This window comes from Tyto alba, unplaced genomic scaffold, assembly GCF_018691265.1.
Source record: "Tyto alba isolate M040663 unplaced genomic scaffold, T.alba_DEE_v4.0 Super-Scaffold_2, whole genome shotgun sequence".
Classification (NCBI taxonomy): domain Eukaryota; kingdom Metazoa; phylum Chordata; class Aves; order Strigiformes; family Tytonidae; genus Tyto; species Tyto alba.
In genome coordinates, this window is record NW_024881282.1 from 40,819,345 (window position 1) to 41,107,702 (window position 288,358).

At 40.0% G+C, this 288,358-nt stretch overlaps 2 protein-coding genes across 4 annotated transcripts; one reads left to right on the top strand and one right to left on the bottom strand.

The window, feature by feature from the left end:
• The first annotated feature begins 37,174 nt into the window (after positions 1 to 37,174).
• EEA1 (early endosome antigen 1) lies at positions 37,175 to 113,302 on the top strand. 3 transcript variants are annotated; one of them, XM_042792243.1, is made up of 30 exons: positions 37,175 to 37,322; positions 45,806 to 45,898; positions 48,887 to 49,009; positions 59,797 to 59,924; positions 63,714 to 63,768; positions 63,905 to 63,970; positions 64,810 to 64,849; positions 65,710 to 65,817; positions 65,895 to 66,016; positions 67,559 to 67,714; positions 72,671 to 72,787; positions 78,469 to 78,807; positions 83,092 to 83,241; positions 84,264 to 84,383; positions 84,625 to 84,828; positions 85,418 to 85,618; positions 87,065 to 87,178; positions 88,367 to 88,522; positions 90,516 to 90,655; positions 91,235 to 91,565; positions 93,056 to 93,157; positions 94,520 to 94,714; positions 95,556 to 95,738; positions 100,788 to 100,973; positions 101,408 to 101,539; positions 103,371 to 103,556; positions 103,852 to 104,090; positions 105,546 to 105,666; positions 106,012 to 106,110; positions 107,148 to 113,302. In XM_042792243.1, the coding sequence occupies exons 1-30, from the start codon at positions 37,299 to 37,301 to the stop codon at positions 107,268 to 107,270; spliced, it is 4,353 nt and encodes a 1,450-aa protein (XP_042648177.1). In that variant the 5' UTR covers positions 37,175 to 37,298; the 3' UTR covers positions 107,271 to 113,302. The 3 variants fall into 3 exon arrangements, with proteins under 3 accessions (XP_042648177.1, XP_042648178.1, XP_042648179.1); XM_042792245.1 differs by lacking the exon at positions 37,175 to 37,322 and adding an exon at positions 37,832 to 37,888; XM_042792244.1 differs by lacking the exon at positions 48,887 to 49,009.
• A 3,084-nt stretch (positions 113,303 to 116,386) lies between these two features.
• PLEKHG7 (pleckstrin homology and RhoGEF domain containing G7) lies at positions 116,387 to 150,962 on the bottom strand. The gene is made up of 16 exons (XM_033010172.1): positions 150,258 to 150,962; positions 149,072 to 149,094; positions 143,540 to 143,667; positions 142,151 to 142,191; positions 140,157 to 140,252; positions 138,883 to 139,032; positions 136,837 to 136,932; positions 134,464 to 134,559; positions 133,078 to 133,191; positions 131,242 to 131,416; positions 129,165 to 129,280; positions 128,280 to 128,373; positions 124,880 to 124,959; positions 123,362 to 123,521; positions 119,446 to 119,543; positions 116,387 to 116,774 (listed from the first exon to the last, which is right to left on the bottom strand). The coding sequence occupies exons 1-16, from the start codon at positions 150,960 to 150,962 to the stop codon at positions 116,667 to 116,669; spliced, it is 2,280 nt and encodes a 759-aa protein (XP_032866063.1). The 3' UTR covers positions 116,387 to 116,666.
• Positions 150,963 to 288,358: the final 137,396 nt, after the last annotated feature.

The window sequence follows — 288,358 nt, forward strand, 5'->3', positions numbered from 1 at the left end:
GGGAAAACAAGAATATATCAAGAATAGTAGTCTCTGTATTTCAAAGGCAACAAAGTATGCCAGGAAAAACATTGTAGTCATGTTTCCAGCTTAAAACAATGTTTGAGAAGCATTTTAAAAAGCTTTCTACTTCAGTTTCAATTTGGCACCAGTGTGGGTTTTCAGGCTTACAGGACCTTTTTTTTTTTTTTTTTTTTTTTAAATAATCTAGACACAATATAGAAAATGTAGAATTAAGAAAAAGCATTACTAATATTGAAACCCATTTGTTATCTCATCCGAAAATACATAAAAAGAATATGATGTCCTGGAACAAATAGGAAGAAGAATGTCCTAGAAAATATCTCAAAACCCCAGAACAGCTACTCTGGATGTGTTTATATGCAATAACAGATAACATATTTATCGAAGTGGTATTGGTTGAAATTCTTTGAACTTATACTGTCTCTTTAACAACATTACATACCAGCTTCTGCAGCTACATACTATATAAAATCTGTTCTGAATATTGTTCCTTGGAGCAATTATTAGCAGAATTGGAATAGCAGAGAGGTGCAAAAATTAAAATAAATGTTTTTTCAGACCACTTTGTTGTGGTTAATCAGTGAAAACTGTGGATAAGGAAATGGACATGAAGAGTTAAAGGGACAGGAGTAATGCTGTCTGGCTTTAGGTGACATCTGGCAAAAGGTGACATCCAGAAAAGTAGCTGGTTTGGACAGGAATGAGCTACAAACCAGCCAAACTGAGTAGTGCCCTGAAGGGACTATAAAGGCTTGTGTTTCTGCTCAGTGCTGTGTTGCCATCTGTCCCTGCTCTAAAGAGCACAGCAACCCTTAGTGCCTCTACGTGGTTGGCAGCTTAGACCATTACCTGAGCATCTGTTTTGTTTTGCTGGATTTCAGTATTCCTACCAATGAGGTGGAGTACAGAACTCTAGGAAGTGAATGTGTATAAATTAAAAGAGTAACCTAACCCAGCTGTAAAGCAGGGGGGGAAGGAGGGATGCTGTACTGTTCTCACTCCTGTGCAATGTGCCATCCGCCCTGGCCCCCTTGACCTCTCCAGGTTTCTTCACTTCCCCCTTTGGCCACATTTATCTCGTGGCAGCACATTTTGTTTCTTTTGCTGTCTGTGTGTGTTAGTTCAAGCTACAAAACTGGACATTATTCTATTCACTTCTTTCCGTATATTTCCAAAGATCAGAGGAATGTATTTCTGGGTTTTAGATAGTGATATTTGCAATGAGCTGGGGGACATGGGTTAGAGCTGTGAGTTCAGCTCCAGTGGAGCAAGAACCCTAGGACACTCCAGACCAGCCAGCTTCAATAGAATAAAACTAGCTTATTCTATCTTCATCAGGGCCTTTTGATGCGCTAGGTAAAACAACCAGACCAAAGCTTTGGAAGGGGGCAGAAAATGGAATTTCTGTAAGAAGTTCTATAATAAAACTAAAAATTTCTGAAAAATAATGAGTTAAACACATTTCTGGAAATTACTTAGCTCTTAAAAAAAAAACAAAAAAAAAAAAAACAAAACCAAACCCCATCACATTTTGTCTTCCTTTCTCTGCAAAGTGTCTGAAGTTTCTTGAGCTGCCTGATGGGAGGCAGTGAAAGCCTAAGATCCCGTAGCCTGCTATGTCAGGGAAAATATAACTACCCTTTAAAGATGTATTTAATCCTTCCTCTCATATTACTAGGCTGTTTTCTCCACCGATCTTCAGAAAACAAAAAAACCCAAACAGCCCCAAAGAAAAATAGCTGAGTTAATTTCAAGACCTTTAATTTGAGAAATAATATGTGAATAATATAAAGACTGTCAGATTAATGCAGTATCAGATAGGGGAGGGAAGGCACGTTTCCCCAGCATCATGTACTTAAGACAGTCGTTCATGACATGACGTCTTAGCTGGCCCAGCTGTTGAATCCCGTGGCCTCAGCCATCACATCAGTGAGGCCCCTGGACAAGGCAACTGAAAACACGTGTGTTAAGAGAGTCCTGATCAGCCAGCAAAGGAACCTCTCCCTCTCTGCTGCATATCCAGAGAATTGCTTGCTTGGGAGGTGCCTGAAATTGGGTGATGCCAATTATCCTTTCTATATACATTTTTAAACAACTAATAAGTTCCCTCAAGTCTTCTGTGAAATATCATGGGGACACCTACTTTCTGTTGGTTTCATTTCTCAGGAGTATATTTTTATTTCTTCAATTCTCCTAAATTGTCCTTACCTAGTTTTCACCTCCCATTCCTTGCACCATTATGTTACGATCATCAGAACATTTCATGATTTGTTCTTATTATAGGTCAATCAAAACTGATGTACAGTGAGAAATAGTGCTCACTAAATTTAAACATCAAGGCGAACTGTTATTTACATGCAAGATGGTGTTATTGTTATGATCAATTAGTTATTGCACTTCTAGTGTACTGGGAGCTTTGAAGCATATATTGCTAGGTGTGCTCTCTGCCCTTTGAATACTGATATTTTGGAATTCTCCTGAGATTGAAAGGCTGGTTGATCTACTATTGAGGCTTGATGGATGATATTTATCTTTTTAAAAATGAAAAAACAAAATGCAATCACCATTTTTTCTGAGCATCTGGAAAAATGTGAATAGCAGATATAAGCAGTTACAATTCCCTTCCACTGTTAATCACACTGGATAGGAATATTTACAGGTTTTATGATCTGATTGCCTTCTTCATGCAGTGTAATTCACCAGCACAGCTGGGGATAAATACTGCAGGGAAGGTGCCGTGAAAGGTAAAGTATACATTCTTCTTCAAGGTGGTGCATTTTTCTGTTTAATAAACCTGGTTCACAGCTTCCAACAGCTATAGCCAGCCCAGCCATTAATAATGTAATTTATGTCAGCCCACAGGGGCCTGGTAGCAGAGCAATTAGGACACCTGGCTGCAGAGCCAGAGTCATGAGCATGGGCTGTGCTCCATATGTGTGCTGACAGTGGTTCCCAAGGGCTCCTGCTTTAAATGAAGGCTTAGTCACTCAGGCTGGCAAGTGGAAGGTGGGCAGGGGTGATGCCAACAGGCTCATGCCTGTCCTTGCTGTTTTCTGCAGAAGTGGGCATGCTTTTGATGGTATTTACTCAGGTCTCATCCCAAGAATCAGGGGGATGATAGATGTGTTGTAGATGCGTATCACTGCACTCCTATGGATGGAGCCAGCGGTGACTGGGAATATATTCTCAGTCCCTCACAGCAAGGTGCATGGTATGCTTCAGATTTAGAAAGCCTCTGTGCATCAAATGGTGGCAGCCTTAGCTTTCACAGCAGTAAGATGTAAGAGCAAAATGTGTTGTTGCTCTGCCATTCTGGAAGGGGGACAAGGGCACCATATCACACAATTGCTACACATTTATTATAACACAGTGGTTATAAGCAGAACACTAGTCCAAAGCTAACAACAATTCTTAACGTACCCCAGGATATTCTATTGGACTCCACTGCATGCAAGGGCATCCAGGCAACAAATAATGTCTTTACTATGTTCCACTACACAGACCCAAATCTTTGTCTTACTGAAGACAACCACCTGGTATCCCCTTATCCAAATGCACAGGCTGTCCTTGAAGCATGTTAGGAAAGCAAAATAGATTAGGAAAATTATATTATTTGCAAGCAAATTGAATAACAGTATCAAATCTGGTGGGGTAGCACTGTGCAGTCAATTGAAACTAAGACTTAATAACTCTTACGTTAAGGGAGAGAGAAAGTATATTCTTAGCTGGCAGTAAACTTCCCTGCCTATATTTTTGGGCTGCTACAGTTTCAGTCTCTTTTTAAAAAAAGCAATATCAAGCTCCAGCTCTATTATACTGTTTGTGACCTCTTTGTCAGTCTCTTGGAACTCTGGTGTCTGTGCTGGATCAGGCCCCGATCACCATTCCTTGTGATAAACAGCTGCTGCCTCTCTCTGTACCTGTGCACTGCTACCTAAGGTGCCCATTAGTTAAGGGTAGATACATGATATAGCTTCCAGTCCGGTGAATTGTTGATGCTGAAGAGAGGAGATCCTGCTGCTCTCCCCTGCTCTATTCCTCCCTCTTCAGGCTGCATAGTTCTGGCTTTCTTCTCCAGTCTCTGGGACTCATCTAACTGTACAGTGACCTGACTCAACTCGGCAGCACTAAAATAACCCCAAAACAAAACCCAAAGTATAGCTTTTTGCTGCTTAGTAAGTTGAATTGGCTTTATTGTACAGACAGAGCATCAGAGTTTACACAAGAGAATAGCTGGGGCTGTGTGGCTGGGAATATAGACAAGGAGGAGAGAAGGAAAGTGGAGGAGCAGGACCATTGCATCCTAAAGCAAGCAGCTGTTAAATCTCCTCTGCTACACATCTGGCTATACTTATAGGATCTCAGCACCTCTCTCTCTATTTCTTGCCAGGCTTCCTTATGCCATGCCCGTGGAGTAATGGAGGTTGGCTATTGCCATTTCACAGGAGAAGTCACAAGGTCAATCAGCAGTTCTCCTGGTGCTATGCAGATCAGCTGAGGCACAGCAAGGATTTGGAGGCCAGTGCCACAAACCAGAGGTGAGTGTCTGAGCCTCTGGCCATTTCTTCTTACCAGAAGGTGCAACTAATCTTTCTTCCTCCCTCTTTATTCCTGCTCTTATATGGTAACTGTACTTCTGCTTATACATACAGGCGTATTTTAATACTGCACTGCAAAGGCAGATGTTTGGTATCCTTCTTCTGTCCTTTTATCCATGAACTACTGCAAGTAATCTGCTAGGTAGGGAATAAAATGGAAGTTGCTTTTCATTTATTGCTGCCCTGCTGTAGTCTAACTAGTTAGCTGCCAGAATCTCCTAATTTCTAAGCTAAATGTGCTAGCCCTTGCATTTCAAAGTGCAAAACCATGTTCAGCATATTAATAATTGGAGTTTTTATTAAATTTTTCTTTGTAGTTGGGATTGGTAACATGAAAATATGCCTTTTGAAAGCCTCAAGCTAATGTGCACCAATGATTAGCTTGTTTCTATGTAATAATCATGTGACAATTAAAAGTCACTGTGCAGATTGTACATGACACTCAGGGACATGTTTAAAAGCAGTGTAATCAGCTTTCAGTCTGGTCTTTCACTTTGCATACATTTGGAATAAGTCAGACAGAAATATTCTACTGGCAGGTCTTTCTGAGATCTCTTTATTCACTTGTAAAATCTTTTAGTAGTGTGGTATAAAGGCAGAAAACAGTTCATACAGCATCTCAAAAATCAAGTAACACACTGGATCTGAAAGATTCTGAATTATGACATATTAATTACATTTCATATTAGTTCCAAATAATTTTTTTTATTGACTACATTTCACTCAGTGAACATAACCTCTTCCGCTTGTGGAGTTTGTACAGACAGACTGTGCTTTCCTTGTTCATATTCTGTGAATATGTTTGCAGTATGGAATACTTGGTATCCACAATACAAGCTGTGCTATTTAGCTGTGATTAGTTACTTAAGTCATTTGTTATTTCCATTACCTAACGGGGGGAAAAGCATTTATAATTAGCAGGGTGAGTTTGGCTTTCTGAATAAGGCAGTAATTTGTGGGATGGGATTTAGCAGGGAAGTAGAATTAGGACATTTTCCCTTTTCTTAATTATACAAATCTTGTCCATATAATCAATCCTAGAAAATTAAGTTACTCTTAATACTTTAGGAATGGAACATACTAATATTGAATACTGTATTCTATTTAAAAAGGAACACAACTGTGCTCTTCATATTAACTGTGTGAAATAGCATCAGTACAATTTGGTTTATGTCAGTCCGTATACAACATGTGTATTGTGTCTATTACGTACTTAGATATCTTTGATCTGTGGGCTGTGGCTCTCCTAGTCACTCTTCAGTTTGAACCTGTAATCAGTGATACAGCTGTTGGCAGAGGCTAAAGGTTTGGTACAGGGTTCTAGTTATAGCCACTCCTTGCTGTTAAGGCAGCTTTTCTGTACTACTTTTGAGGTACATGTGCTGAAACGAATAACAAATTTTGACAGTTCAGAGCCGGCAGCTTATTCCTACTTCCACATTTGGTAGGACTGGAAGCCTCTGTAGGGATACATTTAATGTTAAAGTCAGGGTAACAATGAGAGTCAGGACTAGTTAGTCCTCAGCTTCTGCTAAATCTATATGGGAATATTGTACTCTGGCTAAGGGTGTTATCCTTAAATCTGGGCAGATCACGTAGTTTTAAAAATAAGCTCAAGCCTCAGTATCAGGTTGATTTTAGTAAGCATAGCCTCTGGCAACTCAATTTTTAGTTCAATCTGTACTTGGCTTTCAAATTGCATTTTGAACTCTGTCCCCTAGAAATGAGAGACTGAGATTGGACTCGAAAGTGACAGGGCAGTGTGTCTAGCCTCTCACTGGTTGGTGATGAGCATGAAAGTTTGAGTAGTGCTTGCAGGGCAGTCTTGACCTCTGACGGGCTTATACGGAAACGGTAAGTTAGATGTCAGGATGAATTATCTTCAGAGGGTGCTTGTTGCTCTTCATGGACTACACAGAGAGACTAGTGTGATCTGGCTTCCAACTCAGATGTCTGCATTAAATACCTAGATGGGATGAAGCAGGTCTTTCTTGCATGTTGGTAGCAGCACTAATGAGGATCAATTGCTTGATTTTCCAGAACATCAGTAGCAATCTGATACTACTCTGGAATTTACTCAGATTACTTTGATCAATGGTTCCTCTTCTTGTCAATTATTTTGAATAACATTTTGAATCCTTTTGACAAATACGGAAATGCCTTGGCTGGAGCCAAGGCAGGTGAGTTCATTCCAGCTTTGTTCAGGCTTGATCTAATTCTGAAGAAAGTTCCTTTCCACAAATGTTGGGTGTAGGCACACAAGGTTCTGTAGCTCAGCCAGTCTGGCTATTTCAGTTGGGAAATTTTATTTCTTTTATACTTCTGCTCAATCTAACCTTATGCTTGCTTCTCCTTTCTAACAGATGTAGAGACTAACTTGGTTCTGACACAATTGGTAGAGTTTTCCCAATAAGTTCAGCTGGGTGTTCAAATAGTCAATAAGCAATATCTATCATGCCTTTCATCTGCAAACTCTCAGAAGCCAGCCACCTTCTCCTTGTACAGAAGAGGAAACTGTAGTTGTGAAGGGGCTGGAACAGGAATCGAATCTTGCTTCTCTGAGAGTTGAGCTTGGCACAGAATTCATTAATTCTGCACCTCTGGCTCAGCCAGGCATCTTCCCCGCTTTTTCCTCCTCCTTTCCCTTCCTCCTCTTGGCTGCTTGTCTTTGTCTGTCTCTCCCTCCACCATGCTAGCACAGTTGTGAGTAGGACTGCAGAGTAAGTTGGACTGGGCAACTCTTCCAGCTAAAAAAATGATTATTATATTAGAGGTATAGATTCTATTTCAGCTGAATCACTTCCTTAGGAGACTACATAAATGTTTGTGCTGGGAGAGCACTTAGAGGACCAAGATTGCAGGTGAAGTAGGAGTGGCATCAGCTGGCAAAAACATCACGGCTGCCAAAGCCTCGGTCCCAGGAAAGTGCTCTGAGAGCAAGGGCAAACCTGATCAAGTGACCTGTTACAGTCTTGGTGCTGGACCTGCTTTGAGGAGGGGATTGGACTATGTGAGCTCCAGAGGTCCATTCCAACCTCAATTATTCTGTGGTTCTATGGTTCAAACTTAAATCCCGTTTCAGGCATCCTTTGAATCTGGCTGGTGCACACAGTTCTGCAAGAGCATGAATACAAAGTTAAGATCAATACTGTCCAACAGAGATAAAGACCCTCTGACCATCTGGTATGCGCAGCATAGTAAAAGCCAGATCACATCAACCCAATTTTTATTTAGTAAGAAGAACACTATTGCAACTTTTCTTTATTATTTTCTGCTTTGTCCAAAATAAGAATTGCAAACTTGGCACTGCGTAAAGATTGTTGTATTTTGATTTGTTACAGCTTAATTTTAAATATGAAAGCTGAAAGGATGATGTCTAGGCAGAAACACTAGACAACCCTGTACCTGCAACACTGTCAAATTCTCTGTGACACCCATGCTACTGAGCCTGTTCTTCCATATCCAGTGACAAAGCAGGCAGTGCCTTCTGAGGTGCGGGACTATCCCTGAAAGCCATCTATCATCTCTCAGGATCACAGCCACTGTGTGTTGGTAGTAGATTGCATAGCTGTGTTGAATATATACCTCTGTTTCCTTCTTCCCTGCCGTGATGCTGGTGTTGAGAGAGATGTTGCTTTCCAGGTGCCCAGCCTCATGCCCAAAGTGCAGGGGGAGCGAAAGACAAGGTAGCCCCCACTCTAGCTGCAGTGATGCAGTTATCGAAGAAACTGCTGAAGTCCACAGTTCCCACCTGACTGAGGTGTCCCCCCTCCTATTCCAGATCTGCCAGCCCCTGCTACTTTCCAATGAGATATTACTCAAAAAGACCATAGCACACTGCACAAAGAGATCCAAGGCCAAAGAGGAGCACCGTGTCCAGCACTGAGTGATGTAGCTCACTTTTTTCATCAGCCTGCACAATTCCTATTAAAAAAAAAAAATATTTTTTTTTTTTGTATACATGAAGGTATAGGTGGGGGACCTAATTCTAAAGCTGTGTTATGTTTAAGTGAGAATCAACTCCATCTATACAAATGAAAATTAAAAATAAATCAGTTCCAAGATGATATAAATGTATCCAAGTGGGCATTTGTAAGAAATTGTGCAAGCAAATACAGCTCTGCTCGTTTGACATCTAGAATGGGATTAATTGGTGAGGAATATATACATTGCAATACATGAGTCATCTCATTTTAAGGTAGATATATAAAGTAATTCAGGTAAGTTGTACTCTAGGAGTGCTTCTTCACTACTGTAAAAAGGTTGTCTAGACAAATAGCTCAGTTTTGCATGTTTACATTAAAGGCCTCAAAAGTTTTAGTGAGATGAATCTCATCCCTGGTTTACTACAGGCCTCACCTGTGTCTACGTTTAACATGGGGATCCGAGAGCCTCATCCTGTTACTAACACAAACACATTTACCTATATCTGGATCTGATCTGTCCTGAAGAGAGGCTTGGGGTGAGAATGGACAGAAGCATACCGACATGCAGAGCCATGGCCAGAGCCAGGCCAAAGGGAACATCAGCCATGCAGGGGCTTCATGAAGAATGTCACAACTTGGGGAGTGTACAGCCAGGGCGGCGTGGAAGGGCATGCCAGTAGCTGTTGCTGCCCAGACACAGGGCTTGCACGTCCCTGGTGGCCACTAGCAGGAGTGTGAAAGGCAGGAAAAAGCACCACAGTAGGATAGTCTGGGAGAGAGATGCTCCCAGATCTTCATGTGACAGCTCTGCCTGCATTTCTTGCATGCCAGCAAGCATCGTGTATGACACAGGGAGAGGCATGTAAGTTGCATTTCTTATGAGCTGACAGCAAACTATTATCTGCAGCATGTGAGGGATATTTTAGAGAAACTGTACTTCAGAGAAACATGGTGGAGGGTCAGGACTTCTTGGGCAGCTCAGGGACATAGTCTCAAGGGGAATTCCCTGGTGGCAGATCTGATCCCAGCTGAGATCTCAAGCCACATGGCCCTTTTCTTCATGCCAACACAGCTGTTAATATCACCATGCGAGAGACTGGACTGGGAAACTGATGCCATTAAAATATAATGTGTTCTTTATTATTTTGCTCTATGGTTTGCAGCCTTATGTGGCTCTGCTGCTGGATGTCCTTGGTGAGGTTCACACAGCAACACTTGCTCAGAGCTGATTTTTAAAGGCTCATCATAGTCCATTGCATAGGCTTAGATTTCTGTTTATGTCCTGTCAAGCAGCTCTTGCTAGTGACATGGGTCTTTACACATGTCCCTGGCTACCCTTTGGCTGCTTCTCAAAGAAGATCCTACATAACAACCAGCCCCTGTCTCCTTTGAGTGTGGTGACCCAGGCTGTAGTCACAGCACCTTTATTTGCTGTCAGCGACCTCACTGGTGAGACAAATCAATCCTGGAGGAGGACTTGCTCTTTTAAAGGAAGTCAGTGAGCCTTTGCACATTATAGGTTGGCATGACACGTATTGGTTATTTGAACTAGAGAGGGCAAAATCCCCTGGGCCTGTTGCCCAGGCTTTATGAGTTTATTTGGAGATGGCTGACAGCTTGCTGTCCCCAGCTCTGTGCCTCACCCTGGATGTGCAAGGTGCCTCTGAGTCAGCTGCTGCATCACTTCAGTTTATATCATGGTTACGGTCTGGGGTATAATAGGACTGATTCATGTTGATTCATCGTTAGCTGGAATGTCCATACGATCTGCGCTAGGCAGGAGGCTGGGGCATTATTTTTCTCCTTTCGTCCTATCTGTCTAAGGCATACTTACTCTTTGCCACAGCCCTTAGCTAAGCTTGAATATAGGGAGATTCTCTGTTCTGCCCAGCATTGCTAGAAATTCTTCCTTCTCCCCCCAGCACCCTTCTTTCAAGGGGCTTCGGTTGTCACTTCAGTTGCAGAAACATAGTGACCAGATGGGTCCTCGCTGTGCTGCCAACCTGTGCATGTCTGCAGGGTGCTGCCCCCTTCAGTTCTTGATGGCCCATTCAGGCAAATACTTGAGAATTTTCCTTCCTTTTCCACTAGCTCAACACTGTCCTAACCTCTTCTTGTCCCTTCTAACCACTCATGAAGAACTGGAGAATGCTCTGACATAACAACGTTAAAAATATTGCAAAATGTCCCTGCATTTTCTACACAGCAGCTGCAGAAAAAGCTCACAGAATGCCATGTTACTGTGTACTGCAGGGAAAAATACTGCCTGTGGTATGCTGGCTGCTTCCTTGCTACCCTTCTGACCTGCTGGCATTCTCCTCAGAGCGCAGATACCTTAAGTGGTGCTTGGCCTCAACCCACCACCTTCCTCCCTCACCCTACGCTCAGACTTTCATTTCCATCCCCACTTCACCTGCCCAGCTCTGCCTCTGCAGCTGTGTGCCAGGCAGCGGATCGAACCCTATCACTGACATGATCAAAGCTGAAAGGAACTTTATTTCTGAGGGTTATATTTACTCCTCTTGGCTGCAGCAATGTAGTCAGCCGCACAGCCCCATCACGCAGGAATCTCTCTTGAAGAAAACAAAGTTTTGTGGATCTACTCCTGCATGACAGAGGTCTGTGAAAGGGTCTTCAGTGTAGTAAGAGCAGGGGATCCAGAGGATCTGCTCAGTGAGGCCTTAAGGAGGTGGTGGAGCAGGGTGAGAAGCACAGGAAGAAAGGTGGAAATTAAGGTATGAAAACTCAGTGGGTCCAGACAAGACTGGGAATGCTGCCAGAATGGAGATGGGGTTCAGGGAGGCGTTACTGGGGAGACAGAGTGAGTTGAGCGTCAAATGGAGGAGAGGGGTGTTGAAGGGAGGTGTCATATCTTCTACTAGACAGATCAGATATAGCTAGAAAAAGCTCAGACACACTTTTAAGCACATTGATATTTCAGTGACATGGAGACAGGCTCGTGTGCCTTTAAATCTGTCTGGTTTTTCCCCATAAATACACAACTTAATGTAATAGAAACTAGGACCTGTCTTTAGAAATATTGCCTTGGTTATGTCCTGATACCATCACAGCTACGACAGTCACATTATTACAGCCAGAAGTAGATACAGAATGAAATTGGAGGAACTGGAGTTGAATTGGAGGAAAAAATTCAAAGGCAGCTCTTCTTGCTGGCTTTCCCAAGGATTTGTTAAAAGGAAGCCTCTGACTTCCTTAAGCAGTCTTTGCCCAGCAGTATATTTTACATTCTCTAGGGTCCCTAGAGTTCAAACCCATTTAATGTCTAAAAATGCTTGACTGTTTCATACATAGCCAAGTCCTGATTGGCTTTCTCCAAAATTAGCAGAGCTACCCACACAGTAGAGATGACCAGGATCAGTCCCTTCCTGTTATCTTTGTGCACAATTTCCCCCAATCTTTACTAGATAAACTGCCTCGAGCTAAATATGTCCATCAACGTACATGACAGAGCCCTACCCCCAGCTTGCCACGGCACAGACACTGTGTGAAGGAAGTCTCCTACCATATGATAACGTACTGCCTTTGTGTTTCCAGTTTAGTGAAGGGTAAGTGATGGTATACGATTTCAGGGAAGACTGCTGATTTACAATCTCTTCAGGAAATTGTAATGTTCCCTTAGACTCTATCCTTAGTCTGAATACATTAAGCCCACTGGAAAAAAGATAGCCACAATTTAAGTTAATTGTACAGTTGCTGGAAACAATAAAAGAAGAAAAGAGTTCTCTTTGTAGTCAGTCCTCCCACTCAGGGGATCAGCTAGTTTCATATCCTTGCTGTCTCATACCACAAACCATTGGGGAGAAAACAGTAATTCTTGACTCTCTTTTTTTGAAGTGGAGGAGGCAAGGGAAGGACGTTTTTGTATTCTGGACAGCCTTATTCAGCAGCAGGCTTGCATTTAACCACAATTTTCAAGTGTCTCACAAATGCTTATCACACCTATCCTAAGAAACGTCAGCAGTGGAACTGTCACTGTATTGCGAAGAAAGAAAATGAGACAAAAAGAAGTGATATTGAGGGAATTAGTGTTAGGACTTTCTGGCTCTAGCTTTCAGCTTGCTTTATTAGAAACTGTTCAATGGGGAGGTGAGATGTTTTCAAAACACTTTTAGACAAAATGCAGTCAAATAGTAATGCTTCCAGACTTTTTCCTCCCATTTACAATACAGGGCTGTGGAATAGGTAACCAGGCAGTATTTTGGCTCATCAGTCCTCAAATCCAGAGAAAGTGAGAGAAGGAGAAATAGGCTGTTTGCGGCTGAAGTGCTAGCAGTTGACTCCAAAGGATCCCTGAGCATGTTTTTGATAGGAGAAAGCTCTTCTTCAGGTGTAATGACACTGTCTTGGAGATTATAGTCTTGGCCTCAAATGCAGGCAATAACTGGATACTGCTGTGCAAAGAACTTTTCCCTGGGCATTCAAGAGGAACCTTCAATAGCTCTGTGCCTGTTTACTTCCCAAAACAGGGGTTTCTGTGTGCTTTCTGGGGACAAATGCTGGTGAAAGCAAATGCCAAACCATGGCACCCCATTAAGACCATCAGAGCTGCTTAAAAGAGCAGACTGTTCCCCCTTCCTTCTCTCAGTCAGTTATCCCTGTGCTTACAGAAACCTCGCTACAGTTGCAGCACAAGCATTTGTATGACCTTGTGGGGAGCTATATTGGAAAAATTGCATATTTTTTTCCCCAGGGGCTGTTTTTCAGCTGGATCAGTTCCCTGATCTGGTTTGCCATGTAGCCACACAAATATTTATGATGGCACAGTACAACAGATGATCTAGGAGAAGATGTGGGAGTGGGAGAAAGTGGGCACTGCTCTATTGGCAATCATGTTCACTTAAAAGAATACCAAACTGTAGCTTAAAGAGGAAAAAAATAACAGTGGGATGACACATCTGAGAAGTGAGTTGAGGCATGTGTATTATTCCCCAGAAATGAAAACACGGCTTCAGATGTCAAATGGTGTTATTACAGGGGTGAAGATCTGCTAACACAGCCATTTCCAAATGATGCAATTTGCAAGCAGGGAGATTTTCAGTATTTCAGCCACTCTGAAACTTCACTTTGAGGGAGATGGGAAGTGGAAGATGTAGATGGTGGGTCCAAACAGCTGCAAAAGCAATGGATCTGTATGTAGATGACTCTCCATCTTCATGTGATCTGCAAGATCTGAAGTGAAATCCTGTGTGAGATTGTTTTGATAAATACTCTGGTCTCTGTGTGTGGGTGTGTATGTATGTGTACAGGCTGGGATTCTGTGAGGGGTTCTTATGTGGTTTTCTTCTCTTGAAGGTGCCTGTTGTGGGTTTCTTTTGAAAAGGGTTGTCACCAGAAGGAGAATATAACGCACAGATTTATTTACCACTATTTTCTTACTAAGCAGCCTTCTGGGCTGTGCACACTACAATGCACAACAGCCTGGCCGAGTCCTCACAGAAAGATGTCATGGGGCTCCCTATTCCCCGTTGTTAGAGTTCACCCTGACCTCTGTCACTGGGCACTTGGTCTTGCCCAGCCTTGTGACAAGTGCCCTGTCTGTACCTGCCCATACCCCCAAAACTGACTTCTCTGAGCCTTTGATGGGCTCTGGAATCTGCTTTAGTATGTCTGGGTTTTATGCCAAAATATCCTAGTTCCAATGCATCCAGGTGGAGAGGAGGGAAACTGAATAGCTGTTGGTTTTTTGCTTTGTGAGGCTCTACTGAATTTTATAAAAACCTTCAGAGATGATTCCCAGTCCAGAAGGGAGCTCACAACATGCTTCACCATTATTAACTAATGCAGTTGCCAAGTCTATTCAGAACCTTACAGCTACATGTGTTCTGGAACACTTTTCTGGACAGAGGTCCAAAAATGCTGGGCTATGTCTGCTGCAGTCTCAAGCACCAGTTAGTATCTGCTCTTTTTCTCCAGGACCCAAGGTATAACTTCTACACATCCGAGCTAATTTTGAACTTGTTAACTCAGCTGCCTACAGCAGTCTAGCTAGGGGAACAAGGAGATGACCAAAACTTCCCTGTCAGAAAAACAAGGTAAATTAAGCAGTGCTGAGCTCCATGGTGCTGCAGGTTTATGGCTGTCAGTGCCTTAAAAGACCCCAACACTAGGGTCTTTTCACATGATATGCTGTTTTTGGGGCTGTCATACCATTACATTGTGATGGACTGTGCTTCGTGCATACTACTAAGTATCCCCTGTTTACACATGCATTCTAAAAGATTTTCTACCCCACTATTGCACATGAGGTAAGACAAGGGCTTTTCTGCTCTGTAGTCAGTGTTGTGGGAGGATGGACTGTGTGCAAGTACTTTGATTCTAGACTAAATGCCAAGTCTGATTTAGCATGGCAGTTCTTGTATTAGTGTTCCCAGGGACACATGAACCAGTTCCTTTCAGAAATGTTTTTTTAATGAATGAAGTTCTGAATATCCAAGTAACTATTCATTATTCACTGTTATTTTATTTCAGTAGATGCTGTTTCAGTCAGTATCTCCCTAGCTTTTAAGTGAATGATGTTATTATATCTCCACTTCTTCAGAGGCTCTCAGGAGCTGTGTGAGATCAAAGATGTCAACTGCCCTGTGATCTCCATTAAAAGGGAAAGACAACAGAGAGAGGGCTGGCTCAGGCAGTGAAAAGATCTTTTCAAAATCTTTGTCTCTTCAGACCATAATAATGGAGCAATAATTCTCACTCGGTTAAAGGATGCAGGGTGTGAGAAGCAGAACAGTGCTGGAATCAGACAATTTGGTAGTTTCCTTCTTTTGCATGTGGGGAAGGTCTTTTCCAGAGCACTACAAATTCTTTGTTGCCCCTGCATTTAACAACATTGTAGGAAACCTGATGGGAAGGAATGACCTTGGGAATGGGTTTACTTGCTGAAAATTCAAGGGCAGGATTGCTGGGCTTATAAAGCTATGAACGAAAAGGAAGCAAAAGTATCTTCATCAATTCCAGAAGCAGAAAGACTAAGAAATTTTTTCTTAGTAATTCTACGTCTCTGTGTGACAGTGTCAGGGTCCTGAGGTCACCCCCAGCTCTGACTGACCCTGCCCAGCCCCTTGGGGGGTCCCCCCATCCTGCCTACAGCCCAGGACCCCATTTCAGCCCCCTGGGGCTGTTGGTCCCTGCCCCAGTGATGCTGCAGCAGGGATGGTCTCCAGTCTCCCCAGCCCTGCTGGGCCATGGGCCCCCCCAAGCCGGGCTCCCCCCGTTGGTCCATATCCCCATCCCCAGGGAGGTGCCCAATGCCCAGGGCTGGGGCTGCCTTCGGTGCCCCCCGTGCCCTTCTGGCAGCCCTGTTTGGGGCTCTGCCCTGCCACCTCCCATGAGGATCCCCCAGCACCCCGGGCCCAGGGAGCCCCCGGCCCTCGTGAGGTGCTGACGATTGGGTTGCTTTTGCTGGAATTCAGCCAGTGCCTTTCTGAGGGCTTTTTTCCTGGTGCTTTCTCAGATACATGAATGCATCTGAGCTGACTAAAAATATTCTTATCTATTATTCAATAATCTCTTCATCTTTCACCTTGCTGCTGGGTTGCTTTGTAAAACTTTAACAATAAGCTCATTTGATTGAAGTGGAGATAAGGAGTCAGCTCAAATGTGTAGATTTTTGCTGGAGAAGAGTTTGTGAAACCCGTGTGTATTTGGTCTGTCTGCTTGTTTCAGGACCTACACACACTACCATAAGAAGAGGGTGCTTGTTTGTTTCCACAGACATTTTGAGTACGTAACATAAGACAAACATGTTCTTTAACCTTTATTTAAAAATATCTATTGCAAAAGCACTGAGCTCAACATTAATACCCAGGAATAGCAAATGAGCTGTTCACTAATGTGAAGCAATGCTCTAAAAGGAGTATTTTCATTACTATATTTTTTTCATTTGAATGACTCTTTTTCATCAGTGTCAAAATATTTAGAGAATGTATTTGACAATATTCCCTTAAAGAGTTTATGAGAGCTACATGTTTGAGGCTGGAAGAGGAGAAGGAAGGGGGGAGTTAGTTACCTCATGTGAGAAGAAAGAGCAGACCACAACAACCTCCTGCCCCTCTTATCCCATCTTGGATATTACAACACAGTTCTGGTTTTGGAAATACGGGGTTTCTTTTTTTGCTCCTGAAAAAAACAGGGAATGCATTTTTCAACGCAGCTGTGATAAGGAACTGTCATTATCCAGACTGCACAACCTGTGAGCAGGCAGTGTGAGAACATCCGTCTCATGAAGATACTTGTTCAGGAGTGATGAGGGGAACCTAACTCTAATCCAGGGCATGGTAGTATGTATGCTCTGAAACATTAGTCCTGTCCAGCTTAGGAAATTTCACTATGAAGTATCTGAGTGGTTGCCCTAGTACAGATAGGTGGATACCTGTCACCTTCTGCTGCTTTTGCCATGGTGGTGGTAGGTGTGACGGCAGTGGCTTCTCCATGCTTGCCAAAGAATCTCTTTCAGTCGAGATATCTCTCCAGGTTTCCTGTGTAAACAGGACTGAAAAGTAAACCATCCATTTTTTCAGTACTTCCCTGAATCACAATCCTGAAGGAAGGGAGGGTCAAAAGCATTTAAAAAAAGGTCTTGCTAATTAAAAATTAATTAAAAATATCTTATTAAGCATCTTTGGCCTTACCTATACTGAAAAAATATACTGATTTAGCATGTAACTTGCACAAGACACAGTTGTGTTTAATGATGTAGTAGCTTGTCACAAATTTCTGCCCTTGCTCATTCCAAGGACAAAATGAAGTTTAACACTGGGATAGTTAGAAATCATTTTACCTCATACATTTTAACACTGCCTTTCCCTGTATAGTGTCAAGCTTAGTTATTCTAATTTTATCTTCAGTAATGGGTTCCTAATTTTATTGTTGTGGCTGTTGTTCCCTAAAGGCATTTGGAAATAAGATTCAGCATTTAAGAAAAACCTTAGCAGTAACAGAAGTCTAATAACGAAATCAATGAAAAGAGTATTTCTGGCTATAAATCCCGAATACTTTAATATGGTTACATGAAGAGTCACTACCATTTGTTCAGTACTGAGTTTTCCAGTCCTGTTGCATTTAACTGCTTATTTGTCCCAGGGATATTCTGCACAGATCTGGGAATCTTCATGCAGAAGGGCCAGTGGTTTCCACCAAAGCATTTGTCAGATGTTGTAGAGTCGACTGGAAACCTTTTGAAACACAAGAGGACTGTGTAACCAGTGCAGTGTTATGGCATATGACTAAGAAGCTGTTTTAATTTTGAAGCAACAGCAGATATTTCCTCTGAGTTAGAAATAGGTGCAGTTTTTCTTTCATTTATATGGAAAAGTTGGCTACTCCAGATTTGGAAGGAGATGTGTATGGCTAGGTAGGACTCTGGGAGTTTCAGCAGCTGCTCTTCTTCACCCGTGTATCCTGCTGGGTGTGAGTTCTCAGGAGATGGGCTTTTCTCCTCGAGAAGCTCTTCCCTGGGTTTCCTCACTGACTGTAGCTTGTCTGCTCTGCCCCATGCCTCCCCAGCATTTTCATCTGAACCATTCAGGGCATCTGTAGGTAAAATGAAAGCCCTGGAGCAAGTACTCTGGGGTGGCTGGGTGCTCACTTCCCCTGGTGCCCATAGCATCAGCAAAGGTGTCAGTGGGGCCCACACTTGCAGACTTATTGATTTACATGTCTGTAGATTACTCAAACAGGATAATGTGTTTTAAAAAGGATTATCTTGCTGGGTCTTGTTTGCCAAATATCAGCCTGGAGCAAGTTTTTACAGCTGAGATACGATGGCCTGATAGCACTGTTTATGATAGAAATTCTGCCAGATATTTAATGCCAACAACACACTGGCCACTTAGTCACTGGAAGACTTTGTTGTCAAAACTACTCTTTCTTTTGCAAGTGCCAATATGTTTGGGGAGCACTGCTTGCTGCTTCTAAGAGTAAAGGCCCCACGCTGGTTAGTGGTTAGCCAAGTCCACAGGCGCTGCTGCGCGCAAGCGTCCCCACACAGCTCTGCCAGTAACAAGGATGGCTGGCGCTGACGCAGCACTTTTTATCTTCACCCTGGTTCACAGGGGGGGTGGGACCCGCTCCTCACAAGCTGCGGGTGCTGCCGGCGGGCCGTGGAGCTGTGATGGCAGCTCTCCTGCGGCTCGGGGCAGGAAGGGTCGCGGTGGTACGTGGGACACACGCTGCCCGTCCCGTCCCTCCCACATCTCGCTTGGAGGGAAAGCGGCATGTGCTCTTAGCCAGGACACGCAGCACCTCCCAGCTCAGGCACTCATCAAGACTCCTCTATCAGGCTAAATAGACAAGGATCTCTTTATTATTACGATCTTTTTGGTGGGAAACATGCCCGTGAAGCACCGGGGCGCTAGGGCTTCCTAAACTCTCTTGACTACCCTGTGTGTCACTGCGGGGGATTTTGTCCCTCTTGAGGCAAATGCTTCTTAATCCTGATCTCATTTTCCAGACTTGGAGCATTCCTGGGTAAAGAATACCAAATATGCAAAATTATATAGTGCTTCTGCAGTGGTGTTAGAGTACCATTCAATGCCCTCGTGCAAAAAGTTATGACATGGCAAGCTCACAACAGGGGACTTTGCCCTCATGGAACTGCAGGATAACCTTTCTGTGGATACGCCCTTGGGAGATCCTCAGAAACGACGGTCTCACGTGTTGGTATGGACAAAAGCTACCTAGAATTTGGATAAAAAGGAAAATCTATTTGCTGAGCCATTCTTGGTAACACTGACAGCTCATACAGTAATGTATTTGTTGTCATTGGCCTGGTTTCAGCAGCAGGGTATGTTTAGCTCATATTCAATCATCTAAAAAACCATGAAAAATGACGTTGTGATCCAAGACCACTGAGCTTCAGCTTACATGGTACATTGCCTGCTTTCAGTTAGGCTCAATTTGCAGAAAATTATTGCCATTTGTGTTTCATTAGTGCACCATAAAAAGGGCTGCATTTTTGTTTTCCAGAAAGTTGCTGAATCACATCACTGTGCAGAATATATTCCTCAAATGGCCTCTCTGTAATGATGCAAGAAAAAAAAGAAAGGCAAACTTGTATCAAATGATGAACCATGTTATATGGGTTAGCTGAGGAAAAGTAATATCTTTTTTTTTTAATGCCTCATGCTGCAGTGCCTGGGAATTGGAGGGAATAGAGTGTTCCTTTTCTTTTTTACTGCTGCATGACTTGTACTTAACTATTTATGTTGCAATCCTAAGACCTGCTCTTGCTCCCCAGAAGAGAAATACTGAAGTATTATTAGACCATAGTGCATGGGGGGGGAAGAGCTCTTAGTATAATTTAAATGTATAAATATTGTATGTTTTGTGCCAGTTCTTAGATTTTTACAGAAATATAAGTTAGCTGGTGCACACTCTGGTGGCCAGCTTTTTTACAAAGAGAACCCACAAGTACAACATCATAAATAATGCATATGTATTTGCCATTTATTGTGCACCATTTTTTTCATTTGTAATTGTTATTTTTAAGTTTAGAACATGTATACTACTCAGTCAAGCACCTTACGGAAGTCATTGCTCCCAAACAGGTATTTTTTAGTTGCAAGTATTTTGATCTCAAAGGTTGAATCTGAGTTTGTTTGATAAGATCCAGCTTCTGTTAAACTTTTCTGGTCACAGCTCCCTATCTGTTTCAAAAAGAAAAGGAATAATAATAATAATAATAATAATAATAATAATAATAATAATAAAACCTTATCCTCTCTTTTGTTGGACTATTATAAACATGGTAAGGCAAAGGCTCTTGGTACAGATTTGTGTCGTGCTCAGCAAATGTGATTTTGACTAGGCTGGGCCTTCTAGGCTTTAGAGTTACACAAATAACTACCAGCTTTCTGGACCTACAATACAGGTATACATGGGCTAAAGTCTTTTAGAAATTTCTGTGTATGCACACGTAAATTAGAATAAACATAACATTCAGTTCAGGCACACAGCCTCTACTGACAAAAACTGATATTTCTGTATATTCTGTCTCCTGAATTCAGTTTTAGTATTGGTTCTGATTAACACTGATTCTCTTACATTGTCTGTAACATCCAGTTATGCATTTTCTAGTTATTCTTTTTGTTCAACAGGAAATGCCAGGCTTTTCTTACTGCATTCTTACCTTATTTCTAGGCAGTTCTCTATTACTTCGGCTGTAGGTCTTGGAAGATGAAATTCTGCTCAGTTTCCAGTCAGGCAAATCTCCATCCTACAATGTGCAGAGAAGAGGCTGAAGTCTCAGGGCACTTCAGCGACTGCAGAAAGGGGAAAATACCGAGAGATTCTTGACTCCTTGTAGGGCTCAAAGTGGGAACGTGGAGAAGGAGGAAGGAAGAGAAGAGGGTAGATGTGGATCTGCAGCCCTCTTGCCCATGCCCTGAGAGGCAGGTGCTGCTGCCTAAAACATCTTCATCCTCTACCTTTGTCTCTCCTTTCTCTCGGGGTCGTCACTTAAGGTTGAAAACTCCTGTCACTCAGGAAAAGAAGGCGACCTGCTCCCTCTATAGGCTTTCCTGGTTGTTGCTTTCATGAACCGGCCATCCAGGGGATCAGAGCTGCATGCAGGATTTGAAGGCTGGCAAAAGCTCTGAAGTGAGATGTATTTTGCATTTCTTTTAAATGTAAATATGATTTTTGTGTGCATATGTGTGTGTATATATATATATACATTCTGTAACACCTATGTATATAGCTATTTTTTTTTCTGCAGAAGTCACATATGGAGCAATTTTTACTGTTTAGACTTTTTTTTAAACCAATGCATGATCCTTTTGTGTGTGAACTTTCTGTTTGTTAATGGTTTAAGGTAACACCTTCCTGACTGCGTTCTACCCATATTAGTGGAAGAGACACCATCTGAGCCGGCAGTTCCACAGATCCAGGCACACTTCCCTCCCAGTGCCCACTATCCCGACAGCTTTTCTCTCCTCTCTGCCCCACGCAGGGCCCTGCCTCCTCAGTTGCACCAGCACTGCGGTTTCTGACATTGTTCTGGTAAGAAAAACAACCTGTATTAAGGACAGCCCTGTAAATGAAAAAGATTATTTGTAACTTGGATGATCTCAGTGACCTGATTTACAGCACAGCCCCAACAACAGTTGCAGAGCAGCTTGAGTGTGAAGAAGCAGCCGGAGGCAAAGCAGGGGTGCGGGACAGACGTTCCCAAGCTGGTCCCCCTTTGTGAAACTGCAGCTGCCAGAGTACCTTTGCTCTGGCACAGATATCAGAGGGAATTCCCCTGCAATGCCTGAAATAATACTTTAGGGAAGAACTGACACATCGGTGAGTTATATATTAACCATTATATATGACCTTTCAGAGAGTGGCAGAGTAACAATCTCACTGAATTACTGATAAAGAAAAATGGCAATTTTTCCATTATGCAGAGCACAGGTATTGACTCCTAGGAAAAGACTGCCCAGCTCTTTCCACCAAATTATACTGTTTTCAGTTCTTCCATACTTTCTTAAATATGAATAAATTGTTCAGATGTTTTCAATGCTAAGTAATTGCCTCTGGCTGTTTCTTGTGGGGAGCTGAGGAGACAATGCAGGAAATGTTTTAGCTAAAATGATGAAGCCGTTTCCAAGCATGTGTCAGAAGAGCAACATACAAGTTTGCCTGAGTTACAGAAAAAAACAATCTTAGCAGTCATTCAGCACTGTGCTCACTTTTCCTTCCCAAGGTCTGACCTTGCTCTGTGTTCAGCATTATCAGAGATCTGCTGCAGTGAAGTTTGTGTACTTATGTCACTTAGGACACAAATGAATTGCTTTAACTTAAGCTTAAAAGCAAAACCCTGCCAGAGATGACAAATATGAGTACTATATACCACCAGTTAAATGACTAATGATTTATTTGTCTTTGAAGCTTCTGGTGAAAGCTGAAGCATAATGGTGAAAGAAAAAAAGAATGTGAGTTATATAACATTTCACATATGGAATTTATAATGCTCTGTTTTTAAATGGAATAAATTGTTCTTCAGTGGTTATATACATAGATAGAATGAAGATGATTTAATTTGGTGTCCAGTGTGTACTATGCATATATTCAGGAGATTCAGGAGATTTAAACTTTTTGACTGAAGATGAGCTTTTCTCAGAAGATCCTTCTTTTGATCAATATATTTCACTATTTAATGAAAGGAAACCCTGGCCATGTTTCAATTCGGTTGTTTGGTTTTCAAGAGACATTTTTTTGACCTTCAAAACCACAAAAATTATCCATGTTTCAGATCAAAATATCATCCCCCCTTGAATTGCAAAAAAAATTTATTTGTTTTTCCAAAGCATTTCTTACTTCAGTAGTAATATATTCTCTTCCAATTGTATGTTTGGAATTTTATTGTGTGGAATTTATGTAGCCAAGGCTTTAAGCACCCTTACGTAATTAATAATATAAACCAAAATCCCTGTGGTCTTTCTATCAGGCACTCAGCTAGACAGGCACCTACAGAGACTCTTTTCCACTCCATCATTATGGGAAGCCTACTCTGCACTTGGCAAAGTGAAATAAGGGATTTGGTAACAAAAGGCTGGTAATAAATACCAACTAGCACAGGAGAGCTGAGGGTAGGCCACGTTTCGGGCAGGATATTGTTCAAATGTGTTTGGGAAAGGAAGGACTTACAGGGGCTTCTTATCTACCCCTTAGGGCTGCTACTGCTTCACATGGGTCCGGGTTGTCCTAGGATGTGGAGGCTGCATCACCCTTCATTCCACTCAGACTTTTTCAAGAAAAGAGAGGCATGAATAATGGAGAAGAAGATAAATCATTTTGCTTAAATAGCTGGTGCTGTGGCAGCCAAGGAGGCAACATGTGACAGAGAAGAGAGGTGAAAGGCGAAGAGGGGTAGCCAGGATTAGGTCAAAAGATAGACTAAGCAAAAGCAGAGAAAGAAACACTGAGACAAAGGCTTAGCCTGGGGATGAGTGATGCAGAATTTCTATGAAATTGGTAGAATCCAGGATGTTACAGTGCTTAGGAATAGTGTGGTGGTTATGTTTGGATGCAAGGGCATTGTATATATACTAGCATTGCAGATACTGAGTATCTTTAAGCTGGTGCCAGAGGTCTGTCACATACATCAATCTTGGAATTGCTGCCAGTTTTCTGAGTACAGCGTGTCCAAATGATTATTACATGAGACTGCTGTTAGAAGCATGCAAATTGAGTTGCACATCAGTTATACTTGTATCTGATATTTGGGCTCTAAGAAAAGGAGAAAGAGATGTAGGTCTTGCACGTGACAGTTTTGATCAGTCTCTTCAGAAAAAAAATTGCTTTGCAGTTGCCCATAAATTAAACTCACGTCGTGATGAAAAGACAGCAACATTAATTTCCACTTGTTGGAAATGTTTTGTATTCAGGCTTTGGCAACATGATTTCTCCTCACAGGAAGAAGACTGTAAGAAATCACAGCATTACCTTTCAGATGGTTATGCCATCATGCCGCTGTATTGCGCCACCAGGGCGTTGCAAAGACTGCCTTAAAATATGGAGTTACCCAAACCTAAAAAGGCTTGGGAGTAGCATATTCTTTACTGTATGCATGACCTCATCTTAAAAGGAAGATTATTGTTAGCAAACTTAAGATGACAGAAAGTTGACAGGAGTTGTTAGAAATTTAATTTCAGCAACAGTATGGTTCAAATAAGAAAAAATGGATGATTTTCATTGTCTTCTGCCAGTTCTACCTTTAGCTGTTTTTTTTTGTTTTGTTTTGTTTTGTTTTGTTTTGTTTTGTTTTTTTTTGTTTGTTTTGTTTTTGTTTTTGTTTTATTTCTGAAGAGGCAATCACCACAAAAATCAAGATGAAAAAATTCCCCATTTATGTGCCAGGGCAACATCAGACAGTGGTGTGAAGAGCATCTGGTATTTCAATTCAGGCTGCTCAGCAGGGCCACGAAGATCACGCTCTAGGCTGGATGCAGGTGCCTGTGACTGCAAGGCAGCGGAGGGAGCTGACAGTAGCTGCCAGCAGCCAGCTCTGGTGTCAGATTTATGCAAAGTATGACTAAAACAATGGCACTGCTGAATACAAAATTCCCCAATTTCTTTATTGCTTTAATGAGAAGAGCACTGCAGATGTGGGGACAGGGACAAAAGTGGCCAGTATTTCCTCTCCTCTTTCTACATGCTAATCAGCTGTGCTTGTGGGGCACTAGCTAATCCCTCTGGCTTCTGAACTGAGAAAAGAAGATGCTCCTCTTCCAAGTAATTAATGAATCACCCCTTTTAGTACATAGTATGCATGACTATATTGTTAAAAGCAGTCTTAATCACCCACTGAGAAAAATGATATCGATCATTACTCCCTTTTAGTTGTTAACTGGAAGCCTCTGGAGTTGTGACTCAGCTTGTGTGCTGCAGCAAGCACAGAAAGACTTCAGTAGATCTTTAGCTAGTTATAGGAGCCCCCTGCACTGTATTCCTTTCATCTTCCTGGTATGGCTATAATTTGGAAGAATGTTAGTTCTCTGGGTTTTGTACCTTTCTAGGAATCACTGCTCTGCAGATGGATTTGGCCTGAACTTCACACCAAAGTTCAAAGAAGAGAAGCATTTTTGGTAGGCAACTGACTTCTAGAAGGAGATAGGGCAAAAAAATTTCTGGGCTGGAGGCAACCCACCCTCCATTTTGCCTTTAGCTCCATAGCAGCATTGGACAAGCTGCACATACAGCAGTTTGCCCTGGTTTACTATCATAGGACTGTGTGTCAACAGGACAGTGGAATAAGGAAAAGGAAGTAATAAGAGTAAAGTTGAAGGCTTTTGAGAGCTTCCTGGAAAGAGGGTGAATGGGTCTGGGGTGAGAAATAAATGTTGTTGTTGACTAGGAATTGCCAAAAGCAGAGCAAAGTGAATAGATAAAAGGTTTTCAATGTGACATGGGAAAAAATGTATGAATAGTCGTTTCAGATGTAGACAGATATACTGATAGGTGTATGTGTGTATTAATTTCATAAAAAATGCTAGACTGAAAGATTGTTACCAATGCCAAATGGTCATGTTTTCAACCGGTGGAGAATGCCCAAGTTATGGCAGTCTATACCGTCTTAAATCAGTCCTTCCGTGTATGTATGTGTGTTATAAGAGTATAATCTGGCTGAATTTTGTTATTACATCCAACTTATTTAATTGGATCAGGCTCTCCACTTGTTAATTTCTCCACAAATGCAAAAGAAGCTACGGGGCCTCCATGGAGGAGGACGTGTAAGGACTGTTCTGTTAGTGAGTGACTGAAGCATATTTGTTGTCATCAGTGCTTTCTGTTATATCCCCTAAATAGCCCTTCTTGTTCACTGTGTGGAGATTTTCCCCACATGCTCCTCCAGTTCTAACACTATATGACGTTGCTGGTCAGCAGGTTCTCTGCTGTCCCACCACAGCCTTCCTTAGCTGCTGGAAAATGGAGTTAAATTCTGCTGTGAGCAGACACTTAGGAGGCAGGGGGAAGAGGGGAAAAAAGACACCCAATGAACTAGTGATTGCTTGTGTAATGATTGTGTAATGATGCTAAAACCACATGTGTTACAAGACTTCATCATGTTTGAATGTAGCTGGGAGCAAAGGTGATGTAAAACAATGCTGACTTGCTGAGTGGTCAGGGTGGAGAGAGAAAAACTCTTTGCCAGGAGGTGCCTGAATGCTGAATGTGATGTGTCCTTGCCTACGCTGTCTGCTAAGCTGAGGTTGGTGACATGACATGTCAGTGATTTGTTGGGTGCTCTTTCAACCATCACAGTTTTTTGTAACAGAAGGCATAATACCCTCAGTCTCCTGAAGTCTGCAGCAAACAGGTCTCTTCAAAGAGGTCGAGTTCATCAGTGGCTAAATGACTTTTTCTTTCCTCAACAGGACTTTCTGCCAGCTCAAGCTCCATTCTCAGGGGGAAAGGACAGAAAACACTCCTTCCAGGACTGGTTCAACATACAATTAGGATCCACTTGCACACTGCCCAGATGCAGTTAAGTATTTTTTATTTGCTGCTGTGAAACATCAGCCATAAAAATACATGTAGTCTACTCATCAAATGCAACTTGATAAGGGCAATGGGGATGACCACCAACAAAAAAATAAATTTCCAGATAAATGGTATACTAAAACATGCTTCAAAATGCACTAGTAATCATGTGATCTGCCCTTTGGGCTGTGCTGGTAGAGCTGGAAGAGTGGGATGGCCCAGAGATTCTTTGCTTTAGCAGAAACTGCTGGGACACTTTTGCTCCATCAGATGACAATAGTTTTCTTTCAGCATCTTTTCCAGGCATTGGATGGCTGGCTTTTTGTTTCTTGGGCTCCATTGCTGCAAAAAGTATTGCCATCAGCTGTAGGTCTTAGAAATATTCTCTGGTATATGGAAAGGAAATGGGATTTATTTTGTGACCAAGTCTCACTCCCCTGGCAGGTTGCTTGATGGATGTGGTCACCCGATGAAGGCATGCTGCCGTGGGGGGACGGCCCCTGGGATCTGCCCCTGTGTCAGCTCAGCTCTCAGAGAAAGACATAAGTAGCTTTGGAGGAAGCAGATGTTCCCTGTGGTATCACAAAGAAAGAACAGACAGGAACACATTTGGGAAGAAGGGCATGCTAAAGATCCTAGCATTTGGTGGGTTCAAGGGAGGATTTGGTGGGGGCAGAGATGAAGAGGGAGCCTTGGCTGGAGAATAGCTCTGGAGGAAATCAGGGAAGTCCCAGAGGCCTCCCCAGCCACCACAGGACGTCACGGGGGGTTCAGGTTTTGTGTGATGACCCTGCGGATGTGGAGGAGTGTAACTCATAGAGCTGCAAATCCCAGCCATCCTCTGCACTGAAGGGTCAGTCAGAAATACCTAATGGTAACTGTACAGAGTTGTAGCCTTTACATAGTTTTGTCTCAGTAGGAAATAACCTGGCCCTTGGCAACTAAAAATGGACAGACCTGTTATAATCATCTGTAAATGTTTTCATGATGCAGAGATAGTTAGAGTAGCCAGTACTTGTTCTTTGTAAGTACAGTAGCAGGCATCAGGAAACCAACATCTTTAATAGCAAGCTGCAATTTGAATTCCTGACTGCAATTTCAGTTTAAAATCTCTTTAATACTCTTAAAATATATTTAAAGTTAGAAACCTTATTCAGCACCAATTTCTGCTCAGGTCTGAGAGTACCTTTTTGCTCTTTGCTCCGCTCATAAAAATAGTACTTCAACATCAATAGATCCTTTATAAACATAAGACTCTTGGATTACTTCAGTAAATTACTTATTACAACTAATTGCCCACCACTTCAGAAAACCCCTGTTTCAGAGCCCTTCCTTGCAAACCCCCTGTGAGATTGAGATAGCTCCATATCTAGTATCCAAATATTTAAAGTATAAGATTGTGACTCTCAGTGCATTTTTTTTAAATTTTATTTTCTCCTAGATCCCATGTATGTCTATAAGTGGGAACAGATCTTCTTGTGAGACCTCAGAGCAGGGTCCTTGCATTGTGTAGCCAGGGTCTTCACTCTGGTTTCCACACTCAACCAGGCCTACTGCTGTGACCTCACACGCCTCTCTGACAGGTACATGTACACATTATCCACCTTTTCATCTCAACAGAGTCCCAAACTGTGTTTCTGCCTAAGAGGGATCCCAGTCCTTAATGGGAATCAAATGTGAGGATGACCAGAATAGCCCTGCCTAGTCACGAACAGTGTGTAATGGTTCTTGTTTTCCCTTGATGTGGACTGGAATATTGGTTTCAATGCCTCACTGAGGTCAGCAGTAAAACTCCCACTGTCTGCAAGGAAGCCTGGAGTCCAGCCTTTGGTATCTGACACCTATTGGGAGATTTCTTTGAATGTCTTGAAATGAAGCACTGAATGCCTGCTCATTTCTTTTTCTGCCTGGGACTAGGCTGTAAGATGAATGTCCTGTGTGAATTGGCTGTGGACATCATGTTGCTGGGCAGCTGAGAAATGATATATCAGTAGATGACCATAGCTTCCTTCCTAAAGACAAATTACAACTTTAACCTTATATTTTTGTCAGGATCTGTGATTATGCTACAAAGGCTTTAAAAGGAAGGATTTTTATACAAATCAGAATTGTCCAATTGCCTACCAAAAAAAGCGTTATTACTCACTGTGGGAAGGCCTGATCAGAAATGTCTAATATGAATAAAATACGCCAACTTCAAAGAGTACACCTGATTTTCCATTTCTTGCTCATCCAAATCACCTGTCAAACTCAAGAGATTTTGGTGCACTGAACACATGCTCTAGCCAAATAGTTAAACCACCACTAAGACATTTTGAAGGATGGATGCTTTTAATCAGTTTTGTAATCTTTAATCTTAGAAAGATCTTTTTTTTTTTTTTTTTTTAGAAGCTGCTTTTTCTTGCTTATTTGGTTCAAAAATATTTTGAGGCAGAGATGACCCATGCTATAGACTTCTACAATATATAATATTCATTTTTGGAGGAGCCATTTCAGTATCATTATAATGCCAAGCTGGAAATATGAAGCATATGCATCACTGGCATTCCTCTTACCATTACAGCTAACAACCATCTAAGAAAAGACAGGTATAGAGGCCAAGCTGTGGTTACATGGCTTGGTAAATCTGGCTTCAGAGTACTTAATGGTGGATCAGAAAAGTTACCAGCACAAACAGTAAAACTGCAAGTCTGGTGCAAATTTATCCTAACAAAATGCATTAGCATTGTTTTAAAGCAATAACTTTCTTCTGGCCAGCTTTATAATGGATTTGATGTTGTTTTTTTGTTTGTTTGTTTGTTTTTTTTTGTTTTGTTTTTTTTGTCTGCAATCGACTTACAGTCAACAGAAAGTATAAAACTGCTTTAACACTATATCCCACATTCTTGTTAGTTCAGAAGATACAGAAATACAGTGATGCATATGTATCTGATCCAGATTAAAATTGTACTGTCAGTTGACCCAGTAATGCATATAGCTGGCATTAATGAAAGGGAAGCCTCAGCTGTTGAAAGGTTGATTCCTGAAAACCATGTAACCATGTAGCATTTCATTATCGCACAGTAAAGGCATTTGTTACTTTTTCCTTCGATTTCCCAGTGTGTTTGCCCTAGGCTTTGGTATACATATTTTATTTTCCATAAATAAATAAGCTTTTTTTTTTTTTTGGCAAACTTTATCTAGTATTTTATGAAATTACAAATCTTACCTATACTATACCAGGAAAAGAAGACGAGGAATTAGAAGTTCTTCTTTTAGTGCAAACATTTTAACTTTAAGAAAAAAATGCTTAACTGAGATAGATTTTTAATCCTCTTTTGCTTATACCCAATATTCTTCCTCATGTCTAAATCATTACTACAATTGCTACATAGACAGGTTTGGCTAGTACTGCAAGAAAATCAAGGGCTGGCAAGCAGGTCATTTAGCAGTGTAATACTGTACAGCTTAAAAATGGCAGTTTATATCCTAGATTCAGTAAACTTCTAAAATTAAAATACAAATCTGGAAGACTTTGAGAGGTTACATTTATAATAACAGATGCCATTAAGCATTGTATGATTATTGTAAATCTACAAGAGTATTTGTTTACTGTTTTAGGAAAGTTTTTCAACCTCTTTTATAGTTAAAATTTGTCCTCTTTATTTAGCAGCCTCTATTCTGACTATTTAAAAATATTTAACTGAATTGTTGATGCAACACATGTACACAGTGACTCCCAACAAAGCCAACATTTATTGCATCTGCTTATATATGAAGCCATGAACAAATAGCACATTAATTTTCAGAGAGAGAGGACAGTGTTTGAATCAGTGCTATATGGACCTTCATATATTCAAAAAAAAAAAAAAAAAGGCAAAAAGCTTGTTATTACATTTGGTTAGATTTGTGTTTGAAAAAAAGGAAAAACCCAGAGACCTTCAGCTTTTTTTTTTCAATTATGCAGAAGGGTGATCAAAACAAAGCCCACAACTCTATTGTTCGTAAATCTTCATATACGACATTGAAAATCCATCTTATGTTTCCACTGTAACTAAGAGAGTCCTAATAAGGTTAATTTAAATGATCAGTTTATTGGCATCCCCTACAACCTGCATAAGTAAGGGCTCCCCTGCTTATTTCATTTGGCATTTTAAGCATTTTGCTGAAAAATCTTTGAAATAGCCTCAAACGTGACTAGACTGATGCTGGTGCATAAGTTTGTGTCTAAGACACAAAGGAAGAGAAGCTACATATGTATATTAGCACACACCAAAGTGAACAGGTAAGTAACCCCCAAAAGTATATTTTAAAAAATATTTTAATTTTACTTGCAGAGGAATCACACTAATCCCCTTTCTTGTTCCTATTTACCTGTTCTCTGTGCTATTTACTGAAAAGTGCCTAGGAAACGTCAGAGCTAATGTCTCTGAAGTACCGGGATCAGAATGGCCATGGTATCACCACCACTTTTCAGAGCTGAATTTGAAAGTGTTTGTTTTGTGGCAGGCTTTCAACTTTACGCAGAATAATTTCTTAGCTGAGGCATTTGGCAAAGAGTGCTCTGCATGACTCAGCAGCAGATCTTCTCCATCGCAGATTTTGGTTATATTAATATCAGGTTTATTTTATACATGAACTCATACATATTTATCACTTAAGTTTTCTTGCATACTGCTGGGCTTTCTCTAATTCCAGTGCCTGTCTCTCCAGCTACTCCAGCAAACAACATGGCATACTCCACACAGTGATTCAGTCTTGGGGTGGGTGGAAAAAAAATCAGCCCCTGGAGCAATTTTTTGTTGTTGATAGAGATATTTCCATTATTTCTGTCTTTAATTGGGGTTGTCTGGGGGGAACTGTGCAAATCCTACAACATTTAGGTTCTATAACACTAGATAGAAGTCATGACTTTGAACTCTTGGATTTGGTATTAATGCTAGCCATGCAGCCCTTTATTAGTACACACGCTCGTTACTCATGCAAGTAATTGCACTGGCTTGAAAGAGGCTTTCTGTAGCACAGGAGCTGGTCTCCAGTCGTCAGCTCTTTGTTACAGACGTCACCACAGAGCCAGCCTGGTTCTAAAGTAGCCGAGTAAATACACTCACCCTGACACTGACAGGGTGAAGTAATGATGTTCTGGCCAACCTCTTCAGTACCTCGAGCAAAGAACTGGAGAGCTGTTATTTTTCTCTGTAGTGAGAAGTGAATGGGTCATGAACAGTTGGTGACCAGTTCAAACACAGACTAAAACCACACCGAGGGTTTTGCCCGGCTCCTTAGGGAAGCAGAGGTGACCTCTTGTTTCTTTCAACATCCTTCCCCTCTGCTCCCCACCACACACCTTTTGAACCCATGGGGCAGTTTAAGTTTAAACTGAAAGAGGCATAGATGTCTCAAAGGTAGTTACATTTCTTGGGTTTCTGGCAAAACTGTTGACTGGGCGGAGGTAAAAGATCCACATGTATGCTACTGGAAAGATCAGGGAGCCATGCTGATGTACAGGAGCTCCTGTGCAGCTCCGGACTGACCACAGCACATCCTGTCTCCTGTGTGGTGGGGGCCCTGAGCGACCTTGGAGGGAGAGGGGATGCACTTTCTGTAAAGGTGAAGCTGTGGGATAGCTTCTTCATGGGAAACTAGATTTCATTTCTTTCACTGCTCATAAATAATTTGGTTATCACCATGTGATTGATTGCCAATATATTTACGTTAGTAGTGATACTTGACTTTTATAATGCTTTCCATCACAAGATTCCAATTTCTGTTCACAATAGAGATGTATCAATATTTCCTTTTTTATAGGTGGGGAGTGTTACTCAGAGGACTAGTTCTGGGCTGAGTGCAAAACTATACACAGTCTCCCAAGTCTTGGACTAGTGCCCAAGCCACCAGATGATCTTGACTTGCTAACAGCAGTTTAAAACCACTCTAAATATTTTTCCAGGCTAAACACATTTGCTTCTTGTAATAAATCTGAGGGGGAACCAAATGGTAAATAATGAAATACTGAGAGTTCAGTCTGAACTGTCAAACTCTTTTGAAGGCAAGATAGATGCTGTCTATTTAATACTTAGCCAGTGTCTGTTTTAAAGGATATTCCTACATAAATAGTAAGGTCAGTAACAAACACAGATTTTCATATTTTAAGAACTCTGAGAAGCCTTTTAGCTGTTCTTAACTGGATATCTTAGTTCTCCTATGGCTATTGTGGAGCAGATGTGCCCTATATATACAGGTGACAGGCAGAGAGGGACTGGCAACTGCCTGCCTCAGCACTGGCAAGGTCCACATACCCCCATTATATGGCAGTGGCCCTGCCATCAGCTGAAAACGCATTTGTGCCCTGATCTGTACTTCGTAAAGATTCCAAATTTTGTTGTACGCTTTTATGACTTTGTGTCTTCATAAGTCTATAAAGATTGAAACAAAGTGTGGATTTTCTGTGGTTTCAGATATTTTCCATCTTTTTGACCTTTCGCCTTTATGGGTCACTTTTAAAGTAAATATGTCTTGATGCACTGTGAATCTCACTGATGTCTCATCCCAACCATCTAACACTTATTTCTCCATATTACTAATTTCACCAAGAACTTCTCTTTTATCAAGTGTTTTCTGCCATTGGCCTCTTCAAGCTTATTGGTTCTGCCTACAAGAATGACAAGTTTCAGTTGTACTTTCTCAGCAAAATAAAGAAAATATTAATTCTAACTGCACTTTGCATATTTTGTTTCCAAATATTTTTGAGAGACATGACTATCAATAGCTGAAATATTCTTCAAGATAGCTTTTCCTTCACAAATTTTAATCTCTCCAGCCATGTTCTTCCTAAATGACAATTCCTATTAGGCATTTTGATGAAATGCTGCTTTGATTTAGGAACACCCAAATCCCTAATTTTCTATAAAAGACATGCTTATAAGAGACTCTGAGAAATTTGAAAATCCCAGATGTAGGTTTTCTTTTGTTTTCAGCAATGTTGTAACTTAGGCTGTACTACTTACTTATGTATTACAGTTTTGCACTTACAGTAGCTTGCTTATTTTACTAGTCACAAACTTACTAACTTAACCTGTTTATGAAATGTTATGTACTTTACCATCATTTTACAATCCAAACTCCAGGTGGCAGGTTTTCTAAATCATTGAGAACTGAAAAGGAGATGATGGCCATAATTTTAATTTCTATATTGACTCCTTGGCTGCCATTTCATAAATATGCAGAGTAGTTGTATGAATATTATAAACCATTTCCAAGAGCTAACAAATTTTCTGTGCTTGTATGAAGTACTTTAAGATAAAATACTTCTTTTGATCAATAATTTACGTGTGGTAAGTTGTATCATTTCTTGAAGTTTAAATTGTGTGTGGAAGTTGATTTTCTCCAATGACTCGATTTTTTGTTGGAGGAGCTTGGCTGAGGAGATAAAGGGGAGTTTATGGAAAGTTTTAATCTTTGGAGACAGATGTTTGGCAACTTTTTAATCTTATTATTGCTCTTTGTCCATTCCATGGTTTGTGATGTGAATTTTTAACATGATACTACTTTTACCTGCTAGTTATTCTGGCTTTTAATATACAAATCCTTTAAACAAAGTGTGTTCAACTGAATTTCATAACGTTTAATTTAAAAGGAGAAAATGATGTGGGTAAATTTGAAAGCTACTTGCTGAAAGTATATGAGCAACATATAGGGACAGTCAAAAATGTACAGTTGAAGAGCAAGGAAAAAAAAACTCAAAACAAACCCAGAGACTGATGCCTTTTAAAAGTAGGATACTTAAAAGCAACATCTTGAAAAAAATGGGATACTTTTCCAGTACAACACATCATAAACCCAAGGAGCTTGTGACAAAGAGATTTTGAGGTCAGGAACTTAACATGACTGATAATAATTATCTGTATAAACACTGAAATCATATAGGACAGTAGCCCAGAATCTTTGTGAATTCATAGTCCACAAGTCTAGGCGAGCATATGTGCTGTGGACATACCACACATTTATACCAAGTGGTTCCTCGTGGCCCTCAGTCATGCAGAAGATTGCATGGGCACTGTGATTTCTGTGAGCCATGGTCCAGGAATCATTGCTTTTATTTGGCTATATGCATAGCCATTAAAAAAAAAGAAAAAAAAACAAAAAAGCACTTATCTGTTGGAAGGTCTAAGAGGGGTGGGTGCATGCTGGGCCATCCTGAATACTGCTTGTACAGTCAAAAGACTGATTCCAGTTGTCTACTGAAATAAAGGCATGCTGGCTTCAGCAGGCATGCAAGAGGTTGATGTAGTTCAACCTCTCAGTCTTTGGCTTCTGTTTAGAGGATGAAGTACCTGCTTCCAGCTGGATTCGTGAAATTATTTGCCATGACTGTGGTCTGAGACTTTCTGCCACCAGTGGACTCCATACAAAAGCATCTTTTAACCCTCCTGTCACCAAACCCCTCACAGAGTTTGTGAGGTTGGATGAAATGAAAATTTACAACTTCCATGCCTGAGGACATAACCTATATTCTAACAGCCTGAGATTTCAATATTAGGTCAGTACATGATATGAATTCATAGGCGTTACCATACACACAATAATTAAAACCAAGGGCTTCCACTGGAAATGGGACTGATTTAATCTTTTTTTTCCTAGATCTCTGCCCTAAGGGTGAATTTTTATGTGCATTCTCTGGTATTTAGTAAAGGCAGTCACGCTGCAGTCTTTCCTTTACAAGTGGGAATCAATAGGGTCTCTTTCCTCTCCCTGGCCACCTATTTAAATTTGTAGGAACTTAGTATCTTTGAGCCTTAGCTGGCTCTGTTATATTTGATTGAATTTAGCTGATGGATTAATAAATTACTGAGGGAATGATGGATGGACAGGGAGACAGATGCACATGTTCACACAAACATCTGTACAAATAAAGGATCATGCATTTCCTTGCAAGACTTGTCTAATAAGAAAATCCTCCTCTGATGTTAAGACTTTTAACTAGTGTCCTCAAATCATCATCTTCCTCGGAGCACTGAGGAGCTGCTAACCTAGGAAAGTAAAAATCTGTTGCGAAGATGGGCTGCTTAATTTACCAGGGTAGGGCAAATTGAGCACTCCAGCAGTTCATTGTCTAGGCTGTCACTTGCTCTTGTTGAAATATCTGGTAAAGGGAGTGAGATTGTAAAATTCACAGTCCTTTTGATTGGATTTAGAGTAAATGTCTACAGCCTGCCTAGATATTTGAAGAACTGTACAACCATACAAAACCATTCCTATTCCCATTATTAATCCCACGTACAAAATTCAGAAACAGACCTAATTGCCAAAGTTCAAAACCATTTTGTACTATGGACACATAAATGGAAATGATGTAACAGATGTGACCAAGACGTCACCGCTCACTAGCTGAAGCCATCACCAGCTGCGTTTGCGCTCTTAACCCGCCCCGGTTTTGGGTTCAATGACATTAGCATGGAACACACTGAAGCCTGTAGCAAGAGCAAACTGAGTTCAATCACATAACGGTGCCGTGCCTCAAGCCTTAAGGTGCCGCAGCCGAATCCTTCTGGTCACGTGCTCGTAACTCACGCCAAGTCTGAGGATTGTAAAGTGCTTAGAAATGTCAACCTTTGAGTGGAAAAATGCTTTCGATCTTTGCAGTACAACTGGTGCTCTGCTATGATATTTGTTCAACTTAATGCAATTAGTCACCGAACAGGTTTATTATTTACTCGTGATGCTTTGTCTTGCATCCAGTATGTAACAAGTTGCAGCTTTAGAACAGAACAAGGAGCTGTAGCGTGCTGAATTACACATTCTAGAGGCTACTGGTATTCCAGCAACCCTCCTGGCACTTCTCACATATGCTTTTGCCACTGCGCCCACAGATACAGATTCTTTCTCGATTGAACTGATGCTTTTGGGCTGTACTTCTTTTTTTGAAGGTAGTTGTGTGTGCAAGCAAAACGTTCTTTTCTGTTATTTAGAACACACCTAACAGGTCGTGACACAAGGTCGCCTTTTCAGTTCAGGGCTCAAAGGAAGCAACTGCTCCTTCAGAAATAAATTCCCAGTTAATTATCTAGACAAGTACGCTTCAGCAATTTTCCTTTAACGTGCATTCCTCGGTACTTCCGATACCACACGAGTAACAACACGAACACGGAGCTGCGCTTGCGTTTCGCCTCGTACAGCCAGCCCTCAGCCGCCAGTTCGTACCGCGGTTTGCTTCCCTCCCACGGCCAGGGCCCGATTCCGGAGAAATGAGAGCACCGGGGGGGGGCCCGGGGCAGCCGGGGGCCCGGGGCAGCCCCCGAGGGCCCCACGGCCGCGCCGCCGCGGGGCTGGAAACCCGCCCGGCCTCCCCCCGGCCCTGCGGGCTGCGCGGCCGGGCGGGCAGAGGGCGAGGGCCGGGGGGGGCAGTCACCGCCGCCCTCCCTCGCTCCCCGGCCCTCCGCACCCGGGACGTCTCCCGGGCGGCTGAGTGAGAGCAGGCCGGTGCTAGGCCCGGCGCACCCCCCCCGCTCCGCCACAGCTGCCCCGTCCTGAGGGGCAGCCCCACGCCGGCCTCTTTCCCCCGCCCGCGGCCGGGCGGCGGCAGCCCCGTCCCTCCCCGGGGCGGGGCGGCGCGGTCCCTCCCCGGCGCGGAGGCTGCCCCGCCTCCCCGGCCGCGGCGGCTGTCACGGGGCGAGCGGGCCGCGCCGGGCTCCTGCGGGGCGGGGGCGGCGCTGCGTGGGGCCCCGCGGCTTCCCCCTCGGCCTGGCCGCGGCCGCCCGGCGGCATCCGGGCTCCCGCCACCATGTTCAGGCGGATTCTGCAGCGGGTAAGGCAGCGAGACCCGCCCCGGCGGCGAGCCCTGGCCGTGCCGCGGCGGTGCCGCTTCCTGGTGCCGGCCGGGCTCGGCGTCGGGCTCCCCGCGGCGGGGCCGGAGCCACCGGCCCGGCCCGGCCCGGCCCGTCCTGCGGCGCAGGGGAGGGGGGGTAGGCCCGCGGAGGCCGTTCGGCTTGTCCGCCGCCGCCCCCTCGCCCATCGCGGGGTGGGGGGTGGGGGACACGCGGCCCGAGCCCCGACGGGGCGGGGCGGGCCGGGCCCCCGGTTCCGCGCCGCGTCCCGTGTGGGGGCGGCGGCCTCCCCCGGGCCGGGTGGAAGTGCCGGCGGAGGGCGGGCCCCGGCGGCCGGGGCGAGGGGCCTGTCGGTGGGGCGAGGGGCGGCCCTGCCCCGGCGCCGCTCCTTCCCGCAGCGCGGCTCCGCCCGCCGCCGCGGGGACCTGGGGTTATTTCCCTGCGCGCCAGCCTTTCTCCTAACGCCGAAAGTCAGCCCGGCAGCCGCCTCCCTTTATTTTAGGAACCGGCTTTTCCGGCGGCTCAGCCTGGTTTGACAAGCCAAGAGGTGACACTTGTTTATGAAGCCCTTCTCGCCTCCCAGAACCCTCGCGTACCCGCCGCGGCGCAGCTGGTTCCTGGGGCTCGAGTGGAAGCTCCCGGGGAGGCGCCGGCTCGGGGCCGGGGCAGCCGGTGCTGCGTGGCTGGCGCTCGGGGGGAGGATGCGCCCGAAAGGGTTGAGTCACGGCGGCGGTGGGAAGGGCAGCGCTCCGGACGGCGGCCCGGCGGGAGGGAGAGCCGCGGCGGCGCCCGGCGGCGGGAGCTCACGGGTGGAGGGGGAACCGGCTGCCCTCGGTGCCTTCACCTGGTGCTTCTCTCGAGGCGCGCTGCCTCCGTAACACCGCAGTGAGAAGGGGTGGTTTACTGGAGATGCTGGTGTGTTTTCCTCCTCTGCCGCGCAAGGAAGCGTTGCTACAAGAATGAGAGCTAGCAGAGGGGGGAAAAAGCCCATCGGTATGCGTACTGCCAACTTTTTTCCGGTGTAAAGCATGCCTCAAGTAGTTTTTCGGTCCTAAACCCTGAGCAGGTGAAGATCGCTCTTCGTCTGTTCGAAGCTTTGTGTTTACAGGGAAGAACTTCCTTCCTGAAGTTTGATGGGAAGCCCTGCTAACAAGCAGGGAAACTTAGTCCGGACCTAATTAAATATTGGCAACGTGTAACCGGGTGTTTATTGATTCTGAGAAATAACAGGGCGTCAAGGAAAGCTTCTGTGATAGAGGAAAAAGTCTGATACAGTGCCAAAGGAAATTTGCCCCTAAGTTCGGCTAAACACTTCCGATAAAAATCTACAGTCAGTGCAAAAGCTTCTGTGTTAGAAACAGCCATCTTCTCTGAAAAGTTTAAACAAAGAACTGTTCCCCAGTGATTCCTGAAAATTACAGGATTATAGCAGAGCTGATTGCCAACAAAGGTGAAACAGACTTCTTCCTGACCAAGAAATAGAGAAATGCCAAGATTTTTTGAAGGTGTTAATTTTTTAATTGGTGCAAATAACTACGCTTTTAAAAATCCACCTCTTATTAAAGGAGCTTTAGGCCTTTTGTAAAAGTAGTGATTGCACGCACAACCTCATACAAACGTTTTTGACTTACGGTCCGTGGTTGGCAAAGTATGAAAAAGACTTCTGATTTACTTTGATGTTAAAAGTGAGTCTTAGCTTGCTGTCAAATTTGTTCATAAACAGCATTAGAATTAAAATCTTTCACATATCTGATGCTGTAATTTGAAGGCCAAGGAGCCTTCTCTTGACCCTTTTCTTATGCATCATTACGGTAGCTGGCAAAAAAATCCCCACCTTCCAGTTACTGAAAAGTCGTTTCTTTTATATGTATTGGGTTTATTATTTGATTATAGGTAATGCCATCCTTCCTAGCTGGATTGCTAGTCATTATTGGTGATATAACTTTAGTTATAAAAGTATGTTGTTTTTTAAGAAAAAGGAATTCTTTATCACATTTCTTTGTGGGTTTTTTTTGGTAACTCAGCTGGCCATCGAGCTGCAAAGGAGGAATGCAAAAGCTATGAAGATACTGTTTATAGTTTTAGTCACTGATTTGAAATTCTGATTCCTGAAGTTTCAAAGCATCAGATGTTTCTTTTTTATACTACTTCTGTTCCCTGATCACTTTTTTTATTTCTTCCACAGTTGTAATCTCTGTTTTTAAAAGCATCTTCATGGTGACTTTGAATGACATATTTTCAAGATAGAAATTATTATATACTTGTTACTACTGAACATTAATAATTTAGTTTTTAAATTTAGTATCTTCATGCTGTTTTCAACTAGGTCTTCATTTTAGGTGCTTTACTTGAGAGCTGTTTCTAAATTTTTTGTGTGTTTTCAGTGTGACATTTCAGGGATCCATCTGTTCCGTACATTTGCACCATAAAACCCTCTTTCATTCATTCTCGCCACTCTTCAGTTTCATGCATTGTTTGCTGTGCTGATCTAGAAAAAGGTAGGCTTCCCCAAAAGTCATCTGCGTGGAATGTCCAAGACACAACTTTCCTGTCCAGATACTTTGATTTTTTTTTTGTCAGCGTATTCTTTAAAGAGCTGCCTTTTCTTTAGTGTGTTCAACTCTGAAGGGCCTTTGTGGCCACTGTGTCCCCTTTCTCTAGTTCATCTACTAGCAGGACAGTGGCTGTTGCCTCTAGTCTGTTAAAGCAGAGCTCAGTTCTTACATTTGCAAGATAACAAAACTTGGGGAAAAAAACAGACACCCCCCCCCCGTGTTTTGTAAGGAGGCGGCATTTATTTTTGGCTGGTGGAAAACTGATTACTTTGGCCTGCTTCCCCAAGTTTTGTAGTGAAGGACTCATCTGTTGGGTCAGTGTGACTACATTAGTTTTTGTCTTAATTCTGTGTGTTTAACTGTCTGTCTACAACTGTTTGCAGTTTTACTGTGTTTGAGTGGTAAGATTCTACTTCTCTGTGTCTGACAATGCTTGAGTTTTTGGTCTTGAGATCTTGGGGTCTAGGTGGACAACAGGGCTTTGCAGGCATTTCTGTAGCTTGGGTAGTGCAGTCACCTTTTCTCATACTCCAAGCTCAGGAGCAGAGGTATTTACTTGTCTGGGATGCATTGCATCTCATGCCTTACCTATAATTTTATTTTTATGCTTATAATTGCAGGGCTTGCTAGATAGCATATTTACTTGGATAGATGCTGAACTGCAGCTGTGCTCGTGCCCTCCCTGTGGGGTCGAAGGGAGCACGTGTGCCTCTTCTTGGGCACAAGGTCTGCTTGCGTGGAACCGATGGCACGATGGGAAAGAAAGATTTTATACCGTATGAAGTCAGGAGTCATTTCATTTTACAGAGCTGTAAAAATGACATCACGCTTCTTTAGAAGTAAACCGTATTATTCTTCTGTATTGCACTGTACTCTGCTTCTAGCACTGAGAGTTGTTTCATAACAAGGGCTTGGGCCTTCTCCTTCTTGCATTGTGTTTGTTTCTTCAGGACCTTAATATGTTTGGATGATAGTACCCTTCTGTAGTATTTAAATCTGTGATGGGAAAACTGTATAAATCCATATTTGTTCAGACTTTCTCAAGACTTAACATGTTTTTTCAAAGGTTTAATTTATTCTGAATTTAAAACTGCTGAAAAGACTATCATAACTGAATGGAGTGTAGCTACAGACAGATAAATGACTATGCAAAAATGACACGGTAGTGATCCATATTTATACTCCATCATTTTAATGCATTAGCTCAACTCATATAATTTTCTATTCCTTTTCAGAAAACAAGCTGTAATCATTGTCATCCTTTTTGTTGTTAATGATGTTTCTTTATATTAGCTTGCAGTTTTGAGAAAACAAAGATCAACATTATGAAGTTTAGCATACTACTTCTACAACTCTAGTGCTAGTAGTAAAAACGTATGCTTCTCCGCAAAGTAAACAAATATAACGCTGACAACCGGGAAAGAAATATGCTGGGTAAGAGACTAATTTTGCATCAGCCTTTCAACTCCAGGTATGCCTTTAAGGGTCAAATGTTAATTTTGTAAGAATACATATACCGAAGTCTGCATAAGAATTTACTTTTCCTATGGGATTCATAAGTCATTTTTTGGCTCCCCTGTCTAGTCCAGCTGAAAACAAAGAGCATCGTTCTGAGTTTCTCCTTACTTCCCAAAGTCAGAATTGTTCAATGTGTTGTGATGATTTTTTTTTTTTGTTTTTTTTCTTTTTTGTAATGGAACATGATACAACAGTGGTCTGGGAGCCTAGTTTAAACTTGTGTGTGAACCTATTTGATCATGTAGTTATCAAATACAAAAATATTCCCAATCCCCCGTTCTTTATTTTGCTGGTGAAGGATGTTTAAATTATATTACAGCCTTGAAAGAGAAATTAATTGCATTTATGGTCTTTGTTTCCATAACATCCTTCCAAATTAGTATTAAATTTTTCTTGCTAGTGTGTATTACTTTGCAAATGGACGTACTTTGCTATGACGTGTTTCTCCTGATCTTGGAAGTTACTTAATGGCCTCTTTCCTTCCCACCTTTCTTCCCTGTGCGTGCCACTCATCAGCAAATATCACCTGTTTGTACTAAGCTTTCAAAATTTAGCTTGGAATTATGCTTTCTCTTTTAAAGACAGCACATCATTGCTTTTTAAAAGGTTCAAAGGATTTTTTCAGGTACTGTTTAATAATTTCTGTCTTGTATATTGCGCCTAATAAGACATGCCATGTGGTACCTTTTAGTGTGATTATAGCATGTCTGAAGTGTTTCATAAAGCAAATGCGTTAATCAACCACGTAGTAATAACATTGTACTTTTAATAGAAGAGCTTTCATCCTGGAGGTTGTAATAATCTCCAGTTTGTAGTGCTAGAACTAGCAGAACTTAATATGCAAATCTCATTGCGAAATGGAGTCAACTCCGAGGTGAAATGTGATGAGCGATTAACAGTGCACAGTAGCATTGTATAAAAAGTTCCAATATAGCGTGAAGAAAATAGTGTGTTAATTGTCACAGAAGATTCTTGCTTTTGGGACAAAATGATTCATTAGTTTTGCTGAAAGCTTACGCTCAGGTATTGCAAAAGCAGAGGTGTATGCTGCCTGTCTAGAGGCAGTCGGACCATCTCTTGTTGCCGTTGCCCAAGCTATCAAGCTTTGTTTCAGGTTCTCCCTCTGCTCATCTTCTGTCCAAGGATACGTGAAGGCACATTCTTCAGTTTTTAGAGCAGAAGAATAGAACAAAAAGCTTTTATTTCTTGTAAAATATCAGTAAAGAAGTGCATATCCATAATGCTGACGCTTTCTCCATTTCAGAACATCCTATTTCTACTTGTGGATGTAGATGATGGGGACAGATAAGGGTCCAAGTTCTCACGCTTTCTAGAACACAACAACTGCCATAGCTAACTGCCATATGAAAGCCTTTTTATCATGTTCAGATTTTTAAAGCCTTTTTAAAAATTCCTCTTAATAAGAAATTGATTCTTATATTGTGAAAGTTCAGCTCCTTTATGGAAGAAAGCTTTGACACCTGACTTTTTCATCTTATGTAGACATATGTGTATATACATCATCTTTGGATTCTTTGTTCTCACACAAAATGGATTTACAAGTGAACCTTACCTTTGGGTTGCATGAGTGTGGTTTATGGATTGCATGGAAAGGAACTTCTGAATTCTATAAACCAAAGAAAACTGTTAATAACATTAGATGCAATATTCTAACCTCTCTGTCCTAATGAGAAGCTTGGCTATATCTTACCAGTTGTTTTAGATATTATTCTTCCAGCTGTCAATGCACACAATCCCCATCTTTATTAACAGTTACTAAACTTGTGTTTCAGAGCTCTCCTGCAGGACGTGTGTTTCCACAGGGCGACGCTTCTGAGATGGCAGAACAATTTGGGTGGGAAGGGAGCTCAGGAGCCCTCTAGTCTGAGCTCCTGCTGCGAGCAGGACCAGCTCAGAGGTCAGGGGCAGGCTGCCTAAGCCTGGCCTCATGCTGGAGAAACATTTCCTTATGTCCAGTGGGAACCTTGTTTCATTTTTTGTGCCTTGCCCTCCCACTGTGCACTGCTGGGAGCATCCTCTTTTTGATGACACCCCCATGGGTGCTGGTGGGACCGCTGTTAGGGTCTCCCAAAACCGTCTCTGCTCCAGGCTGAGCCAGACCTGTTCCCTCAGCCTCTCCCCACAGGGCAGGTGCTCCAGCCCCAGCTTTCTTGGTAGCCTTTTGCTGAACTCACTCTCGTTTATCAGTGTCCTCCCTGGACTGGGAGAGCCAAAACTGGTTGCAGTATCTTGATGTGGTCCAAGGGGTGCTGGCCAGCGGGGGATGATAACTTCCCTTGGTTGGCTGGGCTCCTGTTATTACAACCCAGGGTGCTGGTGGCCCTCTCTGCTGCCAGGGCACGGGGCTGGCACCTGTTGGTTTGCTGTTTGACATGAGCCCCAGGTCCTTTTCAGCAGAGGCCTGTGTTGCTGCTAGGGGTGTTGCTTCCCAGGCACAGGACTGCGCGCTTGTCCCTGTTGATTTGCATGAGGTTCCTGTTGCCCCATTCCTCCAGCTCATCTAGTTCCCTCTGAATGGCAGCCCTGCCCTTGAATGCATCAACTGGTTCTTCCAGTTTGTTGTCATATGAAAACTTGATGAGTGTGCACTCATGGCCCATGCTGTGATGTGCCTGGTTTACTGTCTGTATTAGTGACTTTGAGGGGAAGTACCAATGCCTTCATCTTGACGTGCTTTGCATCTGCATCGTATTCTTTGTTTGCACCTTTTTTTGCCTCTTCTATTACTGACTTGGAGAGCTTGTGTCACCTTGCCTATTGCTTTTGTATGCTATAGTAGAAGGAAACTATATTCTATCTTTAGAAATGTAACACATCTAAAATAAAAGAAGACCATACCAGTGTATGTGATCACTTAACCGATGACCCCAGAGAAGGCTGGAATGGGGACCGTCGATGGTCTCCTTCACTTACTGTCACCAGCCCTGATAGCCTGATGATTCTTTCCTCCTCACTTCTCTTTGGGCAGTCTTCGGAGCCTTTCTAAAATTGAACTGTATCTCACTGGGAATTAAGTCCTCAATCAGTAAATTGACCTTGTTACTACATTTTTTTTTTTTTTATTTGATTAGTAATAAAAGGCTGTTATCTTTATGAAAGATGGAAATAGAACATTCTTTCCAACACAAAGCAGGAGAATGTACTTAATTTTCAAAGTATGGAAAAGCATGCATGCTGCAGTTATCTTATAAACGGTTATATAGCTGATTTGTCTGGGGAAAAAAAAAAAAGGATATATTTGAGCAAGAAAATTCTAAAACAAGTAGGATTTTGGAGACACTAAAATCTAGAAACTAAAACTATTTATCTACTTCTGTCCCTCTCTCTGTAGATTTCCATCTGTGTATTTAAACTTGTATGTCTTTAATCCCCCTGTGTTAAATTAGAAAATCCTTTATAACATTACAGATGTTTCCAGATGGGCTAAATTACAGCAGTAGCATTACTTCATCCCATTTGGAATTGTCATAATGGAATTGGATAATGAACTTTTTTTTTGTTGTTGAAACTAGGATTGCATATCAGTTTTAAGATAATTTCTTTATTGATGTTTGCTTTGAGAATGCTAGCTCTTCTGCCATTGGTTAAGCAGCAGTGTTCTGGAGATAAGAGACGTTAAATCAAATTTAAGTCAGTTATAGTTAAATAAGGATTATAAACTGCGACCCGTCTATCCAGATTTTGAATCCTGTAGTATTTAAAATTCATTTGTTTATTTTCTCTAAATCTGTAGTTTCAAGTCCATGCTGTTGTTTTGCTCTTCAACATATTCATAGGAGTTTATAGGCTGTCTTACTGATTAACATTCTTGAACTTTACCGCAGGACTGATTTTGATTTTTATATTTTCCAAATCAAGGCAGTGCACCTACTTCTGTGCTTATTGTATCAGAAGGTCTTCACTCTTTTCTGTCTTTTAAATATTTAAATGCTTGTTCAGATTGTAGACAAGTTACCAAGAGAGTCATATGACACTAGTTTACTACTTCTGAAACTGTTTAGACTGTAATTTCTAGTATTTTCCTGTTGGATATAGAGACCTAATTTAACATCAGAGTGAGTGATAAATGGGCAGAGTTTAGCCTAATTCTTTGTTTTGTGTGGAGTGTTCAGGAGAGGAAGTGGTTTAAAATTCTGGCCTTTGCTTCTGGTGTCTGCTTGTTCTTTGATGCATGGAGAGTCTTGGATAAAAGCTTTTTTTGAAGTGTTGCACTGAAAATTACATAATTGCTTGTCACTTCATTATTCTTGCAGAGGGAAAATACGTCTGTATTCCAGCAAATAGAAGAGAGGCCTTTGCATAGGATACATTCTATGTTTTATTAAATACACTGTGTAGACACTTATTTTTCTCTTCCCCATCTATTTCAGACTCCAGGTAGAGGTGGGTCTCAGAGCTCGGATTCAGATTCATCTGCCACACCAGGAAATGCTGTGGAGGTGAACAACGAAGGCTCCTCTGAGGTACTGTACGCCATGTGTGGGACGGGAGTCTTAAACCCTGGGTGCTGTTCCTCTGATCCATGAAGCTGTTAGCAGTAACTTTTGATGTCCTGCCTAAATAACAGCTGTACTAAATAAGTACTCAGAAGTGTAATCTTCTAAGAATTGGTTGTTATTTAAATAAAAAGTAGCAGTCTAGGTCATGTTTATATGTAACTGTTAATTAGGCTTATCTATCTAAATGGTCACAAGCAATCCTTCCTGTAATCCTAGAGATGAATTATTAAAATCAAAATCAATGAGACATAAGATTAAGACTCCTCTTAATAAATTTCTTATGAGAGTTCCGAAAAATGAGGCTTCACAATTTATCACACTTTTACTCCCTTTTTACCTTGCTTCTGCTAAGCTATAATGTATACTGGGAACCTCCTCCTCCTTGTGAAATAGCAAATGTGTTGGGTTTTGTTTGGTGTTGGTGTATAAATCTACCACTTGTAAATCCTGTCCATTTTTTATGTGCTGTATGCCATACTTAACCAACAGAATAAGTTGTTATTCTTGCTTCAATCCAATATTACCATGTCTTTGGATTTACAGTGTTGTCAAATATTAACTCTGAAAAATGCAAACTGACTTCACTGGCTGTTGAAGCTAGTTTGTGCTAATGTAGCCTGATTACCTAGCTTGAAAATGTTTCAAGCTTAGAATACAAATGCAGCTCGAGGTTAATTACTCCTATTACAGCATTAAAGGGAACAAAGTGCCCTTCTTATGCTGAATAAAGTGTATGATGATTCAAGTACTCCGATGTCTGTTATGGTAAGAGATAAGAGAAACTTGCCCTGTGCTGTTTAAAATCCTAATTGCCTTCTATCAGTGCATCTGCTTATTTCTTATTTCTTGCAGCCTTATTACGGTCAATATAATCAGACATTCCTTAATATTTTGCTGCATGTTATACATGTCATGCATTTGTGAGTCCAAATCTGTTTTGTATGCATATTTACACTATCCCTGAATCAAATAAATATTTGTAAATTGCAGACTAAAACCTCATTACTTTTGTAGTTAAGGCATAAAAATACGCAATCAGATAATTGCTTCTTTCCAAAGTTTGGCTAAAATTGCACAATTCTGTTAACATGAGTGCAGCACCACTGACTGTACAGCTGATGGGTGTCACAAGGTACCACAATACTAATGTTGTAGTGTTTTCTTGAGATAGGTTGAGCTTTCAAAGTGGTGGTGTGCCTGCATTATTGCACCATTGGATTTTCTTGATACTGAGTTGAAATGGGACAGACCAAAGGCTGCCCTGTCACTTTTGGTTGATACTGTATAATGTGAAAAAGTATCTGTTAGTTGTCAGTAATTCCAGCATTCTTGCATTAGTTACAAGTTATCTGTTGAATCTGTTACATTAGTTATATGCTATTGTTCTTAGCATATAATTTCAAAATCTGTTTGAAACTGAGCTCTGAAGCTGGTGATGGGTATTTACTCTCCTGAGATTGATGTGTTACAGCACACAGCTCTAGCCTTTCAGTTGGTCTTCCTTTTCCTGTGCAGCTGGCCTGAGGTGGCGTGTCTCTGAGAGCTTATCTCCAGCAGCACCCTAGCCAGACTTTGCAGAATGTTTGCTCTCCGTTCCATTGTTATGTTCCTACCTGGTTCTCTCATATTACATAGTCAGAAATCCAGTTGACTTGTTTTCACTCCTGTTTCTTGGCTAGATTTTCCAATCTGTATTGCTGCGAGATTCAAACTGAGAAAAATTATTACATCTGTGCAGATTCTTGTGTTTCTTACCACCTCAAGCTTGGTTGAAATCAATCCTGATTTTTGAGGATTGTAGTATGAAACAAAAGGAGTGGTGAAGTCTGAATTCAAACCGTTCCTTGCTCAAGGAGATGTGAAAATCTGTTTTAGTCCCATCTGTGGCTACGTCAGCACTTCAGATCACACATAGACCTGTAATCAAGTCTAGATACATCTTTTATTCACTGTGCAATCTGCCCCAGGAGGAAACGTTTGAGCCTATCCTGCCTTTGTAGTGTAGGTCCCAGTGCTCTGTGTCTGTGATACAGGATTGCTAAATATTCCGTGTGCAGTAAGTTCACCAGAGTGCTTACACTTTCATTAGTGTGATTTGGCTGTGTTAGCTAGACAGGTTTGCCACAGACATCCGTTTTGGAAGGGACCTTAACCTTTCCATGCATGCACGGAGGGTTGTGTTCAGTCTGTTCTGTCCGCCTCTGTAGTGCTTTGCCACGGAGGTGCAGGCATCCTCCAGCCAGCAGTGTGGACAGACACCCAGGGCACCTTACTCTCCACCTTCTTTTTCTAGGTTTAAGCATGTAGTGTGTGTCTTGAAGATGCAGAGCTGTTAATCTTCAGAAACTGCTTTAACTTTTGGCTTTGGTAAATCTCTGGTGAGCATGCTGAGTTTTTTTTTTATTAAATTCTAACAAGGAAGGTGCGTATTTTTCCCCAAGTGAGCATGCCAGCCAGGCATGCAGCTGTGCTGGTGCCTAGGCCACTCCTGTTGCCACAAACTCGCTTGTTAATTTACAGGGGTATTTCTGCAATCTCACTGCATCACTGTTGTCTCTCTCCGTGAAACATCTGAAGACCCTTATGGGACACTGCATGATGGATCTGACATGGTGCCTTATAATGGTCCATTCACAGTTTGTTATGCAGCTTATTCCTCTGTCACATGAAGGGGCTACCAGGAGTGTCTGGAAAACACATAGTAGTATGCAACATGGTGCTAGTTTTTAAAGTGTGTCTTAGATTTGTATATTTCATGTTCTTAACTGTTCCTTCTTGCCTTCTACGTGATACTGATACGTGGTTTGTAAAAACTATGTTTCCAGAAGGAAACCAGACTTTGCTTCTGGTGATTGTAGAGCACTTTCAGTGTAAGAATTGTAGAGCGTTTGATTCCAAAACTGCTTTTTTTGGTCTTTATTAGTTTCTTAAAAACAAATATACATTTCACAGGGCTTCATCTGTCCACTATGTATGAAAATGTATGTAACTCCCACTGATCTGTCTGAACATTACCAGAATGAGCACACTGGGACAGAAGGAAGACAGGAGCTTCGTGACCTCCCAGCTGTTACTGTGGGTCTTGTTTATTTTGTTTCAATAGCTTTGGTAATGGGCTGCTTTAAATGAACATACGTCTTTTCTCGTGGCTTGGGTGTCAGCTTTTTAAGTTCTTTCTTTGGTTCCTTGCTGAAACATAATTTGATCTCTTATGCATGATTCCAAAGTATACATTCAGCAGATGGATTAATCTGTCTAGCTTTCTGGTTTGCAGTTCTCTCTCACATGAAACATTTGCAGTATTGGGAGATTTGGAGTCACTGATGTATTATTGTTTTTTAAAAACTTTTGCTTGATTTTCTTGTTTACTTCACATCAAACTCTATATAGTGATAAATGTGCTATTGCAGCTTGTATACCCTTTGTAAAAAGAAGTGCTTTGAGCTCTTATTAGCTAGCTATTTTTAAAGCAGATTTCTAAATTGGTACATTGGGTAAAATATGGAACAGAGGACAGGAATATAAGAAATTTAGAGGCTTCTCTTCTTGAACATGTTTAAGAGCCTGAAGTATTAGAGCAACATTATACAAATAATTCTAAAACCAAATTTTTGATGTGGAATTTTATTGGAATTTTTTTATGCCCCTAACAAAATGCTAAGTCTGTTTCAGTTAACAGACATTATAAATGGTACTACATATCTAAATTTTTCCAGTCGTGGAGTGTAAAACTGCACAATTAAAACAAAGGGTGCAGTTTTACACTCCTCAATTGGAAGAATTTGGATTCTGCAAGGTAACAGCCTCCAGCTGCACAAAGCTATCTGAATTTTTTCTGCTGCGAACTTTCAGAGAGTAGATTTGACTTCTGGGGCAGGCAGCTTCCCATGCACTGAATGGGGCTGTATGGTGTTGAAGTTTTGCATTCTTTCTGTGACATTTAATTCCAAAACTCAAAAAAAGTGTTTATTCAAGGCTGTGTGAGCGATGTGATTTTACTGTGTTGCTGTACGCATTTGCTAAGCAGTACTTTTTTCCTTCAATACACTCGATGTGTATTTACACTATTTTTAAAGCAAAAGCTTCAAATTGTGGGATATTATTCCCAAAGATGATGAAAGCCATCAATACACTGATTATCCTAGAATTATCTGAGATCTCTTTTCAAGGCTGAGGTGTCACCTGTTAAAGTGAGCAGGATCTGTGGTAAAACTGGCCTGTGCTGCTTTCCTAGAGTGTTGGGGGACGTCCTCAGAGCCCAGGACAACTTGGGGCTGGCTTTTGACTGACTCTTCCCTGCCTCCTGTTTAAGCAGAGACCATTTGTAGTGATCTGTCTGTGGACAAGTCAGCTTTTCTTTATTATCTGGCCACAATGCACGTGCCTTACTTAAGTGGTGACTTACCAGTGACAGACTGTAGCATTCCTGATATGATGGTATCAGGAGACTCTGGGATGTAAGCCATCAGAGATGGTTTGGTTACCCAAAGAAGTTACTCTTCTATTTAAACTGAGTTGTGGTTAACATAGTTTCATGGAGTTGACTGCGGGTTCTTGCTCAATTTGTTTTTCTGCCGTCAGCTACTTGTCAGTACTTTTTACTTGTCAATAGGTGATTACAACTTTTTAACTTGATAAAACTTGTGTATTGAGTGTAGCACATGAAATGCAAATTCAGTTGTTTCTAGCTGTTTCTGTTTCCTGTTGCTAAAGCTATGTTTCTTGGTACAGTGATTCAGTGAAGATCTAGAAGAGGTGAGAAACAAAGAATGCAAATGTATATGCTTGTATTTTTCCAATTTGATCTTTTATTATATCAGCATGCATAGAAGCATTGAAAAAGAGAAGACATCTGTTAATTGCTATCATCAATACTAATATGTAAAGTTTAAAATACTTGACTACTGAGAAGCTGATGATTTGCATTTGTTGATGAAAAATGATAGTTTGCATTTGCAACAAGCATTCAGGATTGTTGGAAACAATGCTGAAGAAGCTCCCTAATTCAGGTTTTTTTGTCAGTACATTTTCCTCAAACATGGAGAAAGGACGTGTTGCAAGGTCAGTGTTTGGTCACCCTTTGTGAGACCTGAAAATTTGTCAGTTGGTTGACAGAAGCGTTAGTACCTTGCTTTTAATTTTGCTTATAGAATTCTTTGCTAACCTGTCTTCTACTGATACACCCTCCCTGCTGATGAAAGTAAGTCAGGTCATTTGCCCCTCTGTTCTTCTTGCCCTTTCCTCCTCTTTTTCTTCCATGCGTTCAGAGTTGGTCTTGTTCTTCAGTCACAGATGTCCACAAGTCCACACCTACAGTGTCTGAATGTGTCTGATGTCCTGTTGTAGGAAAGGATCCTTGCCACTCGTGTACAGCCTTATTTATCGTCTTCCTCTTAAACAGCTCTGTGTGCAGCCCTCATTTTTCAAACTAGGGGTTGCACCATATGATAACTGGTGGAAGTGACAGTGAAATAATTTCTCTTGCCCCCCAAGAGCTGGTGAAGTCTTTCTCAACCACCAAAATGCTGGCAAGTGTCTCTGCCCATATATAGCAAACTCAGCCAAACAAATGCCATATGGAAGTCACACACATAGCCACATGTTCCAGAGCAAGGACATTGTTCCCCAGCTTTCATGTATACAGTGGTGTCACTAACAAAAGTTATGTGACTTTTGTTTTGTTTTCTTTTTCCTAAAGGAATGATACATTTCTAAACTGCGTCCAGAATTTCCTGTCTCTGTTGAACATTTAGGATGTCTAAACAGTGAGTCAGAGAGGCTTAGTTTCAGACTTCCCAATTTCTCTTATGACATCCAAAAAATTCACTGTATGGTACTCCTGTTATGTTTAGAATATAGTGGCTGTTAAGATCTATTGTCTTATCTACAGCTAGGCTAAATCTAAGACAAATTTTAAACAGTTCTTTTGGGTTGTCTTCATAATTTTCCAGATGTTTAGTAAATACGTATTTCTTAGCTAATACAAGCAAGATATGACCCTGATGTTTTCTCAGTGGGCTTTTCATAAGAGGTGTGTCTAGAGCATAAACTGGCATACTAGTTGTGCAAAATGTGATGTGTTTTTGTCTGTCTTTGAAAAGACCTCATTCTTTATAGTGCTTTTTTTCCTACTTGTCTCTTATAGTAGATGCAATTGATTGCATCTTCTGTTTTTATGGATGCCCTTGGAATGTTGTGGACTGGTGTTGCACAGAACATCATTTCAATGCTTTAATGCTGGTATTTTCTTCTCTTTGGCAGCTCTTTCAGTTGCTTCTCAAATTAGGTTGCAGCAGGTGTTTTCACCTCAGTGGTACTTGCCTACTTTGCACAGGAACAAAAATCATTGGTTGAGCTTCATTAGTACATTAATTTACTGCAACATCTGAACCAATACTAAGAGAATGAAGAATTAGAGATAGTGATTTGATTTGACTTGGCCATGTGATGCGGCTTTTTTTAAGAAATAGAGAATCCACTGAATTAGAATTTCTAATTTGTGACAAATTTGTAGTCTTGTAGGTTGTGACAGAACTGTAGTCTTACTCATCAATAGTAATAAAAACAGAAGAGAGCTGAACTAGAAATTAAGTTGGTTCTATTCTTCTCAGGAAGAATCCAGATTCTTTTTTGGGAAAACATTGAGTCTTCAGTCTGGTATGAAATAAGCTGTAGCAAGACAACTTTTTTCTTTATGTCCAGAAAGTTAAATACTTGTAAAATTGAAATGGGCTGCAGGTCTCAATTATACAAACCATGACCTTTTAACCTACTTTTCTAACAATTAAATAGAGATGATGTCTGAGGAAGCCACTGTCATCTTGCTGTTTATGTAAACACAGAGGAAAAGGCATTTTCTGGGGGAAGGCATGGAAAAAATGTTAGCTGTATTTTCCTTTCAACAATGTATAAAGGCAGTGACCTAATGTATTTGTCCTTTAACTTAAAATATCTCATGATTTGTTTTTTATCAGTGTGTAAGACTTTTGAAGTAAATTATGAAATGTGGTCTTGCCCTTATCTAGGCAGACAGTTTAATCTGCCTCTGAGAACTTTCTGAGGATTCAGTTAATTGCTTCGGTATATGTTTGGGATATAAAACCTAGAAACTACTTGAGAGATCTTTCAGCTCTGAAACATCAGTACGTTTCTGTCCTCCAACCCTAAGTCTATGCAGTTCCTAATCTTCAGTTCTGTAAAATGTTTCAGTCTTCAAATCACTATGTAGCTGGAGAAAATTTGAGTTCTAGCTTAGACTTGCTGCTTAAATGCTGGTGAAGATATGCATCTTGTATCATATGTGGAAGTTCACTTGCAGTGGAAAAATGTGAATGGTGAAATTAGAATTTTTCCAAATATTCATGACACACAAAAACTAAAATCTACTCCAGGAAAGTGTTTATGCTTCTGAGCATGTGAACATGCCATACAGTTCTTGAATTTACTTTCCCTTTTTAAACATGCTGGACTTTATTCACAGCATGCAAAATATATTAACAATACAGTTGTGAAAGAGTTGTTGATATAAGTCTGGATTATGAGACATGAGCAATCATAGATCATGGCTGGAAGGTGTTACAGCTCTGGGCTTGAATTTCAGCTATTGCTTTTTGTTGCTGTGGCTCACTGGAAGCAATCTGTAGGCAAGGGTGCTGGCCCAGTACTTCTGGAAGGTCAAAGATGAAGCCCAGAAACTCAAATTTATTTAAATTTAAAGCCTGGTCACGTGAATGCCAGATACGTTGAAGTGCATGCTGGATTGGGCTAAACTGTTTCATAGCATGTATATGGTAGAAGAGTCACTAATCTTTTCTAGATGATAAAAGTATCAATTATACTGAAATTTTTTGAATTTTGTGGTGTTGGTTTGTGTGGTGTGTTTTGGGTTGTTGTTTTTTTTTGTTTTGTTTTGTTTTTGTTTTTTTTTTTTTTTTTTGTTCACCACAGTACTTAAATATTTTCCAAGAGGAGTGTTTGTGGAATAAAATTGACATCTTGGTGAAAAACATATAAGTTCCTTGGTTCTTTAAGCTTGACTCATGACAGTTGCTGGAATAAAAATTCAAGACGTTGCAAAAGCTCTATTTGTATTAGCAAATGGAGCTCTGCGTGTGCTGTCCGTGCTATATGGCGCTCTACCACATACAGCTGTAGATCAGCAGTGATCATCGCAGCTTAAATAGAACCACTTGTTCAGTTCTGTGCAGTATTAAAATGGGATTGGAGAATAAACTACACATGCATCAGATATTTCAAGAAAATGCTAAGGAAGCTGGGTAGCTATGGCTGTGACTTTCAAGCTTAGATAGGGTACCTTTTTTCTTGGACTCCAACTATATGAGCCAATCTGAATTACATCCTGTAAAAACTGTTTTTCCCATTGGACTGTCCTTCAAGAAGTTCCATCTTCTTTCTGCCAGATAGCTCCGGTTTTAGTTTGTGAAAAAAGGAGCTTCTAATAAAGTAAGCCGTGCTTTCATTCATTAATTACTTAAGATTTCATATTAGCTTTACAAAGGCCATTGCATTAAAGCTCTGGGGAAAAAAAAGCAGTTATCAGATGAAGACGGATTTAGTGCATCTATATGTAGGTGTCTTGAGCTCCATTTATCGTTGTTGGAGCCCAGGGAGCTGTTATGCTGACCATGTATGGTATACACATTTATTAGGTCACCTGACTAGTTTCTTGCTCCATTAACACCTACCTGTAAATCTTTGGTTATTTTTTTTAAGCCTCAGGTGGGAGTCTTCAACCTCTTGAGGGAATAGCTTTGAAAATCTTTAATTTTCTTTGCTAGTAAGTAAGGAAAATAATGCTTTTCAAAATATCTTGTCACACTACACAATGTAATTAGACCAGATTTGTGCAGAAGAGTGAGGAAAAAGCCATTGCAAGACAGACAATATTCTGAGAAGGCTGAAATTTTCAGAAAAAATACTTTTACACCCTTCCCTCCCCTCCCTTCCCCCCCCCCCCCCGCCCCCCGCTCAGAGTAATACAAGGAAAAGCCAGAGAAACAGAATCCATTCACTCCTATACATTAATTTTTCTGTTACATAAACTATTTCTGAATCAGTTTTAAAATAGTGTGAGGATTAGGAGGGCTCTATGGTAGCCTGCAGTTGGTCTGGTTGTGTGCAGTGTGCCTGTGGGTCCATGTCCCTGCTCTTGCTAGGCAGTGTGTTTCCACGTGGGAGACTAAAGTTCTTCCAACAGTTAATAGCCCTGTAAATTATGTTGGTACAATACACATAAATATGGTATTTCTTGTGGTGAGAGTGTCCTTTCTTTGTTGCTTTTAACAGCTCGGCATACTTTCTAAAGAATACTGGATTAATGATTTGTATGAATATTAATGTTAGCTGAAAGGAATCATTTACCTTGTATGCCTTTTAGGAGAGAGAGCGCTGAGAAGCTTAATTTTGTCAGGCCTGAAAGTAAGTCTTAGAGGGGAAAAATAGCTACTAACATTCTTCTATGGGCTTATTCATAAGTCTGTCTTGAGAAAGGCAAGTAAAGAAATCTCTGGTGCTTCCACAGTGTCTGATATATTTGGTGAAATTTGGCATTATAACTCAAGATAAAGCACTTTCCTATAAAACTTCTGTGTAGCAGTTTCTGTTCTGCTCTCAGTGGAGCTGGTGTGTTTTGGAGTCTTTGCACCGAGGAAGACCTGTCCCACCGTGAACAGCATGGTGCTGTGGAGGTGCCAGGCATGGCTCACAGGCATCCACCTGGAAGAGAAACATTTCCCTTGGGATCAGAAAATTGGGATTTGAAGTTTAGCACTTCTCTTGTTCTCACTGGAATGCCTTGGTCGCTGGGCCAGGGGCTATTTTGAGCTGTACTCCTTGAGCTGTATTTTGTGCTGACTCCTAGTGGGCTGTTTCTGTGTGTGTGTGGTTTTGGTTTGGACTCCTTTTCTTTTTTTACTGTTCTTGCTCTGTGTTGCTTCAGCAATTCTGTGGTGATCTTAAGAACTCCTTCCTGGTAAAATCTTGTGCGTGTGATGCTTGTATTTTTATTTTTATTTTCCCATTAACTGACAGGCATCTGTAGAAAGCTTTGTATTCAATAAATTGTGATTTCCTGGTGGGAAGATTCTGTATTTTTAAAAACAAAACCTGGCTAATCATCTAACTTCTGATGGGTTCTGTTCTCCCTGTGTAAAGTGAAAGATAAAGCCCAATTAGAAACATCAATTAGGGAGTTATGACTTACAGTTCAGTGCTGCAGGGGCTCTAAGTGATGTCTTTGCTTTTATTAAATGAAGAATATGAATTGCCTTTCACTTCTCTGTGGCAGTGCTTTATGCAGAGTATCTCCTAAATGCATTTTAAAATGAAACCTATCAAGTGTCTCTTAGCAAATACAGCCTTTTGAAAAGTATAACTGTGCATGTTTTTTATGGTAGCTTCCTTTTTCAAATACAAGAACACTGTTCTCGTACTTGCTTCTTCTCTAAAGAAGTCTGTTAGTTAAGGGAGCCAAGTGCTGGATTTCTAGAAAGGACACCTCAGCTCCTCCAAGTTGTAGTGACCAGTTTTACATCTCATGGTGGGTGGTAGCTGCATGATATCCTTTCTATCCAGGGCAGACACGGTCCCAGTATAGGAGTATCTTCCACTTGATATAAATGCCTGCAAAGTAGCAAAAATTATTACAAGATTTAAGCTTCTCAGACCATCAGGTTTCTTCCCTTCTTTCTTCTTTTCACACGTTTGCTTTTAGGTTAGTAAAATATACTTTTGCATATATTTAAAAAAATCATCTGAGGATGATGCTGAGAGAGATATTTTTTATGGCTGTATTTATTTATTTATTTTTTAAAAAGAAGTAAAGTAAGAAGCCCACCAACTGAAGTCCCTGAACAAGATTAGCCCTGGGGCTAATAGTTGCAGGCCCTGGAAACCTTTACATTTCTGTCTGTTACTGTCTAGTGCCAAGGAAGATCCTGATGATTCTGATTTACTCTAAAGAGAACTGAATTAGCGCTGTTGACATCGGAGTTGACATCTGAATATTATCAGCTTGTGAGACGCAGATGAGTCCTGGGTTTGTGCGGTTTAAGGCTCTGATGTGCGAGCGGTGGTACCCGCAGCTGTAGGAGCTGGTGTTCCTGCCCACCCCAGCTCTGCACAGGAAGGGTGACGTTTCCCCTGGCGAGGACACCCTGCTGCAGAAGGGTGACATCTTACCCTGTTACAGCTTGTGTGTCAGACCTCCAGGAACCACTGCGTTAGAGCAAGGGTGCGTCTGAGAGCTGTAACCCAGCACTGACTCCAGCAGCACCAGGTCCTCCAAAATCAAGGCCAGCCATGGTCAGGGCAGTGCCAGTGGGGAGGCTGGGGCTGATGGGTGTTGCATTCTTTATCTCTGCCTGTGTGAGAGGAAGGTGGTTTCTGCCATAATGAGGAGGTTTTGTCCATGCTTTCCCCCTCTGCTGGTGACAGCACGCCTGGCTCCTCAGAGCTCCGGTCCACCCTGTGGGCTCTCTGCTGCAGCATGTTCCCTTGGCTCAGCAGCTCTGCTCTGCCTCTGGCCCCTTGTCCTTCTAGCCACTGCCTTCAGATCTGCCTGCCTGCCTGGGAAATTGTGGGCTGGCTTTGCCTAATAATTGAGGCAAAGGAATGACTGCTGTCCCCTTGGGCTAATCACACATGTAATCTATTCTTTCCTCTTCTCCTGCGCTTCTCTTTCCACAGAATAATACCCAACCACAAAAAAAAAACAAGCAAAGAAACAGATTTTGCTGTTTAAATGGGAAGGAGTAAAGGGCAAAAGGAAGGAGAGGCCAGAGCAATTTTCTACACTCGTTCTTTTTAGATGAACTTACTGGTGCTATGAGGAAACATTTGCTTTTTTTTCTGTGAACAGCAGACCTTGCTGTCACTGAGAAATGAAACACAACACTGAGAACTACTTGGTAGTGTTTCATCCTGAAAGGATGCTATTGCACTGTCTTTATATGAGACTGCTTTCACCTACTAGGAAAAATAAATCTCTCTTGCTTTTTGACCCCTCCTATGGTTCATTGCTGTTGCTGTTTGCCAGGATTCCCACTCTGGTTCCTTTGCTCAGAGTGACTGTTGCTGCTGTCATATAATTATATGCTAATTGTATCAGATCAACATTACTGGAAACCTAGTAGTTTAACAAATTTTCTGTAGTTATTTTGTCACGTATACATACATGAGTTAACTTGGCTTATTTGGAGTGAGACTGTGCTGGCCAATTTTGGAAATAGATAAATGATTGTTAAGGGTAAATGCTTGTTGTCTGCTTAGGAAGGAGTATACCGTTTTGTTTGATCTAGTTGTGCCAGAATTAGTCTTCAATGTATGTGATGGGTTTGGCAAGCAACTGTATTTAATAATTTATTTCTGAAACACTAAATAAATAATAACAGTTATGAAGTCCCTGTTCAGTGTTCTGGAGCTCTAGCCATGTTTGAGTAGCTGAACGTGATGGTTTTCCTGTGTTAAATCCATGCAAGTGTTGGGTTGTTGAACTCTTAGTGACTAGTGAAACAAAGTACTATGAATGTCAAGTTAGAAAATTAATGCTGTTGTGTTTATCAACATATACATTCAATATGTTCACTTTGTGTTAATGCTTAAAGTTTTGTGGCTTGTCTGTTAACATCCAAGTGCAAAGTTAAGAACAGAAAAGGAGTGTCAAAACTCTTCACAAGTCCATCAGATATTGTATGGGAGTATATGTTAGGCGAAGTGTGATAATCCCACAGGATTACTCTCATTCTGGATACTAGAGAGCCTTGGTTTAGCGATGGAGTGTGCTACAGTTTGTACTGGCGTAAGGTATTTATGGGTAACATATAAATGTTCAAAAGCATATTTGAAATCAATTTAAGAAACAGGGGGCCTTAATCTCACGCAAGTTTCTCTTTGCACAGTTTGGAATTAAGGGAACATTTAATGTGCAGCACTCTGAAATGTCTGTTTTGCCACTGTGGTGCATACGGGGCTGTAATGTAAATGGGAATTGGGCTTGGAGTTGGCATGATAACAGGAGGAATGAGGAACCAGTATAAAGTCCAGCACTTAAAAGCAGGTGTAACAGGTTGCTGGAGAAAATGAGATGGATGGTACTTCTGATAAATGGCAGTTTGGACACTCCACAGATGTTTAGAGGTACATAATATTTACTGTTTTCTCTTGTCTGTGGGCTAATGGGTAGAATGAGGGCATCACTCTGCTAAATTTTCACTCTGGTAAGCTTGCAGTAAATATGCTGGAATGAAAATGGATGATTTCTGATTCTTTAGGCTCTAGAGATCTGGTTTCCTTGAGGTAGTATTTCTCTGAATTGCATTTACTAATTATGTGCTAGGTAAAAAGTGGTTCTTAATCTTCTGGCCCATATGAAAACCAGTAGTCTAAATATGGTGGTAATAGGTGTATGAATAGCTGTGCTTTAGAGTGGGTTTTTGTGGGTTTCTGTATCTCTCTTATAAGACCAACTTCAAACCATACCTCCTCTTTGGAAGAAGGATCTGATTTTATGAAAAGTTGTATGGAAAATTCTTTTCTTAAGGGGGAAGAAATTGCAGAGCAGTCCTTCAGAAAAGACTTACTATTTTTCTACATAGAGGTTTTGTTGCTAGTATGTAATGTTATTGGGGAAAACCCCACTGATTAATGGAATATGACTTTTGTAGGTGTTTTCTAACCTTTTCATGGCCAAAACTGTTATCAGAGCATGAAACAATATGAATCTTAACAATTGTATTTACTACCTTTGAGATATGCAAACAAAATTTTACAATAATGTCTAAAAATAAGATTGAAAAAAAAAAATACTTCTCACGTCTTTTTTTTTTTTTTCCTTTTTATGATAGGGCTTTATTTGTCCTCTCTGTATGAAGTCTCATGGATCAGCTGAGGAGCTGTTCAAGCACTATGAAGCAGTTCATAATTCTGGCATTGATTCAACTCATGGAGGGGAAGGTCATCTGTCACCGGAAAGGTGAAACAGTACTCATTTGTGCATGTGCTTTTGTGTCAGTGTTGAGCTGCTTCTAATTACACTGAAAGCTGTATTAGTCTGAACACTTAATTATGTAGTCAAGTATTTAAATGTTCATGCCCCATTTCCAACTACAACTGCAAGCAGCTTGAAACTTACATTGGCTGATACTGATCTGACAATAAATGAAAATCAGATACACATGTTTATATTGTTAATAAAATCATCTCTCATGCAGCTGACAATGCAATATTACACACTAGAATGATTTTTAGGAGTGTAGCAGAAAACCTACAGGTTCCTCTTAATTTCTGGCATAGAGCTAAAGTTTCTTATTTTGAGGGTGGGGGAAGGACAGCCCTGAAAATAGAGAACAAACCTGATTTTGTCCTTGGGTAGTTAGGGTACTTACTGTGTAATTACAACATCAGTATTTGCCTAAATAGGTTCCTGTATTACCTAGTTGCAAATCTGAGAATTTTCTGTGTCACTAATTCTCCTCCTGTGTTCTAGAAACTCCATGCTGATCTTCAGAAATCTTCACTAATTTATTTTATTTACCTGTTTGGTCAAAATTGTATTGTTAAATATGTTTCCATGAAACATATCAGGTTGCTTTATTTTTGAGAGCAGAAGTATGTAGCAGGAACTGGTAATGTGAAGCTTTCTCTAGAAAAGTTTAACTGAGTAATCTGCCTGTGTTGGTTTGGGAAGCTTTTTCTGTGGGTTAAAATTTACGTAGGTTTCCTTTTGCTTCCTGGTAGTTCTTTTTCTGTTCATTGCTTATTTTGGACTGTTGTAAATGACAGTCCATGCTGCTGTTTTGTCACACTCCCCCAAACTCCCTTGCTTTGTACACAATGGTATCAGAGTGCACAGCTGCCTGTGGGCCTCGTTCAGCAGACAGGGGTACACACTGCATGGCTGACGATATGAAATACATATATTTATGTTACTAACTCAGGAGAGGGTGGTTCTTTGGTGAGAAGAGTGTGGAAGGTAACATATTTCAGGTGTTACCTGAATGAAGATCCCTATCTCCCCAGTACTGTGTGCAGAGCTGTCAAGCCAGTAAGAGCCAGCATTAGCAGAGGCCTTGTCTCCATGCACGGCTGGGCCCTGCCTTGTGGAGAGCTGCCTTTTCTCCCAGCTGCTGCAGGAAAAGAAATCAAAATTATGGCTTTATATAGGAGAAGGTGGTAGGGTTCTGGTGGAGTTATATTGGGTTTCCTATGTGCACATTTATTCCAGAATGAATATTTCTTCTCTGTCTGAATTAAACCTTTTCAGAGTGATATAACTTAGACCTGAAACGATACTTTTAGTAGAATAATAGCATTCACATGGGGGAATTATTGGTCATAACTACATAAACAATATAGTTTATGAAATATGTACTTTTATGCCTGCAAGTTTCCAATGTCAACCAGATGTTGGCTGGTAAAATTATTTTTTTTTTCCTTGGCTCTTTAAGGACAAGTGGTTTTGTTTTCTCTCATATAATTGAAAAAGTGGACAAGGTCAGGGGGTTTGGATGGAGTGAAGGGAGTCTGGTGAGAGCTGTTGTGTAATACATGAGCTATTTCTTCTCTATTAGTGTGGCATTCTTTAATGTTTCTCAGTTGCATGCTTGCTTGAGAAAACTCTCATTCAACATAAACATGTTTTTCCAAGACTTGGATACTGTATTAAAGAAACACTGCAGCCTGCAGAAGGGAGCTACTCTAGAAGGGAGCTACTCTGTCTAGAAGTAAAGTTTATATATAATTCATATGACCAAGATTAGAAGGTGGAATTCCTTATTTAGTCAATAAAGCTAGGTACTATGAATTACATTGTGTCCTCTTCTTCCTACCTCCTCCGTAAACTACCTTGATGAATCTCCAAGAGTAAATCATGTAACTTCCCTAGTGTGATTCAGCAGGGCGGTTGGTACTATGGTGCTGGGATGAAGGCACTGGCATTACAGGTGGGGAGCGGAGTGAAGCATGAGGAAAAGGTAGTAAGGATTTGCCAGATGATGAGGCTCAGATGTGCTGAGAGGAGGAGGGGATTGTAAAAGGCCTAGCAGAAAGGGAGATTTGGTGGAGATTTGGATGGCAGTAAGAAAAACAAAGTTACAGCAGCTACCTTGGTCCCTTACAGTATTTTTTTTTTTTTCCATGTTCATTTTCCATAGGTCAGTTAAACTGAATTTAGGTTTCATCTTAAAACTGTCAAGAAAAACTGTGTTTGGAATATCGAGGGAAGTACTGTAGAAGGGTCCTTACATTACAAACTCTGTTTCTTCCCATTGTTCTCCCCTCTACTACTAGCTATTTTTATACAGCTCAAAACCTTTTATCTGCTACAAAGACCATAGCATCTTAAATGCTTTACTGTTGCAGATCTGGTATATGTTCAGCCCAAATTTACTGAAGTTAACGGTTTCACCTGCCTGAGATTTAATTTATAATCTTAGGTGTAAATATTAACTGGTTTACTTACTCATACTGGTAAGAAAGCTGCTCCCTCTTCTCCACTCACAACCAATGTGTGGGTTTTGGATTACAGCTACACCTGCCTCAGTAAAGTTGTTATTTGCAAACCTCCAGTGAATATCTCACACAGGCAGAATAATGTGTAAATAGCAGAAAATCTTCTTCTGAAAAAAATTAGCTTCCCAATATCCTATGTTTGTTTTGTCATTAAAATTGGCCCATGTTGGAGTTCTTGCTTCACTGGCTCAAGTGCTTTTGTGTTTCACTTGCTTCTTGGTGACCCTGACCTGATGTTAATATGCTAATATAGATTGAATCTATTCCTTCCCAGTTTAGCTAAAGGAATAGCTTGCTTTGGTTTTCTTTTTCCTCTTAAGTGAGAGATAATTTAAAAGAACATCTGTGGAGGAGGGGATAATGCAGCGCAGCAGCAATATAATTGTATGGTGTAAAACTGAGAGACTTGTTGGAACTGGCACCCACACACATATATTCTGTGTACTTCTCAGTGTTGCCACTGTACAAACAATAAGGGATATGTTTGCATTAATTTAATGACCTGTGTATTCAAGATTTGGAGTGGCTGTGTCTCAGTAATGCAACATTATCCTTGTATGTATAGTTGTGCAATTCTGTAAGGAGACCTGCAATTTAGAAGGGTGCTGTCTAAAACAATTAGGAACAGTTGTAGCCTTGGATCTTGTGTTCTTGCGTGGCTGGTTGCTCGAGCATGAAATTCAAGAATTTAAAATCCCAAGGTTTTAAACATTCAAACCATTAAGTGAGTGTGTCTGTGGGGCATAATGAATAGCTGAGTGGATGAAAAATTACGTAACTGCATATTTCAAAAGGAATAAGATAGCATGCTGTCTCTTAGCAGTGTTCCTTTACATGATATGGGAAGTGAAGGATAATAAACCTGTCCTTTTACTGAAAAGGCATGCAGACTGGTTAAATGTCACGATGTACAGCTCTGCCATTCTGAACTCATGTGGTTGAGCTGATGTACCAATTTAGATTTACATTCTGTTTTCATGAGACTTCTTGTATATCTATTTCTTTACTTATCCAATTAATGTTTAGTGTTTTTTCCACTGGTGTGCAAAGTGAACTAATAACTATCTATTAATCTTGTTTGTGCCAAGTTTCAAAAAAATCTAAAAGTAACTATTTATCATTATGTAAATTGTATTTATATAGTACATGGCTATCACTCTAGTTATTTAATAATCGTTATAACCTGTATGTAATTGACAAAATATAACGGCTGCGTATTCATTTTTTCCACTCCGTGGATATATTTATTCAGAGATGAAGTATCACTGCTCCGACAAGAAGTCCAAGATTTGCAAGCTTCGCTGAAGGTTGGAAATATATTTTACTTGCACTCGGTTCTTTGTTTCAAACTGCATAGTGTTTCACTGTGTTAAGCAACCAAATTTACAGTCCTCTCTCCCCCATCTTTTTTTTTGTTTTGTTTTGTTTTTTTTTTCCCCCTAGGAGGAGAGGTGGTATTCAGAAGAGTTGAAGAAAGAACTAGAGAAATTGCAGGGGCAGCGGCAGCAAGTAATTGCTTTAAAATACTTGAAGCAGGTTTATCATCAGCATTGACATTGAAGATTAATACCTTTTTTGTAAGGCACGTGGCCTGATTTAGTTAGTTCCATAATCTGAATATTGACATGTTCTTGAAAACAAAGCTAGTTATCTCTCCATGATGTAACTGTATATATAATTCTGAATAGCAAAGTCGGAAGAGATAGTGATTCTTCCATACTATTCACTACAAGTTCAGTTCAGACTCTTCCTTCTGTTGGGCTTATTCAGAACTCAGTTTATTAAACAAAAGAAATCAAATATGGTGTTTAATCTGTTACGAGAAAGGGTTTTGGCATTTTTCTTGTAAGAATTTTTGGAGAACACCAGTGTGATTTCACAGAGGTCCAGATGAACTGAGCAAACAAGGCAAGGCAAATTGTGGTGTGTTGTGCCCTAAGGAAGCTCTCACATCTTTTATTACTATGAGCTACTTAGACACTGGATTGTTACAAACCTCAGAAATTGCTCTCTGACAAAATGCCTTCTCAAAATATATTTTAATGATGTTAGTAACCTCTGTTTTTAAGGCAGATTTCAATATTCAGGCAAGGGAGGGGGAGGGGATTGTTACTAGAGTTTTATGAGTCTGGAAGCCTGATAGTGTAATGATACATGAAATGGAAAATCATCTTGGCCTCTTCCGGTCTTCCAGATATAACTGTTTGAAATCAGGTATTTTTACACCTCTATGCAGTGTTTGAGCACAAAAATCTTTATTTCCTTTTGTTTCCAAAAATGGGATGAACCTTGGAAGTAGTAGTTTTAATTCCTACTGTCTAATGATGCACTTATTCTGTTTTCTCAAGGATTCTAAGTCTGATGGATTGACAACGGCTACATCTACAGGTGGCTAACATTTTATTATATTAATTTTGGCACTGTTCTAGAATTTCTGAAATTTTTGTCAGTGTAGCTTTAGGTTTATGAAAAAAACACTTTTGGTAAATTAAAGAGCTAGAAAGCTGGAATGGTACAATTACTGGGAAAAAAGTTAATTGTAAGTGCTTAAGATTGATAGATCTTGATGGATATAGTCTGGGGAAATATTCCAGTGTTTTAGGGTTTGTAATTTCTAGAAGTGAGGCAGGAGTTCTCCTGACTCTGAAAGCAGCTCTTACGAGTAGTTTTGAGTATATTTTTAATAATTTCCTATATTTAAGTATTCAGTACAAGTCTTTTGATGAGAAAGACAGGTATTGTTGATATTTAAACTATAAATTGACAGGGCTGGTTTTATTTAGTGTTCTTCTGTACTCATTGCTAGCAAAGAAAACAATGAATTTTTTTTTGTTTTGTTTTGTTTTGCAGACCACTAATTTTTGCTCTATGTTTTTCTCCATGAGGCATTCATGGAATAAAATTTTCCTTATGTGTGCATAAAGTATCATCCTACTGATCATGATTAAAGAGCTTTTAATCGCAGTTTGAGGCTTGGAATTCAGCAGCATGTTGCAGTGATCTGAAGGGCTATTTGTGACCAGTGAAAACCAATATGTACTTAATACTGCAGAGTACTCAACTAGTGACAGGTTCCAGCATTGTGCTTGTAGATATTTAACTTCCGTAAAGTTGTTCACTTTGCTAAGCTAATTGGATGTTAAGTGAATTTGGATTACTTATTTACCTGCTATGGTTCATTATGGTTGTGAGTATGTGTGTTGTCCTAGCTCTTCCAGAAAGTAATACTCATCTTTTTATGGAACTAGAATCATTAGAACGGCAACTAGAAGAGATCCAAGTAGAAAATTTTAACATTAAGCAAATGAAAGACTTATTTGAGCAAAAGGCTGCGCAACTGGCCACTGAAATTGTGGGTAAGTATGTTAACATGAGGTCTAATTTTGTTCTCTACTTGTGCAAGTGATCATTTATTCAACTTCCTTCTTATTAGATCTTAAATCAAAGTATGATGAAGAAATCAGCCTTCGGGAAGGTGCAGAACAGAAAGTGACAAACCTGACAAAAGAACTGCAGAAGGAGAGAAGTACAGTGGAAGACTTAAAGACAGAGCTGGTATTCACATCACACTAATGTTTTGTTATTTTCAAGTCAAGGGAGGGATATACTTAAATGCTTGCAAATGCAGTTTTAAAGCAGACAAACTGTTAAACTTGGAGACATCTGCTTGTGGGCTGAAAAAGTTCAGAACACCATTGTTTCTCATCTGTTCTGCTGACCTACATTTTTCAGTGTTTTTCCAGTGAGGAAGTACATGTTGTTTCTGACTTGTATATTAAAATTTACTCTACACTATATTATAATCTGCTTGTTTGCTGCTCTACCCTTCAGCAGTTTTGCAGGGTATTACACATACAGATGTGCTGTGCAGGCCTGTACTTGGAACGTGCCATTGCTGACTTCCACAGCTGTCTTTAGTTCACCCTTTTTCCATGAGGTGTTACACTGTGTCCCTGGACAGCTGCATTTGTAAGAAGTGCTGAGAGGTGTTTTGTGACATGGTGGCTGAAAGGCTGGCAGCTGTCATCACCATGTCTATGTTAATGTTGTCCCTCTTGTGCTTGGATGATAATACCAATGTGTGTGTATTCCAGGATTTTGGCTCCTGCTGACTTTTATATACAGGCATGGCTCCAGGGAGTAATCCTGTAGACTTGGCAGTTGTGCCACTTCTAGATCAGTAGTGAAGGAGACTTCCTAGTTTCTCCTACTCAACCACTGCTTAGACTCTGGAGGAAAATAGGACCCATTTATACCCTTTCTCCCCTGTAGCTCTCTGCCCAGAAGAGCTCATGAGTCCCTCTCGGCCCTGCCAAGCCACTGGACTATCCATTCCTCTCTGTTTAGTTGTTTCTTGTCTTCCTTTCTCCTTATGCATTCTTATCCTTTTCCTGTACCTTTTCACTGTAGGTGCCAGCACTCCTTTTGTTTGCTTTCTTTGGTGCCCACTATTGCCTTCCATCTCCTTTCCCTCCATAGCATTTAATTTTGAGGGATGTTATGGTGCTTTAGATATAATTGCTAACAGATTTTACCTATGGGCCTTGTATGAGGCATATCTGATAGTACATTCAAGACATTTCCTTCAGCTGCTCTTTTTTTTGTCCTTGTGGATTTCTGAAGAAGTTCTTGAAAACAGAGGCAGTATCATTAGAAAAGTCTGTGTAGCACTGGGTTGTTGAGTGTTTCAGTCCTGAGATGGATTTGCGAGTATTACAGCAGCAAAGTAGATACGGTAATCAGTTCTGTAGAGTGGTGGAGTTAATATAGCCTACTTCTCAGAGAATTGTGACTTCAGATAAGTTTCTTGCACAGATTCCCTGTCACTTCAGTGTTTTATCTCAGGGAAGGTACCCCTCCTGTACCTAGCCATCTACCTACAAAAAAATTACAGAAATTTAATCTTTGATACCTTTTACCATTTGTCAGATTTGGTTGAAATCAGTCAACAAATTGAAAGTTTAACAGGCAGGAACTGACATCCAGCCATTAAATCCTATTTCCTTTAGGAATTACAAGATTTTTTAGAGATGACATTGACATTGGAACCATGTCTGTCAACAGCATGTTGCTCACTGCTACTCTTCTCCTTTTCAGCTACAAAGGCCTGGTGTGGAAGATGTGGCTGTCCTGAAAAAGGAGCTGGTCCAAGTTCAGACACTGATGGACAAAATGACACTGGAACGTGAGAGAGAATCTGAAAAGCTGAAAGATGAGTGCAAACACTTGCAGGCAGAGCAGGCTAACTCAGAGGTAATAATCATACATAAAGAGGTGTGTGCTAGCTTTGCTGTCATTTCCTATGAAAATGGAAAATATTAATTGATCATAATAAAAAAGCCTCTTTACTGAGTCTTCTAACTTATTTAATAGATACATTTCTTCTTTACAGTCAATTGCATAATTGTGTCAATATTTACCCTCCAAAAGCCCCCACACTTTTTGTTGCAAAACCTTTTCTTGGCATAATAAGTTATGACAAGAACCTGATAGCAGAGGAAAAAACCTTGTGGTGGAGCTGTGCTCTTCCTACTGGGCAAAAGAAATAGAGCAATACCTGTGTGATTCAAAGACTTGTTTCTCTTACTGAGCTACATGCAGATAAAAACAGTTGTTACTAAAAATGATGATTTTGGTTAATGTTTGAGTTGATGTGCCTGCAAAATGGATCCTAGAGTGTTAAAATACATAAAAAGAAATGATTAATACATGGTAGATAATAATTTCAATATTCTTGTAGGACGTATGTAATTCTTGAATTTACACAAGATTTAAAAGTCTCAGTGGATATTATAAATTGGTTTTCATTTTTATTTTTTCTAATTTTTACTGCCAAATGGGAGGCCTTTTTACACCTATTATTTATCGTAGGAATAGTTTATGTGTAAGGTACAAGTCTGTTCTGGAAACATACCTCTCCAGTCCACTGCATAATGACCTCCAAGCATTGCCTGTTATCGACTGGAGCAGAAAGTGAGTGACTGCCAGGCCTCATCATGTCATAAAGTCAAGATGTCAGGATGTCACCTGTAATCCGTTTCCAGGCAGTACCACCTTAGTTGTTCTCTCTTTGTTGCTACAGTCTAAAGTATAAAATTATTGTTCTTGTGTTAGTGGTTTGTTTTATTTTGCTTTTTAATCACTTAACATTTTTTTTTCCTCCGTATTTTTCTGAATTTGAACTTCTAAAATCCATCTCATTTAAGAGACCTCACTCTCTAATTGAGTTGCAGAATATGCTGGTTTCTTCAGAAGTTCTCTATGAAGGCTTATCCTTCTTTAGCTGAGTCTGGCAGAAGTTTTAAATTGCTGATGGGATATTAGAAAAACATTTGTCCATTTTTATTGCTCTTGCATATAGTGTTGGTAACTGTGTGTTTAAGGAAGCAAAGCTAACTGCCTCTCCTATAGCAAATTTTCAGTTTTCTTGGTTTTGATTCCTCTGGTTTTCCACCAGTAAACACTTCTACTTCCATACAAGGTGGAGAAGAAGGATGCAACAGCTTTGACTTGGATCTTTAAGAGGGAACCTTACTTCTCAAATTGTCTCAAATCACTTCTGGCTAAAGCCTGTTTGATGATGTTTACGATGACAGTGAGGGAAATCTCTCAGAGAGATAACGACACGAGATCCAGATAAAACTTACAGTATCACCAAAAAGGCTTTTGTCTGGTATATAATTTATTCTGCTGAGGAGTTGGTAAAACCATACCTGCAGAAGAATTCTCTTGCTGGGTGTTGCACCTCACTGGTGGGTTGGTTGGTATGGTTTTACTAATAGATGATTTGACAGTGTAACAGTCTTCATTGAAGACTTTCAGCAGTGTTTGAGACCTTTGAATTTTGCCCTTCCTCTTTTCTGTTGTCCCCCACCAGTGCAGCAATACCAGCAAAATTTATTAATGTAGAGCTGTTGTCCCTAGTGAAGTGAGGTCCTTGCAGAATTCTCCAGCTTACATGAGAGAATGCCTAGGGTTTCTGTAGACCTCTTGGTATCCTCTGTCCTGTTGAGATTTGTGGATGTGAGGGATTTCTGACATTTTTTATTCTGTGTTTTCATGTGCGCTAGATTTCAGAACTGCAGTTTTAACTTTCTATTTCTTTGCACTGCAGAGCTCTAAGAGTTGTCCAGCATTATTCTAAAGTCCTTAGAGCTTTCCTTCCCACCTCCCCTCCCAACAGATATATTGAGCTCCAGGAATTGTACAAGGGTAAAGTATTGTACTAAACGTGAATCTACCATTGTTTTTGAGTTAACATTATGTATGCCAAAAGCTTCATCAGATGTGAAAAAAGGAATATCACAGTTGGAGTTATGAATATAATGTGGTTATGTGGCCATGTAAGTTGCTACATAATTGTAATTTGGTTTTAACTGTGAGATCCCACAACTATTCTGCGGAATTTAAATTTCATTTAAAAATACCGTCTCTATAGTCTTGTGGTTTTGCATGTGAAGATAAAATGACATAGTGACATGGGCGTAACAAAAAGCTTTCATCTTAAAACATTCTCACAGAAGCATGAATTGCTCCTGTTCCTCCAAATTAGGTATGTTTAAGTTTTGACATAACTAGCCATTTTGAAATGTAGCTTTGAAGTGCAGACTTTAACAGAAAAAAAAGAAAAGTAAAGAAGGTTTTTTCAGTCCTCCTGGGAGTAACAGTAGATGGGGGAGAAGGCTGCACGGTGCCCCTAGCTATTATGATGTATTCATGTAAGAAGCTTTAGATGTATGGAAGGATTATAAACCACATTGCAGTGATTATAAGAATATCAGATGTCTGTATCGTGTCATCAGTATGTAGCCTGAACCGGAGAAGACTTAGTTGCTGCGTCGCAGAACATGGTAATAAGCAGTGGCAGTCTGGTTCTTCTCAGAGATATTTCTTCTCTGCTTAATTCCAACATATGGCAACAGTAGCCCAAGACGTGTTCAAAATAAAAGCTTTTCTGTCGTGTAAAGTGATAGATCAGACTTTTTTTTTTAAAAAAAAAAAAGTTAGTCGTAGTGGTGGAAACATTTCTACTTTTCTTAAAAAAAACACAATTGTGAAAAGTGTTAGCCATAACAAAACAAAAAATGGAAGTCCTTCATTGGCACAATGGCTACAGTTCTGGCCATAACAGTTTGGCCATGTTTCCTCTCAGATTTGCTCTTTAAAACCCACCTCAAGGGCTGAAAGTGTAAAGTGGTTCTTATGCCATCCTTGGCTATTTTGCTAAGTAGGTTGAGGATACATATATTAATATTGGTTGCCTAAGTGACATGTCTTTAAAACAAGTTAAATCTATGGCATGGGTGAAGAGAATAACAAAGATCATCTTAACCCTACATGAGCATCTTCAAATGCTGCAGGAGGGGGATGTGAAGAATAGTATAGCTCTATAATTGTCACCTAAATGTGTTCGTTGCTGTCTCTTTTGCTTTGCTGTTGTTTATGTCTTATTTTAGTTGTACCTGAAACTCTGGTGTCGGATGAATGTTAATTCTGAGCTAGTCCTTCCATGTTTATTTTTTTGCTATAGTGACTCCTGCATAGTAAGCACATTATGAAAACAGCTGCACTGCTGTGGAGCTAATAATTTCTGTGGATCTCTGCAGATTGGGATTTGTTTCAGTATTTCATAAATTTGATAAAATACAGGGCCTAGGCTTGATTGTTAACTTGAGTGCCCACAGAATTAAACAAGATGAGTAGATTAAATTATGCATAAATTTAATAAAGCTAGGACTGTTGTTTGTTTGTTTGTTTGTTTTTTTCACTAAGCAAAGGCATTAAAAACACCAGAATGTTTGAAAACAAATCTGAGGAAGTGTATCTACTAACAGCTTTTGTGACTGCTTATTTCCATCTTTCATCCATCCATTTTATTTTTTTTTGCTTTCTAACAGAGACACTTAAATTTGAGGTAAATTTTTAGGAAAGCTTTTTATTCTTATAGTAGATTTCTGTTGTATCAAGATAATTTCAAGAGGTTGTTAAACATATACATTCCTGTTTGCTTATTGGTTCATTAATCATACAGACACATCAGCCAGACAATATCAGGAATGAATATTCATCCATGATATATTTCCATGTTAAGGATGAAACATGGGTTGGATTTACTGAATGTTGAATGAGAGAAATGTATCTTTATGTGTATAATTATGATTCTGGTTTGAAAGGCTGCAGCGGTGTCCTTAGCAAGCTTCTGCATGTTTTTTCTTTTGTAGTCTCTCAGTAGTGAAATATCCATACTCTGTTTTCTGAGGACATCCTGGAATGTTTGTCTGCCAAAGGCAAATCCCAGGATGTGTTTTAGCTAATAGCTCTCTAATGAAACAGCCTTCTAAAGCACAGCATTACAGAGAGTCAGAATTAAAAACTACATGTAGTTATATAATGTGTTCATATATTCTCTTTGGTCTTCCTTTTTCTGTAGCAAGGTTGTAAATAGTATGTTTATTATCTACTATTTCTGCTTTAGTTCATTCTTGAATTTAGTATTTATATGTTTGTGCTGAAATCTGTGGTTATGAGAGCAGTAGGAAAGAAAACTTCTTTAAAAAGGTCACTATTATATAGTGTATTCAAAATGAGTGCATTTATACACAGCGTGCTTTAGGGCAGCCATTTTTACCCGTCTAAAGTGCTTTTATTGCTTCCATTACTGTATTGACAATGTGCAGTCATTGATATATTCTGTTTTTTACCAATCCCATTTAATGGGGTAGTATTGTTCCCCTGATTATGCTGACCTGGAGTATTGATGTCTCAGTCACACATCAGGTTTTCATCAGATGCCAGACTCACTTCTAGCACCTTTTCCAGTACATTTTCCTTAACAGGGAGACTAAGATTTTGTCCATTATAACTGCTGTGACTTGGGAGGGTTTCACCTTGAGCTAGAACTGTGATAATGATTAATGGATAATCTGTTGTGGTTTTCATTGATTATGGGCTCAACGTGGCATTTTGTATTGGACTGGGGCCAATTTTTGTCTTTGAAATAGAACATGAATGAATCTCAGCTGACAGATTATGCACAGTGATACTTCTGTAGCTGATGGTGCTCTGAGTTTAGTTTGCAGGCGATTTTTTTCTTAAGCTGTTTATTTGTGTACAAGGTGCTTTTTATTTTGTTACCAGACATCTTGCTTTTGTTGGGTTGTGCATGCAAAGCTTTGTTTTAAATGTGAGTTTTTCTGTTTGTCTGTTCAGGCTACCATTAACCAGTTAAGAGCTGAACTTGCCAAAGGACCTCAGGAGGTAGCTGTGTATGTTCAGGAGCTGCAAAAACTTCAAAGTTCAGTCAAAGATCTAGAACAGAAAAAACAGGTGAGAATGTTGTTATTTCCTATGCTTGTCAGCTCACATTAAAATGGAAACGCATCACACTTTGCCTTAGGAATCAGTGAAGACTGTAACAAAAAGTTTCTTGGTGTTGTTGAGAATTCCTTGCCCATTTTGGTTAATATGAGGGATGTCATAATGTACAAAGAAACATTATATTTTAATGTTCATCAATATGTTACAACTGAAATCCTCAGAATTATTATGATTGCAGATTTCTGATTGCTGCAGTTTATGCTTACCTATCATTAGACAGTATTGCCATCTCACACATTAAAAGGAAAAAGAAGTACTCTGAAATCTTATGTTTGCCCCAAAATCATAATTCAGAAGACATTTTGAGCTCTCTTTATTGGTTTTCCAGTTTCTTAGCTTTTAAGATCGTACTCCTGTCATATTTTCTGGCTGCCTACCAGAGTCATGAATGGTAGAAAATGGAAATAAACTCTAGAAGATTTTCAGTTAATAAATATTTCTTGAGAGCTTTTATCAAAGCTTGCTGCATTTTGTATTTGCATTAAGAAGGCATGTGTTGTGGGGTAATAAGTGGAGGTAAGAGAGGAAATGAGACAAGAGGAAGGATGCATGTTGCTTTTTGTTGCATGTATATGTAACACTATATGAACTGTACACATTATGTGTGTGTATTTACCAGCAACCTCGTTAGTCTTGGAAAATAGTAAAGGACAGAGACTAAACAGTGTGCATTTAATGTAATCAGTATTGTGACTGGCGCTGTTTAACATCTTTGTCAGCAACACAGTGGGATTGAGCACACCCTCAGCAAGTTTGCCAGTGACACCAAGCTGTGTGGTGCAGTGACACGCTGGAGGGCAGGGATGCCATCCAGAGGGACCTGGACAGGCTTGAGAGGTGGGCCTGTGCAAACGTCATGAAGTTCAGCAAGGCCAAGTGCAAGGTCCTGCACGTGGCTCAAGGCAATCCCAAGCACAAATACAGGCTGGGCAGAGAATGGATAGAAAGCAGCCCTGCTGAGAAGGACTTGGGGGTGTTGGTTGATGAGAAGCTCAACATGACTCAACAATGTGTGCTTGCAGCCCAGAAAGCCAACTGTATTCTGGGCTACATCAAGAAAAGCATGGCCAGCAGGTTGAAGGAGGTGATTCTCCCCCTCTACTCTGCTCTTGTGAGCCCACACCTGGAGTACTGTGTTTAGTTCTGAGGCCCACAACCACAACATAAGAAGGACATCGACCTGCTTGAGCAGGTCCAGAGGAGGCCATGAAGATGAGTGTGGGGCTGAAGCACCTCTCCTGTGAGGACAGGCTGAAAGAGTTGCAGTTGTTCAGCCTGGAGAAGAGAAGGCTCCGGGCAAATGTTATAGTGGCTTTCCAGTACATAAAGGGGGCCTACAGGAAAGCTGAGAGGGATTTTTATAGGGGCGTGTAGTGATAGGACAAGTGGTAATAGCTTTAAACTGAAAGAGGATAGATTTAAATTAGATATAAAGAAGAAATTCTTCACTATAAGGGTGGTGAAACACTAGAACAGATTGCCTGGAGAGGTTGTGGCTGCCCCCTCCCTGGAAGTGTCTAAGGCCAGGTTGGATGGGGCTTTGAGTAAGGTGTCCCTGCCCAAGGCAGGGGGGTTGGAAATAGATGATCTTTAAGGTCCTTCCAACCCAAACCTTTCTAGGATTCTGTGATAGTAATCTGATATTAAAGTACCATTTGCAAAGAATATAAGAAGGTGCAATTAAAATTCGGTATATTAAACTTGCCTTTAGTAGGATGACTCTTGGTTTGTCTCATTAAATCAGGTGCAGAATTGACTTGTTGAGAATTGTCATGCTGTACTTTCCAACAGACCAGCAACACTGAATCAAGCTTTTGGCAAAATTATTGCTATACAGTATAGAGCTCTTGCCTGAATATATTGCTATCCCATTAACAATGTGGAGTGAAACAGATTAATGCATAAGGAAACCATGCTTTAAGAGAGAAATATCTGCTGTGTCAGGTTAATGCCAAACACCACTTGAGGAATAGGAAGAAGTGACAGCAAGCTACTCTTCCTCTTTCAGTTTCAGTGACTAAAAGCAGTTTACAGCAACCTCTTTATGCAGCTTTTTGAAAGGTGTGATATCCATAAGAATGGTGTGCTAGCCAAGGAGTCTTGGCCCTGGAGGACTTGGACCTAGAATTGGAAAAGGTAAGACTAGCTTCCCAAGTCACACAGTTGCTCCCACTTTGAACATTTTGCCATCCCTGAAGAACCTGTCAGGGAGGAGGGAGAAGCAGGATAGAATATATTGCATTTTGATAGGTCATCCATTTATAATTCCATTGCAATGCGGGAAGATAGTGACACAAGCTCGGGTACAACCTCAAGCGAGCCAAGCTGTTTCTTATATTTTCAGGAGATATACTGAGAAGAGCAGATGACAAGTAGGTAAGATCAGTTCTCTAAGACCAGCAGAAACTGCCTTTCCCTTTCACTGTAATTATGGGGCTTGGCTTGCCTTGCAGAGGCCAGTAATGGCCTGTAGCCAAGAAGAGACCTAATGTGTAAAACCAGCATATTCCCTGAAGTATAAGACTTGCTGTAATTCTAAACCCATTGCGTGTGGGGTTTTTGTTTGTTTTCTTTTAGGAAAACTGTGGTGCATTATCTACAGGGAAAAACGCTTAGTTACTGACATAACTATTCTGAAATTTGATCAGTGACCACAGTGTTTGTCCTTTAAGGCCTGGCCACCATCACTACTAACATGTATTATGTGTATTTTTCCAAGGAGCAGTTATAAAAGAAGGGGTCAGTGTGGTGTTCCTCCTTGTATCTTGTGAGCTCTGAATGCTCAGGGTTCTTCACTGAGTGCCTTAACATAATGTTGTTCCCTCTTTCTTTTCTGTGGGAATCAAGGCTTGGGGAAGAGATGTGGCTTGTGCGTGCTCACATACCCCTTTATGTATCTGGGATGCAGCTGGGACATGCATCCAGGTAGGAGACACTGCTGGCTCCACTGATGTAACCTGAATGAACATAGCTTGGCAGCTCTGTGGCCTCGAGACTGCTCGTGGGCTTCAGTCACACTGGAGGTAGCAGGCTGTCAGGCAAACCCAGCTCTTCTCTAGTAAAAGCAGCAGTAGTTGTTTGCGGCTCTTGTCATTCGTCACTGCGGAGGGTGTTCATCTGTCACTGGTGATGGCTTTAAACACTGGTATTCATTGCTGTCTTTATCAGATCAGGGAGGGAGAGAGACGAGTAGTCCAGGATGTGGAGCAGCATCTCCAACTGTGTGTAGGTGCTGCTCTTGGCTGTCCTTTGGCTAGCTTGTAAGGTGATGGTGAAGAGGCTTTGCTGCTTCTTTGCTTTACAGAGTGTTTCTGAAAGCTTCCCAGAGTCTCAGTCTGCTTCAAGACAACAGTAACAGTTTATCTTTCTTTTGTCCTCCCCACCCCTGCCTTTACTTGAAAATTTAAGTTAGTGCTCTGCACTGACTTTTCATAAAGTAGCTCATAGCACTTCTACATGTGATGTGTGGATCTAGTTATGAAGTAGTAGTAAGATTAATACCTTAGCTTGATCGTGCCCAGCTAGGATGAAAAAGGTTCTGTGGTATGTTGCTATTTCAGGAACACTATTCAATACGAATGGTAATGATCCTGCCTGGTCATTTCTGCTTAATGAAAAGAGAGTTACAACTTTATTTTGTATTCTGAGGGTGAAATGTGTTCTGAAAGCAGTGGGAGCCTTGCCTCAGTATGTTCTTTACGTGCTCTATTCCTGCTTTTCATATATGCACATATATAAGAACTGTATACCCAAAACAGCAACAAGTTGTTTTATGTTTCAAGAAACATTTTGAAACATACTACTTCAGGGCTAGAATTCAATAGCAAAGCTTGAGTCTTGAGCCAGGATTTTTGGCTCAGTTGTATGCTTTAGAAAGTATTTTAAATGGATATGTAGGGCATTAATTAGATTTGTTCTCACATGGGTTGCTGGACTGATAGAGTTGTCATTTGCAAGATTGCTTGTTTTCTAACCTCTATTTTTTTTATAGTTTCTTCTTTATTTTATCATGACTGTAAAATAGAAGTATCTGTGTATGATTTATAACAACCAATATAGTCATCATTTGTTAAAATCCGTAAAGATTAGGGCTGTTCAACCGTTCAACTTATTTGAATAATTTTACAGCTTTTTCTACTGGCAAATAGGTTTCATCACTGGATACTGTGCAGAAGTGAGCTTTTAAGATGCTCAGCATAGCTAGAATTGCAGTACTAACTGTCTTATCTTTCAAACACTGTTACTCCAAAGTTGCAAAACTGTCTGAAGTTTTTATATATGACTGACCTCAGTGTTGGCATTTTTTTCAGACTGACATGCTTTATTTTTCTGTATCGTAACTAGAAGCGCCACTAGAGAATATAGTAGTCACTGAAACTGCAGGAAGAACACAAGCACTTAAAAGGTGTACATAGTAATGCTCTACTGACATAGGTATCAGTAAGATGCTGCAATAAGTGGAACCCGCTGGTACATTTCAAGAAGACGGAATGAATTACCTGGGTTGGATGATGACCAGGGCCTCCCTGCAACTGTATTTCTGTGCTTCAAAAAGTGCTGCTAGAAAATCAAAATGGTTCTCATGCGTTCTTTGTCCTGCTTGGAGATCTCTGAAATTCTAGTTAGTGCCTCAGCTAAGCTTGGGGAAACCACAAACTTTCTGGAATTATCTTGTCCATTAAGGTATTTAATTTCTATCTGAATATAGTTTTGATTAGATCATAACATTTGATAAAAAGCATTATGTAATAGCTGAAAATTATCTGTAAATAATTTGTTTTTCCAGTATTATTTGTCTTGGTGGGTAAATTTGATAGTATGACCTTAGACTCTGCAATATTTACATTGTTAATGTGGTAACTGAAATCTGACACAGTGATGTTCATGTCTTTCCTTTAGGGAATCCCAGTTTTAATGTTTTCAAACTCGCTCCAAGCAGCCATCCTCTTTGAGCTGATTTGTATGCAAGGAAATTAGGTGATGGTATGAGTTAAAATGTAAAGCTGTCATCTTCTAAAATTAAGGTTAAATAATGAGTGTTCCATTCTGTGATTTATCAATATCACAGACTTTATTAGTTTTCACAGATTCTCTTCCATAATTTGGATAGCAGATCATGCTGTTAATTATAGTGGCAGGGCAAGATTAAGATACTTCTAAAAATGACCAGCATGATGACTGCACGGGATTAGACAAGAATTAAACCACAAATGTTGTTGCTTAGGGAATTGTGTGAAGGACGGTGATATTTGAAAACTTTTTCTGTATACTAATAACTCAAATTACTATTTCAACTTTTCCCCAAGCAAATGCAGTTGTGATAACCTAGAATTTGAACATTCAGCGAAAGTAAATTAGTCTTCAGGATACAGAATAGAGTTTGTGTGGCTCTCAGTAAGAGGAAGTGGATTTATGTGAGAATATGAAAAACAGTATTTTCAGTTGAAACTGTGTGGTGTATGGGCTCCAGAATTAGCATGTGTATTATGAAACAGAGGTCAGTATCTTCTTTAATAATGCTTTTGAGTGTGTTCTTCACTGTTCAGCATCAACACTTGAGAAATTTGAATAATGCATTGAACAGCTGTAAGCAGAATTGCACTTGAATGGCTGTGTAACTTTCTTCATAGAATCTGACTGAGAAGTTGCTGAAGAAAGAGCAGGATTACACCCAGCTAGAAGAAAAACACAATGAAGTATCCATGAGTAAGAAGAATGTGCAGGCAAGCTTTCACCAAAAAGACCTGGACTGCCAACAGCTTCAGGCAAAGCTGTCTGCATCTGAAGCCTCAATACAGAGGTTACAGACAGAGCTAGGTGAAAAAGGGGAAGCAAGCCAAAAACTTAAAGAAGAGTTGTCTGAAATAGAGACAAAGTACCAGCATCTCAAGGCGGAATGTAAACAGCTCCAGCAGCAGAGGGAGGAAAAAGAACAGCATGGCCTGCAACTCCAAAGTGAGCTCAGTCAGGTAAGGTTCCTTAAACCATCCCACTAGGGTTTGTTAAACTGTGCTTGTATATTTATCATGCACATGCATTTGCACTTCCTTATTGAAGGGGAGTAACTAATAAGTAGTTGTATTTGAATAAATATAAAGCATACTTCCTAACACTGCAGAGAATGAAATACCATTGTCTCTTCCCCTTAGAGAAGTAAAGAAAAGAACAGGCAAAATCAAGAAGCTGTGATAAGAGTGCAGAAATTCTTTGATATTTGTTTTTCGCTATGTCTGAATCTTTTTAGTAGGTCCGAACTCTTGTCAGGAGCAGATGAGGATAGTTGTAGCCCCTCTGTCACAAACTCATCAAGAACTACAGTTATAAATACCTTTCCACAGTTTTTATTTCTGGGAAGGCTAATGTAATATCTGTCTATCTGTAGTATAATTCCCCTTTTTCTGAAAGGGAAACATCTTACTAAATTCTGTTCTATTTGGAACTCTTCTTAAGCTATCTTTATAATTTCAGTTTTGAAGATTAAGGTTGAATGAGCATAAACTTTGTACGTTATTTTTCATGTTCTGATTTTACATTTTTTTTTTTTTTGTATGTGAATAAAGAAAGGTTTTAGCTGATCTGAAACTGTTTTTTTTTGTCCACTCTTTTTACTTACAGAGTTAAATGAACTCTTTTTTTCATCCCACAGTTTTTCCCCTCCCCTTTTTTTGTTGATGCATTCCCTGAAATAAGGGAAGTATTGTCAAATGAGAGGGCAATGCAGAATATTGAGTTTCCATGACAAATAAGGTAATAGACAAATCCCAAGAAATCATGAAGGTTGTTTATTCTGGTTCAGTAAGGCAGCTGAAGCTATAATGAATTCAGGTTATGAGAAAACCAAATTCAGGTAGAGTATCAGAAGTAGTTTCACTTCTATTAGTAATTTTACTACTCTATAGGAAGTTTGAGAAAAGTAAGTTTTTGTTTTACGTTAGAACTGAACAATGCTTGATTTGCTTTAAAATTGAATAGTGAATACAGCAGGGAATGCTTAGTGTAAAAAGCAGGGATAATGTGTAGTCTTAATATTGCTTCCTCTGTGTGTCTCCACAAACACCTTCTCTTTATGTTGCTGATAGCTATGAGAACACCCAGAGCATATATCCCCCCACTGTATACGTATTGTTCTGCTGACTCCAGTGAGTTATGGAAGCAGGACTTTTATATAATATTGATCATACTGAAACTTGAGGCAGGTTGGACTTTGTTTTATCTGGTGTCTTGGGGAGTAATATGTTGGACTGGAGAAATGTTTGTGCATCAGGAATCATGTCCAGTCCTAAGATGGAAAAAAAAAAATCTTTTTTTTTTTTTGTTAGTATGACATACTTCCATTTTAATCTCTCGCTAAAGCTTTATCATTTTAAAGTGAGTGTTTCTCAATTTTCAACCCTTTGTCAAGTCTGAAATAGATTAAGTTGCAAGCTATGCGTGTATAGTTTATTTTGGAAGAACTGTGGCTTGGCAAAACATCATTTGTGTATGTATTACATCCCCAGAATGACTCTTTCTCCCATCACTCTTCTGTCGGGGTGCGGGAAGGTAATTATATCAGTTAATCTGTTTAGGAATTCTCACTTGGTAAAACTGCCTCAGTCTGCCTAGATAACATGTATGCAAGCTTCAGAAGCACAGCCAAGAGTCTGAGCTGAAATCTGGCTTCAGCCTGGGAGGACATTTTCAGGAAGGATTTTTGGGGTGGGAGAATGAAGGAGGAGAAAGATGAATAATGCATTGCTGAATGAATTCCTATGAAAGGAAACAGAGGCATTACACAGTCTCTGGTGGTACCATTGGGGAGGAAGATGGTTTAATCAAGAAAACCCGAACAAGCTGCTGGATCTCAGGATGTGTTTTAGAATTTTGTTGGAAAAGAATAGTGGAGGGAAAAACCCCCTTCATACATGGTATAAAATAAAACTAAAGCCAAACAAAAACTTCTCTTCCTTTCTCTCCCTCCAAACAAGTTCAGTTACTATTGTAATGAAAAGACTAAATTTCTCATATGTGTTCACTTAATACTTTAACGGAATTATTTTTTTAGGCATGTAGTCCAATAGCTTATGTTAACACAATGAATCCTGCTTATGAAAGTGTATGTATAGTTGTTTAGTCAAACCACGCTTTCAGAGAATCCTTACCATCTTCTCAAAATTCATTTGAACAGATGTGTTTCTGGTTAAGTTTGTATATTTTAGAATGTGGGTGATGTGAATTGATCTTCACAGTGGAAGGAAACTTCAATGATAATGTTGGTTCCAGCACAGCAATAGGAAGTGGGTAACACAAGGAAATAGGGATCATTAGGTCTTGAAGAACTGTTAATTGCTAATAAATACTGTTGTTGTTAAGATAATTTGAATCTACTTGGTTTGAAAGTCTAAATATTTCTTTTTATTAATTTTGTATTCTGTAACATAGGTTAATCCTGGATTTTATGGTTCAGTTTCCTTAGTCCGTCTTAAACCCCTTCAAAAATACTTAACTGTGCCTGTAATAGAAGTGACTTTTGTAAAATGTGTTGTTTGCTGATTTCCCCCTTTCCAAATAATCTCTCTCCCAGTATCAACATAGCCATGAATAGTTATAATAGTTACCTCGTTGCACCCTTTCTTCATTAGACTTTTTTCTTCCAGCTCTTGTTCATATTTTTAGTGAGGAAGTAGTATTAATAATTTAGTGATTCCTGTGGAAAAAGATAAATGTTCTTGATTATTGGAGGAGACATTATGGTCTCTTTCCTCACCCTGTCCTCCCCCTTCTACCTCTCTCAACTGTGCAGTCACAGTTAGCAATCAGCATCTTGGCCACATGCCGAGCAGCTTCTCCTTCGTGGTTTTTGTGGTTGTGGACATATAAACAAATAATTCAGCTTGGTTTCCTAAGAAAATAAGGCACACACACATTTGTTTTCCTGTCTCCATCCCATGTAACTTTTGCATTGTTTGATAACTTCAGCCAGATTTTGACAGATGGCCCAAATGTCTTCAGTATTAGGTTCTTCAGTGTTAAATTCCTGTGGAAACAGGCAGCTGGGTAAAGGAGAGAGACTTAAATTCATACCTCACCCCTTCAGTGCCCGGGGGAAAGATTTAATGTTATCAAAAACACTGTTCCTTTTTCTGTCCTGCTAGGCAGCCAGATGGTCAACAAGTGGTGGCTTGCAGCGAGCAACAAGGTTGTGCTGCCTTTTGCCTAGATATTAGTAGGGATTTGAGAAAAGCGTGAGAAAGGTTTAGGGATATTGAAGGGAAGACCTAGAGTTAAAAGGTGAATGGTTCAAGGGTCTTGGACATAAATTCATTGGGAAGCAAGCTTCATTCATCCTGATACCTACAGGAAATTCTTGCTGTGCTGCAAGGCCTGAGCCATTCTCTGTTTTTGCATTGAGTTGAAAGTTCATTTGTGTATCTGTGAATGTGTTAATGCAGAAGTAGGCAGGGGGTAACCCGGGACCTACAGTGACAGTTTCAAATAGAAGAACAACCGATTTTATGGAGAATGCTTTTTATAACAGTGAATAGTAAAAGGACATCCTTGCACTTTGAAGACGGTGCAGTACTGCTTTTGATGACTGAAAAAATTATGAGGCAAGTTTGTGTCCAGCTGGAAGAGTGCATCCCCCCTACTTACTCGCTGCTGCTGAGGTGCTGGACTATAAGCCACCAAAGCTACTGTGTACCCTACATTGAAGGTTCATGTATCTCTTCTCTCCAGAGGATGGGTGCCATTGGTGTAGCCAGATCAAGCTAAAAATTACGCTTTTACTAGTCTAGCAATGCAGAACAGTATATTGTAGGAGCCAGTGGAGCAGGTAAAGGTATGGTGCTTCAGCTGCTGGATCTGCAGGGGTGGGGTGTATGCTGTGCAAGATGAGATTGCTCTAAGTGTCACTATTTTACATGCTAGTCTGTATACTTTTGAAAGATTGCCCTCTGTGTTTCTGTTAAATATCTGTAACTCGTACTGAAGGGCTTCTGTAAATAAATAAGGATGCTTCTGAATTCCTCCAACCTACTTTTTTTGAGTATTTGTTCATGTTTGTGTAGTTGATGCTGTTCTTTAGCATGATTTGTGTTTTTGAGGTGTATGATGCACATACATGACTTCAGGAGCTTAAGTAGTTGTTTTACTCTGGGTTATGAAAAGTCAGGCTAAACATTGCGTAAAGTGAGTCTGAAATACAGTGCTATTGGCTGAAAAATGACTAAAAAAATGGATGACTTTTTTTTTTTTTTTTTTTTGTTTTACAGTTGCACAGCAAACTTCTAGATACAGAGCGCCAGCTAGGGGAAGCACATGGGCGACTCAAGGAGCAGAGGCAGCTGTCTAGTGAGAAACTGATGGACAAAGAGCAGCAAGTGGCTGATCTGCAATTAAAACTTTCTCGTGCTGAAGAGCAGGTATGCAAACTCTAGTTTGTGCTGGTTCTGATAGTAGCCTGTATATACACTTGTGGTGATGTTGCAGTTTATAAAATTTTTCCTTATGGGAATTTTATTTGACTAATGCTGTTAAAGTCTTACGGTAAAATGGTCAAAATCTGCCTAAATGCCACTTGCATTACAGATTATTTGTGAGGCTAAGTACTTACTGGATGCATGTATGTTCATGGTGTTTACAGATGAACAAAAGATGTGAATTTTGTGCTTATGAGCTTTGTATAAGGATCTTATAAAACAAAACAAAACAAAACAACATAGTTGTACCTAAGCCCATATAGGTAAAGTTTTGTGTGTAGATATTTATGTGAGATAAAACCCTACATGAAGAAAAGGTGAACATGGCATAGCAGGTCATTGATAGTTAATAACCTGTGAGTGGGGTGGATGGGCAGAAAACACTTGTTTTATTAATTTTTATTTGTTTTAATGAGCATCTTATATATGTTGCTGATTTTCTGCTGCCTGTATGGGGATTGGCCAAATACCTGTGTGGTACGTTGTCAAAGCTTTAAAGCTTTTCTGTAGCTAATTTGCAAAGCCTTGACCCAGTATAGAACTGAAGAGACTGCTAAACTGAAGTGCTACTAAAACTGCTAATAAATAGTAATAATAATGTTGTTTTACAGGTATCTGTATTATCAATCATGTTACATCTTAACAGCTATTGGAAAAAAACATACTAAAAATCTCTTACATTTTAGATTTTTGAGAGCTAAAATACATATATGTCTGATAGTTTTATAGTTCTGGCTTGTGATATAGAATCTCACCTATTAATAGTAATGAATGTTTTGGTTAGATTTTGATTCTTTAATTAGCACTACAGACTTTTATACCAGTTTTCAAAAACTCATGTTTAGATGAAAATCACTTAGCATTAAAATGAACATGGAGCACTATTGTCATACTGAATGGTGCTTCTTCACTTGTTAGTCTGGTTTGTTTGTTGTTTTGTTTTGTTTTGTTTTTTTTTTTTTCAGCTAAAGGAAAAAGCAGCAAATGCCACAGAATTGCAACATCAATTAGATAAGGCAAAACAGCAGCACCAGGAACAGCAGACACTTCAGCAAAATACTACAGCGAAACTACGAGAAGCCCAGGTAACACAGCTATGTATGAGTTAGACATTAGTTATGTGAAAGTGTATTTCAGGATTTCATTATTTTAAATGTTTTCTTTGTAAAAGTGAGTTGCATGACTTACATTAGTTTCAATAAATTAACTTGCAAATCTAGAACATAATATACAGAAAGTGTTTAATAAATTTATCCAACATTTTATGCATTATGAATAACTTCTAAGGCCCTTATAGTTAAGGAATCCATTATGTGAATTTTCTAGAATGATTTGGAGCAAGTACTACGACAAATTGGAGATAAGGACCAAAAAATTCAAAATCTTGAGGCTTTGCTTCAAAAAAGCAAGGAAAACATATCTCTGCTGGAAAAAGAAAGAGAAGACTTATATGCAAAAATTCAAGCTGGTGAAGGAGAAACTGCAGTTCTTAACCAGCTACAAGAGAAAAACCATGCACTGCAAATACAGGTAAGAACTCGGAGACTTGTTTCTTTTCTTTCATTCTCATTATTGAATTTTTTTTTTTTAATCTCATCAGATATGACACTAATCTCTTCTGTACTTTGCTGTTTCTTTGATACTTATTTTAGAGGATCTCATTGTAAATTGCACAGGACTTGTGTTTTGGTGACACCCTTGCTGTCGGCATAGAGGAAGGAATTCCTAGATGTTTCCTGTGTACATATGCTAGTAATATGTGCTTACAAATAATTTTTGGATACATATACATTTTTGTTTCTCTTATTTTAAGAAGAGGTTTAATTCCTGCTTTCAACACCACAATTTTTAGCCTGCATCTGTTGTCTCCTTAATATTTTGGTTTTGATACAGTACGGCTGAATTGATGATTCCCATTTGTTTCCATTTTCAACTGGCAACCTATTTAAACTCTGGTATTGCATACAGTATATCTTTATTGTAATAGTTCAGAAGAAGAAATGTGATAGCGTTGAGCCTCCAGAGCCATAATAAGACATGCTGAAATTCAAAAGATTTATGACTTCCTTGGACATGCTGTTTTAGTCTTCTACTTACCTCCTTGTTTTTTTCACTGCAGGTAACTCAGCTGACAGAGAAGCTGAAGAATCAATCAGAAAGTCATAAACAAGCCCAAGAGAATTTGCATGAGCAAGTGCAAGAGCAAAAGGCACATCTAAGAGCTGCTCAAGATCGTGTGCTTTCCCTAGAAGCAAACATCACTGAACTAACCACCCAGCTAAATGAAAGTAAAGAGAAAGTATCACAACTAGATGTACAGGTAATGGAACTCAGTACTGTCTGTAGATGATAAATCCTGCTTGTGATTTCTCTATTCTCTCCAGAGCATGTACAAAGCAATTTGGGAAAAATTGCATGCTTCTACTAACAAATGAATGAAATAGCATAAGGCAGATAAAATTGAGGAAACTGTAAGTGGATACAGAATAGCAATAAATAGCAAGTGTCGGGTTTTTTTGTTATGGTTTTCTTTATAATTTTCTTGTGTTCTTTTTTTTTTTTTTTTTTGTTTGTTTGTTTGTTTGTTTTTTGGTTTTGTTTTGTTTTTTTTTAATTAAAAACCACCAAAGTTCATAACTGACCTTGGAAAATCTGTCCTCAAGCATCACTTGTTGTATTTGTAATGATTAGCCATCCAAAACCCTGCTCTTACCAGTCCTGGATTCTTTGCACCAGAATGGAAGTCTGACAAGTCAGTAAAATCTTGCTGCCTAGACATTTCCTATGCTAGTGTCTTTTGTCAAAAACAAAATGAAAAAGCTGTGGGACAACTTCTTGTCAATTTAATTTACTTAACAAGGAAGTCACCCAGTACGGACTTAACGTGGACTCTCCTACTAATAAGTGCTGCTTAAGTTAATAGCTGCTAATTATATTCAACTATCCCAAAGAATAAGTAACATTTGATCAGAAGTTTTTTCATTGGTACAATTGGAGCATCTAATACTGTTGTGTCTTTTAAGTTAGTGTTACTCAGTTTCCAAACGGGTCTAGAAACATCTTCCCATGTAGCTTTGTGGTGTTTCACTAGGCTTTGATATGCTATCTGGGCTGTTTTTTCACCAAGACATTAGAGCTAGAACTGAATAATTTATGGACTGTTGCAACTGCTTTTTAAGGCAATGTGAGCTTCCTTACAGTCTTTAGAGAAGTAGCGCTTCTATTAGGCAGAAAAATAATAAATGACAATAGCAGGTGACCCTGAATATTGCTACTCAGCACTAGAACCATTCATACCTACCTTCTAAATTTTATTTCCTGGGTGTTTTGGAAGGAAGGGAGGTTGCTCCCTAGCAGGCAAGTAAGAGCAGAGAAATACAGTATGCATGTTGAAGCATATTTTTGTTGCTTCTCATTATTTTTGCTTTTAAAAAATTTTGAGGCCCTTGAATATGCATGTAGTCTGAGGTTATCAAAGTATGCATGGGTGTGAGTACATTAAGTATATCCCATTGTTCCTTGCTAGTGAGTAAAAATATTTTCCTAGAGTAGACGATGAGTGGGACCGGTGGTTTAACTCAAAGAAAGTACTGTGGCTTAAAATCCTGATTTTTCAAGGTTTAGAGAAGTTATTTCTTCCTTTTGTTTTTTAATATTAGCACATGCAAAATACTGATTTAATAATTAAACTTACTGATAAGTATAAAAAAATTAAAATGAGCTAGGGTAAAATGGATGTTTCAGTGAAATACAACTTGTCTTTCAGGTAAAAGCAAAGACTGAATTGTTACTTTCAGCAGAAGCCTCGAAAGCTGCTCAAAGAGCAGATCTTCAGAATCATCTGGACACTGCCCAGCATGCACTACAAGATAAGCAACAGGTTGTAAGCAACATAGAAAAATAAAGTTTCTGTGTTACTTATACTACTTTAAAACTTGAGAATAGTCTGTTCACAAACTAATTAAACATGTGACTATGCATTTGGAGATCATAATTTAGTCTATTTTAACTACGTGATATGTATTCAGTTCTTTGTAATCTGGACCAGATATATTTTGCAGTATAAAGAATTTACTTGATGTAGATTCAGAATCTAAGCTGTCCTAATTGGGTACAATTCATGTCTCACCTGTACGTTATGAAGAAAAGATTGTAGAATGCATGGGGTACAAGTGAAAAAATCTTACTGTGCAAATTCTGATACTTTCAGAATCAGATGCCTGCATTTGTAAATGCTTATCTATGTGCCAACTGACACACACAAAAAAATAATCAAAACACTGTTGTTAAAATTGCATGTTTTAATGTGTATTAATCCTAGTGAAGCATTCTACTGGGTGCTTAATCAAATATGTGCATTGTTAGTATCAGTGCTGGTATGGTCTTCATGGAAGCATCCAACAGATGCTAACATAGCACCATTTTTAGTGTGGGAATGTAATGAATTACTATAAACAGAAGACCTCTTTTTGAAACTATTAAATAATAATTAAATAAATTGACTTGGTTGGAGAGCAATGAGCTTTGATGTAGCTGTCACCATGGTGGTTACTAGGTGAACGCGTTCATGTCTGTTGCGGAAATTACGTTGTTTTGTGTTGAACCAAATGGTTTGAAATCATCTCTGGTATGTGGGGAACTGACGGTTTCCATGGTATTGGCTTTCCTCTTCAGTGGTGCATGATTTCATGAAGACAGCAAAAATTTTCTCCAAGTTTTAGTAGTGTTATTTTCTAGTTACTGTTGTACTAACTGCAGAATCTAGTGTGTTTATTACCTACAATTCCTCTTCCATTTATAACTTAAAACACCTTTGTAAAGTTTGTAAACACAGCTTGTAAAGTTTGAGAGGAATATTGAGGCTTTAAAAGAAATTTTATCAGTTTAACAGAGAGAATTTGTGCACATTTGTGTTTCCCCTCTCAATTTCTTGCCCCATAGAATAAACAAGAAACATTATTTTTCTTTTTAATTTGAATATGTTAGATCATTTAATGCATATATGACAGTAGTCATTTTTGGAAGTTGTTTAAAAACTAACAATCCTCCTATTTTTATTTTACCTTAGGAGTTAAATAAGGTCAGTGTTCAGTTGGATCAGGTTACAGCTAAGCTGAATGACAAGCAGGAATACTGTGCTCAGCTGGAGGCCAATCTTAAAGAGTACAAAGAGAATCGTCTTTATTTAGAACAGAAAACCGAAGAGCTAGAGGGACAGCTTAAGGTTCGTATTGAACACAGTATCTGAGCTTACAGAAACATAGGTTTTCTGCTGTTTGCTAGTATGTGATAGAAGCTGTGCTCAAATTATGGGGGAAGAATTATATCAATACCACTTATGTAGAGGTTTTTTCACTGGTGTTTCCTGATCCACCATTTAATTCTATGCCTCTCTTCTTCTGTGCTAGCATATCACACTAAGATGACAGGCGTAGGACATTGCCACTATACCGTCATGTTCCTGTATGTGTGCTTCCACCAACCTCTGTGCTACCTGGAAAGTGTTACAAGAGGAAACATGAATACATCCCAAAATTAGTCTTCATGTTCAATCTTATATGCTTTACAAGTGGTAGCAGGGAATGTGTGTTATGTTGGTTAGCCCAAGTTTAACACTACCTGTCTGCTTTAATTTATTCCTAAAGCCTTTCAGCAGGCTCCTACAGAGGCTTTTCATCAAGATCTGTTTATAAATATTTTTCCTCTAACTTGATCTTGAGTTTTGCATTCCAGTTCTGAAATCAGTTTTTAAAGTGCACATAATTCTGGTAGAAGGTTTGCAGAACCTTTTGGTGTTTTGAGATACTCGCATTTTCAGTTAAAGATATGAATTAGTCCTAATGCTTGAGAGTTTTTAAATTTGGGCTTTAACCTTTGTTCAATATTTGTTAAAAATTCTTCGTAGTCAAAATTTACAATACATAAAAGCACATGATACAGGGATTTTAGGAGAAATGCAGAATTGTTTTTGCAGTATTGTCTGTCTGTTTTGAGAGGGATTAGCAGTCTTTATGTTCAAGACTGAGTTGGATGTTTTTCCGAGTTTATGTGCTCTGGAGCACAAGAGAAGGAGAATTATTTTCCCTGTATGAAGTTTTAAGTCCCGTGCTATTAAAAAATAAAATTGTCATACATTAGCATTATTAGCATAATTATTTTGTGTTTCCATATCTCTCTTCTTTGGCACACTTTTATTTTCTGCTCATTTTGATCTGTGTGTTTATTTTTCATCCTGTTGCTAAAGTTTCACAAGTAGCCAAAAGGCACAAATGCCTGGGAGGAATACAGTGCTTGCTTGCACAAGATTTTATAAGGTTCCTGGTAGCTGAAGTGTGAAATTGAGCAGGGTTGTTGATGCTGTCAACAGGAATGCAATTCTGTGTAAAATCTTGGCGTCATCACCATTCTTTGGGATTATTCCAGTTGAATGCATGGTATTTAAAAAAAAAATAGAAAAAAAAAAAGCCCTTGGGAATTTTCTTGGAAAAACGTGGCCATTTTGTTTTATGCCCCCTGTGTGAAAGCAGATGTGCCTGTAAAACAGCCAGTGTGTTGAAGAGTTCTAAGCAGTGCCCATTTGCTGAAGACTTTATAGTCCATGTAAATGAGCAAGTACCTTTGGAAAAAAACAGACAAACAAACAAAAAAAACAAAAACAAAAACCAACCAACCAAACAAAAAAACCCCAACAAACGAACAGAAAAAAAACACCAAAAACCCAAGAAAACCTTCCAGGCAAGCATTGGATTTTTTCACAGATGTAGTTTGTATCTTTGTTATAAAGAATGGCAGAGTTCTTGGTATGTAAATCAGCAGTCATTTGAAACTGCTGAAACTACTTTGTAGTGGCTGAGAACCTGGCCCCAAAGCTGAGCCCTGTGTATGGTCTTTTTTGTACAAGTGTTTTGGATAGGCTCTTTAAAGATTTCTGCTTTTTATCTGTTACTTTGCACTAAAATGGCTGTTTGGCCTTTAATTTAACAATTATTTCAGAATGTTTTTCAAAAATAGTTCCATTTTGGAGGAGGAAGAGATTTGCAGGAACTAAATAATGAAAGATAAATGCCAAACTAATGAAATAGGTAGACAATGTGTGAGAATTGCAACTGCTTTCTACAGTAAATGCTACTCCCAGACTAGATGACTTCTGCTTTTTATTGCTATTTTTATTTTGCTGGTTGTGTTCTGGTGGCTCTGACTTTATTTTTCTATCTCAGAAACTTGAAGCTGACATTCTTGATGCTAAAGCAAGCAAAGAACAAGCTCTTCAGGAGTTACAGCAGCAGCGACAGCAATCTACAGAATTAGACCTCCGAACAGCAGAACTGAGTAAACAACTTGAAGCAGCAAGAGAAGCGTATGCATTTCCTGTGTTACAGTACTTTTCAAAGTCAGAGATAAAACTAGAGTTGAAATTTTGTTCTCCTGTGATTCCTTAAAATCATAGATAAGTGATGTGTCCCCTCTGCTATGAGAACTGAGTTTTATCCCACCTGTTTTGTTTCACTCTATATGCCATGCAGACTCCATCTGCCATGTTGTCTCCTGTGAGTCACTGACTGCTGTGATACAGTACACTTCAGTTTATTCACTGTGCTTGTTGTCAGCTAAATATCTGAGCAGTTTGGTGCAGTGAGGTCTGTCTTTAAATATCTGTAGCTCTGTAACTTTTTTCAAAGACTAATTTGCAATTTGTGCATAAGCAGCAAAGGGGTAGTTTCTTTTCATTATAGCTGAAAAATCCATCTCAGAATAGTTTTTAGAGTTACTGGTATGTCTTCATTGTAGAGACAAAATGCCCATGTTCTGGGTGAAAAATGTATGCTTTGAACTAGTTATACAGTTAACATATTAAATAATAGAGACATTTAATGATACAAAATAACGCATGAAGAGGAATTTTTAAAAAATGCTATCTTTCTCTTTGTACTTGCAGGATGTCTAATGCTAAGTTGGATTTGCAGAAGAAATCTGATGCCCTTGAACAAGCGAAACAGCAAATTTCAAAGCAGGAGGAAGAAAAGGCCAGCCTCAAACAAAACCTTGAGAAATCAAATCAGGATACAAGTAAACAACTCAAGGAATTAGATTGTAAAATGCAAGCAGCAACATCAGAGCTACAACAAGTAAAATTAGAGAAGGATAATCTACTAAAGGACCTTGCAGCTACCAAAGACAAGCTCTCAAAAAGTTCTGAATCCTTCAAAAAAAGAAAGGAAGAATTAGAAAAAGAAATACAAAAAGGAAAAGCAGCTGTGGCAGAAATGGTTAGTAGTTTCTTTCATTAGACATTGTTTGGTGTATTTACAGTCTGATAAAATGGCTTTGCTTTCTGTCTGAAAGCAGAGTACACACAATGACAATGTATGGGAACTAACTGCCTTGAGGAAAAACAAATTGTGATTTTTAGTAGTTTATAGATGTGTCCTACCTTAAAATTTGTCTGGATGTCTACAGTAGTAAACATCAGTCATATCACACAACAGGATCCCTTTTTCTTGCTGCATGCCTTTAATATGGTGAAGAAAATAAATGGAGACAAGTGATGAAACAATTTGATGGGACATGTCACCCTTTTTAGAAACACATCAGCCTTGTTATAACAACACAAAGTTATAAATCCATTGCAAAAGTGCCACCATATTGAAGATGATGTTATTTTTCTGAGGCTATTTTAGTTATCTTTCTGCAGTCTTTGTATTTAGAACCTTCCTGTGCATTGTCTGGACGTGCTGGAAGGCTGTGTACTGCAGGCAGAGTAACATCATCTGTCATTTGTGGAGATGCCTAGTTTAAGGTATTATCAGAGTACTAGAACTATTTGAGTTTCAGAAAGGTCTCACAAGTGGCAGTATAAACAAGGTGCTTGACCACCAGAGCAATCTATTATGGTAAAGAAAATGAACTCTCACTAGCTTTAAAATAAATCATTTTCTTCCCTCTGTTGCTTTGTTGGTAGTGTGAATGGCCACTATATGAATAAGTGTTTTACAGATTTTCTTATACAGTTGTTCTGTCAGCCCTGCCTCAGACATGGTAGGGGTGTCTTTCTCATTCCCTTCTCATCTTACATGACATCATTTCCCAGAACCCATTCAGAGCTGCTTTTATTCTGGTCTAAAAAAAATTCTGTGCCTCATTTAAAATAACATTTCCTTTACTCTTTCACCTTCTTAAGATAAGCCTTTTTGTTTGCTTTACCTATTTACTGCTGTTTAAATGTTTGTTTCTCATAAAAACTTGCAGGATTTTTTCCCCAATTTAGACTTAAAGATAGGAGGTCAGATTCGGCTTCTAATTCTGTAGTCATTTGGAGTCTCGCCACTTTCTTAAGTTCATAGTATTTGGGCTTAAAATGTAGCTATATTTGCATACAAGTCCCGCAGATGTACTTGCTCTTGAGTTTCAGAACATGAAGAAATTTTGGATTCTGAGGAAAGTGATGAGCCTGCTGCTTCCCACAAGAAGAAGGGTTGCCAACAGTAGTTTCAAACAGGGAGACCATCCCTAACCAGAAAAACTCCTTGGCACATGGCTGCATTTGTTCATACAGGGTATCAGTTGTGTTCATCTTAGATTTACCACTGTTAAAGTTTTGAGAAGTTTTAAGCTGAAAATATGTCTGCAGCTGAGAAAGAAAGTTTTTTCACTGAAAAGAAAAGCATTATTTTTTTCAAGGCTTTGTAGATCCTTCAAAAATACCTGGTACCCAGTCTTAGAATCTCACGGGAATATTTCCTTGTCTTATGTTTTTTAGGAAAAATCTTGCCAAGAAGTAAAACACCAGCTCCAGGTACAAACAGAGTCTGTAGCTAAAGAGAGGAATGAATTGAAAAACTCACTGGAAAAAAAGGAGGGGGTAAGCTGTCTGCTTAGTTCCAAAAATCTAGAGACCAATAACAATAAACGTTTAAAAGATTCATTTTCAGTCTCACATGCTGGGAATGATGAGAGATAAAGAGGTTGCAGTTCTCAAGCTGTAACCTACCTGGGGCACTGATAGAAGGTGATACTAACATTTCCTAGATGTTAGTATGAAACTTTAAAATACATTTGACTCCTACCTTTCTGTGCCTCACATACCTTAGTGTGGGGGAATTTAGCCCCTCAGGTTTTTTCATTAGTGAAACAGTTACTTGGTATTATCATGTCCTCATTTTGTTCATACTTTCATACAATAAAAGTTACCTCATATCCTTAGATCTGTCTTAGTCTCAGGCCTGATCAGTATATTCTCTGTGTAGTTGACAGGACATTTTCAGATATCCTTGAAGGATTTAGTTGCTTTTGCAAACTTGTGTAAGTCACTTGCCTGTGACTAAGTAAGGACCAAATGTACTTCTTTTTTAAAGATGAGCATTCAGACTGCAAAATCACATAGTCCGGCTGGCAGCCTGAAGGCCAAATCTGCTTTCATAGATTTCCTTACCCAAACTGTCACCTGTTCCCTGAAGGAATCAGAAAAGATGATCAGTGGACACAGTTTAGTGGTCTGTGATGGCCTCTTAGTGCCTGAAAGAGGGTTTGTGGATGCGCAGGTGAGACTGTGGTTGTGCTGTGGCTACTGCTGCTACTCCCCTGGCTCCTCTCTCATTCAGCAGAAGCACTGTGGTGCTCTGTGGCAAGTGCAGAAGGGTGAGTTTGGTATCTGCTGCAGTTGACTTGAGAAAAGCTGTCTGCTCTTAATTTTGAACTACAGTTGCTCCAAGGGTAGGAAATAGGGCATAACAGATTATTTTAATGTGTTATAATAGCTCTTAAAATCTACTTGCCAGTGTTTGACCACCTAGTTCTGAAGCAGAAGGTAGCAGCAGCAGCACTGTGGGATGGTCTGGTTCTGTGTACACGAAACAACAGTAGCGTACTTGGAAACTGTTTCCTGCAAATAATCTGCAGTTCTTTATGAAAATTTAAGAGTGGGAATACTGGATCACAAGAAAGATACAGCTTGGGATCTGGTCTCTGGCAAAGGAAAGTAGCAGATGCCTAGAGAAAAGTAGAGATCCTCCACAACTTCTAGCAGGCTTTTGGGAGCTGATTTCTTGAAGCTGTATCTTCAGCTTTAACAGCTTTGACCAGTTTTTCATCTGAAATTATCTGCTTTTTGAATTACATAATTAGTCATCCACACAGTTCAATAGGCAGTTTCACATACTTCAACATGTACAAATAGTGATTTAGTTTAAAATGATACACAGTTATTTAATATTTTCAAATACAGATTTCTAAGCAGTTATCGATAGAACTTGATTCAGCACGAGCGCAAGTACTGGAAATTCAGGGTCTTCTGAAGGAGAAAGAAAAAAGCGAGCAACATCTCCAGGGGAAGCTGAGAGAGTTAAAGGAATCTTTTGAGCAGAAGAAAAAACATAGTGAGACGCTGCAAGCTGAATTAAAAACTGCCCTTTTAGAAAAGGTAAGACTGTCCTCTCTTACTCCTTTAAGGAAATTAATGTGAATTTGATAAAAGCTGCAGCTTTCGTGTCAATGTTGTTGTGATAAACATCTCTGCTGTGGTTTTGCTGGAAATTATAAGGTCAGGATGTGGAAACAAGGTCTTCAGATGCTGTTGGAGAGAGAAACAACATCATCAACAATAGCAATAACAAAGTACAAAGAACCAGTGCTGAAATGTGATTTCTGTAGGAATTGAGTTTCAATAAAATTATAAAAAAGGGCTAGATTGAACGTGTTTATTTTACTTCAGGAGCATGCTGTGAGGCAAGAGCTGCCATTTTCTTGTAAAACAGTAGAATTTTGTGAGAGTTGTGTAGACAAACTCTGCAGTGTCTTGTAACATCCATGGCAGTTTTAAACCAAGTCTTCTCTTACTATATCAAAAGAATTTATCTGAGTGAAGGTATGACACTCAAACCATAATGGAAAGAGTTCAGATGTCTTACAACATTAGGGAGTGCTGTGTTGTGTGTCTGTGCCATGCACTGTTAAATGTTGCTCCAGCTTTGGCTGCCCTATGCTCCATGATGATATATGTGCTTTAGTCAGTCTGGAAATTTTAGGACTTGGAAACATTTAGATTTTTAATGTTTGGTCTTAATGTGTTTCACTTAGTCTTTTAACATGAATTAAATTAGGTACAAAATATTACCGTAAAGTCACAAACATCAGATTACTGAACTGCTATTTCATAAGTGGAAAAAAATATCATCTTGCAGTGGAAATGCAGTTTACTGAAATGATTAAGCTTACTTTACTGTCTGTAACTTTAACTGAAACTTCCTGTGCTTATGTTTCAGGCAGAACTGGAGAATAAACTTCAACAGCAGTCTATTTTATCAGCACAGGAGCTTAAAGCAGAAAAAGTCAAGCTAGCAGACTTACAGAAAACCCATGAAAAACATAAGGAAAACACAGAGAAGTTGCAGCTGGACCTTTATGGGAAAGAGTCTGAGCTGCTGGCAACCAGGCAAGACCTTAAGGTACTTATAGTCATTTTAATGTCATATGTGACTTAGTAGATCTGTTTATATCTATTTTGAAGACCAAGAAACAGTGCAAGAACTGTATAGGTGGAGAAAAGGTTTTCTGCTATATATAGAATTTAGTGCTGTTCAATCCCTTCCCCTAGGACAAAGTACATCCTGAAACTAATTTAAAGCCATGAGATTTTTACCAGTTTACCTGAAATACCCTTGCATTTGTGCAGCAGCAGAGTGAAAGTTTGTTTGTTTATTTTCATATTCTTTTAAGAGTTAATTTTTCATGTTGTTTTTTCTTTTTATATATTGTAGCTTTCAACTCTTTTAAACAGCATAGCTAATTAGGACAAAGACTGTCAGCATGTGAGTAACGGCTTATCTTCTAGATGATTTAACTAGAATTTTAGTTGTCAGTCTTTTCCCATGGCCTTGCCTCTTCTGCTTCTTCCTGGCTGATTGCAGACTTTCAGCAATGTTAAACTAATAGACACAGGTTGAGAGACCTGCCTGGAATACAAGTGTCTGAACTTAGTCATTGAAGTGTTTGCTATTCCTAGGCTGAATTTATCTGATTTGGTATTAGGGTGTAGTGCCTTCAAAGAGGTATTGCTAGGAGTTGAGTCAGTCAGCAGAGGTGGGGTTTGTACCTTTTTTTCTGCACTCCCTCCTTCATGTCAGTGCTAAGCCAAAGCTCTGTTTAGTCCCAGGGCATACTGTGCTGCAGAGACTGGCTGTCTATTGGCAAGATGTGTAGCTTTGGCACTTTTCACTTCAGATGAATCCCAGTGCAGTTTTGTCTCTGTCTGTCTGCACTGTTGTTGTAGGCTCTTCTGAAGTTTATGGAGAGAAATAGTCACTCTGGGAGGACAGATCATCTGATCTGTTTTAGATGTCAGCTTCTGTTCACTTTGTTATGTATAAAGGGAGCCTTTGGTGACTGCTTAGATTTCATCACTCCCTTTCACCTGTCCCAGTGGAGGCCTTTCAGTCCTACCACAGAAAATGATAAAGGTCTTGTGGCCATTTCAGATAGGCTCGTGTGAGCAGCGGAGCCTTAGCCAAACTCCAGGTTTGGTGTTATTTTAAGAAAAAGAGAAATAGCTCCTTTACACATAGGCCATTGGAGTTTTATTCATCTTACTTCTCTGTAGCATTAGATTACCTGCCACATTTCCCTGCAGGTTACAGAAGCTTTGCTTTCTATGTGGCTTGGTTGCATTCGCTATGTTAAATTATGAAGAACTTCAACATGATTAACAAGCAATGGTGGTTTAAACATATTCTTTCCTATGGTTAGTTACTATAGCACACATACCTCTGAGTTAGTTTTCTGCATTGAGTTTAGATCAACATCTGGCAATGCAATGACCTGTAAAAGCATTGGATGTGCTCACTAACTGGGTTTTTTAGTATAGTTTTCATTTAGGTATTGCTTGTTGAAAAAAACAACTTAATTTATTTAGGATTGGTGAGGTCTGCTTGCCACCACTTTTTTCTGTAAAATGTAGAAGAGGGATAAGGTGAGGGGCCAGTCTTTAATTATGGATGTGCTACATCATTACAATGTTAACCTAAAGAATCAGTGATAACTTAGAAGGCTGCAAAAGAAAAAACACATTCAGAAAGTCTCAGTGTGATAATGTTAGTCTTGGGAGCTGAATATCAAAATGCCACTCAAGTCAGAAGAACCTTATGGTTGAATTTCACGGTCCAATTCAAGGTCAATTGTCTGGATTATGTTTTGCCTTCGGTGATTTACTAAATAAAAGTAAATAATTTGAGCCGGAGCTATGGATTTTGGTTAAACTTTGAGACCGAAGCTGATGGGTGAGCCTGGGGTTCAGATTGGTCTTAATCTTATTAGTAAACAGTAGTAGTTTTCAGAACTTGTATGTAAGGTGAGTTTAGGTGTCTTTCAGTGCAGGATTTTTAGTAGAGATACGAACTCCCTGCACAGATGTGTTGAGTCAGCACGGTTTGAAGCCCAGCATTGTCTAGAACAGGCACGGCCAGGCTGTATTGTGAGATCCCAGCAGTGCTGGGTTTTCTTTAGTTAAAAATACTACAAAGGAAAACTTAAATACTCTCACGTGGTGTAGCACCATGCTATTGGCGTGGCTAAGGTTTCAGGCGTGGGGATAGATCATAAAAGGCCATACAGCGTATGGGTGACATGAGTAGGGTGGTAGGTCTGGTTCCTGGGAGGGGATGGCAGGAGTTGGGCTGTACACAGAGCACCATCTGCTGGCATCTGTTCGGAATATCAGGGCTGGGAGACCCAGGTGTGATTGGAAAGAGAAAATGCTTCAGTGAAGTTTTGCGGTTGTAGATACCGCGTTGCATGAGAGGGAGCTGCAAAGCGGGCAGCTGCTCTCTGGAGTGCCAGCAGCACGGCTGAATCCTGGTGTCTGGTTCAGGAACAGAAGACCCTTGCTACGTGCATCTGGCTACAGCTAAACTTGGAAGCTGTAAGGCTTGCAGAGAGGAAAAGTGAGAAGTGTTGTAACAAAATTGGAAGTGAAAACACAGTTGTAATTTTATGATTACTATTTGCTGCAAGTTAATTTTGGTTTAAAAATGCACCTTCTATAACAGTAGATACACTCATACATTTTTGTCTCTGTGACTGGAAAAACAAATTGGGTAGGATTTGAGTACTTGTAAAAGCTATAGCTTTTGATGGAAAAGAATATAATAAAAGAATACCACTAAATATTTCTTATGTATAAAGTGCATATACAAATATATGTAAATATTTTTGTGTACACACACACAAAATATTTCATGTTTGTTTTTTTTTTTTTTTTTAGTGGAAAAGACATTAAAGATTTTTTTTATATAAAAGAGTTAGTAAAAATGCAGAACTTAATTTTACCTTGATTTTGAATTAGTGCAGACATACTTTACGTGAATCCTGCTCTCCTGAGCTCTGCTGAGTATCTTTCAGTCTTGGCATTTGTGTTTTTTGTAGTCAGTTCTGGTTTCCTCTGTGTTCTCAGAAGAATGTTTCTTTGCCACCAATATTGGCATTGCTGTCAGTGTATCTTCATTGGATGTTCTGGGAAATGTTCATGCTGCTGAAGCTCAGGTCTGTAAGTCAGGAGCCCAAGTTGCCTACAGTCAGTCTAACCCTCTGTAGGAAGTGAAGAGAGATCAGGTTAGCATCTGCATAATACGCATAATGCTTCTGCATAATACAGTGCAGAGTAGGCTGAATACTGTCTCCCCTTATATGAATGTATTAGTCCAGGTATAGACACAATGAGAGAACCTGTCCGGTGTTGAGAGAGGAGTATCTTCTATTGTGAGGATTTTAATTTTGGTGTCACTATCCACTTCATCAAATTTCATCATCCTGTGCTAACAAATTGGATGTAACCACGTTTTTTCCACTGGAAACAAATTTGAATAAAAGCTCTGACTTCATTATGTTTCTTCCTAAAACTGCAGACACTATTTGTCTTCCTGTGAAGATGTTGTATGATGATGCTACACATCCCATGCTTTCTTATTTTTAGGAAATTATGGTACTCCACTGCCCACAGTGGAGCAGAGAGGGATAATTTTGTTTTCTGAAAGACCCACACTGCTGAAAGCTTGAAATTACAAAAGCACTTCCTATTTTGCTTCAAAATGTTTCTGAGTTAACACCTTGCAAAGTGTTAAGTAGTAAACTCTAATATCTCAGAAAGCAAATAAAATAATTTGTCTGCTAATTAATTTTAAAAGCCAGGGTGAACTTTTTAAGAGCCACCAGGGTTGTTGAAAATGCTATTGAATCAGCAGTGTTCCATCATTGGTGTTTCAAACTAAATCTGACTCTACAGGCAAAACACTTTAGACGTTACAAGAGAGGGCTAGTAGGCATCAGAAATAAATTTGGTTTTAAATCAGCGTGGGAGTGGCTAAAGCATATGCATAATTAAGTGAAGTCAAAGTTTTGATTATCATTCCTTGTAAAATCACTAACCTTCAACAAGTGGTTTGATTAGGATTTACATAAGAGCTTCAAAAAGAATTCAGTTTATCTTGAAAGACTTTAAATCCTTACTGGTGGACTGGAGGTGATAAAGTTATTACTAATAATAAATCTCCTCACCTCTGATACATTCTGTATCTTAATGTCAAAAATTTCATAAAATACCAATATTTTGGGGGAGTGGAGGATGAGTTCGAAGCTTTTCTTTATTGTTGGCTCTTTGTGAAGGAACATACTTCTAGGGGAGCTAGTCTATGTCTAAGCCAACAGCTTTAAAAAACATATCCTCCAGAATGCTAACTCAAGAAGAACCCCAAAGTTTGACTTTGCTGTGAGCAAATAGAATAAGCCTTGAGGTGCAAGTTTTTGGATGTTCCTTGGGTTTCTGTGACCTGCTGTAGAGAGATAAATACAAGTTCTTTTTCTAGGTAATGGGAAAGTTGGAGGCAAATTAAAATGTAATCTGTAGTGTACTTTGAATGGAAGTTTAAATTTTGTGTTTAAAATGCTGATGCAAGTGAGATTGTGAAACGTTTTGTCCTGATACTAGCATTTTTAGCTTGTACACTTCACTTCAGGATTTTCAAAAATTCTACAATTGTCCTAGCACTGGCTTCTTTAAGTCATCAGTAAAAAATATCATTGAATGACTTTTGAAATCTTCACAATATAGTTTCACTGACTCCTAAGTAACAGCTGTCTAGACTTATAGAGCACTTGATTTGCCCAGGGAATAAAATAAATTTGTGTGAGCAAATTCAAGTTCATTCTCTTTTCATTAGTCACCTTTCATTCTCTGCCCTTTTGAATGTTTTTACCTTTTCTTTGTGGAAAGATGTAAGCTGGAATATATACAGTAAGGTGTTGCTGAAAATGCTACTAGCACAGTTTCTTTTTACTTAGGGTAACCTTATAACCTAAAAGTTTCTGTAACTGTGCTCTGTCAACATTTGAAGCCAGATGTTGCACCTCTAGATAACGATTTTTCCATGTGAAAATGTTTAAGTGACTGTTGAGTATCTGAAGCTCTTATACTGACAGATAATTTGCAGAACTCTCTTTGTAATTAGTCTGCAGAAGAAAAACTTGCTCTAGCTCAAGAAGAATTAGTTTCCAGCAGAAATCGAATTGCTAGCAATAATCAGCAGATTCAGGAATTGAAAAAGGCAAAGTCTACACTGGAGCAGGATGCATCAAAGAAGGAGCAGCAGCTGGGCGAGAAGACCAAAATGTTACAGGATCTTCAGAATGACAGGGTAAATGCTTCTGTCTTTTGAAATCTTCACACAGACACATCCACCCCACGAAGGCACTCTATTAATTCCTGTTACATCTCTAAACAAGGGATATTTTGAGGGCCTAGCACTGTTGCAGTGCATAGCAATGGCAGTTTTACTGAATCTCTGATGCCAAGACTTTTAGCAAAGTGAATTTGGTTTGCAATAGGGTGTTAATTTGTTCTAAGTGGCTAGACAGGTGGAAAAACATTATCAGTTTTAAATTTAAAACATGGTGCTAATTGTTTGTGCTATGAACTGTGGATAGAGATATGTGGCAGTTGTTTCCTCTCAATTACAAAGCCTCCAAGTAAGTTTTGGGCCTGTTTTTTGTTTGGTGTTTTTTTTTTTTTTTTTTTATTTTGTGAATTTGGAAGAGGTTCCTTCTCTAGCACTTTTTATTTCTCTTTAAGATTTTGAAAGAAAAAGACTTGGCTAATGAAAAATGTAAAACAACAGAGCTCCAGGAAATAAGGAGTAGACTTGAAAAAGAAAGTGTCAAGCTGGGTGAAGAGCTTAGAGCCTGCAAGCAAGAATTTGAGAAGGTATATTGAGAAAAAGTGAATCTTCATGTGGTTGGTTATCTGATAAGAAATATGTGCCTACTCAGTAGATGTTATCTGCAATGGCTATGCAAAGATGGTTGCTGTAAATATCAGTATCACAGGTAAGGGAACCAAAGCACAGATTTTGTTGAGGTTCCTGAGCAATGCTGACTTGATTAGTGATAATCCTGGAGCACTGGTGCCCAGTGTTCTTGGCCAGCTGGACCACATAACTTGTATTAGCTTCAGGATGGATTGTATGTCCTGGCTTTTCTTTTGTTCCACTGTAGATTCACTGTGCATACGCTTGCTTGACTATTCTGAAGTGCAGAAAAGATGTCCAAAAGTGTCGTGAATGTGAAATTTCCCAGATACCCTAGGCACATCTGGTATTTCTCAAGGGTGTGATGTAGAGTTGAAACTCCCTTGATGTACTGTGGTTTCTTAAAATGTCTTAAGAAGTCACAGTTGGGGAAGAAGCAATGTCAGGAGCCTCATAAAAGACTAACTCTCTTCCAAAATCATAACAATCAAATGAGCTTTCTAAAGGGTAAAAGTTTGGAGGCTTTAATTAAATAATTTTTATTCTTCAGTAAAACAAACTTTCTTATCACATTCTAGGCATTTAATTTTGTAATATCTGTGGAAACAAACACACCTAAAAGGCTGTAGTTCCTGTTTTCTATATTATGCTATTAGTAATTATATTTGCCTCCATTAAGCACACAGGGTTTAAGTTTCTGCACGAGTATAAATGAAAGTATGCTGCCTATATGCTAATAAAAAGAAAATAACATGATACGAGTTTCAGATGTTCTTTTGTTCTCCAATGTTTAGAAAATTGTCTCTTATTTTTAGATAGAAGTCTGTACTTTGTTTCTGTCAAGCAATCTATGCCCAGTATTTCCTTGGATTTTGGGGAAGGGTTGATATAATTCTTGTCATTCCTAAAAATCTCTAAAGAATAAAATTTATAAAGATGTCTATAAAATGTGTGCACATTAATGGCAGCTTAATATTAATCACTTGATCTCCCTATAAGAATTCAGACTGAAACAGAAGTTGTCTCCTAAAGGCTTATACTGTTTACCATCTCCTATCAACGAATGGGTAGATATGCATCTATAGGGCATCCCCCTGTCCTCAGGATATGTTCTCTTGCTGTCTTTGGTTTGGTTTTAATTTGTGACATGAGTTCTGATATATGGAAAACTGGCAACCCCTATTAGTCTGTGAGTACCTGCATGCTTGACTGTAATTTTAAGGAGAATGGTTCCTATAAATTTAACTATTCTGCTTCAGGATTTTTTGTGTTTTATCACAGGAGAACAAGTAAAACTAATATTTAAAATCAATGTATCATCCTACTTGCTTAAAATATAAGGTAATTATTTATACCTTTAAGATTAATGAAACTAGCTTTCTTCCATAGTATTTGTTTTTTACACTGTCACTAAGACACTTTTAACCTCATTATTGCAACCAGAGATCAATGTGAAGTAAATTTTAGAACAGACTCTAGAAAATTGTAATGGGACGTATCTTTTCAAAGAACTGTTGGAAATAATCCAGCAGGACTTTCACTACTTCAGTAGAAACATACATTCAATTTATTTTAAAAATTGCATGTTGTTCATAATATAGGTGTAAGATTAAAATCTTTGATCATGAAAATCAGTGATACTTTGTGCTATAAAATCATCCTGTCTTCCAGTGATAAAGCTAAAAATTATTGCCGTTCTCTCCTTGGAAAGAATTACAGTAGTTTTGAATTTAAATTATTTACACTTTCAGTGTTTCTCCTTTAACTTTGAGCTCTGTTTCCTAACAGGAGGTGGCAAATCTCAAGGATGCAAAACAGCTATTGATTCAACAGAAATTAGAGCTGCAGAGCAAAATAGAAAATATGAATTCAGCTCTGGAACAGGAGAAGAGCACCCATCAAGCTGTCAGAGATCAGATGAAAAACAGAGAAGAGGAGCTGAAGAAAGAATGTGCTGAAATTGAAGCTAAACTGGTCAGTATGTCAGAGAGTATAAAACTGTTTTGTGAACACGCCTTTGGGTTCTTTCAGGGACAAAGAGGAAGCAAGGAGTTGACTTTAGTTTCACATTACATTAATTTTTAAACGACAAGGTCAGAAATCTTTGAGGTGTAGGAAAATTCGGTGGGATAACAGCCTCATCTAATAGAGAGTTTGTTGCTTAAAAGTAGTGATTCTAGTACAGTAAGATTCTTTGCCTCAATTAAATGTAGGGAATAGGGAAAAAATACTTGGAAGATTGTTTTTCATTGTTGCATTGTTTTCTTAGCACACAGAGAAAAAAGAGAAAGAAGAAGAAAACCGGAAACATGAGGAAAAGGAGACCAAGCTCACCATGCAGGTCACAGCTCTGAATGAAAACCTGGCTACCATGAAGAAAGAGTGGCAAAGCAGTCAGAGGCGAGTGAGCGAGCTAGAGAAGCAGACGGATGATTTACGTGGGGACATTGCCGTCTTGGAAGCAACAGTGCAGAATAATCAGGATGAGAGAAGAGCGTTGCTGGAGAGGTAAGCCATATGGTCATGATGATGTGGAAGTGTAGTATGGGAAATGGATAGCCTCACGCTGAAAACTTGTTTCAGTTGATTCAGGATTGCCTGTGCGTTCTTTATTCAAATTCGTGTCTGTTCCTGGTGCCTGGGCCATGGGCAGTTTCCAGAGTGTAACCTTATGTCGTCCCTGCCAAAGCACAGCAAGGGGTGTTGGGGACACACCGTGCTCTTTGTGGGCTTTGACAGGGTGACCGTTTTGTAGAAAATCAGGCAGGCTTATCAGGACTTTACAAAGCCACAGCGCTCTGCTGGTGCTCAATGATCTATGCTCATCTGTAAGAGTCTTCTAAATCCATTGGGCTCCTCTGAACTTTGAGGTGTGTAGGTGGTGGCTTCTCATCTCATCTGTTGTGTGAACCTTGCGAGGCCTGGCAGAATGAGCTTCTCTTACCAGAGCTAACTATCCTTCTCCATCACTCGGAGGGTCCCCTGCCTTGACTCAGAGTAGATGCACTAGTCATCCAGAAGCCTGGAAGAGATTCCTTAGTGCCTCCAGTAACATAGAATTTGCTTAGGGTCTTCTAGGTATGCCCACTGCTCAATGTTAGGAGATTTGAATGTGTAATTGGATTAGATAGGCTAAGGTTCACACAGGAGGTATTGTCTTCCTGACAACCTGCATTCTTCTTTTCTCCGGTTCTGCTGTTGTCTCTACAATATATTTAAATCTTAAGTAAGCAGAGTGCCTTTTCTTCAGGCAGCAGGAGGCATGCAAGGCAGTGGGAGTTACCTGAAATTACAAGGGCATAAGAAACACTTGTGAGATAGGAAACTTTCTTCATCCTTATTTACTGACATGTTAGGTGAAGACAGTGGAAAACTCTTTTTGATATTGTCAAGCTTGCCAATTTGTTCTTTGAGCAGTAGACCTTGGGAAAGGATGGAATCAATTCAAGTGAGATCCTCTTTCTTTGACAATCCCTTGCCATACTGTGGTGAACTCATCCAGTAACCATTTATAGCTTGGCAGAAAAACACTCTTTGAAATTTGACTTTCAACAGTTAACTGAATTTTAGCTGATGGGAGATGACCATACTAAAAGAAGAAGGTTTTTTTTCTGCTCCATTGTCTGACCTGATCTATTAGAGCTGGTTTGTGAGAGTTTCCTGTTGCACAGGGGTACTTACTGGGGCTTGCTGTTGATGGACTGCATTCAGTACTGTCCCTACTTTTGGGAGTAACTCCAGATATTAATAAGTTGCAGATATTTGGGAGCAATGCCAGATAATCTTAAACTGATTGTTACAACAGAACATTTTTCCAGTCAAGGCATCCAAGAACTTTTCACAGCAAAAATATTTTTGGCTGGACTTTATAAGAGTAACTTCTCAGACATAACAACCTGCTCAGAGGAGGCAGTGTACGTTGCCTTATATTCTTTAAGTGGACTATTTACTATTTTTCTGCAGGTGTATAAAAAGTGAGGGAGAAATTGAAAAGCTTCAAGCCAAACTTGTAGAAATGAAGAAAAAGCTGGACAACACTACTGCTGCAATGCAGGAACTTGGCCGAGAAAACCAGTCATTGCAGGTATAATTTGATTTGAAGCAATTGAACCTGTTGATTGTCTGTGTGGGAACTTAGGAGAGTTTCAAGTTTGTGTCAGATTATTGGTGGGTTACCTTTCCAGAGAGATTAGGATGTTTTGCTTGTGGTGTACTGGGGCCATATTGGTGTCTGCAGGTTCTTAAATCTGCTCATAGTTTTGAAACTTGGAAGATTTTCCTTCTGAATCAAATACAAGCTCTCGGTATCATGATAGAATTGGTACTTCTATACCATGCTGGGTAGTGTGTGCAGTGAAAATAGAAGAAATTAGTAGGAATTAATAATGCATTTTAAAAAGCCTCTGCTTTTTAAATATCTTCTATATAGATCAAACACACCCAAGCTCTCAACAGGAAGTGGGCAGAAGACAATGAGGTACAGAATTGTATGGCCTGTGGAAAAGGCTTTTCGGTGACAGTGAGAAGGGTAGGTATGTTTTACTGTGTGTCTGTGGGGATTTTCTTTTTCGGTTGTTTTCAAACTCTTAGATGGCATACAAACTTGAGAAAATGTCCTTAATAGTGCTGTAACACTCAGGACATCTCAAATACGGTTATTGCTTGCAGTGCCTTAAATACTAAAAGTAAAGTTTGTGAAACTTACTTTATTCATGAGTCTTTTGCTATTTTAACAGCATCAGTTTATAAACAGTGTTAAAATAGTTCAGTCCCTTAAGTGAGCAATCAAAATTACACTGTTGTAAGAGTATTTGCAGTAAATTTATTTATAACCAGTCTGAACTGGATTTGTTGTAAATTTGTAGAAATTAGATATATGTGAAAATGAGGCATCAACATCATCTGGTGCTTTGTGACTATGTATTTCTAAACACTAACTAGACATGGAACAGAAGAAGCAACTGGATGCGTTTCAGGTCTGTAGTCAGACCTTCTTTGTATAAACAGCTGTGGTCAGGTAAGACGTTGGCATCCCTCAATTGACAGGGTCTGCCCTTCATCCAGAGATTACTGTCCCTCCAGCAAGTGACTTGGCAATGAAGTAGATGAGAAGTAATTACGAGGTTCATTATGCAGTGCTTCCTGACTTGGTCTCAGGTGGCTCTCCCTGCCCTGCATTTTTTCAGAGATGTTCTTTGGGTAGTCTTTGAACAAAGGCTGCTGGTTCCTTTGATTCAAGGACGCTTATCAGTGTGAAAGCAGGTAGTTGCAAGTGAGAACATGTTTTATGTGACTAGAACAAGTTCAAGAGGAGGATTAACTTTAACAAGCTAATTTCTGAAACTGGTGTAGTCTCCCAGCTCAGTAAAGCACTTCTGAATATTCTACTCCTATACCCTTTAGAAAGGATTTAATCCTATGCCCTTCTGTGTGCTATGTAACTACTATTTAAAAATTCAAACTAACTTCTGAAATGTGACAGTTGACTTGATGTGGTAGTGATTTCTATCAGTGATCGCTGCCCTGTCGTTGATGTTTAGCATGTATGGTTTTTCTCTTTCACAGCATCACTGTAGACAGTGTGGAAATATCTTTTGTGCCGAGTGCTCAGCAAAGAATGCCTTAACTCCTTCTTCTAAGAAGCCTGTCAGAGTCTGTGATACTTGCTTTAATGACTTGCAAGGATAACTGGCTATCGTGAGTGACAAAGAAATATTACACTAAAATTTATAATTTCTGTTGTTGCACTTCATTCAGCACTCAGACTACTATTCAGTTGGGACAATGATTGTAACACTTGGTAAAATTTAGTATATTTTAAAATGTTTATTGATACCAGGTAAAACTATTGTATTTTTCGTGAGACATGGGCTCAGATCATCCATAGCTTATTGCCATTTATCCTGGAAAGAGCTTCTATGTCTAGATTAGAAATATTCAGTTATTTGTAAATAAAGTTTAAACAGAGGAGTAACAATGTATTTTTTTATCTTTTATTTTTTTGTTCAAGAGAAACAGCGTTTATGTGATATTGCAGTTTATTCTTGTTTCCTTCAAAGAAAATGGAAGATGCAAAAACTTGTGAGGATTTTGTGTATCAAATGTTGCTGTAAAAGCATAACTAATTGTTGCATTTGATTGCATATCTGATGTTCTTGATAACCCCTTGTGATTTTGTTTTCTTTCTATCTCTCTGGTTCTTGGACTTTTCTCTCTGAAGTTTGAACTCCACAGTGAGGGTAATGGCTGGACTCGCCTCCACCTCAGTTTTGTTTGCCCACTTAGAACTTGTAGTATCAGCACCCGAGTCCTTGTCCAACTACAGCTCTCGGATGCTGGAACATCTTTACACATATTGTATTACTCTGTGCGTGCGTGTGTGTGTGTGTGTGTGTTTGAGAGAGCAAGTGTGAACAAATGATGAAAGAAAGTTTAGCTGGCATTGTAGGAGTATTACATGATACATTACAATATTCCATCCCGTATGGTTTGATTTCACTTTTACATATTTGATGGATGGATTTTAATACTCCAGAAACACATGTGGGTTTTAAAAAGCAAACAAAGAATACTGGTAATAGCCTGTAGTGCATCTCTTCCCCTGCTCATACTCTGGAAACCCTGAGAGGCCCTTGTGATTCTAAGGGGCATCCCGACCTTCCACGCTAGGTATCCTACTGAAAAAAAGTATTTTTTGAGACTGCTGCAGTTCATCTGACCTTTCTTTCTGCCCTTTCCCTCACCTTTTGGTGGAAGAAGGGGAACTCCTGCTACACCTAGCAAACCTGTTTTCCTTTGCTCCATCTGAACCCTGTTAACAAGGGATCTCAAATGTTATGCTAGTTATATGATTTAGTCTGCTCACAACAGTGGTGTGACTCTCCTGCTACTGGCTTAGTTATAAGCCAAACAGCTCTAAATAGGAGGCCTATATATCTTTAGATATTTATTCAGATTTCTGTGCTTGCAACAGAGGTTTCTTATACAGTTCATGTAGGATCCAAACTTCTTTTTTGATGTGATTTTTATTTACACCTGTTCATTCTTGCCTACCTGTCTCTAACTTTTCTCCCCTTTGTATCTGGTATTTCAAACCCTTGTTATTTCTTCCAAGCAGGGGTTATTCCTTCCAATATTTAGGGACCCCTTGTCTTAAGTACCCTAATAAATTCCCCACACCCCAAACCCTTCTGTGTCTTACAAAATTGTGCCAGCTGTTCAGAGAAAAGGACTGTGCCCTGGATTCTTCTACTTCTTGCCTGAGGTAAAGAATCAAACTCTGTCACAGTGATGGAAGCTTAGCCATTGTTAGGAAGGTTCGTTTGCTTTTATCTATTGACAGCTCTGGATGTGAATGAAGAAGAATCTCTTTTATGAAAAATGTCTAGACCTGATTAAATCTCAAGTGAAAAAACTTAATTCCTCTTCTCCAGAAGTAGTGATCTATATGTTTCATATCCCTTCTTAGCTTACCTGTCTAGTTGTACATTTGCAGCCTCAAGGAGTCTTCCTCAAGGAGTTTTCTTAAAATTAAATTCTTATTTCTCAAAAGCCAGTTGAATTATGTAACTGGTTCTCCTCACTGTAAAATGGTTTGGGATACAACCATGGTTTATGTGAAATACTGACCTGCTTTTCTGGTTTGAACATGAGAGTTGCTTGCTCAAAAGAAACAAATGCTGCAGTGATTCCATATGAACAGAGCCTCTGGACTTGCTGTTTCTTTTTGTTCTCTTGGCATAAGAATCTTTTGAATAGAAAATACAAACAGAATCTCTGCCTCTGGGAATTTTTTTTCTTATTATTTATTTATTGAGAGAATCTGAAGAGTTTGCTTTTGAGCCTTTCTTTGTCTGACACGTGACTTCAGAAATGTGGGAAAAGTAAAGACGTGACAGTCATGCACCAGCCTAGATGTGCTCTGCCCTGTTGTGTAACACATGGAGCCTCATGCAGCTCTCTGGGTGAAGGACGACCGTGTGGAGCAGAATGGATTTTGTGAGGGAAGAGAAAAACTTGCCACAGCTGCACAAGGGCAAAATGCATGAGGCAGAAGAATATAGAAATCTTTCAGGGGAGCTAGGAAAATGGTTAAAAGACTCACTTGTGTTCAGGCATTTTGCTTTTGAATGGGAATGTGTGAAAACTGAGGAGAGAGCTCTGCAGTAAAGTGGAGTGGTAGAAGCTCTAGTAGAGTTCTTAATTCAGACTTTTGGGATGCCTTTGTGTAAAGACAAGCAAAATCACCTCACTCAGCTGTCTGCTGAAGCAGTGTGGTTGGTTGATCTTGAGAGCAGACCTTGGTCTGGAGCTTCTCAGCTTCAGGGGCAAAACCAGCTCAATTTCTGAAGGTTGCTTTTTGCTAACCAGTTAATATGACCAACTTTTTCGAGGGGATGGAAATGCTTTTCAAATACATATTTGTAAAAAGGGATTGTTAAAATCTGGAGGAACGGTGATGAGGTAGAAGCTTTCATGCTTGAGCTTTGAGTCTGCAGCAGTAAGATTTCGGCTGCTTTTCACTGGAGAAAATTTATGACTCCATAGCTAAATCTTATGCTCTTTCTTTTGTGCTTATGATTCTCAGTGCTGGTCCATGTTTTTTGACAAGTTGATGGTATACTAGACCCTGCAATGTTCTTGGCCTCAGTGCCAGGATGGAAGTTGTGCTCAAGCTCAGTAAAATGACCTGTGAGTCACATAAGGGAAACTGGAAGGTGAAAAGCTTTGATTTATAAATCTGCTTGAAGAGTCTGACTATTTTGATGGGCATGTTTCGGTAGAAATGTGGGTTTTCTGTTGCACTGCTTTAAAATATAAGTAATAGGAAAATCTAGTAAAAAGCCTGGTAGCTTCTGCTGTGTTGAGTTAAAAGATTCCACACAGAATAGTTTAATGCACTGATTTTTCAGACTGCAACCACAGGAACAGAGGGAAAAACTGATAAAATGTCAGAAGAGCTTTGGAACTGGAGGATGCACAGTGATGTGTTTTAATGGCCTCTAGCAAGAACCAGATTGCTCTGATTCACTGAAGAGAGGCCATTGTAGAGCGAGAGGTGGAAATAATGGTAAAACCAGCGCTTGAACTAGTCAGGTGTGTGGGATCCTGAAGCTGCCTTGGATTGCTAGCCATTGCCATGACATCAGCAATGGGACTGTCAAGTGTGGGGCTTGTTCCTGAAACTGTCCTCTCTGCAGGACACTCCATCCACAGTCAGAATTGCTGGGGGAGCAGAATATGAGGGACCAGCTGCTCTGCGGGCTGAGACAAGCTATGGAGGCACTTGGAAACATGTAAAGGATAGTCTTGTTAAGGGTGGGGAGAGGTTCTTGAACTTCCTGGAGACATCACCTCTCTTCCCAGTCCAAGAGCCACAGTCCCTTGTGTTGTTGCCTCCAAAATGCCAAATCCTACTGTTCTACTCCAGCCTCATGTCAGCAATGCATATTTCATACTTCTGTCCTGCAACCTCTCTGGAAGCAGGTAGTGTTGCAGAGGTCAGCAGCAGGCTTTTGATCTTAGCTGGCTGTGCTTCACTGTTACTTATTTCTTCTCCCCATGTGTTCCTTCCCTCTAGTAACCTTCCCCTCCTTCCCCTTTCTGCAAAGGTTGAACAAAGAGGATAAAATTAATGAGTCACAGTAGGAAAAGTTACTCTCTGTAGATGAAGAGACAAAAGGAATTTTCTGCTGCAGCTTCCAACAGAGGCAAGAGGCTTAGAGGGATCTCATTTTTCAGCTGGCTTCACTGTCTGGCACAAGAGTCTGAGGCTCTATGGTGCAGTGTGGGTTTTTTCCTCTGTTTTTGGAAGGTGTCAAGTAACCAAGTTGCCATGGAGTGTGGAGTGCTAGGTACACAAGAACAACGAATAACTATTTTTGTTGGTGTTGGGATGATTAGGATAATTTGTGAATCCTCACTGGAGAAGCTTTCTTGGTGAAGCAAGAAGGGACTTGGGAGCAGAAGCATGAAGTAACCTTGCTGTGTTTGTTTTACATTAGCAAGAACAATTGAGTCTCTCATGCTAGATGTAAGAAAAGTGACATTCCTAAAGAAGGGACCTGGAAATCTCAAGTACTTTTCTGGATTGTTAAATGTGAAGTGGGAATGAATGCTTGTTGCAAAACTTAAAAAATTTATGACTAGTACTCAGTGGCAGACAAAAAACTGCTGGAGCTTAAGTTCAAACAGAATATAAACTATGCCAAGAAGAATGATACCATGGTTTGAGTATGTTGGAACTGGTTACTTACTCCTCCAAGTACCACCCCCCCACACTTTGATATTCTTGGAGGACTAGGAAACGACACTGTCATTTGCACTATGCACTTTTTGCTGTCTAACTGAATATAATTACAGGAAGTGAAATGGCGTAACTTGTATTGTGTGTATTAGCAGTAATCAATGGACAGAAGGTTTATCTTCAGCTAGACTTTTCACTGTATTACATTTGGCCCCTTGCTATGTAAGGAAAATTGCACTCGTAATTCCATTGTACCAAAAATGCGATCATCTGACAGCTCGTGTAACAACAAAAACCATGTAGTCACACACACGTTGTCTTTGTAGAGCTTCATTTTAAGATTATAAAATGAAAAAAAAGTGAATTGTATGTATTTTCAAGGGTCTTGCCAGTTGTCCATTCTTAATTTTTGAATTCTTGACCTCATTATCCCTTCTAGGATAAGTTTAAAATTATTGTCCAACCACACCCACTCCAAAAGCACTAAATGGTGTACTTTTGAAAAACAGCAATAATTGGATAGTAAAGTCCCATCACAGAAACTCCATTTTGGGGGTATTTTTTTTTTTTTTTTTTGTTATTGTAAGGGGCACTGAATAAAGAGGTTTGCATCTTTAGAGGGAACATTAGATGCCGTTTAAGATCACAATAATGAGGAGGATAGGTACTAGTTGATGTAATAAACTCTGCCTTTTGTCTGTAGCTCACCACATACTATGCACTCACTGTGCAGCAGATGCAGGATTATCTGCTCATTTGAAGATAACTGAAGCCCTGATAACCCTTTTGGATCAACGTTACTATGAAAGCAGAAGCCTGGCAGGCATGTTTTCCAATATTTCTTCCCCCTGTGACCTAAACTAAAACCAAATTCGTCTGTATTTCCTGCCTCTTTTGGATAGAGAGGGCTGGAAAAGAGTGTTCATCATGATATGTCAACAGGCCAGTGCTGGCTGGTCCAGGCTCCTGCTGTTGGCTTTATGGCAAAGTCCTTCGTTGTATCATGCTAAAGTTTGATTCCTGGCACAAAATGGATGTTTGAAAGAATGTCTTGCTGGGTTAGCAAATACCAGAACTTTTTGTAGTAATGTGTCCAAAATGCTGCTTGTATAGGATTTGTCACTTTTGTAAGAAAATAAAAAAAAAAAATCACAAAAAAAAAATCAAACCCCACCATTTGATGCCGTTACATAAGATTTCATTTAAACTACCTCTCAGCGTGAAATTCAAACATTAGGTAAGTTTAATAAGGTCTGCTCACTGTCATAGTAGGTAAAAGTTATAGTGAATGCCAAAATTGCAAAAGTTAATCACCAAAAAGGAAAAAAGTTGTCTTTTTTTTTTTTTAATGTGTTTGAAAGGATCCCGTGGTTTCAAGTTACTGTAAACTTGTATTCTTTTAACTTCTGTAGTTTCAATGTTGCAAACTCTAGCTGCTGGACAGGAAATAAATCATAACCACAAGCTTTCATAATCATGGTTTGCTGGGTAAAAACAATTTTGTATGCAGCTTTGTTGTTTGACTATAGAGAACCTCATTCACCAAATGTACCATTAATTTAGACTTTTTTTCTGCAGTACTCAAGATGTGAACTCGATGAATGGTATTCTGTAATGGATGTGTGCCACAAATTACATTGTCTTATTTGCCTCTTTTCTGAATTTTAATCATCAGTTTATTATTGCAGATATGAATATAGCACATACAGCAATTTCTGTATAATTGTATAAAATATAAATGGAAGAAGTTTTAAGTTCTTACCCAGTATTTAGAGATAATGTATTATACTAGCCTTATGTTGCAGTTTTACCTAGAGAATACTGTACTTCTTTTAAACTGGATCATACCATCTTGGTAGGTGTAGATAGATTTTTTTTTTTTTTTTTTTTCTGCATGAGTGTGTTTTGGTTTTGTTTGTTTCTTAGTTGAAGTTTGATTCTCTTAAGTTCCATTTTCCGTGTTTGTGTTTACGACTTGTGGTCATGTAGTTGTGCCTTACATTGTACAAGAATTTAGTCCAGCGTGCACTGTAATTCCTAAACTCTGCGATTTGGAAGGTGGCTGTGGATTTGGATGAGAAGATGACACCATGCATTAAATGGTTCTGTATAAACCATGATGAAATGTTATTGAAATGTCATTTTTGTTTTCTAACCTGTTAAAGGAATGGTTAATGAGAATAAAAAAAATAAATTAGACCTTTCTAATAGACTAGTTCTGTCATTCGAAACTACCTTGCTCCATTTCAGACAGCAAAGCTACATTGAAATGGGGAATATATAATTTTTCAAATGAACTGTTGGGAAGCCACACATCTAAGAACAAGCTAAATGCTCCAATTTCTTAGACTTTTGGGAGCTGCAACAAAAGCTTTCATGTTCCTGAGGAGGCAGTGATAATGACTGTTTTTTCAAATCTGTTTTTTCACAGATTAACTTCAGAGTAGTTTTTCCATTCCCCATAACTGCTGAGATAGCTGCTGAGATCCTGCGTTCAGGTGGAGTCCTTCTGTTGCTGGCTGTGTTCAGACATCGTGTTCAATGCAGCTGGACAGCTGGCATAGCTGGAATACTCAGAAGTAGCACTTGTTTTGGTTCTTTAGACTAACGAAGGGCTTCTTTGTCAGATGGAAACCTTTCAGGGTGGAGCTGCATTGCAGAGAGAAGCCAGGTGATAAATATGTGTGTGATCAGTCCCACAACAAAGCCACTGCTGAACTGGAGTGCCATTCATAAAAAAATGTGTTTAGCTATTGAAGCAGATCTTCCTAGGGCCTCTGTGTAGGCGGTGGAGAAAGATGGAGAGAAGAGGTCTCTGAAAGGCAGTTCAAGTTGGGAAGTTAATTTCTGCCTTGACTGCTTTCTGAGGCGTCTTTTTCCCCAAACCACAGAAGAGCCTGTTGAGTTTGTCTCCCTAGACAGCCTGTGTGTGAATACTTTCTTCCCCTGGGGTGTCCTTGGAGATGTGCCGGCCTCCAGGAAATACTGAATCCCTGAGACTACTTAGTTGTCTGGTAAACTGAACAGACCTGGCTTAAAGTCATTTTGGCAAAAACAGCGATGCAAAACACCCTGTCACTTCTGCCAGTGCGCACTGTGCAGAGTTCAGTTTGCCAGGTGTGACTTCTCTGGGCTTGAAATATCTTTGTCCTATCAGCACTGGTTTCAAGACACTGTGAGGTTCTGGTGAGGCACCAGGGTTGGAAGGGGGAGGGTGTGACACAGTGTCCAGCTGAGCTTGGGATCAGGGAGATTGAGCACAGCTGTGTAAACCAAGTTGTGGCTAAGTGGTTGCAGCTTGTGTGGTGTCCTGGAGCGTATCTGCTGTCTCCACTCTGTTCTGCTCTCCCGCCTTACACATTCACCCTTTGGCATGGAGCCTGAGTGGCTGTTCCTTTCCCAGGAAGCTGTGACAAAAACTTGCCCATCACAAGCACAGGGGGAGGGAAGAGCTGGAACGTGTACGGCAGCTGGGGCATGCTGAACCAGGTAAGTACATACATATATACAGCCTCCAGACTCTAGTTTGTATGTACAGGTGAACCAGCTCAAGTGGATAAAATGTACCACCATGTTGTCGTGGGAGGAGCGGGTTTAGGGGCAACACTTGAACTCGTCCCTAATTGGACTGTGGAGCAGAGGTGAATGTGAAGTGAATGCTGATTTCCCTGTGAATAATGTGAACAACTGGCATGGCGCTCCTACGTTCTTCAGCGCAGTTCTCATCCATGTGCGTTCTCTGTTCAGTTCCCCTGAGGGGATTTCTGACACTGAGGGGTTATTTTAAGGGCTAAATTTGCTGCTGAGAGAGACTAGCTGATTGGGGACAGAAAGTGGAAGAAGTGACAGTGTCACTTAGAGTGGCTCTAGGGAAGTCTCCCTTTCTCTCTTGGCTATGGCTAATCTGGGGGGATTAGCCAAGGCTAACCTGGTGAGAGCACCCTCCCTCTGTGGTAGTAACCTGCATGAATATTGTGGCGAACAGTTTCAGGCTGTTCTGTGGGTGCCTTCTAGTACCTCAAAAAGAGGATAAAATAAAGCGATTAACAGGGAGATGCTTCAGCTGTGTGGACCACAGATCTGGGATAGCAGTGATGTATTGAATGGTTTAACACTCAAGTCTGTGAAGGAAACTTGAACTCCAAAGGCTACAATGCATAATGATAGACTTGCTGTTAATAAAGTGGTGAAAAACCTCCAATTAAAAAAAATTCCCAATAAAGCAGGGCATTGTGGTTTTGTTCTTTCTTTTTCTATATTCTGTAGCATCTCTAGTTTAACTGAATGTTATATGTAATCATGACCTTTTCCAAAGAAACTTAAATAAAAAATTAATGGGGAGTCAACAAAATATAAGCTTTTACTGACCTGCCTCCACAAGCTCAATGTTAGTGCAAAAAACCATCTTGTGATATTACAGTTTAGTAGGTGGAGAGACATAACTATCAGGAGCTATAGGTACACAGTTTCATGAAATTTATTAATACAGTTTGAATGATCTCGGAATAACCTTTTTAGACTTCCCTGGTTTTCCTCACCAACATAGTTTTTCCCCCTGTCTTGATTTCTAGGAAGTGACAAGCTGTATTAAAGCTTACTTGGATGGCAAGAGCATTCCCTTAGCTGAAGCAAAGGAGCATCTAAGAGTGATACATTTATTATATGCTTCATTTTCCTCCCTTCAGTTTATTCCTACAGCCTGTAGTCAGAACTCCTCACTTCTGTCTAGTCTAGTTAGAAGTCTTTTAGGTTCAGAAACTTAAGGCATGCTGGAAGAAATAACTGTGTTATCATCACAGTAGCCTTCCACTGGCTCTGTTGCTGCTGTGCTGACGTTATTAAATTTCAGATGATTCAGCTGGGAAGCAGAAAGCAGTGCTTTTCTTGGTTTCATGTTGTGTGGTGTAATTGGAAATTGCTGTTTCTATCTGTGAGATCCATGTTTTCTGTAACAAGAAAAAATTATAAACCAAGACAATCTAAAAAAAGTTCCAGTAATTCAGATACAAGAACACCCAGGGCCTTTGGTTTTATTTATCCTTTCTTCAGGCACATGCTCATAATTCCTGAAGTGAACATGAATTGCCCCAGAACTGAGACTCTCTCAATTGCTCAGGCCACCACATGGGATTTCCAGTGAAGCTGTCCTTTTTTGGTTGGAAGGTAGGATTTTAATGCTCTGTTTGCTTGTAATGCCAAAGTTTGCTGCAGGCGATTTGCATGTTTTCGTGTAATATTTATTAGTTTAATGCTGTCCCTGCAGTTTGGGCTTCCTGTTCCTCTGATTAAGACCTCCACAGTGCTATCAGCATCCCAAGTTCTGTCCCCCTCTGACATCTGTCATGTGCTGCTACATGAATTTCAGTTTCTAGCATCTTGCTGACAGCATTCAGCTCTATCTGCTGTCATCCAGGTATGAGGGCAGTGGGCGATGGATGGAGAGATGGATTTAAAATATGTAATTTCCTTCTCTCTGTGCTTGTCCAGATGGTCTGGGTCGCAGAAGCTGAGTTGTCTTCCAATCGCTATGATTAGACATTACAAATTAGCTGGCAGCAATATGAGCTTAAGGTCTAGCTGTGCTTCTCCCATTTCAGGGTTTTTATTTTGCCTAGTCAGGAGCTGCTCTCCCTGCTGTAACGCAGGTAGAGACACGGAGTTTTGAGTAGAAACGTGTGAGAAGGGGCAGCCTGTTCTGCTTCATGCTATGATGGGATTCATAGATTTTGTTATTGAGCCATCTGGTTGTTTCTTGTGTGTGTTTACACCCTGAATGAGTTAAAGACATAGCTTTGAAAAATAGAAAGCTGGAGAGATACATTGGGTGACCAGCAGGTCTAAGGAGTCTCAGCAGAGGACATGAGAAGCATCTGCACCTGCCTGGCAGAGCACAGAGCCCGGCTTTGGCAAGGGGCGGTTGCTCTGGTCCCTCGAGAGCTGCTGGCAGAGGAGGGTCCGATGCGCAGGGGGGGGTGGTGGTGGTTACACAGGGGTTTGCCAGGCAGTAGTGGACCCGTAGGAGGCAGGATTTAAGTCACCAGGCTTTTCAAGGCTCGGGGAGGAGAGCAGGGGATGGGGGGGGAAGAGAACAGAGGGCAGAACAGCGGTATGGGTGGGATGAGCAACAGCGATGTGTTTCAGGTCTGTGTTTTCACGTGCCCGCTGAGTGTTGGGTCTCTGAGAGAGAGGTGGGGATGGGGTGAGGGATCCATTGCACCGACGCTTGACGCTTTGTGTGCGCTCCCCGTGCCGTCGGAGAAGGCAGCGCAAGGCAGGCGGGCAGGCAGGGCGAGCCTGGGCCTCGCAAGGGAGCCAGGAGCCGAGGCCAGCACTTCATAAAAGTCAGGAGATCTAAGGGGCAGCTCGCAAGGTAACAGCCCTCTGCTTGGGATGAGTCAAAGGGAACATGGCACATACGTTGTCGTTCAGTTTGCTGTCTCCATTTTGATACAGCTTAGCTAGCTCTAGGCCCTAGACTGACAGTCCTCACCAGTATCAATGTTATCCAGATCATCTTCCTTTCTGCCTTGCAGAATCATATCAGCTAAACCCGTGAGCTCATCTTGACTAGCAAACTTTCTTTTAAAAATGTATTGATCATACTGAGATTTGGCATCTTGGGAGCTGAAATAAGGTGGGTCGTTCAGCTGCTGCTGGAAAGTCTACCTTTCCCAGGGCTCAGAGCGCCCAAAGTCAACAAACTGTGGTGATGCCACCACATCCAAGTGGAAAGAACCTTTCACTGCAGGGTTTTCTCCTTCGATAGATTGGACTTAGGAGACATTGAGAAGATGGTAGTTACCTAATGTGAAGGCAGCTTTGGAAGAGAAATATAATATTTTAATAACGGGAGGAGGTAGTGCCTTCTTGATTAGATACCTATAGTAAATACCTATTCCAAGTTACAAACAGTGACTTGGAAATGGAAAGAATTCACTCACTGCTTTTCCCTGGAAAAGTTTATCTACTTCAATTTACTTTTAAGAATTAGTATTGGTGGTGGTCAAATTTGTGTGCATTAGGTATTAGAGAATGAGACTCAACTTACAGGAGAAAAAAAACATACTCTGTGAGGTGCCTACCATGCTTTCAGATGTTCCATACAGTGCTGTTACTAGAAATGTGATGTGGTGTGAAAACGAGGGGTAAATTTATATAACAGTGGAATTAATCATACCATCTGTTCAGTCTGAAATTGCAAGATGTGTGTCGTGCATAGATGAACGTGATACAGTTTTCTGATCTGAGTACTACTGCATATGTGTTGGGTGTGGGGAGAGTGTTTTGGTGTTGACTTCTCTGAAGGGACTGACCATCTTCATTTCTGTGACACAAGAAATGGATATTTTTTTTTTAGCAATCAGAAATTACAATGTTTTTCAGCAAGAATATGACCTGCTAACAACCCTGATATAAAATGGGTACATGTTCAACAGCAAAAAGTCTGTAAAAATATGTGAGCCAGAGCACTGTGGTGGTGTTTTGTTTTGGTCAAATGTCACAACTATAATAGAACCTTATCACAGTATGGCTGCTTTTAGGCTGTGATCATCCTTTATGGAAAGCTTAGTTGTGTAATTAGAGAGCAAAAAAAGAAGTGTGCTACTTGCTACTTACCTTGGCAGTCTCTGTCTGAGCTTGTAGCAAGAAGACTGCTATGCACTGACGATACCTATTTTCATGCTGTATTAGGAAAGCATTTCGCAGGCTGAAGACTGTGGAAAAATATAAAGAAGCAATATAAATTCTCGCATGCAGCTGTTAGTCCAATGACATATCACATTATGATTGAAGAAATTATATATATAATATTTTTTTCTGATTCTTAATAAGAAAATGCACACTGATAGGGTTAGGTTTTTGTTGCCTGGGAAGCTTTGCTATTTCAAAAAGCTAATTTTGCTTGTATTTTTTTATTTTTAATTATTATTCTGCACCTAAGGTGCTTTTGAGTCTTGCTGAGGGTCATTTAGAGAAGTTTCCATTCAAAGTGGACTAAATCATAACTGAAGTTAGAAAAAAACCCCCAAATATCAAAAAATGAAAGGCCCCATTTTTATTTTCTTTTATTTCAAGCAGGTCCGTACAACGGCCGCCACATAGGGAAGTGGCTGCTCTCAGGCTGATGGTGGGTTTGGGCTCTCCCCAGGGCGTGGGCGTGGGCCGGTGCTGCTGCCCGGGGTGGCCCCGGCCGGCTGCCGGCAGCTGCGTCTTGCGGGGCCCAGCAGCGCTCCAGTGCCTGCCAGACTTCTGCAGGAGGAGTTAATCAGCGCAAGGAGCGACCCTGGGGTCTCAAAGATGACTCTGAGCATCGTGTAGCAGGTTTCCCTGCAAGGGGACAAATCGGCACCAACGCCGCATGTCCAGAGTGAAGGGGTGGATTTGGGGGAAGAGGAGGGGGAAGCATCTTCAGGTGGCCAAAGTCCTGTGGCAGACAGCAAGTGTGCTTGGGTGGGCTGGTAGTATCAGGGAGCAGGGCACAGCAACCTGTTACAACAGACTGGACTCACGTGGCATTGATTTTTTTTTTAGCTGGAGTTGACGTTGCTGTAAATGAAGCAACAGCGAGTGAGGTGCGGGGTTTCCTCCGTGCGAGTGGTGGCCCTAAGCAGAGCCCTGCTCCTCAACCCACGCGGCCCAGGGAGAGCGTGGGTCTAGAGCTGCCAAGAGAAGGCAGTATTTTTCTGAGTCTGCTACAGTGACGTACGTTTTTGATGGCCTCATCTAGATCATATATAGTTTCCTCTGAAGCTTTGTGCTATGTAAAATACCTTGCTGCTGTGTAATGCTTCTTGTCCAAGCATTTCCAAGTGCTTTACAGTCAGACTTCAAAATATTTATGGAAGATAAGATGTCCTATAATTCTAGTTTTACAGAAGAGGAAAGTGGAGCACAGACTGGTTAAATTACTGTGACAAATCAGTGGAAATTTGCAGCAGCAGAGGGGATGTGTTTCAGAACTTATGCCTTCTGTCTTTCTGTGGTCAGTGGGAAATACAACTTTGCAGGCCTAAAAGTGAATTTTCTGGGCAGTGCTTTGCATCAGGCTCTCAGTAATGTTTTCTAAAAGAAATTCTGCAACTGCAACGATTACCAGTCTTTGATACTGTGACATACCAGTAGGTCTGTCTCCTCCAAACTTTGTGTAAAGTGTTATTAGTGGAGCAATAATAAGCAATTGCAAAGATTAAATCCAGAGCAGAATGTTAAAAGGAAAGCAATTTCCTAATCAGAAAGTATGTTGCTGCTTACTATCTTCAGAGATTTATTCCTACTATTACACTTACATGCAAAGTTACATCTCTTGTACAAAGTCCTGGCATTTGCAGATAGTTCTGCCCTGGGGGGTATCTTCCCAGTGTTGTGAGCTCCCCATTGTACCTCTTATGCCTCCACTGATACATGACAGGCTTTGAGCTAGAAATATCCTGCATAATTATCATCTTCCTGTCTGGTGCCAAATGGGTATTTCTATGATATTGCAAAACATATATATATAGATAGATTTTTTTTTTTTTTTCCTAGTCCTTGTATTGAGGTACATTTTCTTCCAAAGTGAGATCAACCCTCAGCAAACTAATGGATTCAAAAGTACTTGTTAGATCAAAAATCAGGGTTTTATTTTTGATTACATGTGATGGATCACTAAAACTCACATGCCCTTTTGGAGAACATGGTAACTAATCTTTTACTGCCACCAATAGTAAAAGTCTCCTTGAGACTGCAAATAAATTGGCAGCATTCCCCAAGGTCACACATTCCTGGCAATATTTAATCTTTTTTTTTTTTTTTTTTTCCCTGCAAGGGGCCATTTTCCATTGGCACTGAAAGCTTTGCTTGTTGTTTTACACAAAATGGTGGAAACCTGAACTGCAAGCTCCCTACAGTAATTTTTCTCACTATTTTTATTGTACCCTACTCCAAGGGTTCCTGTACTAGGATGGGGCTTCCAAGGTGTTACAAAACTACAGATGAGGAACAGAAACTGCCATCAGCAACAGATGTAATAGAGCTGGTAGGAATATATGGGAGAGATGTCAGGCAACGAAGGCCAGAGCGCAGGGAAGAGCCATGACCAGTGGCCAGAGCCTTGCAGCAGGTAACTTAATTCTACTCGTTGCAGATGGACTGTGGAAATAGAAGGACCTTGGTTAGAAATCTCTGACTGTAGGAAATGCTGGCTTGGGAAAAAAATCCAAAAATCTTATTCCCATCTCCGTTACTGTTTCTATGTCCAATCTTGTTTGTGCAAACCAGAGGGTGGCTGCATTGCCCTCTCCAGCACCCAGATGCTGACAGCCTTGCACCTAGTCTGGGTTTAGGCAGGGATGTGGGGCTGCCCTCCCCTCCACCCTGCAGGAGGCCACTGGTTTACTTCATTTCTGCTGCGTTGGTAAGGAGACTTGTCAGGCAGACAGTGCCTGGAGCACATTTACAGAAAGGTTATTTTTCTCTGTATTCATCCCCTTATCTCAGCTTTAGTAATTTGCCTTTTATTACTTATCTTTATTTCCTATCAGCATTGATGCTGAATGCTAATTATTCTGGGCGAATATATTTCAAAGTTATCATCAGTTTTACAGGCTCTGGGTTTATTGTCCCTATCTATTGATTTCCTACAGAGCACTCTAGCTCCCTGAGCTTTTCTTCCCAGTCTTTAGGATTAGGATGGTTGATGGGGCCTTGAGCCTGGAGATTTGCATTTCTCTTATTTCTCTTTGATAAAGGAGGCTCCTAGGATCTGGGCAGTGTTAGACTGAGGTGTGTGAGAACCTTGGCTCAGACCAAGACGAGGCCTGATTTTTCATGCCTCCTTCCTCACCCAAGCTCTGATTTGGTGACTCTAGGGACATTGTTTTGGTAGGCTAAGGTTGGTCACTCTCTGTGTAGGTCAGTTCTCCTCCCTTCCTCACCCAAGGACACAGCATTAGATGTTATTGGGGCAGTTTCCCCGGGCAATGTGTTTGGATGTCTGTGAGCAAGGAAGCTTTGATATGTGGTGAGTGATTTCCATCCTCTCAGTTGCTGGTGAGGAGGTGAGTAGGAGGAGCAGCAGCAGGAGGTAAATCTCTTCAGCCTCCTTGAAAATTGCTGCTGCGCACACGTGGGGACACCCAGGAGAGCGGTGCGCTGGGGTGTTGGGCAGTGGGACAACTGAAAAAATGCTGCATAACGACTACTGAATTGGGAAGGAGGCCCAGGGTTTGACAGAGTGTTTTCGGATGGTTAGGGCAAGGAAATATTTGGTTCATGAGAAAGAAGTCATGGGAGTCTTCATACCTCCTCTGGGGGGAGTGGATGATATCTAACAGTCATTGGTGCATGCATGAAAGTCATTGCTAGAGGCAGGGGGACGTGGGGTGTAATGTCTGCATCACCAGGTCATGTCTCGCAGTCAGAGCAGAGCTGTGAAGCCAAGGAGTGCTGAGGCACCGGGGTTTGTGGGCAAACAGCGTCTTACCCTTACACTGCCGCGTACGCGATGTGCTGAGGTGGTCTTTATGAAGATGTTCAAATGCATGTGGGCACATACCTGTAATGTGGACGGGGTCAACGTTTTTCAGTATCAGTCTGTCCAGCGGGATGGGCTGGTCTAGGACTGTGCAAAACCCACCCTCTCTCATGAAGGACTGCAGCTCAGGAGCGAGGGAAGGACAGACAGGCATTAAGCCGGTGTCTGAGCCCCCGTGTTTCTGGGAATAGAACATTGAAGTTGGTTAGCTGGTTGTCTGCCATCTGCTTGTGAAGTGTAGGCACTGAACAGCCCTAAATGATGTGTTTTATCTTATCAAAGGTACTCAGACAGCTTATTTGCCCGAGGATCCTCAGAAAAACTCATTGGTACATGGAGTTCTCCTGTGAGGTCACATCTAGTACTAAAAAACCACAATAGAAACACAATGCAAGTCCCCAGGCAGAAAACACTTAGACAAAGGTGTTCAAAGGTCTTTTTTTTTTCCCCTCTCCTCCCCCCTTCTTTTAATAACAGTTCTTTTTTCTCCATTTCTTGGAAATGTGTTTTCCAATCTCCCCTTGCATACTTGCAGAACACACAGTGGCTGGGCTCCAGACAGGTCGCAGCCCCTCACAGAAGGATCACCAACACACGTATGTGAAGCAACCCTCAGAAATATTTGCCTGTGGGCACCAGGCCCCTTGAATTCCTGCTCCCTGCATTCCCTGCCATGCTATGGGATGGTGTTACTGTTCAATCATCTCTCACTGCACGCCTTCTCTATCTTACAAAGGCAGAACAAGTGCTTCTTTTAAAAAAAAAAAATAAAATGAAAAGGTCTTTAAATCAGACACAAACTTATTGAGATTTAGCCCAGGTCTGCTTAGCCTTAATTTACAGCATCTTCATAAACTTAATTAGCTAGATGTACTACTACACTGAAGCTTGAGGAATTTCAGGTCATCCAGTGCCTTTTCTTGGTAGCTAAATACAAATATTTATAATCTATAGGACTCTGTCTATACCATCATTCATCAATAAAAATGTTCTTAAGAATAGTCATTAAATCTCCATTTTAAAGTAGGGGAAATCAAGGCAAAGAGAGGATACATACAACAGGCTGTGTTGGAACTGAGAAAAATGCCAACCTTCCATCTATTTTAGAATTTTCCTGTTTTTTTTTTCGTTTGTTTGTTTTTTTTTTTTTTGGTTTTTTTTTTTTTTTTTTAACCTCTTGCCAACAGTTTTGATATCTCACTGACAAAAATCTCAGGTTGCTGGACTAAATCGTGAGGGGAGCATTAGAAAACTTCTTACATTCTTGAAACTTTTCTGAGCTTTAGGAATCCAGCACACCAGAAAAATAACAGGGAAATATTAAGGTCTTGTAATGTAAATTCTGCCTATCATATTATTCTTGTAACATACTGAGCCTAAAAGCAGGATTTTGAATCAGTTATAGTTTGCTATAAGCGTAAGCAAGCATCACCCATCCTTCATTCTGGTTAATCATCTTGTATTTTTATCCTTCAATTTTCAATATTTACCAAGCTGAAAAACATAATAGCAACCATATATATCTCTATCCATTATTACCTTTTTATTACGTTTAATTTTGGTAATTAATAGGAAATCATCGAATAAGAAGAGGTAGACGTCAAGGAGTCTTGTGCTTTCTGAGGAGGAAAACAAAAAAATCAGTTTGATGATGTGATTATTTTAAGGAATTGCTACTTCCAAGATGAGGCACATCTATGAATCACTGCATCTTACAAAATGCTTTTAACAAGAAGCATGGTTTCCAACAGAGTACATAACTAATCATCCCCTAGTCTTCACTCTCAAATGTAGTACTTAAAAAAATCACGTGTCTCTTGATGATTTTGGCTACTAATACTTGTACCTTGTAACAGCTACCTCTTTATGAAAAAACAGCTACTTGCCTGTCAGAAAAAGTCATCTGGATCACCTGGAGTACCTACAAATACAACAATCAGCATGGTATAAATTAGAAAATCCTACCTGGTAAACAGTGAACCTTCTGAAAATGGAGGAGATAAAGAAATAGGGAAGTGCCACCTTTTCCTGGTACATTTAGATATTGGTATGCTTCCCTCTTCACAGGCTTTTATAGCAACGAGATGTTAATTGATAACATCACAAAAGCCATTCAAAAACTACAGAAAACAGTGTCGGTTTATCTTTTCTTCCTAGCTTAGAGGTCATGAAGATAGGAGGAATATAACAACAGATGTCCGTGAGAATGCTTCAAAGTCTTTCAGGTTGATCTCCAAGCCATGTTGAAAACTCAGGTATTATTATAATAAATATTAGGGAGCAATTTAACAAAAGCAAGAGTAAACTTCTAAGCAACTTCCTACAGGAAACCTGGACTCTCTACTGGATTTGCAGAGTCTGGTCCTTTGACCTCTTCCTTGTTTATGGCTCCTTCTACCTCTTTCCATGAATATTTCTTTCATTTCTCTTTTTGGCCCCAACTTGTTCTATTTCACTTCCAGAATCACCTCCTTTCTCTGCTGCAGGCTTTATCCTTTATAATTTGTCCTCTGGCTACTCTGTACTAATAGGGCTTCTCTGGGCATGAAGTGCCCAGCTGCTCTTCACAGCAGATGGGTTGGTCAGAGCTATTATTTCCAGGCAACCTTGCATGATCCTAAAATGCTTTCTTGGGTGTTTAGTTCTGAAGTGTTTGGCTTGAAAACTTCTTGTCTGACCAATGTCGCTTTATGCAACATTAATAACTACTGAATGTTAAAATTCTAACTAGGTCATGGATCAGCTGGCTGCACGGAGAATGAAGGAACCTACCATGAGGGCCTTCTTACGTGACACTGCAGATTCAGAAGACTACAAACCATCAAGTTAATGTATATTAGACATCTTATAAATATTACACTTCTGTAAGTTTCTATGAAGTCAGAAACTTTGTAGAGGGCTCTCCACAGCTTCTCTTGTACAACAGTAGGATTTTGTGGCTGTTACACAGGAAAGAATTATTTGTTGTAAACATTATCTACTGCTGTGGACGAACTTTTCCATTTCTTTGATTTACACTGTGTTCACAGAGAGTCCTCGAATTACATCAGTTGGAAGGAACCTCTGGAGATCCAACCCACTGCTCCATGCAGGCCAAAGTAGTTCAGTCAAGTTTTGGATATGTTCAATAAAGGACACTCTGAAACATTTCTGGTCCCCTGTACCAATATTTGACCACCTTACTTGCTCAGAAGTGTTTTCCAAATATCTAATGGGGGAATACCCCATGCTGTAACTTGCATTGTTATGTCTCATACTTTTTCTGTGCATCTCCAAGATGCCTTTAGCTCCATCTGCCTTAAATCAGCCATTGGGCCGTTGAAGACAACGGTAATGTCTTTCCCTGAGCCTTCTCTTTCTATATCTTAACAAACTCACTTCTCTCATCTAATCCTATTCTCAATTACAGGATTACAAAAAAATCATGCAACTGTGGTCTCAGTGATTTCAATTTCATTCAAACTAACTCCAAATTTGTGTGAGTGTTCAGAGTGGTGATTTCAGGACATGCTTCTTTCTGTTGTGAGGCATTATATTTGATTTGTGATCCCATTTTTGTCTTGAAAGATCTTTCATTCAGACAGGTGGCCAAATGCCAGGCACTTTTATATTGCAGATTGAAGGCAGCTGGCTGTCTTGGTGGGTAAAAGTTATGCTCATACCTCCTTCTCTGTTTTCTAATTACATATTGCAGAAAGAACTGTGGACACCTGATGGCTACCCTTACCTCCTGCAGGGGGGCCTGATGTCTCATCAAGAGAGCAATGAGTGCAGAGGGAAGCATTGGCAGGAGAGGACTCAGTGCCTTGCTTTCTTTCTCCTCTGCTTTCTCCTCAGCAGCAACCTTTTTCTCTGTTCTCCATGTCCCTGATGTTGTGCCTTCTCCTTTGCTACTGTAATTCTTCTCATGTGGGGAGGAAAACAAAAACACTGAAAAATGGACTGTGTCCCTTTTGCTGCTCCCCTTATAACAGCAAAAATAATTGTGGGAGACACAGTGTTGTGTGTTTATTCTCTTCACCTCTGCTCCTGAGGAGGTGGTGAAGCAAATGTAAGATATGGGCTTTGCTCGTTTCCATCAAACCACTGCTACAGCCCTGCAGTCACCGTGGCATTGCAGCTTCCAGCATCCTTTCAGATAATTGTCTTTTCCAAACTGCCCAGTCTCTGCTTCTTGCTCATGCAAGGAGAAAATCGTCTTCTGCACAGGTAGAGATTCTTCATCAGCTCCCCAGCAAGAAACCTGTGCACTGCTACAAAAAGCTGCCCGTGTGTCTGCAGACGTGAGTCTCTGCTCTGCCAGGGTGATAGACAGCTGTGAGCAGTGTTGTAGAAATCAACATGCTCGCGTGGGACCACTGTGCTACCTGTGGAGTTAATGGCATGTTGTACGAGTGCTCTGTTCATAAAAGGACAGCCATGCGACAGGATAACACCTCGTTCCAAGGTATCTATCAAAACAGCAGTCTTAAAAGAGATGAAGTATGAAATAAAAATAGGAAAAACCTCTGGACTTTTCAGTAAATTTCAATGAATCACATAGTGGATATCATGCCAGAGAGTTGAGGTATGTTGACATCAGTCCCCAGGCATGAGGGGCATCTTGTATAGGACTGTCTATACTTCCTGATTTCCTATTGCCATGTTCTTGAATGTGACAGTAAAACACTGCCTTTGAGTGGCAGAGGTTGGCCAGCCAGGCTGATTTCTTCAGCACCTGGCAGACTGAATATCCAGATGTGACAATAAATAATCGTGCAGATTAATCACCACTTTGGCAGTTTAGCTGTTTCTCAGTTTCTCTCTGCCAAGCTGTACATTTGCTATTTCTTTCCCACACCGGCCCAAATACAGTTGCAGAGGTTCATTCTAGACCTGCCATGACAAAATATGAATCTGTTAAGCTAAATTCTGATATCAGGACATTTAGGGACATTACCTGCTAGTGTTAGTCTCCCTTCATGAAGGAGAAGTCTGTTTGCTGAAGACAAAATGTTTTCACTGCTGTTTTCTCTTAAGCCTTGCTTCAAACACTTCACCCAAAAAAGAGAGAGAGAGAGAGAATGGAGAATCTTGCATATCTGATGATGAACTGAGGGGCAACCAGTGGTTAAACTGAGCACACATATGCTTTAATCTCAGGCTAGATACATCACACAGCTAATAACTGATCATGGCTGTGTCTCTTCAGTGGTGCTATTGCTTAAATGTGTTAAGCTTTTGAAATCTTAAGCTGGGTTTTTCTTTTCTGGAGGGAGTTTAATGGTTTTTGTAGTCCTGCATGTGAACAGACATAGTCCTTGAGGTGAGACCCACTTGATGACGTTATCATAATGATTCTTCAAGTCTGTCTGCAGGGATAAGGGGGTAACCACAGCAGAAAAGTGTACATGTTCCCAGGTATGCTGTGTAAGTTTTTGTAATGCTTTTTAATTGTAAATAGAAATTTCTTTGGCTCAGCTTGAGGAGCAAGAGAGGCAAATAATTTCTACTTCATATCCTTTATGAAAAGGCAGTAATACTTACAGGTATCCTATTTCATTCTGCTCCCTAAAAGCAAACACAGGAGAGTCCTCCTAGATCATACCATCATGGTCTCCTGGATGCTAGCTGGGAGCAACCCGTGCTGCCACCCGAGGCACTGTGCACCGCCTGCGTGTTCAGCGGCGGTGTTTGCAGTGCTCAGGCTGCAGCTGCTCCTGTTAGAGCACAGCCGTCCCCAGTAACTAGAATATAGACAACCAGCCAACCATAGACCGTGCTATAAAGACAGATAGAAACTAAACCTTTCTCAAGTAAAAATGACCTTTAAAAAACTGCTTACCTCTGGGACAAAGAATCTCTTGTCACGATCCCAGACCTGAGGCCAAATTATGACCTCCTGCAGCTGCCTGAACTTCTGAAAGTTGTCCAACCACTTGACTTTACCTTCCAGATCCCCTGAAATATGTGAAACATGAGTTTTTGCTCCAGCCAGCAAAAAAAGTCCTGTTTTCTAGAAGATGTGAAGTACTCATTTTCTCCAGTGAAGCCAAAGCACCTCAGATGTGAAGGCCCAGATGAAATCTTGGCCTCCTTGTAAAAAATATCTAAACTCTTCTTAGGTGAGCAGAGCCGGAATTTCAATCCATACATTCAAACATGCTTAAATTCATTGCTAAATGAAAAGCTTGTGTTTACTAATCTGACTGGGGAACAGGAGGAATCATATAAAACTCATTTGAACCGTAATCTTAAAAAGTTATTTGAAAAAAAACCCTGCCTTTCTAAACTGACTAGGGTAGTGAGAGAAAAATAATTTTCTTTATTTATAGCCTGATCAAAGCACTGTTGAAATTAATGAGAATTAATTTGAAGGAAAGTAGTACCAGAAGTGACTTAAATATTTAACTGGGATGTGGCCACCTCAGAATGTGAAAAATGGGGACTAAGTCTTTTCTGATTCAGGACCGTTATGGGGAAAACATTAATGGACCTGCAACTTAAAATCCAAGTTTTTGTGTTGAGTGATATTGCAGATAATTATTTCAGACACACACACATATGTATACCAGAAGAGGAATGCTAGAACTGCAACTGTTCCTTATCTCACTGATTCACTGATCAAAATATGAAGGCAGGTATTTGTCAGGTGTCTGTGGACACCTGAGGGGTCACTCTATCTTTGTTTTTATTGGCCCAGAGGTATCTAAACTCTGGAAGGACCTATTTATTTGCCAGTAATATTCCCCAGATATCCCATGGTCTTTTGGGGGCATACCTAAAACTGCTGTTCTCCCAGCAGAAGTCCCCAAACTAGCAACAAAACCATCTTATTTTCCTATGGGACTTGTTTTGTGCTAAAAAGTATGCTCCTTGTGTGGCCATTAGGCTAGATTTCTCATAAAACTTGTCAAGAAGAGAAAGAACATGAGTCTCTCTTTTAGGTAGTAATTCTGACATTGGAGTATTTACCCAAGAAGAAGGAGCCCCACATTTTTCTATCTATGGAATATGTTAACTCTCTCTCTGCCTCATCTCCCAAGGAGATGTTTGAGCCTTCAGCCTCCAGGATGGGGAGAAGAATGGTGGCAAAGAGCGAGCCACCATGCTGGATGGCTCAAGGCCTTGATGTGCTGGTGGTCAGGATGAAGTACTGCCTGGCCCTGCCAAGATTGGCAAAATAAGTGTTTTACTGAAGCACTGTCTTCTTTTTGATTTCAGTGAGGGCTGCAGGAGGCCTTTGGAGAATAATCCTATCTGCGGATGTACTATATGACCATAAGATTCTTAAAGATGCATTTTTATGTTCCTGAACAAGACTGAAGTAAAAAAAAAATATTTAGAATTAATATATTATTGGGAAAAAAATACCGGAAAATGAAAAAATATTTCTGGACTAACCCCTTATTTTTCCACAATAGCTAGAGAAAATCTGTAGCTGAGATAGCTCTTCAGCTACTTTACATGGTAGGGCCTTGTCAGTTAGTGAAAGGTCACTGACATAATATTCCCCTTGTGAGTGAAATTTTATCCTATTAAGGATTAGCCCCAACAAATTCTCCCTAGACATAAATCCAACTCAAAGAGTCCTTTGTTTGAGATCTTTCTTGATTTGTTCCAATTTGTGATCTGCTCTTAATTGTTTGCATGTCACTGCAGATGATTCTGAGCAAATACAAGTGACTCACTGATTTGGAAGTCCTGTGACCTTGCTCAGTGAGGCTTTGACAGCACAAGGGTGGCAGCAATCATTTCCTACAGAATGGGGAAGGGCTCAGGATTGTAGAAAGGCATGCACATCCTCAATTGTATCTCTGCAGGGAAATCGGACCCATTCACAATCAAAGGACGTGCACAAAAAGGCCACATGACTTGATAATTGTTAATTGCACACTTGACTGTTAACCGTAGCTACTTACGTATGGACTTTTCCACCTTCTCTTTAAGTGACCAGACAAAACCTTTCTCTGTTTCCTCAGTGCTCCTCTTCCAGATATTGTTAAGGAGGAGGGGATAGCGTGTCAGTCGATGCAAAGGAGCGACCAGCAGCTCTGGTAGATGCAGCCTCTTGCACTGCTCATTTTGTTCACACCACTGCTGAAGACAAGGGAAACTGCTTTAGGCCTCAACTTCTTCCCTGGCAGGGAGGTAGCAAACAGTTTTCTGCTTCATCATCTGACTGTAATGAGACAGGTAGTAGTTAAAGATGAATTTTGCACACAGTGGGAACAAGGGCAACGTAAAGGCTCTCTACAGGGGAAATTGCCTCGCTCCCACAGATTCACTTTCTGTGCTGCTACTTCCCATTTGAGATGCTGTGGCCATGCTAGCAGATCAAGCAGTGCTCCTATTTATCTGCCATTTTACTTTCATCAGGAAAACCTCACATTTGAGGACCACTTTTTGTTTTAGGGTCACCTGCCAATTTCCACTGGGGAACTTTTTCCTAGATATGAGTATATGAAATCCTTGTCAGGGGACAAGCAATGTGAAACTCCCAGATGCCAAAAACTGCAGAGTTTAACAGCTACAAAGAGGTGTGTTCCCAGTTTTGGGCTGCCTGTGAGAAAAGCCCACTTCTTCAGGTTTCTGTTTCTAAGCCTGTAATGTTGAAGATGAATCTTATGTATTTACAGGGCACACTGGTCTGCTAATGATAAGTTAGAAAGGGCAGAGTCCTCTCCCCCAGGAGCTACAGCACTGCACTGGCTGGAGTTGTTTCTTCAGGCAGATGCGCTGTTGGCAAAGACAAAACCAGCTCTAGTGCTGTAACTTTACAAAGACATCACTGATAGCTCTTTCCAGCCCTAGAGGGAGGTAAATACTCACTTACTGGTAGTGTTTTGATACCAACTTCTGCATTTGCTATATCTATGGTGAAGGAAAACCTGTTAGAGGAGCTAAAACACTGCCATTGCAGAGGGGTTACTTGCTCTTCTACTCAGGATGTTTCTTCATCCCGGTAGGCACATGGGTCAGCGAATACTTGTAAGTGAGGATAGCAGCCCAGCTTTCTCGCCAGGGCCCAGCCAAAACCCACCCCGCTCTCTCCCCATGGATTCCCAAGACACATGAAAGCAATGACATGCTCCTGGCTTTTTGTTCTCCTTGTTTTGGCTTGTATCATATTTCCCTTTCTTTAAGCAGAAGGGAGCCACCATACTCTTCCCCAGTTTTTGAGGTTTGTGTATGTCACCGCTGATGTGGCATAGCATAGAGGCTGGGGGCTGTTTTGTACTCAGGGGATGTGAGTCCTGTCATCTGCTAAAGCATGTAATACCCTGTGTTCCCACCCAGCATCTAAACTGAGCTGATATGCAGGACATATATCAAAGTGAAGTACTTGAGAGAGATTTTGCAATGTGGCTCGATTTTTGTTTCTTCTTTTCTGTAACCAATTTACCGTGTGAAAGTGGAGGTCACCATGTCAAGAGATTATGTGCAAAACATCTGAATGATAGAGGCTGGCAGTAGATATTTTCTGCCTGCAGAAATGCAGACAGTTGTTTCCTTTTGGCTTCCCCCTCTTGTCTTTCCAAACTACAAGTATATACTTTCACATGTGCAGGGGAACATACACTAAGAAGGGTGACTTTGTATCTATTATACCCTCTACGGTTAAAAAATCTGTGTAAAATGTTATCTACACAGTTTTTCTTCCAATAAAATTTTCTAGTCTGCTGTTAAAATCCTGTCATAAGGCAGGAAGGCTGCAGACACCATCAACAACAACAATCACCACCCCATCACTTTACTTTCAGGTAGATGCCGAAATCTTCTCTCTGTCTGAGGTTTTCCAAGTAGAAGACAGCGGAGGTATAATTAAGGCAATAAATCTGATGATTCTGGCAGAGGTCACCCTGGAAAAACTGCAGAAAAGACTTGGAAACTTATCAAGAAAGAAAAATGTTATGACAAAGGGAGGAACAACAGTTTTGGTTTTGTAATATGCATTTTACCTGACATTTCCTCATTTTACCTGAGATTTAAGGGAAGAGGAAGGTGGGAGTTAAAAAAGTAAAAGGCAAGTTAAAAAGTAATAAGAGTGGTAAAGTAGTAAAAAAACCACAACAGTGTTCAAGCAATGCATGGGGGGCACAGTTCTAACAGCTCTGCAGAGGTATGAAGCATTCTTAGTATTTGTTCTCATTAGAAATAAGTGATGTGAAATTCATGTAGAAGCTGAAGATAAAACTCACTATACTATGCAACAGCTTTACATAGCCTCATACAACATGCCACTTTATATCCGGGTGTGTTAGACAGCTATTAGAAATGTCGAATGCCATCCATGATAAAATGCAGTTTTGTCTAGGATTTTGTCTCATACACAAACATTATTGATAAGAACACCTGAAGTCAGAGGTAATGGGAGTGGGAAGCCAAGCTCTAGCCTCCCTTTCCCTTTTTGAAATCCTAACCCTGAGGTAGGCTCTGTTTTAGTGTTTTCCCAGAAGTTTTCTAATGGCCTCTAACTCTAGGGAAAGTTTAGGTCCATAAATAGATTTTCTGCCTGCATTAATAATTCCTACTTCTCAGTCACTGGGGAGTTGTGCAGGAAAGAGAGCCCCTGGAGACTGCTGTGTGGACAACTGCCTTGTGTACCGTGCAGACTGCCCGGGAAGATTGCAGGGCAGTGCTTGTGTCCATGCCTCTCTCTTGCTTAGCAGACACAGGCCAAAGTGCAAGAGGTATTTCAGTCCCATTGAGCTCTTAATTAATCACTTCAATATACTTGTGGGTCCGTCCCATGGAATAAATGAAGCATCTATGTGATGGAGTGGAAGGAGGCAAGGAACATCCAGTGATGGGTCTGGGGTCTGGTCTCAGGCAAACATCTTCCACGGAGTGAGAAGCTCACTTCTGCCAGCGGCGTAGTCTTCTCAGGGTCTGGGCTACTATTCTACAGGAAGGGAAAATCCTTCCACACTTTTTTCCACCCTTCCATGACCACCTCAAACATGACAATGAGGAAAAAGAAAAACACCCTACTGACAGGAGGTGCTTGAGGCCGAGACCAAACTGTGACAGATGGCATGTCCTTGACTGACGTGATTGCTCTAGAGCACCTGCGTGTTATGATAAATGGTCTGCTGCAAGCACCTGTTGATATTAAGAAAGTATACTTCTAATTATGTTACCTTTCTGAGTATGGAGCTGAAATCCATAGGAGAGTCTGACTTGCTGACATGCTCCTTCACATTTTCAAAAAAAGTTTTCAGAAAATTGAGACTTATCTAAGTAAGGGGAAAAAATGAGAAATTAGCATCAGTGATCTTCTGAAGTTACAACAACTTTATTTCCCATCCCTGGTCTCTTCAGAGGCTCCAAGCCTAATGGGGTGCCTATACTTATCTCCCCAACGTTGCCAGAATTAACTTCAGAATTACACCTGGAATGCTTTAACTAGTCAGAAGTTAAAGCAAATCTATACAAATTCTGACTTACATCGTGATAATGCTGTATACCAAAAGCTTTGAAACAAGATTAGATATTCCATTTAAACTTATTTTAGGGTAGTAGCTGTGTTTAACATGAATTGACATGAAAAATTATGATGGATGAATGGTATCTACTGGAAAACACTGATTGCATATGACTGAGCTGTGACAATTAAGCAAGTCTTCATGGTCATTTGAAGAAGATACCATCTTTCATAGTTTCAGTTTGTTTCATGCTGTGGGAAATGAGGAAAATTTTTATAAAATGCTATAAAAAGTCATGTATTCCCCATAAGTTAACTTTACATGTTTGCACTGGATTCAAGGGTGCCCACACTGTCAGTCAGATGTGGGTGAAATCCTGCTCCTAAGACCACTCTTGCCTCCTGAACACACTATTTGCACACAAGTTCATGACCAGGCTCAGCTTTAGGCCAAATTTTAGGCCAAAAGGGTACACCATCCTCTGTGATGCTGCTTTGAACTTTTGTTGTAGCTGCACACGCTGTTTTGTTTGGTGTATTTCTGGGGGCAACATTGCTTATAGGATGGTACTTATTCTTTTATTTTGACAAAGGTGCATTTTACACTTTTTACAGCATGCATTTTTTCATGGATTTAGCCTGCTGTCCAGAAGAAATTCATGCTGTAAAATGCATGAAAAAAAAGGCATAAAGGGCATTGAGAGCAGCTACTTTCTCCTACATTTGATCACTGTTTTATATCCATGTATGCAAAATAGATGATCATTTATCATCCTCATTAATAAGGAAAACAAAATTGAAAATGTATTAAATTCTCTCAAGACATGACCAAGCTTCAGCCAAGCTCAACACTTTCATGATTGCTAAATGGCACACAGTAATATACCTCACTACCTTCTTTGAACAAGCAAAAAGGAATCAGCAATGACGCATCAGGTGAATTCTAGTATCTGGCTGCATGGATGGTCTTAGCCCACAACAATCACAAGGTGTAACACATCAGCTAAAAACCTCTTCCCTTGTATCTCCAAGCCTGCTCAGATGGTCACTCACAGCAGCTTAACTGGTGTGTGCTCAGTCACCAAGCAGCAGTGACTTGCTCATGTGTTTTAGCTCTGGCTAATTGTCCCTGCTCTGAAGAGCTTTCCTGCTTTTCTTGTTTTGGCTAAAAAGGGAGATGTTAACTGTTAGGGCAGGGGAATGAATTTGAAGTGAGCAACTGGTTTAGGGCATGTGATGTGATTGTGAACAGTTATTCAGCTTAATCAGCTGAAGAGCCCGTTCCAAAATTCACTTTGCTATTAAGGGTGAGGTGTCCTGTTAAAGAGCTCTCAAGCTAAGAAAAACTTCTGTTTTGCTTCTAAAATTATGTAAAAGCTACTTTGGACTTATGGGTTCATTTAACTTCCAGGAGCTGGGAATGGTCTCCCACAACTGGCCACAGGTAACAAAATGCTGGAGCACGTCACAGCCAAGTCTCATGGTGTCCCTCCTCCTGGAAGCTGGAGGGTGAGTAGCACATGAACACAGTGATATCCAGTCTCTGTGGGAGATATCCTTTCACCCACACTGAGGGAAACTCTAGCAGGGGAGGGGTGGTCATCATTTTGTTTTATCTTGTTCTACTGGAGTGGCATATTAGATAGCATAGTCTTTGTTCCCATCTGTTTGAAAAAGGAAACTTCTCATTGTAGTTATTTTGCCATTCTTACTGTTTTGCTCTAAGGATTGTGACTTTGTAGTTTATCCTCACAACTCCTTTTAAAGGGATGTTGTTTATGATAATTAATCTCAAACTCGTGTATCTTTTCTGAAACTTTACTTCAGAAACAACTGCCAGATGAGCTCTTCTCTGTGTTCAAATGCCTGTTTATCTTTTGCTGGAGGCACATGAGAATAATTTGCACAGGTGAAATTTGACCCCCACTGATATAACAAATAGAAATGAAGGAAAAACTAATCATTTGAACTAAGTTCCAAATGTGAGCATTGAATCTGAACAGAAGCTTTATGGATGGTTTCTCATCTCCTTTTATTGGAGTGATTGATTTCTGATCTCAGTAAGTCTTTTTTTTTTTTTTTTACTCACCTTGTTTAACTCCTCTAAATTTGCAAAAAGCCTCCATAAATCGACATCCAAGAGTAATTCATTACTCTGAAGGTATTTTAGAGTGTTCATAAATACCTTTAAAAACAAAGCAAATCCATGTCATTTACTATTTATGCCAATTCGGTAGATCTTACCTTTTCTTCCTGAAAATAGCATGTTTGCACTGTAATTCTCATTAAATGTTCATTAGATATGGGGAGGGCAGAAGTTGACACTGAGAAACTTTTCCTGACCTGCCTAAAGGCTAAATATTGGGCTTTGTGTGAGGAGGAGGGCATGAGTGGTGTCTCTGTAGCTGCCACGGAGGCAGCTATGTCCCTGCTGTGCTCTCTGGCAGAAGAGGGACATCTGACCCCCCTGCAGATCCATGTGAAGGAATTAAGATCAGAGTCATAGTTACAGGTTTCTATGACCTTTCTAAATGCTTTCCTTTCTACCCTATGTATCTGCTGCTGTATAAGTTGTTTAAAGATACTATGGGGAAAAAATAAATTATTGGAATAATATATGTAGAGGGCCCATGAAGGTTTTTCCTCCTTTTGGATTGTTTTGTTAACCTGTACTGAGTGAAATCTGCATGTGTATCTATTGGCTGTTTAAGATTTTGTATCATTTAAGCTCTGACGGTGATATTGGAGCTGTGCTGAATCTTACATAAATCTGAAAAATGCTTAAAATGTGTAGATTAATGAGTAGATTTTTTGGTATATGTGTGAAAAGCCTTAATGAAAAAACCCATCACCCAGGTGCCAAGACTGAAGAGCTAGTGAGAGTGCTTGCTTAGCCTTGTGTAATTCTTCAGTTGCCATGAACAGTTGACCTGAGAGCTTAAAGGGGATTTACGGTGGTCTTAAAGTTCCCTGTGGAGATTCATTAAAATCAGTGGAATATTTCTATGCTAGGAAGCACTTAGAGTAGCAGATATTGGTAAAATTGGTTACCCCAATTCAATGGATTCTTTCTTTGGCAGGAGAATTTGGGAAGCTGGCATGGACTGAATAGTTTATCGTTCATGGGTCATGCAGGGCTGGCTAAGGCTTGTTTGTGAGTTCCTGTGTCAGACTTACCAAGGGTCCTGTGTGTCTCCTGTTTTTTTCATCCTTCAAATGATTCACCTGGTTTTAATCTTCTCACATCTCTGAACAAAGTGTATAGAAGGAAGGATGTTTCCATCCTGCCTTGGACCATTAGCTGGTCCTATCAATCCCTTTCCTCTCCCTTCCTGTTCTAGCCCACTCCTCTATTTATTCCCTTTACTTTGCAGTACTTCTGTTGCTGAAAAGTTAACCTAGGCAGTAACACGGAAAATGTTTCACTATTCTTTTTCCTTGACTAATAAGAAAACAGAAATTATCCGTGCTGAATAAGAGAAAAATGATATGAAGGTATTTAGGGAAGCTTCCATCCTTTTAAATGGATATACTGACTTTTAATATGTGATGAATGGAAATAGTGCAGCTACTCTTTTAACAGTATGTTATAGTCTTGTCCATATTTTCAAATCTCTTAAAATTCACCATGATGGAGGAAATTCAGAGTTTTTGGGAGAGGAGTTGTTATTTAGTTTGTTTTCTTGTAATATTAGAAAAACTCTGCAGAATTCTGAGGCTTTCATGCTCTATTCAAGATCTAATCATAGCTCTGTATGAAGTTAAACAAAGAACATAATCTTACAGACTAGCAGTAGAAAAATATCTAGTATAGTCAATTGAAGAGTGGCTTCAGTTCAGTGTTAGTGAGAGGAATAGTGGAATATCAGCTGAAATTACTGGAAGGATTTGCAATCAGATGGTGTTTGCAAAGCACTAGAAAGTGATGTCCACAAGAATAGATGCCATCCAGAAGAATAAAAAACAAAGGGAACTGTAGAAACAGGATGAGCAGGCAAGATGGGAGAAAAACCAAGCGCTTAAGTCATTCTCCCGTAGACACCCAGTGAGACGTTACAGGTGGCTTCATGTCTGCCATGCTGACAGCAGGGCAAATAATATTTCATTATTTTTGAGAAATTAAATCTGAAGTTACCATCTTGAGAACGAGCAAATGATCCAGAAAGTAAGTGCATTCACTTGTGAAAAGTTCCCACACTGCTGCTTCTTTTTTCACTTCTAACCGGCTGTTGACATCTTTCTGCTCAGTCTGTTGTGCCTGTATAAATTCATGCCAAGATTTACCCTATTGATTGGAGAAGAAAGAAAACCACCGACTGTTGCATCAACTGCTTCAGACATTATGAAAAGAATCTATGATCTATTTGCCTATGTAAACAACATAACTGCCAGTATTAGTAATTCTTTTGCAAGCTTAAAAATTTCTTTAAAAAGATTAAAAAACCCTGGCATTTTCCTCCAAAATATTTATAATATAAACACACTGAATTTGAAAGTAACACAGTATTATAGCCTATGTTTGTAGGATGCTGTATCAAAAAAATAGTGGGCAGTTTGCAAATGTTAAGGAATTTAATCTGTTGTGCTGCTGCTGCTGGAAAACAGGGGTGGATGAGAGCTTCCTATTTTCCAGATGGTAAAATCAAGGTACCAAAGGACTAGGTCTTCATAGGTACTTGGATATTGTTTTCTTTAGTCCTAAAGTGACCACTATCACCTTACTGACCTGCTCCAAAGTCAGATGTTCTCATTTAAGTTAGGCACTGACAGGAGTCTTCAACAACCAAGTCTATGGGGAACTGCATATAACAGCCTGCTGTGAGAAGCAAAAGGTTTGCTTTGGAGGGAGGATGGTGTTAGGTGTGGGTTATCTGAATATCACCCTGGTAGCCCAAGCTTGGTGTTTGTGTGGCTAGGGGGGCCTGGAGGCCAGGAGCTCTTGTTCATCTGGCAGACAGGCTTTGGTAGGATTTCTGCAGCTGAACATCTGTGTTGGCACTGACTTCTACGTGTCTGCCTCTGAATGTACCGCTAAGGCAGCAGCGGGGGTGACCGTGCCCCACTTGGCATCTCTGTGATGCTGCAAATTCTTTCCCCACATCTGCAGGCACTGCTGAGAGGGTTGTCTGGATGCCTTTTTCTGAAGGTGGTATCTCCCTGACCTAGGGCAGTCTGGAAGCCTGGAAAAATCTAGGTGGTTGTGAGGATCCTTGCTAACCTTCTACAACACTCACGGTTTCCCCCTTGTCCCTCCATTTCAAACAACAAAAATATACCTTATGCTTATGCATTAATTTTTCATAAAAGTCTCATATCCAGATTAATGTAGTGAAAAATGGTAACTTGAACACAAAATTTTTATCCCCATTTTTAAGTATCTTTGCTACAGTATACTGAGTATTTTGATACCTTAGAGCAGAAAAATTCATATGTGCTGCAGTCTATGATCTTGATGGTTGAAAGACAGTTTTCCAGATCAGATGCTTGCTTCTGTTTGTCTTTACCCTGTTGAATGACAAAAAAATGCCCCTGATTCATGTAGTATTTTAAAGAGCATTAAGAAGTTTACCCATCTCAGTAACTTTGCTCTGATCCGTGAGGAGCTTTCCCTTAACTGAGTGATTTCCTTATATTTCCAGGCCCTCCTACACAGAGATGAGGCATTGATAGAATGTTTATTTGTAACTGTGGGTGGGGTGTGTAGGTGGCTTAGGTGTGGGTGTGTAAGATGTTATTTATGTAACACAGAAGTTACATAAATGGCAACAGACAATGGGCTGCCCTTGGAAGACAGAACAAATAAAATATTTTGCTTCCCTCAACACTGTCAGAAGTAGGGGATAACAAATTCATAGTTGAAATCATCCTTCTGCCATAGCTATACAAATCTGGTGTGTTTGTTTATTTTCATTTTTTAATTTGAGTTACATATTGAGAAAACTCCTTTGGTCAACTGCAGAGTAGTGTCTACAAAATGAGCTTTTAGAAAGCTTAAGAAGCAGGAGGAGTTTGTTTGTGTGAGGGATCATGAAATAAAAACAATTGCTTTTGGTTTGGCTTTGTTTTTCAGGCTGTGTCTTGTAAAAAGTTTAGCCAATACTTATAAGCTCTAATTTAGTTCTGTGAGCATAGACTTATAGGGTGTTTGCCTAAGTTTTATCTGCTTTCTGGAACAGTATACTCATGGATTTCTATTGTTTGAACTTTGGGCACCGAATTCAATCCAATTTGGAAATATGTGTTTGATTATAATATTTGAAATTCATAGTTTAAGCTCAGCTCTTAATTTTGAAAGATAGTTTGAAATGGAGCAGAAACAATAATGCAGTTATATATACACACACTTAACCAATGTACCAGCAAAGGAATCTTCATAAATTAAATGTTACGACATTTAGTAGTCTCAGATATCACTGTTGGCTAAATATCAAATGTGTTTTATTCCAAATTTCAAATATTTTGTTGACTTTAAAAATTCTCAGTTTTAGGCCATGCTCCTTCAAATGATATAGAAATGCTATCAAATGAATTGGGAACTCTTGTACATGCTAGTCTGAATACTTGAGTTGGTTTCACTTGCACAGACTCTGATGGTTGAGATTTAGAAGATAAAAAACAAAAATATTAAGAAGGGACTGTTCACAATTACATGTTTAGAGGTGCAAAGTTATCAAGACACTTGTAAATGACTTCTTGATGATGAACAACACTCAGGAAATTTGGATACCATGGTAAGTGAAAATGTTCATAACTGGAAAAGACAAGGAAATGTGTTAGACAAGGAAATTAACTGAAGTGTGTTGGTGTATATGCTTTTACTGGTATGTGTGAGGGTGCCCATGAGGACAGAAGAGAATCATCTAAAAAGCTTCTTTGATAGGTAAAGCCTAGATCTCTTCCATGTGAGTGGGAATTAGGCAGATACTACAGAGCCCTCGGGCACTAAGGTCTGGGCTGGCATGCAGAAAATATAGGACACACTGTGGTCAAAGCAATGATGTGACTGACTTGCCTACCTTGTGTTGTCTTACCCCGGGGAGCTGCACTGGACCTGCTGCCACCCCTGAACACCTTGAATGAGAGCTTCTGTGTTGCCCACCCCGCTCTTCCCTCCTGGCACCAAGGGCACCTCTCCTCCCACCACCCATGGGGATGGCGAGCAGCGGCACTGACTGTATTTTCATGCGCATCACGCACAGCAGCACTGGTGGCTGCACTGGAGCCACCCCACCTTCACTGCAGATTAATGTCCAGTCAGTCCCAGGGTGGGCTGGGACCTCCGAGTTCAGCTTGCCTGCTGGCTGCCTTTCTCCAAGGGCAGTAAAGAAACTCTTTTTACCCAGGTTAGTTGTGGTAGAAGGCAAGGTCAGTGCAAGGAAAAAAAAACATGGTGAAATACTCACACCTCCTCTTCTGGCAAATGGCCACCTTGGCTTTTTGGACTCTAATGGGTAAAACAAATGTGTTATCAGTAAAGAAACAAATAGCTAAAAATAAAACAGTGATTTATATGTTGGTTTTGGTTTTTTTTTTTTTTTTTTTTTTTTTTTAGGTCTTTTTGTTGGTAGATCAGGCTTCATCTAACAATACTTGGCTCAGATTTAACTTGTGTTTAGGCAGTTTATGCACCAGACTTAAAACCTATTAAGCCTGTTGGGTTCCTCCCAGCAAGAGTTATGTCTATCTGTGATGGGATCTTGGATGATGCTAAATCCTCCCACTTGATGCAGATGATCAGTATGTGATTGCCAATTATTGACATGAGAAAACACATCATACCTCAAGCCAATACTTAAAGATATTGTTTTGAAGCAAGAATTAGGCCATGTCTTCTCGTTAGTGATACCTTGGAGCTATGCAAGTATTTAAAACTCCTGGGATCAAACAATCCTACAAAACGTAAGCCTAAGGTCTGTCAAAGGGATGACACAGTGATGCAGGCTGTAATTCATGGTCCTTAGTGAGGCACAGGGAAAGCTGGGGATCTAGATGTAGGAATGCACATCTAGAGGTGAGAGGTGGGGAATGCCTGTGTTTGTTTATCAAGAAATTTGAAAGAGTTTTCTATATGTGGCACCTACCCTTAGGCCCGTGTTTTACTGGGAATAATGGTTGAAACTTTCTCCTTCTGGGTTTTGAAGGCCTTGGTCGTTCTTTCTGGGGATGGCTGGTTTGTTTGCTTTCATGAAACTGCTGGTTGTGACCTTGACTGACTTATTTTTTGAGAAAATTTCGATCTCTGGTCACCAGCATCTTTTGGTCTCTGTTTCACTGCATGCTATACTATATTCCACAGCAGATATTTATGGAAGTTGCTCACAAGACTACATTTCGGTATTGGGAGGTCTTGTGAGCAACCTCTAGCCGTGAGTTGGGTCTGATTAGAGCACTACTGGAAAGGGTGGCATGGGCCACTCTCTTCCCTGTGCTTGAAGCTGTGCAGGTAGGAATCTGCGACTCAGCTGCTTGCAGGTGGAGATCCTGGCCTGGGCTCTGGTTGCTCCTAACCTGTGGAAGAAGGAGGTGATCTGTGTCCTGCCCTCCCTCATCTGACTCATTTTGCATTCAACAGTAAAATGCAGGCAAAAAAAAAAAAAAATAGATTGAGGGGAATTTTAAAATTAATGACTCAGTTGTTTTGGTGTGGGGTACCAGGATCCCCCATGGAGGCTGTGCTGCCTCACGTGTCGTTGTTGCACTGATGCTCCCTCCCCATCCCATCCCACATGCACACGTGTTTTAGTTGCAGCTTTTGCGAGGCTTGGGTGAGCAAACCCCACCCTGTGTCTGACCTGTGCTGAGCAGGAGGGCTGCGTGGGGCAAGTAGTCCAAGGCGCTGCCTGACACCAGGAGGTCCCCAGGGAACACCTCGAGTCCCGGCAGACTCACTACCACGGAGCTGCGTCTGCGATCGGCTGATCTGTGAGGTGCAACAACAACACACGTCATCTCCCTCTGCTTGTGGATGCAGGGGACGCTTCTGAAGTGCTCCTTGTTGATACAGGAGGAAACAAGCTAAAAAAACCAAATCACAGCGGCTATGACATAATGTGCTAAAGAAACAATGAGTAGAAAATTTCAGTGATTGACAGCACACATCTAATTATTTTTCCAACTCCACAGTGTTGCTGAAATCAAGGTGCTTATGGCCATGGCTTGCTTCAGACAATAGGTACTTAGAGAATTTAAATATTGGAAATTCCTGTGTTCTTCTGAGATTAGGCAAAAAGTGAGTAGAGATTTCAGAATTTAAGTTTTGATACTGGAGTCCAAAGGAGTCATCTACTTAGTTACCATGTCCTTAGATGATATGTGGGTTGTCATTACTTTTAATGTTCATATAAACTCAGCTGATTTTAAGAAAAGGCAGCGTACAAGTGAAACAGCTAAAATGGCGTTTGGTCTTGTATGTTGTTTTTTGTTTTTGTTTTGTTTTTTTTTTTTTTTTGTTGTTTTGTTTTTTAGATGTTTAACCTTTTGGCTAGTTTGTGCTGTTTTCTTTCTAAATCTTTTCAATGTTTCTTCTTCTAATTAAAATATTTTTGTATTTTGAACATAATATGTCTTAGCAGCCCTGCTGATTAAAAACAAATGGCTCTTTCCAACTATTGTTGTTACTAACGGAGGCCATTGTCCAGGAGGTAGATCCATCAAGTGAAGTGACATGGCCATTCTGTATCCAACAGAGTGTTTGTGCCAGAGGCTGCTTGTATTCAAATACAGAAACTATTGGTGCACATCAAAAACCTTTTTGGATTTTGTTAATAACTTACACTGATACCTAATTAATTATGTTAGTATACTGTTGCAGAGTGACTGGTGTGTACAGCTGTTGTGCTATCTTCAACTGACCAATGCATGAAGACTGCATTAGAGTTCAAAAGGTCAGTAATTAAGTAGCTGAGGGAGGAGGCATGAAGTGTGTGTATTTATATAAAAATTCTCTTTTTTGGTCACCATTTATTGTGTATGGTATTTTTGGTCAGTTAGGTATGATTCTTGTTACTTGTTTTGCTGAGGCAGATACCTTACTGTGAATATCTAGCCATTTGCCAACACTTTATGTGTAACCTGGCAGGTATATTTTTCCCCTGAAGTGCATGAATAGTCATTTGACAAATTGTCAACTGGCAGATGAGCTCTGAGGTAGAGAACTGGGAATTGGTATGTATAGCAGGACATAGATCATAACGAAAAGCATAATCTCCGACAGTGACATTGCTCACTATTGCCTTAACTACACCAATTGAATTGTACAGATGAAAGGAAGGACTGCTCCTGAAAACAGAGGGGGCTGTAGGCTATCAGGATGGTCTGGTCTGGGACTTTAACACTTGAAACATGGACATATTAGGGCTGGAAAACTATGTATTGAGGAGTTTACAATGTGCAATGTAAGAGTTCTCTAAAAGCTTTTCTTCTTCTGGTAGCCTTACTGAGTGGGGAACATAGGATCTGTTTATTTCACTTTAGGGATTTACAATGAAACTCTGAGGTTTCTCATGAAATTGAACCTAACACGTGGTTTGACAGCTTTTACGAATGGGGTCTGTTTCTTGTCTGCAAGCTTGTACCAGTGCAAGGCTTCCTGATGAGGTGCGCTGAGTGCTACCCAGTGCAAATTTTAATTGTTGGTAACAACTGTATTAAGATGCTTCTGAAAACTCTAGTGATGACACAATGGACAGCTGGGTTAATATATAAGCCAGATAATGTAATATAATACAAGGATAATTCTTAAAGTTGTCACCCCTGTGCTAGGAAATCCAGGAGATTTATTTCAGGTTGGATTCACAGTAAAACTTTGTCAATGTATTATTGATTTTTAAAGTATCTAGCCTACTTCAGTTTCAGAGTACATTTTGAAGTTGGAGGCTAGTGACTTATGAAGATTAGTAATAGGAAGCATAGTTTCATTGTAATGGAGTTAAAGGGTATTATTTCCTTAGATCAAAAAGGCCTTGAACTTCAGACACACATATGTCTAAGCAAGCTCTTCACACAGGTACGCAAGCCTGTGATGTGTGGGAGCATGCCAAAGTCACTTGGATATGTCTACACAATACCTTTGCAATTTGACATGTCTGGCTGATTAATGACTTACATGCCTAAATTATGTATTCATGCTTCACAGATGAAGGTATAGGTATCTGTGATCATCTGGCCTGATGCCTGTAAATGTGCTAGATACATTAGATGCTTTTGTTGGTTTTACTGGAGAAATTAAACTACTGAAGTGCTGTGTAATGCAATTTACCACTTTTTGTGCCTGTGTGCAATATTTTAGCATCTTTTCATGCTTTTTTCTTTAGTTTTTGATTTATTTTCTTATTAGGGCAGAGAACTGAAGTGCCTGAGGGAAAGAAACGCTTGTACTTTAGGGATGAACTCCAGCACCTGGGGAGATATCATCTGCAATAATTCCTCCTTTAAATCTACTTGTTTTGTGGAACAAGATAATGTAACAGGTTTGCACTACAAAGTTATGGAAGAAGATTAAAGACACTGAAGTTCATGGTCTATAAAAATAAATATCCCGTGTATATAGTTGTTTCTAGGGCATGGAAAGTTTCAGCTGATTGCTTTTTAGAGGTCTAGGTCTTTATATGTCCATAATCTTAGCTTCACTAGCTGTCCCAGGGAACAGACATCTACATAAATCACTTTACTTAAATAACAGATACGTTATTTAAAGGAATACCCACTAGATGAGAATAAATGCAACTGAAGAGGTTACAAAGGTCAACATTATAGGGTGCTCACAGTACTGAGATAGCTGCCAGGTGACGACACTGTTACCCAAGCCACTCAGGGAAAATATTTGGGGTCCTCGAGTCAAAGAGTTAGCATGACAATTTACAGGCACATGAGATGTTAAAAGAGGAAGAGAAGTACTTCAAGATAGATGAGCCCAGCTCCCTCAATTAATTGAAAATGAGCTGCTTTGGCAGTTACTGAGAGGAGTCTTCATTAGCTGGTTGTCTTTACGAAAGAGTGCAATCCAGTTTTCCACCCAGTCTCCAATATGCTGAGTGGTGCAAGGAGAAAATGAGCTCGGAGTAAACTGAAGGTTTTGTTTCATCAACGTTTCCTTCCACAGCAGCGCTGGCTTTAGCATTTCACTTTGTCTTCACCACACACACCTCTCTCTGTGCTACTCCTCTCATCCTTTTTGTTTATTTTGGCTGATTATTTTCAATCAGCATCAGTTCAGCATGTTGCCATGCCAACAGAGATGTACTGGCATTCCTGAGTGAGGGCTGTATGGGGGAAGGCTGTTTAAAATGAGCATTGCTGCTTGAAGAAAGGCTTTTGAAAGTACAGCGTGGGAGCAGGGAGAAGAGATGTTTGTTAAAACTGAAGGATGATGGTATGTTTTTACCCTGGACAATATACAACTCAGTCTTGCAGGAGGGTTGCCAACTGTCCCAGTGTGCTTTCAGATGGAGGGAATAATCTGGCATTTCAACAGTTTTCCCTGGTTGTGATAGGAAAGGATTAGCTGTTAAGGAGTTAGATTACTGACTCAGATAAAGGAGGAGCTGAATACAGCCCTTGCCCAGACCTTGGACCAAATTCAACTTGACAAAAAAAGTTTAAAGCAGAAACTTTTTTGTTTTAGATTTCTGCACATTCTAATATTAGTCGAGACAAAAAATATAAATCATAATACATTATCCAAACCACTTTTTGTCAAATCTTTCCTGCTGGTGGCTATGGAACAAAGCTTATGATGTTTCTTGTGTGATTTCTTGATTTTAAAATGCATCTGGATCGAAGTCCAGAGCCAATATCCTAGCTGACATATATTGGCTTCCCTTTGAAGCTGTCAGGCAAGTGGCACCAACAGAAGGTGTGTACATTAAATGTTCAGTATTCTCCTGTTTAGCCATTTGCATTTAGTATTCTTCAAATTCTGTCCTGAAGTTTGCTACAGATCATACAAATCTTCACCCTGTCAGTGAGATATGCTTATGTATTACAGTTTTGAATTTGATCAGAGCAGAATCTTTCTGTAATAGGTACAGATCACCTGTTTTCACACTGAGATGTGAAGATCTCTCCCTCCCCTCCTCTCTCCATCTCCATTGTAAATTCAAAATTCTAAAGAGTGGGTTGGAATTTGTAACAATTCTGAAAGTCTAGGAGGCCGCTACTACAGTCAACATGTGATTTCAGATGCACACACACATCTGTTAAGCCTTTTCTCGGGAAATGCATTGTGTAATGACTCATAGACTGTGTCAGCCTGCTCCAACCCACCCAGTCCCAAACAGAAACATACTTGAAACACAGATCTGTTTGTAAACTGCAAGTTATAACAGAGATTTTTACCTGAAAAATGAGTAAGTGTTGGGAAGAAGGGAAGATACAGCTTAACTAATGATGTCTACAGCCTTAACAAGTGAAACACGTTATGGTGGAGTCACAGAAGTAGTGTATTGTTGTTTGCTGTGAGGCTGCTTCTGTCTTTGCCAAGACTTGTTCACCTGTACTGGTCCTTTCAGTATACCTCACTCACTTGCATGCCCCACCTGAAATCTCCAAGGGGATCATGCAGTAACGTGAGCACTGCACCATCAGTGAGAGAGGTATGGTTATTAAGAAAGGTACTACCTCCTATTTCCTTGTTGTGTGGGGAGAATATAAACTTTGTTTCATTTCTGTAAACATTTGAATATCTTAAAGAAACAAACATGGCTGACTCAAACTAATTTCTAATCAGGTGCTTACTTTCTGATAATTGTTTGTAAGAGCTTGATGAAATTCACTACACAGATCTATAGTACACAGCACCTTATCTTGCCTGTGCTAACTTATAAAATTCAAATATATTTCTTAGTTTGTGGGATTAACAATCCCCCATCCAGTAGCAGTCCTAGATCTGCTTTGCTCATGAATGAGAACAATATTGAGCTGTTCTGATAGCTTCTTTGCTCCCTTTGCCTTCCCACAAAGTTTTGAAGAACGTCGCTCAAGATTATGAGATGTTTCACATTCTTCAAGCTGAAATTTGACACTCTTAATCCAAATAACCAGGCCTTTTGGCACTTAGTTCCTAGTACAGAGCTCTCCCATGGTCCAGCTGAAATATTGTATGAAATATAGCTAAACATGTTGGGGAGAAGGCCACCTTTGAAAAAATATCTCATTAAAAAGTTTAGCTTAACAAGCTGGTGACAGGCATTTCATAAAGCAAATCTACAAATTAAAGTTGAGTTACACGTACATGCTTCACTGTTCACTTTTGTCTTAGAGTGAGGTGGATTAATTAAAAACGTAGAGAAGTGAAACTTAGAATAAGATAAAATATATATGCATACCTTTGTATAGGCAATCCAGTTTTCTGAAAGAAAATGAGATATTCTTGTTACTTGGTCAGAAAGCAAGCGAGCAATCTGATTTTGAGAAAAAAAGTACTCAATTGTTAAGAGAAATGTACTACATAGACTTAGGCATTGACTAATTATTTTCACTGTTGTGGAGAAAGGAGAACTCATTTGACATACAGAACGTTTTCCATATGTGAAGCAGAAAAAAATAGCTTTTGGTCTGTGGTACAAAACTAACTGGTTAGTAATGGGCAATACACCTATTTGACACCACCCACAGTCAGTGAAATGTGTGTGAGGGGCTTCGCGTAAGGATGGAGTCAAGCATGTGTCCTAATTTAACTGCCTGTGCAAGTAATGCAAGGTCTTTGATGGTAGAACTGATAGCAAACCTGGCTTATGCAGTGCTTCTCCTTTTCTCCTTGGGGTGAAGTTATAGGGGATGGCTGAACAGTAGTTTGCTGCCAGGGAAAGATGGAGAGCTAGCTCCTCTCGCTTGTTTCTCTTTACTGATGCTGGCACTGACTGGACCAGTGTATAACTTCCTCACAAAAGATTGCACAATTGTCTGCTCATTTATGGAGCTGAACGTAAAAATGGAGGGGGCCAGTGAGTGACAGAACTAGGTAAGTGGAAATAAAGAAAGGGAATGGGACCTCTTCCTTTGGTAGCAGCAAACCTTAAATTTGCCTTAACCATCTTGAATGATTTAATTCTTGGTTTTGTTGAGGTTAATACGGCTATTCAGTAAATAGGATAGAGAACTGCCTTGGTTTAGGAAGAACCCTGATGAAGGGCCCTGGAAGGAAAAAAATGCTCTAAAACCCAAACTAGAACTGGATAAATTACTTAGTTTTGTCTTTTCATAGCCCCACAAACAGTTACACTGGCCCACCAGGGTGAATGGACAGAGCTGGGAAGGAGTGGCCATGTGTAGAGGCAGACTAGGCCAACTCGGTCACCAAGAGACAAGGCTGGAACCATTGTCTCTTGCTGATTTGGAAGGAAAAACCTTTCTTCCTGGTGAGCATAGAAATTGGTCTGTTTTATTGAGGGAACATGGGCCAGGTTGCAGTTCAGGTTAAGAACTGTGGTTTTGTTTACACACTGGGCCATGATGGACCAACGCTGAATAAGCAAGACTGAAAAGGAGGTTGCATCATCCTATTCCTCTTACCTGGACACCCTCCTGTGGTGTAGGGCTGGGGCAGGGGAGTCTCCTAGGCAGCGTAGCAGAGTTGGCTCTCCGTGAGTTTTGGAGTGTCTCATTGGGACTGATGTTGCTGAGAGGATCTTTTTGGATTGGCAGCTTTGATCTGGGACTGGCTGACTCTGGGTCTGCTATAGTTGTCTTAGACTTTTCTTTGGAAGATAGTAGTTTTGGATGGACACAAGAAGGCAGTGACAATGAAGAAGTTGTAGTGCACCGAGGTGGACTCTTAAAAATGTGGTGGAGGGAGCCGGTGTATTCCTTTTGATTCCCCAGCTGAGCTGTGTCCGAGCAGTCCTGACATGACACTGCTTGTGAGGCAGAGGCCATCCTTAGACGCCTTAAAGTTGGAGAAGTGGAAATTCTGGCCAGAGCATGCCGATCAAAGTGGAAAGGTGCATGGTGGCTCCCAATGTACTCTGCTGTGGGAAGCTTCAGAAATGAAGTTTCTGTGTAACCTCGTCTTCGAATGTAGTCACCTGTGGGCATGGTGGTGTCTGTACAAACTGATACTGCCTGCGTTTCACAGGAACCAAAGACATCTTCTGGACTGCTGCTTCCAGACAAAGCAACATTTTCTTTACGAAGATTGGCTTCCCTATTTAGAAGTTCCACGCTGATGCAGGGTTGTTTGACCAGGTCTGGAGAATAATCAGAACTTGGTTGTTGCATTCTTTATTTGCAGCATGAAGATTTATAGCTGTGCGTACCTAGGAAACGTGATCAGAAAAGGTTCTTAGAAACACGTCGTATGAATTTTCATATGGGAAAATATGCAAATGGGAAAGAAATCTAAACAAAATAATGTAGATATCTGTACTAGTACAGAAACAATTGCTTGCACTTTGAATCCTGCTTAAATTCAGATTTCAGCAGTTTCAGGACCCAATTTCAGCAAGCTGTTTAAACAGATGCTAACTTTGAGTGTGCAAGCAGTGTCAGCATCAGTCAGTAGAACTAATTAGATGGTAAAGACTAACTGTGTAATTAGGAACTCTGCTCATCTGGTACTGCAGGTGCCTAATTTCCTGTTGCCACTCCCCCATCAGTAAGTGAGATTGTGGCACTGCTGTACATGGGATAAAAATGAAGTCACTAGCTCTCAGGACTCCTACTTGTTGCAAAATTGTTTATATACAAAAACTAATTACTTGCTGAATGCTTAAGCAAATATAATTTAACATTTATGTAAGGTGAGTCTAAACACTTGCTTTTCTTTTCAGCAGGGAAAATATTTTGTAGTAAGCATTATGTATACATTATAATCAAATAATGAAGACAATTTATGAAAGTAACTTATCTGTTTATCAGTAAATAATCTTATGTTCTGTGATTCATGAAGTTCTATTTTAAAGTATTTTCATGACGATTCTCTAAAACTAGACTGACATTTCAAGTTATAATTGAGGATTATTAATTCAACCTCTTCTTTAATTCAGCTTCTTTGATTGCTAAGAGAAATCTTAAATATGTTCATAATTGCTGGCTTCTTTAGGGCACTTTTATTTATTTGAAAGAGTTTATTCAAACATATGTTGACTTTTTACTTGAGCTATTGAACACACTGAATATAATTTTTGTCTAACTATATAGTCCCATCAGATTGATTTATAAAGTGATTAGAAGCAAATTATTTCATGAAGTTTGCTAGTTCAAAGTACTGCTTTTTACAAACTCTTCAGCCATTAGAAGACAATCATTCAGAAGTTTACAGGAAAAAACCCGATACGTATATGATGAAAATGGCTTCTTTCACAACTGTAGTTAATAGGCACAAATATATTAACATCTATTCATTCGTCTTTAATAAATAAAGGCTAATTAACAGATATAGTTATTAAAGTGGACAAGCACTAAAAATGACAGTCAAGATATATCATGAATGACAATAATGACAAATTATTCCTATTTTTCACTTCTGAGCAAAGATGTGATTGTATACCACTGCTCTGAGATTTTCTGTTACTGCCTTTTAATCTTTCAAGACTTTTATTTTGTGAAGTGCAATCACATCTAACTGATCATTTTTGGCCAGGCATTCTCTTTGCTTTTTTATTTTTAATAGTAATATTTTTTCCATGCAGAATTTTGGAACTCAGCATGGAGCTTCCAGATATTAATATGAATAGTGTTCTGCTGTAGAAGTAGAAAGATTAAAGACAGCTTTTCATGGAAATATTATGTCAAAAATATGATCTTTTTTGCTTTTCAATTTACCAAGCTTTTTTTTTTTTTTTTTTAATTAAGTCAATACTTACGAGTGCTTGATGAGTATTTGAGTTAGTTTTATGAGTAGAATCTCTTGGCAGCAAATTATTTGTAAAGAAAATACATTGTTAAAAGAAGTGCAGAAATATTCCACAAACGGTCAGAAAAAGTAATGCATATGATTAAACTTACCAAGGCACCCAGGTGAAGATTTAGCAACTTCCAGTATGTCACATCTTTTTCATATACAATTAAGTAAAATATTCAACAAGTGCTTTATTAAGTGATACTAGGCTTATCAGTAGCATTTTCTCTTTTAAAGCCTCCTTACCAAATGCTGGTATAAGGAACTAGTTTTTCTTCTTGTAGATTTGTTTCTAGGGGATTTGTTTATCAGGTCAGACGGAAGTGGCTTCAGGATCAATGCCCATTTACAAAAGGTAATGTGAGCCATAAATTTTATTAAACTTCATTCCTTTTGTAATTTTTTCTTTTTTGTACTTTTCACATTGATAAAGTTTGGCAAGAGAGATCTCAGTCAAGTATGTAGTAAGTTGCAAGAGCAGATGAAATGCCTCCACCCCTCCAACAATCCTTTTTTTTTTTTTTTTTTTTTTTTTTTCCGCTTGTCTTGATTCATTTGGCTGGATCTAACTATGCATTATTCATCCTTCATGGAAAAATAGTAGTGATATATCCCTTGGTTACATTATTTACAATTAGATTTTAATTTTAACCAGTGTGCTAACTATCTGAGTTATTCTGAACACAGACAAATTTTAATATTGGAGTGTTTGAGAATTCATCCAAACACTGATAATTCACTATTTTGTTGTGTTGCAGAACTGATTGGAAACCATCAGAATTGATTTAGGCATTCTTGGGTTGGGAAAATTGAAAGTAAAACTTTGGAAAAGATGATTTATTTGGTAGATAACTTGTGAGGAATCACTAACCTCCAAATGTTCAAATCCATTGTGTAATTAACACAGATTTTCTGAGGGCTGAGTGAACACTTGCAAATGCAGATAACCTTTGCAATATGACATTTTCATTTTCTGTAAATATTTTTTTTTGTCCTGGTTTGGGCTGAAATAGAGTTAATATTCCTTTTTGGGAACTAGAAGAGTGCTGTGTTTTGGATTTAGCTTTGGGTTTGGTATGAGAAGAATGCTGATAGCACACTGATGTTTTCAGCTGCTACTGAGACTTCAAGGACTCTCTGACTCCCCATGTCCTGCCCGTGCGCCAGGGCACAGGGAACAGGGAGGGAGCACAGCCAGAGCACCAGACCCAAACTGGCCAATGAAATATTCCACATCATGGAACGTCATGCTCACTATATAAAGGAGGGGTGGTTGGGAAGGAGATCTCTCACTTCCAGGATTGCTATTGCGGGATCTTGGTATTTCGGGGTCGCTGGCCGGGAACGGGCTGGATATTGGTTAGCGGGTGGTGAGCAATTACATTGTGCACTGCCTGTTTATATTTTCTATTACTGTTATTGTTCTCATTTCATTACCATTATTAAACTGTTCCTATCTCAGCCTGGGAGTCTCCCTATATCCCTCCAATTCCCTCCCCCATTCCCAGGTGTGTGGGGGGAAGGGTGGGTGATCGGCTGCAGGGTGGTTGGCTGCCGACCAGGCTCAAAGCATGACATTTTCAAAACACATCCACAAACCAAAACATGATACCCCAAAACTGGTATAACTAAGTGCCTCTGATTTTGCTTAGCTTTGGATGAGACTGTGGATTGAGGGAGGTTTATTCAAAGAGAATAAAATAAGAAAACAAACTCAAAGACTTTATTTGTAAGGCTGTGATGGTATTACAGTGGGTTTTTTTAGTATTCATACAGTTTGGCTTCTAAGAAAAAGAGATAAGTTTAAAAAAAAAAAGTTCTCACCATATCTGATAGTTGATAGTGCAAGTGTATTTACTTTAGGTAGGACTTTTAGGAACATAAAACTTTAGGAATGTAAGAATTTATTTCTTTTTAATCTGAATCCTTATGCTGCTCTTTAGGATCAGTTGAAATGGAACAGACCTTGTTGCCTGATGAAATGTCTGGAGATTTTATAGTTTTCAAAGCTGTCCTTTCCAACTCCACTGGAGAGACCCCAGTGCACTGCAGCTGGGCAGGATGAGGTGGTGAGGATCTCCAGGAAGAACTACATCTTCAGTGGGAAGGGGACAGGCAGTCAACAAGTGAAGCCAAACCCTTCCTGGGTGGGAAAACCACCTCTGAGGTGGGAAGAGCAGAGACCTATGTCTTCTGCTCCTGTCACTCTTCACATTTTTATGCGGTGTATAAACAGGCTCTTCTGCTGCCTAACTGAAATCGTTCAAATGTGCTTTAAAGCTGCTACTACGATTTTACCTCCACAACTTCTTATATGAAAGTATGTAGATGACCCTTTGCAAATGCCAGTCCCCAAACTGCGGGTCTACAAGACCAGACCTTATTCCTGCTCTTCAGCTTGTGGAAACCACATCCTAAATCTAAACCTAACTCCAACTTGTGAATGTCTAAACATTCAAATACTGATATTCTGTTTGCCCGCATGCAATTCAGAGGATGACAGAGATGTCTGGGCTAGAAAGAAGGCTGTAGTATATTTCTCAGACATGAATACCGATACCTGGGCTTTGATAGGTGCCATGTGGGATCATTTTTGAAAAAGACAGTTGGGTAAATATTAATAAAAGGAAGAAGTTAAAGTGCTAGCCTGAGATCAGGGCTGGTGTGAAATACACTCTGACATACAGTGCTGGGACTGGTTTAGGTGGCATTCAGTGTAGCTAGGTGAAAATTTTGTTTTAAGGCCATTTTTGATCAATTAGTTCTGGCTGAGACCTGGAGGTTTTTTGTTTTGGTTTGTTTTTGTGTATATTTTTTTTTTTTAATTCTAGCTGAGACTTATCCTTAATGTGATCAGTATACTTATATTAACCTAGTAGCAATTGTATAAAATTAAGTTATTCTATTGCTTTCCCATTTGCTGGTGCTATAAATTGGAAACTATCTCTAACTTCCTTTACTCAGAATTAAAAATATTCTTAAAAGTTTAAGCACTTCTCTGGCTTAATTTAGTGGGCTAGCTTTGGATGTAGGTGAAATCATAATTGATCTCATTCTGTTCAGAATTCACTTGCATCACCTAACTTGCCTCTTAGTCCTAATTGTAATAAAGTAAGTAACACTCTTAGCTTGGACTGGGTATGTGTACTTAACTGGCTCCTATAACCATCTCTTCTCAAGTTACATAAACTACTACCTTTCCAAACAAGTATCATCCTAGCTCCAATTACAAACCCAATCCTAGACAAACCTTTGCCATAGCATTAATTCTGTGAACTATAATTTTCATCCTTGGAAACAAATGCAGTTAAATCATTAACTGATTAAGTGCCAGTTACCTTGCATGTGTTTTCTAAAATAAATAATTACATTAGATGAATGGCCTTTTCTGGTCTAAATACTAACATTCATGCTCAAGTCTCAACTTTCTGTCAGCTGACTTTACTCTAAAATACACCTCCGATCTGAAGCTAAAGTTAATCAGTTGTCTTTTATGCATCTTTTCCTGGTCGTCTTTGAGCACAGCCGGTGCCTCATGCCTCTGTTTGTTGGCCTTTGGTGACCTGGACTGTCATGCTGCCATCAGCCTTAGCCATGGTCTTTTAAACAGCTGCAGAGTTTGCCAGGTGACTCCTCACAGGGTTAATCTCCAAATTAGACCTATGACCCTTATGTGGATCAAGATGGTATTTCAGGTTAATGATCTCTTCTAACTTTGAACATAACCACATCTACCCTAAGTGTTTTCTCCAGCCCTACTTCTCTGGTTGTTCCAGAAATACACCCAGCCAGATGTACTCACCAGACTCTACAGTCACCTCCTGAACTCACATATTAATCATACTACTGAGCCTCTGTATGCTGAAACGTTATGCTTCATAAACCTCAGCAATGCAGACCAATGGCTGCTCCAGCCAGCCCTCTCCCCTTTTCACCTGGCAAGTCACTCCTTAATGTAGCAGATCCCCAGATTCTGTCTGTTCGTTTTAGCCTTAGCATTAGGGTAGCCTCGTTTATTTGGCTGAGGACTAACTATATCCAGGTGGACCAAAAGTCTTCTTAGCTTTGCTGCCTTGCCTCTTAAGAGCTAAGCAATTCTTATAGTTTATAGTTTTCTACCTTATCTAACCCCAAACTTCGGCCGAGCTGTAGCCTTCAGGCTTGTGTTTATAAATAGGTCTTTAGAGCACAAGTGAAGTTTAGGCTCAGGACAAAGAAATAAATGAGTGCAGTGTTGTCTGGAAGTGCTTCAGAGCTCTGTCATGGATCGCCCTCTAGCTGTAACTCATGTAGCTGGCCTTTTGGCTACTGACAATCTCTTTAGGGTGGAAGGTTCAGAAACAAAATCATGTGGTCCAGGATTATGTACCTCCAGCAATGTCCCGGCAGGTCCTTCAGAGATATGTGGGTTATCAGAGCTGGCTGTAAAAGTCCTCAACTTTCTTCCTGGGTTTTCAAGCATCATTTGTTCATTCTCATGTCTCCTTGAGGGCTCTTGTTCTTTACCAGGTCATGTGTCAGATGCAACTTGTCTCCTACTACTGACAGGTAATAGGAGGTGTCTCACACATTGGCAAGGACACACATTTCAGCTATACCTGGCTGACTAGGGGCCTGGGTTGCATCCAGGTCACAGGGTAGACTCATAGATGGATCTGTGCTGTATTTCCCACGTACCAGAAAATGTCAGGTTGCTGATTATCTGTTACATCTTGGGAGATCTCTGTGCATCAGCCAAAGGGGGTTTCTATTACAATGCCCCCAACCTTTTGGCTGTTGCCCTCAAAATCTTATATGTTCTCTACATTGAGGTAAAACACTTTCTCTGCTTCACTGTTCTTCCTCCAGTCTTCCATTGATGGAGCTATTTGGAAATGGATTTTACTATGTCATATTTCAAATACACCAGATTCGGGGTGTTATCCTGAACATACTTATATAGCTACTATACTCTCTGAGAACTGCTCCCAGGTTAGTCCCTTGAATGGATGCTTGCATCTGAGTTCATATGACACATTTATGGCTGATGATAGTCCTTCCAAAACAAGAGCAGCAAATGGCATGTCTTTGCAGTCCTGATAATAGTCCTGTGGGGTCTGTGGCAGCTTTGCAGTATGTCCTGGCCTTAAAAATCAGGCTGTGTATCCCACCTCATCTGCTGTACTCCTGTAGGAACAGACCAAGCACAGTGGGTTACCAGTACCAGGGCACGGTGTGAGGTTATGGGTTTCCAGCTAGAATGCAAATCAGTGCTGAGAGCTGCAGAGAAAGACAGGTAAGAGTCGGTCCTAAGGTCAGATAGTCTACAGTGTGTGTGTGGTCATCCTAATGAGGGCTTAAAACTTCAGAACACACTTGGAGTCATATCTCTTGGTCTATCAGTGAGATTACTCTAGGAGCATTTCTGTGGTGAGAAAGTTGGCAGACGTGGTCTCAGCATGGATGCTTTCACAAGACAGGGTAGAGGTAGCCACATAAATTAAAAGTAACTTGGCAAAAATGACTAATTCTTGCTGTACAAATCAAAACATCTGAGATCCTACTTTCTATATGCTTAGCTCTGAATAACTCTTAACAGGCTCAGAGCACAGATACTATTGCCATCAGCTGCAGCTGTAAGTGTTTGGCTTCCTTGGTAATCAGACCTCAGGTCTCAAGTCAAGTGCCCAGAGAATAAAGAGTATGCACTTAGTGACCCTTGTGAAAAGTTGAGTTTAAATGGCTTGGGTGGCACCACAAAGAAACTGTGCAGTATATGAAGAGATAAAATCTATTTTTCTGGGGAAACATTCACATGAGAACTCCCATTTCTCTCCCTATGAATGCCAGCCTCAGTCACCTCGTACTTCTCAGCTTTTGAACAAATAAAGAGCAGTGCTTGAAAGACAGCCGTCTCCTACATGCCTTAGTGCTGATTAATTTCCAGAACTAGGACAATCTGTACCCCAAGGAAGGGTCTCATCCAACACACAGAGTGAATGTGTGTTTAAGACCCATCGTAATGCCAGAACTGGATGAAATGGGGCAAGGGGCTGTGCAGGTCATGCAGCCATTGCTTCATCATCTCAACTGGGTCCTTCCCCAAAGAGACCAAAAAAGGTGCCAAAGGGGATTTATGCTCTGGTACTTTTTCATTTCTGGGTGCGTAGCTTTGCAACCAAAACAGTGGTCTTCTAAAAGCCTACAGCCTCCTTTTCTCATCCCTAATTAAAGAAAAAAGAAAGCAAGCTTCCTGTTTTCAGTTAGAGAGGAAAATCTTAGCTTGTCGCAGAGCTAGAACCACAGAGCATGCAAGTTCATCTGATCCTTTCAGTAAGTGTAGACAGAAACCTTTTGAAATTTAGTCACAGAGACAGTTTGACGTTTTTTGAAGGCTTTACCTTAGATAAATTTTGGCAGATTTCATGGGACCAACAAAAATTATGTGAAAAACATTTTTCTATTTGCCAACAAAATTTCAAGTGACTAATCCAAAGCAAGACTTATAAAAGAAGAATTTTCCCTTTGTTATTATGGAACAAACAGTACATATTTTTTTATCCTCTAGATTTGCCTTGAAAATACAGAACATTTTGCCTGAGAAGTTTCAAAGACTTCAGTTAATGGTGGACACCTATTGTACGAAATCTCTGCCAAATGCTTAAAATCAGACAAAGCAAATGGGAAATTAATAATGAGAGGATGATCTTAACATGCACTGCCACTTGTGCCTTTAATAGTAAGTGTTGTTTTTTTTAAATCAAAAGACAGTAACACTTTTACAAAAGTTAGCAAATAATGCAGTGTATGTTCCACTTTTACACAGTTATTTCTCTATAAAGGAATTATTTTTTAACTTTCTCTGGATCAAATGAAAATATGATTTATACAAAAAAACTCCCACAAAACAAAGCCAAAAATTAAAAAACCCACACTATTAATAGAAGAACTTTCTAAAATGCTATGAAAATCAGAGACCTTTCCTATTCTTTAGAACCAACTTCTATGGAACTTCAGTGGTCTTTTTTCTGTGTATATCAAACTGTATGGAGAAAAGCCATTCAGATTTCATTCAGAAATCAGTGACGCACACAATGTAACATATATAAAGCGGATAAAAGGCAGAGGAGGAATAGAGTTGTTATTTCTCAAACCCTTACTAATATTTGCATGAAACTATCTATTTGTTGTGCAATCATCTCTAGGTATTTGTATTAGGGTAATAGATATGTAAATTAATAGCGAAGGAGAAGCTTTGTTTTGGGCTGAAGTAAAATACATATGTCTGTTCTGGCAAAACATCCATCTTTAACTTTGCTTTGGATCTAACAAAGCATTGTTTTGGGTAGGTAATGCTTTTAACAGTAAAAATAGGTCACTTCAAGAGTTGAAATCTTTCCATTTGAAGAGTTATTTTCAAAAATATATATTTAGAAGAAAGCATTTGTGGGGTACTATTACACATAATATGAGTTAATTCCAAACTACATAATGTAACAAATCTACTCTTTTTTAAGAAGACTTTATTCAGCTTTATTTATACTCCCCTTTATGATTCCTCTTATCTTCTGAGAGTTTCTTTACAAATTCCTTGGGTGTCAGCTTGAACTTTTAGAGTCTTGATCACAGCATTGATAGCTCATAGCAATTTAGGCGATTGCCTTTCCTGTCAGATGCTGTGCCTGGTTTTCATCTCTTAGCACCTAATCTAAAAACACATGATGTCATGCAAAACAGAATGCTGAAACAGGGTTAGGAGACAACAGCCAAGGGAACAGGTCTGAATCTCACCTGGCAGATCAGAGAGCTGCTGGCCTGATTTCTCCAATTTCACTTCAAGTTATTTGGGAGAGGGATTCATCTCATCCATGTTTAGACAGGCGTGTGTCTAAAGCAACTTTTCTTTAGTCCCTCTGTAGTCAGTGATAAAGCTCTATTATGCATGCAGCTTTTTTCAGGGGCTAAGTCCTCTGAACTATATTAGGTACCCATTTTAGGATCCTTGGTAGATGTTACTATTTCTCCTTAGTGTCTTTAAGTGTGATTATTCCAAATTTATCCATCCGTCTTCCATGTATCCTTTCCATGGTCTTCAAGCTGTCTGGTTCCCAGCTGCTGATGAGCATGTTTACTGTCCTGAGTGTTAAGCATGATACTATCAGATGTATGAAGTTTGCATAGAGGTTGCCTAACCTTGCCTGTTCACTAGGGAGTGATAAACTTATGCCTTACCCTGATTTTGTGTTCTGGTCCATGGATATGACTAGTGGAGCCTGGTCCTTTTACTGCTGTCAGAAATCTCTGCAGTATATAAGGGCTCTTGTCAGCAAGGAGAAGACCTACAAGAACTTCCCCTGGCTAAAAGTGTCACTGGCTAGGACGAAGATATGTTGTCCTACATAGGGCATCTGTAACACAGTACTGACAACCAGCAATGTGCCCAAGGACGGGCCAAGAAGTTACAGAATTTATTGGTGTGCTGGGGGGCCCTGGCATAATCTGTATGATGTGTGAACATTCTTTGTTTCTCAGAGCATTTTAAGGATCTTGCAAATATTTTTACCTTCTTTTACAAGTCACAAACAGAGAAAAATAAAATAAAGAAACTAGCAACGATTCAATAAGACTTTGTCAGACATCTTCAATCCTGACCTCCAAACCGGTGTCTTCCGTGCAGCTGCACTTGGTTTCAGGGAGTAATATTCTCCTCTCTGCAAGTTAATTATTGCAGGACTAGAGGTGTATTAAAGGAAAGAACTGTAGTTTTCCAGCTGAAAGCAAAACAACTTTGAATTGGAGAAAGGAATCAGTTGGCAAATCACCACTCAGGAATACAGAGCTGAAATCTCTGCTCTAGTGTGTTTGACTGATTCTTTCACTTTAATGTGGTTCCCAGGAGAACCATCATTAAGCTGAGAGATGCAGAGGTTTTCTCCCAGTGACCCTCATAACCACCTTTTTCACAGCTCAATGTAAATAAAAGCTGTAGGCAGAAGAGCAACGATGAATCAGAAGAACCTGGCATGCTCATCACCATGAACACTATAAAAGGCTGTTATGGTGACAGATATTGTTTAGCCAGCTATGGGATAAATCACAAGATAAAGTTGTAGGTGAAAAAATCATAGTTTTGCATTAACTTTCTATTAACTAGCCTCTATTCTGGCCTTAAGGATGTTTACTTTTTCCTGGCCAGCTCTGCATGGCATACCACCAGGAAACATGTAACATTGGGAAGAAAAAGTTTTGAATCCCCCCCACACTGTTATATTTTGGCATTGGTTTTTCCAGACAGCTGGATTTAGTGGATACAGTAGTCTTGCCAAGACAAGACCTGTTGTAGAGGATGACATCTGTTTCTGTTTGCTCATCAGTGGATTCCCACGTGATAATCATAGTAATGAAAATTACAGGATTCCCATCAAATATCCACAAGCATTCTTCCATTCTGCATATGCTTTTTAGGACCTAGTATGCTGTGAGAGGAGATTACTTTAAAACAAAAAACCCCAATATTTTGGAAAGTTACAAACTCATATCTAGTCTCATTACGTTCATTCCAATTTATTATCTGAATTATCTAATTACACCTATTTTCCAACTGAAAAATGTATCAGGACACTAGAAGGGCAAGTTAAAGGGAATCTCTGCTGCACTCACTTACCTGGTTGCCAGATGTTGTTGTTACTATTAGCTGGGCAAAGAGCTTTTTGATTTTGGTAGCACATAATCAGTTCACTGCTTGGATATGCAGACAGTGGATCATTCTTTTTTAATAGTGGCATTTGGAACCTTGAGAGGTGATGTTTGGATGTTAGCAAGAAAAAGTATGTGAAATGTTATCTTATGATGGAAATAGAAAGTATGATGCTCAACATAAAGCTAGCACTGCTTTTTGTACCCCTCTAAGACTGTGTGTTCAACTGATGTAGTCGGTTCAGTCTTCAGAGCTGCCAGGCTGGAGGCTCCCTATGCCAGTTTATTTGATAGTGTGTCAGTCACTAGAATTTCTTATAGCAGTGTCTGCAGATCATCATATGCTTTAGCTTTCAGTTATATCACACTTATTTTGTACTTTGCTCTTTCAGAGTGTTAGCTTTTAACACATAAAACACCAATAAAAATTTTGAACAAAGGAAATGATTTTTCATGTTTAGGACTGAAATTTGGAATTCTGAGAAATGGCTTTAAGTGCCTTAAGTTTTCAGAGGCCAGAGGCAGTTATTAAATATCATGGGATACATGAGTATTATTTTCACAAAATATTTCTGCATTGTCTGTCTCGTTAAACAGTTCTTCCTATATACTTCTTTATTTGTGTATTATGAGGAACATTTCAATACAGAAGACAGATGGAAAAATCTCATGAGTGTGTCATTTCTGAAGAAATCCATCTCTAAAAAGTTATGATAACCTAAAGAAATTCTTGTGAAATTTTCCTTTCAAAGAAAACCTTTATTCTGCAGAAACTAAGTACTTCACTTGAAGAGGATGGTAACACAACAGGTTTTAGTAACTTAATACATGTCATTTTTCTATTAATAGAAAAAGTTTTTGAAGTTGCCTTTTTGTTTTCTTTAAATATTGCCTAAATGGTACTTGAAATTATCTCCATAAAATAGAGTCAATAATTATCTAACAGTGTCTGAAAGTTGTTTGAAGCACTGTTCGGTTCTAGCTCATCTCATGAATAAATTTTCCAGTCAGCAAATGATGCCATCTGCAGCATGCCAGCACCATTTTCATCCCTGTAAGAGAAAAACAAATCTATTTCAACTGCCAAAATAATAATTTAATCTCATAATGGAAAGGATAATAAATAATATGATACTTTATTAAAATGCCTACCTACTATTGTACATACATATTATGCTATCCTGTTTAAACAATCTGCTGCATTAAAACCACGGCATTTATTTAAAAATGGTGAAATGGCACTGTGCTTGAAAGTTGGTTGAAATCCTTGAAATCCACTGAATTCAAACAAAGCTGTTTTTAACCTAAATAAGGGCATAATATTAAGTTCCATTTATTAAGGATTAAATCCAGAGGAACATAACCAGCTTTCTGGACCTCTGCAGGTGTACGAAGCCAGAAGACACATATCTCATATCATAAAGAGCAAAGGGAGGCTCATATTCAGGAAAGATCACATATGAAAGTAGCTCACAAATGGGAGAAAACATCACATTTCCAGGGATTCCCGCTGCTCCATAGTGCCACCTGAAGTGTTGCTGGGTCTCAGGATGAGCTGTCAATGGCAGCCTCACACACTTTTACTGGTTTGCTTACCCTCACATATGGATATTTAGGTTATAGTTGTTGTAGGACATAGCCTCTATGTGAAAACTGCACTGGAACATCTGACAAGTCAGTTCTCTCTTCTGGTTCAGAGCATTTTTCAGAGCAGTAGCAGGATTTGCAAGATGTGGTGTAGACAGTGGTTTGGATTGGAACTTGCTTGGTCAGAGTTTGCTTGAGTCTGTGCTGAGTTTTCTTTGGGATCTTCACGAGCCGCTTGATCTGTACATCTCTATAAAACAGACATCAATCCTCTCTTCCCTTGTGTGGTATTTTACTTTTTCAATTTTTTAAAAAAATCCTATCTACTCCGCTTTGAGGAGTTTGCAAGAAGCTATCACTAATGGAGTAGCTTATTGTATAAAAGAATGGATTCGTGGTTCTAATTATCTCTGTCATTGGGTATCTTTTCAAAGTTATGGGTCACTGTTTTCAATGACTTTATGGTTAAGACTCAGCAACAATGTCTTATAAAACTGAGTATTATGGAATATAATTAATGAAGGAGCTGATTGTAACTCTATAGTTGAAGAAGAGTTGAAGTTTGTATTTAGATAAATGTTGGGTTTTTTTTCCCTCAGTCTGTTGCACATACATACTTTTTATGTGTGCATTGGAGATGTTTCTTTCAATATTGCTTATAGAGAGACTAAAGTTTTCTTGGGGGATCATCCCTAAAAACCTGCCCCATGATGATAAGACATTTCCAAGTCATGTAGCTGTTCAGATTGTGGATAATACTTTTGTTTTGTTAATGTGGCATTCATACAGAGTTTGCTGTTTTATAATATCTTTTCTCTTTGACTCATTTATCCTAAAGAAATAATACTCTGCTTTTCATTAACGTATTGATCACCAGCGAACTCAATTTGTACTGCCAGGAAACAGAAAGTTGTCATGCCCTGGTTTAAACTGAGGCTTCTTAGGCTGATCACAGTAAATTTTAGGGTCTTCACTCATAGTCTGAATAGAGAGGGACATGAATTTTTGCCTGAGAAAACTGATGGTTAGAGATCACTCACTGACTCCTGGAAGGAGTCCAAAGTTTCTGTAGCCCCCAAACTATCATAATACTAAAAAAGGAAAAAACAACACTCCAGAAGACAAGCTCCAACATAGCAAATAGCCTAGTGGTCAGGCACTTTCATAGGAAGAAGATGTATTTCAAACTACTGCTTAATTGTTGTGTGCCCTCCACTTCTTACAGGCTGTTCTCCCAACCTCTTGAAATGTTCTGCTTTTAATCTATCAGTTTCTGAACCTGTTGAAATCCAGCAACCTCTGCTGGTTTTTGCTTTAGAAATACCATTGTGTTTGTAAGGATAAGGGGATACATAAATTCACAGAGTAATTCAGGCTGCAAGTGACCTCAGGAGGTCTCTAGTCCAAATCCTGCTCAAAGCTGGGTTGGCTCTGAGATCAGATCGGGTTGCTCAGGGCTCCATCCTGTTAGATCATGAAACCTCCAAGGGTAGATACTACACAGACTCCAGATAAACTGTTCCAGTCCTTGAATGACTATACTATGTCACTGCTCTTCTTGGCATAGTGAAATATTTTTTTTTCCACAATTTGCAAGCATCTGGAAGAGGTTCCCAAGTCCCATTTACCTGACCATCATACTTATTACCCAGCATATAGAGCAGGAAACCAACACATAGGAGAAGGAGGGTAATTTGCCTTAAGCCTTAAATTCTGAGATGATAGACAGAAGCAATGTTCAGTGCGTTGTAAATCATCTACATGTAAAGAAAGCCAGAGTCATGCTTTTACATTGGATCACTGGTGTATTTATCCCTGAGGCATTTAGGTATGTGCAAGATAAAACCCAGTATTAATCTGCCAGGCAGTGATACAAAAAGTAATACAAATCAGCACAAGAATTATACATTTACAGGCTTCTGCATTTTTGTATCAAGATCCCTCTTGCTTCTTGCTTTTAGGGACCCCAGATTAGAGATAACCATTTTACTGTCTAACCCCCTCCCTGGAGTTTTCTATGAAAAGGCAATTGCCTTTGAAAGCTTTTAGAAACATTAGTTCAGCTAGTGGTACTGGATGGAGTAAAAAAACCCCTCGTATTTACAATGGAAAAGGTACATTAATTTTAAGCATAACAAAAGCTAAAAATTAAATATTGGAACTGATATGGAAATAGCCCTTCCTGCAAGGGACTGCAAGGCACTGTATATTTGCAAAGAAAATCAGGTTTTAAATGATTCAAATTTGAGCATTTGGAAAGCACAACACTAGAAAAAAAAGTTGCTGTTCTGAAAGGAGTAGTCTGTGCTTGCACAGTACAAGCCAAGCTCCCCGAACACCAAAATGATTATAAACTAGATAGGACATAATTTAAAAAATGCAAGTCCATGGAGCAATGAAAGATGGTATTCTCAAGTCACTTATATATTACCTTAAAGGCAGCTTGGTTACAGGGAAGTAGAATAAAATGATAGGATTAGACTGGTGTCAAGTCAACCACCAAAAACATTTACATGGTTGCTGTGTAATTATTGTCTAAGCAGCATAGCTTCAAAGCAGTAAGGATTAGCCTTTTGAAATGTTATCCTCAAAGGAAAATCACAAACAAACAAGAAATCCAAGGGGAATCAAATACAAAAGTTGACATTAACTCTAGAGTACATTTACACAGTTAACCACTAAACATCAGAAAATGCCACAGTTCAGTCTGGCTGTGTAATTGTGCTGCTGCTTTTTCATGTGCATTATCTGACAGGCTGATTACATGGAAGCCTAAAGTCCCTCAGAGAGAATCTATCAGATATAATGGCCTCATGCAGATATAAACCTATGCATGTGTCCAGTATCCCTTACTGATGTAGCAATAACCAGTGACAAATTTGTGGATATGAGGTGGATATAGGAATACATTCAAATGATGACTAGGAGGACTCACACTCTGGTAAAGTAAAAATTAAAGCTCCATCATCTCAAATGACACAAAGACCTCTGTAAGAGGATTTCCAGATAAAATCTGGAATATAACCTGAATACTCCTGTGAAGGAGTATAAAAATATACCTCTGGACACTGCAAGTTAATGCATTGCTTCACCTAGAAAATGGAAGTCAGAAATGAACATGACATACAACCATGAGATACTGCCTCAAACAGATTAGTAGTTGAGGTTTCAGAGGTGGCCTCCAGCTGAGATCATGTGTTAGATGTGCAGATAACGTTCACCTGTGACACAGGTCTGTGTCTCCAGTCTTGCAGCCACCATCGACACCTTCTGCTATGCCGATCTGTTGCTGTTATATTTGATATTGGCAGGCTGCAGAAGGTCCATTGAACTGAGTGTCTCATCCTTCCCTTTTCTCTAATAAACCATCCCAAAACCTGAGCTACAAGACTGAGACAACAAACTGTAGCAGAAATATTTTGAGTGTGTATGTGCCTGTGTATGGAAAAAATCCAAAAGAGAAGATACCAGGAAAGGACAGACCTCCTAGGGGAACAAGGCATTATTTCAGGGATGTAGAAGGGGGAAAGGAAATGAAATTGGTTAACTTCCCAAGTCAGAGGGTTCAAATGTCTTCTTCCCATGACTTTACAGGTAAAGTCACAGATATACCTTCATTTCTAAAATGAGTTTTGGAGCTAGATGCAAAATTCTGCTTTACTTACTGCCTTGGACTGTTGCTTGACTAACAAACAAAGCAAAATGGCTGTTGTGTTTTAATCAACAGTTATAGTGTTCTAGTATGTGATGTAATTTCTAGCTATATTTTCTAACTATACAGTCTAAATTCTTTTTGGATGCTAGAAACTGTCCTTAGGGCCACCCCTGTTGTGCTCTTTTCATCTCTTCTCATTCTGGTCAGATCAAAGTGGAAGGACTTTTCAGGGATTTGCAGGTGGTTCATGGAGCATTGTGAGCCCTGGAACGGGGAAGGAGGTCCCCTAATGTGTAGTGGTGCCACAAGCTTTTTGCTCTCCTCAGCCTTGTTTCTCATAGCAGGTTCTGCAGTGACACGTGCCTGGGGAGCAGGGACAGTTGAGATGCATATGCAACAGCACCTGGGACGTGATAGCGGGAGGTGAGGTAGCTGAGACATTTTCTAGGGCAGTTGTAGTGAGAAGGCAGGGCAGATAATAGCAATAGACTGGGAATGAGGAGAAACGGGGACAAATAGGAGGAGTAGCTGTGGTAATCATCCATGCTCTGAAGCAAGTGGCTGCAGAAAAATCCATCCTTCAGCCGTATACTCATTCTCTCTTTTCTGAATTTCCTTATTGTCAAAGTGTCTTTGATAGAGAAAGGAATCAGTGAGTGTAGCAGCAGGCCTACAGGACTGCTACCACCTTTCCTTCTTCTGATGCCGTAGTTCTGTGCAAACAGCAAAAAACTGCATAGCTTCATCCAGTACCCTCTGACTTCTCACCAGACATTTTGTCAAACCTAGTGTACTGTTTACTTTCATTCTCTGTATATGGTACCACAGCCAGTGTTTCTATTCACATAACTGGTTTTAGTGTACGCTTATGTGAATGAACAGCTGAATCAGACTTCCCACAGCAGTATAGAAGCACCTTACTGAAATTTGGATGGAAACTTTCACTGGCACAATTCTTTCTGGTTTCCAGCTGCTGACAGTACAAAGTTACCAGATTAAACACAGTTTGTCTGCCTATGAGGTATTCTGGGTACTCAGAATGAGGAGTTGAATGAACAAATAAGTGATGCAAAGGCACATAGGTGTCTGGCTCAATGGGAAAGTCGTGAAGCATGCTTGGAGTAATTCCAGGAATTACAAGAGTGTCAGATTAGTTCCCCCCACCTCCCTTCGTTTCATCCTTCCACACTGAATATAGGACTGTATCTTCTTAGAAGGTTGGTTTTGATCACCGTTACTTGGATTGCCAGCTGTATTCCCAACCTCTTCCCATCAGACAGATAGATTTAACATGAAATCGATGTGTTTTAGGAAGCGTCGTTCATGCTTAGTAACACTCACTGGAGACAACAGTGGAGGTCTGGTTGATGCAAGCAGTATAAAAATATAGGCAAGGGCTGGAAGCATTCACAGACCGGATGCTACAGGTGAGAGGGGTGCTCTGCTGTGGATGAAGGCAGTGCACAGAGGAAGTGTCAGAGCCAGGAGGTGCCATCCTCCATTGCTGCAAAGCCTCATTGTAATATTTGGCAGTAAGAAGTACCCTGTTCAGCAGCTTTATTCTTTCTCCTGCACAGAGTGGGGGAATGGTCCTTCTCATAAAGCATTGGGCTTTTGTGTACTTCAGCGCATGCTTTTTTCAGCAAGTCAGGAGCTAGGAGATCTGGGGGCAAATAAATTGCCTGGGAGGATGGGGGAATAAGCCATTTTGGGAACACTACTGAGCAGAGGATGTACCAGGCCCAAGAGGACTGTTTATATCTTGATTTTATCTCAGTAAGCCAGAGGGAAATGCTAATTCAAACATGTTAAAATTCATTAAAGCTTTAGAAAGGAAAGCAGGGCCTGGATAACCAGATGTTTGGATGGGGTAAACTCTGGCAGTTGCTAATTAGCTATTATAGAAGTTGGACAGGAAGAGACAGTCTGGTCACAATAGAAGTAATAATATGCTGATCTTTTCTGTTTTTCTGTGCCCCACTCCCCCATGGCTGCCTGCTTGTTCCTCAGAGATATCAAACCATTGGCCACAGCAGTTAGAAATGTGGTTTAAACAGCTGTCATTTTGCATCCTGCTGGCTGCTTAGCTCCCTTTTATCCTCTGTCCCAGATGCAGGGCTCTCTTTGCATTGATGATTTACTTGCATAGCTCCTCTGCTTGAAATACTGACTGTCCTTCCTGAGCAAGTTCTTACTTGGTGTTATGTAAGACAAAAAACCACACACATACCCCCAACAGTAATTACATTTATTGTAAAACATTTTTATTTGTTGATGTTTGTTTATTGTTAAAACCTGGCAGCTAAGCAGCCATTGTCCATGATGGTGTGGGTAAATCTACACGGCACAATGAGCTGCTGTATGAGCATATATTTTCTCTTGTGTTTTCTTTATCACAGGCAAGTTAAAACAATATAGAGATATTTCAGTCATGAACCCTGAGCAAGGAATTAAGAATTTAACAAAGAACTCATTCAAACTCGTAAGAAAAAGCAGCTGAACCTCATTCTCATAATGAAATTAATAAATTCTAACCCTCTGGTTTTACAAACAGAAATAGGAGAAAATACTAGTCTGCTAAAAGCCACCAATGGCTGCCATCAAACAAGCCCAATTCAAAGACCACCAAAAGCATAGAACATGCGCTAGGGCTTCCCAACAGGCTTTTCCAACTGAACACCTTTAAGGCTGTGACATGGTCAAGGGTTTGGTGAGATCAGATGCCAGTGGTTAGATTTCCTGTGGATTTATAATCCCAGTCCATACTGTGCAGCCTTGATATTGATGAGTATTTCACCTGTGGATATGGGTGAGTTTTGTCCCTGCAGCATGGAAGAAAGGGACATCTTCAGTCTTAAGCAACCATTTTTTAGTAGGTTTTACTTACACCCACATCCTGCAAGAAGAAAACATGGCATCTGGATGAGCACTGGTAATTTGACAATGCTGCAACAGAAGAGACTTGCTCAATTACTTCTCTTTTATTCTTAAAGATATTTAAATGCAAAAATCTCTACTTCCTGATATTTGGCCTCACAGATCTTTTCGTATACAGGCAGGGACACTAACCACAAGTATGTTTTTTTCAGAATCTAGAATGAGACCACGAGAAACTTCTGTGAATTTATACATGGAGCAGGTTATGCAGACTGGGAGAGACTCATAGAAACATGTTACCGTATTACACCTTTAGGAGCCCTACAATCGACTGAGACTTAAAGAGTGACAAAATGGAAGCTGCCTTGGGTAACAAAGTCTGAGAAACTCCCCGTTACTGTTATCTTTCTTGCTTATAGCCAGGAGAGGTCTCTGACTGAGGTGACCTTGAGCACTTTTGGGACTGAAAAAGGGGTATGTCTTGATGCTTCTTTTTGTAACAAAAGGGGAAGGTAAAGAGCAGAGAAGAAAGATAATGAAATGAAATAAAATGAATTGAAAGAAAACAAGGCTAGTAACAAATACAGCAGTAGTAAGAGGGGAGATGCTTTCTAACCTCTCCTTCACCAGCAGAAGCGAGATGGGATGATATGGCTCTGTTGTCAAAGCTTGAAGAACTCCTAAGGAAACAGAGATGGCTAGAAAGAAGGGAGGGTTTGGGGTAGTAGAAACATTGCTGTGGAACCTAGTGGGAGCCCAACATGGGTACTATAAGAGATCACTCAAGACTATGAGTCCTAGGGTTTGAAAATTCTTCCCTTGGAAAAGTTCTTAACAGGAAGGAGGATTGGGGCACAAATAATGCATTTTCTGGCCCTTTTCTAATTTTTTTATCTCTATTCCTGTCTTTGAGCTACTTCTTTTTTTTTTTTTTTTTTTTTATTATTATTAATCTTGTCTGTTCAGCAGTCACAGACAGTGTGACTTGGGTTGTTTGCTTGAATATGAAGCAATGCCCTGTTTTGGGCCTCTCAAGCTGTGCCATAACATCTTCTGCAACTCACTACATCTAGACCTTGTTAATATGTTCCCATGACTGCCTAAAGCACAGATTTTCCCAGTTAGAAATAATAGTAGTAGATAAAAGTTTCTTATAATGAGCAAGGAATTAGTATGGGAGTGGGAAGACATTCTAGTTACAGACATCAAAACCTATTCATATTATACATAATATTATTGCTTTATTTTAACTTTTTATTGCTGTGGAAGCACTTTCACCAACCCTGCAAATTATGCCTTGAGGACAGACTGCAGTGACTGAAGCCAGCGAACCCTTGAGAGACAGCACTGTGCCTCCATCAAGTACATTATACAAGCTCATTTTTATGACTTGGGGTTAGCAACGGTTGTAGAGGTCTGAAAAGAGTCTTTATCATCCACACAAAATTAAGTAACTAGTTTATCCATTTATCATCTGCATGAAGCCATAGAACTTCTGTTCTTTTGTGTTGGGACTAATGGCATCATAGGCACTGACTTTCTGGGAGGTGAAACGTGTAGTTTTAGTCTATTTCGATTTCATAATGCTCATATAAACCATTTGATGCTGATGAAATTAGTAGAACCACTTCTCACTAATTAGTATTACCACCCCAAGTTACTTTCTGATTTACTGAAGACCTGTCTAATAATCATGTTATCTACAGTACTAAAATAATCCATGGCCATGGTATCATGACAACCTGGAAAAGCCTCAAGCAGTTTGTAACTGGTGTTTGGCATAATAATAAGCAGTTAAGCTGATAGTAACATTTTACTGGTTTCAAGAGGATTGAAGATAAAAGTATGTGGTATCCTAAAGAGAATGTGATTGTGAGTGGTCCCCAAAGTTTTGACATCAACTCTGATCTTTAATTCAGTGCTTTCCTTCCTCTTTCAGTTTGTGGATCTTTAAATTTTGGCTAATGGAGAAGTAAAGCCTTTTGAAAACTTTTCATATATAGTTAATTACAAAAGATATGTGCTCTTTTAAAAATGTGCTCTTTTTAAAAATCTGGTTTTGCAGGCACCTTAGAAATAGTCCACAGGACTTTGAGAGGTCTGCAAACTACATTTGAAAACAACTGGTTTAAAGCATAAAGGATGGTGTTCAGTGAGCCGTCACGGTAGGGACAGCATTATCTAGTAATGATGGATAGAGAGCGAACCCCTAGTAATGGTAGCATCTTTAATACATACTTGATTAACTTTGTGTTTTTATCATTGTTCTGCAAGGTCAAATGTTTGCTGCAGGAGAGCTTGCCATCTCTTGGCTTTGTCTGTGTGTGCTTGTGCTTGTGTGTGCCTCTGTGTGTGTATGTGTTGCTGTGCAGTGATTGCTTCACAATGAAAGCTAATCTCTCTGGAGCTACCAGAGGACAGGTTTTCTTTAAGTGATGATTTTGTAAGTTTTTTAAGTGCTATGACCAATCCTGTCACTGTATATGATTTATCTGGTGGGTTGGGAAAGTTGTCTGCAGTATGCGGATTTATTCGGAACTATAAGAAGCTACAGCACTGTAGGAATTTTTCATTACTTGGATGTACTGATGTGTGAAAAGTGTTGTTTGCAATGTTTGAAAAATATCCCAGAAGTAGGATAAAAATCTCTCTAGCTTCTCAAGAAATCCCATTATTCATGATGTAACTGTAAAAAAAAAATCTATACAGGGTATAAAATCATAAATGTACATTAATTTTCCCCTGGAAAAAAAATTGCCCTTTTTTCGGCTTTTAACAGCCAAAAGGCTGTTAACCATTAGTGGACACTTGCCAATTGCTTGTGAAGACAAATTTGAAATTAAAATAAAGCATTTTCCTATTTTACAAACTCTTAAACCATTTTTATAATGTTGCATTAATTATTAATGTATTCACACATATCTTCCTGAAAGTTTTCCTTCTTGTTTATTTTCTGAACAGCTTTTTTTTTGTTGTTTAAATATGAGCTGTTCATATTTTTTGCTCAACACAAGGTGGCAGTAAGACATTGCCCGGTGATGTACAATAGCTTGGGCTACTTGTTTTCCCTCCTGTTTACTTAGCCTTCAGATAAAAAAAGCCCTCCTGATGAATGAGCATTGAAAGCAAAAGAGTTTGTGATGAGAACAGTTCAGGAAGATGAACAGATAAAGAAAATGCTCCAAATAAGATTCTAAATTATTTGTTACGTTATAGTAAGCCATGTTGTGTAATACCGTGGACAGTATCACCAAATGCTGTATTTCTCTCTCTTTTTCCTTTGTATTGCTACTGGTTCCTTAGGATTTTTACATTAAATAAAGGCTGCTAAGTGCAAAGGTGGAAATTTTCCAGATTTTCAAGTTTTAATTTAACAGTATTCCTAATACAGGTTGAGATTCTTCATTTTGACAAGGGCAAAGCTTTCTACCTCAGTTCTTTGTTGTCTAGAAAACACTTCAGTGTTGCTGCATTGAAGAGTAGCTACAGTGATAAACTCCTTTTCAAATGCAGCGGGAGGGAGGAGTGAAGTGATATGTGCCAGTGTATTCCACTGGCAATGTTATGAGAGGCTTTTTTTCTTGTTCTGGGCAGATATAGATCATATGGTAACAATCCTGAGTGCAGACCAGAAAGTTGCAAGTATAACTGCTGTTGCTTTTATTACTCACAGTCACATTCCAGCAGGCCTAAACCAGATTCAAAGTATGGCTGGGCTACTGAACATGCTAATATGACTAAATTTAATTCTTGTGGGACAGTTTATGGTGTTTTAGGTCCATTTTACTCCCATCTTTCAAGAATACTATGAAGCATTTATGCATCATGTTTTTGGCTACCTGTTTACCTGAAATGGAGTTTCAACAGGATGACCCTAACCTCCCAGTGGCCACTTGGTTTGTCTGTAGCCTTCGTACATAGTAAAATACTTGTTGAGTACCAAACAAAAATTATAGATGTTTCAGACAATCAGATTTAACAGAAACTCTGCTTCCCTGTTTCACAAGTTATGCACATGGTTTATTTTCTAACTGGTTGGTAGAGATGATTTTTTTTTTTTTTTTCATCAGATTTATTTACTTATAACTTCAAAAATCCAATACCACTGTTGTTACTGTGAACTCCTGTACATGTGAATCATACAAACAACTTGGAATAAGAATCTCTTATTATCTGTCAAAAATATAGTAGTTTGCTGATGTCAAAATACTGTTAGACAGCAATGTAGACCTACTTCTTCCCTTTCTTACCCTGTGTAGTTTTGCACTTGAATACTTGCCACCTGGAGATGAATTATGGGCTTTGGGACTATGCAAAATAATACTTTTTTTCAGAAAGAAAATTTCTAACTCTGTAATCTTGATTTTATACTAATGGCTTTTGTCATTAGAATAGACTCTACAGAGAACCTTTAAACTGGTATTTGCACTATTCTCAAGGCATGATTGATGCATGAACATGAGGTTTGGAGTATGAAAATGACATACTGTAAAAGTCCTCAGCTTGATTGACTATGTATGATTCCTTGAGATAATAATACAATTGAGGGGCAGAAGGACTCTTCTGGGAATCTTCTTAGGATTCAGTTATTGTCCAAGAACTCTTTGCTAAATGTTGAGTCCATTTCACGATTTTGAGTGCATCATAAAAATCAGAAAAATGTTGAAGTATTTTTATTATTAGAACATGAGGTGCTGAACTAACAAGTTGTGTGTCTTCTTTTTATAGGACTAAATACAGCAAATGCTACAATACTTTGCTACTATGTGATATTTATTCACAAAGAATCAGGGCTTCTGCTTTGATATATACCTGCAGTTGCCTTGAATGGTACTCCAACAAATCTGAGACTGTTCAAAATGTGGCTCTTCTAAACATAAAATGGAGACTCTTCTATAAAGGAACCTTCTTTGAAAATCTCCAACAAATTTCGAGGTCTCACTTTCTAAAAGAATTTTAATATTTACTAACATTCCTTTGAAGTTTTTACATTATCTTTATCTTAATCACTTGTCACTGATCACACCATTAATTTAAGTTTGTAAACCTGAAATAACATTACATTTTTGACACCCTCATATTATACTTGGAATCGCTGAAACACTAGTAAACAGAGTTATTCTGTTAAATGCCCAGGGGACGGACATGGAAAAAAAAACAGCTGCATGCTCCAAGAAAGAAATCTGAGGTCAAACAGTTTTCATGGGAGACAAACTACGTGGCTGGGATTATCCTGGCCATTTGTGGGTTACAAAATCTCTCTTGAGAGTTTATCATGGCCAATTGCTGTATTAGCTTTCCACTTCTACATCTGTTTGTGGGTGTGGACAGCACTGAGAAGTGTTCCTTTTCTTGAAGGCTTTTTGTACAAGAAAGCATAGATGAGATGCCAGGACAGACTCTATCTGAATGGACTTGCCATGCTGCTTGTAGGTTCTCATTCTTTCAGCTTCTCCACGCAGTGGACAGTTCTCTGTCACGAACCATGTTTTGTATGCACATCAGAAACAACGTGATCTCTGCTGAGAAGTCCGATAACCTCAGGGTTAAAGGTATTTCAAGGAATTTGAAAGCAAGTTAAGTTGTCTACATAAACAAGTCCATTCTGAAGTATTTCTTGATTTCTGGATCTAATTAATACACTCAGTCACGTCTTTGTCATACAAACACATGATTTCCAACTCTTTTCCCCCTGCTATTAAATCTGGTATAGCAACCACTGGTTACAGCTGAGTTCAGACTCAAGCATCTGTTGTTAAGAGTTGCTGTGCACTTTAGGGCAAACCAGTCTGAAAGGATTTCTGTCTTAAATACTAGCAAATTCTAGGGCCATATAAAAAGTACACCTCTTTCTTTTCCAAGTATTCAATTAAGTAACTTACTGTGTGGCACAAAGTCCGGACTAGAGTATGCAGGTTACATTTATTGTGACATTCACCTCTTGTGCACAGAGGCAGGACTTCTCTCTCAGAAGTCAGGACTGTAGACAACAAGAAGTTGAATAGTGAGATGGCTGCACTTCTTGACAAATAGTCACTACTCTGTTTTATAATTCTGGAAAACAAAAAGGACCCAGGTGTTAGAGATCCAGGCTTTACTCAAGTTCCCCATACCTTCATGTATAGAAAAGCATTAAAATTTTAAGTACATCTTAAATAGAAGTTGAAGAATTTGTGCTGAGTTTTTATTCTTACAGTAGGTCATGAAGCCAAATAAAGCTCAAACAAGTGGAAAAAGACACAGACTTTGGAGCAATGCAGATCCTGGGATTTGCCATCCCAAGATGACAAAAGGGACTTTGTGAGCGAGTTGTAAAAATTTAGCATATTATGAACTGCAGGCTCCTCTTATATCATCCGTTGTTCATAAGTTCATTTATCACCCTTGAAGGCTGGGCTTCATTTTCTCTGCAGTGTTCATCCCATGTATTTTGAGAGCAGCCAATTACAAAAACTATATTCCTTCTGATTTCATAGCAGAAAAATCTTAGATCGGCACTGAGTGCCATTTCTATCTTGTCATTTATAGTCATCTTGACTCTGACCACAAAGTAAAAGAATTAGATTCCCATTTCTTTGTTTTTAAGAATAAACTATTTTAAGGTTAGATCATGTGTCTTATCCAATGAAATTTTTTGTTTTATTTCTAACAACATGAACATTCTTGTACAAGTCTGTTGGTAACACCATCCACCAAATACCCAGTTCAGAACCAAAAAATGGGTTTGAAGAGATTTGTGCAATGGTAATGCTTCCACCATCTCTGCCCCTTGCATGGCCCCTGGACTGACACTGACATCTCTAGTTTATAAACCAGTAATTGTTATACATAAAAGTGGAGATTCAGGTATTTCCAGTTGGAGTTGGAATGAACATAGGAAGTGAAGCAGAGCAAAGAAAAATGTTTAAAGTAACCATAGGAAATGCTGAAGTCAGAGATGCTGGTATGCCTTGTCTTTTAAATGCCTACCTGCAAAGCCAGACCGATGCCTCTGTGAGGGAAGAACCAGATTCCAAAGCTGCTCTAGGGCTGAGAGCACCTAACCCTGTCACTTCTCTGTTACCAAGTTTCTAAAAGTGAGATTTCTTACAGCAGAAGAGGAGAGAGAAGAGAAAATGTGAATGACTCCAGACCAATGACTGGGGTATTTTCCCAGATGCCAGTGGAGTTTCTGGTTTTGGTTTGAATCATAGGCATCTAGGCATGTTTCATCCTTCATTATCTCTGTTGTGAAAAGCAAGAAAATGTTACTGAGTTCTGAGGAAAAAGGTTCAAAATGTTTGCCTGAGACCAAATAAATGAAACTTTGCATTTCATTTCATGTAATGATCAAGACTCTAAAGTTTTCTTGCCACAGAGCAGAAGAAATTTAGTTTGGGACTGCGCTAAAGAGATGATATTTTCTCGGCTTTTCCTGCCTCCGACTGTTTTGTAGATAATCAGGTATATAAGGAAAAAGTTTATTTGTGGTGGGGAAGGAAAATTAATACTAGATTTGACTGAGGTCACAATTGATATTTCATATGGAGACCAATATTTTATATAAGATGCCCAAATCTGGGACTAAAATTTCTGTTCTACCAAACAAATCAGTCTATTATCTAGTTCATTAAGCAGCTCATTACATGTTCAGGTAAGCATTTCTCTATATTTGGTTCTTTCACCAGAAATTAATGACTGCCATTAATTTGTTCTGTATCCATGTGCCAGTGATTCCATACAATTTTTCAACTGTATTTTTTAGTAGGCAGAAATCAAGAAGTTTTCTCTTTTGCATCACACGATTGTTAAAGAGTTTTTGTTGGCTTTACATAAAGGCCATATCCACAAGTTGAAAGTTGTCGTTTTAAATAAACCAAGAAAACAGAAAGAGCTAAAGCCTCCTATAAAACCCCACCCACTTCACCTATTAATTTTCCAGGTACATGTGGATGCTACGTCCATGCCAGAGAACAAAGCAGCATGCAGTTCTTCTCTCCCCCGGCAGCAGTGCCCCAGAACTCTACTTTTAATTCTGACTCATTTACAATAATAATAATAATAATAAAAAATTAAAAAGCTGGCCAAAGCAGAAGCTTTAAGTTTTCTAAAGCTTCAAAGATTTTTTTATATTATTGAGACTTCAGTAGTGGTAGCACACAGAATTTTGCAGTTATTATTGGTGCTAGAGAGACCACAGAAATACCATGCAAGTCCCTGTGATTACTCCAGATGGGTCACTGCAACAAAACTTGTCTATAGTAAGCTTCACTGAGCAATGTGAATGTGTAGTTTTGTTGTCAGTATTCTGAATAGTTTGAAACCCTGGTTCAGAAGTTCACTTTTTTTTTTTTTTGTGGCTGGAAGGAATGTTAAAAGCCTTCCCTGGGGAAATGATACTACTAGGCAATGAGTCAAAAATACTGATTTATCATGTCTGATACATTAAAAATAAACAGAGAAAATATATCTACACCAGATTTAAAGTGCAAGTTTCAAAGTGATAAGGGATGTGATTTCAGAGGGACACCAGTACCTACTATTTCCAGTTGCCTATCTCTACATCTTTCACTACACAGAAAGGGAGTCTTCTGGATCTCTAACCTCTAATGCTTCCCATACCTTATATTGGGGACATGAACAATAAACTGCGAGTTCCAGATCTACAGTGGAGACCCACTGTCTGAAAAGTAGCTGTTGTAGTATCTAGCTTGTACATCTGAATTGACATAATATGTAAAGGGGTTTTTGTTTATCTCCCTGGATCTCAATTTGATCAGCCCTTTTGGTCTGGTTGCTGGTCAAACTGGGTGCTTGGCCATCTGCAGGTCCTGGGCTAATGGCCACTGTGTCTTCACAGCATTGAGCTGGTACCAACCCTTGAAAGAGGAAAGAAGAAAAAAATCAAATGCCTTAGCTGAGGAGAGCCAGAGTTGCAGGAACATTTCCTGTAGCAAACTCTAACTCAAAAACAGACCTTGGAAGAAAAGTGCAGTCTTATACTTTTCATTAATCGGGTTACTTCTCTGACTCATGCACCCTGAATCTCTCATGGCTAGATTTACAAAATGGAGGTTCTACTGGTAGGATGCATCACTTTTTTTTTTTTTTTTTTTTTTTTTTTTTCTGTTGAGGAGAAACTAAAATATGCTTACAATCAGCAGAAACCCTCAGAGCTCCAATTCCCAATAGACTCACAGAGGGGAAAACTAACGTGCAAATGAAAGTTACTTCAGCAGGGCTACCTTGCTCACTCCAAAAAATGGTTATGTTATATCACTACTGAAGTTGTTTGTCTCAATATGTTCTTCTGTTATGCTAGATGATGTACAAATGTACCAGGCAAAGATGATCCCATCTACAGGGAGATCCTAAGGCCTCTGAGAGTGAGAACATATTTTCCTTTCTGCAACAACAGTGTTGAGGGTCAGCTCAAGCTCTCTGCGTATGAAGTGCTGCTGAGAACCACATGAAAGAGTTTTTTAAAATGCTCTCACTTATATGAGGCACTTCACAATATCAGCTCAAGTGTCTTGCTTTCTGATAAGACTAGTGAGCAATATGGATTACCAAAGAAACAGTGGAAGCAGTACAGTCCTTGATTCAGTCTTTCATGTTAAAACGGAAATAAAATGCAAACATCTATCTTGCTGCTGTATAAATGCATTAAATCACAATGATAACACTGTTGAGCTGAGTAGGAAAGCACTTTATGATAGATTTTGTTAATGGAATGTGGTACAGATAGATCAGCTAGACTGATGCATATTTTTATGAAAACTTGTCAAATTTCTTACATTCCTTGGAAAATTGTGGGAGACTTTTATCAGTATTTACAAAATATTTTTTGTAATGTGTTCACGTTACATATTAACAAGGTGATCCGTAGTAAAGGTGGGTGTTGCACTGTATTGTAGTGAATTAGGATTCATGTCCCTCAGGTAAAAAATGCCTTTTAAATGAAGAGATGATTGGACCCAGTATTGACCCCTGGAGTACACCTCTAGTTGCTGGTCTCCAACTAGACTTCATGTCACTGATCACCACTTCCCAGGGCCCAGCCATGCAGCTAGTTTTCAGTCCACCTCACTGTCTGATTACCCAGCCCATACTTCATCAGCTTCTCTACAGGGATCTGATGGGAGACAGTGTTGAAAGTCTTACTAAACTACAAGGCAGGTAATATCCACTGCTCTCTGCTAATCTTCCAAGCCATATGGCAGTGCCTCCAGCAGTTGTTACAGCTTTTAGCAACAATGCCTCTGCCTTCTCTTGAAATTCTCAGCTCTTCTCTCATCCCTCCCCTTTGTAATTACCCTGTCTTTCAGACAACTTCCTTCTCTCCTCCTTAAATCGTCATCCTCCTCTCTTGAAGCAGTCTCTTCCCTTTCTCTCCACGACAGGCACTAGCAGTCAGCCTATGACAGATGTCCCTGACTTACTACGCTGTAAGGAACCCTTTACATGAAAACAAGCAAACAACTCCAAATCTTTTTTTATCCTGGCTTCCTCTCACTAGTGAAGACTTGTGTTTTACTGCAGCAATTTGTCTTCCACCCCTGTAAAATGCTACCAGACTCATACACAAGCATGAACAGAGACCTCTCTCCCAGAGGCGTGGATCAGGGGAAGGTAATACTATAGGGGAAGGAAAGGGAAAGACAAGGGGAGGGATAAGAGTGACAGTTATGAGACCAGGGGGTCTCCTGCAAGCGCAGTCCCCACACTGATGCCTGTGGGATGCTGTGGCACAGGGACGGAGTGACAGCTGTCCTCTAGCCTTAGATTCCAGCCACTGAATCTTGCTCTGCCACTGCAGGCACAAAGGACAGTCTATCAGAAATCTCTTCCTCATACAGTTACTTATGTATCATGACAAGATCTCCTCTGACCTTAGAAGAATTTCAATCTATTTTGCTTACCAGTCTTTTTGTAAGATAGATTTTTCTTGAGATCAAGCTGTTTTTGTAGCACTCTTCTGAATTCAACTTCTTAACAGTACCTAAAGGACAGAGCAGTTAAGGATACGTTTAATTCAGATTTTCTGTTTGTGTTTTGGGTGTGTGAATCCTCACAACACTAGAAGTTTTTGTAACCTAATAACAGCTGGAATATGCTTCTGTGTGTACAGTCTTGCATAGAAGCATTTGCCTGTGTTTGCAAAAGCTGGTTAATGCTCAAAGGATGAGATTAAAATGCTTGTGAGGTCAGAACCTGAAGAGAATCTTGTAATAACAGCACGAGGGATGTATCCACATCTAATGTAACAATAGCACTTTTTACTAAACAGCTTTCTTTTCTTAAATAACTTTGTGCTCAAGCATGATCTGATTGAAAGGATTAAATAAAATCTCAGAGTCTGTGATTGAATTTTCTTTAGGCACCCTAAGTCACAGCAATGTCAATATCAAACAAACAGATTGATTCAGACCCTCTGAATCATGAGATTTAATAAATAAAGATCTATTAAATGCAATATTGCCTCCCTAAGAGCTTCTCCTAGACTGCAGGCAGCAACCATCTATCCTTCCTCCCTCAGTTTGGATGGGAATTCGGTACAGATTCAATGTGCAGGCAAACATGCCTGCAACTGCCCGAGGAGGGGATGGATGTGCTCAGGGTTGAAGCTTCAGGAGGGGACTGAATCAGTCTGTGTGCTCTGGAAGACAGCAGTCCTGCATCCACTGCCCTGAACCCCAGCTCCTGTGAAATCATCTTGCCCCATCTAAGCCCAGTGTTCCAGCCAAGAACAGACTTAGTTGGGGGAGGAAAGGGAGAGAAAGAGAGTAAGGAAAAAATCTGAGAAAGAAGAGAGGCTGTTTTTACTATGGTTTAGTGAGATGAACTGCCTCACTGAGACAGTGCTGAGTGCCAGAGTGGGTGGAAAGGAGAAAGAAGTGCTACCCAAAGTGGAGGTCTGGGAAGCAGAACCTCTCCCTTGGCAGCAGCAAGCTGTTAGACTGACACATTTCTTCTTCCATTTTTGACTCTGCATCATCTTCTACCAGGTCACTTCCTTCCTTGTTGTACCACATTCTCTCACATCTTGATTTGCCTTTTGCCTCTTGCCCTGTCTCCAGTTATCTTCCCTTACCTTCTTCTCCTCCCTGTCAATTCCTGTGGCCCATACATGCCAACCCAGAAACCTAGGGAAAGTCTAGCTTCAGCTGCAGAGGAAATTATGGAAAATGGCAGATGGTTTTGGCAGGGTCATTGTTCTTCCCATAACTCAAAGATATTTCTGTACTGTGACCTATAGTTGCATGAATGATCTTTCCTCACCTTAGCTGTGCTGCATCACTGCAGATCTCCTAATTGCTAAAGACCTCTTGCTCCTGATGGATGTGGGTTTCAGTATTCATGTTCATGAGGAACTCAGAACCCAGATTCCTAGTGTTTATGCAGTGTTCTTTGTCATGGTCACAGAATAATCACAGGTGTGCCCTGTCTCCTCCCCAGAGGAACGTTTTGCTATTGAAAGTGTCACCGCTTTGACTTCTACTAGCATGTTGCTGGGTCAGCTGTTTCAACACAAAGGTTGCAATGATCTGATAACTCAGAGGGGCTGAAGCTTCAAGGCTGAAGGTCCCCATTCTAGGACATCAGTAAGAGTTCAAAATAAATAAGGAGTAAATAATAACTTCAGCTATGGTACTCTACACTGATTTCACAAAAGAAGATCAGTCAATATTTCAGCAAGCAAATAGAAACTAATTTTGCAATTACACTATTAATTTTTACCTATGTATTGACATATCTCTAGTTGTCCATATCATATACACATGTGTTTTTATTCAGCATACACAGAAAAGCAGGCAATGTTTCATGCTGCCAAATGCTTTTCTCTGCAGCGTGCCTACTCAAATACAGAATCTCTGGTGAAGAACAAGAGCTGGTCAGTGACAACAAATACACACTGTAGGTAGTGCAGCATAGGTACTCGATTGTCTGTAGTCCTGGCTTTCTCACTGACTGCCCTGAGCCCTTCAGTGAGGCACCTAACCTGTCTTCATCACAGTTCATCTCATAATAAATGGCGATAATAACCCTTAGCCCCAGTGTAAATAGGGTGATGATTTAAGGATGAAGAGTATATAAAATGACATTGTATTGCTTTTACTCCCAAGGATTACAAAGCATTCTGCACATCACAGTACAGTCAGCACTAAAAGCTTCCATTTCTAATGGCTCCATTTAAAAGCTTAAAGTGCAACACTTGTACAATGCATGACCTATTATTGCAGTCACTGACATTTGGGGAAGTTCTCCTTTCTTTTAATATATATTTTTGTAACTTTGCTTTCTCCAGCTGGAAAATCTCCTAATTAGTTTGTTTTTCCTTTAAAAGTCCCCACAGCATTAAAAAAAAAAAAAAAACAACAACCAACAACAAACCCAGGGACCAAATACTCAGACTAGGTTCAAGATGCAAGAATATGTCAGAAGCAGAAGAGGTGATGGCACAATGCCACCTGTAAGAGAACAGTACATCAGTTATAAAGCAGGGAAAACAAGCAGAAAACGTGCCAATTTAGGAGAATTTCTTTGCTATGCCTTGAGTTTCATTTTCTGAAACTTCAGGTATGCCTCTTCAAAGATACTCCAAAAGTTCTCTGTTACCTACTAATTCAGAATACATACTTTTTTGGGTAAAAAGATAATATGTGTAACAAACCCTCCCTCCCTACCTGCTGAATGGAAAGAGCCCTGTGCTTGTTGGATCAGCGCCCTTAGCCTAACACTGGGAAAACGTTGTGCCATTTCTTTCAGTTTATGAAACACATCTGTTCAAAAGCCAGTTCAAGTTGCCCGAGACTGTCCTTTCCTTCTCTTTCTCTAGTAGAAATGTGTGAGTTAGGAAAAACATTGGGTGCAAGAGGTTACTTTTCCTTGGCCTATATATTCTACTTTGCTTCTATGTGCTTACTTTTATATGATAAAGATTGTCAAGTTTTAGTAGCTGCCTCCTAACGAAAGAACTATTTACATGGGAGTGCACCAAAGCAATCATTGTTTTATTTGCCTTTGAGCCCATGCTGTTCTCTATAAAACTCTAAACCTGGGTCAGAAACACTGCCATATAATGAGGTGAAAAGGCACTCATTACAAACAGAAAACCTTAAATAAATAGCTTGCTTTCAGCTGACAGTCTGGACTTGTTTAATAGGTCTTGTGACAACTACCTGCCAATAATAAGTTACTATGACCTTGTAGAAGTCTTACCACATGAAGAAGGCAATATATGTTTAATATTTTATTTTTAGTTATTGTTAATGAGATCCCTAGGTCAGTACTGTGTTAGAGGCAGAAGACCAAAGAATGAAACCACACAGAATAAGGCTGATGAGTAAGTTATATGTCCAGCTTTCCAGTGTACTGAGGAGCTGTTTTCATGCACTTTTCCAAGTGTTAGTCTCTTGATCAATCTGATCTTTTTTTTAAACTTGCTCTAGACCTCCTTATTGCTCTGTAAAAGTAAAACCTTTCCTCTGCAATTAGTCACACTCTTTCTTGGAGTTCTTGTGTGAATCAGGCTGTGGCATTGCCTGGCAGTGCCCAGATACTCTTCACAGGGAGCTGTTGGCACCTCTGAACCCTTTCAGTTGTGATGCCACCTGTGCCTTTGAACTTGCTCTCTTCTGCCAAGTCATAATCATCCTTCACACTTATATCTGTGCACCTTTGCTTCTCACTTTTAGTCTGCATCAGCCTTTTTCCAGCTGTGGTCACAATCGGTAAGGAGTCATTAAAAGATTTGAAAGAAGTCATGAAAAGATTCAGAGACTGCAAAACAGTGGAAGATGTAGAGTTAGTTGGCAGCATCTTGGTACTTTCCTGGGTGAGGAAATGAATGCTTATGCTTGCATCCAGTAATGACAGACTGTTCTTCCTTTCCCAACCTGAAGGAACTGAGCTTCTGCCAACTCAGGGGGAACACAGGGACAAAAGGAGGTTCACAGGAAGGTATCTGAGACAGAAAAATAAGAACCAGAAAATGGATGAGGGGTGGTCAGATTTTCAGAAAATTTGATAAAAAAAGGCTTGAAGTTTACAATGCTCTTGTGTACCCCAAACTACTGAAAATTCCCTCTCTTCTTATGGCTACCAAGACAGGAAAAACTCCCACAAATGGGAAACAGCAGTATTAATGAGAAATTGCTTTCTATCTATCACCTGATTTCCTTGGTGTACCTTATAGTCTCTCTGCTTGATAAAATAAAGCTCTGCATGGCAGGGTCCAGAGGCTGTAATCAAATAGCACTCATAAATCTAATAAATAGCACTAATAAAACAGATCTAAAAAAATGGATCAATAAAGTAGAAGTCATCGCAGTCCTCTTGAACTATATGTTTATGACCTTATGATTTGAAAGCAGACCAGACTTGCCATGTTCACCAGTGGTCACTCACAAATCCCTGACTATTTGAGGAGGTCTATAAATATGATGATGGGGCAGTGACTACCTCCCACTCCTTGCCTGAATCCATACAGTACTCTCACAGAAGCAGAGGGAATGTAGAACAGTACTGAGTCCATCACCGCTGTTGCTGTCTGTAGCGGGATTTCCAGAGCTTTATGCAGCCTTGTTAAGAATCAGATTTCAAGGCAAGAAAAGTCTTAAAACACTAATCGTCTTCCCATTAACTGTACTATTTCTTTGTTTTATCTTTAAATGCACTTGCTTCATTCACTTGAACTTCTCTATTATTACCTTTATTAACAATAAAGCGTAAGCCATTTAGGTACATTATAGAAACATGAATCCCACCATACACTTTGAACTTTGAATAGCACCAAACAGTATCATATTCTATTTTATTTTGAAGTTTATCCACCCAGCTCACATTTATATTTCTCAGCTCTGCTGTCTTTTGATTAGCTTCAGGGCATTTAACTATGGCATCCTTTTTCTTACCTTATTTTGGGGTGCTTGTCAAGGATATATTTTATTGCTCATATGGCTAAAGAGCTGCTGATGGAGAGTTGATCTGTGAGCTGCTGGGGTAGAGCTCCAGCAGAGCGGAGATGGGGCTGTTTGTGTAGGCGTGCCTGTGGTCCATCCCCATGGCCTACAACACCTCAGGGTGGATGTCTGTCCTCGGCTGATGCCATGGCTGCATGAGGGTTGGTGGGCCCATGCAGACTTGGTGAGGAGACTGAGACTTGGTGCTGCCGCTGACAGCCTGCCTGACAATGCCTCTAAAATATTATCCTCTGATCTGAGCTGCACAGACATCCCTAGCTTTCTTTACTTAGTTCTGTAATAAGCTATTTATCTTACTGCCTTAAATCTCAGGGCAAAACAGCATTGAGGTAAGTGTAAGAAAGCCAGAAAGGGAAAATGATTAAACTGATTTCCATCACAAGGGGTTGATAGGAAACTCATGCTGAATCCCTCTTTCTGAGTCCTGCACTATACCTAGTTTGGCTTACAGGTAGCATGTGGGTAAATATTTACACAGGCAACTGCAGTTATAAATGATGTTTAGATCATCTTTTTTGATTGTGACGGCACTTCTCCTTCCCTTTCCCTACCTCAGTGGTATATTTGGAGAACTTATTTTTATTCTTCCCTGAGCTGTGACAAATACATATGTACCAGCCAGATAAGACTTGATTATTATTAATAATGGAATTTGAACATGCAATCATTATAAATTAACAATTATTCTACTGGTGGAATGAGAAGATAAAAATGGGGCAAAGACAGAAATGTGTTATACTGATGGAGTGATGTATTGAAACAGTAGTTTCAAAACCACCATATTAATGGGAAATGAGAACTTTAGACTGGATTGTGGGTTGTACCACATAGTAACAGAAAACACTGAAAAAAGAGAAAAAACATACAAAGTGTGAATTGGAATTGGGCTAATATTCAAGGAATAAATGATTTCTCTAAACCTGAAAGCCTGATTTTCAGAAGTGTGGAGGAAACATTGGTCTCCATTCAACTGTTGGGAGCTTATACCTCCTAAAAAGTTGTTCTTCAGTTCAGCAGAGATGAATTTTCATTTTTCAAATTAAGGACCAAATAAAACGAAGTGAACTTGTCAAAAAGTCAAGAAAAGCTCGTAACACTAACACATTATGTATTGTAAATCTAATGTATCTAAGTGAAATCACTGAATTTATGTTTTAACTGTATGTAAAGCCCTGGGTCTGGATGAACAAAAGAGAAACTTGAAGATCACCTTTTTCAGAAAGGAACAGAAAATAAACAATGGTTTTGTCCCTTTTTCATGTATTTTTCAGTTGTCTGAAAAACACAGTTGTCTGGACTATTCTGGTACCATTTGAGTTTGGGCTGAACATTAGCTTATATTGCACCCAACTTACCCTTATCCAAAATAACAGAGTTCATTACAAATACTTGTGTACACCTTCTTGGGTTCCTGCAAGTTTAGTAAGGAAATATTTATTTTTCACTACAGTGAGTGCTTGAAGCTGGAATGAAGATAAACAGAAAACCCACTCCTTTGTTAGAAGTTAAAAGGAAGAGAGCTAGCTCAGGAAGATAAACTCTCGTTGTTATTACATTGCCTTCTTCAGAAACTTATTAACTTAATAAATTCTTGAGTGATGGGAGTAAATCTGTGTTTCCACAGTATGTGCAGTTTATGAATCAGTGAGAACATTGCTTTCCCAGCTGTGATTTCATCAAAGGCAAAGCAGAGGTAGAAACACCTCACTGCAGCTCCCCTGCTGATCCATTAGCAGCAAAACTGCATTTAGCTGACTTATGTCCCGTTATTACATCTTTCTCAACAGTAAGCCTTTGTGGTGTTTTTCTACTGCAAGATGAATAGAAAGTGGGTATTGTGGCGGCGCATGTTGGTGTCCGGCTCTCACCTCACGGGGACACCACGCTGGGATGGCGTTCTCGTTTGTCTTATGCCATGGGCGAGGCAAGACCGTTCTTGCTGTTCTGCCTGGCTGGCTGAAGGAAAAGTGTCTGGAGCACCTTGTTGCTCTGGGAAGTCTGCCTCCAGCGCTCTCCCAGGAGCCTGACTCCACCCTGAAGCTGGATTCCTCCTTTTTGGGTTGTGGCCAGGGGAAGGAGGCAGGATGCATGCCCAGATACATGCGTGCAGCGATACCCAGAGGTCCCATGTGGGGATCTGGGCCCTCTTGGGTAGGCACTGCAAAGACGAAGACCAAGGTCTTCATTGCAGGTCAGGAGGCTGAAGCGAGTGTAAACCACCAGTGCTCACCTGTTGGTATCCGTGCTGGCAAGTGGCAGCTGTAGAGAGGGAGCAGTCTCAGCTTTTGCAGGGTCTCTGGCTGATATAGGGCTAGGCTGGCATCTCCCTGCATCTCTCATGGTGGGGTGGGCTTCATTTCTGTCTGTACGTTGCATGTAATGGCACACAGTCCGTTTAAAGCTGATGGGAGTGCAAACATGTATGGCAAGGTAGAGGTGGCAGAATTAGGCTCAGTAATGCTAAAAGTAGTGATGGATGAAGTCTTAGAAACAACAACAAAAAAGAACATAATAACATAAAATAACCAAACTGCTGTTTTGTGGACTATCTGCCAGGCAATAACAAGGAAGGATGTTGTTCATAATAAACTATAAGCTGGCTTTCTCTTAGGCATCTATTTACAGAAATGCTCCCAAAGTTGGGAAATATATCTTACATGAACACCCAAACACACTGCTTTGAGGCTTTTTACAAGTCTTCTCTCCTTCAGCCTTCAATTCCTCCATCCTTGCCTATTGCCACAACTGCAGGATCCTACTGTAAGGACCTGAATCTTTTTCATTTGCCTTCCCCCATAACTTCCTGCTTACTTCCTCCCTTGGTTAATTTTCATGTACAAAGTCTGTTTCATCTGAATGGGAGGCTACAAACTAAAAACTAAATTTGTAGTTTTATTTGTGGCATTAATTCTTTTGCGGTAAGGCTTACAGAGATAGTTAGAGTGTATAAGTTGTACCAAGCCTTGAATAGATAGGAACAGGAAAATTAAACCATATTGAATATATTCAACGAGTGTGTTTAATTAAACATTTTAAATAAATATAGTTGGTCTTTTAACAATAGACAAATTAGGATGTTTTCTTTCCCTGAGAGAACCTTTCAGTTAGTCTATTTTTCAATGCTAATGCTTTATATTTCCAGTGTAGGAATAATTTTGGTTAATTTAATGAAGTTTTTGTCTAAGCCTGGAATTGTTTAAGGAGGTGCAATTAATTTTTTAAAACGAAGGAAGCTCCTATCCTTACCATGAAAGGAGAGGATTTTGTTCCTTTCCTAGTTTGTTAAGTTCCAGTGAAATCAATCCCTTCATGTGTGAATCATGCCCTTACTGATGCCTCTAAACTAGAAATTCCATATATCAGTGTTTATGTAATATTGGTCAAAATGTCTTTGTTACATTGGTATCTTGATCTCAGTGTGACATATGCTACAGAGACAAGGGGAAATATCTTCATATGTTACAGAGCGGAATGGAAAAACTCCAGATGAGAAAAGCTTGACCACTTGAAGAATACGAATGGTCAAGCTCTAGTGCCAGATGATCTTCTTTGTTTGACAGTGGATAGAATCCAAAAGCTGCCTGAGGCAGGAAAGCAATCCACTTACCAAGCAGTGGGAGGGAAGGCACTTTTAGGACACGTAATTTTTCCTCCTTGGAGCTAGGGGAAAGGTTTCAATTAGATGGGTGAACCTGGTGGTGTGAGGTTTTGCAAACCTCTCCAGCAGATCTATTTTTTGCCTCACAACCATAGCCTGAGTTTCAAACTCTTCTATTATGTAATTTAAGCTCAAGGCTAATTCTATTTAGAAAAACAGGGTACTATTTTTTTTTTTTTCCCTCCCTTTTGAATAAATGTGGAACCTATGTCATTATATACGATAACTGAAACCAGCAAAACTGAGTGTCTGGTAGATGTCACATATGTACTGAACTTAAATTTCAGTTGCATTTTCTTTTCCTCCCCATCCTTTCAAGATGAGGTTCCCTATTGCCTCTCTTAAAGGTATAGCATAGAATAAGAAGCACAGGGGGAAATCATGTATGTGTGTGCCATATAGAAGTCAAACCACCATGATGCCCTCTTAGGTTTCTGTGTGTAGGAGGGCAGCTGTGGAAGTCTCTTTAGATACAGCAGTCCTTCACAGGGACTCGCTGGACCTCAGGGCTGCCTGAATAAACCCTACCCTCCTGCTCAGCCCAGGCTCACTGACTATTACAGGAGCATCCAAGAGGAGCCTTTTGCAGAACCCTAGCAAAGTGCATTGCCAGGACCTTTTCACAGCCTCAGCTACAACGAACACCCCTAAGTCTCTTTTACTCTGTGCTAACGCTTACCTGTCCTGAAGAAGCTGGCTTATGGGGAAGGAGGACTTTAATTTTCCTTGCTGCCTTCCTTACCTTCCCAGCACATGAGCCAGAAAGTTAGCCCTGAATTTAAGTGTGAATTCAGCTCTCAAAAACCAGCCTGCCCACCCACCCACCCACTGCCACCTCCATCTTCACTCACGATAACAAATGAGAAGTTACTTTGTTTTCTCACTTGTACTAGAAAACTGTTAACTAAGATCTACTGAGCTGTGTGGAAGGTTTTATAGATTCAGGAAACACCCACATTCTTGACAGCAGTTTCTTCAACATTAATCATTGGGTTAGGTGTTATTTTATAATAGCATTGCCCAATGCTAATAAACAAATCTTCAGTGATGTGGAACAGCTGGGTAGAAAATATCTCAGTGTTTGCAGGGTATATTTTATAAACCAGCTTGGAAAATCCTGTTTATGGATTTGAGGGGGGGGGGGGGGAGGGGGTGAAGAGGAAAGGGAAAGACAAGGAATGAACTGAACTCTGCATTAGCTGTTGCAGGTCCATCTGCCAAAGCTGTAATGAGATATTTATAAAGCAGTAATCAGCTGTATCAATGCTAAATTTCATTTAAAGTAAGGATGCATGGTAAAAAAATCTAGAAAGGATTAGAGTGCTAATTTCTCTGTTATTTTTCCAAAAAAATTTCTGGTTGTCATGAGATAATTCAAAACTCATTTAAAATTGCTTTCCCAAAGGAAATATTAGGTAACTTGCTGTGAATATGTTTTTCTGACTAAAATACTTGACATTTTGGTTGATGATGAAACAATCCCTAGGGCTGGACAGTCTCCACAGAGCTAGGTTCCTGGATGTCAGTGACTCTCTCTGCCTTTCACTTTGCTCCTTTTGCCTTTGATCTTATTTGTGAGTATGTATAAGTACTTGCTTAATTTATGCCCTCCTAATAACCTTCTGAATTAAGACTTTGTCCTGCCCACAGACCCCAGCTGGTCTGGAACATCCCCACAGTTGTTCCCAGCAGTGACTATGTTATGTACCCTGCCCCACCTCAGCCCACTGCAGCACTCGCTGGCCTGACCCCAGAAATATTGCAGCTGCCCGTTGGGGTCTGGGCTCCAGGAGGTCACTGCCTCTGTTCCGATAGATGAAAGTCTCTAAACCACCCTTGTTCTTCCTAATCCTTAGTCTTAGATGGTAAGGCTTTCCAAGCAGTATTAACAGTCTGGAATTCAGATTGTAGTGAGTTTCAAAGCTGCTGTGTCTGGTAGGTCTGATCTACTTTGGATCATTTGCTGTAGCAGGGTCATGAACACTTCACTAATAGCCCTGAGGACCTGAAAGGCACTTCACAGTTTGCAACATATTTGCAAACATTTCTATGCAGATCATCTCACCCTACAGCATTTCTTCTGATTATTTAAATTATTACTCCTTGATGGTTTTTGCACCTTTGTACCATAATCTCCGCTTTCTGGAAGGAGTTAGGAGAGCTGCACCATGAAACTAACCTGCCAATACACGGAGGTTTTCCTCCGATTTAAGGCTATTCCTCCTCTTTGGGTTACTAGCAGATCTCTTTCTTAGGTGGCCGTAGGAGATGCCTTCCTGGATGAACTCAGTCAGTTATGAGGAGAGGGGGATGTCTGAGAGTCTGCTGGCCCAGCAGTGCATCTAGGACATAGAATAAGGTGGGAAGCAAACCCACATAGACACACTTGTACGGTGCTGGTGTGTGCATGTTGCAAAGGCTCTTGCCTGTGTTCACCAAGCAGCCAGTGCTGTGCTTTAGGATATTGCCATTCTTTTTCCAGCCTTGGACCTCTCTTCCTTTTCATGAGCTGACATCTTAATATTTGACCATGAAAGCTCCTGTGCTGTACTGTGAACTAGTGCAAACCAGGCCCTGCTTTTTGTCTTTTCTACTGTGCCTTTACCTCAAGCAGAGAGGCAGAGCAGATAGCTGGGGATTGCCAACATGGCAAAACACTTTACTTAGCTTCCTCAGGGCTACTAGTCCAGATAAGAGCATCTTATGTACTTCAGGGCAGTTTATATCAGTTTGGAAAAAATTAATAACCAAAGAAAGCACTGTCATACCAGAAAAGGAGTGTCCACACTGTGGCGTGTCATGGGAAGAACATTTACCTTTTTGTACATACAAATCTTTCTGGTGTGAACCTTGCTTGCTTTAGATTATAAGAAAATGTGCCAGGGTTCTTTTCACTAATGGCAATACTAGCAAGCGGAACAGGAGTCCCTTTTGGCAGAAATATTAGATAAAGGAATCTTTTGCCTGATCCCCAAAGTTATCTTTATCTCTTTCCTCCCTCCCATCCTGTCCCTCATGCTCATTTGCAAATCAGATTTCCTCAGAGCTTCTTCATACCTGAGGGCACTTCTCCAAGACTTGAACTCCTCACAGTGGAAACCTCTAGTTCAAGACTTCTTAGAAATATCCTTTGTTGGTAAGGCAGCTAAGCAAGTCTCCATTAATGATACATTCACACTGATAAAGAAGCTGAGACAAAAACGGATTTTCTGACTATTTTTACTCTTTGAAGGCAAATGCAAACAGGTCATTTTAACATAGAAAGTATTTTTACATTAATATCTCCAGCATGTGGGAAATTATTACCTCTTATGGGAATACTGAACCAATGGCCCTATATAGTGTTAGTGACAGCCTGCTATGATGAATTTTGAAATCGAGCAGATGCAGTGAAGGTACAACACCATGCTCAATAGTCTTGAGGCTGTTTCAGTTTTTGTTACAAATTGAATATAATTCATTGCAGTCTACCTTTCCTTTCTCCAAACTGCTTCAGTTTTTGAAATATGCTATTAGCATGAAAGAGCCCACAGTGTAATGCTGCTGGATGGGGTTGGTGCTGGAGCTTTTCTTATTTCTTCTTGCTTATGAAGGGAGTCCAGTGCAATAAGCCTAGATTTAGATGTCTAAATCTAAGTAAAATTTCTTATTGTGTATATATGTCATGTCAAAAAATAAGTATTGTATGTATGAACAAATCTGTGTCTATGCATGTATAGATATCTGTATACATGCACGCTTATGCACACATGTGTGTTCATGTAGCCTGTAACTGTCACTTACATAGCCCTTATGACTTCAAGGCAGAGACCTTTTGACTGAAACCAAAGCCCTCATCTTACTCATCTCATACCTTATTGTATTTTCAGTAGGAGAAGTTCCCTGCTCAGAGTAGTTTACAGTCTAAACAAGTAGAGAATGAGAGATTATGCAGAAGCTAAGACAGGTAAAATAAGCCCTTGTCAACACTATTAAGTCTTGGACACTTGAGGCTGTTGGTAGTTTCCTAGTTCAGGTGACTGCATGCTGATGGAGAGAGCTCTGTTTGTCTTACCTTCCTGAATGATGTAAACTGGGTGAGTTGTCCTGATTTCAGCTGGGATAGAGTTAATGTTCTTCCTAGTATCTGGTATAGTTCTGTGTTTTGGATTTAGGATGAGAAAATTGTTGATAACACACTGATGTTTTAGTTGATGCTGAGCAGTGCTCACATGGAGTCAAGGCCTTTTCTGCTCCTCACACTGCCCCACCAGCGAGCAGGCTGGGGGTGCACAAGAATCTGGGAGGGGGTACAGCCAGGACAACTGACCCCAGCTGACCAAAAGGATATTCCATACCATATGACATCATGCTCAGCAACAAAACTGGGGGACTTGGCCAGGGGGTGGCAGCTCACTGCTCGGGGACTGGCTGGGCATCTGTCAGGTGGTGGTGAACAATTGAATTGTGCATCACTTTTTTTGTATGTTCTATTATTATTATTATTATTATTAATAATAATAATAATTTTCCCTTCGTTTTCTGTCCTATTAAACTGTCTTTATCTCAGCCCATGAGTTTTACCTTTTTTCTGATTCTTTCCCCCCATCCCACTGGGGGAAGTGAGCAAACACTGTGTGGTGTTTAAGCTGCCTGCTGGGTTGAACCACAACACAGGCGCAGGCTCTCTCCTGCTGAAATCGTTGCCCCATGACAAGGTTTCCTTGGGTTGGAAGCACCCAGGAGCAGTATGAATTTGCTGTGCTTTGAGCAGGCTAGCTAGGCTGGTAAACTGTGGGGTAGACAAGGAGTTGTCCAAGTCAAGTAGGCTCTTCAGGTGTGTTTGGCCTAAAGAACTCTAAACTGTACAGTTTAAAAATTAGGATCTAAAATTAAAGCCCTACAAGACTGCCTGTTTGTGGTGAGAGCTGTAAATAGCCAGCCAACTCAGCAGCCTAAGCAGTCAGGCAGAGTGCTTTCCCAGCAGTGCTGCCCTTTTCATAGTGCATTTCAAGTCTCTGGTATCATAAAAGAGCTGTGCTGGGAGCAGTGATGAAATGACCAAATGCTGCCGGAAGAGAGGATCCACAGACTCATTCCCCAAGTCCCTCGTATAAAGAGAGCCTCAAGAGCTGTATGCCAGAAGTGTCATATCTACTGCAGATGTGTCTCACAACTGTGCACTTGTATGTATACCGGAGATTCGGTATCACATGCAGAGGAGAGAGCCTGAAGCGCTGTACATGTGCAGAGCATCTTCTGTTTACATGCACATGTAGTACTCCCAGATGCTTAAAATCTTAATATAATCTTGGATCAATCAGGAATATTATTTTATGCAGACCCCAGGCTCTCTTCTCTAAAATAATGAGAGAAGCTCATGTTCTTCTGGGCATTTGCTGCAGCACTGGAGTGTCAAGAATATAGATCTACACTAAGAAAAGAAATGTGTTTATTTGCTCCTAGTAATACCACTGAGTTCAAGAACAAAGTATATTTCCTGGGGACCTAATCTAGAAGTTTGCCTTGAGTTTTATACTTGGTCCCAAGGAAATGAAAAATCAAGGCAGTCTCTAGTGTGTATCTTCTGCTCCTCAATGTATATATAAGCTCATTGTTGTTTATCACCCAGTGCTGATTAACATTTCCTCTGGCTGGGGTGTTAGCTTTTCCTCTTGGAAAACACCACCAGGACAGAATGATCTATCTTTGCAGTTCTATAATGCAGTGTATGATTTGGGGTTGAGGGAATACAGATTCCTTCAAATCCTGTCGTGGCTCAAAACAGTACTTCCATTATTGATCTCCTTTTGCAACACAGCTGAAACGCCTCTTCACAGGCAAACCTAATTCCCACATCCTATACTTCCTCAGTCTCAGAGCCTCATTGTGTGGAGCTACAGGAGGATGTACTATAGAGTACTTCTGCTAACTGCATTGCAAAGGCACCTGGCCACCACACTGAAGGGTGGAAGCAGACAATGTAAATCATTTTATCAGCAGGTAGATTACAACACAGGGTTTCATTTATAGTTAGTGACAGCAATAGGTGTATTTTTAATTAACAAAATAATGTAATAACAGACCACTAAACTGTTTCACTGCAAAGGCTTCTGACTTTTTACAGAATTTAGGCGTGAAGTTTTTTTTTTTTGTTGTTGTTGTTTTTTTTTTTTTTTTTTTTTTCCCTCAAAAGATTTACTTCAAATCCTTAGCAAACTCATAAGACTTCCAGAAAAGGCAACTGAGCTTCTGGGCAAAAGTGTGGCTTACTGTGCAGTGAGACATGTGCAGTGGCCAAACACAAGGCCAGCTCTGTAGGGTATCTGTCTCAATGTAAATTTGTATCCATTAAGTATTCAGAGTCCACTTTATTCCTATTTATGTGTTCATGCCATGCTGTTTAAGAAGTTCCCAAGGAAGTCAGCGCTGGAAAAATATGGTGGTATTGGTATAATGGAGGAAAGATAAATTGGTTAGGGAAAGCTTAGATAAGGCCGTTAATAGACGTATGTTCAGAAATCTAAATCTAATATACAATTCTGTTTGCAAAATTATTACAGCTTTTCAGTCTCTCACCCTAGCATCTGCAGTTTTCTTCTGTATGCTCCAATACAAGTATCAGGTTTCAGGTTTTCAGTCACAACTGGACTCAAAAAGAGGTAAAAATATTTTTGAATATCCCAGGAATTTTCATATGTATTTATTTGTTTGTAATATATTCCAGTCATGGCCTTTTCATTGTCTGCTAGGGCAACTACTAAAACTGACAATCAAGAACTTATTTCTTGCAATGTATTGCAATGTACATCCTCCTTTAGTAGATGATAATATTCCAGAGTGATGGTGTTTCTCAAATTTCATCAGAATTCAAGTAAAATTTAGTGGTGATGATAATGTGAATAACAACTGTTATGACTTTGCAGGTCAGTCATATGTAGACCAATGGTTGCATGTTAGCTGTAACACTATATCATGTATGATATCACAACAGAGACCTTTATAACATTAGCATTAAAGTGCTGGTGACCTGAAAGATGTTGTCACTTGGGAAGTTCTTCAGGCTAGGAATTTCCTTGATTATCTCAGAGGTCAAACTCTTTTCCTTACAGAGACCTATCATTAATCTTACCTAACTTCAAAACAGATCTCAACCTGTGTATTGTGGGGACATTAGTAAACTTGAACTTGACACGTGTTAAGCTGTATAGTGTCCACTTCCTTAGCTGTGTCCTTGCTAAATTTCCTTTCTGTTTCCACTCTGGTGAAGAAATAACCAAGCAGGGAATATAAGACCAGCCATGGCTGGTCATTTAGCTGTTCATGGGCAGCTGTTTTGTAGCTGGAATTCACAGGAACTCTTGGAAGATCTACTGGGAGAGTATTTTCATAAGCAGAGTACAACAAACTCTGAAACTGCTTTTTAGATATACAGGAGCCCATTATTCCTGAACTTTGGGATTCTTGGATTTAAAGGAATGATTAACTGTTTTTATATACTACTATTGTTTAAAAAAGGGTGGGGTTTAACCCTCTTTTCCTCTTCCTTTCTTAGTCTCTAAAATTTATTTTGGTTATTGGTATTTGGTTATTGTGCAGTAACAGTTCCTCTGTATACATCATATGTTCTCTAAGCTTTATCATGTATGGTAAACATGGAAGCTTGAGTGATTTCAGATGATCATATGTATTTTTTCCACTCTGTTCATTACTGATAACTGAAAAGATTTTTCTGAACAATGTCAGTGACACATCTCAGTTGCTTCTTTGTAATTCCCTTGTGCCATCACTTTGTTTCCATCAAACCTTTTGAGTTGAGGTTGAAAAAGTTCAGATCAAAATAAACAAATCTGCTATGTGAACTATAGAGTTTTTTATTTTCTACTTCATTCAACACATTTAAAAACTGAACATCCTTCGCTTTGTAATTTTTTCTGGAGTTATGCCAAACTTCAAAGACCATTGTTTTGACTATGTGTTTGGTGTTTGACTCGATGGTGTTCCCAGATAGCAATAGGCTTTATTTATTTTTGGTTTAATTGTTCATACAGAGCATCTCCTCATTAATGGTAAAGCGTGCAGAATAGTTGCCTTTCCTCTCCATGGAAAAAAATATTATGTTTCATGTTCAAAATGCGAAAGTGAAGGCAAACCTACAAAAGAAAGCTGGTCTCCATCAGATTGCAGTCTGTATGACCTTTATAATTTCTCAATTAAAAAAAAAAATCCTGCTGGACTAGCCATCCCTCCACACTGATTTCTCATGTGTAATAATCTACATCCCTTTGGTGCAGATAATTACATCTCCTGTGGAATTGGATTACTGCTTTGAGAAATTAAAACAAAACAAAACAAAACATAGTTGCCTCTGAAATGTCAGTCTAATATTAAGAGCAATGCAAATGGTATTAAAATGTTGAATTGAAAAGCTCTAAAAATACACATTTTTATTATCATTTGCTCAAAATAATTTTACTGTTGGTCTCAGTACTGGGGTAAGTACTATAACAATTGCAGAAGTCAATGACTTACATTCTAACTTCACCAAGCCAGGCAATTTAATTCATTAGAAAAGATTATGTCAAGTAATAAAAAATGAAAAATATGACCTGTGTCAGAAAGTTAGTTAATGCATAGCTCTAGATAGTCCCACAAATTTCTGTAGACTTTCATTTTTACTGTATGTTAGATATGATGTTTGATCGCATATTGGAATTACATTGGCTTGTTTATCTTTTTTTGTGGTCTCTCAGGTTTGTCATTCTGTGTCCATCAGCCCCTAAGAGCATCCCTCTTGCCAAGCCTGTCTGCCTGTATTACATAGTGTGGAAAATTAAGCCAAAGAGAAAGAATTGAGTTTCTCTTTGTTTTACTGAGGAAGATATTTCAGAAACTTGACCGATGCAGTCCTTGGTAGCAAGAATAAGGAGGAGTTTAGTGCTAATCCTGATGTTTCCAGGGCTTCTGCATATCTACAGAAACACTCTGAAGGAGGAACTGTGGTCTGATTCCAAGTTATTTGAATGACACACATTGATGTGGGCAGTCTCCTAGTCAAGGTTCCTCTTCACTCTATTAGGACATTTTAGGACAATCTTGATGGCCAAATAGAGGAACTATTCAAGAAGGCCAGTTTAATTTGGAAATCAAACTGCTAGTTTGTCCTGAGACACTTCCTGGTGGCTCTTAGGTGTTCAAATATGTCTGGAGATGAACCTCTGACTCACTTTGTGTGTTGTCAAACATTTATGCAAGTTACAGCTATCAGTGAGTAGTTCGTATTTTTTCTTGAGCTAATTGAACTAAGTATCATTTAAGCCTCCATTCATCGAACTAGAATTTAAAACTGCTGAGTTTCTGTCCTATCCCTGTCAGAATGGGGAAAGAAAGTGATTTTTTTTCCCCTTCACTTAGAGTATATTTCCATTGTCCTAAATGTGTAGCCTGGGGTTTTGTAGAGGCAGGCTCTGCCTAGTACCATAATTCGTGTTCACTTCTGATTTTAAGTTAACTATGGATACATTTACAATTCCGGTTCCTATATTCTTTATTCAGTAAAATCCAGTGAACTGGGAGATTTTCTGGAATTTGACTAAGTAATCTAACTTTCTCACTCTCTTAGAGTTTTATGTGACTTCATATCTCTGCACTTTCTGTTGATTTACAACTATTATTTGCATTTCCATGACAAATCTTTTATTTCTGCCCATTTTTCCCTCAACCCATGAGATACATGGGAGATACCTGATGAGACAGAATGTCTGTCCTGCCATCTGTCAGCCAGCAAGGCACTGACGGGAATTTAGTTATGTCCATTGGTCTGTCTGAAATGTAAAGATATATTCTATATATGCTATCAGGAAAAAGCCCTGTAAGTGGACTACGGAAAGCCCCTACCCCCTGCTAGAATTACTGAATTCCAGTGAACATAATAATGTTTGTTGATGGGAAATTAGGGGAGAGTTTTTCTTTAAGCCTGGAGACAGTATTGAAATATTTAAGTTAATGCTATGAAAGATACACAGCATATGTAAAACATGAAATGCCATACAGGAAAACTTCTAATATTGCAGTAGTTTTGCAAAGGCAGATGGTGTTGCACAGACAAGACATAATATTGCTCAGACATTTGGTAGCTCACAGCCCTTCCATAAACAATAGGATTCGTTTAAAATATATTAAAAACAAAGGAAATAGGTTGAAAGAAACCAGCCACTTCTTTTAAAAATGCATTGTAGCATATCCCATGCAAGGTATCTTAATACCCTCCTTTCAAAAGAGTCAGACCTCAGATTTGCCTCTAAACAAGTGAGTTTTTCCGCAAGCAGCCAAGCAGTCCTCATGAGTTGTATTTCAGATGCCAAAAGGAATTAGTATCTAGCAGGATTTTTTAAAGAAAATTCTTTTAAATAAAGCATATAGAACCACATATTCAAGGCTACTTTGAAAAACTCCTCAAGAGTGCTAAGCCTAATGCTAACATATGAATCTTTTCTACACAGGAGCTTAACATGGTTGTGGGATTATTTTTTTTGTTATTATTATTGCTTTCCTTGTGGATAAGGGAAGTCAGTTTAAACCTTAGCCTTTTCCTTTGTCTTGCAAATGGAATGACCGTTTCTGAAATGAGCAAATATGTCCCAGCTGTATTTTATAGCCTAAATAAAACCTGTGTAAATTTATCCTGACGAATGTAAACAGTCAAGCGATAACTTTTTCCATTAACCCAGTCTGGAAAAATGTAAACCAATTTGTGTTGTATTTCTGTATTTTCCATTGTAAGGTGTTGCTAACCATTCCTCTGCTTGCCTGTGTGTTTTTTAACAAATGAAGGTTGGGCCTGGTTTCTCATATCTCTCTTAACACAATACCACTCAGATATAGCTAGAAAGAATTTTCCAGTGAAGGATGATCAAACATCAGTTCTGATAATATTCACTGTCATGGAATCTTCCTGGTCTACATGTATTAGACAGAAAAATTGTTTCTTAACATCAACATCATGGCTCTCTCTTTCCTCATCACTGCCCACTTGGGGTGTTAAAGTTTAGATGAGATGCCAGTTCACTGACATCCTGCCAGAAGAAAAATCTCAGGGAAAGAAGCTCTGAACACATTCTGCATTTCTGAAGTGCAGAGGAGTGATGGTGAGGGTTGTGCTGAGGCTGCTGAGGTCTGTTTTAGCAGAGCTAGCTGTTAACAGCACAGCTGGGTCCCAGATCCACGGCTAAAACTAGTTCAGCAGAGCTCTGCTCCTTTCTGATGTGATTGCCCCTTGGGAGCAATACTACTTAAGCTCTTGGTAGCTGTCTCCTTTCTACCACTGTCTGTCTGTCAGTCTCAGATCTTGATGTCTCTGTCCCCACTTCCAGTCTGTCCCTGTCAGGGTTGCTGGTGGTTTCAAAGTGTGCTTTTGGCAGTGGGACAAGGCACAAGCAATTAATTTTTTTAGATAAAAATACTTGGGGACCAATGCTCAGCTGCTCTGAATGACAACAGACTTGTGGCCATCAATAGCTTTGATGCCAACCTATGTGTCCAGGTAGACAGATCAGCCTTTTGTTAACATCTGGTTATGAAACAAGTGACAATCCCACTGATGTGCTGGCTGGTGCAAGAGCACTGGGGCAGTGTGTGAGCCCATGTATCTCTGATGAGCAGAGATTCCCTGCTGACAAGACCAAGGCTCCTGAACTGTGATGTTCCTGCCTTTACTGGAAGGCACAAAAGCTCTTCCAGGGTGCCTGTCGCACGTCCCCAAGGCACTGGGTGGTTCTTGCTGGTCATGTCCTCAAAGGAGAACAACTTCTCTGTTGGGACTTCTGCTGGGACTTGCACCCACATGTTCAGGCAGCCTTTTTCTTCATTTTTGTCTGCCTTAGATTACATGATGCCTACCATAAGCGTTGAGCCTTTTGAAAAGACACTAATCCACAGCTTATCATCTGCTTCCATCTGGGCAAAGAGCTTGGGCCACCACCCAGTCTCCAGCATGGCCAGGACTCAGACCAAGGCCACACGCTTCCTTAGTATGAAAAGCACAGGGAGGAGTGGCAATTTAACAAGACTTAGTTGCACTTAAATACACTTTAAATAATGTAATACGTTTTCAGAAACCTCATTAAATAGTCATAGTACTTTTCTTTCTTTTCCTTCCTATCATCACTGAACAATTAGCCATGCATTTGTGCTTAAGTGGAAGTGCTATCCTTTCTATAATTAGGGAATGCTATAATTATAAATGCCTCCAATTCTAATTAGCCTTGGGCGGCCATGTCTGAGATCAGCCTTTGCGTATTCAACTGTACACAAACCTCAGCACCATGATGCTCAGAGGCAATTTTTTCCCCTTTAACAAAGTTAACTCACCTTTGTTTTGCCATTCTCAGGATTTGTAGGAGAAAATCTGTTATGCACAGAGTGTGGGTGAGGTGATCTTTGATTTATTTGGTGAAGCTTCATACATCATCACTGTCTTCCACTTTCATGGTGAAAAAAAAGACTTGGACAGGGAGGTGGGATCAAAGAAGTGTGGGTTCTGCTCTTGACTCTGCAATGGATTTATGGAGTAATTTTGCAAACATTGCATTGCTTCTGTGGCACTGTCTGTAAAATAAGGATAATGATTTTTAATGCTTTTATGAAATGCTTTGAGCACTTAGGCTGAAAAATGCATAGCATTGTTAATATTGGATGTGGATCAGTGAGAGAAATGGGCTGATTAGCAGCAAGTGTTTGTATTTATGTATGTTTGGTAACCTCAACAAGAAAAACAAAATATTAAGTAGATGTATGATAATCTTTTTATTTGATGGAACTTTATATACTGTTTTTTTAAGTGTGGCTGAAATATTTTTAACACTAAGTAAAATCTGTCAATTTATCTAATTTGCCTTAAGATGTTAGTAAGATATCTTTACCTTTTCCTGAGGGTTTTTCCTGCTGTTTGTCAGTGTGAAATAAACTTAAAAAATGAAAGAAATAAGCAATACTTCATGAGGAAATAGAAACTTTCCAGTAATGACTGTGAGAAAAATTTCCAGTGAGATGTACCTATTAGATATCTCAGATGAATATGTCACTGAAAAATGTGTTCTTGGAAAAAACATTAGAGAGAAAAGAATGAAACCGACTTTTGTAAAGAAACATTTAAAGAAAATCTCTATTCCTATTCTACCTTCAGTCTCTGTGCATTTCCTGATACACAAGCATATCTCATCTATAACACGATCATCTTACAGAGTCTAATACAGGAAGATTTTGGCTGGTTGAGTTAGGCTGAAAGATTTCTGTCTCAATACATTGCAGTACCCAAGTTGAAATCATTATTGCCAGCTAAAATTCCATTCTCTTTACTCAAATGTATTCTCTGAAGACTGATATACCTATATGAAGACTGAACACCTGTCAGTGAAGTGAAAGGTAAAGGGGCGACCTATGACATCCTGGGAAGGGGTGTCTATGGATACTGTATTGTAGGGCTCCCTGAAACTAATTAAAAATGTCTGAGAGTGGGAGAAGTTATTCTTATGTGTCTAATGCCCACTCTTATTCTTACATCAGCACTACATGTCCTTAGAAATTAAGCCTAACATAAAAGGATGAGATATTATAAACTAGCAAGACAATAAACCTTGCATTATTCTATACAATGCCAGCTAGGATAAATCTCTTGAGGTGCTTTCATAATTTTAAAATCTGTAGATAATCCATCCCCAGGACTTTAAGAGTTTCTCTGTGATGAGGATTACACTTCAACACATTTGGGAACGGGCTGGCTCCTTCACTCTTATTTGGCCTACTCTCTGGTCTGTGATGCGGACACAGATATGCCAAGGAAAGTGCAGCTCTTTACCCGGCCCTACTGTGTTTAGCACAGTGGACATACCCTAAATGAGTGAGCATTTGGATTGCATTGTCCATAATCTGGGTTTCTGTAACAAGCAGTGGGTTGGGTGATGGAGCAACCTTTAGACCATTGTCGTGGTTTGAGCCTGGTTGGCAGCCAACTCCAACACGAGTTCCTCCCACGGGCCGCAGCGTTCCCCACACTGCTCTGTTGTGGATCGCTAACTTTCTCTGACTGGATTCCCTCTCATGGCTACAGCCCTTCCCAAGCTGCTCCAGTGTGGGACACCCCCGCATGCTGCAATCCTCCCAGTGCTAAATTACAGCAGTGGGTCTACCTTTTCCCACAAGACCCTGGCCTTCATTGGGCATAGCACCTTGATCAATTAGGCGGAAGCCACAGGCCATAAATCAGTGTCTGCTCCACCGTAGATCTTCATGGGTGGCGGGGCGGGCCGCCCTGCTGTCTCACCACAGGATACAGGGGGGTCTCTGCTCCGGCACACCTCCCCCCTCCTTTCTTCCTCCGTTCCTCCACTGACCTTGGTGTTCATGCAGCTGCAGCAACTCCTCCTCACAAGTCCCACTGCTCGTCACCACGTGTCTTCTTAAATGCGTTATTGCAGAGGTGCTGCTTATTGGCTCAGTTTCCAAACAGAGGTGGAGCTGACTTGGAGCTGGGGGAGCTTCAAGAAGCTTCTCACAGGGAGCCACCCCTATAACCCCCTCCCCTGCCACCAAAAAACTCCACCACTCACTCAACCCAGGACAACCATCAATGGCAAACACATATTGGATACACATAGGTAATATGAAGTTATGGGTCTAGTACTGAGTGACCTGTTTGGCAACCGTGTGAAGTGGCTATCTGGTGATTAACTATTTAGACTAACTAAGCCTTCCATAAAAACTTGGAACAAGGAGTGGGCAAGAAAGACTGATCCTGTAGTGGGGCAGTAGGTCTGGGGCTGTGCCTGGCTGCAGCATGCCCATTAGGTTCCAGATTGCTGAATTTTTGGTGCTGACACCTCATAGACTATCATGAGTTGAGGTGCAGCTCACTTACCAGATGCACACTTTGCTTCCCAACCACAGAGATTTTAGCATAGCTGGTGGTCATGTGGAAAACAGCTCAGGTCTGGCTGTACCGTATAGAAGAAATAAAGTGAGCAGGCATGTGATCCAGGGTCTTCTCCCTCCGGTGGGACCAGATCCATGAGCCACTTGCTCATGTAGAAGCCAGCCGCTCACAGTAGTCCTGCACATGCCCTGCTGTCGGCACAGCTCCCACCACCTTTCTCACATTATCAACCAGGATGGGCCCTAGCTGAAGACATGGGTCAGGAATTGGCACTCAGAAATCAGGGTCTAGGCTGGGTCCTGATTCAGTAGAAAGTGGGGTGGAATGGTCTGTGGCTCTTGTACCCCCCAAACTTCTTGTATTCACCTTGGGCAGTTAGGAAACTTATGCAGTATGCTGCAATACGTGGGTCATAGGGTACCCATCTACCTGTCACAGGTATTTCTGATGCTAAAAAAAAAAAAAAAAGTACTTATGTAACATCTTCTTTCCAAAACTACAGACTAGATTTCTTATATTCAGAAGAAATGTTATAAGAGACTTTTCTTTTACTGAATGTTTTCATTAAAATCTCATCATTAAGATCTTCTCTTAGTTTTATTTTCTTTTTTTATTTTTATGGTATGTTAGAAAAAACTTTGTTCTCTCTTTCTAGCAGTCATCTCACGGGCCTACTGTACAAGGAAGCAGGTTTAAAGGTGTTTATCTATATATATGAAGGTCAACTTGAAACCACTGGAAAATGACCATATTGAAAACATTAGCTGACCTTCAGTTTAACAAAACTAGTTGCTGCTACTTCCCTGAAAGGCGCTTTAAAAAAATTCCCTCTTAAATCAGACAAAAGTACCCAAAGCCTGTATGTAGACACTGGAAAAATACTCATTGTATCACAGTTAAAAGCTTAAATGAAAGAAAGAACTCAGCTAGTCTTCTTTAGGGCATTGTGGGGGAATTATCTGAAATTTATCTATATATACATCTTCAGGGTGACCAGGATTTTTTTTTTTTTAATTGGTCTTGCTTTGTTTTTCTAAGACATAAATTTGATGGGGTTACTTCAGCCTTTTGAACTAGAGTAATTTATTTCTAACCTTGGAACCTTTCCACATCTGAGGGGTGAGAAAGGAGATATATACCTTGCAACAATTTTTGTGGGTCATGATGAAACAGATACATTCCAAAATAAGAAAACAGAGAAGGTGCATTCTCCAGTGGCTTCAAGACAGGTAAATGAAATGCTGGAGTTCTCTCATTTCTGTAATAATTCTTGTTCATTTTAAAATTTTTCGGAGTATAGGAGAAGGACTGAACCTTGCAGCATGCCCTGAAATCAGCTATTTTGATTCAGAATAGTAAGGAAACCCTGAAACTACTGAGTTCTAACAAAAAGCAACCAGACTTCTTATGTGTAAGATAGCTTTCTTTGACTTCATAGTCTCTATTAACCTCTGGGGTGGAGAAGAGGTACTTGCACTGAAGTCTGGCTATGTCAGCTCTTTGTATGAGTAGACCAACTCCCTGCATGCTCACAAGCTGCTGGCACAAATCCTGGTTTATTCTGATTATATTTGCTGTGTGATGTGGCTTAAGAATTGGGCAGCTTCCCTGGGGTGGAGGATGTAGAAGGGACTGTTGTAGGAGATGAGAGCTTGGGTGGCTCTTGAATACACTACATCTGAAACAATGAGTAAAAATCAGAACATGTCAGAAATTCCACCTCACGTGTCTGCTGTTTGAGAATACTGATCCCACAGTGCTGATACAGCCCACGGACATAGCTTTATTTCAACACAGGTCTTCTGGAAAACAAGCAAACTCTTGACAGTCCAGCTACTCACTTCCCCAGCAGCCAGCCTCTGCTGTAATGAGTTATTATCCTTGGATCATTTACAGCTCCTGATTTCCTCCTAGGAAAAAGTTGTAGGAAGCGGATTTAAAAGGTTACAATTTGCTGTGATCATTAAAATAGTATGTGCCTTAGGAGCAATTTTTAAACAAAAATAAAAGTTTTTTAAAAAGCCATTGGCAATTGTAATGGCTTTTCATCCACTGCCATTAAGAGGACTTTCTTAGATTCTTTTTGAGGGAAATACAAACAGGGAAAAGAAAGATTATGAGCAATTTTTTCTCAGATAACTTGGAGCAGAGGCATCCACATTTTTCACAAAAGTATTCACTTTTTTCCTTTAGCTTGAAGCTTGCACATAACTCATACAATGGAACATTTTATAGCTGATTTGTTTTTCTCAATGCAGCTGCAGAAGTGAGCTTCTGCCATAAATACTGAACAGGAGATTAAAATGAGTGAAAGAAATGAAGCTAGGCACCAGCTTTTCCATGGGATGAAATTTTGAACTGGATGAGATTGATCACTATCCATATTATGGATGTTGTACATTGGAACTGGCCAACAGGGACACTTTCCTGCCCTTGAATTTGGTATGAGTGTGAAGCATTATAAGTGCGTTTTTTACAAGTTGTGTTGATGATGGCCTGTATTTTTCTATAATCTCCTTGAGTCTTCTTGGCATTTCTCAAATATCAGCAATAAGTTACTATTGTGATATAAATTTGCACATGGCCAGCCTTACCATTTAACTATACCCTTTCCAATATTGTTGAATATTAAAAGAAGAGAAATGAAAGCCCCTAACCTGGCTCCTTTGACACTGGGCCCTATTCATCTCTCTGTGACCAAATGGAACGCGGCAAGTGCTTCTTCACAACACACTGTCTCTATGAACAAGTGTTGATAATATGGGTTGAAAAACACAGCCTGGTGCCATCATGGACAGCTGTTTCTTCACTAGTTACCATTGTGTTGCCTCTCTTTCTTTTCAGGTTGGCAAGTGTGTTTCCAACTAGCCTCACATTCTGTCTCCAGGGTACTGTATCTTTGGTGTGGCTTGCCAGGACAATAGATGAGCCTCTTTCCCAATGCTGAATGTGATGCTTTTGTGTAGACTTAATCATTGGTGAAACAGGTTCATCCCTGCTGCTTACAAAATTTGCAGCACTCAGTGCCAAGAAATGCATCTGCTGTTGGCCCTGTCACTTCGCTCTACTGAAACAACACTCATTTTCTGTTTCTGATCTCTGCTGTGCCGATTTACTAAGTGATGCAGTTTGAGGAGAATAATTTATTTTTATGCTTTGTGATAATGGTATTTATTAAACTTGTTGAATTTTCACTACTCCTAAAACCAGTTTGATTCCCTGATATAGAGCCCTTTCTAATGCAGGGTATATATCTCCAGCCTTGGTTAATTCTGCGTAGATATGTGTCCTTTTCCCTTGTTCCTCAGGTGGTAGGCATGTTCCTGAGACCAGCCCCCAAAATCCCCATTTCCTTTCAGATTCAGACTATATACAAATCCCTCTGATCCTGTAGTGTGGGTATAAGTGGACTCCTGGACAATATAATCTGCACAAGCTCAGTCAGGAGATGACATTGCAATATATACTGGTGTCGTGGTTTCGGCCTGATTGACAGCCAACCACAATGCAGCACCTCTCTCTCCCTTCCCCTCCGGCAATGAGAAGGGACAGAGAGCCAGGCTTGGGGTTCAAGATAGGACTGGGATGGGGGAAAATCCCCCTTTTATGATCATGAGCAAAAGGCAGACTCGTTAGGGGAAGAAAAAAAAGAACATACATTTATTACAGACACTAACAACACATAACAGAGTAGGACAGTGAGAAGCATTGCCACATCTTGAGAACACCTTCCCCCCACCCCTCCCTTCTTCCCGGGCTCAGCTCTGCTCCCGATATCTCTACCTCCTCCCCCAGTGGCGCAGGGGCAGGGAATGGGGGGTGCAGTCAGCTCTGCCACTTCCTTCATCTTCGGTGAGGGGAGTGTCCAAAACTTGTTACCCCCTGCTCCATCGTGGTCCCCCTCTCACAGGAGACAGTCCTCCACAAACTTCCTCTGACTTGAATTCCTCCCATGGGCCGCAGCGTTCCCCACACTGCTCCGTCATGGGTCACTAACTTCCTCCGACTGGATTCTCTCCCACGGCTGCAGCCCTTCCCGAGCTGCTCCGGCGTGGGACTCCCCCGCATGCTGCGATCCTCCCAGCACTGAATTACAGCAGCGGGGCTACCTTTTTCCATGAGACCCCGGCCTTCTTCGGGCACAGAACCTTGATCAGCCGAGCAGGAACGACAGGCTGTAAATCAATGTCTGCTCCACCGTAGATCTTCATGGGTGGCAGGGGGGGGCCGCCCTGCCGTCTCACCACAGGATACAGGAGGGTCTCAGCTCCGGCACACCTCCCCCCTCCTTTCTTCCTCCGTTCCTCCACTGACCTTGGTGTTCATGCAGCTGCAGCAACTCCTCCTCACCAGTCCCACTGCCCGTCACCACGTCCCTTCTTAAATACGTTATCGCAGAGGCGCAGCCGATTGGCTCAATTTCCCAAACAGAAGTGGAGCTGACGTGGAGCTGGGGGAGCTTCGAGAAGCTTCTCACAGGGGGCCGCCCCGATAGCCCCCTCCCCTGCCACCAAAAAACTCCACCACTCACTCAGCCCAGGACATTCCACCCCTCGCCTCTGCGAATCACGTATTTAAGAATTAAGAGATCCAACATTCAGTACAGAAAACAGTATACACATCAACATCAGAACAAAGAGTAGGCAAAACCAGACTGAAAGGAACTTCCCCACACCCATATACTGACAGAATACTGAGACACAATACAGAACATCCACCCATAGTCCCTTCACCACACCTGAAAAAAAAACTTCCCCACAATTACAACTACAGACATTACAGAGATCATTCCACTAACGGAGTTCAGTCTGTATTTTGCTCATTACCTCTCCCAATTAATATCCTTATCAAATCGCAACCCTCTGCCCCACGTTGGGCGCCAAAAAGCTGTCGTGGTTTCGGCCTGATTGACAGCCAACCACAATGCAGCACCTCTCTCTCCCTTCCCCTCCGGCAATGAGAAGGGACAGAGAGCCAGGCTTGGGGTTCAAGATAGGACTGGGATGGGGGAAAATCCCCCTTTTATGATCATGAGCAAAAGGCAGACTCGTTAGGGGAAGAAAAAAAAGAACATACATTTATTACAGACACTAACAACACATAACAGAGTAGGACAGTGAGAAGCATTGCCACATCTTGAGAACACCTTCCCCCCACCCCTCCCTTCTTCCCGGGCTCAGCTCTGCTCCCGATATCTCTACCTCCTCCCCCAGTGGCGCAGGGGCAGGGAATGGGGGGTGCAGTCAGCTCTGCCACTTCCTTCATCTTCGGTGAGGGGAGTGTCCAAAACTTGTTACCCCCTGCTCCATCGTGGTCCCCCTCTCACAGGAGACAGTCCTCCACAAACTTCCTCTGACTTGAATTCCTCCCATGGGCCGCAGCGTTCCCCACACTGCTCCGTCATGGGTCACTAACTTCCTCCGACTGGATTCTCTCCCACGGCTGCAGCCCTTCCCGAGCTGCTCCGGCGTGGGACTCCCCCGCATGCTGCGATCCTCCCAGCACTGAATTACAGCAGCGGGGCTACCTTTTTCCATGAGACCCCGGCCTTCTTCGGGCACAGAACCTTGATCAGCCGAGCAGGAACGACAGGCTGTAAATCAATGTCTGCTCCACCGTAGATCTTCATGGGTGGCAGGGGGGGGCCGCCCTGCCGTCTCACCACAGGATACAGGAGGGTCTCAGCTCCGGCACACCTCCCCCCTCCTTTCTTCCTCCGTTCCTCCACTGACCTTGGTGTTCATGCAGCTGCAGCAACTCCTCCTCACCAGTCCCACTGCCCGTCACCACGTCCCTTCTTAAATACGTTATCGCAGAGGCGCAGCCGATTGGCTCAATTTCCCAAACAGAAGTGGAGCTGACGTGGAGCTGGGGGAGCTTCGAGAAGCTTCTCACAGGGGGCCGCCCTGATAGCCCCCTCCCCTGCCACCAAAAAACTCCACCACTCACTCAGCCCAGGACAACTGGCAACCAATGTCTTGTCTCATGTTCATTCCTGTTGGGACAGCTTGCAAATTTGATTTCATGCCTATCTTGAAGCACCCTGTAAAAGACACCATACATGTGGGGTGAATGCTTTCCTGGGGAAAGCATGAACTACCTGTTTCATTAGAAGACATCCTATCCATACATGTAAACTGCATTCCCATTTAGATTGCTTTGGTTTTTTTGTCAGTGCATTAGACATCGTGGTACCTAAATGAACAGATTATATGCACACTTGTATTTTATTCACCTGACATTTGCAATCCATGAGTTTCCCATTAAATGTCTATTCATGCTACAATTCAACTGTCATGAAGACCATGCTAAAGAAGAGGCATTTGTAGCCACCTTTAGAGGCTCTTAACGGCGACAAAAACTCTACATAGATCTTTCTAATACAAAGTTTAACCTTTTTTCCAATGGGAAAATAAAACAAAACAAAACAAAACACTTCAGATACCGTTAACTGACTGTGAACTCTCTCTTATATTTAACGCAATCAGCACTCACAAACAATCAAGAAACGCTGAGGTTGATGCCAAATGCTGTGAAGCAGAAAGGATAATGAGAGGAGAGGATATTTTTTGCAGTGAGCTCCACCTAATCTAGTCTCTCAGTTTTCATTCCTACCCTGTGTTTCGGTTATAAGCAAGGATATCCATATGTTGGCTGTGCTACAGTCTCTGCCAAGGACAGTGGTCTGAGAGTAGCAGATTACTGTCCTAAAATACCAGAAGTCAAAGAGGGAAAAGGTTGCTTGTCAAGTCCAAGCATAGCAGAGTTGTCTCTTGCTCCACACTGTCTGGTGTTTTGTGCAGACTGCTTTTTAAAGCCTCTCACTCCTGCTAAGTCTCTTGAGAGACGAGCCTCTGCTTTAAAAAATCCCAGCTGACAGCTGTCCTAAACTATGTCTCTTTGCTTAGTTGTTACAATACTTCTACGTGCTTCCTCCAGTTAATGCTTAAAAGGAAAGCAGATCGTATTGGGGGTTTAAAACAGAAAGTGGGATAAACCGCTCCTTACAGTGTAACGGACACTGGTGTCTCAATCTTTATGGAAGAACTGGTATTTAATGGAATTTTACATCTCCTCCCTCAGAGTGCAGCTGAAGGAAATTGTTCCTTTGCTGGTCCCTATGACCATAGTATCCCTGAGCAACAGCAGAGCATGATGCAAACCTAACAGCCCTCCTGAGATACACTTCTAAAATAACTGCAAAATATCTGCTCATTTGCTTGGTTTCTGAGAGGGCCAAACTTTTGGGTTTATTTACTATGTCTGTCAACAATAAAAGAAAGCCTGAATCAGCTCCTGTTTTAAGCCTTTTCTTTTGGAAAGCTGTCTGAGGGCACAGTCACAAACAGGTTTATGCAGGCTGCCACCCGCTGTTTTCTGATAACCTCCTCAGCACTGCCCTAGAAGTGCTGAGTCCTCTGTAATGCTGTCTGGAGATTGAAATTGAAAGCCATGTTCTTCCACTCCAGTAAATATCTGCTTTTCTCTATTGGCATGTATGGAACAGTGCCATATTTATACTAACTAAAGCAGGATCAGAAGAACTTTTGGTAATGTTTTTGATTTTATTTTTGCCCTTTTTTTTTTTTTTCTCTTTTTAATTAAAGATTGAAATGCCTTTTCCTCTTGTGATATTGAGTAATTACCATTATCGTCATGCACTTAATCTCCCTCATATTTTATCTGGTTTTATTTCCTATCAGTCAGCTACATCTGTAAGCAACATAATTGTATACAGATCTGGTCTTTCTTCTTTTCTTTTTCTGGTGCCTTTTCTTCTTATGACATGCTTGTGCTAGCACATCCCTTTGGATTGTAAACCTTGCAGGGTGGGTCTTATGGGTAGGTTTAATTCTTCCCTAGGTGAACTGCCTAAAAGTTAAGCATCTAGTCTAAGCTTATTATCTAGGTTCCCTCTATAGTCAATTAAGAATGACAGATACCAGCAAGGATGGGCCATTGTGCACGTCTTACACACCTCAGTGGGGGTGTGCAGACTCACTTCTCTAGAGATGGATTTCTCTTTGTATGATGTAGCATATCTTCAGATACTTGACATCAGGGTCCAAATTTTAGTATCACTCTCTAGATTCCTCTTTGAGGTCTACCAGGTAAGCTAGCTCTGGGTAAGTGGGAAGTCCTCTGTCTCTAGGGTCATCAGTTACTCATTTTGGGTAGGAATTTAGAAGCAGGATGAGCTTTTTTTAGGGTGGAGCGTGTATTCGGTAACATACAGTGGTGTAACATAGGAAAGCCTGTCAGTGGCTGGTTGACATGTTGACAGGATGACTAACAGGACAGTGTGGGGCAGTGTTATACTCTATCACAGGATGCTCCTGGCTGGGCTGTAATTTAAAGTAACAAAGTGGCCACTCTCCAGCCCATTCCAGTGCTCATACCCATCTCCCTAACCTGGCAGCTTGATGTTTTTTTCCTGTGATAGTCAGTGAGATCCCATGTCTAATTAAGGACAGCTATGGCCCTTGTACTTCACAGAGCTGCTTTGACACTTTGACGGACTTTTAGCATCTGAACCTCAAATATATCTAATGGTCTAGGAAGGCAGATGAGCTTCCTAATCCTGTGGCCCACATTATACAGGCAGTGTCCTGCTGACTTCATTAAAGAGGATCTCTCACTGAACTCAGTTCTAATGCAGACAGGATTAAAGGTTTGGGCTTAGCAATTCATCAGTCAGCCATCTGATAAAAATGTAGTCCCTAATTTTTGATCTCGTGCAGATTTGTGCAGGTTTCCTGTGTGGTCTTTCCCTTTACTTTAGCATTTTTGCCTTGGATTACTTCTCTGTCCACTGTATGCAGACCAACAAGGAACCAGACTCTGCCCATAGCTGTTAGAGGAGTTAGACAGTAGAGGGTGCAGTGTGAGCAATAAATTTATCTTCTAAATATTATCTCCTTGGATCATGGTCACCTTTCTGACTCACCAACTAAAGTGAGTCCACAGTCAACAGCTGAGCGTTGGTACCATGAAGATAGACTGTGGCCAGGTCACGAGGCTGATGGAATGCCTAAATTGTCAGTTTTCAGCAGCATTTTGCAAGTGATAAATTGCATATTCTTTCTACCTCTTACTCAGTATAGTTCGTACCATGTAACCTCTGGATGCTGATGTGTATAATCTGGATAGACTGTGAAGCCTAGTCTTCCTCCCTTCTTTCAAAATCCTGAACTGTTCCAATATTCATGTGCTTTTCATAATTCTGGCTGTGGACCAAGATCATGAATCAACCCATTCTTGGTTTTGTTAAAGAGGGATCATGAATTATTCATACCCTGGCAAAAGGTACAATGAAATAATTAGGCATTAACTGTGCACTGTAAATCAACCACGAACAGAGAACCTTCCAAGATGAGACTATATTTCATAAAGGTTTGTATCCATATAGATCATAAATATCTGGCAATTAGTTTGCTGGTTTTCTGAAATAAAAACAAGGTTCATCTTTTTGGCTGCTCCTGATGAACTGTAGATGAAGAAAGTAAAGAGAAGTTGTAATGTTCCCTACTCTGCTTCTTTTCATCTTAACATAGGTTCTTGGGTTAGATAACATTAGTTTTAAACTGTCTGACAAAATCAAACTCTAATCTGGCAAATTCAAGATAATAAAAAAACAGGTAAATTACAGCCTAGTGATTAGTTAGTATAAGCACTTTGCAAGGCTAAAATTAAACTTTCTATACGCTTAATATGAAGCATCAATTCATCCGTTAGACTTCTTTCAGACCAGGTCGCTGAAGGCCTCCAACATACTATGGTTTCTTTCAGCTAATACAATTAGTGCAGTGTGGCAATATCTGCTTATTATTTTGTTTCTTTTCTTTTTTTTTTTTTTTTTTTTTTTTTGGTAGAGGAATGAGAAAAGATACTGCTTAATAAAGATTTACACGGTTGTTCAGAGACAATCAGTGCTCTCTGACCTTCACTGTTATTAAATGAAAGATCAATCACAAAAAAAATTGTAAAAAATCTGCAGCAAACCCAAACCACATCTCACTCATTCTAGAACTGCATGTTCACTAAATAGCTTTAGGTAAGGTGAAGTAGGTATGAGTGTTGTAGTACAGTTTACTTGTGATAGAGTGAGAAAGATCAGCACATGCAAGGAACTGAGCACCAGGCTGAATAAAAGATGTTGACCCACTCTAAATGCCGTAGAGTAGTTAATGTAAGCACCCGTATCAGTTTATTGTACATGTCCAACTTATCAGCTATCAAGAAAAGTGGTGACCTTTTAAACATGCTCAAACACAAGGTATCCACAATGCAGATACATCACAGGCATTGTTAGACTGAAATCACAGACAGAAGATTTCTTATAACAATGCAACTATTTTAAAAAATGCAACAATAGGCTACACAACTGAAAATAAACCATTTGCAGTTCTGTATATTTAGTGAAGGGTTGGAAAGGAACACTGAACACCTCCTTGCAAGAGAAGTTTGAACTGTCTCCAATGTAAACATGAGAACACGAAAAATAAGTTCAGAAATTGTGTTATTCTAACACAGTTGCATCCTAATGTGAGGAAACGCATACCATATATACTTATGAGCCCACGTGTTCTTGGAAGAGTGCTGTAATACCACAAAAACTACCTAGGGCTCTAAGTTGGGTCATAGCTGTGCTTCATTTGGAAGAAAGTACAACTGTGTTGAAAGGACATGAGAAGGGAAAGCTGTTTTTCTTAAGTAGTATTGAAAATGAGTAACTCCTACTGAGAAATTCACAGTGGAGTCTGAAAACGTACCCTTATAAACAGGAAAAGAAAGGTATTGTAGGCTAACACAGCCACTGGGGGAAAAGTGCAATCAGAGGATCAAAATGAATGTGTTATAACCAGGTACTCAAATCCAAAGCTGGCCAAAATCTGAGATGTTACTCCGTTACAGGAACACAGAGTGCTTGGAGTCATTCTGCTTTTTCAATCAGACACATCTTTTTGCAGCTACCTCTTCATTGACATATATGTTTCTCATACCATTCGTACTGCTTTTCTAGAAGAATACACAGTCTTGATTAATAGTGGCAATAGGTATCAAGCACAGCAGACTCTCTCTGTCATTTCTTCAGGATTTTCCCAAAACACATCAACTAGATTTTTAGTCAGAGAAGTCAACAGCAAAGCCTTTCCATTGTATGCAAATTCCATTTCTAATGCCATCAGTGTAGACTGAAAGATCAATATTATCTCAAAAATTAAGTTACATGGCATAGTGGCAACATTAGGGTGTTACAAAAGTCTTTGAAATGCCTTGGTTATGTTTCAGTCGCAAGGATCACAACATTCATTAGCACTGATTTTTCAGAAGACCATTTAAAATCTGTAAAAAACTTCATGGGTATGAAGGTTTGACTCTGAATTTTAAGGCACTTTTGCAGATTATTTACAAGGTATCTAAAGATCAGTCCCTAAATATATTCCCTCCCTAGAAGTGTTCAAGGCCAGGTTCACTTTCCTCCCTCTAAATGTTCAAGGCCAGGTTGGATGAGTCTTTGAACAACCATATCTAGTGGAGTATGTCCCAACCCATATCAGGGGGGTTGGAACTAGATGATCTTTAAGGACCCTTCCAACCCAAACCATTCTTATGATATCCATAAAAGGCTTATGTCTTTATACCTGTAGCAGCTATAATAGCCCTTACACGAGATTCACAGGCATTTTAATTTTAATACCAGTGTATATGTCTATGTTTTGACTGTTCAGTTTGGAAGGTCTGGTCACTCTTGACAAATTTTCCTCAGTCTTCTCTATCACCTAATAGATTTGCACTGGCTTACAGCATGACTGATTTTGCTCTTCCTTAACCCTTACCTCTGAATCCTGGTGAAAGGGATTGTGACAAATATCTTCCAACCATTTCTTAGGAAAAGATGATCACAGGACTCTGCAGTTAGCTGTTGTCATACGAGTGAGCTAGTATCCCCCTTCTAGAAAAAAGGGTGCTTACAAGAGCAGTATAACTGCAGTGACTCAACTAGACAACCAGCCATTTTGACATGAGTCTAATGTTGACCTCTGCTAGAGAAGAAACAAGTGCTACATTCTGCTCTGTTACACTGCTACCCTCAAACCCTCTTCCATGGTCTGGGTGGGTCTAGTGTCAGAGCAAGACCACTGTTCTGTGTTCCCAGGAATCTGCAAATAAGCATTTCCCAAGTGCAATTTTGAGACAGTCTCCTTGGTAGGCAGTTTCAGGCTGGACTGTTGAGTCCTACTTTGGTCATATGCATCAATAAGAATTTATGGTGTTAAGCCCATAATAATACATGGTAAGGAACCAAGGTATTTGTATTTGATGTCAATACACCTCTGAACTAATTGCTGGTGAGTGTTTACATGTGGGTTTGCCTTCTGTGAAGTTGTCCTGGTCCTGGACACAGCTGGCTGATGAACAACAGGAAACAAACCCCAGAGTTTACAGAATATGAAACCTCCCTGTGAGTCTGGGCCCATTTGTGGGCAGGCTGTGTCCCCAGGGCGGGAGTGCCAAAGTCGGAGGCCTGCTGACTTCTCCTGCCTCTCTGCTCTGGGGAGCTGCTCCCCAGACAAAGCAGATGAAATAGTGGTAGTTGTCTGCTGACATTTCTGTATGCTCTGCCAACATTATGGGCCATGTCCAGCAAGAGTTTTGCTTATGGTGTTCTTTGGGGAGCTACTGGAGTGACTGAGCATTGACCATGCCTTTGCCTAGAGACTGAAACAGAGTAATCAGCAAAAATACACTTGCAATGATAAGACCCACTCTGAATTATCTTCGAGAAGAAAACTCTGTACCTAGCTTCACTATCTAACATTATTCATGGCCTGCCTTTGGAAATTCATACAAATACAAAGGGCTTTCAAGGCAGAATAGAAGAATTTGTCATATACCAGTGGCTAGGACTGTGGCTGGGCTTGACATGTAGTTCTTCTTTGGAAAGTTTTATGTACCCAATAAACAGCTTCTGGTAATGTGAATTGCTCAGGGGAGTGCATGCCTCCTTACAACAAATGCAGAAAAAGGAAGAAGTAATTTTCAGTGGAAGTTATCAGAAAATCTATTGGCTCTGTTTACACTTTCATCAATGTTTTTATCAATGGTCAGGGAGGCATGATTAATGCAAAGTCCTCTGCCTAACTGGGGAAAGAAAGTGCGACTGCTCCTTCCTCCCCACCCCTTGCACAATGACAGCTCAGTCAGCTCCATGGGCAGCTCTCCTGTTTCTAATCTTGTAACAATTGATTTTTACCATCACAAAGCGCACATGTTTCTTGCAGCAGTGAGGAAAATGCCTTAGCACACTGTGATCGCTATCTGTTTCTGTGTTTGTTATGGTACTGAAGCCTTGGCTCACACAGAGACCTTTCTAATGCTGAACTCCCCACAAACACAGGTCAGGATATATTCCATGGCCTGGAGGGTCAGCATCTGAGAAATATTGTCTGTGTTTGTATAACAGCTGAGCCTTCTGTCAAAATCCAGAAATACCATAAACTATCTTGCATCCCCACATAGAAGTCTCTGACTCACATGGTGCAAATCCACAGCTTGGGTTCTGGCTCCCTGTAATGTCAGTGGACATGCAAAAAGAGCCAGGACCCATATTCTGATCAGAAATATGTCCCAGGGTTATTTTTGTGAAAAAGGCAGGCAAAAGTCTGCTGCCACCAAGCAACAAGCTGCGGGGCTGGCAGACAGCTCACCCTCTTGCCTTGCTCAGTGCACCTCAAGGCTGGGCTTTGGCCCACAGGCACAGGAGCTCAGGTGAGTGACTGTGGGGTAACATTGCTGGGGAAAGACGCATCCTTTGAGAGAAGGAGAGCTGTAGAGTCTCAGTGCTCTCACAGCCTGACTCCCTTAAGGCAATACGACACAGATCCACTGGCTCAGCACACATGTCCAGGTTGCCTTCCTATGGAAGCAGAGTGCAGGCACTGTGAGAGGGAGGACAGCTGTGTACACATTTGGACTTCACCTAAAATTAAGTCGATGCTTGGCTGCAGCCACCAGCTCAGAAGTATCTGTGGGTCTCAGTCTGGACTTGACCTCTTTCTCTCAATAAAACCTGACCTTGGGGGGAGGAGAAGATAACTGTAATACTTGACATTACTCCTTCCAAAGAGAGCAGACTTTACTTAATGATGATCAATGACAAGGTCAAGATCTTGTGAGGAGTATGTGTAAGTGTTGGCTTTTGCAAGGAAGAAAATTTGCAAAGTAGTGTAGGAAGATTCCAATATTGTAAGAGTATCACCTAATGAAAAGCACCTGGGAGGTAAGAGCAGGGTCAATAGGCTCTATACACTCCAGTCCTTAAAGGCAGTTCTTTGTACAGTTCAGTATTTGTGATGAAATAGAGAGTAGAAGGATAAATATTTATCCATGTGATGTGTACTTCACCAGTGTCTGAAATTTCTGGGTGTATCATCAATGAAGAGATAACTAGGAGAAGGGAAGATGGAAACAGCTGCTTAATTATAGGCTCAAATACTTAAATACATAAGAAAGAGGGGGACATTTTACCTCTACCTACAAAGGAAGAGATTTTTTTGAAAAGGGTAGATGTTAAATATTTTCATATGTTTGATGCACCAGGAGGGTGCTGACAGGTGCGATGGGGGAAACAGAGCAGAAGATTTTTCACATTCAGCACCTGTTTGAGGAGGCAGAGGTTCCTCAAGCTCCTGTTTGGGTTGGCTTAGGCACTTGAGTTGTTTCAGTAGAAAATACAACTAGTCTTGATAGGCTAAATAGAGATTTTGATCAGTGGAAAAATAGTAGAAGAGCATGACCAGAGGCTCTGAGCAGCTCTGGAAAGAACCAGTTTGTCTGGATTAAACCTAGACAAACAGAAGTGTACATTCTCTGCAGCAAAAATAAGGTACCTAGAAGAAAAATGAACATACTACAGAGTACCAGCAGATCACTGTGAAGCTGAAGTTAGGACCTCATACTTCCCCCAGTAGTCAGGAAGGAGCACAACAGTTCTTTGGGACAGAATAGGGTAACATTTATGCTTATTCCAGTTGCCCAAATCAGTCACCTAAAAGCACTATTGTGCAAAGGTATCTAATCAATGTGAGGCATAGTTCTTCACTAGGTAGGTTTTGAGCTACTGAAGGAGTGTGTTCAAGACTTTACAGAAAGGGGACAATAAGGAATGATAATAAAAAGAAGAACTTGTCTCTGAACAACTCAAGGGAAATATTGGTGCACTGCTCTGAAAGAGATATTGCCCAAAAAAACCCCAAACAAACCAAACCCACCAAATACCCAACAGAAAACAAAGCAAGTTTTTCAACTGAAACCTAAATCCACAGAAGTGAGAATGTCACTTATTGTTTGCTTGTTTTTGTAAAAGGTCTACTTTAGCTAAAAATATCTACAGGCCTCTTTTGTCTTTGCTAAAAGGGTTTGGTAAGCTTTTCCATGGATACAGAGTTTAGCTTTTTTCAGCAGATGAATGTATTGAAGTGCCTTAGGGAAACTCCTGAGTTATATTATGACCATGTCAAATTTATAAATTCCCCTTCAAGTCTCAGACAAATGATTATATGAGACACCACTGAGACAAGATTCTTCCTGAAAAAACTATCCAGGTCAGTGTATTCCCAGATCTTTGATCACTTTCTTGTTAATCCTAGACACAACCTCCTTTTTTGTGCATCTTGTAATTTCCAATGTGCGACAGAAAAAATATGTTAACGTGTCATATGAAAATTATTTAATAATAGGAAATAGCCATGTGAAGGGCTGGATATATTTTATATTGGTTTCAAAATTACAGTAAGAGCCTGGAAACTATTTCTATGCTGTCTATGACAGAAATATAGTCCAAATAAAGCAAAGGGGCCTTTTTGTTGGCAAAGGAACTATTGATCTATTGAAAAAAAAAAAAAAAAGTTACTAATTTCATTGTTAGCTAGAGATAAAATGAATGAGTTATCCTAAACTGTTCCCAGTTTCCTGAGATGCTATTAAGAGGAGGTATTGCCATGAATATCCAATTTTAGGTACCTAGACAGAGTTTTCAGGAAAAGTTCATGTCTGACATGAGATTGAGTTTAGGTTATTTGGGAAGAAGTACAGCTTTAGATGAGTAACCACTAGTTCTTATTATTTCCCATCAAGCTGTTGGAAAATATTATCGAAATAATAAAGTGCCTCATAGAAGAAGTTTGCTGAATCAGACTGTGATTTGAGATGGGAACAGTGAAACTGCGGAACAGCACTAATGAATCATGAGTTCTATCACCTGCTGACAGTTTTTCAGGAGAAACCTAAAGATAAGAATGCCTGCCATGCTAGAAACTTATATTGCAATTGCTGGGGAATTGCAATTATACAGCAAGACAAACAAGGCTGTATGAAAACCCAACATGATGTGATCCTGGAGCTGCCACGATTTAGTGTAAATTGTGCCATGCCTGGCTATGATAGGAAATATTGTTCTCAGACAGCAGGTACCTAATTGGCTTTGCAGTTTAATGAAGTTGTGACTCTTGTTTACACAGTGACATCTCCAGAGGTGGAGGTATAGCTGGAAAAATGGAGATTGGGTTGGAAATAAGGATGTTGAGCTAATTGCTTCATCTGGGAATATCTCTGGCAGGTGACAATCCTGATGGGCTAAATGGGAGCTGGGTGATGAGGCAAGCAAAGCTCAGGAACATCCCGCTGCCTAACAATTTTCTGATGACTTAGTGGAAACCTGAAGCTTTTCCTGATGGTGTAGGACACCCAGAGATTAATTGGACACTTCTTGACTTTCTATGTTGTTCAATAGTGCTTTATATTACTCTATATTATTATGCAGACATTCTGGACTATGTTAATGTTGATAGCAACTGTTGTTAATTTGGGCTGTAGGAAGGAAGTTGTGGGTAGGAGGTCTCTCAGAAGAGCCAGCTAGAAGAAGCTGTTGCTACATTGTGCTGAGCAGAGGGCTGAAATTAAAGACCACAGATCAGTTTGACCTGTGCCATCGTGTGAAGCAGACCCTTCCAGGCTCTTTGGCACTGTGTAGTTATTGAACAACACAGCAAGAACCTTGTTTTTAGATATTTTTAAAGCTTCAGTGCACTGTTGTTGCTATATAATCAGCAAGTGACTCAGGCCACAGACGCCTGTGCAACAGCCTTGCAGCTTGTCCTAGAGGTCATGGGGTCAATCCCACTCTTGTTCCTATTTAGTGCCTGACACATCACATGAGTAACTGGAGACTGTGTGTGCTCAGGGAGTGAGATCTCATCCCCAAAATTAGATGCTTTGTTGGGAATGGGTTTTGTGCTGGGACAGACTGGCTGGATGAATTTACTCTACAATCACTTACTGCTGTATGAATGGCCCTACTGATAAAGCTTTTGTGTTTATGTGCTTGCTAACTTCAAAGGACACTACTGCCTATATGAATTCAGATCAGATTTCAGGGGCTGCATTAAAATCCAGTAAGAGCCAGATGGCTGAATGTTTGAAGAACTTTCATGCTTGGCTTTTAAAAAGGAAAAAAAAAAAAACAAAAAAAAAAACCAACAAACCAAAACCCCACCTCAAACCCGTAAACTAATAGCAATGTTAGAATGACATTTTTGTTTCAACCACTGCTGTCTTTTTGTTTCCTACTCCCTTCTTAACTAAGCAGTAATTCATATTCCTGAAACTTGTCTCAGGTCCAAATTAAAATCCTTGAAGCATTCTGTTTTTTCTTCCTATATATCATATTTCCTCAGCATTGTCCTTGGGTGGTACTATTTGTGGTTCAGTGAGGACATAGCTATCCTCTACATGCTGGCATAAAAAACCCCAAGAAATCTTGTCTGGCAGTTTTACTTAGTAAGCTAGACGATCCAAGCTGAATAGACAATGGTCCATAGCTGCTGTGAGCGTGGGTCCCATGAGCAGGACTGGCATCCCTACCAGCTCAATCACCAGCACACTAAGACTCCCTCCAATTTCTTACTTGCCCTTCATCCCTTCCCTGCCACCCCTCAAGCCTTCAAAAACTCATGTTTAAGAGCACACAGGAAGTCATACTGCACTTAGATTTTCACTTGCACAAAACATTTATCAGGGTACATGTTCATTTGAGAACCCAGTAAAATAAGCTTAAGTGGATAAGAAATCCGGAACAGGCAGCCAGCAGTGTGAGGAACTGAAAGGAAAGATATTAGTCACTTGACCGCTGCTTGGGCGAGACAGTGGTGTTGTGGTAATGAATGTCAGGAAAGTACATTTTATGGAAGTAGGGGTGTTTGGTATTTGAGGCTGGGCATGTTTCTGTGGAAAAATCAAAACAGAATGGAAGCTAATAGGATTCTACAGAAACTTCAAAAGATTACAGTAGAAATGACATTTACCTAAAATATATTGTTTCATTTTAAATAATTTTATAGGCAGCTATAGCTAGATTATAGAGAAGACACTTTAATTCTACATCTTGTTAAAAAAATCTTCTGGATTTTTCCAGAGGAACAAGGAAGCACAGGGTGGAGATGTTAGAAAGATGGTCCTGTTTTAATTCCTGGCTAGGTGTAAGACTTTTGATATTTTTCCTGATATTTAGCTACAGCTGGGTGAATAGTACACAATAAGCAGTTGGGCAGATTCTACTCTTTTCTGCACACAGAATTAACCATGGGAAGATGCCGATTTCCTTCACCACTCCCAAAACTCATATTTGAAGACTTTTTATGAATTCCTATATACATAAAATACACACTATGCTAGAAAAATAAGGCCATTCTTCATAAGTTTGTTGTAATAATAAAGTTCACCAAAGACTATGAGATATACAGATATGACAGAGGGCCAGAAATGTACTTTGCTGCCAAATACACCTCATCTCATGTTAATTACCAGTTTCTCTCAATAGTTGGAATTACTAGGTCCTTTCCCTGGAGAAGCTTTAGTAAAGCTACTTTATCTTTTGATGAATTTGGATCTGAGTGTATCTCCAGCTGGAAAAAACAAACATTCCAAAGCATGTGTTCAGACTTGTGCATTTTTAAATCAAAATCATATGTAAAGCTTTGGATAAAACATATTAGTTTTGCAATGTGGTGTAATTTTGTTCACATTTGCACTTCAAAAGGCTATAGTGGGGAAATCCTAACTCAACTGTTGATGAAGTTTCTAACAAATCAAAGTCTTGAACATATCCTGCAGTGCTCAGTTACAAAAACTGAATCTGTGCTGCTTGGCCAGTCTGTTGATATTTGTATTGCCACGACATTGCAGACTCAGCAACATTCGGCATGCTGCTGCCGCCGACCACAAGTTTTGAACTACTGTAATGACCTTGCTCAATAAACACACTCGTTATTTTTGTCACAGAGGCAATTTACCAACCAGTCTGTATACTCTTTGGTTGACATTCCCAGAAGTTATCATATATTTGGAGGGTTGCTTAAACGTATATCCAGTAGTTATTTTTGAACTGAACTGAATGTTTTGTAACACTTTTATTGACTTTTTTAACCCATAAATGAATCATGGAAAATTACATTTTCTCCTTGCTGTGGGGTTAGAAACATGATCTTTTTTGGATATTTATATGGGGCAGTATGATAGGAATCTCTTTACGCTGTACCAAATCAAAACAGAGCTTGGCCCATGGCACATAGTCTTGTGATTCACAGGCCGAAACAAGTTTCAGTTCTAGCCTCCCTAGTAACTCAGGCTTTCACCTGGAAATACAAACTCTATCTCTGAAGTTGGGAAAATTTGTTAATCAGAGAACTTTCCCTGAGGTGATGTCTCCTTGGGAAAGAAATAGCAAAGGAGTGGGGAGGGGGGGGATGGTACCTAATTAGGTCAGTTCCAGTTCCCTAAACTTGTCAGATCCTCAGCATTAGTGTTTCCAGCATGCAGGCACTCCAGCCTACATGCTATGCCTCTTCACTGGCATGCACATACAACATCCTGTAACTTTTAGAGTGGAAAGTTGATTACATGATATTAAAGAGAAAAATGCAGGTTTCATGTGCCAGGTTATAATACCACATGCACACACACAAACAGAATTTTTCCTGAATGCTGATTGAACTATTCCTCTGAAACCTGGGAGCTGAATGAGCTGCCTTCTATGTGCCTCCCAGCTACTGAGAGTTCTTCGGGGCCTGTTGCTTTTTTCATCCCCACCACTGTACTGTCAAAGGTATTTCAACATTTCAAGTAATTGGAGAAATATTGTGTATCGTACTTGTGGGTGTACCTTAAAACAACCAGTGTAAACCCTCCTGGAGTGCTGGAGCATGCCTCCCCCCGGGAGTGCTTGCCTGCTCTTTTGCTGGGAGTTGCCATCTCTGTGGCAGGAGGTGCCCCAGCTGAGGAGTGCCTCTCCCTTACCCTCTGCAGTTCACAGACTGACCTTCTAACTTAAACCAGCTGTGTGAGCCTTACGGCATATCTGCTTGTGTCTGAGGACTCAGATAAGGATCATGGCACGTGTAGTATCACATATGTAAGAAATTAAAAGTGTTTTGCAGGCTTTGATCAGCATCACAGCTCCATATACATATTCATTTCTACCAGTTTTGCTGCAGTCCCAACCCAATCCATACACAGACTTGGACTTTGGTATTGTTAGGCACTGTCAAATGCTCACTGGTAGTCACTGGTTTGTGAGCCAGTATGGACTGGGTAGCTACACCAGGAGCATACTTATCAGAGTACCGTGTCTGCTGCTTTATCAGAGCTGCTCTTCTGTTATCTCTGTTCTTGCTGTTGCTAGTGTACAGTCCATAAATATTTATTTTTAAAGTACCTTAGCCTTCCTGAGGTAAAGTTTAGGGGCTTAAGTATGAAGCTAAACATTCTGAGTGCCAAACATCAGCCAGCTCAGCTATAGAATTAGCCAAAGGGAGACCAGATAATTTTTATTGTGAGAAAGGGCTATTTACAACTCCTTTCACCTCTCAGATAATAAATCTGCAGTGCTTTTGTGCCTAGTTTGCTTACCCTTTGAACAATTACTTTGTTTGGCAAAGCTCAACCCCATGGGAAGCTGTTTGTCATAGATACAAACACCTGAAAACAAGAGGTTGTAAGAGAAAGCAGGTTTGCAGCCACACAGTGTTTTTTTTTTTTTTTTTTTTTTTTCTACTCCAACTATGATTACCACAGTATCCACCTGATATGGAAACATACAGTGCCACCTTCATAGGTGAGCTTAAACTAGGACAGATCATACCTTTTCCATCTCATTATCACCACAAAGTGAGCTGAACCACCCCAGATTCACAGCTGTTGGGAGCAGACAGATCATGACTGAAGCAAGGATGTGCACTAATTCACTGCAGCTGAAGGCCCGACATCCCCAAATTATGTTCTCACATGTTTATCATCCTACAGCTGAACCTTTCTCTTTATCGGGCAGCAGAGGGAAGGTGGTAGGGAAACTGAGGCTGTGCCATCAGACCCAGCGATTTTCCTTTAGAGAAGACGTTCCTAGCTGCAAGACGTTTCTGGTCTTTGTACATGTTAAGTGTTTTAAATGGAAGAGAGAGGAGGATGGAGTCTGGACAGTATCTGTGGGCCGCTGGGCCGTTACTTTTACTCGGAAAATGACTCTTGTAGGAATTTCTGTAGGCCTGTTGAGTGTCAAGGGGATTTGAGGTATCAAAATAACTTGAATCTCAGTTCCAGCCATATTTCTAAGGTTTTTTTGGTTAATCAGAATCTATCAAAATTAAAAGAATATGAAACTACAAGAGAGATGCACAGTGCAAGCAAACAAAAAACAAAGGACAGTGTGCTTATTGCAAAGCAAGAACCACATTGCTTTAATGTTTTTTCACTGAAAATCTACAGCCTTATGAGTGGCTCTGCAAACTGTGAATATTGCCTGAATGGAATGCTTAGCTGTTACAAGAAAACATATAAAATGTTGAGCACACAGAGGACCTGCCTCCCATCATTAAATAGCACAGCTGGCTTATGTTCACACTAATACTTTCCTGTGGAATTTTCTCTCTGGATCACTTGAAGCCCTCACCATCCTGTGTTGCCTTTTTCCATTTTGTGCTTAGTCTGTGTTTTCAGTGGAACTGAACTTAATGTGCCTGCTCTGTTTTGGTTATGCCTAGAGGTGGGCACAACCGGTTTTGGATTCACCACATTTTAAATTAAACGTTTCTCTGTCCTCTGTGCAAACCCCAACCCCCTCTGACCATGGAAAATGTTTTAACTTTTTTTTTTCCCCTCTGTGTGTGAGCTTTCACCCACTGCTCTACTTCCTGCTTTCAGCCAAAACATCGAGGGGAAGACATCAAAAGGAGAGGACAAATGCAAAGCAGTAATTTCATAAAAGGGGCCAATGGGCATGAAAAACAGAACCTTCACTGGCTTCCCACATAAGCACTTGACCTTGAAATGTTGAATGTTTCTTTCTTATTTCAAAGGCTGGATTTCTTTATTTTTCTTCCTTTTCTGCAGTAAAAACAACTTCATCTGGACTCTCTGCTGAAAAGCCAAAAGTTTAGTCAGTATCCTAAACTTTGCACAGCTCTGTAGATCACTGCAGCAACTGTTGTCACAATTAAGCTAGATTAAAGAAAGAAGATAACAATTAGAGAAATCACTTCTACTGTAATACGGTAAAACCAGGAACAAAGTCCTTACAAACTATGCTGTAAGCCTTCGTCAACAAGGCAGGGTAATGAGCAATCTCATTTGCAAGAATGCTATGCAGTGACACTCGATGTTTTCAATGCATCATACATCAATATGTAAATGTTTGTCAGGAACTAATAAAGTCCAAGAACAATGCAATAGTGTCCAGGAAAATTACTCCTAACTCTTAATGGGACTCGGTGACAGATCCCAGGAGTTTTGTAGCATAGCACCCTACAATTTAGCAAATGTTTCTTGATAATTTTTGGGAACTGTGAACAGTCACACTTTTTCTAAAGATCCACCCATCATCCAACCAAAAATATAGAATTCCTATCTGCTGTCAAGTAGTCTGCAAGCTGCACAGTATTTTGCTTTTTCATTTCCTTTCAGTATCTGACGAAGTAGATGATGGAAATACTTATTACAAATATCTTAGAGTGCATCTTTGTCAATATTACTATAACTTCAGGAGCAACTCATTTGAGAGCTGTTCCTGGGTATTTCCAACCAGCACTTGATCTGCATCTTTACTGTCTTTCCACACACATTGGATGTCTATGCTGAATATTCATTGTTCAACCAGTAGAACAAAGAGACAAGAACTAAGTCAGTTTTTGGTGACACTGAAAGCATCCTTTTTGCAGTGCTTTCCAATAGTTATTTCTAAAAGTTTTTCAATATCTTCTCAATAACTTTCACTAGTTCCCTCTGAAGGAAAAAGGTACTACTCTTGGCATCTGCTGAATATAGAAATTGTGAAGACAGTTTTCTGGTGGAAGGCTCTCACTTTTGTGAGAACAGCTCATGTTTGTGGGCAACATATCATTTAGTGTGTGTTGTTGTAAATTAAGATTCTGGTCTTGCACACAAAAACCAGGTCCCTCTTCATTTGCTTTACATATTACAAATTACTTACTGTGGTTTTGCTACACTGTGTAATGTGTAGAGGAAGATCTCACTACATTTTCTAGGTATTATATTGATATATTGAGTAGATAAATGTTACCATTAATTTGAGTAGGATTTTATCTTTAAAAGATACATAGTTGCCAGATCAATCATAAATAAATCTTATGGGTATCCTGGAAAGTGGATGCTTCTACTGTTTTCTTAGTGTTTCCCTCAGAAAAGTTTTATCCCAGACTGATGAGACTACCTTCTTGCTGGCTTAAAAGGATCTTTAAAATATATTTTATATACTTCACTCCATGTGTGAATTAAGCCTTTATATGGGAGATCTCACTAACATATAGTACTCCTTGTTGACTGCACAGCGGTCAGCAGCCAGTAGCGAATTTTATTTGAGTTTTCTCTTAATTTTGCTTCCACTGCTTTTTCATGGTAACTGAGCTAAGCCAAGTGCATTTGAAAAAACAGCAAGTCAAAGTGAGGATGAATAGGTCACATTCATAATGTGTTCTCTGCACTTTCAGTCAAACTGATTTGTGTTATCTATAAATCTGATATTCATTAAAAAAGAAAATAAAATCAAACCAAAACAAAACTTTCTGCTCTCTGTCTACTGAGTTAAGTTCAAAGCTGTTTTCCACTTGATACAGCACAGGAACTGGAGCAGAGGTCTTTCACTTGCTGAGTGACCCAAACACTGTTAAATGTAATCCTTCTCTTACTCTTAGGATCAGTAAACATTTACTGCATCCATACAAAGAGCTGTGACTCTGGGAGGAAAGAGGAAGAACAGCGCATGTGATGTCTTGATTCTTCGAACAGAATCCCAGTAGTAAAACATATAGGTCCAAATCATCTCCAACAAAGAAGAGAAAGGAAATAAGTGTTTTGCCTGGGTATAGGGAAATGTTCCACTCCTCAACTATGTAACTCTGCCCCAGACTTAAATCTAATCCAAAACCCTGAGATGCATTGGTTCCAGCTTCATACCTTACACTAAAATCTGCTTTCTCTGTCAAATTAAACCTCTGGTTTAATTGACTCATTGCCCCTGTTTTCTTAGATATTAACAGTAGTGAGTTTCTGACAATGGAAGAGTTTGATTTCTGTGTCTGTTCCTTGCCATGGGATTCAACTCAGGATCAAACCTAAATTTGCTATCTACAGGAAAGTGTCTGCATGCATGGCAGGTATATAGGCTTCCTCTACAGTCAATAGAAATTGGCTTAATGCAGCCAGAAGGGCCTAGAAAATAATTCTTCCCAGCCTAAGATAGACCTAAAGCTCAGTTTGAATGACCACAGTCTGGAGTTTTTGGAGATGTAGTAGGGAATCCCACCCAGCCTTAAGCTGCTGACCTATAAAGATGTGTGTCTCACACAGTTGAACTGAATTCCCTGGCATGTGACCTGAGCAGATCTTTAGCTTTACTGGCTCTATTGTCTACAGACTTGATCAAGCCACCTGCACACACAAGCATCTGGTACATTGGAGGTGACCTGGGATAACCTGCTGGGGCTTCAGAAAGAGACGGATCTCCTACAGACTGTATGCCACATCTGCCAGCCTGTGTGGACATCTTGGATGTCCTAGGACATGTGTGAGCAACAGAAATGAGCACCTGCCTTGACTATTATGATGCTCCATTGCTTAGAGGATTAGCAGACATCTGCACACTTAAATATTGGGGTCTTAATGTCAGACTTTACTTTTGGAGCCCCATCTCATTACATTTGAAATAATCCATTTTGATGGAGACCAGGCTCATTAGTTAAGCCAAGTTCTCAGCTGTCTTGCATCATAGATATACAGAATAGGTGGAATTTAGTATTGAACATAGCTGAAATTGTAAATACTGCCCATGCAAAAGGGAATGGCAGGGGGTTGAGTACAGACTCCCATATGTATGGCTGTGGTGATTTCTTCATTTATCATGTTCTTTTATCTTTGCTGAAGAAGAAATTTGCTGAGCTTGCAGTTTTTATTTGTGCTGGACAAATCAGCCTAGTACTCTGTATCATAAACAAGAGTTTTGCCATCCTTGAACCTAACTGCATGCCAAAGACACAGTTTATCTACCTCCTTAAAACAAATTTAAGTGCAGTGCCTTGGCTTTAGTTTATTCTATTTAAGCTTGTAAAACTTCGTATGGCATTTCTGAGGGGTATTTGAAAGCAGAATTGTGTGTATGTATTTCTGCACCAAAAATTTAAAACAAGACAGAAAATCTCTTAAATCATCTTTTAAATATGCTATAATATCATGTGTATTTTAAATCACACAGATTTACAATAGCCTTTAAAAGGAGATATTACTTGACAGTCTTATTTGTCCACTAGGCTCTACTGCTGTATATAGGAAAATGGTAGAGGGGTACATCTAGATTCCCTGATCCAATTTCTATCTACTAAGTTTTTTCATCATGTTTCTTTCTCTGTACTGAGAAAGAATTTACATTTTTAAAAAAATGCTCCTGGCCAATGAAATTGCTTTTATATATGCGTGTATTAGGAATACTTTACAATATGGTACTCTGTTGTCAAACTGTGTGTATTTCCAAAGTAATAATAATATGCTGAAATGAACACCGTGATAAAAGATGTTAAATATGATTGTTAGGCAGCTACACACAGAACTGCTTGTACATATGTATTGCTTCAGAAAAAGAATAAAAACAGGAAACAAAGTGTTAATCATTTTATGTTGTGTTCTGAAGTCAGATGTTAAATTAGTAGGACAATTGTATGTGTGTATGTGAACTAAACTCAAAGATTGTGAGGTAAATTGTTTAAATAGCTCAGCAACTTATATTAAAAGATGCAGTAGAAGTAAAGCTGCTGATAATAAATTATTAGCAATTTTTCTATTTTGCTCTGTAAGAAATTAGTTGAATTAGCTTTTCTTTTCATTATTAAAAGCCATCATGTTGGCATGTGTATAGGAGTTTTTGTTAGATAACTCTAAGATAGATTTTCAAAAATCCCTTGCAAAATATGCAGAATGATTTGTTTTATCCTACATATTCATAATTTCTAAAAATGGTATAACTTCTTATAAGTAACATTCTGTAGCTGAGAGGGTTTTGCAGTTCTTTTTTTCCCCCCCCATTTTTCTCACCTGTTGAGTAATGAACACTTGTAAAGAAGTCAGGAAATTATTCTCCTGGAGCTGGAGCTATTTGTCTTAGCATAAATTTCTAGAGTCAATTTGTAAGGAAGCAGAGCAAGGAAACAGAGAAATAAGCTGTGTTCCTTGCTAGACATGGTGCCAAGCTGTCCTTTGACATTCGTTCTATCCACATCATCCCACTGTGTCTTAACAATCCACTACTTTTTCAGATCACATTCACCACTTCAAAGTCTTATCTTTGTTTTATGATTCATTTCAAGCTCTGGTTGCTAGCCTCTGCACAGATTTTGAATCATTGTATCATTATGTCATTTCTCCTTTCCCTTTCTGATCTTGGCTGTGTCCTTCCTGGGTCTCCTTGCTATTTCACAGTGATGATGCAAATAATGGTCCTGTTATGCCTGGGCTTAGAAGAAATAACACGTATATCCAAAACTTCAGACAAAGTCTGTCTGAAGGCAAACATGCCCTTATCTGAAAGGTAAAGGCATACATTCCTACACCTTCTACTTCATTCACCGTGGAGTCTATTTATTTAGTTCAGTCTATTATTTTTAAATGAGATGGGTCTTCCAGCAGGTGGGCAATGAGAGGCATCTGCCTATATATTACTCTGTTTGTGTAAGCTGACTGGCTTATAATTCATGGCTGTGAAACTGATTCCAGGTCAGTAGTAAAAGGCTACGATGAACATCCTTTATTCCCTTGTTCTCATAGACCAGGTCAGTCAACACACTGACCAGCAGTACTTTCCCTGAGGTCTCGGCACAGAGCTGGAAAGTATTGACAGTAGTGAGGAGTGGATCATCACTGTTGATTGTCTAGCTGGTGTCATTCACATCCTTGTTACTTCAGTGCAGGAGCAACATCACCTTTGTCATTGTATATACAATGCCTAGATCAAATAACTCAGCTGTAAGATTTTTGCTGGCTTCATTCTGCTTGCAGCTCCTCCTTTGCATGATCTCTTTATCCTTTGCTAAGTGCAATCAGACTGTGCTCAATGTTGTAAGTGGGTGTGATACAGGACCTGAGGCAGCAGTTCTACCAGGAAGTCCCAGAGCTTGTTCTTTCATTTCTTCTATGACTTAGTACACCAGATATTAAGGTTGAGCAAGGCAGCAGGGAGGCTTTTCGGATGTGTTTCCCCCTCCGACCCTTATGGCCATTGTCATACTGACTGTCATTCCACTCTTGTTGATGGGGACAGACTTTTTAATAGGGCCTGTAGCGACAGAACAAGGGGTAATGTTTTAAACTAAAAGAGGGTAGATTCAGACTAGATATAAGGAAGAAATTTTTTTACCATGAGGGTGGTGAAACACTGGAAGAGGTTGCCCAGAGAAGCTGTAGATGCCCCATGCCTGGAAACATTCAAGGTCAGGCTGGATGGGGCTCTGAGCAGCCTGACCTAGTTGAAAATGTTCCTGTTCATTGCAGGGGGGGTTGGACTAGATGACCTTTAAAGGTCCTTTCCAACCCAAACTATTCTGTGATTCTGTAATTCTATGATTCTTGGGGCTGAGTTAGGCTGTGAGGGGACCACGCCCAGTCATGGAGGGGCAGAACACCTCCTGCTGAGAGAAGGACCTGGAATGGGATCAGTCTGGACAGGCAAATTTTTTTCCTTCTGGGACAGGGACCTTGGCTTCTGGTCTCCCCACCAACTTACATCTTTCCTGTTGCTCTAGAGTACCAGCTCGTTCATGGGAAGTGATATAGACATGTGCAGGAATGTGTTACCACACAAATTATGTCTGCCCTGATGGGTACCGCAAGGCTCTGCGCAGTGACTGAACTGTGCCAGGGTAAATGCTGGTGAGAAAGTAAGATGAACAGTTTTAGGAGGCAGGCAACAAGGAGCAGAAAGTGTATGGTAGAGAGTGGGAGAAGACACCAGTTGTATTGACATACGTTCAGAGTTGTTGGGGTAAATAGAGCTGGAGTGATCATCTGGGTATCTGGAGATAGAAGATCAAAGGATGGTGGTGGGGAGCTGAGGAAGTTGAAAGGTTACATGGCTGTGAATCAGGGAGTGTCAAAGGTATCTTCTGGAATAAAATGGCTTAGTTTTAAGTCTTCTTGCTGCCTGCATCATCTGTGTCCCTGTGAAGAGGAACGCAGCACTTCTAATGAAGCATTGATAAAGAGGCCCATGGTTGACTCATTTAACCTGTAATGCATTGCATTTCTGAAAGATTTCACACCTTTATCATCACTGGAAAGATGTGAGTCATGATGACCCTTCAATTCAGCCAGAGAAAAGAAGGTTAGTGTTTCAGATATCTCCATTTTAATGTGTACTAAAGAATTTATATTCAGAAGAAAATTGAGGTCATATCTATGTATGGTGAGCAGAGATTATTTTTTCCACTCCAGAAATAGTCCAGCAGAAAGGTGAGGACAGTGAGTTGCTGTTGGAAGGAAAAGAAAACCCAAACAATAAGCGAAAAAAAAACCCTCCAAACCCTAAATCCTCCTTTCTCTAATCTTTCAGAAAACATTATGCTCTTGGTAATCAAGAAGGGGATGCAGACAGCTAATGGGAAGCACTGAGGTTAGAATAACAGAGAGCAAGAGAATCATTGCCGGTTAACAATACTGAAGATGATACCTTCTCTGGGATACTACTGGGTATTTATTTGGCACATACAATACTGGACACAAATGTGAAGTAATTTCTTGTGCCCCCCAGTCCCTCAAATCCATAAAGCTTGGAGGTCGTTTCATTGTCTGTCTCATGTTGGTTTTTGGTTCTTCCATGAGCATTTACTGCCAGATGGAAGGATGGGGCTGAAGGGAATGGGGAAATGGAATTAATAGCTTTGACAGATATCCCATTAAAACCAGACATCTAACAAACTGTCGTTTTTGTCTGCCTTTTAATCAATAATGGATCTAATTACTTTCTCTACAGACTGATATTTTAATTATTTTAGTTCAGATTAAGTAGGTACACAGTACTTTATTTTTTCTAGCCTGATTAGCAAAATAACAAAACATCAAGCCATCTTTGTCTGTCTTTTCCCAGTTTGAAATTCAGGCTGTATGGGTCTGGGTACTAAGTGGGAACCTGACAGTTTAGTTTCTTCTGTTGGCCTGGGTGTATTTCTAGAAGGGATTGCCACTAATTTTAGAGACAATTCTCTGAATAAACCAGCCCTGGAATATAAATATAGGTGGAAAGAATACAAACTCTGGCTTTCACATTTCTTCTGGTTCTTGGTAGCTGCAGAGCCTCCTTACTCATGCTGATAGTTTCTTAAGGCACTCAAGGAATTACTGTATGTAAAATGTGTTTGTGTGGCATGTATAGCAACATTCACTAAACTTCATATTCAGATAATGGGAGGCAGTGTGGGTTGTTGTTTTGGTTTGTTTTTTTTTTGCCTTTTTTTTTTTTTTTTTCAGAAACAGGAAATCAAGCTCAAGTGGGACTGATTCCAAACACTGACCAATTTTATCCTGACTCCAATTTTGCCATGACCTTTCCTGACTAATGCAAAATGAGGCTAGCTACATGGAGAGGTTTTTTTTCAGTGTTTATACTGTAAGAGTCATGCTGACTCAAACAGAACCAGGCTTGTGCTCTTCCAGTGAGCCACATAATAGATCCTTTGAGAGGAGCAGTGGAGGTAGTGTGGAAGGTCATTGACTCTCAGTCTCTGTACATGCCAAGAGGATGCAGACGAATGGTGGTGTGAATTCATACAAGTCAAAAACACCTGATCACAAGACACAGGAGGGCAGCTCAAAAACAGGAAGAAGCAGCAAGGTTCTGGGACTTCCTACAGAAAGCCATAGGTATACAGACAAACACACACACACTCCACCTACCACAGTTTTCTTTTTCTCTCTCTTTATTATTTTTTTTTTTTTAATAAAGGCTTTATTTACAGAATTTTGCAATCAAATTTGTCATATTTGGGTCTAAAATAAATTTATGCCCTCTAATTTGTCAGTCCCTATGGCTGGCCCTCTGCACTTTTGAATCCCTTCTCCAAAATGCATAGTGTCATTGAAATCCAAAACTTATGAGAACTGTTGAGATTCTGGGTCATCTCGTCTGGGTGAATGTTTTTGTTGTCACACTTATGATAGTGTCTAAAACCAAGAGAACAATAAGTGCTTTGAGCCTTGTCCTAGATGGGGCTGCCAGGCTCTGTCTCTGCGTGGTCTGCGGAGGGAAGGAGACATGATAAAGACATGAAAGTTAGGCACCTATTGTAGGTGATCTGCTTGCCTACAGGTCAAAAATACCTTTTCCGCTGTGACTGACCTCTGACTGCCCCAGACAGCAGGGGATGTACTTACTCATCTCTCACTTCACTTTGATGCTGCGGTAGTCAGGATAACTCAGTAAGCCATCAAAGTGAGATTTATTTCACCCAACGTTAGTCATCTAAAAATTGGGAGATCAGTGTAAGTAGGTCACCCAGGCTCCCTCTCTTCTCCAACCACCTTGATTCATAACAGACCCCTTAGGTCTTGGGATAGATGAATCAGTCTACCCCCTCTATCTCCCCATGAGGAGCAGAGGGAGCTGAGACAGCAAGATTTCACAAGATGTCTCAAACCCTGAGAGCTTGATAGGCATAATGAAGGTGTCTCTACTCCACTCTTGCCCTTCACTTGTGTCCCCTAGTTTCTGTATAAGTACTGTTCCCTTTGCCTTCAAACTCCTTGCTTTTGTGGAGAGCTGACTCTGTGAGAGAGGACAATGCCTTCAACAAGGCTGTGCTTCTGTAACAGATGTAAAGTCAGTAGGACTATTCACATGCATTAGGTTACATGTATAGTGCAGTGGGTATGTGATTTGTTAGTGTTAATCTGCATCTGTTTCTTTTTATTGCTGCTTGGGGGCATATTTGTACAAAGAATGGCCATTTCAGCAAAGCTACATGCTCCCTAAATGCAGATCTGAAATCCTGCCAAGCATCTGTGGATGGGAAGAAGTCAGTATTGTGAATAGTATGTCCCTTCCTCTCTTTGTCATTTGTATTAAATTAGTGATATTACTGTAGTGCCTGGAGGCTGCAAATTAGGTTTAGAACATCATTCTGCTGGATCCTGTGCAGGCAAATCAGATGACACTGGCTCTGACTTAGGGAGCCTACAATTTTGCAAACCTGCCACCCAAATGTACTTATAAGACCCATTTGAAATGGAGGGAAGGCATGGGGTGAAGGAATGTCAAGACAGATTTCATTTGCTATTTGTAGCATGACGAGGAGCAAGTGACCATGTTGCACTGGTCGGAGCCAATGAGAGAGAGCAAAAGGTCTAGGCAAACTGTTGGCTGCTTACCTGTAGCCTTGTCTGTACCCAGCAAAGAGTAAACTTTCACACTGTCAGGCTGGGAGCACTTGCAAGTCCAGAAGCAAGTGCTGCACCCTCCTCAGGGTGAAAGTCACTCCAGCCCTCCCACAAGCAGGCCTTCTGCCATGGCCTGCATGCCCCATGCTGGAACCTGCTGTCTGAGCAAACAGAAAGGGACGTGCTCCTACTTACACCGGTATGATAAAGATCAGCCACCCAATCTGTTAAAATGAAAGGGATAACTTTAAATGGTACAACATATTTTAAAGTAGAAAAAGAAATAGTGTTCTAATTCAGCAGCAGTACTTTGTTATTTTTGCTAGTACCAGTTTCTTTTTGAAGCTAATATCTCAGTGGGACTCAAAAGAAGATTAAAAAAAGGGTTGCACTTTTTAATACTGGAAACACACTGCTCAGTGATAACTCTCTCATCTTCCATTTATCACGACCATTTCCATTTGTAGGAATGCAGTACTTCCTTTTTTCCTCCCCTTAGTATGAACTGTAGTGTAATGGATGATGTCTGTTATATGACGCATTATCACAGACCGCAAGTAAGTCAATAAGCTAAAAAGGTAAACCAGTATAATATGCCTTCTTTTAAATATGAGATCTGAAGACTACAGATGAGAAGGTGCATGACATATCATTTCCCTAACTTTCAAAAATCTGCTTTTTCTCAGTCATGTCTGATAATGTTCTGCAAGTCCAAACAAAGTTGTTCCTTTCCTAAGATGTCTTCACCCTCTCCCCCCTTTTCTGTGTGTGGGTACTTTGTTTTGTTTTTCCCTTGCATGCTCACCAGACTAGCACTGTTACTGATTCTGACATTGATACTGACCTAGAAAAGTATTCACTTCAAGCTGTGCCTGGAAATAAAACACTTCTATGCTGAAAAGATAATGTGGATTTTGCAAACAAATGTAGACAAGAGAGGACAGATAACATTTTAGGACTAGTGCTTTGACAGCATCCCTTTGATGTGCCAAGTATTTCTAGCTGTAAATGGATTTCCATCCCAGCTCTGCAAGGAGCAGAGGTAGGAGGCTGAGCAGCACGGAGTGAGTGCCAGGCTGGCACAAATATTAGGTGTTGCCTTTTACCCACTCTGTGAACCTGCAACGAACTCTGTGAAATGGAAACCAAAGATTTCAGCCCTCCTGGTGTAAGCAGCGAGCTTGAACTCTCTCTGAACTCAGTGTGTGTTGAAGTCTGGAATAGTTCAAAAAGAAAGAATGAAGGAATTGATAAAGACGAAAACTGTATAGCTCCATGTTCTGGGTAATGGTGCCTGCATTGGTGTGCTGGCACAGCCGAATCTGAATGCTGTTGCAGCATGAAAGGGAAATATTACATGTATGATTTGAGTTTTTCCTGAGGCTCCTCTGGTTAAAGCTGTTGCTACCTTGCTAGTGCTACAGGCCAGATAGCTGGACATATCATAAAATCAAACAAAACACTGTCAAAAAATCAGAGTAGCAAGAACTCTGATTCGTGAAGTTCTGGGTTGGTTTTTGTTTTTTGTTGCTGTTTTTTTGTTTTGTTTTGTTTTGTTTTGTTTTCCTATCAGGTTCTGGCAAGAGCTGTGGAAAGAAGGAATCTGATAGATGCCTGTGTTTGCTCCCACTGGAGACAAATGGCTTTTCTGATAATGTTATCTCTAGGGGCTGACCTTAAACTGCCAAGTTCACTCCATTTAATGTATCTGCTGGGTTAACAAGTGGTTTGAGCATGATCCTAGGATGTGCCAGGTGCCTGGGACAGTCTCTTGACGTCAGTTCGGGGGGGGGCTCTGTGTCCTGAATGTGTGTGGGAAGAACAACACAGTGTTTATCCAGAGCATGCCCATTGGCAGCACCACTGGGAAACCACTGCCGAGTCTCTCTGAGGCAGAGAAAAACCCAGGTACTTTGAACTCCAGTAAGGAAATTACCCTTTCAAATATCCTTTTCTCAAATTAGATTTCAGCTTTTCTCTCTTCTTGTCATGGACTCATTAGAATATGTTCTTTGGTGGCAAATAGTGGTGCAAAGCTGGAACCTGATGGTGACTCCCACTCCTTTTCTGCTGTGAAGCTGTTTAATACATTACAGTGAAGTTTCTCAGAAAAAAAAAAAAAAAAAAAAAAAAGGCAAACAAAGAAATGAATGTGTATGTTTTGACAAGGCAAATCAGGGAAGGATAAACATTTTCTAACTGCTATTTTTTTGCCACGTGCATAAATATTTATAATCGAAACCTGCATCTATGAGTTGTTCACATGGTCAAATAATTAGCTATAAATGCAGCACAGCAGCATATATAAGAACTTTTTCTGTGAAGGATTATGTGCCTCTTCTCATTTCAACTTAACGTGAACTGAATGCTCGTCACTCCTTCAAAGGAAGCTGATAGTCTCTCTGGATCAGCAGTTCTCAGTTCATTTTAGGGGACATACATGTTCTGCTTGCCCATCTACTGCCTCAAAATTCATAAACAATAACCAGTCAGAAAGAAGTATTCGTTATTAAGTAAAGGGTAATACAGTTACATGAATTCTGGTATTTAAAATTAGTCATATAACTTTATTTCATTAAATGAAAGACTTTGCACAACAATTCCTTTTACATCAGAATTCAAGTTTTTAATTTCTTTTATTATTTTGCCTTCTTATCTGTGAAAGTTTCATTCAGAAACCTAGCTTTTTGATAAGGAGATTTGCAACTGTTAATGCAAATGTATTTTGAATGCTTGCATTTTGAGTGTATTTTGAATGCTAACAGAATAAAGGACACCAAAGAAAACTAATTCTCTGGTTTTTCAGTTCTGTGGCAGATTGAGGTCCTGGCATGAACTTTGAGAGCGTAATGACCCCTTAGGTCTAGACTGACTTTCTGTAGTCTATGTAGGTAGGGCAGCCCCAGCAGACAATTCATCCAACCTCTCTCAGAAAGCTAGATTTGGAAGAGGCAAGGCACCTACCTTTTTGATGACTGAAGTTAAATGAGACAAACCTGATCTTGGTTTAGGATCAATGGGAGTGCAAGGCCATGACCTGCACTGCCTGTCAGCCTGGAAGGTTCCAGGAGGGGAGAGTCTGACTTTGACCTGACTGCAACAGGAGAGCTTCTGTGCAAGGGAGTCTTCAACTTTCTTCTTGGTAGAGTTTTATGGCATCTCTGTGTTGCCAAACCAAACAAATTAAAAGCCAGGATCTGTGCATGAAAAATGTAACTGCACAAATGCAACAAAGATAAGAAATATGCTCCTGGTCAGAACTAGAGACAAGGTTGAAAAGATTATGGTTATAGTGCAATAGGCGTGTTATGCGTATGTTTCTGTTATGCATCTTGGAGGTTTTATCAAATGCTGATACATCACATTGTTAGACCTGATCTCAGATGTGATGTAGGTCGAATGAACATTGCACATTCAGTAAAACTTCATTGGCCTGATCCACCTCCCAGTAAAAATCCATTCCTTATTGACTTCTGTGGAAGCTCAGTCTTTGAAAAAAAAAGAGGTTTAAACAGACAGTCTTCTCCAATTACTTCTGTAATTATGGCATGGACATTCAGAATCCAATGAACAGAGAAGTCAAGAGGGCTTTCACAACTGACTGTAATGGTGACTGGCTGGGATTCTTGCTCTAGCCTTCCCCAGTGCATGGTAACCACTGTTGTGGGAAACCGCTTTGTTTGACTGAATTTCAACTCCCTGCTAGTAAAGAGCAGTTTGAAATACCACCAAGAATGGAAATACTTGGTAATGGCAAAGCTTCAGTGAGATGAAGAGGAGTGGTTAAACATTTGATTGACTGAAACGATAACATCTTTCTAGTGTAATCTTCTTTCCAGAAATGTATCAAGCTGAATGGTGTTGACCAATGACCAGTTCACAAGGCATCTCTCCCCACCACCTTCTTCTACTTTCTGTGACGAATAATGCAACCCAAAAATGGTGGGGAGAGAGAAGGGGAGGGGGAAGTGAGTGTGAGGAGAGCAGTCTCTGAATCAGTCTCTGTTTTTAAAGGGCATTTCTGAGAACTTCTGGTTTGGGAATTTTTAATTTCTCTGATTGATTATTCATGTCCCTCCACCTGGACCTAAAAAAAAAAAAAAAAAGCTATTGTAAGGTTCTCTGGGAGGGTGAATAGTGAAGAGCAGGACAGCTCTTACCGGACCTTTTTCCCCTGCCTCCCCCAGCTGGAGAGCCCAACAGCTGTCTTCATAAATACTGTCACTCAGGATTTGAATAGTTTTACATAATCTGGACTGGAGTGGGGAATCCAAGGTTTTTGCTGGTCAAGTGGCAGGTGGGGAATTTAAGCTTTTATAATAGGGCCACAATTGCTGCTCCCACAGGGATTTTCTTTTACTGTCTATTGTTTTATTATAAGCTCCAAAGTAAAGACCCCAGGATTAAAGTGAGGGCAGGAGGTGATATATTCTGAAAGTCACAAGGGTGAAGATGTAGAGGAAATCTGGGTCTATCCCGCTGCTTCTGTTCTGGCCCAGATGGATGGCCCATGTGCCCTGTTTGTGACCCCTGTGCTGAGAAGAAGTGTTTAAACTGCTGGGTCACCAGTTGACATGAGAAAAGGAGAAGCTGCTATTTTAGTTATGGGATTTTGTCTTTATTTCTCTTTTATTTTTATTTTTTAACATAGAAATACTTGCCTAGCTCCTTGTGTTTTCTCAGATCTGACCATAGTCCATGCCTTTGCCGTGATTGTGCCGCTGAGAACTGACTTTTCCAAGACAGCCAAGACTCTCCACTGGTGCAAACTTCTGTGGCTCCCTTGAGATCCCACAGACCTATGCTCATTTATGCCAGCTGAGGGCCTGGCACAAACCTAATGGCAATGTCTGAGATAAATCACAGTTTAGGAGATGTAGATCTAAGAGAACATCAAAGGAAGCATGGAGTACTTTGTTTTGTAATTATACAAGGGCAGTGTAGTGCAGGTTTTTCTGAATAATAGGTCACTGGTAGATATGAAAAGTATGTCAGCCTTAGGCAAATATAGTAAACTAATCAGGGTTGGGATTAAAGTGAAAAATACACATTCTCTTGCTTACGCTTAGCTGACCATCCCTGCTGTTTGCATTTGCTGCGACATCAACCTTCAGGTGGGGGCATGTTTACACGTTAAAGCTAATGAAGCTTGATTGCAATGGACCTGCCCTTCAGCCTCCCTCTTCCTGGGTAGTGCGCTGGTTCCAGCCAGAACACGCCTGGGCTCTGCCTGCTCCACCGTCCCTAAGCCAGTGCTGGGGTGATGAACTGCTTTTACACAAAGTAAACTTTCATTCACTGGGAACAGGTGCAAAGTGTCCTTTTGTGTGAACAGCTGGGAAAGCAGTAACCCTTCCCCTGCCTGCACGCACTTCACTCAAGGCTCATTCTGCAGGAGGAATAAAGTTGGAAGATTTCAAGCAATGTTTTTTATGTATGCCTGCTTGCTGTGGAAAGGCTTTGCCTTTGACTTGTATCACTAAACACCTTTTTTGCCTTTCTTTGTCTTCAGTGTGTGCAGAGCTACTTCACAATAAAAAACGATTTTAGATGCCTCACTACATCTAACTGTAATCTTCTGAAGCTTACCCTTGCCTTACAAAGGAGCTGCATATACGTTCTGGAATCTGCTGCTGGGATCCGGTCAATAGCTCTGAATATGGGTGGTCTTGCTGTAGAATCACACAACCCCTTTGGCCACGTCCTCTGTCAGCCTCTGGAGTTCAGCAGAGAGTATTATCCATTCTTTTCTTGACCTAATGATAAGAGATACTAGTAACAAAATTCTTACTCCTGTCAAGCATGTAACTATGTACTTAAGACTAAGTATAATAATAATTCAAATAAGTTGTAGTGAATTCAAATAAAGTTGTAGTCTGGCCTTGATCAAAAGAACCAAAGGAGAAAGACACCCAAGATCATATGTGTCTCAGTGGGGAGTGTAATTTAGTAATAGTAATATAGTTGAAACTCAAGGAAGACCCTTTCTTTGATAACAAACTTTTTCTTATTTTAGATTCAATGTAAGAGCATTTTATTATATCAGATTCTTTGTGTTTAAGAAGACTGCGGACAATAGATTTTTATTTCCATAAATAGAAAATGAGGAAAAATAATGCCAAAGTTATGGTAAGCATATCATATACAAATGTAAAATGAGCTACTCTAGTGGGATAAGTTAAGGATTTAGTAGCAGAGCACTAAGAAAATTACTGGTTTTGAAAGAGCATAGTATTTTGTGGGTAACCATCTATAACAATTTTGCTTGATAGTTATAAAGTGGCTATGTGTATTCAATGGGAATTTCATAGCATCTTTAAAATCTAAAAGATCCTCTAAGTCAGCTGAAATGACTTATTGAAAGCCAACATAAGTGCCAAGCAATTGGTTATATGACAGAAATTTAAAATTAATAGAGTCTGGTAGGCCAAGAGAATTATTGACTACTCTCACTGATGCAGCATCCTTTCTTACAAAATACTCTGCCTAGTACATAACAGGAAGACATATACATGTGTCAGCATAGTATTTCACATCAGACTTGGAAACCACTGACATCAAAAAGATGGTTATTACAACTTGGTGTATTTCTGAGGGTATATCAGAGACAGATGTAAACAATGATGGCAATTTGGGAGACAGTATTTGCAATATTGATCTATTTTGACCATGCTTGGACAGCATGAGGAGCTTTGAAATTTTTACTGCATAAGGAGTATGTCTCACAAATGCCCGTTGTTTTTTTTAGGTCTGGGCTGTCCGAAACAAGGTCCTTCTGAGAAGATGGGGAATTTGACATGAGTTCAGATGAACAGATTACTGCATGTTTTGTCTCAGTGCTCTGTTGAAACACACTTTCAGTACTTCATGCTGTCTAGCATGGATTAAATCCTGCCTTTAAGTTAGATCAGTGTTTCCTTCATCTTTTCCTCTCCCTTCCCATTCAGTAGCAACCACTGCCCTTCACCCTTTCGAACAGGCTGGTAGTAGGAAGAATTTGGTGGTTTGTCCTGGGGTGTCACAGGCACAGGAGGAGGCATACAGCTGTGTTTCTTCATGTGCAAGTTGAGCCTTGCTCCCTGGGATGAAGTAGGTTGGATGGAAATACCCTGTGGATCACAGGCCAGGCTCTTAACTTCAAGCTGGATCACACCAACTTCCAGATGGGCATGTGGGAAGGCAGGACTGAAGCCTTTTGTCTCCCATCCCAGCACCACAAAACCAGAGAGACCTTAATTGAGATTAAAAGACAGTAAATCAAAAGGATAGGCTTTTTCCAAAATATGTAAGTAAATGTTGGCTGGCAGAGGATATCACAGAGGACTTTAGCAAGAATTAATAAAACAAAATACTAGCAGCAAGAATTTAAAGATTTATTATATTTATCAGACAAAAACCAGAGTGAATATTACATCTCGTGCTGTAAGATTTAGTCAACCTCTGACTACTGGAAGTGAGGGTGATACTGGGGACATGCACTTCTGTGTTGACCTGCCTTGGTTCTGTCTCCCTCTGTGTGTCCTGTCTGCTGCTTGATAACACTAATACCAGTCACATTCACTTTGGAGAGTCTGCCCATGAAGTTAATCTAGTCTGGACCTTCTTATTTGTCTCAAAATATTCATATAACATTACTTGATATGTATGATTGACATTGGTCCTTTCCCTGATGTTATTGTTCTAGCCAAGATCTGAGCAAAGCTCTGATTGAATTGAGGACAGATATCTGGTCCTGGACCAAGCAAGCTGCAGTCCTAGAAAGAACTGAACTTGTGTTGGACATAGTATTAGAGTATACATGAGCTTTCTCTGCAATGTTAACATTTAAAAGGGATTAGAAAAAAACTATCAGAAGTCGGGAAATGCTACCTTGATAAAGGCCCTCTGTCAGAGGAAAATATTGTGCTCATTCAAATAAACGCAGTGTGTCACTTAAGACGTAGCAGGTGCTCAGCTATCAAAATGACCTTGTGGATGTGTAAGCATCATCCCAGATGGCATGCATGGGCCACAAGGCAGCAAGCAGCAGAGGAGACAACAGGGAAATGATCCTCTGCATCAGTATACACCAACCCTCCGCTGCATCTTTGCTTTATTTGTCGTCTAGTGCTGCTCATTGGCTGCAGCATGAGTGCTTCATCTCACATGCCATGCATCCAAAAAAGTACTCTGAGGACTAGGAGCCAGGGAGGAAAGCTTAGGCTTCCTATATCTCCCTGCTGTCTGTCTTGGAAAGGTAAGGGGCCCAGACTCCCTGCTGTTAAATCTCTAGCAATAAGGTGTTAAACAAAGAGGGAGTACATCCAAAAAATGAAGAAAGTATTGTATTAGGAGGAATACCATAAGAGAGACATCAAAGTCTAGCTCTTTTGGCAATTAGATCAACGCCCACATTAGTTCTGCAAAAACTTTAGTGTGCCTTAGTGAGACAATTGGCCAGCTTAGAGAACTGTAACCTCATTGTTTCTCCAGAAGCTCTAAACCCTCCATCTCTTGCAGAGGAGCAAGGTGGAACCAATCACAGCTTCGTGGAGTGAAGGTCTCCAGGGTGCTGTATGTGTGCACTTAGATACAGGGAATCACTGACTGATCCTGAAAGATTTTTACATGGAAACAAAATCAATTTTTCATTTGGAATCCTGCTTTCAAAGAGGCAGATCATGTGTGAAATTTTAGCCATTTCAATGGGTATGAGGAAAACAGGGAAACCTCAAGGACCTGAAAAGAATTCTACAAAACATGCTCTTAATAAATGTATTTAATGGTCATTAATTTATTATTATATAGAAATACCAGACTGTATTACTTATGAAATATCAGTGTTGTTTCTGTTTTCCACAGCTATCAAAAATTTGGTATTGCATCATTCCTGGATGAAAATGTATCTGATAAAATTAACTCTAAGGAAGGTATATGAAAGAGAAAATTAAGAACTTAGTTGGTGGAAGACAAACCACATGAGGTAACACAATTCCTGTGAAATTCTCATAATATCTTTTCTCTTTAGCCTCAGCAGGACATTGAAATCCCTTTACAAGAAATCCTAACCAATGAAAGTGTTGTATGAAACAATGTGGAAGGCAGGCACAGACTTCAATGTCATGTTTCAGTTTATGATCTGCATGCACAGTATTAGAAAAATATAGTCAGTTTAGTGTAGTATATAATTTTCTTTAAATATTTTGCTCCACTCTTCATGAAACTTGGTAGCTACTGTTTTAATGTAGTGAGAACTGATTGCCTCTGAGCATCTTTGTGTGAAAAACAACACAACACAAAGTCTGTCCACTCTCCTGAAGTTTTCTGCTTTCTTTGTGTTGTTCTTCAGTGAAGTCAAAGGGAATAGACAAATAAAAGAAGCAGAAAATGTGATTTTAAAGTTAATAAACACAATAACTAGAGGAACTGGTGCAGAACTAGCACCTGCAACCAACCTTAGAAATTTTCTATTTGACTTCAAGTTATTTTGGATACTGTTACTACTCTTTGGATGTCTGACCAGGCCACTTGAAACATTGAAAAAGAATCACTCAGAACGGAGATACAAAGCTAACTGGTTTTGTTTAGTGATCTGCAGTACAGTGGTAATGATAAGTTATCACAGCTAGCTTGCAGCAGAGCTGTGAGGCTTGCGCTAGATGAGGCTACTAGAGATAAGCAGGTTCCTGAACTTTTCAGAACTCTTTCTGGTTTGCTTTTAAATTGAGAAACAACAAATTTTGTCTGGCTTAGTCTTAAAAATTAATAATTATGTATTTCTCTCTTACAGTCTGCTCCCTTGGCTCCAGCAGGGGAGATTGAAAATATCTGTGATACTCTATTCACAGGTGATTTTAGTGGTATTAGGGAACACAACTTTGCTGTTATGACTTCGGGCTTCAGCATGTGCTCCCAGACACACAACTGGGAAACAGTTGTTCCCCTGTTGCCCCAACATAGTCTTCATTGCAGATGCAAATTATCTTTGAGCCAAGGAGAAAGAAAAGGTGTGAGACCACTCGGCAGACTCATCTGATATTCTTGCTGTTGAAGCCTAAAATTAACATTATATTTGGTCAGTTAAGTGTCACTTGTCATATATTGAGGGCTTTTCTTTCCACAAAACTGAAATAAAATATAGGCGTAACCCTCAACTCAAGTCTTGCCAGTGCACAGAATGTATGTGTCTATCAAGATTAGCTGGCATACCGAGATTAGCTGGCACAATGACATTATGGCCTAAAAAGATCCCCACCCCTAAAATATCAGTACAAAGAGAAAACCATACAGAATCATAGAATAATAGAATAACAGGTGGGAAGGAACCTCAAGGATCATCTGGTCCAACCTTTCTTGGCAAAAAACATAGATGTAATATTTTCTGTCAGAAGCATCTTTTTACTAGCAGAGTCTCTAATGCAGAAGGAGATGGTTTGATTAGCTGAGCAGAACAGCTGATTTTGCCCTTAGAAGCTTGTGGCTTTACAGAGATACATCTAAAGATAAAGCTAAACTGGCATCACCTCAACAGTGCAGTCCTGATGACTAAGTGCTCCATTTTGAAATGAAAAATGAAGATGCCTACCTGGTAAAAACTAAAAATGTATCAAATCAGCTGGTTTAGCAAGCTCATAGTGAAAGTGAGAGTGGAAAGCTAAGCACTGCAGCTCTTGGCTTGGCTATAAAAGAAAAGTCAATAAGACAGCCAGGAGGTTAGGAGCCCTGGCATTGTCTAGGAGCCAAGACCAATGAGCATGAGAGACAGACCTCTGAGCCTTGGCATGAGTCAGGGTTTTCAAGGTTGCCAGTCTCCCTGAATCAGCAGGAGAAGCCAAGACTTCAGGAATGATTGAGAACCCAGGGCTTTGTTGCCATTGGAAGGGGTATAAAAATCTGGAAAGCTGCACATGACAACCTCTGAAAGTCCCAAGGTCCCCGAGGCAGTCCTATCATGGGTCTCACAGACACTCAATAGCCCGTGACACAACATTTTCCAGAAGGCTGTGAAGCCAACAGCCTTGCACAACACCTTTTGATTTTGGTGGATTGTCATTTTCCCATCAGATAATTTCACCATAAAATTTTCAGCCAGCTCTATGATCTTCAGAGGGTACCCTGCCTACCTCAAATGGTATTTCACCGTATATCTGTTCTAACTTGCGCAAGCAAATGGGGGAAAAGATATACCCTGACAGTGATGAGGCCAGTTCTAAGGGGAAGAAAACTACAACAGGGAATTTGTAAGAGGGCACAAACCTAGCTGTAATAGTTTCTGATACATCAGTGGTTTATGGCCAGGGGATTGAAGCAGTCCTAAAATCACTGGTTGCAGTCTATCCTATCCTTTTACTTACCTATTTTACACCTTCCCTATTCGCTCACACTCTCTTTGCATGTTGCACTGCTTTGTGTCAGTCACCAGAATCTCCTATTCCTTAGGGTGTTTCTGTCTGTGGTTCCTGTGCTGTCTATGATTTGACACAAGTGAATTGACAGAAATAACAGTTCATCTCTCTAAAAAGTTGCTTACATTGCAGTAGTGATCTGGAAAGCCCCATATTTCCTTGGTTCCTGCAAGTCAATGTTACAGTGATCGTGTGGGCTGATTGCTTATGTTGTACCATGTGTGAGTCACGGATGGAAATTTTCTATCAGATGTATAGGAGTGATGCAAACCAGGAGCTTTTACTCTTCTCTCATACACTAAATTGCAAGATATTAGAAATGCATCCATTTTACAAGAATTGCCACATTAAACATTGTTTTGAATTGAAAATAAAATGAGAAATGTTTCAAGGAATTTGTTGGCCATGTAGTAGCTGAAGAGAAGGGAAGTAGCCTGCCTAAATGTGAACTTCTGAAACATTGACCCTTCCAAAGACGAACAGACTCTTATCTAAATATGATATTAACAGGAATTAAACCAACAGAACTTTGAAAGAAAGACCTGGACAGGCTTTTGTATGAAATATTTATCAGGATTACTAGAAAACTGCTAGAAAGCAAGCAGTCAAGCAACACTTCAGGGACTAAAGTATCATTATTATCATTATGGTAATGATGAAGGAATATGGAGTTAGTAGTACTAAATTAACTATACTGATTTTAAATTATCTTAATCATTCCTGTAGTTATATGAGAAAGAATATGCTTAAGAAACATACACCATTAATGTTCTAATTGCATATTTCCATTTCTTGTCATGTTTTGTGTTGAATTTAAATTAAAATTTATTAATTTAAAATGTTTGAATGTAATTAAAGAATTCTTGGAATATTGTTCAGTCTAAATTACTAAATAGGCTTCAAAATGTAGCTCCATTTTAGTACTGCTTTTATTTGGAAAGATAGATTTGGAAAATAAGTAGTAGAAAATGCCTGTACATGCATATACATGTGTGTGCGTGCCTTTATACATGCCATATACGTGCCTTTATACATATGTACATGCTCAAACTGGAACATATACAAAAAATTAATTCCCAATGGACATTGCTGAATTCCTGTCTTGTGTAATGAACAGTTATTGAATTGTAAGTTCAGATAGTGGCTTCTCAGCCTTAGAGGCTCTTGTTTACTGTTCATCTACTGAGACATCACACACATATATATGTAACTGTATAAAAGTAACTTTCAATCCTTTTATCTTTAGAGGTCTGAACAAATACAAGCTCTCACAACCCTTCACTTCTGTGAAGTTGATAAGTACTCTAGCTAAAGTTTATAACAAAACCAATAGCTAAGGTTGCCTGCATACTTCTGTTCTCTAGGGCTTTTTTAGTTATCATTAAAGATTGTGAAAATTTGGGGCTAAAATGTACTGGGTTTCTGGATTAACTATAACATGTAAAAATTGCTCACGGTGCTTACAGTACAATCTTCTTTCTCATAAAAATCTGTGTATAATTGAAGGTTGTTAAATTCCAAGGAAGGAAAATAGTTTGGGTGTTACTTTGTGATAGATCTATATGGAAAGTCTTTAAAAGGACTGTTTTGGCTAAGTATGAAACAAGCTTTAGCAATAGTGAGATATGAGTCTTCCTGGGAAGAATGTTTGTCTGTTTGGGACTTTGATGATGGCAAAACACTAGCTGATGCCATGCAGGGAAGCATCTTGTATTAGCAGAGAATGACAGGAAGATAATCTAGTAAATCTTTTAGACACTGGATTCTGGACTCTCCCCTTCCTCCCATACAAATAGAAAGGAAATTAAAAGGAGAAATGTGATACTGAAAATATGAGAACATATTCCTCTGTGACACTCCCATTGCTTCCTAATATGATCTCAGCAGGAAGTTCAGCAGCAATAACCTTTCTAGTGAAATTATTGATAAAAAGTGGAGGTGCTAAAAGAATAAAGAAATAAATTATGATGTCTGGAGAAATAAATAAGTTTTAGTAGAAGTATGGAGTAGACTGAGATGCTGAATAAAGGTTTTAGCTGTTTCTTTTTTTAATCAAACCTCTGATATTATCTGAATTTCTAACATAGCTATAGGAAAATGAATAAATATAATAAATGAAATATAATGAGTAGAAGTCTTGTTCAGGCATGTCTGGGTACACAGCTGAACTGAATATCACTAACAATCTTTCACAAATTTCTAGTGTGTTATTTGGTAAGGAGTTCCTCCTTTTGGGACACAATTAGATCCAGCAGTCTGCGTGTCTGGTGTCACACCAGGGACCAAGATCCTAAAATGATTTGTACTAATAGAATCATAGAACCACAGAATGATTTAGGTTGGAAGGAACCTTTAAAGATCATCTAGTCCAACCCTACTTCCATGGGCAGGGACATCTTTCACTAGGTCAGGTTGCTCAAAGACCCATCCAATCTGGCCTTGAACACTTCCAGTGATGGGTCATTCACAGCTTCTCTGGGCAACATGTTCCAGTGTCTCACCACCCTTAGCATAAAAAAAGTCTTTCTTATGTCTGATCTACCCTCTTTTAGTTAAAAACTGTTGCCCTTTGTCCTGTTACTACTGGCATTGTTAAAAAATATCTCTGTCTTTCTTATAAGCCCCCTTTATATATTGAAAGGCTGCAATAAGGTCTCTCTGGAGTCTTCTCTTCTGGCTGAACAACCCCAAATCTCTCGGATTTTCTTCTTAGGAGAGGTGTTCCATCCCTTTGAGCATTTTTGTGGCCCTCCTCTGGACCTGCTTGAGCATATCCATGAATTTCCTGTACTGGGGACCACAGAGCGTGGAGTCTCACAAGAGCAGAGAAGAGGGGAAGAATCACCTCCTTCAACATGCTGGCCACGTTTCTTTGCTTCTTTTGATGCAGCCCAGGATACAGTTGGCTTTCTGGGCTGGAAGCGCACAGTGCTAGCTCATGCCCAATATTTCATCCACCATTACCCTCAAATCCTTCTCAGCAGGGTGGCTCTCAATCCATTCATCCCCCAGTCTGTATTGATACTAGGGACTGCCCCAACCCATGTGCAGGACCTTGCACTTGGCCTTGTTGAACTTCTTGAAATTCGCACGGGCCCATTCCTCAAGCCTGTCAAGGTCCTTCTGGATGCCATCCTTTTCCTTCAGTGAATCAACTGCACCACTCAGCTTGGTGATATCTGCAAACTCACTGAAGATGCACTCAATCCCACTATCTATGTTGCTGATGAAAATATTAAATATATGGTACGGACCCTTGAGGGACAATAGAAGTTGCCACTGAATATAATTATTATGAATAGGTTTTTATCACTGAGATATATTCTATTTCATCACTTCATATTGTTTTCCAGTCTCTCTTACTTTCCTTTTGAGGTAACTTGATTCTTGTTTCACCCCCCAAAAAAATAAGGTGATGACCAGAGCACTCATCTGTGGACCTGACAACTCTGATCATGAGGTTGGTAGATAGATACATTTAGCTTGTATCTACCCTGGAAAATTGTTTCATGGCTATATCCCATGTTACAGTGATGAGACTCATACTGTGCATAGGGAATTGAATGAGGCATTTTTTATTATTTGAATAGCCTTGCAAATGTTCTCATGGTAAAATTCAATCAGCTGGCAATTTCATACCCTATCTCCCTCTCATGCCAGAAACAAGCTTGAAAACAAAGATTTTAAAATGAGTCTAACTTTTGTTGATCCACTGGAGTCATGTTCTTAGGCAGTAATTAAAAAGAACTCTGGTGTTTATAACTTGATGAGACTTCAGTAAAACAAATATTGGAAGGAAGAGCTTTGGAGGGAGGAAGAGAGAAATCTGTGTTTTTCTCTGTCAGGTAGCTATTAACTGACAGCTGCAAATACGATCAAAGCAGAATCTTCCTGCATGTTGAAAGCACTACTTAGTCCACTTTCAGTGACCATATTTTCATATTACCTTATTTATGCTACATGACAATTTTGTTTTCATGTTGATGGAGACTGACAGGAAATGGTGGAACAGGGAAACAATAATTTCCTTTATGTTGTTGCTGTTTTTCCTGGAGTAGGTGTACATGGACTGAGAGAGAGACTGCATTTAAATCAAACCAGTTCTGATATGGCGCAAGCATGAGTCAGAGTATTTAATTTAAAATAAATCATTGAGTAGTATATTCTGTTTTGCAGCTTGAACAAAACCGCTGAAGGAAAGATCTCTTTTTCCTGCAGTCATAGTCCTTTTAAACAGATGTAACCTCCCAACTTCCCACAGGCACTTCAGTGTACCAACATCTCCTCTTTCCCTACACAAACCTTTGCATGTTTTTGAATGACTGCATAGCTGGCTATGTCAGTAACCTTGGCCAGGAATATCTTTGCTAGGAGAGGCAAATCCTCAAGACTAAACAAATGCCAGCTAGTTCCATGTGGCTGAGCTTGATATGGTTATGAAAAAAAATGTTTATTTAAAGGAAGCAATCAAACAGCTCTCATTTATACAAGAGTGGCTCTTCTAAGTATCAATCTCTACTAGTATCAGGGAGAAAGAAGTCTATCCCAGAATATTCAGAAAGTTCAGCTGTCTTTAAAGATTAACAGCTCTAATTTGTGCTTGGTCTTTGGGGTTTTTGTTTCTTTCTGGTACTGAGATGCTAATCAGTCTAGTAACAAAATAATGAAATATCTTTATTGAATAGTTGCACTGTGGTTGGTCTCAGCATAATTTGGCAGCTAAGGAAGGCCTTTAAAGTTCAGTACAGCCCTTAGTCTGTTACTACAGGAAGAAATTTAAGACATTAGGAGGTGTATTTTCCTGGAAGTGGGACAGTATTGTATGGGCAACTGCTCTCTTTCTCACACGCTTTATTCCTTCCTTCTTTCTTTCTGTGTTTACCCAGTCCCTCAGCCCAATATAGTGGCCTGAGGGTAATTAGCTAAGAACTTATTAAGCAGACTTCTAAAAAAGAAGTTACCCATGAATCATTTCACACTCCCTAGGCCCTTTATACAGATAGCATGAAAGTTCAATCTTGTATACAAACCATTTTCTTTCCATTAAATTAATTGGTATATCCTTTTTGAGGATGTGTCACAACACTTGACTGTATATTGCTAGGCAGCACTTTAAAGACTGGTACACCCCTCTGCAGCAGATGCCGTGCAGACCTACTGCGATAACATTGTCTTATCACCGGATCATGCTTGGGAGTGCACAGCTTTGAGATAAAGGAGTTATGCTTGCCTTGCCAGTGCTCACTGCTTCTAGATAATTTCAGGCCTGTCGGTGATCCTTTTACCACCCTGTTTCACAAGTATCCTTTTTTGCTTTATCTAGTTATCAACAAAGCAAGCGAATATCTTTTTTTTTTTTTCTCCCTGTTTCTAAACCTTCTAATTCATTGCTGGTAAAGCTTCTCAATGATTACAGAAAATGAAGCAAAGCTGATGTATACAGATAAAAAAACTCCCTGAGTCTTTGCTTCCTGATTTCATGAAAAAGCTGAACAAATAATAGTTTTTAGGCTACTGCAAACGTAATAATTCACATATTGCTGCAAGGTGTATTTTCAGTAACTTAAGTAACACTTGTCTTCTTGATCTTGTTTTCACTTTGATTTCCACAAACAGATCCAGGCTTCCTGGAACACAAGCCCCTGCTATTGCAGGCAACTGTATCATGTAATCCCTTTCATTCATACAGTGTCCTAACTCTTCTCAAAGCCAGGTGCACTGCTTTGCCCCACAGCTGTTCCAAATAACATAATTTTACCTAATGCTTCCTACAGCTTCATTTGCCTCATTATGACCAAAGGACAGTGTTGGTATTTGGGTAACTGGTGATTACTCTGTACACCAAAGCCACAGCTTCTACCGCTAAGTTACTTTCCATTTGTACTATTTTATTCCTCAAAGTCATTCAGAATTTCTTGTATAATATCAAAATTATTTCTATGTTTCCAACACCTCTGTGATTCATCTTATCAGGGAATATTTCTACTCATCACTAGTTTCCCTGACACCAATGAATGAAAAAATTGATATAAAGTATAATAATTAAAATAAAATTAATATATCTCTTCTCTTTGGGATTTTTTGGTTTTTAATGTAAGTGTTGTCTTTATTTAGTACATACCTGAGTAGACTTGTATTCCCATATCTTTAACTGAGACATACTAAAAAGATGGTCAGAGACCAAACTCTTTCTTCACACTTGGATATGGCTGACATTAAAGAGTATATTAGATCAAAGTGTTGTTTTTCTCCCTTAGGCTCATCTACTTTTGGTGATCTGATTTCTACTCTGTATTTTCATTTTTTCTACTGACTGACATTTGCTTACTGCAGTAGCAAGTCCCTGATGATTGCTTTCTCCCACTGGGGTTGTTTAACAATGAAGGAAGGAAAGGTGGTTTTCGTAGGGGTGGAATTGCTATCTTCAGTTGTTGACTTCTATGAACAGCACTGAAGAGGATTTAAAAATATAGAAAAGGCAGGGGGATAAAAAGAAAAAAGAAGTATGAGGGCATTGTGGCTTGAAACTTATTTTTATTTAAAGGAAATTTCCAAAAGATTCCTAAAGTTATGGACCTCTAGTCAGATACAGGCCATGCGGCTGCCCTCAGTAGTCTGCAGCTGGTGCTGAACCCTATGGCTCTCCAACTTGAATAACACTTTCTTGAGAATTAGCTCAGTTGTAGAGTCCTAAGTAAATGTCAGGTTCTCCTTTCTGTCTTCTCAGGGATTTCCCCTCCTGTTTCAAGTCTGAACTAAGATTTTTTTTTTTTTTTTGATATGCTCAAGAGATATGTTTGAGTAATGAAGATTTTCAAAGCTGAGATTTTCTCTTTCCCACCCTCAATAAAATCATAACATTTTCAGTCTTAAGTGTTATATGAGATATGTCACATTCAGGGAACTAATACATCCCAGAGCTACCAAAAACCAAGATATATGACTCTGAAATGAAGACTAGTATATTCTTCTCAGAGGCATCCACTCATTTTCTTCAGTAAAGGATCTCTAAAAGGGACTTTTCTGCAAGGGTGAATCCAGTTATAACATGAAGGGCTTCACTGAATTAAGTCATATGTCATTGCTTGAATTAGATTAATTGGAACTAAGAACCTGCAACTTGTGTTCCTTCCCTGATTTTATTTGACCTCATTAATCTGCCAGAAGAAAAAGTGAAATACTGTGTTTCAGCAGGACCAAAGTTTATCAATGCACATCCATTCTGAAATATGATCTTTGAAAAAAAAAAAAGTCATAAAAATCCATCACAAAGCTCAAAGCAAATTAGAACAGTTACAAAATATGATGGTCTAATCCATAGGAGGAAAGCATACATGGGCAAACTATGCATCCCAAAGTAGTGATAGAGAAAGTGGGATCATAGCTGTATTCATTCCTCCAACAGGGTTTTGTAAAAGGCACAATGTACCAGACTGAAGAATCTTTGTCATCACAAGAGAAGTGAAATGGGTTTCCACCCTTCCCCATCCCTGTGTCTGGAGGGGGACATCTCTATTGTCACATGAGGCCAGCACATGGTAGGTGGGGTGCCAGATATTTGACAGCATAGCTGTTGTTCAAAGTTGCTGTTTGCTAGTGGCCAGCAGGATCCTACTGGTAAAGTGGCTGCAGAAAAATGTGGATACTGATGGGTCATCGCCTTACATGCAGTGCGACAGACCTTGTCTGGGTTTGGGGTCTTATGTACCCCAGATGCCCTCTGGACATGTCTTCACATAACTTATCCTCACCCACACACCATAAAAAGCTACTTCAATTTTATTGGTGCCCCGTTCTGTCCCAAATATCCCGGAAGAACAGAAAAGAGCAAACAGAGAAAACCGGATTGATTGTCTCCATCAGGCCTGCTTGTGCGAGAGCACTGCAGGCTGTGTTCCCAACACAGCGATTCAATGGTTTTCCTGCCCTGTCTGTAGAAGCGGCTCTGGGGAGTGCAGCATGGAGACTAGAGGCACCTGCTCCCATAGGAATCTTGCATTAGGTGAAAACACAGAGAAGGACTTTTATTTCTGTAACTGGCTGTAACTGAGACAGGATGTAGAACTTTTATCCACATTAGTGGAGTATAACTAAAGCAGCAAATTAATCGTAAGACAGGCATGTGGTTGAGAAAACTAACCTCTATCAACATCTACTATGGGGTATTTTGTAATTTCTGTGTGTACTGTTTATGGAGATTCTTATACTGCCTACTGTGGTAAAAGCTGCAGATCTACATACCGATGGTATAGACCAACACACCTATGTATTATAGCCTCCTTTCATGCTTATCAGTGAGTTTCATTGCCTAAGAGGGTGCTACATTCATTAATAAAATACATGGGTTCAAGTTTGGGTGCTTTTAATAACTAACCTGAAGAGACAGCTTGGCTTGTATTTCACCAGGCGTCCAGTACAATGGCTGAAGGGAAAGAGAGGAGAGGTGAAAGGTACCACGTCCAGCCTTATACAGAAGGTAGTGTCTAGATTTTAACAGTGACCTTGGAAGAATCCCCCATCTGAGTTGAATTGAAAGTGATACTGTATTTGCAGCCATCACAAGCTCTGCTATGATGGCAATGATCAAAGGCTCTCAACATTACCATTATCAACTGACTGAAAGAAGCAGTGTTTGCAGCAGCACTGGCACATGGTTATTCTATCTTAACTAAGATCAACTTTAAATTACTGAGAGAAACAGAAGGTACAAACTGTCGCAAGCACAACTTTTTGGAGTGGTTTCACAGAGCTTGCTGAGGGGTTCTGACTGCATTTTAACAGTGTTTTAACAGGATGCAGGATGTGGCCTTTTTCTTTGACAAGCATTTCTAGAGGAAAATAACCTTTCATTACCCATAGTATGTGCACATGTGCATATTTATACACAAACAAGCACCAGTGGAGGAGAGGAAACCGCACAGTGTTCTCAGTTTTGCAGATCAGCTGTTTGACTTCATTGTGTGCCTATCTGCCCAGTAATCTGAGAGCACATAGCAACATAAGTGTTGCTGGGCCAAAAATAGTCCTGCCTTCAGCAAACTTTTCTCATACTAACCCTGAGCAAAAGCTTGTGTAGGAAATGGCGTCTGTCAGATAACAGCTGCTAATTATCAGAAAATGGGTGAATGCCTGATTGGCTTTCACTAGTGTTATATGCAGATAAGAAGTCAAATGTGTATATGCATATAGTCTTTTTACAGTGTATGGTCTCCATTATAGGTTATTTAAAAATTTCAGTAGTGCTTAACAGAGCTATTTATGATAGGAGCTATTTTAGGGTGAAAACCAATCTAACTTTCCTTTTCCATTATCACATTCTTTGCTGAGCTTTCTGCCTATAGAATTTCAAGAAAATGAAACAGCAAGAAAAATTCTGTTTCTGAGATTGAGAGCAACATGCTTCTAGCCTGTAATCTGTAGGAAAACGTTTTGAGCAAAATGCACAATGTAGTCTGCAGTGTTTCTATGTATACATGTAATACATAAACACACATATATATGGATATGTGTGCCATTTGGAGGAAGGCAATGAAACACAGTGCAAAACTTCCACAGAATTCAATGGAGTATGAAGTCCTGATTACCAGGACTACTACAGCTTCACTCGTTACTATATCCAAGTGTAAAGTATACAGCAAGTATCTACTACATAAGTATAACAGAATTACTTTAAAATTTGTGTTAAAGATAATGCAAATTAGCATATACAAGAGGATGAATCCCTTGTAACTTCTTATAAACTTGCACGGTTCAGTGTAAGTCATCCACAAGATGTCAAGCTGAAACACTCTCCTCTTAGTTCCCTGAAATTTATTTACCCTTAAGAAATAACCAGAGATATTTTTTACAGGACTTCAGTGAAATTCACCGCGCAAATAAGGAAATCCCCTAGCAGAAGAAAGCTTTTGAAAGGGATAGGAAAAGATTACAGAGTCCTTCAAAATGTGGAAATGAGAATAGAAATACCGAGGAAAGGCTTGAGTACATGACATTTAAAATCTCACCAGTAGTACTCTCTAGGACTATTGGAAACAAGGCAGAAGAAGCTTTATTTACCCTTGATAAAGCTTCTTATTAGTCTACCTGTAATACATGGGAGTAAATCTACAAATATGCATGGGAGTGAGCAATTTCAATTTCAGTTCAAGAAAATTTTTCCATCTTAAATCCCCCCCCATAACAGGAACACAGCCTGGGATTAGTGAATAGAGGTGGAATAGAGTACAGATTCACAGTTATTTACTTCTTAGAAATAAACTTTACTTAAAACAACTAAGAGGTGGAGGTTTTTTAAACTTTTTTCAAAAATTACTTTTCTTAGTTTGAATATGGACTTTAAAAAAACAACAAAAAAATGGCATTATATATTTATATTTACAATAGTTTGAAATCTCACTGGGAAGGTTTCATTTTGCAATGTACCCCTTCAGTGGATATTTCAAGAAGAGTGGAAGCACCTTGATGGAAGAAAGAATGAGTTATTGAAGTAAACAGAGCCTTTCAAGAGGACACTTACATGATGCTAGAGATGGGGAGCAGATGCAGAGTGTAGTTGGACTGAAAAAGACATTCAGAAAGCAAAAAAAAAAAGGTATCTTCCAGGAAATAAAGTGATGTATGAATCAGAAATGGTAGGAGTTAATAATAGAGGGAGTGCTACAATAATAGATGGCATGGGGAAGCCATTGTGTACAATGGCAAATATCAAATGATAGGTTTTTAAAAGAGCGCTGCATGTTCACAGCTGCTATACTTCTACCTTCTAAGCTGCTCTGGTATGTATCTGTGCTGGTCCTGGCTAGGATAGAGTTAATTTTTTTCACAGTAGCTAGTATGGGACTAAGGTTTGGATTTGTACTGGAAAGTGTTGATAATACAAGGATGTTTTCCTTACTGCTGGGCAGTGCTCACACAAAGTCAAGGCCTTTTCTGCTCCTCACCCCACCCCACCAGCGAGGAGGCTGGGGGTGCACAAGAACTTGGGAGGGGGCACAGCTGGGACAGCTGATCCCATCTGACCAAAGGGACATTCCATACCATATGACGTCATGTTCACCATATAAAGCTGGGGGAGGATGAAGGGAAGGGGGTGGGGGGCATTCCAGCTGGTGGTGTTTGTGTTCCCAAGTAACGATTACAGGTGATGGAGCACGGTTGTGCTGGAGGTGGCCGAGCACCTGCCTGCCAGTTGGAAGACATGAATGAATTCCTTGTTTTGCTTTGCTCGTGAGCACATCTTGATCTCAACTCACGAGTTATCTCACTTTTACCCTTCTGATTCTCTCCCTCATCCCACTGAGGGGGCTTAGTTGCCAGCTGGGGTTAAACCACAACAGTATCTTACTAATTATTTCAGTTATTTCAGTAAACACACATCATGGCAGTCTGAGTACTTAATCTGGGAACGCTTTCAATTCATTGCACTTTCAAAGACACATTTACTTAGTTGGTGTGTTTAATGGACAAGTTTGCATCCTGACATTTCCTGGCTCCTGATTTTCTGTTGTATAACAACTACATGCTTTGAATTGCATTTTAATTGGTATTCCAGGTTATATACTTCAATTTTGCATTGGTGTTGAAACTTCTTAAAAATCCTTTTGTTTCACAAAACATTAAATGAGCACATCTATCATCCTTATATATTCACAAATATTTTAAAACAAAATAACATTTCTGCTACTAATTAGCTCATTAAATTTGTTACAGCTGGCAGTTCTCAAAAATGAGTGATTATGAATTATTTTACTCATAGTAGTTAATCGTGTAGAAAACTGGTGATTTTTGGTCTGTTTTGAAGCTGTGCATCCTACTTACAGCTTTTTCTATTCCTGGTACAATAAAGTAAAACTTCAGAAAAGAACATCTGCTAGGTCAGCAGGAAAAGATTCTGGCTGAGCAACTAAAACCACTATTGAAGAGGGAGGCTGAATGGATGCGTGTGGGACCTATGTTTCTGGAGGAGTGACTTATTCAGGGAACTAGAAAACAGGTATGAAAATATTCATTTGTAGATCATGAGAACCATAAGAGCTGAAAATCTGTGTCAGGTGAACTATGTCTGCAATAATGTAGCGCTGAATAGTATTTTGGCCTGCTTTTGATCAACCTTATAGAAACCATATTGCGTAAAGGAAAGTGTGTCTCAGTGACAAAATTTCTTTTTACCTGGAGATGTTTTAAATGTATTACAGATCCAAGATCATCACTGCTCTCCAGCAACTTCTCTGCACAGAGCTGATGTGAATACAGTCTTGAGGTACATAAGTGAAATGTCATGGAGCAAATCCTAGGAAAAAGAAGTACTTCTCCCATGGCTCATTTGTTAGAAAGGGGAGGAAAAGAGACCATGAAGTCACAGAGAAAGAGGGCTGGTGAGTTGCTTATTTAAGAAGAGAAAATTGAATGTAAAATATTGAAGAATTGACAAATCTCTTCCTCTGTTTCTGTAAACAGGTAGAAGGAGAAGCCAACAGCTTAAAAATTTGACGTCTACAACCATTTAATCCAATATATGTCACTTTCCTTTTGATGTAGAACTTGGCAAAAATTATCTCAAGTGTCTTACATTTCTTCATGAATAAGCTTGCTCTCTCACTCTTTCTTCTTAAAATGCTTTCTCGTTGATTTTCATTGTGGAATTTGAAGTGCAGTGATTTTCTCAGGCGTGTCTCCCAAATGTAGGTCAGCCATTTACTGAACAGAAGTCAATACTATGTGGTTAAGGAACAATCATGTGACTCCATTTAGTGGTAAGTGGTGAGTCTTTTTGCACAAAGAATTTGATTTACTATTACAAATAGGGAACATCGTGATGAGTCCAGTGAGACTTACTAGCTATGTGTACGGTCATCCATCCAGCTTTAGTATTCACAGCTGCATGCACTGTACTTGATGGGTTCCTCTTTGAGCAGTGATGAGTATCTTTTGATACTCAGAATCACAATTTTTTTAGGAAAAAAATTGCTTTCTGACTGAATACAAACTTGAAAAGTTAGTTTTTGTTCCAGAACCATTCTGAGCTATACAAGCCTAACCTTATTCATGATTACTTTATATTCAGTAACACTGTTCATACACTGGCATTCTACCAGATACATTTTGGGACTACTGTAATGGTATGAAAACGTTTCCAAAATACTTCTCCAGTTTCCAAAAAAAATACATATTTCTCTCCTAGTATTTGAATTCATTCATTAAAACTCAGCCAATAAAAACAAATATTTAACATAAATATGTAGGTCTTAACATTTGGCTGCAGTGTTGAGAATATTAATACAGTCTTTAAACATATATGTATCAGAAATCATGGTTACTGATGCTGAAGAGACATTCATCCATTTTTAGCTTTATGAATGTGACTCGTCCCATAGAAAGAAGGAAACTACTCATAAACATATGCACACATCTTGAAAGAAGAGGCCTTCTTCTTTAACAGAATAATATGGAAGCTACTGTATTTACAGGCTGAGCGAAAGATGAAGGCTTTTTGTTAAGTAATTGTCTCCCTTCAGACTTTTAGAGACCTAGAAAGGTGTTTTTAATGCCCTATATTGATATATCTAAAGGAATTACCCATACCAATTACTTTTGGTCCTACAATGCCTGAGGGCTCCTCTGTGCTAGATACTGTACAAACAGAGCAGATAGGCCATGCCTTGAAGATCTTACCCGCTAAGAGCTTGTTGAAACTAGTGAAATTCCCAGCACAGTTACAGTAGGTTGAATGTGCTGCTGTAGTGGCTTAACCAGGCACATGATAATCTTGTCTCAGAAGAATGCTCCTCTGCAGCCATGTCCCGTGTGTGCACAGTTGGCAGACGGAACAAGAAGGGGCATAACACCAGCATGGTCATGACTGGAGGAATGGGATCCCTGTGCTGGAATGGGGTTAGAGAGGTTTTTTAAGTTTGGTTTTGTTCTGTGTCAGAGAGGCTGAAGTCTGGTTAGGAAGGGTGATAAACTAGAGAGAAGGAAATCCTTAGGGCGCAGAGGACAAGAGGCTGCACAAGGTAGGGAGAAGACAATGAGAAGGGCAGGGAAGGATGGAGCAGAGGTGAAGAAGTGAGTGAAATGGGTTTAGAGCAAACAGGTAATTGGTAAACTCTAGGGTGTTGCAGTTTTAAGGCAGTGGGATCTCTATGATCAACTTTGGAAATTAGAGTAATGAAACTATTTTCCTAAGTATTGTGATGAGTCATTTAAACAAGAAACTGCTTTTTCCAACTATCTTCTCCCAGATAAGCTTTGACCTGGCAGACCAGGCTGAGACAGACACATCCCCGCTGTTGGCAGTACAAGGAGAGGCCAGAAATTCTCTGAAAAAACACTGATCCAAGAGGTGTTGGGACAATCCTGGGAGGCTCTGGCTGCATTGCAGGGCAGGAAGAAAGGGAAGGCTAAAGGGAGGAGAAGCTTGAAAAGGAACTTTACAGAGCTCAAAAGGTTCAAGAACATACCTGCTAAAATGACAAGTAGAAGTAGGACTTTGCAGAACTTGCACATGAGTAGCAGACTAAGTAGAAAATTAGTGCCAAGGTGTTCCAGTTAGTGATCATGGCTGGGTAGATTCACAGATAGGAGTCAATATTGCTTTAACTGAGTTACAGTTGTTTTGACCATTAAGTTATTTGCCAGCTCTGGGAAGATTCTTCTTAATTTGGCTGCATTCCTGGTGTGTTGGGGTATATGTGCTTGACCATCCATAGGGCTACTCATCAGGAGCACCTTTGTAGTATTTTAGGCAGTCTAATCTACTAGCAATAGACAACAAATAAAAGCAGACCCCATTATCTTACAACTGATCATTAGGTTTGACTTTAGTGGGTATGCAGAAAGAGGAGAAAAAGGATTAGCTGGCTACTTCGTTAGGACTCTTCACTTCTTCAGCCAGTCTCAGGCCACTGATTCTTTTGTCTTGGACTGGAGATGATTGAAGGTCATCTAACAGTATAGGGTAATCAAAAAGAGATGGTTTATAACTGAAGGCAAGAGATGCCTGATCTCATTTCCATTTTATAACCATTTCTAGGTTAGAAGTACATGAGAGTAAGAGGAGAGAGAACACAAGATACCATTTAATTTCAGCCAGCCTATAGAACCCCATCATGAGCTTCTTATTGTTTGAGACTAAATGAGGAAATAAGGAAGGTATATTTTAGCTTGGAGGCACATGGAACATTATCAGGCATCATATACCAATACAGACAGTGCTATATTCCACATCTACCTGAAACTCCCTTTTGCTTGTGTGAGTGCATATCAAATCCTCATCTTGTGTTTTCAAATATATACAGTATGCTTCATTATAATCTACAGCAATGTAAATGCAGGATCAAATAATCTGGATTTGGCTGCCTGTGTAGAGTTGCAGCATTAGTAAATGTGCTGCACTATCTGGCAAAGGGTAAGGCAAAAGCATCTATATATGCATTGATTTCCACAGCCTTATCTTTAGACACCTTGTGTTCAACATATGTGAAGTGATTCAGAAGTATTCTGTGGTGCCCTCCTGTCTGCCACATTTTGTCACACTCGGAGATAAAACAAAAACAAAACAAAACAGAAAACCTCAGGGCATTTTAAAAGAGCCACATGAGTGATATCCTGGACCTTTTATCCATTTCATGAAAGACATTAGTAACTGATAATGATAGCCTGTCAGATAATACCACAGCCAAAAATTAATCTCCACTTGTTAGTTATAAACCATTTACTGCAAGGGTTCCTGAAGTTTGAATGCTTGAAAAAATTCAGCAGAGAAAAGGCTATTATTCTGTCACCTCGTTAAAATACGACTATGGTGGTGCTGTTCAAAAGTGTTTACAATGTCACAATGGAAATACAGGCAGTGCAAAGTCACTGTACTGCAGAGAGCTAGCTCACTTTTAATAACATCCATTGGGAATAGCTTTGTAAGAGTTGTACTCTTTCAAATTAATTTTCAAGGTTTTCATTGAAAGAAAATAAATGGAATATAAGATACAGGGGTTTTAAAATTTGAGGTATGATCCTGAGTTAAAATCTCTGGTAACTTTGTTAGAGATACCTCACTGTTAGATAGTTTTAGATTATTTCCATAGGTAAGAGAATCGGGAGAATTTGAAAAAATGGAAACCAAAACTGATGCTATTGTGCTATTAATCTAGTATTACCTTCTGCTGCCCATTATATTGCTGAGTTTTGTCCTGTATTTCCCTTTTCATCTGTTTCTATTGGTCTTTTCTTCAACTTCAAGCCATCATGCAGTGAAGTGTGAATCATTTCCCTCATACCTTTAATCACACTCTCCACAAAACTTTCTACTGGAAAAAAATTTTTCAAATGCGGGAAGAAAATGTCAGCAAACAGAAGGCATGTATAAGCCTCCATATGAGTTATAACTGGTGGGGAAGATCTTGTTTTGGCTATGTTGCCAGTATATTTATCTCCAGAAACCCACTACCATGGCAAAAAATCTGAGCAGGAACAGTAGTGATTTCCACATTGTACATAACCAAACATAGAGGATGGGAAAGCTCCTGAAGTCATAATGCAAAGGGGAGAATGGATGCAGTTTAGTTTAAACATGATTTATTTAAGATTTTTTTCCCTTAGGGAGTTAATATGCCATTTTAATGTCTATTTCCGGATATTTTACACATTGCTGCAATCACTTTCAGATGACTTAAACATATGCACAGTTATTATTGTTTATTCCTTCTGTCATCTCATACATTTTCATTCAGCTGCTCTTTATTTTGAACCCTCTTTGATGTATCTTGATTTAGGTCTTGCCAAACTGAGAACTCTTAATCAAGAGAACAAATACTTCAAAAAGACTTTCTGGCATTAAGTCTTTTTTCCCCTCTCTCTCTTCTCTCTCTCTTTTTTCTTTTTCCTTTTAACAGGAGAGTGGAAAGGGGGGGAGGGAGGATTAAAACATGGACCTTGCTCATCACAGTATGTGATCATACAAAATGTTGGACTGCTTCCCAAATTTATTTAAAGCATGCCTCAACCTTTTATGCTCTTGATGAAGCTCATCACACAATTCATGGCATCTGGGTTAGTAATTGTCTTGTTGTTAGGTGTCACTTCCTACTGCAGGACTCTGAAACTTCCATTATGATCTACCATTGTTCCAAACTATGATATACCATTTGTTAGACACCCTGGCTACTAGTTTCATTAATCTTGGTAAATACAGTAGTAGCTGCAGAAGCAGTAACTGGAGGAGCTCTCTGGTAGTTACTCTACTTTGAAGAGGGTCAGATTCAGTTCTGAAAATCTCCTAGTCTGACCTATGAGAACTGGCAAGTGGAGGGAAGGCATTCAGGAGAGTATAATAACTGCTTCAGGATGACACACAGGTCAATGCAAACTGAAAATTGTGTTGGAAATGTTATGATACTTAAGATGGACCCTGGGTAGATTCTGGCTAAGGGAGCCCCCTCATCACCTGCTTGGCTTGGGCTACATATTCTCATGTGTCAGTGCGGCACTGCTTGGGCCAGGATTTCTGTCCTAGCAGTTTTGTCTCATTTTTAAAATTCACATCTTTTCTGATCTTTGTTTCTTTGTGAAAAATAGTGATCATATCTGAAGAACAACATTTTAATACTTGATAACAACTTGACAAACAGTACTTAACAGATAGACTTACAAACAGCATTTCCAGCTCTCAGTCAATTAATTCAGTTAAGTTGTACTCCCCTTTCAGTTGTTTGGTACTTGGGATGAAATCTGATTGCCCCCCTGTTACTTGCAGGCAATTCACATTTAAAATTCCTGTGATAAGTAGTGTCTGTTAGAAAATTCACTTAAATCACATAGTGCTAGTGGTGTTCTAAGATCTAAGATACTTCCATTCAAAGTGAGAGATACCCTTGGCACAGTAAGCTCCATCTGAGATAGTCACTTACAGCCCTGCTAGTAGCTAACAGAGCATCAATGACACATGTGGGGTATGTTTTGTCTCTTCTAGAGATGTCTGAAGTACATTAAACGAATGATTCTTTAGAATTGCTTATTTCTCTCCCTGATCAAAAAGAAGTCTATGTTAACAGCCATAGAGACGGTCATCTGCATTTTAAGCATCCTAATGTGGAGAGATGAATTTCACCCTATGAAGCCACACATCCAAAATTCACACTGTAATAAAATTGTGGACATCCACATAGTGAAGAAAAGACTGAAACTGGAACACTCTTGTCTTTTTCTGGAGACAGAGCTGTGAAGAAATTTAGCCTCAAAGACAGACTTCTGCATTGGGATGAAGTTTTCCTCAGCTTTGTGAGTAGTGTGTGTCAGCAATCCTCCCTGGCTCTGTGTCGTATGTCTAGAGAGGACTTGGATTTAGGACAGTGCATTAGAGCCTTGGTGGTTTTGGGGATAACATGTGACTTCTCTGGGTTTTCTATTATTGTCCTCCTCTCAGATCATCTCCGTAGCACATCATCTTTTCCTATCCTGAAGTGTTATTATCTCTTCCATGTCTCTTTGTGAGATTTCTGACCTCTCTTATTGATTTCTTAAATGTGTTGACAGTTTCCTTTTAAAGTCATTGGTATGCTTCATCTCCCATAGATTTTCCAAATTTCTGTCTGGCTTGTTCAGTTAATACCTGGCTCAACACTTTCTCCATTACCCACAATTTACTGCTTCCAACACATGCTGGAAAAAAGGTCACATGTAACAATTTAATTATTTCTTCTGACCTTCTTGCTTGTGGTTTTGGTTTTGTCCGGATTTTGCCATATCTTCCCTGTTTTTTTCTTACATTAAAGTTACCAATTTGTGCTTTATATATTATTTTCAAATATGAACATTCTATATTTCATTCTAATTTTTGGCCATAAACATCCTGATATCTCTTTGACATTGTAGTGCTATACCAGGTGGATACTCAGTGTTACCAGGTATCATAATCTCACATTTTAATTTCATGAGGTAGCAGGGCATCAGAAAACTCAAGCTCTTCACTTCAAGTCACTGATATATCTCAGGGATAAGTGCTACTTACATGACATGAAAGCTGCCTGTTTTGCAGTATTATTAGTAACAGTCAGTCATGAAGGGACTAGTTGGTCCTTCCTGCTTTAACGTTTGAAACAGAAGGAATCAGGTGTTTGGGATTAAACATACGTGAGCATTCTGCTGAATCAGAGGCAAGAATTTGCCCTCCATTTCCATTCACATTAATCTAGTCCATCTGAAAGTTTAAAAAGCATGTGCTACCCAGACAAAGAGCTCTAGAGGAGCACACATATCTATTATATCATTGAGTAAAAGAGCTAGTAAGGTATTTTGAAACTGGTTTGTTTTTGACAGTGTAGATTTCCATAATCTTTTACTACTTGATATCCTTTTACTGTTTTGTATTTTCATCTTAAAAATCTGCCCTTAGGAAAATCCAGGAAACCCAGTATTCCTAGAGCAACTTTTCTTCTAATCATAGTATTTCAAATGAATGCTCTTAGGGTAAAGTAATTCAGATGGTGATTGCAACCCAGCGGTGGAAGCCCCATCCTACAATAAGGATCTCTTTGAAGGATTCTAGTCAGGCTTGTACTCTGCATGCAGTGCCGGGGCAGGCCCTCTGTAGAAATGCAGCGATCAAAGTTGGACTGAACTGACTAGATTTTTTCCCATGACTGGCAGTATTTAATGTTAGGATAGTATCACATTGTTCTGACAATAATTTCCCTTTTTTCAGCCTTAATGGTTCCATTTCAAAATTTGCAGTCTCTGCCACTCATCTAGTTGCAGGTTAGATAAATAGTTACTCTTTGGTGTAATTCTACAGCCCTCTTTCAAAACACCATACACATGTGAAAAAGAAAAAAAAAAAAAAAAGATTAAGCTTTCAGTATAAGCTTGATAAACAAAATCTCCAGGTCCTAACCTTGTAAAGTTTAATGCAAAAATAAAGATTCTTAGTCAAGCCAGGCCAAAGTTCTCCATACACAGCAACTGGCCACTACATTTCTGTGGTCAGCTTCTGGATTCCATCCCACACTATTCAGAGTTGTTACTCTTTGAACAACTAACAACAGTAGATAAAGAAACACCCTTAAACGTTTTGCTGAAGAGTTATTTGTTAAATTCTGAATCATGTCAAATGGTACAAACTTTTAAGATTAAATTACACAATGGAAAGTGTGGTCAAAACATGCTACCTGAAAAATATTACTCAAGGATTCATGATTTTTCATCCCATATATTTGAAAAGAATGCACAGTACACACCCATCAGGATTAATGACTCCTGCACGTACAGAGAGTGAATGGATTTCTTTAATAGTTCACACCCAAGTTATTGGCAAATGGTTCAAATTATGCAAAAAAAATCATCTAGGTTATTTGTAGTTCTAGGCACTGAATCACACACTTGAGCAATGGACAAGTAAAATTTCTACTTCAGAACAACAGCAATGTGCTCTATTCCTGTTAATCTTGAAATGTTAAGTTTATAAAGAAGGAGAATGGCTTATGCATTAAAAAGAGCTAGTTGAAAATTTTCCAATAGAGTATGCTCCCTTAGGAAAATGCTATTATACTGAAAGCAAAACCTCAGTTTGAGACATGTCCATACTTAAATAAAATAGATTAAAAATATGGAGTAATTCAGAGTTTTGTATTTAAATTAAAATAAAATTTTTAAATCAGTACACAGCATTATAAATCACAACATTATAACAAGAAAAAAAAACCAAAAAACAAAAAACAAAAAACAAAAAACTAACTCAGAACAAAAATTTTTCGCTTTAGCAAACAAGAATGTTCCAATTCCATCTGACAAATTTTCCATAACATTCGTATTAAGGAAAATTCAGAATTTTCATATTTTAAAACTCAGAATTGAAACATGTTGCTAAGATAATTGAAATCTCGGTGGAATTATGTTGCTTAGGTTCAACTGTTTGCAGTATCTCACCTTTCATGGCTGATGTCATATTCACCAAATTTCAGCTGTCATCGTCAGCCTTACCACATACAGCTACGTTGTAGCTTAGAAAACTCTAATTTTCTTAGTTGAGTTTCCACATTTTACATAAAGTGCTAGACTCACTAGATTGCCCAAGGACTAGTCAGACAGGGAAGCTGGTATTCCTTCTTGACCCCAAAAGTGAAGCGTCCATTTTATGCTTAAGAAAAAGTACCATGATTTCATAAGGGGGAATAAACTGACACTGGCTGCCTTTGTCTTGCAGATAAGCGGAGCATATCCAAGAAAGCTCAGTCCAGCAGCCTTTTGGATTATTGAATCCCAAATCCTCCAATGGCTTAAAACCATTTCAAAATATAAACGTTGGCTGCCTCTATGTGTTACTGAAAACCAGGAAAATTTTAATGTGTAATGAAGTCTCATGGGATTGCCAAAACTTTAATTCACTTCTGGATGAAATGCTTAGAGTTTTACCACTTTGGAGCAGGAACCTTTGTTATATAGCACCTGCTACACGGGGGTGTCCTATAGCTGCTGGAATAGTATAAGAATAGTAACAATACTCATTGCTGTTCTAGCTAAAAGTAGTAGATGAGGATACTGCTAGCACAACTGGAAAAAATTAGTACAGGAAACATGCAAGCTGGTGTGAGAAAATTTCCTGACAAGTGAGAAATTGCAAGTTATGGAATATTTCTCTAAGGGAAGTGGTAGCAACTTCATTGCTTAAGGCATGCTCAGTGAAACAAGACATTACTAAATAATAAACTGTAGGAAAAAAAGTTGAGACAAAGGGACTGAATAACCTTGAAAACCTTTCCATCGCTAGCCTTTTCATAAAAATAATTTAGAAAAGCATTAAATTGGCTTCATGGAAATATCATGAACCTTTATCATTTTTTTCAATGCATTCTTTCAAGTAAATCATATCTCCCTCCACGCCTCACTGAAGTCACCTGCCCTGGCCCACACATCTCATAATGAGTATGGTCATAACCCACTAACTGCTTTTTCTATGCTGCCATCACTCACAGTGTGGCAACTTGGGAAATATATGTTAAGGCAGCTCTGTAATTAATAGCATGATAATTAAATTTATTCAGGTTTTTTTTTAATTATGATTTTTTTAAAGAGGTTTAAATTTAAATGGTCACATTCAGAAGTATCTGTGCATTCATTTCCAAAGAATTCATGTGACCGTTGAGGTAGAAAATGTCCAGATTTCATTTACAGACCATATCGCCTGGGGTCAGTCTAGCAAAGGCTATCTTAAATCTTCTCAGCAGCTTAAAATGAATTTTGCTCTCTCCCTTTTGTTATATCTGGGGTGATCAGATCAGGCTTAGAGGGAATTTAGTGGAGCAAGGGCTGGGAAAATCAACAGAAGTCAAGGGAGTTGGTCTAGGGAAGTGGGGAGGCAGGGAAGTTGCAGCAAAGAGATGTGAAAATGGCTAGAAAGGGTCTATGAGTTTTCTGTGAGTCTGGGTTTGGGATATGTGCAGGGTGGAAAAGGAAACTAGTGTAAGTGGTTACTGCTTCTGTCTGTCCCTCAAGAGCAGCAGGTTGGAGGTGAGAGTCAGAAACTGGATGTTCCAGCTCATGATTCTGGAGCAGTCACTCTTCTGGCTGAGGAAACACAAGTAGGAAGGTTGCTACCTCCTGCTTTGCTTTGGCCTAAAGCTAGTCCCACCTTTTGCTGCTATGGTCTATTCTGGCAAAGAAAAACTATAAACCTAGCATGTGACGTCACTTCATGTGTAGTTTATGGAGTATCAAAAAACTGGTAGCATACCCCAGAGTTTCAATATTGAATACAATATGAGCATAGCAGAAGAGCAGACTGCTTGGAATCAAGATCCATAGTGGGTACAGAGGAGCAGAATTTTGTCCTTAGAATTAAATTATCTGACATGATTCAGTTATAATACAAATATTTAGCCCTTAGAGAAGGATCTGATAAGAATACACGTTTGAATTTTATTGTATTCTAATAGCTTTCTCAGTTGATTTGCAGAAAATAATTGTACTCCACCCTGCAGTACCATATACAAGGAAATAGTAGCTTTAATGAACAATAAGGAATGTCCTTTGTGACCTTGTTTTGTAGAACCCTGTTTAAAAATATAGAAGACTGTTGAATTATAACAGATTAATCTCCAAAGACATCTCAACCTTCTACTTCCAAATTCTACAAGCTTAGTGCAAGGTGTAGTCTTGATTTCAGTTTATTCATGCAAGAAGGCCATCAGCTAGGTTCCTCCTATAGCATTTCAGTATTTATTATCAGTCATTTAGTGCATTTGACCTCAGTCAAACATAGCTGAGTGAGGTTTAGCCCTGAGTTATTAGACAGAACATACAGAATGAATAAGTAAGGTCCATTGTTCTCATTTTTTTCAGGGTAACCATTTTTCATAACTTAATGCCTTTAAGGACTGAACTTCAAAGGCCATTACTGCTGTAAATATTCAACTCCTAAGTAATTTTCATTCTAAGATGGGCAGTAAAGCAAAATTAATCAGAAAAATAATTTCTAGCTGGACTCAGGCTCCAAAGGTTAATAGTCTTAACTTTTTTTTTTGATAAAGGTTTAGTGTCCAAGATAAAAGAGTATTGTTACTTGAATTGCTTGTTTGCTACTGCATAGGACTGTCACCTGAAGGAAAAAAGATCTGGAAGAGATATCAGCTTGCTTTCTCTGCTTGGAAATTGCCCTGGTCAAAAGACCCAGTCTCAAGGAGCAGGCCAATGAGCCCCTCTTTTCTGCCTGTTTCACCAAGTCAGGGTAATAGATCCAAACCTAGCGGTAACACACTTTTTCCTATATCCTTGGCAGGTTTATTGATCCTTCCTCATCCACCTATGTTTGCCACTCTGGTTTTCACTTTATTTTCTGCAAGTGTCGTACATAGAAAATGTGACTGGAGAATTAGGAGGCTTGAAAATATCTTTGAAAGTCATTAATATCTGTGTTCCCATATATCTCTTCTGGCCTTATATATTCTTCTTCTTATAAATACATTTATGGAGGCAGTGCCCCTTCTCATGTACTGTCATCTGCCTGTGACCTATTTGACACACTTCACTAAAGGATTTGATCTCAGTAAAGTACTGAGATATTGCTGCTGGAGGCGACAGATATTTTATGAGTTCTAAATTCAGGAATATTATCACTAGGCATTGTACTAAACCAGAAAGCAGCTATTAAGCTTTCTATCTCTTAATGCAGTATTTGAAGTCATATGCTGATATCCCTGGAATGGTGTCAGATTGAATCTCCTGGACCCTGTGCCACTGGTCTATTTTATTGGACAGCTTCTCTGCAGCTATTAGTGTGTTTCATGTACAGTGGTTGGTGTTCTGCATCCCGCTGCCTACCTAAGGTTATTGACTCTCATCTCAGCATTTTTGTATTTGTGATCTAATGGTTTATTTTTAGTTCTTCTTGAACTACGGTAGTGATCCCCAACTTTTCTTGGAGTCTATTCAGCTTTTAAAAGATATCTGACCAACTAATAACTCATTTCTTTTCTGCTAAACTTTTGTTAAATTCACTGACTCGATGAAGTTTAGAAATCAGAAGCTTTACAAGGGATACTGATAACCTGTGTGTGTACGTAGTAATATATACATACATATTACCTTATACTCTCAATTATAAGGCATTCACTCCCCTTTTCATTAAAAAAAAAGTCGTAATGTTCTTATTGTTTATGACAGGCTTTGAAGTTCAGAAGGGAGAGGGCCTTGGGCTAGAGATGTGTCTTTTCCTGCTCCCATGCAATTCCAGAGAAGTTTTGCAGAGATATAAGCTTCTAGAAATCACTATTTCTTGCCTCATGCTTGTGTTCTACAGAGAAATGTTAAGAGCCTGCACAAAATAAGTGTATATAAACATTTTAAATAGCTAGATTAAAAAATACCACCAAAGGAAAAGAAGTATCAGCAGCAGCTGCCTGGAAACCACAGGCTGACAGCCTCAGGAAGATAACTAGAAACAGACCAGCTTATGAAAATCTTTTTTCTGCCACTCAGAAACCCATCTGAAAAGATTCGGCATTGGTTATAGCAGTCCATTCCCATACTTTGAGACAGTAACTTTCCTTTATTGCCAAATGTATATGACAAAGGAGATACCTGCAATATTTTATGAGTTACATAGGTGTGATCCTGTTTGCCTGAATCTTGTATTCATGGTGACCTGCAGCCCAGCCAAGGTCTAGACAGTAATCCAGCCTGCCTGCTTCAATGGACTGCCTATCTTTGTAGGCACCTGAATTCATCAGGTGCCCATCTCTTTCTCTTGGCACTTCCTTATGCCTGTCCCTACATGCTGTGAAGTGCACATTGCAAAGATGGAAGTCAGTCTTCCTGCATATGCCCCGCTGTGATCCAGTCGTAAATGCAGATGGGCATACATAGTCTCCCTAAGATCCCAGAGGAAGCCTGAAGGAGATGAGGTGTGGTCAGAAGTATAACAAACTGCACCATAGGAAGTGGTGGCAGTCCAGTTTTTTGTATAATGGTTTTACCTATGGTTTTAATATTTAGAAAGGAAATCTAAGGTTGAAGGATTTAGCTGCTTTTCTGTCAAGGTGTAAATTTATCCATATCTGAAGAGGGTCCTAGTTACTAGCGTAAAACTATGATCACTTTTGTGTGTTTTCCAGCTGACTGCAGGTCTCCTATGTGTCTGGCTTCATGGTGGCTTGGCTTGTAAAGAAGAGATGAAGATCCCTTTACACAGGAGTGTAAAAAAAATCGCCTTTACATGGGGTCCATGCAACAGCCTATCACTAAAGCACTGCCATCAGGCACAAGAGATGATATGCAATCAGAGCAGAAGCTAGGGCAGAGGCCTCTGGCTTCCTGACTGACTCCCCTCACATTGCCCTATCTGGTAAGGGGTAAGTGGCACCTCCTTCTCTGTACCTCTCAGAGCCTCACTTCAGAAATGGACCAGGCAGCTAGATAGAGAGGCACTTGACACTTTCCTACCAGTCCATGTACGATCTGGTGAAATGCATTGCCCTTTAAATATGCCTGAATAAGATGAACTGGATATCCTTAAGCAGGCCTCCAAAGACATCTTGCTCTCTTTGCTGACTGAATATGGAATTTAAACAGTTTGGTTAGGTACATTGGATGGTATGCCTCATTTCACTTTTGGGATGTAATTCTGCCTGCCAAGATGGACTTGAATCAAAAGGAACTGCAAGTACTGTCAAGGAGGAAGTGAAACAATGGCAAAGAGATAAGCCATCTTTGGATATAATGTCAAAACGTTAAACAATGGTCAAGGAATTGACTGGGGAAATGTTAATTCTAGGTGCCAAGCAGAGTTGCATAGTCTACTTGCTAAGGCTAAGGATCAAAGCCAAACATTTATCAGTTAAAATTTTCACTTCAGAAAGTCTGGAGAAAAGTGAGGGACAAGGAGAGCTTGGGAGGCAGCAGCTTCATATAATAGAGGTGATCAAAACATGGGTCTTACATAGTGATGCAAGGAGTAGCAAACTGAATGTAAGTACCAACCTTGCATGGATTTTTTGTTCCTGCTCATCAAGTGCCTGCGGCAGAATTACTAATGAATTTCTCTGTAAGAAGATGAGATTTTTAGATCAGCAGCTTGTAGTCACATCTATAGGCAGGGTCTTCTGAAAGGGGAAAGGGGTCTGTGTTGTGGGAAGATGCAATAGATTCCCACAACACTGGTGGAAGTAGGGTTTGGTTAGTTGGCGGGATCTCAGTTCACTTCTGGAGAGAGTGGTGTAGTCCCAACTGGCTTGTGAGCAGGATGGGGGGCTGTGTAGGTCCCAGCAGATCAATGGTGCATGTGGAGACCTGAGAGCAGCACTTGAGTGTCTGGGGAACTTTTGGTGCAACAGAGGAGTGGCTCTAATTCCCAGATTTTCTCCATGTGTTAGGCTGCTGCTGGTCTGGTATGGCAAAAGGAAAATTTCTTCTGTGTGGCAAGCACAGCTAGCCCTGCCACATCAGTCAGCTGGAAAATAAGGAAGATTTCATTAGAGATTGTAATATATTCATCCACAGATCCGGGCTAAAGTGCTGGTTGCCACAGTTAAAGACGTAAAAAAACCTCACCCTGTCGTATCTTAAGGGTGTGCACAAAAGGAAGGGAAAGGCACAGTTCACCCTGAAGCCAGGATGCCCAGCGACATACTTAGTCCTATGGATGAAGTGGTGGAGGTCTCTGCTTGTGGGGTTGAAAAACAGGATTGTATCTCTGACAGCAATATACACTGGGAAGGAGATCACTGCATGCAATACAATTTGTTTTACCTTCTAATTGAACACAAAAGGCAAATTTAGGAAATTATATTAAAAACCCCACTGTTAACAGAGATGTTATTCCAGATTGCAAACAGAGGAATTGAGAATCTAGGATACGTAAAAACAATTCTTTCCCCTGAAGCTGTAATCAACTCCTTGCATGTATGTGATATGATAGTTTTTTTGTTACATTGCAGTGTGGTCTTTGCCCACAGGATTCAGTGCACAGGATAATCACTAAAATGCATAAGCAGCTGTTAACAAACAAAAAATAACTTTGACAAAAAGAGATAAGTTTAAAAAAGCATTCCAGCAGTGCTAGCTGCTCACTGCCCAAAAAATCAATATTAGCCTCCAAATAAAAAATCTTCATCCATCAAGAAACCCTTGGGATTAAAAAATTCACCCAGTTAAACAGAAAAATAAAATGTAAATTTGTCCACATAGCCTTGCTGCTGAAATATGTATTGCTCTGCTAAATAAAGCTGACACTGTGATATTGCAGAAGTGATTAAGGGCCTGCAGTGTATTCTTCCAGTGGAAAAAGCTATATATAAAGGAAAAGGAAAACAGAAGGACTTTTAGTTCATTTGGCCCTATTCATAGTTTATGTGATAAATGACTACAAGCCCAGATGTTCCTGAGAATTGCAAGCTATTTAAGTCACCTTTAATGTTTTTCTTATTAGATAAGGTTGCTTCCAAAACTCCATAAACCAGAGTTTTTTAACAGTTGTCCAAGGGAGTATTTATTGTGGATTCATCTGTCACATGTTAAGGCCCCTTATTGCCAGCTTCTGAGATACTCTACAAGAAGTATATAAAGGCTGTACAAATATCATTGCTCCTTGTAAACAACTTCAAGTGAAAGGGATCAAGGCTGTTTTCATCAGGTGGCCAGAGCTGTGGAGAGAGGCAGAGAGCAGTTCAGGAGGCAGCCAGTCTATTAATGTAGGAGCCTTACCATCAAAGTTGTTAATACTTTTTGCATCAGTCTGTATTGCTGGATCCAAGAACAGTTTCTAGCCCCACGGTTGCAACTTTGTACCAGGTTAAAACTTATACAGGCATGCTTTCTTATTCCTCTTTCTCATCCCCCTCTTCTCCTTTATATAATACACTCCCCGCAGCAAGGAACCTGGGCTTGGGCTGGGGGTGCAGAGCAGCAGCAGCATGACCAGAGGCCAGGTGGCCCCCCCACCAAGGGCAGAGATGCATGGCCCCCCATGGCAGAGGTCCTTTGGCAGAAACTGTCCTCTGTGAAAAACTGAAAGTGGGACTTTTCCCAAGGCAAAAAGCAAAACCCCATTTTCCTCCAGGAAAATGGAGGTGACAGACAGATAGATCCCTGTAGCTGGTCTGAAAAGATAGTTGCCAAGAAGAGGAAAGTGAACATGCAAATACCCCTCTCAGCAAGGTGAAGGGTTCCAATTCCCAAATAGATGTTTTTTACGGAATTCTTTCCCCATGACATAGTTTTGTTTTTGCCTTGTGTGCCTTGCCTAGATGATCCTTTTTCCTCAAACATGACATTTTCAGGAGATAGAAATCACATTTTCCAGTCATCTTCTTTCCAGTCCTAGCTATAACTGCTTCTGGGTGAGGCTCTTGGGTCTTTCATCAGGTGGAGGCTTACAAAGTCGCTGTGCAGCCCAAGAAGGTCTCAGCTCTGCTAGAGGACTCCAAAACAACCCAGAAACTAGCATCCTCTCCAGCTGACAGACTGGAGGGTGAGTAATGGTGTGAGCAACAGGCACACTGCTGTGGGAGTACCTGGGTTGGGATCTCTGGCCTTTCACACCACTGTGCTGAGCTGACTGACAACAGCCATCATCCTGTGTTCTGGGCCTCACTGTGCTGCCCTCTTCCATAGGACATGCTGGCTTTACTCTGGCCTTTCACTACACCGTCTCATTCTATAACCTGCAGAAAACAGCTCTTCCCTTTTATTGGGTTAGGAGGCTGCAATGGCCCAGAAGTGAGAGAGGCATGCGAAGGGGGCATCCGGAGCTGGGAGGAGAGCAGGACTATTCTTGGACTGGCACAAGTCACCCCTAATGTGCAATAGGATGAGATGGCTGAAATTGTTTGCTGCATCCTAAAATGGTGGTTATGTTCCTCCACGCTGCCCTTCTCTCTTTCCTCCCTGCTGTCATGGCTGAAACATCAGATCTCGCTCATATTCCTCAGCTTCGGCTCTTGTTTCGATCCATGTGAGCCAGTTCATTTCATTAATCCAGTAGAAAGTTCTACACATTTTTTGCTGGGTTGCATTTCCTCTGGGTCCTTGAGTTGGTCCAACTCAGGGGATTACTGGAAAGGCAGCAGGAGTACTGGAGAGTGGTTGGTAGGTGGGTGCTGCCAGAGGATGTGGAGAGTGAAGGGGTTGGGACATCTTCATTCAGTGGCAGCAAGCTTTGGTGAGTATCAAGGTCTGCCTCATCTGGTGGCATCTGGAGTGTAAAATTTCTGACTTTCATCCCCTGTGGAACAAAATTATTTGAGGCTGAATTTTTCCCTAAGTTAGTTTCCTCAGTGAGAGCTGCCTATGAGAGCGGGCCGCAAACGAACCCTTGCAAGGATGTTCCTGATCCTTCCTAAGTCAGTGAAACTACCCTGAAGTAGAGCACTACCAGCTCTAGCTATCATATGGGTATCTTGGATGTAACTTTTGTTTTATAACTGCAGGGAAGTTGCTACATGGTTTATATTTCTCTTGAAGATAGATAGTTAATTTGATGTATTTTTGTTAAGACCTGATGAGTCTTTATGTCACTTCTTGATCTTTCTTTTTAATTTTCACACTTTTAAGCATATAATATATAAACTAAACCTTGTTACTGGATGAGATTTAGCACAAGACCCTGAGCAATGGACCAGGTGGAAAAGCTCTCAGGGGAGAAGTCTTTCTGTTACTCAGCTCTCCCCTTGACAACTTCTTTGTGACCCCACCTCAACAGGATCTGAGTCTTTGTTTTTCCCCTAACCCTAAGGGCTGAGCTTTACATAAGGCCCTCCAGCCTTGGCCCTTTCTTTGCCCAAGCCTTCTGTAGGTAGCCTGTTCTCAGCCCCCTGCTCCAACTGGACCCTTAGTCTTTGTCTCACATCTTGCATTAGCTGTAACCCTAGAAGCTTTTACCTCAGACCACCCTTCCAGCTGACAAAATGAAAAGGGGAAAATTCCTTTTACTGCCCAAACTTTCCCTTGTCAGCCTTTTCGTAACCCTGTACCAGCTGTATCATGAGGTTTTATGTCTTTTCTAACCATCTCCCCTATAAATGGTCACAGAACTAACCCCAGACAAACCTAGCTGAGGCCAAAACAAACAAACAAACAAACAAACAAACAAACAAACAAACAAACAAACAAACAAAAGAGAATTATTTTTTTGCCCGAATTTCCTCTAGGCAGACACTTTGCAGCTGTACTTCAACCGGACCCCTAGGCTTTGTCCCTCTTCTTATCCTAATGCTTGATATAGACCGAGATGACATACCAGACAGAAAATTTCTCAGATGAGACTTATTTTTGTTGTACAAGCCTTTCCTTGGTAGTCTTTCTGCCATGCCAACACAACTGAAGCCCTGGGCTTTATCTCTCACTTAACCTCAAGTCTACCACAGGTGTTTCCCATATATTAGAAAATAAATCCCAGGGGTAGCTCAGGTGAAGACCACCTCAGGGGGCAATTTGCAGATTAGCCCTTGATTGGGTTATGGTTATGGTTGGGACTGAAGTTAGGAGGGAGAAAATGCCTATGTCTGCCACAGAAGAGCAATAGTAATTAGACTGACAAACCAATTCTTACGGTTTTGTGACTTAGGATCTTTGGCTAAGGCTTAGAGAATGTCTAGGTTTAGGACTCGGATGTGATGGTTTGGATGAAGGTAGACCCTAGGGATCCAGTTGAAGAGGGTCTGCCAAGGGGCTACCCACAGAAGGTTTGGGTAATGGAAATTAATCTCCCCTAAGAATTTTTTGTTTTGGTCAGGGAAGAGGTTGTCTGGATTTAGAGCTTTGGCCACTTTTAGAGTTAGAAGAATGACAAAGCCTATGAATCCAGTTAAGAAATGCTGCAAAGGGGCTGCTAAGAGAAGCTTTGGGAAACCAAAGTTATTCTCCCCTGAGAATTCTAGTTGCTTTTTGGGATAGATTTACACTTAGAGTTTGCAGATAGGCAAAGCCAAGGGGTCCAGTTGTGGTGGAGTTGTAAAGGTCCTGTAAAGGCAAGGTGTGAGCATTGAAAATAATTTTTCACTGACCATACGTTTATCTTGGCCAGAGCTGGAGGTCCTTTGGTAAGGCCCCTTCCATATCTAGGGTTAGAGTTGAGGCATTAAAGACACAAAGCCTAGGGGTCTGTTTGAGGGAAGTTGCCCAAAGTCTGTTAAGGGAGATGGCAGGCTGCAGAAAGAATTCCCTCCTGAAAAGTTTTTCATCTAGGACACAGCTGTCCTTTGTTGTCTCATTTCCCTAGGACTTTCACTTGTAGGATATCATGTTTATTTCCATTAAAACACTTGCTGAGAAATATGAAGTGCAGATGTGTCATGATGCCTTGATATGTGTAAACTGAAAACAAAATTATGAACAATCCTATTGAAAATTCTCTCCAGCTGGAAAATAAAAGTCCTGTAATGTTATGGAATACAAACTGTGTATTAAAGGGTCCCTGTAGAATTTGAAATGAAGTATGTAAGTGGTAAGGAAACATAAGACTCATAACACAGAAGCTAGTGTATGGGAGTGAGTGAAAGACCTTCCTAATGACCTGTAAGACAGGAATGGTGGGAGTATAAGGCTCCAAATACAATCCTGAACTCAGTATGCAATTTGAAAGTAAGCAGTGACTTTATGGGAGCCACCTATGAATACACATAACATACTGGTGGTAATTCAAGAAAATCCCCCTGTTCAAATATGAAACTGATGGATGCAAGCTCAGTCCAGAAGCACCCATCCTAGCTCAGAGGGAACTGTACATTTAAGTAACAAGACTGGAAATTTCTTGCTGCTGCTGTGAAATCCCCAAATCTAGGAACTAAAAAGGGACTTACCCAGAATTCAGAATTTCCTGGGGTTTTAGAACTTCAAGTTTCAAATTCCTTGAAATCCAGATTTTATGTTCTGGCCCCAGTTAGGCTGGTTGGTTTTGTCTTTGTATTTGTCGTGCCTGATGCATAAACTGAAAAATAACCTGCCTCCTCTAATACATTTTTGTGGGGAGGATAACCCTAGCAAATACATCTGGAGATCAGTTAATTCTTCCTTTGCCCTGAGAAAATTAGCTAACACCTCACGGGGGCTTCACAAGCATGACAGTATTTTCATAACATAGCTGAGGCAGGAACTGTGTGTATCACACTGCTGTAACAGTGCTATTCACATTCTGTTAATGTATCCCAAACTAAATCGCTTTCTATTGTTGTACTGTAGCAATGACGAGATGATTGTTATTTCTATGATTTCTATTTGCTATTAAGATCTCTATTGTGTGCAGCTGCTGCAAGTTGCAGCCTCCTTTTCAGCTCTAAGTACCATTTGCCTTCTCTGCCTTTCACATTAAGAGGGGACAGAAATTCAAAGGGGGGATGATCAACTCACGTGGCAGCCCATGTGTGCAAAGAGCTGGCAACCTGGATGACAAACCAGCACCCAAACCAGCATCCTCAGCAACGATGGGCTGCAGACGAAAGACTTTGATTGTGTGACTATGCTGATTTAGGGTGTCACACAGGAAAAAAGATGGGTAGTTTTGAGGGAAGTGGGGGAGAAGCATATTTAGTAGTCTATTTGGGTGACCAGAAAGAAACAAATTTCATTGACTAGTATTTGGAAAAGGAACACATCTGTGTATGTGTATTCAACTGTGTGTTCAGGAGCAGAAATCAGGAGCAGAGGGGCAAGGGCAGAGAAAGGCTCCAGGACTCCTTCAAGAAATGTAGGAGTATCCAAGGGTTGATTAAAAATTAGTGGTTTTGCTAAACAGCAGTCCTGATCTTCAAGTGGTGAATCCATTCAGCTTTATGCCTCTCAAATGTGTTTTGTGTCTTTCCAAAGTTACCTACAGGGCTGTACAAATTTGGTGCCCACTCAGTTTTGTAACTGGACTCAACAGACAGATCAAGGTCATAAAAATATTTTTTTTTGTTTGTTTAGTTTTTAAGCAATACAGTAATGTGTTTTCTTCAGAAAGGCAGAGGCATCTGACCATCATTCTCATTCACTGCGTGTGCTGTGTTACATTTGGGTCTTCAGCCTTGAGTCGTGGCAAACCAGACTGTGGTTTTTTCATTTCAGCCTGCATGCAGATCTGGTTTATTGTCTTTATACAGCTGACAGCAAGCACGAAGTGCTGCTCTCCATGTCTCATCTGTACCTAGATAAAAGGAGGGCTGTCTCTCCAGCACACACTTACCACTTTGCTTTCAGCAATCCCAAATAAGCCTCTAGTGCAATAGATAATTTCAAAGTCTCTTTGTCTTTGCCTCAGAGGTAAAATCATGAACAATACTCAGATATGCTACTTACGCTTGCTCAATAAGTTTCCTGTCCAATGAACAACTTATTTTCAGGGCCAAATGGATTAAATACTCTTTGGTCTTTTTCTCCTATGGGTCTAACTGAAATAGTTTCTTCCTTTACATATAGCAACTGATTGACGTATATCTAAGTTTAACAGGAATGGTTTAGCTTTAATCCTAAAAATAAACAATAGAAACATTAAACTTATTTATCAGCACTAAAGACTGAAAGCCATTCACTGTTCTTCATGGTATTTAGCCTTTACTACGTCAAGCACTACCTGATTTTGAATAGCACAAACAATTTTCACTTGCACGGTAGGCACTGAGCTCCTCTATCTCTTTTCCACTGCAATTAACATTGAAATAATGATGTGTAACCTGTTCATCACAGAGGGAAGACTTGCAGTAGATTTTCAGAAAGACATATCTAGTGTGGAGATAAATTATTTACATAGCTTAACTGTAGATCTGGGTAATAATTCTGTCATCAAATGCTATTTCACCCACTCCTTCTGTCCTCTGCCAAAATGATAAAACTCCTGAAATTAAATTACTATATTTACATTCTAGAGCATTATTTTATTTGTACTTACACATGTCTTTTAATATGGTAGTTCAATTTGTCTATACAATTTGATCTAAGCATGTATTTAATACACATCCTGTCTGGCTGACAGCGGGTACTGAGCTTTAACATTAAGAGGTATACATGAATACTACCCACAAAAATTCTTGAGTGATGCATCTTCAACATGCACACATTCAATACCTTGTTAATAAATCATAGCATCTGCCCTTTGTGCTCCTGTGATATTCCTTCAATATGTTTTGATGCTGAGTAGCTAGGAAGATGTGCTCACAAATGGTACTCAAATGTACTCAAATGGTAAGCAAAAACAAACTAAGAAAATTCAACTAATTTTGAATACAGTGATTATTTTTCTGTCAGTTTTAATGTTCTAGCACTACATCTGGGGCTATAAAATTGTCACAAGTAATCCCAAATAAGAATTCTCATTTTCTGGTTTGAAATTCCAATTCGTAAATTCCTTATTAAACCTACTCAAAGCACAACTTTTCTTACCATGGCTTGTCAATCAGTATCCATACCTAGTGATTCTGGTTACACCTCGTATGCCTCTGGTAGTGCATTATTTTTCACCTTAATTGCAACTCAACAACAGAAACATTTCACTTAGCAATTTTGTTTAATGTATGAGCAACCAGATTTTGTACAGACTATCTTACTAATGTCAGTGGTGGCATACATTACTTTTCTTGTTAGAGAGGTATCATTATAAATTGAAATATAGATGGAGTAGAAGATCAATAAAATATGCCATCTATGGGGAAAATATGATCTGGAGTATCTAGAAATGTCTCTAACCACACACACCAAAAAAGAATGTGTTTAGGGGGCTGCAGTATCAAATGACAAATTGTGAGATTCTAAGTAAAATTCCTTTGCATTTTTATTTGGTTTTGTGATAACCCAGACTCATGCTTCATCTTCACATTCACATGCTTGTTCCATATCTGGCACGCACAGCTGTTCTTGTGCACTTTCATGTATGGGCTTTCATTACTTTGACCTATTTAACATGTGTGATGAGAGAAAAGTGAGCGTAATGCTTTTATATGTGCATTGGAACTAAATGACTCTGCATGTGTGTATGTGTGCAAGTAAGCATGTGCATGCCTGTGTGTGATGGATGGAGACATGCCAGTGCATGTGTTGAGTTCAGAGACCATGCATGCAAGCATGTACTTTCACATGATGAGTATCTACTTTCAGCTTTATTGTTTTTCAGATGAGGGGTTTGGACATGTTGTGTTTAGAATGGGTTCACCTGGCATTAATTTTCTGCAGCTAATTCCCTTCCCTGTCTTATTTAAATTCATGCCAACTGCTGAGCATTTGAAGCTGAAGGCCTCTCTTACATAATAATGTAGAGCACAGCCCCACAACATGCCTCCATGAGGCTGGTTGTGCGGCCGAAATACACACAGTGCAATGACTGCCAACAGCCAGATTTCCCCAGACCTGCAGGGAACGTCAGGCTGCACCCGATCTTTACATCCTCACTTGCTTTTATGTACTGCGAGTAGGAGGTTGCGAGGGTGAGGGAGGTGCTAATGATAAAATTAAGACACGTGACACTGGATACAGTCACGGAATGTAATGCAGCACTGAGCACCTCTGCTTTGCAAACCCCCTGGCTTGGTCTCCCATTCACGAGATCCCCCTATTTCCATGTGGGGACAGCTGACAAGTCTGGGGCACCCCAGACCTGGTTTTAAATAAAGGCTTAAATTGTGCTTGCATTCTGTTTCTGTGTAAGTTATGTTCATGGTAATGAAACTATAAGCTCAAGAAAAAAGGATACAATCATATTCATATTTATACTTTAAATTGTCTTTCTGATGGTTAAACCAATATTTAAACAGTTTTCCTGTTGGTTTCCAAACTTGATCTCAAACCATATATTTTTTCCACAGCACACCAAGAAAGGATAAGTGCATTTTTTATTTTACTTTTTGATCTATTCTACTGTGAGAGAAAAGCATTTCTATTTTCAGAGTGATGGATTTAGAAAAATGGGTGGATTTTCTGCTAGCATTGTTTGAATTTTGCACAATTACCTGTCTTAAATTTTAGCATCTGTTTCCCTGCTTGAAAAGTATTTAATGATACATTCCTTGTACATTGCTTGTTTCATAGTAATTGGGAATGTGTTCAATAGTACAGTTTTAAATGCAATCTGCCAGACAACAGTTGTTTTCTATTAATTATCTTAGCTGAAATAATAGAAATACTTTAAATTGTGAATGCCAACTGTTCCTTTAAAAGCCAAAAGCTAAATATCTTCTGTGCCTGTCTGTTCATTTTAGTGAAATTGAAATAAAATGAAAGTATTGTGATGATTAGATACTTTGGGGCACCTTACAGAAATGCTACTCTACTGCAGAACATAATAAGGCATTTTATTTTCCAGGAATTGCACAAATTAAAAGGAAACATAAGTCACCCAGGTGTGCTACGTGACTCTGGCAATGAAACATAATGCTTGATGGTAGCTGAGGCAGAACTGCTCATTTATGGTAAAGCCTTTTTTTATTCCTTTTATTTTTAGCTGTACTCCTCCTATTTATTTAAGAAAGGGAGAAAAAGTGGAATTTCATTTTTACAAAATTTTAGGTCCTTATTATGACTCATCATGTTAATGACAACTGAGGGATTATATGCACTTTGGGGCAAAGCCACTTGAACTCAAAGAATTTAAGTGTGTGGATGACAGTACTGTTGTGGGATCCTTCAGAAAGATGAAAGGCCAAGAGTGAGATTTTACTGATTCAAAGAATTGCCTTGGATTTGGAAACATGAAGCTACTAACTCTGAGGAAAATAATTAAAATTAATTACATACTAATATTTTGTCCAGGATAAGTCTTTTTGGGGCAAAAACATCCAGAGCCTTTTGGAGTTTCTGAATTTCTGATGGTAGCTCTTTATATGCCCCAGCAGCTGGTTGCCTTTTTTAGAGATGTCATGGATGCTAGAGATTTGGCTTTATCCCAGTTTGAAGTTTTCTACCTAATCAAAGGTTGAATAGGTATTGTGCTTCCTACCTTACTAAATGCTTGCTGAGATTATCCGCTGTCACTTGCTATGCTTATTATCACTCTATCCCCAAAGAACCATCCTCTCTGATGTGGTGCTTTCAGAAGTGTTATTTCATCACTGAAAAGATGGATTCCAAATGAAAAGGCACTTGCTGCAGAAATGACATTTCATCTCAGGAAGATAAAAGGAGCTGCCTGTGGCTAGGTCTGGATTGTGCTACTTTTCTTGCACTTCCCTATTGATTTTTGAGCTTCAGGCCTTCCCTTGGCCTAAAATGGGGGATAATGTGAATTCAGAGAGATTGCAACCATATAAAGAACAGAGACAGTGTGAGGTGAAGATAAAGATCAGTTCTTGAGGTAGAAGATGATGTCTAGAGAGAATCAGGGGCCAGGGAGAAAGGAGAAAGCATGATAAAGGGTCAAATAGAAGGAAGGAGTGTGTGATCAACCCTTGAAGGACTTGCTCGTGTTGTGGTCATATGTGATAAATCCGTGTCCTAGCCCACTGAAGCAATGCCATGAGTAATCTGTCTTCTTTGCAATTTATGATAACAACACAGTTTAGACTCAGTGGGTCTACAATTCCAACAAAACTGGTTTGGCCTCTGTCCGGGCTGAGACAAACAATATCCTCCTGCTGTTGCTCTTATCAGGCACTCACTGTCCATAGGCCTAAAGAGTGCTTTGACTTTGTAACTGCTCTGAGTCAACATGTTAAACAAGAGAACTTCTATTAAGGAAAGAAGGATATAGAAACTCACAAGCTCGACAACAGGATATAATCTGAATAAAGGTAAAATTGCTCAGCTGTTCTGCACCAGTTCATTAAACTCTACCTTGAGTCGTGAATGCCCTAAACCTCTGCAGTAAGGCCACCTCACAGATCAGTGCATCATAAACTGCAAAGTGCCTCTGACCTCATAGGAGCTGCTGGCTTCATTCCTGCTGGAGGGGGTTGCTCTGGTCTGGGTTGCCAAGTAGAACAGTGTAGGTCAGCCCTTATTCTATTGTAGTCCTTTTAGTCCCTGTGAAAATATTATCAGCTACTGAGGAGTGATTTTTATGGTATAGTATAAGTAGCAAAGAGCATTTGGGACCTAGAGGCAGTATCTTGCTTTCACAGAGGCACTGGATTTCCCCCAGCCTTCTGCTCCACCTTCCTTTATGAAGCTGAGAACCATCCTCTGACTGATGTTCACACATGTGACAGAGTTAGGGTGACTTAGTAGTGTCACTGTTGGGGTTTCTGAGAATTACATTATGTTGAAAATATGCTGAAAGGTACTTTCTACTGAAAAAAATGTTGACAATAAAAAAGATGATGCTTTTTGCCTGATGTGCTGCCTGGCTTCTCCTGCTCAAGGGCTCCCTGGTATGCCTAGCTTCTGAGGCTGACATATTCCTAATCTCTCTGAATTGATGGCTCCCCAGCTACTTGGCTCACAATGCCTCTGGCTGCCAAGCAGAGGCAGCTTGGATGATTAAGATTTTGTAGAGATTTACTTCCATTTTCCCAAAAACATTTTTTTGAAAATTCCTTTCAGCAAAAAGTTGGCATTTTTTCATGACAAAAGGATTTTCCATTATACCATCCACATACAAAATTCTTCTTTCAAAATGAGGCATTTCTGACTGAGTGAAGAATGCACTCCCATTGTGGTACATCAGGCACTGGGGATCTGTGTCCTTGGTCTCTCAGACCTCCTAGCTGGTGTGTGAGATTGTGGAGCAGGAGCATGGATGCTCAGTGTCGGAGTTTTGACAGGTCTACCGGTGCAGTCAAAATATGGCTTTTACAGAGAAATGTCACCCCTTTATTTAACATATGTTTGACCTATCAGCTTACTCATTGCAGGTTAGCACAAAGGAGATGTAACAGTCATAAGGTAATCCATTATACCAGGGCTTATGCCAGCTCCAAGAATATGTTCTGGGAAAAACTGGAGCCAGTATAGAGGTTTGAGTTCTGTTAGCCTGACACTCAGAAGCTGGTGTTTCTGGACCTCTCCTTTGCCTCAAGCAGTTGTTTCTAAAATGGTACAAATTAGACATCTTAGAGATACCTCAATCACTGTTCAGACCTAGATCCCCATAAGTAGGAAACTCCAAGATTTTTCCTATTTGATGTTCTAAAATAATATTGAAAATATTTAAGTTGGACTTCCTGAACTGAGAGACAAATCCAAGTGTAAATTAAAGAACTGAATAATTTAAAGCAACATACCTGTCTTAAAACCACACATAGTTGTTCAAAAACATTGTTATCATTTTTTAAAATCTGTATTATTTATTACAAAGCAGTTCTTGACTGTGTGGGGTCCTGACTGGATTTCATGCTATAAAATATGAGATGAATTGAGCCTTTACACAAGGAGTTGGGAATAGCAGTTTAAAATGCCACAGCAGATAAAGAAGTCAGGCAGGAGGATTAATGGGGGATCTTACTGATTTTGATCAGTAGTGCACTGAGATCTTATCTTGCATACCTACTCAACAGCTCAGAAAAGAAAGGAAAGAGGGAAGATTTGAAGGGCTAATTTGGAAAGGTAGCACAGGAACGGTATGTTTACTAAGTAAGGAGGACAACATTTGTGTCAGAACCATTTATTCAATATCTTACTTTTTCTCATTGTTCCATGTGTAGCCAAAATCCTTAAACTCTGATTATCACTCAAACCCTGTTCTGAATTATTAGAAGAGTTCCTGACATAGTT

Coding starts and splice junctions, on each gene's coding strand:
- EEA1 (XM_042792243.1), top strand. CDS start 37,299: ATGTTCAGGCGGATTCTGCAGCGG. Junction 63,769..63,904: donor ATTTGCAAGCTTCGCTGAAG/GTTGGAAATATA, acceptor TTTTCCCCCTAG/GAGGAGAGGTGGTATTCAGA. Junction 84,384..84,624: donor CGAAACTACGAGAAGCCCAG/GTAACACAGCTA, acceptor TGAATTTTCTAG/AATGATTTGGAGCAAGTACT.
- PLEKHG7 (XM_033010172.1), bottom strand. CDS start 150,962: ATGCAACAACCAAGTTCTGATTATTCTCCAGACCTGGTCAAACAACCC. Junction 124,960..128,279: donor AGGGAGACTAACACTAGCAG/GTAATGTCCCTA, acceptor TTTCCTCCTCAG/AAAGCACAAGACTCCTTGAC. Junction 119,544..123,361: donor TGACCCCGTCCACATTACAG/GTATGTGCCCAC, acceptor ATTTTTCCACAG/TCTTCAGCCTGCGAAATGCT.